Here is a 288,358-nt window from a genome sequence, read left to right as displayed (position 1 = left end):
TCTTGGCCGGGGTGAATAGTGTTGGAACACGGCCCGCGGAAATAGTAGCGGCTGGAGGTACCGGGGGCGATGTCCGCCCCGGCCCGGCGGCCAAGTTAAAAAAATAAATAATCCCCGTTCAGTCTCAATGGCGGGGTGCGGGCCGGCCCGGCGGCGATTGCGGCGGGCAGCAGGCCTCTTGGACAGGTTGAGAGATAAAAAAATAATAATTCCCATGCAGTCTCAATGGCGGGGTGCGGGCCGGGGAATAGGCCTCTTGGCCGGGGTGAATAGTGTTGGAACACGGCCCGCGGAAATAGTAGCGGCTGGAGGTACCGGGGGCGATGCCCGCCCCGGCCCGGCGGCCAAGTTAAAAAAATAAATAATCCCCGTTCAGTCTCAATGGCAGGGTGCGGGCCGGCCCGGCGGCGATTGCGGCGGGCAGCAGGCCTCTTGGACAGGTTGAGAGATAAAAAAATAATAATTCCCATGCAGTCTCAATGGCGGGGTGCGGGCCGGGGAATAGGCCTCTTGGCCGGGGTGAATAGTGTTGGAACACGGCCCGCGGAAATAGAAGCGGCTGGAGGTACCGGGGGCGATGCCCGCCCCGGCCCGGCGGCCAAGTTAAAAAAATAAATAATCCCCGTTCAGTCTCAATGGCAGGGTGCGGGCCGGCCCGGCGGCGATTGCGGCGGGCAGCAGGCCTCTTGGACAGGTTGAGAGATAAAAAAATAATAATTCCCATGCAGTCTCAATGGCGGGGTGCGGGCCGGGGAATAGGCCTCTTGGCCGGGGTGAATAGTGTTGGAACACGGCCCGCGGAAATAGTAGCGGCTGGAGGTACCGGGGGCGATGCCCGCCCCGGGCCGGCGGCCAAGTTAAAAAAATAAATAATCCCCATTCAGTCTCAATGGCAGGGTGCGGGCCGGCCCGGCGGCGATTGCGGCGGGCACCCGGCCTCTTGGACAGGTTGAGAGATATAAAAATAATAATTCCCGTGCAGTCTCAATGGCGGGGTGCGGGCCGGCCCGGCGGACGAGTGTGGCCGGGGAAGAGGCCTCTTGGCCGGGGTGAATATGTTGGAACGCGGCGCGCGTAAATAGAAGCGGCTGGAGGTACCGGGGGCGAAGCCCGCCCCGGCCCGGAGGCCGAGTTAAAAAAAATAATAATCCCCGTTCAGTCTCAATGGCGGGGTGCGGGCCGGCCCGGCGGCGAGTGCGGCGGGCAGCAGGCCTCTTGGACAGGTTGAGAGATAAAAAAATAATAATTCCCGTGCAGTCTCAATGGCGGGGTGCGGGCCGGGGAATAGGCCTCTTGGCCGGGGTGAATAGTGTTGGAACACGGCCCGCGGAAATAGTAGCGGCTGGAGGTACCGGGGGCGATGCCCGCCCCGGCCCGGCGGCCAAGTTAAAAAAATAAATAATCCCCGTTCAGTCTCAATGGCAGGGTGCGGGCCGGCCCGGCGGCGATTGCGGCGGGCAGCAGGCCTCTTGGACAGGTTGAGAGATAAAAAAATAATAATTCCCATGCAGTCTCAATGGCGGGGTGCGGGCCGGGGAATAGGCCTCTTGGCCGGGGTGAATAGTGTTGGAACACGGCCCGCGGAAATAGTAGCGGCTGGAGGTACCGGGGGCGATGCCCGCCCCGGCCCGGCGGCCAAGTTAAAAAAATAAATAATCCCCGTTCAGTCTCAATGGCAGGGTGCGGGCCGGCCCGGCGGCGATTGCGGCGGGCAGCAGGCCTCTTGGACAGGTTGAGAGATAAAAAAATAATAATTCCCATGCAGTCTCAATGGCGGGGTGCGGGCCGGGGAATAGGCCTCTTGGCCGGGGTGAATAGTGTTGGAACACGGCCCGCGGAAATAGAAGCGGCTGGAGGTACCGGGGGCGATGCCCGCCCCGGCCCGGCGGCCAAGTTAAAAAAATAAATAATCCCCGTTCAGTCTCAATGGCAGGGTGCGGGCCGGCCCGGCGGCGATTGCGGCGGGCAGCAGGCCTCTTGGACAGGTTGAGAGATAAAAAAATAATAATTCCCATGCAGTCTCAATGGCGGGGTGCGGGCCGGGGAATAGGCCTCTTGGCCGGGGTGAATAGTGTTGGAACACGGCCCGCGGAAATAGTAGCGGCTGGAGGTACCGGGGGCGATGCCCGCCCCGGGCCGGCGGCCAAGTTAAAAAAATAAATAATCCCCATTCAGTCTCAATGGCAGGGTGCGGGCCGGCCCGGCGGCGATTGCGGCGGGCACCCGGCCTCTTGGACAGGTTGAGAGATATAAAAATAATAATTCCCGTGCAGTCTCAATGGCGGGGTGCGGGCCGGCCCGGCGGACGAGTGTGGCCGGGGAAGAGGCCTCTTGGCCGGGGTGAATATGTTGGAACGCGGCGCGCGTAAATAGAAGCGGCTGGAGGTACCGGGGGCGAAGCCCGCCCCGGCCCGGAGGCCGAGTTAAAAAAAATAATAATCCCCGTTCAGTCTCAATGGCGGGGTGCGGGCCGGCCCGGCGGCGAGTGCGGCGGGCAGCAGGCCTCTTGGACAGGTTGAGAGATAAAAAAATAATAATTCCCGTGCAGTCTCAATGGCGGGGTGCGGGCCGGGGAATAGGCCTCTTGGCCGGGGTGAATAGTGTTGGAACACGGCCCGCGGAAATAGTAGCGGCTGGAGGTACCGGGGGCGATGCCCGCCCCGGCCCGGCGGCCAAGTTAAAAAAATAAATAATCCCGTTCAGTCTCAATGGCAGGGTGCGGGCCGGCCCGGCGGCGATTGCGGCGGGCAGCAGGCCTCTTGGACAGGTTGAGAGATAAAAAAATAATAATTCCCATGCAGTCTCAATGGCGGGGTGCGGGCCGGGGAATAGGCCTCTTGGCCGGGGTGAATATGTTGGAACGCGGCGCGCGTAAATAGAAGCGGCTGGAGGTACCGGGGGCGAAGCCCGCCCCGGCCCGGAGGCCGAGTTAAAAAAAATAATAATCCCCGTTCAGTCTCAATGGCGGGGTGCGAGTGCGGCGGGCAGCAGGCCTCTTGGACAGGTTGAGAGATAAAAAAATAATAATTCCCGTTCAGTCTCAATGGCAGGGTGCGGGCCGGCCCGGCGGCGATTGCGGCGGGCAGCAGGCCTCTTGGACAGGTTGAGAGATAAAAAAATAATAATTCCCATGCAGTCTCAATGGCGGGGTGCGGGCCGGGGAATAGGCCTCTTGGCCGGGGTGAATAGTGTTGGAACACGGCCCGCGGAAATAGTAGCGGCTGGAGGTACCGGGGGCGATGCCCGCCCCGGGCCGGCGGCCAAGTTAAAAAAATAAATAATCCCCGTTCAGTCTCAATGGCAGGGTGCGGGCCGGCCCGGCGGCGATTGCGGCGTGCAGCAGGCCTCTTGGACAGGTTGAGAGATAAAAAAATAATAATTCCCGTGCAGTCTCAATGGCGGGGTGCGGGCCGGGGAATAGGCCTCTTGGCCGGGGTGAATAGTGTTGGAACACGGCCCGCGGAAATAGTAGCGGCTGGAGGTACCGGGGGCGATGCCCGCCCCGGCCCGGCGGCCAAGTTAAAAAAATAAATAATCCCCGTTCAGTCTCAATGGCAGGGTGCGGGCCGGCCCGGCGGCGATTGCGGCGGGCAGCAGGCCTCTTGGACAGGTTGAGAGATAAAAAAATAATAATTCCCGTGCAGTCTCAATGGCGGGGTGCGGGCCGGGGAATAGGCCTCTTGGCCGGGGTGAATAGTGTTGGAACACGGCCCGCGGAAATAGTAGCGGCTGGAGGTACCGGGGGCGATGCCCGCCCCGGCCCGGCGGCCAAGTTAAAAAAATAAATAATCCCCGTTCAGTCTCAATGGCAGGGTGCGGGCCGGCCCGCGGCGGGCAGCAGGCCTCTTGGACAGGTTGAGAGATAAAAAAATAATAATTCCCATGCAGTCTCAATGGTGGGGTGCGGGCCGGGGAATAGGCCTCTTGGCCGGGGTGAATAGTGTTGGAACACGGCCCGCGGAAATAGTAGCGGCTGGAGGTACCGGGGGCGATGCCCGCCCCGGCCCGGCGGCCAAGTTAAAAAAATAAATAATCCCCGTTCAGTCTCAATGGCAGGGTGCGGGCCGGCCCGGCGGCGAGTGCGGCGGGCAGCAGGCCTCTTGGACAGGTTGAGAGATAAAAAAATAATAATTCCCGTTCAGTCTCAATGGCAGGGTGCGGGCCGGCCCGGCGGCGATTGCGGCGGGCAGCAGGCCTCTTGGACAGGTTGAGAGATAAAAAAATAATAATTCCCATGCAGTCTCAATGGCGGGGTGCGGGCCGGGGAATAGGCCTCTTGGCCGGGGTGAATAGTGTTGGAACACGGCCCGCGGAAATAGTAGCGGCTGGAGGTACCGGGGGCGATGCCCGCCCCGGCCCGGCGGCCAAGTTAAAAAAATAAATAATCCCCGTTCAGTCTCAATGGCAGGGTGCGGGCCGGCCCGGCGGCGATTGCGGCGGGCAGCAGGCCTCTTGGACAGGTTGAGAGATAAAAAAATAATAATTCCCATGCAGTCTCAATGGCGGGGTGCGGGCCGGGGAATAGGCCTCTTGGCCGGGGTGAATAGTGTTGGAACACGGCCCGCGGAAATAGAAGCGGCTGGAGGTACCGGGGGCGATGCCCGCCCCGGCCCGGCGGCCAAGTTAAAAAAATAAATAATCCCCGTTCAGTCTCAATGGCAGGGTGCGGGCCGGCCCGGCGGCGATTGCGGCGGGCAGCAGGCCTCTTGGACAGGTTGAGAGATAAAAAAATAATAATTCCCATGCAGTCTCAATGGCGGGGTGCGGGCCGGGGAATAGGCCTCTTGGCCGGGGTGAATAGTGTTGGAACACGGCCCGCGGAAATAGTAGCGGCTGGAGGTACCGGGGGCGATGCCCGCCCCGGGCCGGCGGCCAAGTTAAAAAAATAAATAATCCCCATTCAGTCTCAATGGCAGGGTGCGGGCCGGCCCGGCGGCGATTGCGGCGGGCACCCGGCCTCTTGGACAGGTTGAGAGATATAAAAATAATAATTCCCGTGCAGTCTCAATGGCGGGGTGCGGGCCGGCCCGGCGGACGAGTGTGGCCGGGGAAGAGGCCTCTTGGCCGGGGTGAATATGTTGGAACGCGGCGCGCGTAAATAGAAGCGGCTGGAGGTACCGGGGGCGAAGCCCGCCCCGGCCCGGAGGCCGAGTTAAAAAAAATAATAATCCCCGTTCAGTCTCAATGGCGGGGTGCGGGCCGGCCCGGCGGCGAGTGCGGCGGGCAGCAGGCCTCTTGGACAGGTTGAGAGATAAAAAAATAATAATTCCCGTGCAGTCTCAATGGCGGGGTGCGGGCCGGGGAATAGGCCTCTTGGCCGGGGTGAATAGTGTTGGAACACGGCCCGCGGAAATAGTAGCGGCTGGAGGTACCGGGGGCGATGCCCGCCCCGGCCCGGCGGCCAAGTTAAAAAAATAAATAATCCCCGTTCAGTCTCAATGGCAGGGTGCGGGCCGGCCCGGCGGCGATTGCGGCGGGCAGCAGGCCTCTTGGACAGGTTGAGAGATAAAAAAATAATAATTCCCATGCAGTCTCAATGGCGGGGTGCGGGCCGGGGAATAGGCCTCTTGGCCGGGGTGAATAGTGTTGGAACACGGCCCGCGGAAATAGTAGCGGCTGGAGGTACCGGGGGCGATGCCCGCCCCGGCCCGGCGGCCAAGTTAAAAAAATAAATAATCCCCGTTCAGTCTCAATGGCAGGGTGCGGGCCGGCCCGGCGGCGATTGCGGCGGGCAGCAGGCCTCTTGGACAGGTTGAGAGATAAAAAAATAATAATTCCCATGCAGTCTCAATGGCGGGGTGCGGGCCGGGGAATAGGCCTCTTGGCCGGGGTGAATAGTGTTAGAACACGGCCCGCGGAAATAGTAGCGGCTGGAGGTACCGGGGGCGATGCCCGCCCCGGGCCGGCGGCCAAGTTAAAAAAATAAATAATCCCGTTCAGTCTCAATGGCAGGGTGCGGGCCGGCCCGGCGGCGATTGCGGCGGGCAGCAGGCCTCTTGGACAGGTTGAGAGATAAAAAAATAATAATTCCCATGCAGTCTCAATGGCGGGGTGCGGGCCGGGGAATAGGCCTCTTGGCCGGGGTGAATATGTTGGAACGCGGCGCGCGTAAATAGAAGCGGCTGGAGGTACCGGGGGCGAAGCCCGCCCCGGCCCGGAGGCCGAGTTAAAAAAAATAATAATCCCCGTTCAGTCTCAATGGCGGGGTGCGAGTGCGGCGGGCAGCAGGCCTCTTGGACAGGTTGAGAGATAAAAAAATAATAATTCCCGTTCAGTCTCAATGGCAGGGTGCGGGCCGGCCCGGCGGCGATTGCGGCGGGCAGCAGGCCTCTTGGACAGGTTGAGAGATAAAAAAATAATAATTCCCATGCAGTCTCAATGGCGGGGTGCGGGCCGGGGAATAGGCCTCTTGGCCGGGGTGAATAGTGTTGGAACACGGCCCGCGGAAATAGTAGCGGCTGGAGGTACCGGGGGCGATGCCCGCCCCGGGCCGGCGGCCAAGTTAAAAAAATAAATAATCCCCGTTCAGTCTCAATGGCAGGGTGCGGGCCGGCCCGGCGGCGATTGCGGCGTGCAGCAGGCCTCTTGGACAGGTTGAGAGATAAAAAAATAATAATTCCCGTGCAGTCTCAATGGCGGGGTGCGGGCCGGGGAATAGGCCTCTTGGCCGGGGTGAATAGTGTTGGAACACGGCCCGCGGAAATAGTAGCGGCTGGAGGTACCGGGGGCGATGCCCGCCCCGGCCCGGCGGCCAAGTTAAAAAAATAAATAATCCCCGTTCAGTCTCAATGGCAGGGTGCGGGCCGGCCCGGCGGCGATTGCGGCGGGCAGCAGGCCTCTTGGACAGGTTGAGAGATAAAAAAATAATAATTCCCGTGCAGTCTCAATGGCGGGGTGCGGGCCGGGGAATAGGCCTCTTGGCCGGGGTGAATAGTGTTGGAACACGGCCCGCGGAAATAGTAGCGGCTGGAGGTACCGGGGGCGATGCCCGCCCCGGCCCGGCGGCCAAGTTAAAAAAATAAATAATCCCCGTTCAGTCTCAATGGCAGGGTGCGGGCCGGCCCGCGGCGGGCAGCAGGCCTCTTGGACAGGTTGAGAGATAAAAAAATAATAATTCCCATGCAGTCTCAATGGTGGGGTGCGGGCCGGGGAATAGGCCTCTTGGCCGGGGTGAATAGTGTTGGAACACGGCCCGCGGAAATAGTAGCGGCTGGAGGTACCGGGGGCGATGCCCGCCCCGGCCCGGCGGCCAAGTTAAAAAAATAAATAATCCCCGTTCAGTCTCAATGGCAGGGTGCGGGCCGGCCCGGCGGCGAGTGCGGCGGGCAGCAGGCCTCTTGGACAGGTTGAGAGATAAAAAAATAATAATTCCCGTTCAGTCTCAATGGCAGGGTGCGGGCCGGCCCGGCGGCGATTGCGGCGGGCAGCAGGCCTCTTGGACAGGTTGAGAGATAAAAAAATAATAATTCCCATGCAGTCTCAATGGCGGGGTGCGGGCCGGGGAATAGGCCTCTTGGCCGGGGTGAATATGTTGGAACGCGGCGCGCGTAAATAGAAGCGGCTGGAGGTACCGGGGGCGAAGCCCGCCCCGGCCCGGAGGCCGAGTTAAAAAAAACAATAATCCCCGTTCAGTCTCAATGGCGGGGTGCGGGCCGGCCCGGCGGCGAGTGCGGCGGGCAGCAGGCCTCTTGGACAGGTTGAGAGATAAAAAAATAATAATTCCCGTGCAGTCTCAATGGAGGGGTGCGGGCCGGGGAATAGGCCTCTTGGCCGAGGTGAATAGTGTTGGAACACGGCCCGCGGAAATAGAAGCGGCTGGAGGTACCGGGGGCGAAGCCCGCCCCGGCCCGGAGGCCGAGTTAAAAAAAAAAATAATCCCCGTTCAGTCTCAATGGCGGGGTGCGGGCCGGCCCGGCGGCGAGTGCGGCGGGCAGCAGGCCTCTTGGACAGGTTGAGAGATAAAAAAATAATAATTCCCGTTCAGTCTCAATGGCAGGGTGCGGGCCGGCCCGGCGGCGATTGCGGCGGGCAGCAGGCCTCTTGGACAGGTTGAGAGATAAAAAAATAATAATTCCCATGCAGTCTCAATGGCGGGGTGCGGGCCGGGGAATAGGCCTCTTGGCCGGGGTGAATATGTTGGAACGCGGCGCGCGTAAATAGAAGCGGCTGGAGGTACCGGGGGCGAAGCCCGCCCCGGCCCGGACGCCGAGTTAAAAAAAATAATAATCCCCGTTCAGTCTCAATGGCGGGGTGCGGGCCGGCCCGGCGGCGAGTGCGGCGGGCAGCAGGCCTCTTGGACAGGTTGAGAGATAAAAAAATAATAATTCCCGTGCAGTCTCAATGGCGGGGTGCGGGCCGGGGAATAGGCCTCTTGGCCGGGGTGAATAGTGTTGGAACACGGCCCGCGGAAATAGTAGCGGCTGGAGGTACCGGGGGCGATGCCCGCCCCGGCCCGGCGGCCAAGTTAAAAAAATAAATAATCCCCGTTCAGTCTCAATGGCAGGGTGCGGGCCGGCCCGGCGGCGATTGCGGCGGGCAGCAGGCCTCTTGGACAGGTTGAGAGATAAAAAAATAATAATTCCCATGCAGTCTCAATGGCGGGGTGCGGGCCGGGGAATAGGCCTCTTGGCCGGGGTGAATAGTGTTGGAACACGGCCCGCGGAAATAGTAGCGGCTGGAGGTACCGGGGGCGATGCCCGCCCCGGGCCGGCGGCCAAGTTAAAAAAATAAATAATCCCCGTTCAGTCTCAATGGCAGGGTGCGGGCCGGCCCGGCGGCGATTGCGGCGGGCAGCAGGCCTCTTGGACAGGTTGAGAGATAAAAAAATAATAATTCCCGTGCAGTCTCAATGGCGGGGTGCGGGCCGGGGAATAGGCCTCTTGGCCGGGGTGAATAGTGTTGGAACACGGCCCGCGGAAATAGTAGCGGCTGGAGGTACCGGGGGCGATGCCCGCCCCGGCCCGGCGGCCAAGTTAAAAAAATAAATAATCCCCGTTCAGTCTCAATGGCAGGGTGCGGGCCGGCCCGGCGGCGAGTGCGGCGGGCAGCAGGCCTCTTGGACAGGTTGAGAGATAAAAAAATAATAATTCCCGTTCAGTCTCAATGGCAGGGTGCGGGCCGGCCCGGTGGCGATTGCGGCGGGCAGCAGGCCACTTGGACAGGTTGAGAGATAAAAAAATAATAATTCCCATGCAGTCTCAATGGCGGGGTGCGGGCCGGGGAATAGGCCTCTTGGCCGGGGTGAATATGTTGGAACGCGGCGCGCGTAAATAGAAGCGGCTGGAGGTACCGGGGGCGAAGCCCGCCCCGGCCCGGAGGCCGAGTTAAAAAAAATAATAATCCCCGTTCAGTCTCAATGGCGGGGTGCGGGCCGGCCCGGCGGCGAGTGCGGCGGGCAGCAGGCCTCTTGGACAGGTTGAGAGATAAAAAAATAATAATTCCCGTGCAGTCTCAATGGCGGGGTGCGGGCCGGGGAATAGGCCTCTTGGCCGGGGTGAATAGTGTTGGAACACGGCCCGCGGAAATAGTAGCGGCTGGAGGTACCGGGGGCGATACCCGCCCCGGGCCGGCGGCCAAGTTAAAAAAATAAATAATCCCCGTTCAGTCTCAATGGCAGGGTGTGGGCCGGCCCGGCGGCGAGTGCGGTGGGCAGCAGGCCTCTTGGACAGGTTGAGAGATAAAAAAATAATAATTCCCGTTCAGTCTCAATGGCAGGGTGCGGGCCGGCCCGGCGGCGATTGCGGCGGGCAGCAGGCCTCTTGGACAGGTTGAGAGATAAAAAAATAATAATTCCCATGCAGTCTCAATGGCGGGGTGCGGGCCGGGGAATAGGCCTCTTGGCCGGGGTGAATAGTGTTGGAACACGGCCCGCGGAAATAGTAGCGGCTGGAGGTACCGGGGGCGATGCCCGCCCCGGGCCGGCGGCCAAGTTAAAAAAATAAATAATCCCCGTTCAGTCTCAATGGCAGGGTGCGGGCCGGCCCGGCGGCGATTGCGGCGGGCAGCAGGCCTCTTGGACAGGTTGAGAGATAAAAAAATAATAATTCCCGTGCAGTCTCAATGGCGGGGTGCGGGCCGGGGAATAGGCCTCTTGGCCGGGGTGAATAGTGTTGGAACACGGCCCGCGGAAATAGTAGCGGCTGGAGGTACCGGGGGCGATGCCCGCCCCGGCCCGGCGGCCAAGTTAAAAAAATAAATAATCCCCGTTCAGTCTCAATGGCAGGGTGCGGGCCGGCCCGGCGGCGAGTGCGGCGGGCAGCAGGCCTCTTGGACAGGTTGAGAGATAAAAAAATAATAATTCCCGTTCAGTCTCAATGGCAGGGTGCGGGCCGGCCCGGCGGCGATTGCGGCGGGCAGCAGGCCTCTTGGACAGGTTGAGAGATAAAAAAATAATAATTCCCATGCAGTCTCAATGGCGGGGTGCGGGCCGGGGAATAGGCCTCTTGGCCGGGGTGAATATGTTGGAACGCGGCGCGCGTAAATAGAAGCGGCTGGAGGTACCGGGGGCGAAGCCCGCCCCGGCCCGGAGGCCGAGTTAAAAAAAATAATAATCCCCGTTCAGTCTCAATGGCGGGGTGCGGGCCGGCCCGGCGGCGAGTGCGGCGGGCAGCAGGCCTCTTGGACAGGTTGAGAGATAAAAAAATAATAATTCCCGTGCAGTCTCAATGGCGGGGTGCGGGCCGGGGAATAGGCCTCTTGGCCGGGGTGAATAGTGTTGGAACACGGCCAGCGGAAATAGTAGCGGCTGGAGGTACCGGGGGCGATGCCCGCCCCGGCCCGGCGGCCAAGTTAAAAAAATAAATAATCCCCGTTCAGTCTCAATGGCAGGGTGCGGGCCGGCCCGGCGGCGATTGCGGCGGGCAGCAGGCCTCTTGGACAGGTTGAGAGATAAAAAAATAATAATTCCCGTGCAGTCTCAATGGCGGGGTGCGGGCCGGGGAATAGGCCTCTTGGCCGGGGTGAATAGTGTTGGAACACGGCCCGCGGAAATAGTAGCGGCTGGAGGTACCGGGGGCGATGCCCGCCCCAGCCCGGCGGCCAAGTTAAAAAAATAAATAATCCCCGTTCAGTCTCAATGGCAGGGTGCGGGCCGGCCCGGCGGCGAGTGCGGCGGGCAGCAGGCCTCTTGGACAGGTTGAGAGATAAAAAAATAATAATTCCCGTTCAGTCTCAATGGCAGGGTGCGGGCCGGCCCGGCGGCGATTGCGGCGGGCAGCAGGCCTCTTGGACAGGTTGAGAGATAAAAAAATAATAATTCCCATGCAGTCTCAATGGCGGGGTGCGGGCCGGGGAATAGGCCTCTTGGCCGGGGTGAATATGTTGGAACGCGGCGCGCGTAAATAGAAGCGGCTGGAGGTACCGGGGGCGAAGCCCGCCCCGGCCGGACGCCGAGTTAAAAAAAATAATAATCCCCGTTCAGTCTCAATGGCGGGGTGCGGGCCGGCCCGGCGGCGAGTGCGGCGGGCAGCAGGCCTCTTGGACAGGTTGAGAGATAAAAAAATAATAATTCCCGTGCAGTCTCAATGGCGGGGTGCGGGCCGGGGAATAGGCCTCTTGGCCGGGGTGAATAGTGTTGGAACACGGCCCGCGGAAATAGAAGCGGCTGGAGGTACCGGGGGCGATGCCCGCCCCGGCCCGGCGGCCAAGTTAAAAAAATAAATAATCCCCGTTCAGTCTCAATGGCAGGGTGCGGGCCGGCCCGGCGGCGATTGCGGCGGGCAGCAGGCCTCTTGGACAGGTTGAGAGATAAAAAAATAATAATTCCCATGCAGTCTCAATGGCGGGGTGCGGGCCGGGGAATAGGCCTCTTGGCCGGGGTGAATAGTGTTGGAACACGGCCCGCGGAAATAGTAGCGGCTGGAGGTACCGGGGGCGATGCCCGCCCCGGGCCGGCGGCCAAGTTAAAAAAATAAATAATCCCCATTCAGTCTCAATGGCAGGGTGCGGGCCGGCCCGGCGGCGATTGCGGCGGGCAGCAGGCCTCTTGGACAGGTTGAGAGATAAAAAAATAATAATTCCCATGCAGTCTCAATGGCGGGGTGCGGGCCGGGGAATAGGCCTCTTGGCCGGGGTGAATATGTTGGAACGCGGCGCGCGTAAATAGAAGCGGCTGGAGGTACCGGGGGCGAAGCCCGCCCCGGCCGGACGCCGAGTTAAAAAAAATAATAATCCCCGTTCAGTCTCAATGGCGGGGTGCGGGCCGGCCCGGCGGCGAGTGCGGCGGGCAGCAGGCCTCTTGGACAGGTTGAGAGATAAAAAAATAATAATTCCCGTGCAGTCTCAATGGCGGGGTGCGGGCCGGGGAATAGGCCTCTTGGCCGGGGTGAATAGTGTTGGAACACGGCCCGCGGAAATAGAAGCGGCTGGAGGTACCGGGGGCGATGCCCGCCCCGGCCCGGCGGCCAAGTTAAAAAAATAAATAATCCCCGTTCAGTCTCAATGGCAGGGTGCGGGCCGGCCCGGCGGCGATTGCGGCGGGCAGCAGGCCTCTTGGACAGGTTGAGAGATAAAAAAATAATAATTCCCATGCAGTCTCAATGGCGGGGTGCGGGCCGGGGAATAGGCCTCTTGGCCGGGGTGAATAGTGTTGGAACACGGCCCGCGGAAATAGTAGCGGCTGGAGGTACCGGGGGCGATGCCCGCCCCGGGCCGGCGGCCAAGTTAAAAAAATAAATAATCCCCATTCAGTCTCAATGGCAGGGTGCGGGCCGGCCCGGCGGCGATTGCGGCGGGCACCCGGCCTCTTGGACAGGTTGAGAGATATAAAAATAATAATTCCCGTGCAGTCTCAATGGCGGGGTGCGGGCCGGCCCGGCGGACGAGTGTGGCCGGGGAAGAGGCCTCTTGGCCGGGGTGAATATGTTGGAACGCGGCGCGCGTAAATAGAAGCGGCTGGAGGTACCGGGGGCGAAGCCCGCCCCGGCCCGGAGGCCGAGTTAAAAAAAATAATAATCCCCGTTCAGTCTCAATGGCGGGGTGCGAGTGCGGCGGGCAGCAGGCCTCTTGGACAGGTTGAGAGATAAAAAAATAATAATTCCCGTTCAGTCTCTATGGCAGGGTGCGGGCCGGCCCGGCGGCGATTGCGGCGGGCAGCAGGCCTCTTGGACAGGTTGAGAGATAAAAAAATAATAATTCCCATGCAGTCTCAATGGCGGGGTGCGGGCCGGGGAATAGGCCTCTTGGCCGGGGTGAATATGTTGGAACGCGGCGCGCGTAAATAGAAGCGGCTGGAGGTACCGGGGGCGAAGCCCGCCCCGGCCCGGAGGCCGAGTTAAAAAAAATAATAATCCCCGTTCAGTCTCAATGGCGGGGTGCGAGTGCGGCGGGCAGCAGGCCTCTTGGACAGGTTGAGAGATAAAAAAATAATAATTCCCGTTCAGTCTCAATGGCAGGGTGCGGGCCGGCCCGGCGGCGATTGCGGCGGGCAGCAGGCCTCTTGGACAGGTTGAGAGATAAAAAAATAATAATTCCCATGCAGTCTCAATGGCGGGGTGCGGGCCGGGGAATAGGCCTCTTGGCCGGGGTGAATAGTGTTGGAACACGGCCCGCGGAAATAGTAGCGGCTGGAGGTACCGGGGGCGATGCCCGCCCCGGGCCGGCGGCCAAGTAAAAAAAATAAATAATCCCCGTTCAGTCTCAATGGCAGGGTGCGGGCCGGCCCGGCGGCGATTGCGGCGTGCAGCAGGCCTCTTGGACAGGTTGAGAGATAAAAAAATAATAATTCCCGTGCAGTCTCAATGGCGGGGTGCGGGCCGGGGAATAGGCCTCTTGGCCGGGGTGAATAGTGTTGGAACACGGCCCGCGGAAATAGTAGCGGCTGGAGGTACCGGGGGCGATGCCCGCCCCGGGCCGGCGGCCAAGTTAAAAAAATAAATAATCCCCGTTCAGTGTCAATGGCGGGGTGCGGGCCGGCCCGGCGGCGAGTGCGGCGGGCAGCAGGCCTCTTGGACAGGTTGAGAGATAAAAAAATAATAATTCCCGTGCAGTCTCAATGGCGGGGTGCGGGCCGGGGAATAGGCCTCTTGGCCGGGGTGAATAGTGTTGGAACACGGCCCGCGGAAATAGTAGCGGCTGGAGGTACCGGGGGCGATGCCCGCCCCGGCCCGGCGGCCAAGTTAAAAAAATAAATAATCCCCGTTCAGTCTCAATGGCAGGGTGCGGGCCGGCCCGGCGGCGATTGCGGCGGGCAGCAGGCCTCTTGGACAGGTTGAGAGATAAAAAAATAATAATTCCCATGCAGTCTCAATGGTGGGGTGCGGGCCGGCGAATAGGCCTCTTGGCCGGGGTGAATAGTGTTGGAACACGGCCCGCGGAAATAGTAGCGGCTGGAGGTACCGGGGGCGATGCCCGCCCCGGCCCGGCGGCCAAGTTAAAAAAATAAATAATCCCCGTTCAGTCTCAATGGCAGGGTGCGGGCCGGCCCGGCGGCGAGTGCGGCGGGCAGCAGGCCTCTTGGACAGGTTGAGAGATAAAAAAATAATAATTCCCGTTCAGTCTCAATGGCAGGGTGCGGGCCGGCCCGGCGGCGATTGCGGCGGGCAGCAGGCCTCTTGGACAGGTTGAGAGATAAAAAAATAATAATTCCCATGGAGTCTCAATGGCGGGGTGCGGGCCGGGGAATAGGCCTCTTGGCCGGGGTGAATATGTTGGAACGCGGCGCGCGTAAATAGAAGCGGCTGGAGGTACCGGGGGCGAAGCCCGCCCCGGCCCGGAGGCCGAGTTAAAAAAAATAATAATCCCCGTTCAGTCTCAATGGCGGGGTGCGGGCCGGCCCGGCGGCGAGTGCGGCGGGCAGCAGGCCTCTTGGACAGGTTGAGAGATAAAAAAATAATAATTCCCGTGCAGTCTCAATGGCGGGGTGCGGGCCGGGGAATAGGCCTCTTGGCCGGGGTGAATAGTGTTGGAACACGGCCCGCGGAAATAGTAGCGGCTGGAGGTACCGGGGGCGATGCCCGCCCCGGGCCGGCGGCCAAGTTAAAAAAATAAATAATCCCCGTTCAGTCTCAATGGCAGGGTGCGGGCCGGCCCGGCGGCGAGTGCGGCGGGCAGCAGGCCTCTTGGACAGGTTGAGAGATAAAAAAATAATAATTCCCGTTCAGTCTCAATGGCAGGGTGCGGGCCGGCCCGGCGGCGATTGCGGCAGGCAGCAGGCCTCTTGGACAGGTTGAGAGATAAAAAAATAATAATTCCCATGCAGTCTCAATGGCGGGGTGCGGGCCGGGGAATAGGCCTCTTGGCCGGGGTGAATATGTTGGAACGCGGCGCGCGTAAATAGAAGCGGCTGGAGGTACCGGGGGCGAAGCCCGCCCCGGCCCGGAGGCCGAGTTAAAAAAAATAATAATCCCCGTTCAGTCTCAATGGCGGGGTGCGAGTGCGGCGGGCAGCAGGCCTCTTGGACAGGTTGAGAGATAAAAAAATAATAATTCCCGTTCAGTCTCTATGGCAGGGTGCGGGCCGGCCCGGCGGCGATTGCGGCGGGCAGCAGGCCTCTTGGACAGGTTGAGAGATAAAAAAATAATAATTCCCATGCAGTCTCAATGGCGGGGTGCGGGCCGGGGAATAGGCCTCTTGGCCGGGGTGAATATGTTGGAACGCGGCGCGCGTAAATAGAAGCGGCTGGAGGTACCGGGGGCGAAGCCCGCCCCGGCCCGGAGGCCGAGTTAAAAAAAATAATAATCCCCGTTCAGTCTCAATGGCGGGGTGCGAGTGCGGCGGGCAGCAGGCCTCTTGGACAGGTTGAGAGATAAAAAAATAATAATTCCCGTTCAGTCTCAATGGCAGGGTGCGGGCCGGCCCGGCGGCGATTGCGGCGGGCAGCAGGCCTCTTGGACAGGTTGAGAGATAAAAAAATAATAATTCCCATGCAGTCTCAATGGCGGGGTGCGGGCCGGGGAATAGGCCTCTTGGCCGGGGTGAATAGTGTTGGAACACGGCCCGCGGAAATAGTAGCGGCTGGAGGTACCGGGGGCGATGCCCGCCCCGGGCCGGCGGCCAAGTAAAAAAAATAAATAATCCCCGTTCAGTCTCAATGGCAGGGTGCGGGCCGGCCCGGCGGCGATTGCGGCGTGCAGCAGGCCTCTTGGACAGGTTGAGAGATAAAAAAATAATAATTCCCGTGCAGTCTCAATGGCGGGGTGCGGGCCGGGGAATAGGCCTCTTGGCCGGGGTGAATAGTGTTGGAACACGGCCCGCGGAAATAGTAGCGGCTGGAGGTACCGGGGGCGATGCCCGCCCCGGGCCGGCGGCCAAGTTAAAAAAATAAATAATCCCCGTTCAGTGTCAATGGCGGGGTGCGGGCCGGCCCGGCGGCGAGTGCGGCGGGCAGCAGGCCTCTTGGACAGGTTGAGAGATAAAAAAATAATAATTCCCGTGCAGTCTCAATGGCGGGGTGCGGGCCGGGGAATAGGCCTCTTGGCCGGGGTGAATAGTGTTGGAACACGGCCCGCGGAAATAGTAGCGGCTGGAGGTACCGGGGGCGATGCCCGCCCCGGCCCGGCGGCCAAGTTAAAAAAATAAATAATCCCCGTTCAGTCTCAATGGCAGGGTGCGGGCCGGCCCGGCGGCGATTGCGGCGGGCAGCAGGCCTCTTGGACAGGTTGAGAGATAAAAAAATAATAATTCCCATGCAGTCTCAATGGTGGGGTGCGGGCCGGCGAATAGGCCTCTTGGCCGGGGTGAATAGTGTTGGAACACGGCCCGCGGAAATAGTAGCGGCTGGAGGTACCGGGGGCGATGCCCGCCCCGGCCCGGCGGCCAAGTTAAAAAAATAAATAATCCCCGTTCAGTCTCAATGGCAGGGTGCGGGCCGGCCCGGCGGCGAGTGCGGCGGGCAGCAGGCCTCTTGGACAGGTTGAGAGATAAAAAAATAATAATTCCCGTTCAGTCTCAATGGCAGGGTGCGGGCCGGCCCGGCGGCGATTGCGGCGGGCAGCAGGCCTCTTGGACAGGTTGAGAGATAAAAAAATAATAATTCCCATGGAGTCTCAATGGCGGGGTGCGGGCCGGGGAATAGGCCTCTTGGCCGGGGTGAATATGTTGGAACGCGGCGCGCGTAAATAGAAGCGGCTGGAGGTACCGGGGGCGAAGCCCGCCCCGGCCTGGAGGCCGAGTTAAAAAAAATAATAATCCCCGTTCAGTCTCAATGGCGGGGTGCGGGCCGGCCCGGCGGCGAGTGCGGCGGGCAGCAGGCCTCTTGGACAGGTTGAGAGATAAAAAAATAATAATTCCCGTGCAGTCTCAATGGCGGGGTGCGGGCCGGGGAATAGGCCTCTTGGCCGGGGTGAATAGTGTTGGAACACGGCCCGCGGAAATAGTAGCGGCTGGAGGTACCGGGGGCGATGCCCGCCCCGGGCCGGCGGCCAAGTTAAAAAAATAAATAATCCCCGTTCAGTCTCAATGGCAGGGTGCGGGCCGGCCCGGCGGCGAGTGCGGCGGGCAGCAGGCCTCTTGGACAGGTTGAGAGATAAAAAAATAATAATTCCCGTTCAGTCTCAATGGCAGGGTGCGGGCCGGCCCGGCGGCGATTGCGGCAGGCAGCAGGCCTCTTGGACAGGTTGAGAGATAAAAAAATAATAATTCCCATGCAGTCTCAATGGCGGGGTGCGGGCCGGGGAATAGGCCTCTTGGCCGGGGTGAATATGTTGGAACGCGGCGCGCGTAAATAGAAGCGGCTGGAGGTACCGGGGGCGAAGCCCGCCCCGGCCCGGACGCCGAGTTAAAAAAAATAATAATCCCCGTTCAGTCTCAATGGCGGGGTGCGGGCCGGCCCGGCGGCGAGTGCGGCGGGCAGCAGGCCTCTTGGACAGGTTGAGAGATAAAAAAATAATAATTCCCGTGCAGTCTCAATGGCGGGGTGCGGGCCGGGGAATAGGCCTCTTGGCCGGGGTGAATAGTGTTGGAACACGGCCCGCGGAAATAGTAGCGGCTGGAGGTACCGGGGGCGATGCCCGCCCCGGCCCGGCGGCCAAGTTAAAAAAATAAATAATCCCCGTTCAGTCTCAATGGCAGGGTGCGGGCCGGCCCGGCGGCGATTGCGGCGGGCAGCAGGCCTCTTGGACAGGTTGAGAGATAAAAAAATAATAATTCCCATGCAGTCTCAATGGCGGGGTGCGGGCCGGGGAATAGGCCTCTTGGCCGGGGTGAATAGTGTTGGAACACGGCCCGCGGAAATAGTAGCGGCTGGAGGTACCGGGGGCGATGCCCGCCCCGGCCCGGCGGCCAAGTTAAAAAAATAAATAATCCCGTTCAGTCTCAATGGCAGGGTGCGGGCCGGCCCGGCGGCGATTGCGGCGGGCAGCAGGCCTCTTGGACAGGTTGAGAGATATAAAAATAATAATTCCCGTGCAGTCTCAATGGCGGGGTGCGGGCCGGCCCGGCGGACGAGTGTGGCCGGGGAAGAGGCCTCTTGGCCGGGGTGAATATGTTGGAACGCGGCGCGCGTAAATAGAAGCGGCTGGAGGTACCGGGGGCAAAGCCCGCCCCGGCCCGGAGGCCGAGTTAAAAAAAATAATAATCCCCGTTCAGTCTCAATGGCGGGGTGCGGGCCGGCCCGGCGGCGAGTGCGGCGGGCAGCAGGCCTCTTGGACAGGTTGAGAGATAAAAAAATAATAATTCCCGTGCAGTCTCAATGGCGGGGTGCGGGCCGGCCCGGCGGACGAGTGTGGCCGGGGAAGAGGCCTCTTGGCCGGGGTGAATATGTTGGAACGCGGCGCGCGTAAATAGAAGCGGCTGGAGGTACCGGGGGCGAAGCCCGCCCCGGCCCGGAGGCCGAGTTAAAAAAAATAATAATCCCCGTTCAGTCTCAATGGCGGGGTGCGGGCCGGCCCGGCGGCGAGTGCGGCGGGCAGCAGGCCTCTTGGACAGGTTGAGAGATAAAAAAATAATAATTCCCATGCAGTCTCAATGGCGGGGTGCGGGCCGGGGAATAGGCCTCTTGGCCGGGGTGAATAGTGTTGGAACACGGCCCGCGGAAATAGTAGCGGCTGGAGGTACCGGGGGCGATGCCCGCCCCGGCCCGGCGGCCAAGTTAAAAAAATAAATAATCCCCGTTCAGTCTCAATGGCAGGGTGCGGGCCGGCCCGGCGGCGAGTGCGGCGGGCAGCAGGCCTCTTGGACAGGTTGAGAGATAAAAAAATAATAATTCCCGTTCAGTCTCAATGGCAGGGTGCGGGCCGGCCCGGCGGCGATTGCGGCGGGCAGCAGGCCTCTTGGACAGGTTGAGAGATAAAAAAATAATAATTCCCATGCAGTCTCAATGGCGGGGTGCGGGCCGGGGAATAGGCCTCTTGGCCGGGGTGAATATGTTGGAACGCGGCGCGCGTAAATAGAAGCGGCTGGAGGTACCGGGGGCGAAGCCCGCCCCGGCCCGGAGGCCGAGTTAAAAAAAATAATAATCCCCGTTCAGTCTCAATGGCGGGGTGCGGGCCGGCCCGGCGGCGAGTGCGGCGGGCAGCAGGCCTCTTGGACAGGTTGAGAGATAAAAAAATAATAATTCCCGTGCAGTCTCAATGGCGGGGTGCGGGCCGGGGAAGAGGCCTCTTGGCCGGGGTGAATAGTGTTGGAACACGGCCCGCGGAAATAGTAGCGGCTGGAGGTACCGGGGGCGATGCCCGCCCCGGCCCGGCGGCCAAGTTAAAAAAATAAATAATCCCCGTTCAGTCTCAATGGCAGGGTGCGGGCCGGCCCGGCGGCGATTGCGGCGGGCAGCAGGCCTCTTGGACAGGTTGAGAGATAAAAAAATAATAATTCCCGTGCAGTCTCAATGGCGGGGTGCGGGCCGGGGAATAGGCCTCTTGGCCGGGGTGAATAGTGTTGGAACACGGCCCGCGGAAATAGTAGCGGCTGGAGGTACCGGGGGCGATGCCCGCCCCGGCCCGGCGGCCAAGTTAAAAAAATAAATAATCCCCGTTCAGTCTCAATGGCAGGGTGCGGGCCGGCCCGGCGGCGATTGCGGCGGGCAGCAGGCCTCTTGGACAGGTTGAGAGATAAAAAAATAATAATTCCCATGCAGTCTCAATGGCGGGGTGCGGGCCGGGGAATAGGCCTCTTGGCCGGGGTGAATAGTGTTGGAACACGGCCCGCGGAAATAGTAGCGGCTGGAGGTACCGGGGGCGATGCCCGCCCCGGCCCGGCGGCCAAGTTAAAAAAATAAATAATCCCCGTTCAGTCTCAATGGCAGGGTGCGGGCCGGCCCGGCGGCGAGTGCGGCGGGCAGCAGGCCTCTTGGACAGGTTGAGAGATAAAAAAATAATAATTCCCGTTCAGTCTCAATGGCAGGGTGCGGGCCGGCCCGGCGGCGATTGCGGCGGGCAGCAGGCCTCTTGGACAGGTTGAGAGATAAAAAAATAATAATTCCCATGCAGTCTCAATGGAGGGGTGCGGGCCGGGGAATAGGCCTCTTGGCCGGGGTGAATATGTTGGAACGCGGCGCGCGTAAATAGAAGCGGCTGGAGGTACCGGGGGCGAAGCCCGCCCCGGCCCGGAGGCCGAGTTAAAAAAATAAATAATCCCCGTTCAGTCTCAATGGCAGGGTGCGGGCCGGCCCGGCGGCGATTGCGGCGGGCAGCAGGCCTCTTGGACAGGTTGAGAGATAAAAAAATAATAATTCCCGTGCAGTCTCAATGGCGGGGTGCGGGCCGGGGAATAGGCCTCTTGGCCGGGGTGAATAGTGTTGGAACACGGCCCGCGGAAATAGTAGCGGCTGGAGGTACCGGGGGCGATGCCCGCCCCGGGCCGGCGGCCAAGTTAAAAAAATAAATAATCCCCGTTCAGTCTCAATGGCAGGGTGCGGGCCGGCCCGGCGGCGAGTGCGGCGGGCAGCAGGCCTCTTGGACAGGTTGAGAGATAAAAAAATAATAATTCCCGTTCAGTCTCAATGGCAGGGTGCGGGCCGGCCCGGCGGCGATTGCGGCGGGCAGCAGGCCTCTTGGACAGGTTGAGAGATAAAAAAATAATAATTCCCATTCAGTCTCAATGGCGGGGTGCGGGCCGGGGAATAGGCCTCTTGGCCGGGGTGAATATGTTGGAACGCGGCGCGCGTAAATAGAAGCGGCTGGAGGTACCGGGGGCGAAGCCCGCCCCGGCCCGGAGGCCGAGTTAAAAAAAATAATAATCCCCGTTCAGTCTCAATGGCGGGGTGCGGGGCCGGCCCGGCGGCGAGTGCGGCGGGCAGCAGGCCTCTTGGACAGGTTGAGAGATAAAAAAATAATAATTCCCGTGCAGTCTCAATGGCGGGGTGCGGGCCGGGGCATAGGCCTCTTGGCCGGGGTGAATAGTGTTGGCACACGGCCCGCGGAAATATTAGCGGCTGGAGGTACCGGGGGCGATGCCCGCCCCGGCCCGGCGGCCAAGTTAAAAAAATAAATAATCCCCGTTCAGTCTCAATGGCAGGGTGCGGGCCGGCCCGGCGGCGATTGCGGCGGGCAGCAGGCCTCTTGGACAGGTTGAGAGATAAAAAAATAATAATTCCCGTGCAGTCTCAATGGCGGGGTGCGGGCCGGGGAATAGGCCTCTTGGCCGGGGTGAATAGTGTTGGAACACGGCCCGCGGAAATAGTAGCGGCTGGAGGTACCGGGGGCGATGCCCGCCCCGGGCCGGCGGCCAAGTTAAAAAAATAAATAATCCCCGTTCAGTCTCAATGGCAGGGTGCGGGCCGGCCCGGCGGCGAGTGCGGCGGGCAGCAGGCCTCTTGGACAGGTTGAGAGATAAAAAAATAATAATTCCCGTTCAGTCTCAATGGCAGGGTGCGGGCCGGCCCGGCGGCGATTGCGGCGGGCAGCAGGCCTCTTGGACAGGTTGAGAGATAAAAAAATAATAATTCCCATGCAGTCTCAATGGCGGGGTGCGGGCCGGGGAATAGGCCTCTTGGCCGGGGTGAATATGTTGGAACGCGGCGCGCGTAAATAGAAGCGGCTGGAGGTACCGGGGGCGAAGCCCGCCCCGGCCCGGACGCCGAGTTAAAAAAAATAATAATCCCCGTTCAGTCTCAATGGCGGGGTGCGGGCCGGCCCGGCGGCGAGTGCGGCGGGCAGCAGGCCTCTTGGACAGGTTGAGAGATAAAAAAATAATAATTCCCGTGCAGTCTCAATGGCGGGGTGCTGGCCGGGGAATAGGCCTCTTGGCCGGGGTGAATAGTGTTGGAACACGGCCCGCGGAAATAGTAGCGGCTGGAGGTACCGGGGGCGATGCCCGCCCCGACCCGGCGGCCAAGTTAAAAAAATAAATAATCCCCGTTCAGTCTCAATGGCAGGGTGCGGGCCGGCCCGGCGGCGATTGCGGCGGGCAGCAGGCCTCTTGGACAGGTTGAGAGATAAAAAAATAATAATTCCCATGCAGTCTCAATGGCGGGGTGCGGGCCGGGGAATAGGCCTCTTGGCCGGGGTGAATAGTGTTGGAACACGGCCCGCGGAAATAGTAGCGGCTGGAGGTACCGGGGGCGATGCCCGCCCCGGGCCGGCGGCCAAGTTAAAAAAATAAATAATCCCCGTTCAGTCTCAATGGCAGGGTGCGGGCCGGCCCGGCGGCGAGTGCGGTGGGCAGCAGGCCTCTTGGACAGGTTGAGAGATAAAAAAATAATAATTCCCGTTCAGTCTCAATGGCAGGGTGCGGGCCGGCCCGGCGGCGATTGCGGCGGGCAGCAGGCCTCTTGGACAGGTTGAGAGATAAAAAAATAATAATTCCCGTGCAGTCTCAATGGCGGGGTGCGGGCCGGGGAATAGGCCTCTTGGCCGGGGTGAATAGTGTTGGAACACGGCCCGCGGAAATAGTAGCGGCTGGAGGTACCGGGGGCGATGCCCGCCCCGGCCCGGCGGCCAAGTTAAAAAAATAAATAATCCCCGTTCAGTCTCAATGGCAGGGTGCGGGCCGGCCCGGCGGCGAGTGCGGCGGGCAGCAGGCCTCTTGGACAGGTTGAGAGATAAAAAAATAATAATTCCCGTTCAGTCTCAATGGCAGGGTGCGGGCCGGCCCGGCGGCGATTGCGGCGGGCAGCAGGCCTCTTGGACAGGTTGAGAGATAAAAAAATAATAATTCCCATGCAGTCTCAATGGCGGGGTGCGGGCCGGGGAATAGGCCTCTTGGCCGGGGTGAATATGTTGGAACGCGGCGCGCGTAAATAGAAGCGGCTGGAGGTACCGGGGGCGAAGCCCGCCCCGGCCCGGAGGCCGAGTTAAAAAAAATAATAATCCCCGTTCAGTCTCAATGGCGGGGTGCGGGCCGGCCCGGCGGCGAGTGCGGCGGGCAGCAGGCCTCTTGGACAGGTTGAGAGATAAAAAAATAATAATTCCCGTGCAGTCTCAATGGCGGGGTGCGGGCCGGGGAATAGGCCTCTTGGCCGGGGTGAATAGTGTTGGAACACGGCCCGCGGAAATAGTAGCGGCTGGAGGTACCGGGGGCGATGCCCGCCCCGGCCCGGCGGCCAAGTTAAAAAAATAAATAATCCCCGTTCAGTCTCAATGGCAGGGTGCGGGCCGGCCCGGCGGCGAGTGCGGCGGGCAGCAGGCCTCTTGGACAGGTTGAGAGATAAAAAAATAATAATTCCCGTGCAGTCTCAATGGCGGGGTGCGGGCCGGGGCATAGGCCTCTTGGCCGGGGTGAATAGTGTTGGCACACGGCCCGCGGAAATATTAGCGGCTGGAGGTACCGGGGGCGATGCCCGCCCCGGCCCGGCGGCCAAGTTAAAAAAATAAATAATCCCCGTTCAGTCTCAATGGCAGGGTGCGGGCCGGCCCGGCGGCGATTGCGGCGGGCAGCAGGCCTCTTGGACAGGTTGAGAGATAAAAAAATAATAATTCCCGTGCAGTCTCAATGGCGGGGTGCGGGCCGGGGAATAGGCCTCTTGGCCGGGGTGAATAGTGTTGGAACACGGCCCGCGGAAATAGTAGCGGCTGGAGGTACCGGGGGCGATGCCCGCCCCGGGCCGGCGGCCAAGTTAAAAAAATAAATAATCCCCGTTCAGTCTCAATGGCAGGGTGCGGGCCGGCCCGGCGGCGAGTGCGGCGGGCAGCAGGCCTCTTGGACAGGTTGAGAGATAAAAAAATAATAATTCCCGTTCAGTCTCAATGGCAGGGTGCGGGCCGGCCCGGCGGCGATTGCGGCGGGCAGCAGGCCTCTTGGACAGGTTGAGAGATAAAAAAATAATAATTCCCATGCAGTCTCAATGGCGGGGTGCGGGCCGGGGAATAGGCCTCTTGGCCGGGGTGAATATGTTGGAACGCGGCGCGCGTAAATAGAAGCGGCTGGAGGTACCGGGGGCGAAGCCCGCCCCGGCCCGGACGCCGAGTTAAAAAAAATAATAATCCCCGTTCAGTCTCAATGGCGGGGTGCGGGCCGGCCCGGCGGCGAGTGCGGCGGGCAGCAGGCCTCTTGGACAGGTTGAGAGATAAAAAAATAATAATTCCCGTGCAGTCTCAATGGCGGGGTGCTGGCCGGGGAATAGGCCTCTTGGCCGGGGTGAATAGTGTTGGAACACGGCCCGCGGAAATAGTAGCGGCTGGAGGTACCGGGGGCGATGCCCGCCCCGACCCGGCGGCCAAGTTAAAAAAATAAATAATCCCCGTTCAGTCTCAATGGCAGGGTGCGGGCCGGCCCGGCGGCGATTGCGGCGGGCAGCAGGCCTCTTGGACAGGTTGAGAGATAAAAAAATAATAATTCCCATGCAGTCTCAATGGCGGGGTGCGGGCCGGGGAATAGGCCTCTTGGCCGGGGTGAATAGTGTTGGAACACGGCCCGCGGAAATAGTAGCGGCTGGAGGTACCGGGGGCGATGCCCGCCCCGGGCCGGCGGCCAAGTTAAAAAAATAAATAATCCCCGTTCAGTCTCAATGGCAGGGTGCGGGCCGGCCCGGCGGCGAGTGCGGTGGGCAGCAGGCCTCTTGGACAGGTTGAGAGATAAAAAAATAATAATTCCCGTTCAGTCTCAATGGCAGGGTGCGGGCCGGCCCGGCGGCGATTGCGGCGGGCAGCAGGCCTCTTGGACAGGTTGAGAGATAAAAAAATAATAATTCCCGTGCAGTCTCAATGGCGGGGTGCGGGCCGGGGAATAGGCCTCTTGGCCGGGGTGAATAGTGTTGGAACACGGCCCGCGGAAATAGTAGCGGCTGGAGGTACCGGGGGCGATGCCCGCCCCGGCCCGGCGGCCAAGTTAAAAAAATAAATAATCCCCGTTCAGTCTCAATGGCAGGGTGCGGGCCGGCCCGGCGGCGAGTGCGGCGGGCAGCAGGCCTCTTGGACAGGTTGAGAGATAAAAAAATAATAATTCCCGTTCAGTCTCAATGGCAGGGTGCGGGCCGGCCCGGCGGCGATTGCGGCGGGCAGCAGGCCTCTTGGACAGGTTGAGAGATAAAAAAATAATAATTCCCATGCAGTCTCAATGGCGGGGTGCGGGCCGGGGAATAGGCCTCTTGGCCGGGGTGAATATGTTGGAACGCGGCGCGCGTAAATAGAAGCGGCTGGAGGTACCGGGGGCGAAGCCCGCCCCGGCCCGGAGGCCGAGTTAAAAAAAATAATAATCCCCGTTCAGTCTCAATGGCGGGGTGCGGGCCGGCCCGGCGGCGAGTGCGGCGGGCAGCAGGCCTCTTGGACAGGTTGAGAGATAAAAAAATAATAATTCCCGTGCAGTCTCAATGGCGGGGTGCGGGCCGGGGAATAGGCCTCTTGGCCGGGGTGAATAGTGTTGGAACACGGCCCGCGGAAATAGTAGCGGCTGGAGGTACCGGGGGCGATGCCCGCCCCGGCCCGGCGGCCAAGTTAAAAAAATAAATAATCCCCGTTCAGTCTCAATGGCAGGGTGCGGGCCGGCCCGGCGGCGAGTGCGGCGGGCAGCAGGCCTCTTGGACAGGTTGAGAGATAAAAAAATAATAATTCCCGTTCAGTCTCAATGGCAGGGTGCGGGCCGGCCCGGCGGCGATTGCGGCGGGCAGCAGGCCTCTTGGACAGGTTGAGAGATAAAAAAATAATAATTCCCATGCAGTCTCAATGGCGGGGTGCGGGCCGGGGAATAGGCCTCTTGGCCGGAGTGAATATGTTGGAACGCGGCGCGCGTAAATAGAAGCGGCTGGAGGTACCGGGGGCGAAGCCCGCCCCGGCCGGACGCCGAGTTAAAAAAAATAATAATCCCCGTTCAGTCTCAATGGCGGGGTGCGGGCCGGCCCGGCGGCGAGTGCGGCGGGCAGCAGGCCTCTTGGACAGGTTGAGAGATAAAAAAATAATAATTCCCGTGCAGTCTCAATGGCGGGGTGCGGGCCGGGGAATAGGCCTCTTGGCCGGGGTGAATAGTGTTGGAACACGGCCCGCGGAAATAGAAGCGGCTGGAGGTACCGGGGGCGATGCCCGCCCCGGCCCGGCGGCCAAGTTAAAAAAATAAATAATCCCCGTTCAGTCTCAATGGCAGGGTGCGGGCCGGCCCAGCGGCGATTGCGGCGGGCAGCAGGCCTCTTGGACAGGTTGAGAGATAAAAAAATAATAATTCCCATGCAGTCTCAATGGCGGGGTGCGGGCCGGGGAATAGGCCTCTTGGCCGGGGTGAATAGTGTTGGAACACGGCCCGCGGAAATAGTAGCGGCTGGAGGTACCGGGGGCGATGCCCGCCCCGGGCCGGCGGCCAAGTTAAAAAAATAAATAATCCCCATTCAGTCTCAATGGCAGGGTGCGGGCCGGCCCGGCGGCGATTGCGGCGGGCACCCGGCCTCTTGGACAGGTTGAGAGATATAAAAATAATAATTCCCGTGCAGTCTCAATGGCGGGGTGCGGGCCGGCCCGGCGGACGAGTGTGGCCGGGGAAGAGGCCTCTTGGCCGGGGTGAATATGTTGGAACGCGGCGCGCGTAAATAGAAGCGGCTGGAGGTACCGGGGGCGAAGCCCGCCCCGGCCCGGAGGCCGAGTTAAAAAAAATAATAATCCCCGTTCAGTCTCAATGGCGGGGTGCGAGTGCGGCGGGCAGCAGGCCTCTTGGACAGGTTGAGAGATAAAAAAATAATAATTCCCGTTCAGTCTCAATGGCAGGGTGCGGGCCGGCCCGGCGGCGATTGCGGCGGGCAGCAGGCCTCTTGGACAGGTTGAGAGATAAAAAAATAATAATTCCCATGCAGTCTCAATGGCGGGGTGCGGGCCGGGGAATAGGCCTCTTGGCCGGGGTGAATATGTTGGAACGCGGCGCGCGTAAATAGAAGCGGCTGGAGGTACCGGGGGCGAAGCCCGCCCCGGCCCGGAGGCCGAGTTAAAAAAAATAATAATCCCCGTTCAGTCTCAATGGCGGGGTGCGAGTGCGGCGGGCAGCAGGCCTCTTGGACAGGTTGAGAGATAAAAAAATAATAATTCCCGTTCAGTCTCAATGGCAGGGTGCGGGCCGGCCCGGCGGCGATTGCGGCGGGCAGCAGGCCTCTTGGACAGGTTGAGAGATAAAAAAATAATAATTCCCATGCAGTCTCAATGGCGGGGTGCGGGCCGGGGAATAGGCCTCTTGGCCGGGGTGAATAGTGTTGGAACACGGCCCGCGGAAATAGTAGCGGCTGGAGGTACCGGGGGCGATGCCCGCCCCGGGCCGGCGGCCAAGTTAAAAAAATAAATAATCCCCGTTCAGTCTCAATGGCAGGGTGCGGGCCGGCCCGGCGGCGATTGCGGCGTGCAGCAGGCCTCTTGGACAGGTTGAGAGATAAAAAAATAATAATTCCCGTGCAGTCTCAATGGCGGGGTGCGGGCCGGGGAATAGGCCTCTTGGCCGGGGTGAATAGTGTTGGAACACGGCCCGCGGAAATAGTAGCGGCTGGAGGTACCGGGGGCGATGCCCGCCCCGGGCCGGCGGCCAAGTTAAAAAAATAAATAATCCCCGTTCAGTCTCAATGGCAGGGTGCGGGCCGGCCCGGCGGCGATTGCGGCGGGCAGCAGGCCTCTTGGACAGGTTGAGAGATAAAAAAATAATAATTCCCGTGCAGTCTCAATGGCGGGGTGGGGGCCGGGGAATAGGCCTCTTGGCCGGGGTGAATAGTGTTGGAACACGGCCCGCGGAAATAGTAGCGGCTGGAGGTACCGGGGGCGATTCCCGCCCCGGCCCGGCGGCCAAGTTAAAAAAATAAATAATCCCCGTTCAGTCTCAATGGCAGGGTGCGGGCCGGCCCGGCGGCGATTGCGGCGGGCAGCAGGCCTCTTGGACAGGTTGAGAGATAAAAAAATAATAATTCCCATGCAGTCTCAATGGCGGGGTGCGGGCCGGGGAATAGGCCTCTTGGCCGGGGTGAATATGTTGGAACGCGGCGCGCGTAAATAGAAGCGGCTGGAGGTACCGGGGGCGAAGCCCGCCCCGGCCCGGAGGCCGAGTTAAAAAAAATAATAATCCCCGTTCAGTCTCAATGGCGGGGTGCGGGCCGGCCCGGCGGCGAGTGCGGCGGGCAGCGGGCCTCTTGGACAGGTTGAGAGATAAAAAAATAATAATTCCCGTGCAGTCTCAATGGCGGGGTGCGGGCCGGCCCGGCGGCGAGTGCGGCGGGCAGCAGGCCTCTTGGACAGGTTGAGAGATAAAAAAATAATAATTCCCGTTCAGTCTCAATGGCAGGGTGCGGGCCGGCCCGGCGGCGATTGCGGCGGGCAGCAGGCCTCTTGGACAGGTTGAGAGATAAAAAAATAATAATTCCCATGCAGTCTCAATGGCGGGGTGCGGGCCGGGGAATAGGCCTCTTGGCCGGGGTGAATAGTGTTGGAACACGGCCCGCGGAAATAGTAGCGGCTGGAGGTACCGGGGGCGATGCCCGCCCCGGGCCGGCGGCCAAGTTAAAAAAATAAATAATCCCCGTTCAGTCTCAATGGCAGGGTGCGGGCCGGCCCGGCGGCGATTGCGGCGGGCAGCAGGCCTCTTGGACAGGTTGAGAGATAAAAAAATAATAATTCCCGTGCAGTCTCAATGGCGGGGTGCGGGCCGGGGAATAGGCCTCTTGGCCGGGGTGAATAGTGTTGGAACACGGCCCGCGGAAATAGTAGCGGCTGGAGGTACCGGGGGCGATTCCCGCCCCGGCCCGGCGGCCAAGTTAAAAAAATAAATAATCCCCGTTCAGTCTCAATGGCAGGGTGCGGGCCGGCCCGGCGGCGATTGCGGCGGGCAGCAGGCCTCTTGGACAGGTTGAGAGATAAAAAAATAATAATTCCCATGCAGTCTCAATGGCGGGGTGCGGGCCGGGGAATAGGCCTCTTGGCCGGGGTGAATATGTTGGAACGCGGCGCGCGTAAATAGAAGCGGCTGGAGGTACCGGGGGCGAAGCCCGCCCCGGCCCGGAGGCCGAGTTAAAAAAAATAATAATCCCCGTTCAGTCTCAATGGCGGGGTGCGGGCCGGCCCGGCGGCGAGTGCGGCGGGCAGCGGGCCTCTTGGACAGGTTGAGAGATAAAAAAATAATAATTCCCGTGCAGTCTCAATGGCGGGGTGCGGGCCGGCCCGGCGGCGAGTGCGGCGGGCAGCAGGCCTCTTGGACAGGTTGAGAGATAAAAAAATAATAATTCCCGTTCAGTCTCAATGGCAGGGTGCGGGCCGGCCCGGCGGCGATTGCGGCGGGCAGCAGGCTTCTTGGACAGGTTGAGAGATAAAAAAATAATAATTCCCATGCAGTCTCAATGGCGGGGTGCGGGCCGGGGAATAGGCCTCTTGGCCGGGGTGAATATGTTGGAACGCGGCGCGCGTAAATAGAAGCGGCTGGAGGTACCGGGGGCGAAGCCCGCCCCGGCCCGGAGGCCGAGTTAAAAAAAATAATAATCCCCGTTCAGTCTCAATGGCGGGGTGCGGGCCGGCCCGGCGGCGAGTGCGGCGGGCAGCAGGCCTCTTGGACAGGTTGAGAGATAAAAAAATAATAATTCCCATGCAGTCTCAATGGCGGGGTGCGGGCCGGGGAATAGGCCTCTTGGCCGGGGTGAATAGTGTTGGAACACGGCCCGCGGAAATAGTAGCGGCTGGAGGTACCGGGGGCGATGCCCGCCCCGGCCCGGCGGCCAAGTTAAAAAAATAAATAATCCCCGTTCAGTCTCAATGGCAGGGTGCGGGCCGGCCCGGCGGCGAGTGCGGCGGGCAGCAGGCCTCTTGGACAGGTTGAGAGATAAAAAATTAATAATTCCCGTTCAGTCTCAATGGCAGGGTGCGGGCCGGCCCGGCGGCGATTGCGGCGGGCAGCAGGCCTCTTGGACAGGTTGAGAGATAAAAAAATAATAATTCCCATGCAGTCTCAATGGCGGGGTGCGGGCCGGGGAATAGGCCTCTTGGCCGGGGTGAATATGTTGGAACGCGGCGCGCGTAAATAGAAGCGGCTGGAGGTACCGGGGGCGAAGCCCGCCCCGGCCCGGAGGCCGAGTTAAAAAAAATAATAATCCCCGTTCAGTCTCAATGGCGGGGTGCGGGCCGGCCCGGCGGCGAGTGCGGCGGGCAGCAGGCCTCTTGGACAGGTTGAGAGATAAAAAAATAATAATTCCCGTGCAGTCTCAATGGCGGGGTGCGGGCCGGGGAATAGGCCTCTTGGCCGGGGTGAATAGTGTTGGAACACGGCCCGCGGAAATAGTAGCGGCTGGAGGTACCGGGGGCGATGCCCGCCCCGGCCCGGCGGCCAAGTTAAAAAAATAAATAATCCCCGTTCAGTCTCAATGGCAGGGTGCGGGCCGGCCCGGCGGCGATTGCGGCGGGCAGCAGGCCTCTTGGACAGGTTGAGAGATAAAAAAATAATAATTCCCGTGCAGTCTCAATGGCGGGGTGCGGGCCGGGGAATAGGCCTCTTGGCCGGGGTGAATAGTGTTGGAACACGGCCCGCGGAAATAGTAGCGGCTGGAGGTACCGGGGGCGATGCCCGCCCCGGCCCGGCGGCCAAGTTAAAAAAATAAATAATCCCCGTTCAGTCTCAATGGCAGGGTGCGGGCCGGCCCGGCGGCGATTGCGGCGGGCAGCAGGCCTCTTGGACAGGTTGAGAGATAAAAAAATAATAATTCCCATGCAGTCTCAATGGCGGGGTGCGGGCCGGGGAATAGGCCTCTTGGCCGGGGTGAATAGTGTTGGAACACGGCCCGCGGAAATAGTAGCGGCTGGAGGTACCGGGGGCGATGCCCGCCCCGGCCCGGCGGCCAAGTTAAAAAAATAAATAATCCCCGTTCAGTCTCAATGGCAGGGTGCGGGCCGGCCCGGCGGCGAGTGCGGCGGGCAGCAGGCCTCTTGGACAGGTTGAGAGATAAAAAAATAATAATTCCCGTTCAGTCTCAATGGCAGGGTGCGGGCCGGCCCGGCGGCGATTGCGGCGGGCAGCAGGCCTCTTGGACAGGTTGAGAGATAAAAAAATAATAATTCCCATGCAGTCTCAATGGCGGGGTGCGGGCCGGGGAATAGGCCTCTTGGCCGGGGTGAATATGTTGGAACGCGGCGCGCGTAAATAGAAGCGGCTGGAGGTACCGGGGGCGAAGCCCGCCCCGGCCCGGAGGCCGAGTTAAAAAAAATAATAATCCCCGTTCAGTCTCAATGGCGGGGTGCGGGCCGGCCCGGCGGCGAGTGCGGCGGGCAGCAGGCCTCTTGGACAGGTTGAGAGATAAAAAAATAATAATTCCCGTGCAGTCTCAATGGCGGGGTGCGGGCCGGGGAATAGGCCTCTTGGCCGGGGTGAATAGTGTTGGAACACGGCCCGCGGAAATAGTAGCGGCTGGAGGTACCGGGGGCGATGCCCGCCCCGGCCCGGCGGCCAAGTTAAAAAAATAAATAATCCCCGTTCAGTCTCAATGGCAGGGTGCGGGCCGGCCCGGCGGCGATTGCGGCGGGCAGCAGGCCTCTTGGACAGGTTGAGAGATAAAAAAATAATAATTCCCGTGCAGTCTCAATGGCGGGGTGCGGGCCGGGGAATAGGCCTCTTGGCCGGGGTGAATAGTGTTGGAACACGGCCCGCGGAAATAGTAGCGGCTGGAGGTACCGGGGGCGATGCCCGCCCCGGGCCGGCGGCCAAGTTAAAAAAATAAATAATCCCCGTTCAGTCTCAATGGCAGGGTGCGGGCCGGCCCGGCGGCGAGTGCGGCGGGCAGCAGGCCTCTTGGACAGGTTGAGAGATAAAAAAATAATAATTCCCGTTCAGTCTCAATGGCAGGGTGCGGGCCGGCCCGGCGGCGATTGCGGCGGGCAGCAGGCCTCTTGGACAGGTTGAGAGATAAATAAATAATAATTCCCATTCAGTCTCAATGGCGGGGTGCGGGCCGGGGAATAGGCCTCTTGGCCGGGGTGAATATGTTGGAACGCGGCGCGCGTAAATAGAAGCGGCTGGAGGTACCGGGGGCGAAGCCCGCCCCGGCCCGGAGGCCGAGTTAAAAAAATAATAATCCCCGTTCAGTCTCAATGGCGGGGTGCGGGGCCGGCCCGGCGGCGAGTGCGGCGGGCAGCAGGCCTCTTGGACAGGTTGAGAGATAAAAAAATAATAATTCCCGTGCAGTCTCAATGGCGGGGTGCGGGCCGGGGAATAGGCCTCTTGGCCGGGGTGAATAGTGTTGGAACACGGCCCGCGGAAATAGTAGCGGCTGGAGGTACCGGGGGCGATGCCCGCCCCGGCCCGGCGGCCAAGTTAAAAAAATAAATAATCCCCGTTCAGTCTCAATGGCAGGGTGCGGGCCGGCCCGGCGGCGATTGCGGCGGGCAGCAGGCCTCTTGGACAGGTTGAGAGATAAAAAAATAATAATTCCCGTGCAGTCTCAATGGCGGGGTGCGGGCCGGGGAATAGGCCTCTTGGCCGGGGTGAATAGTGTTGGAACACGGCCCGCGGAAATAGTAGCGGCTGGAGGTACCGGGGGCGATGCCCGCCCCGGGCCGGCGGCCAAGTTAAAAAAATAAATAATCCCCGTTCAGTCTCAATGGCAGGGTGCGGGCCGGCCCGGCGGCGAGTGCGGCGGGCAGCAGGCCTCTTGGACAGGTTGAGAGATAAAAAAATAATAATTCCCGTTCAGTCTCAATGGCAGGGTGCGGGCCGGCCCGGCGGCGATTGCGGCGGGCAGCAGGCCTCTTGGACAGGTTGAGAGATAAAAAAATAATAATTCCCATGCAGTCTCAATGGCGGGGTGCGGGCCGGGGAATAGCCCTCTTGGCCGGGGTGAATATGTTGGAACGCGGCGCGCGTAAATAGAAGCGGCTGGAGGTACCGGGGGCGAAGCCCGCCCCGGCCCGGACGCCGAGTTAAAAAAAATAATAATCCCCGTTCAGTCTCAATGGCGGGGTGCGGGCCGGCCCGGCGGCGAGTGCGGCGGGCAGCAGGCCTCTTGGACAGGTTGAGAGATAAAAAAATAATAATTCCCGTGCAGTCTCAATGGCGGGGTGCATGCCGGGGAATAGGCCTCTTGGCCGGGGTGAATAGTGTTGGAACACGGCCCGCGGAAATAGTAGCGGCTGGAGGTACCGGGGGCGATGCCCGCCCCGGCCCGGCGGCCAAGTTAAAAAAATAAATAATCCCGTTCAGTCTCAATGGCAGGGTGCGGGCCGGCCCGGCGGCGATTGCGGCGGGCAGCAGGCCTCTTGGACAGGTTGAGAGATAAAAAAATAATAATTCCCATGCAGTCTCAATGGCGGGGTGCGGGCCGGGGAATAGGCCTCTTGGCCGGGGTGAATAGTGTTGGAACACGGCCCGCGGAAATAGTAGCGGCTGGAGGTACCGGGGGCGATGCCCGCCCCGGGCCGGCGGCCAAGTTAAAAAAATAAATAATCCCCGTTCAGTCTCAATGGCAGGGTGCGGGCCGGCCCGGCGGCGATTGCGGCGGGCAGCAGGCCTCTTGGACAGGTTGAGAGATAAAAAAATAATAATTCCCGTGCAGTCTCAATGGCGGGGTGCGGGCCGGGGAATAGGCCTCTTGGCCGGGGTGAATAGTGTTGGAACACGGCCCGCGGAAATAGTAGCGGCTGGAGGTACCGGGGGCGATGCCCGCCCCGGCCCGGCGGCCAAGTTAAAAAAATAAATAATCCCCGTTCAGTCTCAATGGCAGGGTGCGGGCCGGCCCGGCGGCGATTGCGGCGGGCAGCAGGCCTCTTGGACAGGTTGAGAGATAAAAAAAATAATAATTCCCATGCAGTCTCAATGGCGGGGTGCGGGCCGGGGAATAGGCCTCTTGGCCGGGGTGAATAGTGTTGGAACACGGCCCGCGGAAATAGTAGCGGCTGGAGGTACCGGGGGCGATGCCCGCCCCGGCCCGGCGGCCAAGCCAAAAAAATAAATAATCCCCGTTCAGTCTCAATGGCAGGGTGCGGGCCGGCCCGTCGGCGAGTGCGGCGGGCAGCAGGCCTCTTGGACAGGTTGAGAGATAAAAAAATAATAATTCCCGTTCAGTCTCAATGGCAGGGTGCGGGCCGGCCCGGCGGCGATTGCGGCGGGCAGCAGGCCTCTTGGACAGGTTGAGAGATAAAAAAATAATAATTCCCATGCAGTCTCAATGGCGGGGTGCGGGCCGGGGAATAGGCCTCTTGGCCGGGGTGAATATGTTGGAACGCGGCGCGCGTAAATAGAAGCGGCTGGAGGTACCGGGGGCGAAGCCCGCCCCGGCCCGGACGCCGAGTTAAAAAAAATAATAATCCCCGTTCAGTCTCAATGGCGGGGTGCGGGCCGGCCCGGCGGCGAGTGCGGCGGGCAGCAGGCCTCTTGGACAGGTTGAGAGATAAAAAAATAATAATTCCCGTGCAGTCTCAATGGCGGGGTGCATGCCGGGGAATAGGCCTCTTGGCCGGGGTGAATAGTGTTGGAACACGGCCCGCGGAAATAGTAGCGGCTGGAGGTACCGGGGGCGATGCCCGCCCCGGCCCGGCGGCCAAGTTAAAAAAATAAATAATCCCGTTCAGTCTCAATGGCAGGGTGCGGGCCGGCCCGGCGGCGATTGCGGCGGGCAGCAGGCCTCTTGGACAGGTTGAGAGATAAAAAAATAATAATTCCCATGCAGTCTCAATGGCGGGGTGCGGGCCGGGGAATAGGCCTCTTGGCCGGGGTGAATAGTGTTGGAACACGGCCCGCGGAAATAGTAGCGGCTGGAGGTACCGGGGGCGATGCCCGCCCCGGGCCGGCGGCCAAGTTAAAAAAATAAATAATCCCCGTTCAGTCTCAATGGCAGGGTGCGGGCCGGCCCGGCGGCGATTGCGGCGGGCAGCAGGCCTCTTGGACAGGTTGAGAGATAAAAAAATAATAATTCCCGTGCAGTCTCAATGGCGGGGTGCGGGCCGGGGAATAGGCCTCTTGGCCGGGGTGAATAGTGTTGGAACACGGCCCGCGGAAATAGTAGCGGCTGGAGGTACCGGGGGCGATGCCCGCCCCGGCCCGGCGGCCAAGTTAAAAAAATAAATAATCCCCGTTCAGTCTCAATGGCAGGGTGCGGGCCGGCCCGGCGGCGATTGCGGCGGGCAGCAGGCCTCTTGGACAGGTTGAGAGATAAAAAAAATAATAATTCCCATGCAGTCTCAATGGCGGGGTGCGGGCCGGGGAATAGGCCTCTTGGCCGGGGTGAATAGTGTTGGAACACGGCCCGCGGAAATAGTAGCGGCTGGAGGTACCGGGGGCGATGCCCGCCCCGGCCCGGCGGCCAAGCCAAAAAAATAAATAATCCCCGTTCAGTCTCAATGGCAGGGTGCGGGCCGGCCCGTCGGCGAGTGCGGCGGGCAGCAGGCCTCTTGGACAGGTTGAGAGATAAAAAAATAATAATTCCCGTTCAGTCTCAATGGCAGGGTGCGGGCCGGCCCGGCGGCGATTGCGGCGGGCAGCAGGCCTCTTGGACAGGTTGAGAGATAAAAAAATAATAATTCCCATGCAGTCTCAATGGCGGGGTGCGGGCCGGGGAATAGGCCTCTTGGCCGGGGTGAATATGTTGGAACGCGGCGCGCGTAAATAGAAGCGGCTGGAGGTACCGGGGGCGAAGCCCGCCCCGGCCCGGACGCCGAGTTAAAAAAAATAATAATCCCCGTTCAGTCTCAATGGCGGGGTGCGGGCCGGCCCGGCGGCGAGTGCGGCGGGCAGCAGGCCTCTTGGACAGGTTGAGAGATAAAAAAATAATAATTCCCGTGCAGTCTCAATGGCGGGGTGCGGGCCGGGGAATAGGCCTCTTGGCCGGGGTGAATAGTGTTGGAACACGGCCCGCGGAAATAGTAGCGGCTGGAGGTACCGGGGGCGATGCCCGCCCCGGGCCGGCGGCCAAGTTAAAAAAATAAATAATCCCCGTTCAGTCTCAATGGCAGGGTGCGGGCCGGCCCGGCGGCGATTGCGGCGGGCAGCAGGCCTCTTGGACAGGTTGAGAGATAAAAAAATAATAATTCCCGTGCAGTCTCAATGGCGGGGTGCGGGCCGGGGAATAGGCCTCTTGGCCGGGGTGAATAGTGTTGGAACACGGCCCGCGGAAATAGTAGCGGCTGGAGGTACCGGGGGCGATGCCCGCCCCGGGCCGGCGGCCAAGTTAAAAAAATAAATAATCCCCGTTCAGTCTCAATGGCAGGGTGCGGGCCGGCCCGGCGGCGAGTGCGGCGGGCAGCAGGCCTCTTGGACAGGTTGAGAGATAAAAAAATAATAATTCCCGTTCAGTCTCAATGGCAGGGTGCGGGCCGGCCCGGCGGCGATTGCGGCGGGCAGCAGGCCTCTTGGACAGGTTGAGAGATAAAAAAATAATAATTCCCATGCAGTCTCAATGGCGGGGTGCGGGCCGGGGAATAGGCCTCTTGGCCGGGGTGAATATGTTGGAACGCGGCGCGCGTAAATAGAAGCGGCTGGAGGTACCGGGGGCGAAGCCCGCCCCGGCCCGGAGGCCGAGTTAAAAAAAATAATAATCCCCGTTCAGTCTCAATGGCGGGGTGCGGGCCGGCCCGGCGGCGAGTGCGGCGGGCAGCAGGCCTCTTGGACAGGTTGAGAGATAAAAAAATAATAATTCCCGTGCAGTCTCAATGGCGGGGTGCGGGCCGGGGAATAGGCCTCTTGGCCGGGGTGAATAGTGTTGGAACACGGCCCGCGGAAATAGTAGCGGCTGGAGGTACCGGGGGCGATGCCCGCCCCGGCCCGGCGGCCAAGTTAAAAAAATAAATAATCCCGTTCAGTCTCAATGGCAGGGTGCGGGCCGGCCCGGCGGCGATTGCGGCGGGCAGCAGGCCTCTTGGACAGGTTGAGAGATAAAAAAATAATAATTCCCATGCAGTCTCAATGGCGGGGTGCGGGCCGGGGAATAGGCCTCTTGGCCGGGGTGAATAGTGTTGGAACACGGCCCGCGGAAATAGTAGCGGCTGGAGGTACCGGGGGCGATGCCCGCCCCGGGCCGGCGGCCAAGTTAAAAAAATAAATAATCCCCGTTCAGTCTCAATGGAAGGGTGCGGGCCGGCCCGGCGGCGATTGCGGCGGGCAGCAGGCCTCTTGGACAGGTTGAGAGATAAAAAAATAATAATTCCCGTGCAGTCTCAATGGCGGGGTGCGGGCCGGGGAATAGGCCTCTTGGCCGGGGTGAATAGTGTTGGAACACGGCCCGCGGAAATAGTAGCGGCTGGAGGTACCGGGGGCGATGCCCGCCCCGGCCCGGCGGCCAAGTTAAAAAAATAAATAATCCCCGTTCAGTCTCAATGGCAGGGTGCGGGCCGGCCCGGCGGCGATTGCGGCGGGCAGCAGGCCTCTTGGACAGGTTGAGAGATAAAAAAAATAATAATTCCCATGCAGTCTCAATGGCGGGGTGCGGGCCGGGGAATAGGCCTCTTGGCCGGGGTGAATAGTGTTGGAACACGGCCCGCGGAAATAGTAGCGGCTGGAGGTACCGGGGGCGATGCCCGCCCCGGCCCGGCGGCCAAGTCAAAAAAATAAATAATCCCCGTTCAGTCTCAATGGCAGGGTGCGGGCCGGCCCGTCGGCGAGTGCGGCGGGCAGCAGGCCTCTTGGACAGGTTGAGAGATAAAAAAATAATAATTCCCGTTCAGTCTCAATGGCAGGGTGCGGGCCGGCCCGGCGGCGATTGCGGCGGGCAGCAGGCCTCTTGGACAGGTTGAGAGATAAAAAAATAATAATTCCCATGCAGTCTCAATGGCGGGGTGCGGGCCGGGGAATAGGCCTCTTGGCCGGGGTGAATATGTTGGAACGCGGCGCGCGTAAATAGAAGCGGCTGGAGGTACCGGGGGCGAAGCCCGCCCCGGCCCGGACGCCGAGTTAAAAAAAATAATAATCCCCGTTCAGTCTCAATGGCGGGGTGCGGGCCGGCCCGGCGGCGAGTGCGGCGGGCAGCAGGCCTCTTGGACAGGTTGAGAGATAAAAAAATAATAATTCCCGTGCAGTCTCAATGGCGGGGTGCGGGCCGGGGAATAGGCCTCTTGGCCGGGGTGAATAGTGTTGGAACACGGCCCGCGGAAATAGTAGCGGCTGGAGGTACCGGGGGCGATGCCCGCCCCGGGCCGGCGGCCAAGTTAAAAAAATAAATAATCCCCGTTCAGTCTCAATGGCAGGGTGCGGGCCGGCCCGGCGGCGATTGCGGCGGGCAGCAGGCCTCTTGGACAGGTTGAGAGATAAAAAAATAATAATTCCCGTGCAGTCTCAATGGCGGGGTGCGGGCCGGGGAATAGGCCTCTTGGCCGGGGTGAATAGTGTTGGAACACGGCCCGCGGAAATAGTAGCGGCTGGAGGTACCGGGGGCGATGCCCGCCCCGGCCCGGCGGCCAAGTTAAAAAAATAAATAATCCCCGTTCAGTCTCAATGGCAGGGTGCGGGCCGGCCCGGCGGCGATTGCGGCGGGCAGCAGGCCTCTTGGACAGGTTGAGAGATAAAAAAATAATAATTCCCATGCAGTCTCAATGGTGGGGTGCGGGCCGGGGAATAGGCCTCTTGGCCGGGGTGAATAGTGTTGGAACACGGCCCGCGGAAATAGTAGCGGCTGGAGGTACCGGGGGCGATGCCCGCCCCGGCCCGGCGGCCAAGTTAAAAAAATAAATAATCCCCGTTCAGTCTCAATGGCAGGGTGCGGGCCGGCCCGGCGGCGAGTGCGGCGGGCAGCAGGCCTCTTGGACAGGTTGAGAGATAAAAAAATAATAATTCCCGTTCAGTCTCAATGGCAGGGTGCGGGCCGGCCCGGCGGCGATTGCGGCGGGCAGCAGGCCACTTGGACAGGTTGAGAGATAAAAAAATAATAATTCCCATGCAGTCTCAATGGCGGGGTGCGGGCCGGGGAATAGGCCTCTTGGCCGGGGTGAATAGTGTTGGAACACGGCCCGCGGAAATAGTAGCGGCTGGAGGTACCGGGGGCGATGCCCGCCCCGGCCCGGCGGCCAAGTTAAAAAAATAAATAATCCCCGTTCAGTCTCAATGGCAGGGTGCGGGCCGGCCCGGCGGCGATTGCGGCGGGCAGCAGGCCACTTGGACAGGTTGAGAGATAAAAAAATAATAATTCCCATGCAGTCTCAATGGCGGGGTGCGGGCCGGGGAATAGGCCTCTTGGCCGGGGTGAATAGTGTTGGAACACGGCCCGCGGAAATAGTAGCGGCTGGAGGTACCGGGGGCGATGCCCGCCCCGGCCCGGCGGCCAAGTTAAAAAAATAAATAATCCCCGTTCAGTCTCAATGGCGGGGTGCGGGCCGGGGAATAGGCCTCTTGGCCGGGGTGAATATGTTGGAACGCGGCGCGCGTAAATAGAAGCGGCTGGAGGTACCGGGGGCGAAGCCCGCCCCGGCCCGGAGGCCGAGTTAAAAAAAAAAATAATCCCCGTTCAGTCTCAATGGCGGGGTGCGGGCCGGCCCGGCGGCGAGTGCGGCGGGCAGCAGGCCTCTTGGACAGGTTGAGAGATAAAAAAATAATAATTCCCGTGCAGTCTCAATGGCGGGGTGCGGGCCGGGGAATAGGCCTCTTGGCCGGGGTGAATAGTGTTGGAACACGGCCCGCGGAAATAGTAGCGGCTGGAGGTACCGGGGGCGATGCCCGCCCCGGCCCGGCGGCCAAGTTAAAAAAATAAATAATCCCCGTTCAGTCTCAATGGCAGGGTGCGGGCCGGCCCGGCGGCGATTGCGGCGGGCAGCAGGCCTCTTGGACAGGTTGAGAGATAAAAAAATAATAATTCCCGTGCAGTCTCAATGGCGGGGTGCGGGCCGGGGAATAGGCCTCTTGGCCGGGGTGAATAGTGTTGGAACACGGCCCGCGGAAATAGTAGCGGCTGGAGGTACCGGGGGCGATGCCCGCCCCGGCCCGGCGGCCAAGTTAAAAAAATAAATAATCCCCGTTCAGTCTCAATGGCAGGGTGCGGGCCGGCCCAGCGGCGAGTGCGGCGGGCAGCAGGCCTCTTGGACAGGTTGAGAGATAAAAAAATAATAATTCCCGTTCAGTCTCAATGGCAGGGTGCGGGCCGGCCCGGCGGCGATTGCGGCGGGCAGCAGGCCACTTGGACAGGTTGAGAGATAAACAATAATAATTCCCATGCAGTCTCAATGGCAGGGTGCGGGCCGGCCCGGCGGCGATTGCGGCGGGCAGCAGGCCACTTGGACAGGTTGAGAGATAAAAAAATAATAATTCCCATGCAGTCTCAATGGCGGGGTGCGGGCCGGGGAATAGGCCTCTTGGCCGGGGTGAATATGTTGGAACGCGGCGCGCGTAAATAGAAGCGGCTGGAGGTACCGGGGGCGAAGCCCGCCCCGGCCCGGAGGCCAAGTTAAAAAAATAAATAATCCCCGTTCAGTCTCAATGGCAGGGTGCGGGCCGGCCCGGCGGCGAGTGCGGTGGGCAGCAGGCCTCTTGGAAAGGTTGAGAGATAAAAAAATAATAATTCCCGTTCAGTCTCAATGGCAGGGTGCGGGCCGGCCCGGCGGCGATTGCGGCGGGCAGCAGGCCTCTTGGACAGGTTGAGAGATAAAAAAATAATAATTCCCATGCAGTCTCAATGGCGGGGTGCGGGCCGGGGAATAGGCCTCTTGGCCGGGGTGAATAGTGTTGGAACACGGCCCGCGGAAATAGTAGCGGCTGGAGGTACCGGGGGCGATGCCCGCCCCGGGCCGGCGGCCAAGTTAAAAAAATAAATAATCCCCGTTCAGTCTCAATGGCAGGGTGCGGGCCGGCCCGGCGGCGATTGCGGCGGGCAGCAGGCCTCTTGGACAGGTTGAGAGATAAAAAAATAATAATTCCCGTGCAGTCTCAATGGCGGGGTGCGGGCCGGGGAATAGGCCTCTTGGCCGGGGTGAATAGTGTTGGAACACGGCCCGCGGAAATAGTAGCGGCTGGAGGTACCGGGGGCGATGCCCGCCCCGGCCCGGCGGCCAAGTTAAAAAAATAAATAATCCCCGTTCAGTCTCAATGGCAGGGTGCGGGCCGGCCCGGCGGCGAGTGCGGCGGGCAGCAGGCCTCTTGGACAGGTTGAGAGATAAAAAAATAATAATTCCCGTTCAGTCTCAATGGCAGGGTGCGGGCCGGCCCGGCGGCGATTGCGGCGGGCAGCAGGCCTCTTGGACAGGTTGAGAGATAAAAAAATAATAATTCCCATGCAGTCTCAATGGCGGGGTGCGGGCCGGGGAATAGGCCTCTTGGCCGGGGTGAATATGTTGGAACGCGGCGCGCGTAAATAGAAGCGGCTGGAGGTACCGGGGGCGAAGCCCGCCCCGGCCCGGAGGCCGAGTTAAAAAAAATAATAATCCCCGTTCAGTCTCAATGGCGGGGTGCGGGCCGGCCCGGCGGCGAGTGCGGCGGGCAGCAGGCCTCTTGGACAGGTTGAGAGATAAAAAAATAATAATTCCCGTGCAGTCTCAATGGCGGGGTGCGGTCCGGGGAATAGGCCTCTTGGCCGGGGTGAATAGTGTTGGAACACGGCCAGCGGAAATAGTAGCGGCTGGAGGTACCGGGGGCGATGCCCGCCCCGGCCCGGCGGCCAAGTTAAAAAAATAAATAATCCCCGTTCAGTCTCAATGGCAGGGTGCGGGCCGGCCCGGCGGCGATTGCGGCGGGCAGCAGGCCTCTTGGACAGGTTGAGAGATAAAAAAATAATAATTCCCGTGCAGTCTCAATGGCGGGGTGCGGGCCGGGGAATAGGCCTCTTGGCCGGGGTGAATAGTGTTGGAACACGGCCCGCGGAAATAGTAGCGGCTGGAGGTACCGGGGGCGATGCCCGCCCCGGCCCGGCGGCCAAGTTAAAAAAATAAATAATCCCCGTTCAGTCTCAATGGCAGGGTGCGGGCCGGCCCGGCGGCGAGTGCGGCGGGCAGCAGGCCTCTTGGACAGGTTGAGAGATAAAAAAATAATAATTCCCGTTCAGTCTCAATGGCAGGGTGCGGGCCGGCCCGGCGGCGATTGCGGCGGGCAGCAGGCCTCTTGGACAGGTTGAGAGATAAAAAAATAATAATTCCCATGCAGTCTCAATGGCGGGGTGCGGGCCGGGGAATAGGCCTCTTGGCCGGGGTGAATATGTTGGAACGCGGCGCGCGTAAATAGAAGCGGCTGGAGGTACCGGGGGCGAAGCCCGCCCCGGCCCGGAGGCCGAGTTAAAAAAAATAATAATCCCCGTTCAGTCTCAATGGCGGGGTGCGGGCCGGCCCGGCGGCGAGTGCGGCGGGCAGCAGGCCTCTTGGACAGGTTGAGAGATAAAAAAATAATAATTCCCGTGCAGTCTCAATGGCGGGGTGCGGGACGGGGAATAGGCCTCTTGGCCGGGGTGAATAGTGTTGGAACACGGCCAGCGGAAATAGTAGCGGCTGGAGGTACCGGGGGCGATGCCCGCCCCGGCCCGGCGGCCAAGTTAAAAAAATAAATAATCCCCGTTCAGTCTCAATGGCAGGGTGCGGGCCGGCCCGGCGGCGATTGCGGCGGGCAGCAGGCCTCTTGGACAGGTTGAGAGATAAAAAAATAATAATTCCCGTGCAGTCTCAATGGCGGGGTGCGGGCCGGGGAATAGGCCTCTTGGCCGGGGTGAATAGTGTTGGAACACGGCCCGCGGAAATAGTAGCGGCTGGAGGTACCGGGGGCGATGCCCGCCCCGGCCCGGCGGCCAAGTTAAAAAAATAAATAATCCCCGTTCAGTCTCAATGGCAGGGTGCGGGCCGGCCCGGCGGCGAGTGCGGCGGGCAGCAGGCCTCTTGGACAGGTTGAGAGATAAAAAAATAATAATTCCCGTTCAGTCTCAATGGCAGGGTGCGGGCCGGCCCGGCGGCGATTGCGGCGGGCAGCAGGCCTCTTGGACAGGTTGAGAGATAAAAAAAATAATAATTCCCATGCAGTCTCAATGGCGGGGTGCGGGCCGGGGAATAGGCCTCTTGGCCGGGGTGAATATGTTGGAACGCGGCGCGCGTAAATAGAAGCGGCTGGAGGTACCGGGGGCGAAGCCCGCCCCGGCCGGACGCCGAGTTAAAAAAAATAATAATCCCCGTTCAGTCTCAATGGCGGGGTGCGGGCCGGCCCGGCGGCGAGTGCGGCGGGCAGCAGGCCTCTTGGACAGGTTGAGAGATAAAAAAATAATAATTCCCGTGCAGTCTCAATGGCGGGGTGCGGGCCGGGGAATAGGCCTCTTGGCCGGGGTGAATAGTGTTGGAACACGGCCCGCGGAAATAGAAGCGGCTGGAGGTACCGGGGGCGATGCCCGCCCCGGCCCGGCGGCCAAGTTAAAAAAATAAATAATCCCCGTTCAGTCTCAATGGCAGGGTGCGGGCCGGCCCGGCGGCGATTGCGGCGGGCAGCAGGCCTCTTGGACAGGTTGAGAGATAAAAAAATAATAATTCCCGTGCAGTCTCAATGGCGGGGTGCGGGCCGGCCCGGCGGACGAGTGTGGCCGGGGAAGAGGCCTCTTGGCCGGGGTGAATATGTTGGAACGCGGCGCGCGTAAATAGAAGCGGCTGGAGGTACAGGGGGCGAAGCCCGCCCCGGCCCGGAGGCCGAGTTAAAAAAAAAAAATAATCCCCGTTCAGTCTCAATGGCGGGGTGCGGGCCGGCCCGGCGGCGAGTGCGGCGGGCAGCAGGCCTCTTGGACAGGTTGAGAGATAAAAAAATAATAATTCCCGTGCAGTCTCAATGGCGGGGTGCGGGCCGGGGAATAGGCCTCTTGGCCGGGGTGAATAGTGTTGGAACACGGCCCGCGGAAATAGTAGCGGCTGGAGGTACCGGGGGCGATGCCCGCCCCGGCCCGGCGGCCAAGTTAAAAAAATAAATAATCCCCGTTCAGTCTCAATGGCAGGGTGCGGGCCGGCCCGGCAGCGATTGCGGCGGGCAGCAGGCCTCTTGGACAGGTTGAGAGATAAAAAAATAATAATTCCCATGCAGTCTCAATGGCGGGGTGCGGGCCGGGGAATAGGCCTCTTGGCCGGGGTGAATAGTGTTGGAACACGGCCCGCGGAAATAGTAGCGGCTGGAGGTACCGGGGGCGATGCCCGCCCCGGCCCGGCGGCCAAGTTAAAAAAATAAATAATCCCCGTTCAGTCTCAATGGCAGGGTGCGGGCCGGCCCGGCGGCGATTGCGGCGGGCAGCAGGCCTCTTGGACAGGTTGAGAGATAAAAAAATAATAATTCCCATGCAGTCTCAATGGCGGGGTGCGGGCCGGGGAATAGGCCTCTTGGCCGGGGTGAATATGTTGGAACGCGGCGCGCGTAAATAGAAGCGGCTGGAGGTACCGGGGGCGAAGCCCGCCCCGGCCCGGAGGCCGAGTTAAAAAAAATAATAATCCCCGTTCAGTCTCAATGGCGGGGTGCGAGTGCGGCGGGCAGCAGGCCTCTTGGACAGGTTGAGAGATAAAAAAATAATAATTCCCGTTCAGTCTCAATGGCAGGGTGCGGGCCGGCCCGGCGGCGATTGCGGCGGGCAGCAGGCCTCTTGGACAGGTTGAGAGATAAAAAAATAATAATTCCCATGCAGTCTCAATGGCGGGGTGCGGGCCGGGGAATAGGCCTCTTGGCCGGGGTGAATAGTGTTGGAACACGGCCCGCGGAAATAGTAGCGGCTGGAGGTACCGGGGGCGATGCCCTCCCCGGGCCGGCGGCCAAGTTAAAAAAATAAATAATCCCCGTTCAGTCTCAATGGCAGGGTGCGGGCCGGCCCGGCGGCGATTGCGGCGTGCAGCAGGCCTCTTGGACAGGTTGAGAGATAAAAAAATAATAATTCCCGTGCAGTCTCAATGGCGGGGTGCGGGCCGGGGAATAGGCCTCTTGGCCGGGGTGAATAGTGTTGGAACACGGCCCGCGGAAATAGTAGCGGCTGGAGGTACCGGGGGCGATGCCCGCCCCGGCCCGGCGGCCAAGTTAAAAAAATAAATAATCCCCGTTCAGTCTCAATGGCAGGGTGCGGGCCGGCCCGGCGGCGATTGCGGCGGGCAGCAGGCCTCTTGGACAGGTTGAGAGATAAAAAAATAATAATTCCCATGTAGTCTCAATGGTGGGGTGCGGGCCGGGGAATAGGCCTCTTGGGCGGGGTGAATAGTGTTGGAACACGGCCCGCGGAAATAGTAGCGGCTGGAGGTACCGGGGGCGATGCCCGCCCCGGCCCGGCGGCCAAGTTAAAAAAGTAAATAATCCCCGTTCAGTCTCAATGGCAGGGTGCGGGCCGGCCCGGCGGCGAGTGCGGCGGGCAGCAGGCCTCTTGGACAGGTTGAGAGATAAAAAAATAATAATTCCCGTTCAGTCTCAATGGCAGGGTGCAGGCCGGCCCGGCGGCGATTGCGGCGGGCAGCAGGCCTCTTGGACAGGTTGAGAGATAAAAAAATAATAATTCCCATGCAGTCTCAATGGCGGGGTGCGGGCCGGGGAATAGGCCTCTTGGCCGGGGTGAATATGTTGGAACGCGGCGCGCGTAAATAGAAGCGGCTGGAGGTACCGGGGGCGAAGCCCGCCCCGGCCCGGAGGCCGAGTTAAAAAAAATAATAATCCCCGTTCAGTCTCAATGGCGGGGTGCGGGCCGGCCCGGCGGCGAGTGCGGCGGGCAGCAGGCCTCTTGGACAGGTTGAGAGATAAAAAAATAATAATTCCCGTGCAGTCTCAATGGCGGGGTGCGGGCCGGAGAATAGGCCTCTTGGCCGGGGTGAATAGTGTTGGAACACGGCCCGCGGAAATAGTAGCGGCTGGAGGTACCGGGGGCGATGCCCGCCCCGGGCCGGCGGCCAAGTTAAAAAAATAAATAATCCCCCTCAGTCTCAATGGCAGGGTGCGGGCCGGCCCGGCGGCGAGTGCGGCGGGCAGCAGGCCTCTTGGACAGGTTGAGAGATAAAAAAATAATAATTCCCGTTCAGTCTCAATGGCAGGGTGCGGGCCGGCCCGGCGGCGATTGCGGCGGGCAGCAGGCCTCTTGGACAGGTTGAGAGATAAAAAAATAATAATTCCCATGCAGTCTCAATGGCGGGGTGCGGGCCGGGGTATAGGCCTCTTGGCCGGGGTGAATATGTTGGAACGCGGCGCGCGTAAATAGAAGCGGCTGGAGGTACCGGGGGCGAAGCCCGCCCCGGCCCGGACGCCGAGTTAAAAAAAATAATAATCCCCGTTCAGTCTCAATGGCGGGGTGCGGGCCGGCCCGGCGGCGAGTGCGGCGGGCAGCAGGCCTCTTGGACAGGTTGAGAGATAAAAAAATAATAATTCCCGTGCAGTCTCAATGGCGGGGTGCGGGCCGGGGAATAGGCCTCTTGGCCGGGGTGAATAGTGTTGGAACACGGCCCGCGGAAATAGTAGCGGCTGGAGGTACCGGGGGCGATGCCCGCCCCGGCCCGGCGGCCAAGTTAAAAAAATAAATAATCCCCGTTCAGTCTCAATGGCAGGGTGCGGGCCGGCCCGGCGGCGATTGCGGCGGGCAGCAGGCCTCTTGGACAGGTTGAGAGATAAAAAAATAATAATTCCCATGCAGTCTCAATGGCGGGGTGCGGGCCGGGGAATAGGCCTCTTGGCCGGGGTGAATAGTGTTGGAACACGGCCCGCGGAAATAGTAGCGGCTGGAGGTACCGGGGGCGATGCCCGCCCCGGCCCGGCGGCCAAGTTAAAAAAATAAATAATCCCGTTCAGTCTCAATGGCAGGGTGCGGGCCGGCCCGGCGGCGATTGCGGCGGGCAGCAGGCCTCTTGGACAGGTTGAGAGATATAAAAATAATAATTCCCGTGCAGTCTCAATGGCGGGGTGCGGGCCGGCCCGGCGGACGAGTGTGGCCGGGGAAGAGGCCTCTTGGCCGGGGTGAATATGTTGGAACGCGGCGCGCGTAAATAGAAGCGGCTGGAGGTACCGGGGGCGAAGCCCGCCCCGGCCCGGAGGCCGAGTTAAAAAAAATAATAATCCCCGTTCAGTCTCAATGGCGAGGTGCGGGCCGGCCCGGCGGCGAGTGCGGCGGGCAGCAGGCCTCTTGGACAGGTTGAGAGATAAAAAAATAATAATTCCCGTGCAGTCTCAATGGCGGGGTGCGGGCCGGCCCGGCGGACGAGTGTGGCCGGGGAAGAGGCCTCTTGGCCGGGGTGAATATGTTGGAACGCGGCGCGCGTAAATAGAAGCGGCTGGAGGTACCGGGGGCGAAGCCCGCCCCGGCCCGGAGGCCGAGTTAAAAAAAAAATAATCCCCGTACAGTCTCAATGGCGGGGTGCGGGCCGGCCCGGCGGCGAGTGCGGCGGGCAGCAGGCCTCTTGGACAGGTTGAGAGATAAAAAAATAATAATTCCCGTGCAGTCTCAATGGCGGGGTGCGGGCCGGCCCGGCGGACGAGTGTGGCCGGGGAAGAGGCCTCTTGGCCGGGGTGAATATGTTGGAACGCGGCGCGCGTAAATAGAAGCGGCTGGAGGTACCGGGGGCGAAGCCCGCCCCGGCCCGGAGGCCAGGTTAAAAAAAATAATAATCCCCGTTCAGTCTCAATGGCGGGGTGCGGGCCGGCCCGACGGCGAGTGCTGCGGGCAGCAGGCCTCTTGGACAGGTTGAGAGATAAAAAAATAATAATTCCCGTTGAGTCTCAATGGCAGGGTGCGGGCCGGCCCGGCGGCGATTGCGGCGGGCAGCAGGCCTCTTGGACAGGTTGAGAGATAAAAAAATAATAATTCCCATGCAGTCTCAATGGCGGGGTGCGGGCCGGGGAATAGGCCTCTTGGCCGGGGTGAATAGTGTTGGAACACGGCCCGCGGAAATAGTAGCGGCTGGAGGTACCGGGGGCGATGCCCGCCCCGGGCCGGCGGCCAAGTTAAAAAAATAAATAATCCCCGTTCAGTCTCAATGGCAGGGTGCGGGCCGGCCCGGCGGCGATTGCGGCGGGCAGCAGGCCTCTTGGACAGGTTGAGAGATAAAAAAATAATAATTCCCGTGCAGTCTCAATGGCGGGGTGCGGGCCGGGGAATAGGCCTCTTGGCCGGGGTGAATAGTGTTGGAACACGGCCCGCGGAAATAGTAGCGGCTGGAGGTACCGGGGGCGATTCCCGCCCCGGCCCGGCGGCCAAGTTAAAAAAATAAATAATCCCCGTTCAGTCTCAATGGCAGGGTGCGGGCCGGCCCGGCGGCGATTGCGGCGGGCAGCAGGCCTCTTGGACAGGTTGAGAGATAAAAAAATAATAATTCCCATGCAGTCTCAATGGCGGGGTGCGGGCCGGGGAATAGGCCTCTTGGCCGGGGTGAATATGTTGGAACGCGGCGCGCGTAAATAGAAGCGGCTGGAGGTACCGGGGGCGAAGCCCGCCCCGGCCCGGAGGCCGAGTTAAAAAAAATAATAATCCCCGTTCAGTCTCAATGGCGGGGTGCGGGCCGGCCCGGCGGCGAGTGCGGCGGGCAGCAGGCCTCTTGGACAGGTTGAGAGATAAAAAAATAATAATTCCCGTGCAGTCTCAATGGCGGGGTGCGGGCCGGGGAATAAGCCTCTTGGCCGGGGTGAATAGTGTTGGAACACGGCCCCCGGAAATAGTAGCGGCTGGAGGTACCGGGGGCGAAGCCCGCCCCGGCCCGGAGGCCGAGTTAAAAAAAATAATAATCCCCGTTCAGTCTCAATGGCGGGGTGCGGGCCGGCCCGGCGGCGAGTGCGGCGGGCAGCGGGCCTCTTGGACAGGTTGAGAGATAAAAAAATAATAATTCCCGTGCAGTCTCAATGGCGGGGTGCGGGCCGGCCCGGCGGCGAGTGCGGCGGGCAGCAGGCCTCTTGGACAGGTTGAGAGATAAAAAAATAATAATTCCCGTTCAGTCTCAATGGCAGGGTGCGGGCCGGCCCGGCGGCGATTGCGGCGGGCAGCAGGCCTCTTGGACAGGTTGAGAGATAAAAAAATAAATAATCCCCGTTCAGTCTCAATGGCAGGGTGCGGGCCGGCCCGGCGGCGATTGCGGCGGGCAGCAGGCCTCTTGGACAGGTTGAGAGATATAAAAATAATAATTCCCGTGCAGTCTCAATGGCGGGGTGCGGGCCGGCCCGGCGGACGAGTGTGGCCGGGGAAGAGGCCTCTTGGCCGGGGTGAATATTTTGGAACGCGGCGCGCGTAAATAGAAGCGGCTGGAGGTACCGGGGGCGAAGCCCGCCCCGGCCCGGAGGCCGAGTTAAAAAAAATAATAATCCCCGTTCAGTCTCAATGGCGGGGTGCGGGCCGGCCCGGCGGCGAGTGCGGCGGGCAGCAGGCCTCTTGGACAGGTTGAGAGATAAAAAAATAATAATTCCCGTTCAGTCTCAATGGCAGGGTGCGGGCCGGCCCGGCGGCGATTGCGGCGGGCAGCAGGCCTCTTGGACAGGTTGAGAGATAAAAAAATAATAATTCCCATGCAGTCTCAATGGCGGGGTGCGGGCCGGGGAATAGGCCTCTTGGCCGGGGTGAATAGTGTTGGAACACGGCCCGCGGAAATAGTAGCGGCTGGAGGTACCGGGGGCGATGCCCGCCCCGGGCCGGCGGCCAAGTTAAAAAAAGAAATAATCCCCGTTCAGTCTCAATGGCAGGGTGCGGGCCGGCCCGGCGGCGATTGCGGCGGGCAGCAGGCCTCTTGGACAGGTTGAGAGATAAAAAAATAATAATTCCCGTGCAGTCTCAATGGCGGGGTGCGGGCCGGGGAATAGGCCTCTTGGCCGGTGTGAATAGTGTTGGAACACGGCCCGCGGAAATAGTAGCGGCTGGAGGTACCGGGGGCGATTCCCGCCCCGGCCCGGCGGCCAAGTTAAAAAAATAAATAATCCCCGTTCAGTCTCAATGGCAGGGTGCGGGCCGGCCCGGCGGGAGATTGCGGCGGGCAGCAGGCCTCTTGGACAGGTTGAGAGATAAAAAAATAATAATTCCCATGCAGTCTCAATGGCGGGGTGCGGGCCGGGGAATAGGCCTCTTGGCCGGGGTGAATATGTTGGAATGCGGCGCGCGTAAATAGAAGCGGCTGGAGGTACCGGGGGCGAAGCCCGCCCCGGCCCGGAGGCCGAGTTAAAAAAAATAATAATCCCCGTTCAGTCTCAATGGCGGGGTGCGGGCCGGCCCGGCGGCGAGTGCGGCGGGCAGCGGGCCTCTTGGACAGGTTGAGAGATAAAAAAATAATAATTCCCGTGCAGTCTCAATGGCGGGGTGCGGGCCGGCCCGGCGGCGAGTGCGGCGGGCAGCAGGCCTCTTGGACAGGTTGAGAGATAAAAAAATAATAATTCCCGTTCAGTCTCAATGGCAGGGTGCGGGCCGGCCCGGCGGCGATTGCGGCGGGCAGCAGGCCTCTTGGACAGGTTGAGAGATAAAAAAATAATAATTCCCATGCAGTCTCAATGGCGGGGTGCGGGCCGGGGAATAGGCCTCTTGGCCGGGGTGAATAGTGTTGGAACACGGCCCGCGGAAATAGTAGCGGCTGGAGGTACCGGGGGCGATTCCCGCCCCGGGCCGGCGGCCAAGTTAAAAAAATAAAGAATCCCCGTTCAGTCTCAATGGCAGGGTGCGGGCCGGCCCGGCGGCGATTGCGGCGGGCAGCAGGCCTCTTGGACAGGTTGAGAGATATAAAAATAATAATTCCCGTGCAGTCTCAATGGCGGGGTGCGGGCCGGCCCGGCGGACGAGTGTGGCCGGGGAAGAGGCCTCTTGGCCGGGGTGAATATGTTGGAACGCGGCGCGCGTAAATAGAAGCGGCTGGAGGTACCGGGGGCGAAGCCCGCCCCGGCCCGGAGGCCGAGTTAAAAAAAATAATAATCCCCGTTCAGTCTCAATGGCGGGTTGCGGGCCGGCCCGGCGGCGAGTGCGGCGGGCAGCAGGCCTCTTGGACAGGTTGAGAGATAAAAAAATAATAATTCCCGTGCAGTCTCAATGGCGGGGTGCGGGCCGGCCCGGCGGACGAGTGTGGCCGGGGAAGAGGCCTCTTGGTCGGGGTGAATATGTTGGAACGCGGCGCGCGTAAATAGAAGCGGCTGGAGGTACCGGGGGCGAAGCCCGCCCCGGCCCGGCGGCCGAGTTAAAAAAAATAATAATCCCCGTTCAGTCTCAATGGCGGGGTGCGGGCCGGCCCGGCGGCGAGTGCGGCGGGCAGCAGGCCTCTTGGACAGGTTGAGAGATAAAAAAATAATAATTCCCGTGCAGTCTCAATGGCGGGGTGCGGGCCGGGGAATAGGCCTCTTGGCCGGGGTGAATAGTGTTGGAACACGGCCCGCGGAAATAGTAGCGGCTGGAGGTACCGGGGGCGATGCCCGCCCCGGCCCGGCGGCCAAGTTAAAAAAATAAATAATCCCCGTTCAGTCTCAATGGCAGGGTGCGGGCCGGCCCGGCGGCGAGTGCGGCGGGCAGCAGGCCTCTTGGACAGGTTGAGAGATAAAAAAATAATAATTCCCGTTCAGTCTCAATGGCAGGGTGCGGGCCGGCCCGGCGGCGATTGCGGCGGGCAGCAGGCCTCTTGGACAGGTTGAGAGATAAAAAAATAATAATTCCCATGCAGTCTCAATGGCGGGGTGCGGGCCGGGGAATAGGCCTCTTGGCCGGGGTGAATATGTTGGAACGCGGCGCGCGTAAATAGAAGCGGCTGGAGGTACCGGGGGCGAAGCCCGCCCCGGCCCGGAGGCCGAGTTAAAAAAAATAATAATCCCCGTTCAGTCTCAATGGCGGGGTGCGGGCCGGCCCGGCGGCGAGTGCGGCGGGCAGCAGGCCTCTTGGACAGGTTGAGAGATAAAAAAATAATAATTCCCGTGCAGTCTCAATGGCGGGGTGCGGGCCGGGGAATAGGCCTCTTGGCCGGGGTGAATAGTGTTGGAACACGGCCCGCGGAAATAGTAGCGGCTGGAGGTACCGGGGGCGATGCCCGCCCCGGGCCGGCGGCCAAGTTAAAAAAATAAATAATCCCCGTTCAGTCTCAATGGCAGGGTGCGGGCCGGCCCGGCGGCGAGTGCGGCGGGCAGCAGGCCTCTTGGACAGGTTGAGAGATAAAAAAATAATAATTCCCGTTCGGTCTCAATGGCAGGGTGCGGGCCGGCCCGGCGGCGATTGCGGCGGGCAGCAGGCCTCTTGGACAGGTTGAGAGATAAAAAAATAATAATTCCCATGCAGTCTCAATGGCGGGGTGCGGGCCGGGGAATAGGCCTCTTGGCCGGGGTGAATATGTTGGAACGCGGCGCGCGTAAATAGAAGCGGCTGGAGGTACCGGGGGCGAAGCCCGCCCCGGCCCGGACGCCGAGTTAAAAAAAATAAATAATCCCCGTTCAGTCTCAATGGCAGGGTGCGGGCCGGCCCGGCGGCGATTGCGGCGGGCAGCAGGCCTCTTGGACAGGTTGAGAGATAAAAAAATAATAATTCCCATGCAGTCTCAATGGCGGGGTGCGGGCCGGGGAATAGGCCTCTTGGCCGGGGTGAATAGTGTTGGAACACGGCCCGCGGAAATAGTAGCGGCTGGAGGTACCGGGGGCGATGCCCGCCCCGGCCCGGCGGCCAAGTTAAAAAAATAAATAATCCCGTTCAGTCTCAATGGCAGGGTGCGGGCCGGCCCGGCGGCGATTGCGGCGGGCAGCAGGCCTCTTGGACAGGTTGAGAGATATAAAAATAATAATTCCCGTGCAGTCTCAATGGCGGGGTGCGGGCCGGCCCGGCGGACGAGTGTGGCCGGGGAAGAGGCCTCTTGGCCGGGGTGAATATGTTGGAACGCGGCGCGCGTAAATAGAAGCGGCTGGAGGTACCGGGGGCGAAGCCCGCCCCGGCCCGGAGGCCGAGTTAAAAAAAATAATAATCCCCGTTCAGTCTCAATGGCGGGGTGCGGGCCGGCCCGGCGGCGAGTGCGGCGGGCAGCAGGCCTCTTGGACAGGTTGAGAGATAAAAAAAAAATAATTCCCGTGCAGTCTCAATGGCGGGGTGCGGGCCGGCCCGGCGGACGAGTGTGGCCGGGGAAGAGGCCTCTTGGCCGGGGTGAATATGTTGGAACGCGGCGCGCGTAAATAGAAGCGGCTGGAGGTACCGGGGGCGAAGCCCGCCCCGGCCCGGAGGCCGAGTTAAAAAAAAAAAAATCCCCGTACAGTCTCAATGGCGGGGTGCGGGCCGGCCCGGCGGCGAGTGCGGCGGGCAGCAGGCCTCTTGGACAGGTTGAGAGATAAAAAAAAAATAATTCCCGTGCAGTCTCAATGGCGGGGTGCGGGCCGGCCCGGCGGACGAGTGTGGCCGGGGAAGAGGCCTCTTGGCCGGGGTGAATATGTTGGAACGCGGCGCGCGTAAATAGAAGCGGCTGGAGGTACCGGGGGCGAAGCCCGCCCCGGCCCGGAGGCCAGGTTAAAAAAAATAATAATCCCCGTTCAGTCTCAATGGCGGGGTGCGGGCCGGCCCGGCGGCGAGTGCGGCGGGCAGCAGGCCTCTTGGACAGGTTGAGAGATAAAAAAATAATAATTCCCGTTCAGTCTCAATGGCAGGGTGCGGGCCGGCCCGGCGGCGATTGCGGCGGGCAGCAGGCCTCTTGGACAGGTTGAGAGATAAAAAAATAATAATTCCCATGCAGTCTCAATGGCGGGGTGCGGGCCGGGGAATAGGCCTCTTGGCCGGGGTGAATAGTGTTGGAACACGGCCCGCGGAAATAGTAGCGGCTGGAGGTACCGGGGGCGATGCCCGCCCCGGGCCGGCGGCCAAGTTAAAAAAATAAATAATCCCCGTTCAGTCTCAATGGCAGGGTGCGGGCCGGCCCGGCGGCGATTGCGGCGGGCAGCAGGCCTCTTGGACAGGTTGAGAGATAAAAAAATAATAATTCCCGTGCAGTCTCAATGGCGGGGTGCGGGCCGGGGAATAGGCCTCTTGGCCGGGGTGAATAGTGTTGGAACACGGCCCGCGGAAATAGTAGCGGCTGGAGGTACCGGGGGCGATGCCCGCCCCGGCCCGGCGGCCAAGTTAAAAAAATAAATAATCCCCGTTCAGTCTCAATGGCAGGGTGCGGGCCGGCCCGGCGGCGAGTGCGGCGGGCAGCAGGCCTCTTGGACAGGTTGAGAGATAAAAAAATAATAATTCCCGTTCAGTCTCAATGGCAGGGTGCGGGCCGGCCCGGCGGCGATTGCGGCGGGCAGCAGGCCTCTTGGACAGGTTGAGAGATAAAAAAATAATAATTCCCATGCAGTCTCAATGGCGGGGTGCGGGCCGGGGAATAGGCCTCTTGGCCGGGGTGAATATGTTGGAACGCGGCGCGCGTAAATAGAAGCGGCTGGAGGTACCGGGGGCGAAGCCCGCCCCGGCCCGGAGGCCGAGTTAAAAAAAATAATAATCCCCGTTCAGTCTCAATGGCGGGGTGCGGGCCGGCCCGGCGGCGAGTGCGGCGGGCAGCAGGCCTCTTGGACAGGTTGAGAGATAAAAAAATAATAATTCCCGTGCAGTCTCAATGGCGGGGTGCGGGCCGGGGAATAGGCCTCTTGGCCGGGGTGAATAGTGTTGGAACACGGCCCGCGGAAATAGTAGCGGCTGGAGGTACCGGGGGCGATGCCCGCCCCGGGCCGGCGGCCAAGTTAAAAAAATAAATAATCCCCGTTCAGTCTCAATGGCAGGGTGCGGGCCGGCCCGGCGGCGAGTGCGGCGGGCAGCAGGCCTCTTGGACAGGTTGAGAGATAAAAAAATAATAATTCCCGTTCGGTCTCAATGGCAGGGTGCGGGCCGGCCCGGCGGCGATTGCGGCGGGCAGCAGGCCTCTTGGACAGGTTGAGAGATAAAAAAATAATAATTCCCATGCAGTCTCAATGGCGGGGTGCGGGCCGGGGAATAGGCCTCTTGGCCGGGGTGAATATGTTGGAACGCGGCGCGCGTAAATAGAAGCGGCTGGAGGTACCGGGGGCGAAGCCCGCCCCGGCCCGGACGCCGAGTTAAAAAAAATAAATAATCCCCGTTCAGTCTCAATGGCAGGGTGCGGGCCGGCCCGGCGGCGATTGCGGCGGGCAGCAGGCCTCTTGGACAGGTTGAGAGATAAAAAAATAATAATTCCCATGCAGTCTCAATGGCGGGGTGCGGGCCGGGGAATAGGCCTCTTGGCCGGGGTGAATAGTGTTGGAACACGGCCCGCGGAAATAGTAGCGGCTGGAGGTACCGGGGGCGATGCCCGCCCCGGCCCGGCGGCCAAGTTAAAAAAATAAATAATCCCGTTCAGTCTCAATGGCAGGGTGCGGGCCGGCCCGGCGGCGATTGCGGCGGGCAGCAGGCCTCTTGGACAGGTTGAGAGATATAAAAATAATAATTCCCGTGCAGTCTCAATGGCGGGGTGCGGGCCGGCCCGGCGGACGAGTGTGGCCGGGGAAGAGGCCTCTTGGCCGGGGTGAATATGTTGGAACGCGGCGCGCGTAAATAGAAGCGGCTGGAGGTACCGGGGGCGAAGCCCGCCCCGGCCCGGAGGCCGAGTTAAAAAAAATAATAATCCCCGTTCAGTCTCAATGGCGGGGTGCGGGCCGGCCCGGCGGCGAGTGCGGCGGGCAGCAGGCCTCTTGGACAGGTTGAGAGATAAAAAAATAATAATTCCCGTGCAGTCTCAATGGCGGGGTGCGGGCCGGCCCGGCGGACGAGTGTGGCCGGGGAAGAGGCCTCTTGGCCGGGGTGAATATGTTGGAACGCGGCGCGCGTAAATAGAAGCGGCTGGAGGTACCGGGGGCGAAGCCCGCCCCGGCCCGGAGGCCGAGTTAAAAAAAAAAAAAATCCCCGTACAGTCTCAATGGCGGGGTGCGGGCCGGCCCGGCGGCGAGTGCGGCGGGCAGCAGGCCTCTTGGACAGGTTGAGAGATAAAAAAAAAATAATTCCCGTGCAGTCTCAATGGCGGGGTGCGGGCCGGCCCGGCGGACGAGTGTGGCCGGGGAAGAGGCCTCTTGGCCGGGGTGAATATGTTGGAACGCGGCGCGCGTAAATAGAAGCGGCTGGAGGTACCGGGGGCGAAGCCCGCCCCGGCCCGGAGGCCAGGTTAAAAAAAATAATAATCCCCGTTCAGTCTCAATGGCGGGGTGCGGGCCGGCCCGGCGGCGAGTGCGGCGGGCAGCAGGCCTCTTGGACAGGTTGAGAGATAAAAAAATAATAATTCCCGTTCAGTCTCAATGGCAGGGTGCGGGCCGGCCCGGCGGCGATTGCGGCGGGCAGCAGGCCTCTTGGACAGGTTGAGAGATAAAAAAATAATAATTCCCATGCAGTCTCAATGGCGGGGTGCGGGCCGGGGAATAGGCCTCTTGGCCGGGGTGAATAGTGTTGGAACACGGCCCGCGGAAATAGTAGCGGCTGGAGGTACCGGGGGCGATGCCCGCCCCGGGCCGGCGGCCAAGTTAAAAAAATAAATAATCCCCGTTCAGTCTCAATGGCAGGGTGCGGGCCGGCCCGGCGGCGATTGCGGCGGGCAGCAGGCCTCTTGGACAGGTTGAGAGATAAAAAAATAATAATTCCCGTGCAGTCTCAATGGCGGGGTGCGGGCCGGGGAATAGGCCTCTTGGCCGGGGTGAATAGTGTTGGAACACGGCCCGCGGAAATAGTAGCGGCTGGAGGTACCGGGGGCGATTCCCGCCCCGGCCCGGCGGCCAAGTTAAAAAAATAAATAATCCCCGTTCAGTCTCAATGGCAGGGTGCGGGCCGGCCCGGCGGCGATTGCGGCGGGCAGCAGGCCTCTTGGACAGGTTGAGAGATAAAAAAATAATAATTCCCATGCAGTCTCAATGGCGGGGTGCGGGCCGGGGAATAGGCCTCTTGGCCGGGGTGAATATGTTGGAACGCGGCGCGCGTAAATAGAAGCGGCTGGAGGTACCGGGGGCGAAGCCCGCCCCGGCCCGGAGGCCGAGTTAAAAAAAATAATAATCCCCGTTCAGTCTCAATGGCGGGGTGCGGGCCGGCCCGGCGGCGAGTGCGGCGGGCAGCGGGCCTCTTGGACAGGTTGAGAGATAAAAAAATAATAATTCCCGTGCAGTCTCAATGGCGGGGTGCGGGCCGGCCCGGCGGCGAGTGCGGCGGGCAGCAGGCCTCTTGGACAGGTTGAGAGATAAAAAAATAATAATTCCCGTTCAGTCTCAATGGCAGGGTGCGGGCCGGCCCGGCGGCGATTGCGGCGGGCAGCAGGCCTCTTGGACAGGTTGAGAGATAAAAAAATAATAATTCCCATGCAGTCTCAATGGCGGGGTGCGGGCCGGGGAATAGGCCTCTTGGCCGGGGTGAATAGTGTTGGAACACGGCCCGCGGAAATAGTAGCGGCTGGAGGTACCGGGGGCGATGCCCGCCCCGGGCCGGCGGCCAAGTTAAAAAAATAAATAATCCCCGTTCAGTCTCAATGGCAGGGTGCGGGCCGGCCCGGCGGCGATTGCGGCGGGCAGCAGGCCTCTTGGACAGGTTGAGAGATAAAAAAATAATAATTCCCGTGCAGTCTCAATGGCGGGGTGCGGGCCGGGGAATAGGCCTCTTGGCCGGGGTGAATAGTGTTGGAACACGGCCCGCGGAAATAGTAGCGGCTGGAGGTACCGGGGGCGATTCCCGCCCCGGCCCGGCGGCCAAGTTAAAAAAATAAATAATCCCCGTTCAGTCTCAATGGCAGGGTGCGGGCCGGCCCGGCGGCGATTGCGGCGGGCAGCAGGCCTCTTGGACAGGTTGAGAGATAAAAAAATAATAATTCCCATGCAGTCTCAATGGCGGGGTGCGGGCCGGGGAATAGGCCTCTTGGCCGGGGTGAATATGTTGGAACGCGGCGCGCGTAAATAGAAGCGGCTGGAGGTACCGGGGGCGAAGCCCGCCCCGGCCCGGAGGCCGAGTTAAAAAAAATAATAATCCCCGTTCAGTCTCAATGGCGGGGTGCGGGCCGGCCCGGCGACGAGTGCGGCGGGCAGCGGGCCTCTTGGACAGGTTGAGAGATAAAAAAATAATAATTCCCGTGCAGTCTCAATGGCGGGGTGCGGGCCGGGGAATAAGCCTCTTGGCCGGGGTGAATAGTGTTGGAACACGGCCCCCGGAAATAGTAGCGGCTGGAGGTACCGGGGGCGAAGCCCGCCCCGGCCCGGAGGCCGAGTTAAAAAAAATAATAATCCCCGTTCAGTCTCAATGGCGGGGTGCGGGCCGGCCCGGCGGCGAGTGCGGCGGGCAGCGGGCCTCTTGGACAGGTTGAGAGATAAAAAAATAATAATTCCCGTGCAGTCTCAATGGCGGGGTGCGGGCCGGCCCGGCGGCGAGTGCGGCGGGCAGCAGGCCTCTTGGACAGGTTGAGAGATAAAAAAATAATAATTCCCGTTCAGTCTCAATGGCAGGGTGCGGGCCGGCCCGGCGGCGATTGCGGCGGGCAGCAGGCCTCTTGGACAGGTTGAGAGATAAAAAAATAAATAATCCCCGTTCAGTCTCAATGGCAGGGTGCGGGCCGGCCCGGCGGCGATTGCGGCGGGCAGCAGGCCTCTTGGACAGGTTGAGAGATATAAAAATAATAATTCCCGTGCAGTCTCAATGGCGGGGTGCTGGCCGGGGAATAGGCCTCTTGGCCGGGGTGAATAGTGTTGGAACACGGCCCGCGGAAATAGTAGCGGCTGGAGGTACCGGGGGCGATGCCCGCCCCGGGCCGGCGGCCAAGTTAAAAAAATAAATAATCCCCGTTCAGTCTCAATGGCAGGGTGCGGGCCGGCCCGGCGGCGATTGCGGCGGGCAGCAGGCCTCTTGGACAGGTTGAGAGATAAAAAAATAATAATTCCCGTGCAGTCTCAATGGCGGGGTGCGGGCCGGGGAATAGGCCTCTTGGCCGGGGTGAATAGTGTTGGAACACGGCCCGCGGAAATAGTAGCGGCTGGAGGTACCGGGGGCGATTCCCGCCCCGGCCCGGCGGCCAAGTTAAAAAAATAAATAATCCCCGTTCAGTCTCAATGGCAGGGTGCGGGCCGGCCCGGCGGCGATTGCGGCGGGCAGCAGGCCTCTTGGACAGGTTGAGAGATAAAAAAATAATAATTCCCGTGCAGTCTCAATGGCGGGGTGCGGGCCGGCCCGGCGGCGAGTGCGGCGGGCAGCAGGCCTCTTGGACAGGTTGAGAGATAAAAAAATAATAATTCCCGTTCAGTCTCAATGGCAGGGTGCGGGCCGGCCCGGCGGCGATTGCGGCAGGCAGCAGGCCTCTTGGACAGGTTGAGAGATAAAAAAATAATAATTCCCATGCAGTCTCAATGGCGGGGTGAGGGCCGGGGAATAGGCCTCTTGGCCGGGGTGAATAGTGTTGGAACACGGCCCGCGGAAATAGTAGCGGCTGGAGGTACCGGGGGCGATTCCCGCCCCGGGCCGGCGGCCAAGTTAAAAAAATAAATAATCCCCGTTCAGTCTCAATGGCAGGGTGCGGGCCGGCCCGGCGGCGATTGCGGCGGGCAGCAGGCCTCTTGGACAGGTTGAGAGATAAAAAAATAATAATTCCCATGCAGTCTCAATGGCGGGGTGCGGGCCGGGGAATAGGCCTCTTGGCCGGGGTGAATATGTTGGAACGCGGCGCGCGTAAATAGAAGCGGCTGGAGGTACCGGGGGCGAAGCCCGCCCCGGCCCGGAGGCCGAGTTAAAAAAAATAATAATCCCCGTTCAGTCTCAATGGCGGGGTGCGGGCCGGCCCGGCGGCGAGTGCGGCGGGCAGCGGGCCTCTTGGACAGGTTGAGAGATAAAAAAATAATAATTCCCGTGCAGTCTCAATGGCGGGGTGCGGGCCGGGGAATAAGCCTCTTGGCCGGGGTGAATAGTGTTGGAACACGGCCCCCGGAAATAGTAGCGGCTGGAGGTACCGGGGGCGAAGCCCGCCCCGGCCCGGAGGCCGAGTTAAAAAAAATAATAATCCCCGTTCAGTCTCAATGGCGGGGTGCGGGCCGGCCCGGCGGCGAGTGCGGCGGGCAGCAGGCCTCTTGGACAGGTTGAGAGATAAAAAATAAATAATCCCCGTTCAGTCTCAATGGCAGGGTGCGGGCCGGCCCGGCGGCGATTGCGGCGGGCAGCAGGCCTCTTGGACAGGTTGAGAGATATAAAAATAATAATTCCCGTGCAGTCTCAATGGCGGGGTGCGGGCCGGCCCGGCGGACGAGTGTGGCCGGGGAAGAGGCCTCTTGGCCGGGGTGAATATGTTGGAACGCGGCGCGCGTAAATAGAAGCGGCTGGAGGTACCGGGGGCGAAGCCCGCCCCGGCCCGGAGTCCGAGTTAAAAAAAATAATAATCCCCGTTCCGTCTCAATGGCGGGGTGCGGGCCGGCCCGGCGGCGAGTGCGGCGGGCAGCAGGCCTCTTGGACAGGTTGAGAGATAAAAAAATAATAATTCCCGTGCAGTCTCAATGGCGGGGTGCGGGCCGGCCCGGCGGACGAGTGTGGCCGGGGAAGAGGCCTCTTGGCCGGGGTGAATATGTTGGAACGTGGCGCGCGTAAATAGAAGCGGCTGGAGGTACCGGGGGCGAAGCCCGCCCCGGCCCGGAGGCCGAGTTAAAAAAAATAATAATCCCCGTTCAGTCTCAATGGCGGGGTGCGGACCGGCCCGGCGGCGAGTGCGGCGGGCAGCAGGCCTCTTGGACAGGTTGAGAGATAAAAAAATAATAATTCCCGTTCAGTCTCAATGGCAGGGTGCGGGCCGGCCCGGCGGCGATTGCGGCGGGCAGCAGGCCTCTTGGACAGGTTGAGAGATAAAAAAATAATAATTCCCATGCAGTCTCAATGGCGGGGTGCGGGCCGGGGAATAGGCCTCTTGGCCGGGGTGAATATGTTGGAACGCGGCGCGCGTAAATAGAAGCGGCTGGAGGTACCGGGGGCGAAGCCCGCCCCGGCCCGGAGGCCGAGTTAAAAAAAATAATAATCCCCGTTCAGTCTCAATGGCGGCGTGCGGGCCGGCCCGGCGGCGAGTGCGGCGGGCAGCAGGCCTCTTGGACAGGTTGAGAGATAAAAAAATAATAATTCCCGTGCAGTCTCAATGGCGGGGTGCGGGCCGGGGAATAGGCCTCTTGGCCGGGGTGAATAGTGTTGGAACACGGCCCGCGGAAATAGTAGCGGCTGGAGGTACCGGGGGCGATGCCCGCCCCGGCCCGGCGGCCAAGTTAAAAAAATAAATAATCCCCGTTCAGTCTCAATGGCAGGGTGCGGGCCGGCCCGGCGGCGATTGCGGCGGGCAGCAGGCCTCTTGGACAGGTTGAGAGATAAAAAAATAATAATTCCCATGCAGTCTCAATGGCGGGGTGCGGGCCGGGGAATAGGCCTCTTGGCCGGGGTGAATAGTGTTGGAACACGGCCCGCGGAAATAGTAGCGGCTGGAGGTACCGGGGGCGATGCCCGCCCCGGCCCGGCGGCCAAGTTAAAAAAATAAAGAATCCCCGTTCAGTCTCAATGGCAGGGTGCGGGCCGGCCCGGCGGCGATTGCGGCGGGCAGCAGGCCTCTTGGACAGGTTGAGAGATATAAAAATAATAATTCCCGTGCAGTCTCAATGGCGGGGTGCGGGCCGGGGAATAGGCCTCTTGGCCGGGGTGAATAGTGTTGGAACACGGCCCGCGGAAATAGTAGCGGCTGGAGGTACCGGGGGCGATGCCCGCCCCGGCCCGGCGGCCAAGTTAAAAAAATAAATAATCCCCGTTCAGTCTCAATGGCAGGGTGCGGGCCGGCCCGGCGGCGATTGCGGCGGGCAGCAGGCCTCTTGGACAGGTTGAGAGATAAAAAATTAATAATTCCCATGCAGTCTCAATGGCGGGGTGCGGGCCGGGGAATAGGCCTCTTGGCCGGGGTGAATAGTGTTGGAACACGGCCCGCGGAAATAGTAGCGGCTGGAGGTACCGGGGGCGATGCCCGCCCCGGGCCGGCGGCCAAGTTAAAAAAATAAATAATCCCCATTCAGTCTCAATGGCAGGGTGCGGGCCGGCCCGGCGGCGATTGCGGCGGGCACGGCCTCTTGGACAGGTTGAGAGATATAAAAATAATAATTCCCGTGCAGTCTCAATGGCGGGGTGCGGGCCGGCCCGGCGGACGAGTGTGGCCGGGGAAGAGGCCTCTTGGCCGGGGTGAATATGTTGGAACGCGGCGCGCGTAAATAGAAGCGGCTGGAGGTACCGGGGGCGAAGCCCGCCCCGGCCCGGAGGCCTAGTTAAAAAAAATAATAATCCCCGTTCAGTCTCAATGGCGGGGTGCGGGCCGGCCCGGCGGCGAGTGCGGCGGGCAGCAGGCCTCTTGGACAGGTTGAGAGATAAAAAAATAATAATTCCCGTGCAGTCTCAATGGCGGGGTGCGGGCCGGGGAATAGGCCTCTTGGCCGGGGTGAATAGTGTTGGAACACGGCCCGCGGAAATAGTAGCGGCTGGAGGTACCGGGGGCGATGCCCGCCCCGGCCCGGCGGCCAAGTTAAAAAAATAAATAATCCCCGTTCAGTCTCAATGGCAGGGTGCGGGCCGGCCCGGCGGCGATTGCGGCGGGCAGCAGGCCTCTTGGACAGGTTGAGAGATAAAAAAATAATAATTCCCATGCAGTCTCAATGGCGGGGTGCGGGCCGGGGAATAGGCCTCTTGGCCGGGGTGAATAGTGTTGGAACACGGCCCGCGGAAATAGTAGCGGCTGGAGGTACCGGGGGCGATGCCCGCCCCGGCCCGGCGGCCAAGTTAAAAAAATAAATAATCCCCGTTCAGTCTCAATGGCAGGGTGCGGGCCGGCCCGGCGGCGATTGCGGCGGGCAGCAGGCCTCTTGGACAGGTTGAGAGATAAAAAAATAATAATTCCCATGCAGTCTCAATGGTGGGGTGCGGGCCGGGGAAGAGGCCTCTTGGCCGGGGTGAATAGTGTTGGAACACGGCCCGCGGAAATAGTAGCGGCTGGAGGTACCGGGGGCGATGCCCGCCCCGGCCCGGCGGCCAAGTTAAAAAAATAAATAATCCCCGTTCAGTCTCAATGGCAGGGTGCGGGCCGGCCCGGCGGCGATTGCGGCGGGCAGCAGGCCTCTTGGACAGGTTGAGAGATATAAAAATAATAATTCCCGTGCAGTCTCAATGGCGGGGTTTGGGCCGGCCCGGCGGACGAGTGTGGCCGGGGAAGAGGCCTCTTGGCCGGGGTGAATATGTTGGAACGCGGCGCGCGTAAATAGAAGCGGCTGGAGGTACCGGGGGCGAAGCCCGCCCCGGCCCGGAGGCCGAGTTAAAAAAAATAATAATCCCCGTTCAGTCTCAATGGCGGGGTGCGGGCCGGCCCGGCGGCGAGTGCGGCGGGCAGCAGGCCTCTTGGACAGGTTGAGAGATAAAAAAATAATAATTCCCGTGCAGTCTCAATGGCGGGGTGCGGGCCGGCCCGGCGGACGAGTGTGGCCGGGGAAGAGGCCTCTTGGCCGGGGTGAATATGTTGGAAAACGGCGCGCGTAAATAGAAGCGGCTGGAGGTACCGGGGGCGAAGCCCGCCCCGGCCCAGAGGCCGAGTTAAAAAAAATAATAATTCCCGTGCAGTCTCAATGGCGGGGTGCGGGCCGGGGAATAGGCCTCTTGGCCGGGGTGAATAGTGTTGGAACGCGGCCCGCGGAAATAGTAGCGGCTGGAGGTACCGGGGGCGAAGCCCGCCCCGGCCCGGCGGCCAAGTTAAAAAAATAAATAATCCCGTTCAGTCTCAATGGCAGGGTGCGGGCCGGCCCGGTGGCCGAGTGTGGCCGGGGAAGAGGCCTCTTGGCCGGGGTTAAAAGTGTTGGAACGCGGCCCGCGGAAATAGTAGCGTCTGGAGGTACCGGGGGCGAAGCCCGCCCCGGCCCGGCGGCCGAGTTAAAAAAAATAATAATTCCGTTCAGTCTCAATGGCGGGGTGCGGGCCGGCCCGGCGGCGATTGCGGCGGGCAGCAGTTCTCTTGGACAGGTTGAGAGATAAAAAAATAATAATTCCCATGCAGTCTCAATGGCGGGGTGCGGGCCGGCCCGGCGGCGAGTGCGGCGTGCAGCAGGCCTCTTGGACAGGTTGAGAGATAAAAAAAGAATAATTCCCGTGCAGTCTCAATGGCGGGGATCGGGCCGGCCCGGCGGACGAGTGTGGCCGGGGAAGAGGCCTCTTGGCCGGGGTGAATATGTTGGAACGCGGCGCGCGTAAATAGAAGCGGCTGGAGGTACCGGGGGCGAAGCCCGCCACGGCCCGGCGGCCGAGTTAAAAAAAAAAAAAATCCCTGTTCAGTCTCAATGGCGGGGTGCGGGCCGGCCCGGCGGCGATTGCGGCGGGCAGCAGGCCTCTTGGACAGGTTGAGAGATAAAAAAATAATAATTCCCATGCAGTCTCAATGGCGGGGTGCGGGCCGGCCCGGCGGCGAGTGCGGTGGGCAGCAGGCCTCGTGGACAGGTTGAGAGATAAAAAAATAATAATTCCCGTGCAGTCTCAATGGCGGGGTGCGGGCCTGCCCGGCGGCGAGTGCGGCGGGCAGCAGGCCTCTTGGACAGGTTGAGAGATAAAAAAATAATAATTCCCGTGCAGTCTCAATGGCGGGGTGCGGGCCGGCCCGGCGGACGAGTGTGGCCGGGGAAGAGGCCTCTTGGCCGGGGTGAATAGTGTTGGAACACGGCCCGCGGAAATAGTAGCGGCTGGAGGTACCGGGGGCGAAGCCCGCCCCGGCCCGGAGGCCGAGTTAAAAAAAATAATAAAACCCGTTCAGTCTCAATGGCGGGGTGCGGGCCGGCCCGGCGGCGAGTGCGGCGGGCAGCAGGCCTCTTGGACAGGTTGAGAGATAAAAAAATAATAATTCCCGTGCAGTCTCAATGGCGGGGTGCGGGCCGGCCCGGCGGACGAGTGTGGCCGGGGAAGAGGCCTCTTGGCCGGGGTGAATATGTTGGAACGCGGCGCGCGTAAATAGAAGCGGCTGGAGGTACCGGGGGCGAAGCCCGCCCCGGCCCGGAGGCCGAGTTAAAAAAAATAATAATCCCCGTTCAGTCTCAATGGCGGGGTGCGGGCCGGCCCGGCGGCGAGTGCGGCGGGCAGCAGGCCTCTTGGACAGGTTGAGAGATAAAAAAATAATAATTCCCGTGCAGTCTCAATGGCGGGGTGCGGGCCGGCCCGGCGGACGAGTGTGGCCGGGGAAGAGGCCTCTTGGCCGGGGTGAATAGTGTTGGAACACGGCCCGCGGAAATAGTAGCGGCTGGAGGTACCGGGGGCGATGCCCGCCCCGGCCCGGCGGCCAAGTTAAAAAAATAAATAATCCCCGTTCAGTCTCAATGGCAGGGTGCGGGCCGGCCCGGCGGTGATTGCGGCGGGCAGCAGGCCTCTTGGACAGGTTGAGAGATATAAAAATAATAATTCCCGTGCAGTCTCAATGGCGGGGTGCGGGCCGGCCCGGCGGACGAGTGTGGCCGGGGAAGAGGCCTCTTGGCCGGGGTGAATATGTTGGAACGCGGCGCGCGTAAATAGAAGCGGCTGGAGGTACCGGGGGCGAAGCCCGCCCCGGCCCGGAGGCCGAGTTAAAAAAAATAATAATCCCCGTTCAGTCTCAATGGCGGGGTGCGGGCCGGCCCGGCGGCGAGTGCGGCGGGCAGCAGGCCTCTTGGACAGGTTGAGAGATAAAAAAATAATAATTCCCGTGCAGTCTCAATGGCGGGGTGCGGGCCGGCCCGGCGGACGAGTGTGGCCGGGGAAGAGGCCTCTTGGCCGGGGTGAATATGTTGGAACGCGGCGCGCGTAAATAGAAGCGGCTGGAGGTACCGGGGGCGAAGCCCGCCCCGGCCCGGAGGCCGAGTTAAAAAAAATAATAATCCCCGTTCAGTCTCAATGGCGGGGTGCGGGCCGGCCCGGCGGCGAGTGCGGCGGGCAGCAGGCCTCTTGGACAGGTTGAGAGATAAAAAAATAATAATTCCCGTGCAGTCTCAATGGCGGGGTGCGGGCCGGCCCGGCGGACGAGTGTGGCCGGGGAAGAGGCCTCTTGGCCGGGGTGAATATGTTGGAACGCGGCGCGCGTAAATAGAAGCGGCTGGAGGTACCGGGGGCGAAGCCCGCCCCGGCCCGGCGGCCGAGTTAAAAAAAAAAAAATCCCCGTTCAGTCTCAATGGCGGGGTGCGGGCCGGCCCGGCGGCGATTGCGGCGGGCAGCAGGCCTCTTGGACAGGTTGAGAGATAAAAAAATAATAATTCCCATGCAGTCTCAATGGCGGGGTGCGGGCCGGCCCGGCGGCGAGTGCGGCGGGCAGCAGGCCTCGTGGACAGGTTGAGAGATAAAAAAATAATAATTCCCGTGCAGTCTCAATGGCGGGGTGCGGCCCTGCCCGGCGGCGAGTGCGGCGGGCAGCAGGCCTCTTGGACAGGTTGAGAGATAAAAAAATAATAATTCCCGTGCAGTCTCAATGGCGGGGTGCGGGCCGGCCCGGCGGACGAGTGTGGCCGGGGAAGAGGCCTCTTGGCCGGGGTGAATAGTGTTGGAACACGGCCCGCGGAAATAGTAGCGGCTGGAGGTACCGGGGGCGATGCCCGCCCCGGCCCGGCGGCCAAGTTAAAAAAATAAATAATCCCCGTTCAGTCTCAATGGCAGGGTGCGGGCCGGCCCGGCGGCGATTGCGGCGGGCAGCAGGCCTCTTGGACAGGTTGAGAGATATAAAAATAATAATTCCCGTGCAGTCTCAATGGCGGGGTGCGGGCCGGCCCGGCGGACGAGTGTGGCCGGGGAAGAGGCCTCTTGGCCGGGATGAATAGTGTTGGAACACGGCCCGCGGAAATAGTAGCGGCTGGAGGTACCGGGGGCGATGCCCGCCCCGGCCCGGCGGCCAAGTTAAAAAAATAAATAATCCCGTTCAGTCTCAATGGCAGGGTGCGGGCCGGCCCGGCGGCGATTGCGGCGGGCAGCAGGCCTCTTGGACAGGTTGAGAGATAAAAAAATAATAATTCCCGTGCAGTCTCAATGGCGGGGTGCGGGCCGGCCCGGCGGACGAGTGTGGCCGGGGAAGAGGCCTCTTGGCCGGGGTGAATAGTGTTGGAACACGGCCCGCGGAAATAGTAGCGGCTGGAGGTACCGGGGGCGAAGCCCGCCCCGGCCCGGCGGCCGAGTTAAAAAAAAAAAAAATCCCCGTTCAGTCTCAATGGCGGGGTGCGGGCCGGCCCGGCGGCGATTGCGGCGGGCAGCAGGCCTCTTGGACAGGTTGAGAGATAAAAAAATAATAATTCCCATGCAGTCTCAATGGCGGGGTGCGGGCCGGCCCGGCGGCGAGTGCGGCGGGCAGCAGGCCTCGTGGACAGGTTGAGAGATAAAAAAATAATAATTCCCGTGCAGTCTCAATGGCGGGGTGCGGGCCTGCCCGGCGGCGAGTGCGGCGGGCAGCAGGCCTCTTGGACAGGTTGAGAGATAAAAAAATAATAATTCCCGTGCAGTCTCAATGGCGGGGTGCGGGCCGGCCCGGCGGACGAGTGTGGCCGGGGAAGAGGCCTCTTGGCCGGGGTGAATAGTGTTGGAACACGGCCCGCGGAAATAGTAGCGGCTGGAGGTACCGGGGGCGATGCCCGCCCCGGCCCGGCGGCCAAGTTAAAAAAATAAATAATCCCCGTTCAGTCTCAATGGCGGGGTGCGGGCCGGCCCGGCGGACGAGTGTGGCCGGGGAAGAGGCCTCTTGGCCGGGGTGAATAGTGTTGGAACACGGCCCGCGGAAATAGTAGCGGCTGGAGGTACCGGGGGCGATGCCCGCCCCGGCCCGGCGGCCAAGTTAAAAAAATAAATAATCCCCGTTCAGTCTCAATGGCAGGGTGCGGGCCGGCCCGGCGGCGATTGCGGCGGGCAGCAGGCCTCTTGGACAGGTTGAGAGATATAAAAATAATAATTCCCGTGCAGTCTCAATGGCGGGGTGCGGGCCGGCCCGGCGGACGAGTGTGGCCGGGGAAGAGGCCTCTTGGCCGGGGTGAATATGTTGGAACGCGGCGCGCGTAAATAGAAGCGGCTGGAGGTACCGGGGGCGAAGCCCGCCCCGGCCCGGAGGCCGAGTTAAAAAAAATAATAATCCCCGTTCAGTCTCAATGGCGGGGTGCGGGCCGGCCCGGCGGCGAGTGCGGCGGGCAGCAGGCCTCTTGGACAGGTTGAGAGAAGAAAAAATAATAATTCCCGTGCAGTCTCAATGGCGGGGTGCGGGCCGGCCCGGCGGACGAGTGTGGCCGGGGAAGAGGCCTCTTGGCCGGGGTGAATATGTTGGAACGCGGCGCGCGTAAATAGAAGCGGCTGGAGGTACCGGGGGCGAAGCCCGCCCCGGCCCGGAGGCCGAGTTAAAAAAAATAATAATCCCCGTTCAGTCTCAATGGCGGGGTGCGGGCCGGCCCGGCGGCGAGTGCGGCGGGCAGAAGGCCTCTTGGACAGGTTGAGAGATAAAAAAATAATAATTCCCGTGCAGTCTCAATGGCGGGGTGCGGGCCGGCCCGGCGGACGAGTGTGGCCGGGGAAGAGGCCTCTTGGCCGGGGTGAATATGTTGGAACGCGGCGCGCGTAAATAGAAGCGGCTGGAGGTACCGGGGGCGAAGCCCGCCCCGGCCCGGAGGCCGAGTTAAAAAAAATAATAATTCCCGTGCAGTCTCAATGGCGGGGTGCGGGCCGGGGAATAGGCAGCAGGCTTCTTGGACAGGTTGAGAGATAAAAAAATAATAATTCCCGTGCAGTCTCAATGGCGGGGTGCGGGCCGGCCCGGCGGACGAGTGTGGCCGGGGAAGAGGCCTCTTGGCCGGGGTGAATAGTGTTGGAACGCGGCCCGCGGAAATAGTAGCGGCTGGAGGTACCGGGGGTGATGCCCGCCCCGGCCCGGCGGCCAAGTTAAAAAAATAAATAATTCCCGTTCAGTCTCAATGGCGGGGTGCGGGCCGGCCCGGCGGCGAGTACGGCGGGCAGCAGGCCTCTTGGACAGGTTGAGAGATAAAAAAATAATAATCACCGTTCAGTCGGGCCGGCCCGGCGGCGATTGCGGCGGGCAGCAGGCCTCTTGGACAGGTTGAGAGATAAAAAAATAATAATCCCCGTTCAGTCTCAATGGCGGGGTGCGGGCCGGCCCGGCGGCGAGTGCGGTGGGCAGCAGGCCTCTTGGACAGGTTGAGAGATAAAAAAATAATAATTCCCGTGCAGTCTCAATGGCGGGGTGCGGGCCTGCCCGGCGGCGAGTGCGGCGGGCAGCAGGCCTCTTGGACAGGTTGAGAGATAAAAAAATAATAATTCCCGTGCAGTCTCAATGGCGGGGTGCGGGCCGGGGAATAGGCCTCTTGGCCGGGGTGAATAGTGTTGGAACGCGGCCCGCGGAAATAGTAGCGGCTGGAGGTACCGGGGGCGATGCCCGCCCCGGCCCGGCGGCCAAGTTAAAAAAATAAATAATCCCCGTTCAGTCTAAATGGCAGGGTGCGGGCCGGCCCGGCGGCGAGTGCGGCGGGCAGCAGGCCTCTTGGACAGTTTGAGAGATAAAAAAAATAATAATTCCCGTGTAGTCTCAATGGCGGGGTGCGGGCCGGCCCGGAGGACGAGTGTGGCCGGGGAAGAGGCCTCTTGGCCGGGGTTAATAGTGTTGGAACGCGGCCCGCGGAAATAGTAGCGGCTGGAGGTACCGGGGGCGAAGCTGTCACGTTCTGTCCGAAGCGATAACTATCGCTTCGTGCAGAACAATGAAAATAAAGGTTGGATCCCCGGAGAACAGACAACGAAAAAATCTTGTCAACGAAAAATTGTCTTTAATGACAAAAAACAGAAAGAGCCCGACAGGGAAAAATGGTAACACAAAACGCTGTTCAAATAAGGACCAGGAAATAACAAGTAGGGTACTATAACAGAAAACGCTCGCGGAAAACAACACGACGCGAGGAGGACCTGAATTTGGCGGAAATAAGAGCAATACAAAATCTAGGAGCAAAACGCGAATAACAAGGGTAACGGCCGCAAGGCAAAAAGGCAACTGGTCAATTGACAAAAGCGAGATCGAGCGCGGGAGCAATATGGCACGGCATGGAATTCTCCGGCAGTGAGTAAACTGCCGGAGTCTCCTAATAAAGGAAGCATCATCATCCCGAGATTAACAACAGGTGTGCAGTCGGGGAAAAAGAAAGCCCGCCCCCTGCAGGCAGGCACGGAACGTGACAGTACCCCCCCCTCAACGGACGCCTCCCGGCGGACCTCCCGGTTTGGAAGGGTGAGCGGTGTGGAAGTCGCGCAGAAGGGACGGGTCAAGGATCCAGGAGCGAGGCACCCACTGCCGCTCCTCAGGCCCGTAGCCCTCCCAATCGACCAGGTATTGGAAGCCCTTGCCCCTGCGCCGAGAGTCCAGGATGGCACGAACCGTCGACGACCCGCGGAGGGGGCGGCGGCGCGGGAGGAGGAGCCAAGTCACTGGAAGAGACGGGTTTGAGAAGGGAGACGTGGAAGACGGGATGGACCTTCATGGTAGGAGGTAGACGGAGCCTGACAGCAGCCGGGTTGATGACGGCCTCAACCTCGAAGGGACCAGTGAATCGAGGACCCAGTTTCGTCGAGGAGCCGGCCAGGCGAAGGTCTCGAGTAGCCAGCCATACCTTCTGCCCCACCAGATAGGAGGGGGCCGGGCGCCGACGACGATCCGCGATTTGACGATTCTGGGACGCCGTGCGGGACAATGCCGCCCGGGCCTCCCTCCACACACGATGGGCCCGTTTGAGATGATGCTGGACGGAAGGGACCTCCACCTGCCCCTCCTGTGACGGGAACAGCGGCGGCTGGTAGCCGTAGGCAGACATGAACGGTGACCGGCCGGTTGCGGAGGAGACGAGGGTGTTGTGCGCATACTCCACCCATGGTAAGTGGTCGACCCATGATGCGGGACGGTGGAGGCACACACAGCGGAGGGCCGCCCCCAGATCCTGGTTGGCGCGCTCCGCCTGTCCGTTAGACTGGGGGTGGTAGCCGGAGGTCAGGCTGGCAGTAGCTCCGAGGGACCGGCAGAACCGCTTCCAGACGCGAGACACGAACTGGGGCCCCCGATCAGACACAATGTCCGTCGGAATGCCGTGGAGGCGGAAAACGTGTTCGACCAGGAGGTCGGCGGTCTCCAGCGCCGACGGTAACCTGGACAAGGGCACAAAATGAGCCGCCTTGGAGAAGCGGTCCACGATCGTGAGCACGACCGTACGGCCCCGGGAGGGGGGAAGGCCCGTAACGAAGTCCAGAGCGATGTGGGACCAGGGGCGTGGCGGAACGGGCAACGGTTGGAGCAATCCCGCCGGAGGTTGACGGGAAGACTTGCCGCATGCGCAGGAGGTGCAGGCCCTGACGAACTCCGTCACGTCGCTCCGGAGCTCCGGCCACCAGAACCGCTGGGCGACGAGTTGCACCGTCCGGTTCACCCCCGGATGGCATGCCACCTTGGACCCATGTCCCCACTGCAGGACCTCCGAGCGCAGGGACGGAGGCACGAACAGTCTCCCCGCCGGACACCCCGCCGGCACCTGAACCCCCTCCAGGGCAGTCTGGATCCGCTGCTCAACCTCCCACTGGACGACCCCCACGATGCACTGAGCCGGGAGGATGGTTTCCGGGGGCCGGTCCCCTCCCGTGGGGTCGTGGAGACGGGAGAGGGCGTCGGGCTTGGTGTTCTTCGACCCGGGGGAGTAGGTGAGAATAAAGTTGAACCTGGTGAGAAACAAGGCCCACCGGGCCTGACGGGGGTTTAGTCTCTTGGCGGTACGGAGGTAAGCAAGGTTCTTGTGGTCGGTGTAGACAGTAAAAGGTTCCTTTGCCCCCTCGAGCCAGTGCCGCCACTCCTGCAAGGCGGAGACAACAGCTAACAGTTCGCGGTTGCCCACGTCGTAGTTGGATTCGGCCGCTGTGAGTCGACGAGAGAAGAAGGCGCAGGGGTGCAGCTTCTGGTCGATGGGCGAGCGTTGAGACAGCACCGCCCCCACCCCTGAATCCGAGGCGTCCACCTCTACAATAAAGGGAAGATCAGGGTCAGGATGTTGAAGTACAGGGGGACTGGTAAAGGCCGCCTTTAAGTCTGCGAACGCAGCGTCCGCGGTGGAATCCCACTTGAACGGGGTCTTAATAGACGTCAGGCGGGTCAAGGGAAGCGCCTTCTGGCTATAGGCCCGGATAAACCGTCTATAGAAATTGGCAAACCCCAGGAAACGCTGCAGTTCTTTGCGATTAGTAGGAACCGGCCAGTTCGTGACTGCCTGTGTCTTGACGGGGTCTGCTCGTAACCTACCCCGCTCGATGATAAACCCCAGAAAGGAGATGACGGGAACATGGAATTCACACTTCTCTGCCTTGACGAAGAGCCGGTTTTCTAATAGGCGCTGTAGCACCCGCCTAACATGTTGCTTGTGCTCCTGTAACGACCGGGAGAAAATCAATATATCGTCCAAGTAGACAAAACAGAAGATGTTAATCATGTCTCTTAGCACGTCATTTATGAGGTTTTGGAAGACGGCAGGAACGTTAGTGAGACCGAAAGGCATCACTAAGTACTCGAAATGGCCTAGAGGGGTCTTGAAAGCGGTCTTCCATTCATCTCCCTCTCTGATACGGACCAAGTGGTAAGCGCTGCGCAAATCTAACTTGGAGAAAACGGTGGCGGATTGCAATGGGGCGAAGGCGGAATCTAACAAAGGTAGTGGGTATCTATTCTTTATGGTTATCTCGTTTAACCCACGATAGTCGACGCAGGGTCGCAGGGACTTGTCCTTCTTTCCCACGAAAAAAAACCCCGCCCCTAACGGTGAACGCGAAGGTCTAATGAGACCTGCGGCGAGCGAGCTGTTAATGTACTCCGTCAACGCCTCGCGTTCAGGCCGAGACACCTGATACAGCCTCGAGGTCGGCAACGGAGCGCCCGCCTGCAGGTCTTTTGCGCAATCATAGGGGCGGTGTGGAGGTAAGGAGCGCGCGCGGTCCTCGCTAAAAACCTCCTTGAGGTCCCGATAGCAATCCGGCACTCCGTCAAGGCAGATATCCTCGGGGGGTGTGACGCGTTTGTACCCCCCGACGGCTGACTGTAAACAGTGCTGATAACAGTACGGACTCCAACTATCTATTGCTGGGCGCGCCCAGGAAATTACGGGGTTGTGGACCCTGAGCCAGGGTAACCCAAGGATAATAGGAGCGTTGCGGGACCGCATTACAAGAAAACGCCGATGCTCGACATGGTTACCCGAAAGTTGCAGCTTCAATGGCTCCGTTCTGTGCGTAACGACCGCCAGGAGACGCCCATCGAGATCGCGAACCCGCTTTCTATCAATAAGCTCCTCCAAGAAACAACCCAACTCGGATGCGAGCTCGGTGTCCATCAGACAATCGTCTGCTCCTGAGTCTACCAGGGCCCGAACCCGCCTCGACCGGGAATCACCAAATATCTCCCCCTCAAGTTCCAGTCTGTTGGGGTGTCCCGGTCGCGCGTCGGCTTGTCTAGGCTCGGGGGTTAACGCGCGGGATCGTGACTCACAGTACTCGGGGTGGACGTGAAAAGATGATCCCGGAAGACTGGTTGTGGCGTGAGGAGAGGTTTGGGTGTTGTCTCTAGTCGTACGACGGCTGGCACGGCGACTTCCTTCCTCTCCGCCAACGTCCTTGCCACCCAGCTGCATAGGTTCCGCCGCGGGTGCTGTCTCCCGGAATACTCCCCGATGTTCCTCACGATATGGAGAGCGTCGATACGGGAAACGATCTCCCCCACGCTCCCGGCCCCGCTCCCTCAAGCGATTGTCCATGAGGAGAGCCAGGTCAATCAGCTCCTCCAGGTCGGTGCTGTGGTCGCGGGTCGCCAGCTCGTCCTTAAGCTGAGAGTTCAGGCCGCGTCGAAACAGTCCACACAATGCTCGATCATCGTATCCGCTCTGTGCTGCCAGAATCCGGAACTCGATCGAGTAGTCGGCGACCGATCGTCTTCCCTGGTGGAGGGCAAGTAGCCGACCCTCTGCCTCTCGGCATCGCACGGGATGGTGGAACACCCGGCGAAAGGCTGTCACGAATTCAGGGAACGATGATCGGAGACTCGGCTTGGATTCGCTGGTCGCAATCGCCCATGACGCCGCCGGACCTGTTAACAAACTCATGATATAGGCCACTTTGGCAGCATCATTAGCGTAGGCAGACGGCTGTTGGTCGAATACGAGTGAGCACTGGTGAAGGAAGTGACCACACTGCCCATGCTCACCCCCATAACGAGGGGGGTGTGGAAGCGATGGTTCCCTCGACATAATGGTATGAGAGGGGAACGCTTCCGGGGTGGCTGGATGGGCCCCGGAGGAATGGGGTCTCCGTTCCTCCACCCGTGTTAGACGAGGTTCGTAATCGTCGAGCCGATGAGCCAGCATGGAGACCGCGCCTCGGAGTTCCGAAATGGCTTGGCCCTGCTGACTCATCTGTTGCTCTTGTCGTGCAAGAGCGGACAATATTTCTTCGACATCTGCGGGATCCATGGTGGCCGGAGAATTCTGTCACGTTCTGTCCGAAGCGATAACTATCGCTTCGTGCAGAACAATGAAAATAAAGGTTGGATCCCCGGAGAACAGACAACGAAAAAATCTTGTCAACGAAAAATTGTCTTTAATGACAAAAAACAGAAAGAGCCCGACAGGGAAAAACGGTAACACAAAACGCTGGTCAAATAAGGACCAGGAAATAACAAGAAGGGTACTATAACAGAAAACGCTCGCGGAAAACAACACGACGCGAGGAGGACCTGAATTTGGCGGAAATAAGAGCAATACAAAATCTAGGAGCAAAACGCGAATAACAAGGGTAACGGCCGCAAGGCAAAAAGGCAACTGGTCAATTGACAAAGCGAGATCGAGCGCGGGAGCAATATGGCACGGCATGGAATTCTCTGGCAGTGAGTAAACTGCCGGAGTCTCCTAATAAAGGAAGCATCATCATCCCGAGATTAACAACAGGTGTGCAGTCGGGGAAAAAGAAAGCCCGCCCCCTGCAGGCAGGCACGGAACGTGACAGAAGCCCGCCCCGGCCCGGCGGCCGAGTTAAAAAAAATAATAATCCCCGTTCAGTCTCAATGGCGGGGTGCGGGCCGGCCCGGCGGGAAGTGGGGTGGGCAGCAGGCCTCTTGGACAGGTTGAGAGATAAAAAAATAATAATTCCCGTGCAGTCTCAATGGCGGGGTGCGGGCCGGGGAATAGGCCTCTTGGCCGGGGTGAATAGTGTTGGAACACGGCCCGCGGAAATAGTAGCGGCTGGAGGTACCGGGGGCGATGCCCGCCCCGGCCCGGCGGCCAAGTTAAAAAAATAAATAATCCCCGTTCAGTCTCAATGGCAGGGTGCGGGCCGGCCCGGCGGCGATTGCGGCGGGCAGCAGGCCTCTTGGACAGGTTGAGAGATAAAAAAATAATAATTCCCGTGCAGTCTCAATGGCGGGGTGCGGGCCGGGGAATAGGCCTCTTGGCCGGGGTGAATAGTGTTGGAACACGGCCCGCGGAAATAGTAGCGGCTGGAGGTACCGGGGGCGATGCCCGCCCCGGCCCGGCGGCCAAGTTAAAAAAATAAATAATCCCCGTTCAGTCTCAATTGCAGGGTGCGGGCCGGCCCGGCGGCGATTGCGGCGGGCAGCAGGCCTCTTGGACAGGTTGAGAGATAAAAAAATAATAATCCCCGTTCAGTCTCAATGGCAGGGTGCGGGCCGGCCCGGCGGCGATTGCGGCGGGCAGCAGGCCTCTTGGACAGGTTGAGATATAAAAAAATAATAATCCCCGTTCAGTCAGGCCGGCCCGGCGGCGATTGCGGCGGGCAGCAGGCCTCTTGGACAGTTTGAGAGATAAAAAAAATAATAATTCCCGTGCAGTCTCAATGGCGGGGTGCGGGCCGGCCCGGCGGCGATTGCGGCGGGCAGCAGGCCTCTTGGACAGGTTGAGAGATAAAAAAATAATAATTCCCATGCAGTCTCAATGGCGGGGTGCGGGCCGGCCCGGCGGCGAGTGTGGCCTCTTGGCCGGGGTGAATAGTGTTGGAACGCGGCCCGCGGAAATAGTAGCGGCTGGAGGTACCGGGGGGTACACAACTCATTCCTATGAAGATACATTCAAACTCAGAAACGTGCTCTACTCGGCCTGAAAATGCATTTAAAGCAATAAAAACTCAAAATGAGTGTCACGCCTAAACCAAAGGACTTATGCACACATTTCAACATGTATTTAGTTCAGGTTGACATTCTGAAGCCTAAATGAGCATTAATTTGACTACACAACTTATTCCTATGAAGATACATTCAAAGTAAAAAAACGGGCTCAACTCGGACTGAAAGTGCATTTAAAGCAATAAAAACTCAAAATGAGTGTCACGCCTAAACCAAAGGACTTATGCACACATTTCAACATGTATTTAGTTCAGGTTGACCTCCTAAAGCCTAAATGAGCATTTATTTGACTCCACAACTCATTCCTATGAAGGTACATTCAAAGTCACAAAACGTGCTCAACTAGGCCTGAAAGTGCATTTAAAGCAATAAAAACTCAAATTGAGTGTCACACCAAAACCAAAGGACTTATGCACACATTTCAACATGTATTTAGTTCAGGTTGACCTCCTGAAGCCTAAATGAGCATTTATTTGACTACACAACTCATTCCTATGAAGGTACATTCAAAGTCACAAAACGTGCTCAACTAGGCCTGAAAGTGCATTTAAAGCAATAAAAACTCAAAATGAGTGTCACGCCTAAACCAAAGGACTTATGCACACATTTCAACATGTATTTAGTTCAGGTTGACCTCCTGAAGCCTAAATCACCATTAATTTGACTACACAACTTATTCCTATGAAGATACATTCAAAGTAAAAAAACGTGCTCTACTCGGCCTGAAAATGCATTTAAAGCAATAAAAACTCAAAATGAGTGTCGCGCCTAAACCAAAGGCCTTATGCACACATTTCAACATGTATTTAGTTCAGGTTGACCTCCTGAAGCCTAAATGAGCATTAATTTGACTACACAACTTATTCCTATGAAGGAACATTCAAAGTAAAAAAACGGGCTCAACTCGGACTGAAAGTGCATTTAAAGCAATAAAAATTGAAAATGAGTGTCACGCCTAAACCAAAGGACTTATGCACACATTTCAACATGTATTTAGTTCAGGTTGACCTCCTGAAGCCTAAATGAGCATTAATTTGACTACACAACTCATTCCTATGAAGGTACATTCAAAGTCACAAAACGTGCTCAACTAGGCCTGAAAGTGCATTTAAAGCAATAAAAACTCAAAATGAGTGTCACGCCTAAACCAAAGGACTTATGCACACATTTCAACATGTATTTAGTTCAGGTTGACCTCCTGAAGCCTAAATGAGCATTAATTTGACTACACAACTCATTCCTATGAAGGTACATTCAAAGTCACAAAACGTGCTCTACTCGGCCTGAAAATGCATTTAAAGCAATAAAAACTCAAAATGAGTGTCACACCTAAACCAAAGGACTTATGCACACATTTCAACATGTATTTAGTTCAGGTTGACCTCCTGAAGCCTAAATGAGCATTTATTTGACTACACAACTCATTCCTATGAAGGTACATTCAAAGTCACAAAACGTGCTCAACTAGGCCTGAAAGTGCATTTAAAGCAATAAAAACTCAAAATGAGTGTCACGCCTAAACCAAAGGACTTATGCACACATTTCAACATGTATTTAGTTCAGGTTGACCTCCTGAAGCCTAAATCACCATTAATTTGACTACACAACTTATTCCTATGAAGATACATTCAAAGTAAAAAAACGTGCTCTACTCGGCCTGAAAATGCATTTAAAGCAATAAAAACTCAAAATGAGTGTCGCGCCTAAACCAAAGGCCTTATGCACACATTTCAACATGTATTTAGTTCAGGTTGACCTCCTGAAGCCTAAATGAGCATTAATTTGACTACACAACTTATTCCTATGAAGGAACATTCAAAGTAAAAAAACGGGCTCAACTCGGACTGAAAGTGCATTTAAAGCAATAAAAACTGAAAATGAGTGTCACGCCTAAACCAAAGGACTTATGCACACATTTCAACATATATTTAGTTCAGGTTGACCTCCTGAAGCCTAAATGAGCATTAATTTGACTACACAACTCATTCCTATGAAGGTACATTCAAAGTCACAAAACGTGCTCAACTAGGCCTGAAAGTGCATTTAAAGCAATAAAAACTCAAAATGAGTGTCACGCCTAAACCAAAGGACTTATGCACACATTTCAACATGTATTTAGTTCAGGTTGACCTCCTGAAGCCTAAATGAGCATTAATTTGACTACACAACTTATTCCTATGAAGGAACATTCAAAGTAAAAAAACGGGCTCAACTCGGACTGAAAGTGCATTTAAAGCAATAAAAACTGAAAATGAGTGTCACGCCTAAACCAAAGGACTTATGCACACATTTCAACATGTATTTAGTTCAGGTTGACCTCCTGAAGCCTAAATGAGCATTAATTTGACTACACAACTTATTCCTATGAAGGAACATTCAAAGTAAAAAAACGGGCTCAACTCGGACTGAAAGTGCATTTAAAGCAATAAAAATTGAAAATGAGTGTCACGCCTAAACTAAAGGACTTATGCACACATTTCAACATGTATTTAGTTCAGGTTGACCTCCTGAAGCCTAAATGAGCATTAATTTGACTACACAACTCATTCCTATGAAGGTACATTCAAAGTCACAAAACGTGCTCAACTAGGCCTGAAAGTGCATTTAAAGCAATAAAAACTCAAAATGAGTGTCACGCCTAAACCAAAGGACTTATGCACACATTTCAACATGTATTTAGTTCAGGTTGACCTCCTGAAGCCTAAATGAGCATTAATTTGACTACACAACTTATTCCTATGAAGGAACATTCAAAGTAAAAAAACGGGCTCAACTCGGACTGAAAGTGCATTTAAAGCAATAAAAACTGAAAATGAGTGTCACGCCTAAACCAAAGGACTTATGCACACATTTCAACATGTATTTAGTTCAGGTTGACCTCCTGAAGCCTAAATGAGCATTAATTTGACTACACAACTCATTCCTATGAAGGTACATTCAAAGTCACAAAACGTGCTCTACTCGGCCTGAAAATGCATTTAAAGCAATAAAAACTCAAAATGAGTGTCACACCTAAACCAAAGGACTTATGCACACATTTCAACATGTATTTAGTTCAGGTTGACCTCCTGAAGCCTAAATGAGCATTTATTTGACTACACAACTCATTCCTATGAAGGTACATTCAAAGTCACAAAACGTGCTCAACTAGGCCTGAAAGTGCATTTAAAGCAATAAAAACTCAAAATGAGTGTCACGCCAAAACCAAAGGACTTATGCACACATTTCAACATGTATTTAGTTCAGGTTGACCTCCTGAAGCCTAAATCACCATTAATTTGACTACACAACTTATTCCTATGAAGATACATTCAAAGTAAAAAAACGTGCTCTACTCGGCCTGAAAATGCATTTAAAGCAATAAAAACTCAAAATGAGTGTCGCGCCTAAACCAAAGGCCTTATGCACACATTTCAACATGTATTTAGTTCAGGTTGACCTCCTGAAGCCTAAATGAGCATTAATTTGACTACACAACTTATTCCTATGAAGGAACATTCAAAGTAAAAAAACGGGCTCAACTCGGACTGAAAGTGCATTTAAAGCAATAAAAACTGAAAATGAGTGTCACGCCTAAACCAAAGGACTTATGCACACATTTCAACATGTATTTAGTTCAGGTTGACCTCCTGAAGCCTAAATGAGCATTAATTTGACTACACAACTCATTCCTATGAAGGTACATTCAAAGTCACAAAACGTGCTCAACTAGGCCTGAAAGTGCATTTAAAGCAATAAAAACTCAAAATGAGTGTCACGCCTAAACCAAAGGACTTATGCACACATTTCAACATGTATTTAGTTCAGGTTGACCTCCTGAAGCCTAAATGAGCATTAATTTGACTACACAACTTATTCCTATGAAGGAACATTCAAAGTAAAAAAACGGGCTCAACTCGGACTGAAAGTGCATTTAAAGCAATAAAAACTGAAAATGAGTGTCACGCCTAAACCAAAGGACTTATGCACACATTTCAACATGTATTTAGTTCAGGTTGACCTCCTGAAGCCTAAATGAGCATTAATTTGACTACACAACTCATTCCTATGAAGGTACATTCAAAGTCACAAAACGTGCTCAACTAGGCCTGAAAGTGCATTTAAAGCAATAAAAACTGAAAATGAGTGTCACGCCTAAACCAAAGGACTTATGCACACATTTCAACATGTATTTAGTTCAGGTTGACCTCCTGAAGCCTAAATCACCATTAATTTGACTACACAACTCATTCCTATGAAGGTACATTCAAAGTCACAAAACGTGCTCAACTAGGCCTGAAAGTGCATTTAAAGCAATAAAAACTCAAAATGAGTGTCACGCCTAAACCAAAGGACTTATGCACACATTTCAACATGTATTTAGTTCAGGTTGACCTCCTGAAGCCTAAATCACCATTAATTTGACTACACAACTTAATCCTATGAAGATACATTCAAAGTAAAAAAACGGGCTCAACTCGGACTGAAAGTGCATTTAAAGCAATAAAAACTGAAAATGAGTGTCACGCCTAAACCAAAGGACTTATGCACACATTTCAACATGTATTTAGTTCAGGTTGACATTCTGAAGCCTAAATGAGCATTAATTTGATCACACAACTCATTCCTATGAAGATACATTCAAACTCAGAAACGTGCTCTACTCGGCCTGAAAATGCATTTAAAGCAATAAAAACTCAAAATGAGTGTCACGCCTAAACCAAAGGACTTATGCACACATTTCAACATGTATTTAGTTCAGGTTGACCTCCTGAAGCCTAAATGAGCATTAATTTGACAACACAACTCATTCCTATGAAGATACATTCAAAGTAAAAAAACGTGCTCTACTCGGCCTGAAAATGCATTTAAAGCAATAAAAACTCAAATTGAGTGTCACGCCTAAACCAAAGGACTTATACACACATTTCAACATGTATTTAGTTCAGGTTGACATTCTGAAGCCTAAATGAGCATTATTTTGTCGAAACAACTCATTCCTATGAAGGTACATTCAAAGTCACAAAACGTGCTCAACTAGGCCTGAAAGTGCATTTAAAGCAATAAAATCTCAAAATGAGTTTCACGCCTAAATCAAAGGACTTATACACACATTTCAACATGTATTTAGTTTAGGCTGACCTCCTGAAGCCTAAATGAGCATTAATTTGATCACACAACTCATTCCCATGAAGATACATTCAAAGTCAGTAAGTGCCCTGCTCTGTCTGAAAATGCATTTGAATCAATAAAAACTAAAATTGAGTGTCATGCCTAAACCAAAGGACGTCTGCACACATTTCAACGTCTAAAGTGTTGTTTCCGATGCCTGCTAGTGTATGTGTGCGTGCGTGTGTGAGAGTGTGTAAGTGTGTGCGTGTGTTTGTGTGTGTTTGTGTGGGTGCGTGCGTGTGTGTGTTGTGCGCACCCCCCCCCCCAAAAAAAAGTACTGTGTTCGGATAAAAATGACGAATTACTCAGAGGTTTTAACTTTTGCTTGCACTTGATTTGTTCTGACACCGACGACGTCCACCAATGACAGCCCGAGTGGATCTAGCCCACGTGGTGTGAGAGCAGGGGGAGGTGAAAAGATGCAAAGCCTAGGTGATTGGCTGTGCATCTTTCAGTCTTCCACGTGGGTTAGTCTTTGATCTTCAATCAGTGTCCAAATGTTGTTTACATGCGTAGCGTGTGCGGATGTGTGTGCCTCTCATGAGTTTGTGTGTGTGTTTGCGCGCGCGTGATCGTGTGCCCATACATGTGTGAGTGTTTCTTTGATCTAAATCATCGTTGGTGTGTTGTTTACGATACGTGCTCGTCTGTGCGTACGTTTGTGTGAGTGTGTGTGCGTGCGTTTGTGTGTGTGCTTGCTGCGTGCTGGCGCGCTCGGAAGCGTGTGTGTCACAGAGAAAGAGAGGGAGCGGGATCGCTGGCCTGTATGTACTCTATGTGAAACACACAGGACATTTGTAATTTCGTCCCTTTCACATTTTTTGGCTTTTTTTAAAAATAAAACTTATTTTCATCAATGGTTCATAATGAGTGTCACGCCTAGACCAAATGACTTATGCACACATTTCAACATTTATTTAGTTCAGGTTGACCTCCTGAAGCCTAAATGAGCATTAATTTGACTACACAACTCATTCCTATGAAGGTACATTCAAAGTAAAAAAACGTGCTCTACTCGGCCTGAAAATGCATTTAAAGCAATAAAAACTCAAATTGAGTGTCACGCCTAAACCAAAGGACTTATACACACATTTCAACATGTACTTAGTTCAGGTTGACATTCTGAAGCCTAAATGAGCATTATTTTGTCTATACAACTCATTCCTATGAAGGTACATTCAAAGTCACAAAACGTGCTCAACTAGGCCTGAAAGTGCATTTAAAGCAATAAAATCTCAAAATGAGTTTCACGCCTAAATCAAAGGACTTATGCACACATTTCAACATGTATTTAGTTTAGGTTGAACTCCTGAAGCCTAAATGAGGATTAATTTGATCACACAACTCATTCCCATGAAGATACATTCAAAGTCAGTAAGTGCCCTGCTCTGTCTGAAAATGCATTTGAATCAATAAAAACTAAAATTGAGTGTCATGCCTAAACCAAAGGACGTCTGCACACATTTCAACGTCTAAAGTGTTGTTTCCGATGCCTGCTAGTGTATGTGTGCGTGCGTGTGTGAGAGTGTGTAAGTGTGTGCGTGTGTTTGTGTGTGTTTGTGTGGGTGCGTGCGTGTGTGTGTTGTGCGCACCCCCCGCCCAAAAAAAAGTACTGTATTCGGATAAAAATGACGAATTACTCAGAGGTTTTAACTTTTGCTTGCACTTGATTTGTTCTGACACCGACGACGTCCACCAATGACAGCCCGAGTGGATCTAGCCCACGTGGTGTGAGAGCAGGGGGAGGTGAAAAGATGCAAAGCCTAGGTGATTGGCTGTGCATCTTTCAGTCTTCCACGTGGGTTAGTCTTTGATCTTCAATCAGTGTCCAAATGTTGTTTACATGCGTAGCGTGTGCGGATGTGTGTGCCTCTCATGAGTTTGTGTGTGTGTTTGCGCGCGCGTGATCGTGTGCCCATACATGTGTGAGTGTTTCTTTGATCTAAATCATCGTTGGTGTGTTGTTTACGATACGTGCTCGTCTGTGCGTACGTTTGTGTGAGTGTGTGTGCGTGCGTTTGTGTGTGTGCTTGCTGCGTGCTGGCGCGCTCGGAAGCGTGTGTGTCACAGAGAAAGAGAGGGAGCGGGATCGCTGGCCTGTATGTACTCTATGTGAAACACACAGGACATTTGTAATTTCGTCCCTTTCACATTTTTTGGCTTTTTTTAAAAATAAAACTTATTTTCATCAATGGTTCATAATGAGTGTCACGCCTAGACCAAATGACTTATGCACACATTTCAACATTTATTTAGTTCAGGTTGACCTCCTGAAGCCTAAATGAGCATTAATTTGACTACACAACTCATTCCTATGAAGGTACATTCAAAGTAAAAAAACGTGCTCTACTCGGCCTGAAAATGCATTTAAAGCAATAAAAACTCAAATTGAGTGTCACGCCTAAACCAAAGGACTTATACACACATTTCAACATGTACTTAGTTCAGGTTGACATTCTGAAGCCTAAATGAGCATTATTTTGTCTATACAACTCATTCCTATGAAGGTACATTCAAAGTCACAAAACGTGCTCAACTAGGCCTGAAAGTGCATTTAAAGCAATAAAATCTCAAAATGAGTTTCACGCCTAAATCAAAGGACTTATGCACACATTTCAACATGTATTTAGTTTAGGTTGAACTCCTGAAGCCTAAATGAGGATTAATTTGATCACACAACTCATTCCCATGAAGATACATTCAAAGTCAGTAAGTGCCCTGCTCTGTCTGAAAATGCATTTGAATCAATAAAAACTAAAATTGAGTGTCATGCCTAAACCAAAGGACGTCTGCACACATTTCAACGTCTAAAGTGTTGTTTCCGATGCCTGCTAGTGTATGTGTGCGTGCGTGTGTGAGAGTGTGTAAGTGTGTGCGTGTGTTTGTGTGTGTTTGTGTGGGTGCGTGCGTGTGTGTGTTGTGCGCACCCCCCGCCCAACAAAAAGTACTGTATTCGGATAAAAATGACGAATTACTCAGAGGTTTTAACTTTTGCTTGCACTTGATTTGTTCTGACACCGACGACGTCCACCAATGACAGCCCGAGTGGATCTAGCCCACGTGGTGTGAGAGCAGGGGGAGGTGAAAAGATGCAAAGCCTAGGTGATTGGCTGTGCATCTTTCAGTCTTCCACGTGGGTTAGTCTTTGATCTTCAATCAGTGTCCAAATGTTGTTTGTATGCGTAGCGTGTGCGGATGTGTGTGCCTCTCATGAGTTTGTGTGTGTGTTTGCGCGCGCGTGATCGTGTGCCCATACATGTGTGAGTGTTTCTTTGATCTAAATCATCGTTGGTGTGTTGTTTACGATACGTGCTCGTCTGTGCGTACGTTTGTGTGAGTGTGTGTGCGTGCGTTTGTGTGTGTGCTTGCTGCGTGCTGGCGCACTCGGAAGCGTGTGTGTCACAGAGAAAGAGAGGGAGCGGGATCGCTGGCCTGTATGTACTCTATGTGAAACACACAGGACATTTGTAATTTCGTCCCTTTCACATTTTTTGGCTTTTTTTAAAAATAAAACTTATTTTCATCAATGGTTCATAATGAGTGTCACGCCTAGACCAAATGACTTATGCACACATTTCAACATTTATTTAGTTCAGGTTGACCTCCTGAAGCCTAAATGAGCATTAATTTGACTACACAACTCATTCCTATGAAGGTACATTCAAAGTAAAAAAACGTGCTCTACTCGGCCTGAAAATGCATTTAAAGCAATAAAAACTCAAATTGAGTGTCACGCCTAAACCAAAGGACTTATACACACATTTCAACATGTACTTAGTTCAGGTTGACATTCTGAAGCCTAAATGAGCATTATTTTGTCTATACAACTCATTCCTATGAAGGTACATTCAAAGTCACAAAACGTGCTCAACTAGGCCTGAAAGTGCATTTAAAGCAATAAAATCTCAAAATGAGTTTCACGCCTAAATCAAAGGACTTATGCACACATTTCAACATGTATTTAGTTTAGGTTGAACTCCTGAAGCCTAAATGAGGATTAATTTGATCACACAACTCATTCCCATGAAGATACATTCAAAGTCAGTAAGTGCCCTGCTCTGTCTGAAAATGCATTTGAATCAATAAAAACTAAAATTGAGTGTCATGCCTAAACCAAAGGACGTCTGCACACATTTCAACGTCTAAAGTGTTGTTTCCGATGCCTGCTAGTGTATGTGTGCGTGCGTGTGTGAGAGTGTGTAAGTGTGTGCGTGTGTTTGTGTGTGTTTGTGTGGGTGCGTGCGTGTGTGTGTTGTGCGCACCCCCCGCCCAAAAAAAAGTACTGTATTCGGATAAAAATGACGAATTACTCAGAGGTTTTAACTTTTGCTTGCACTTGATTTGTTCTGACACCGACGACGTCCACCAATGACAGCCCGAGTGGATCTAGCCCACGTGGTGTGAGAGCAGGGGGAGGTGAAAAGATGCAAAGCCTAGGTGATTGGCTGTGCATCTTTCAGTCTTCCACGTGGGTTAGTCTTTGATCTTCAATCAGTGTCCAAATGTTGTTTACATGCGTAGCGTGTGCGGATGTGTGTGCCTCTCATGAGTTTGTGTGTGTGTTTGCGCGCGCGTGATCGTGTGCCCATACATGTGTGAGTGTTTCTTTGATCTAAATCATCGTTGGTGTGTTGTTTACGATACGTGCTGGTCTGTGCGTACGTTTGTGTGAGTGTGTGTGCGTGCGTTTGTGTGTGTGCTTGCTGCGTGCTGGCGCGCTCGGAAGCGTGTGTGTCACAGAGAAAGAGAGGGAGCGGGATCGCTGGCCTGTATGTACTCTATGTGAAACACACAGGACATTTGTAATTTCGTCCCTTTCACATTTTTTGGCTTTTTTAAAAATAAAACTTATTTTCATCAATGGTTCATAATGAGTGTCACGCCTAGACCAAATGACTTATGCACACATTTCAACATTTATTTAGTTCAGGTTGACCTCCTGAAGCCTAAATGAGCATTAATTTGACTACACAACTCATTCCTATGAAGGTACATTCAAAGTCACAAAACGTGCTCAACTAGGCCTGAAAGTGCATTTAAAGCAATAAAAACTCAAAATGAGTGTCACGCCTAAACCAAAGGACTTATGCACACATTTCAACATGTATTTAGTTCAGGTTGACCTCCTGAAGCCTAAATCACCATTAATTTGATCACACAACTCATTCCTATGAAGATACATTCAAACTCAGAAACGTGCTCTACTCGGCCTGAAAATGCATTTAAAGCAATAAAAACTCAAAATGAGTGTCACGCCTAAACCAAAGAACTTATGCACACATTTCAACATGTATTTAGTTCAGGTTGACATTCTGAAGCCTAAATGAGCATTAATTTGACTACACAACTTATTCCTATGAAGATACATTCAAAGTAAAAAAACGGGCTCAACTCGGACTGAAAGTGCATTTAAAGCAATAAAAACTCAAAATGAGTGTCACGCCTAAACCAAAGGACTTATGCACACATTTCAACATGTATTTAGTTCAGGTTGACCTCCTGAAGCCTAAATGAGCATTTATTTGACTACACAACTCATTCCTATGAAGGTACATTCAAAGTCACAAAACGTGCTCAACTAGGCCTGAAAGTGCATTTAAAGCAATAAAAACTCAAATTGAGTGTCACACCAAAACCAAAGGACTTATGCACACATTTCAACATGTATTTAGTTCAGGTTGACCTCCTGAAGCCTAAATGAGCATTTATTTGACTACACAACTCATTCCTATGAAGGTACATTCAAAGTCACAAAACGTGCTCAACTTGGCCTGAAAGTGCATTTAAAGCAATAAAAACTCAAAATGAGTGTCACACCTAAACCAAAGGATTTATGCACACATTTCAACATGTATTTTGTTCAGGTTGACCTCCTGAAGCCTAAATGAGCATTAATTTGACTACACATCCCATTCCTTTGAAGATACATTCAAAGTAAAAAAACGTGCTCTACTCGGCCTGAAAATGCATTTAAAGCAATAAAAACTCAAATTGAGTGTCACACCTAAACCAAAGGATTTATGCACACATTTCAACATGTATTTAGTTCAGGTTGACCTCCTGAAGCCTAAATGAGCATTTAATTGACTACACAACTCATTGCTATGAAGGTACATTCAAAGTCACAAAACGTGCTCAACTAGGCCTGAAAGTGCATTTAAAGCAATAAAAACTCAAAATGAGTATCACGCCTAAACCAAAGGACTTATGCACACATTTCAACATGTATTTAGTTCAGGTTGACCTCCTGAAGCCTAAATCACCATTAATTTGATCACACAACTCATTCCTATGAAGACACATTCAAACTCAGAAACGTGCTCTACTCGGCCTGAAAATGCATTTAAAGCAATAAAAACTCAAAATGAGTGTCACACCTAAACCAAAGGACTTATGCACACATTTCAACATGTATTTAGTTCAGGTTGACCTCCTGAAGCCTAAATGAGCATTTATTTGACTACACAACTCATTCCTATGAAGGTACATTCAAAGTCACAAAACGTGCTCAACTAGGCCTGAAAGTGCATTTAAAGCAATAAAAACTCAAAATGAGTGTCACGCCTAAACCAAAGGACTTATGCACACATTTCAACATGTATTTAGTTCAGGTTGACCTCCTGAAGCCTAAATGAGCATTAATTTGACTACACAACTTATTCCTATGAAGGAACATTCAAAGTAAAAAAACGGGCTCAACTCGGACTGAAAGTGCATTTAAAGCAATAAAAACTGAAAATGAGTGTCACGCCTAAACCAAAGGACTTATGCACACATTTCAACATGTATTTAGTTCAGGTTGACCTCCTGAAGCCTAAATGAGCATTAATTTGACTACACAACTCATTCCTATGAAGGTACATTCAAAGTCACAAAACGTGCTCAACTAGGCCTGAAAGTGCATTTAAAGCAATAAAAACTCAAAATGAGTGTCACGCCTAAACCAAAGGACTTATGCACACATTTCAACATGTATTTAGTTCAGGTTGACCTCCTGAAGCCTAAATCACCATTATTTTGTCTATACAACTCATTCCTATTTTTTTATTTTATTTTTATTTTTCAGTTTTTATTGCTTTAAATGCACTTTCAGTCCGAGTTGAGCCCGTTTTTTTACTTTGAATGTTCCTTCATAGGAATAAGTTGTGTAGTCAAATTAATGCTCATTTAGGCTTCAGGAGGTCAACCTGAACTAAATACATGTTGAAATGTGTGCATTCTGAAATCAACGGTCTCAAACTTGGGACTTAAACTGGACAGTGATTTCAAACTCGATCGGCAAATTGGTGCCGTTGTTAAATCCAGCTTCTTTCACCTTAGACAGCTGGCCAAAATAAAACCTCTCCTCTCACATGAACACTTTGAGACAGTAATTCATGCCTTTGTCACATCCCGGCTCGATTACTGCAACGCCCTGTACTTTGGAGTCAGCCAGTCCTCCATCAAGCGCCTTCAGCTGGTACAGAATGCCGCTGCTCGCCTCTTGACTGGTACTCGTAAGAGGGAGCATATAACTCCTACTTTGGCATCCCTTCACTGGCTCCCCATTCATTTTAGAATTATTTTTAAGATCCTCCTCTTTGTTTTCAAATCTCTGAATAATCTCGCGCCACCTTACCTCTCTGAGCTCATACGCCCCTACACCCCTGCCCGGCGCCTCAGGTCTGTGGACCAGTCTTTGCTAGACGTACCAAGAACTAAACTGAGGCTCAGAGGGGATCGAGCCTTTTCTGTTGCTGGTCCATCTCTCTGGAATGACCTCCCACTGAACATTCGGCAAGCCTCCTCGCTGCCCATCTTTAAAGCCCTCCTCAAAACTCACTTGTATTCTTTGGCGTTTGACTCAGCATGACTTAGATTTGCTATTGGTTTTACTGCTTGGTGCTTTCTACCGCCTTATTACTTATTACTTATTACTGATTCGTCTTACTGTTTATTGTATATGTTAAATCGCTCCATGTACAGCACTTTGTATGCAGCGATGGCTGTTTGAAAGTGCTCTATAAATACTGTTGACTTGACTTGACTTGACTTGACTATGAAGGTACATTCAAAGTCACAAAACGTGCTCAACTAGGCCTGAAAGTGCATTTAAAGCAATAAAATCTCAAAATGAGTTTCACGCCTAAATCAAAGGACTTATGCACACATTTCAACATGTATTTAGTTTAGGTTGACCTCCTGAAGCCTAAATGAGCATTAATTTGATCACACAACTCATTCCCATGAAGATACATTCAAAGTCAGCAAGTGCCCTGCTCTGTCTGAAAATGCATTTGAATCAATAAAAACTAAAATTGAGTGTCATGCCTAAACCAAAGGACGTCTGCACACATTTCAACGTCTAAAGTGTTGTTTCCGATGCCTGCTAGTGTATGTGTGCGTGCGTGTGTGAGAGTGTGTAAGTGTGTGCGTGTGTTTGTGTGTGTTTGTGTGGGTGCGTGCGTGTGTGTGTTGTGCGCACCCCCCCCCCAAAAAAAAGTACTGTGTTCGGATAAAAATGACGAATTACTCAGAGGTTTTAACTTTTGCTTGCACTTGATTTGTTCTGACACCGACGACGTCCACCAATGACAGCCCGAGTGGATCTAGCCCACGTGGTGTGAGAGCAGGGGGAGGTGAAAAGATGCAAAGCCTAGGTGATTGGCTGTGCATCTTTCAGTCTTCCACGTGGGTTAGTCTTTGATCTTCAATCAGTGTCCAAATGTTGTTTACATGCGTAGCGTGTGCGGATGTGTGTGCCTCTCATGAGTTTGTGTGTGTGTTTGCGCGCGCGTGATCGTGTGCCCATACATGTGTGAGTGTTTCTTTGATCTAAATCATCGTTGGTGTGTTGTTTACGATACGTGCTCGTCTGTGCGTACGTTTGTGTGAGTGTGTGTGCGTGCGTTTGTGTGTGTGCTTGCTGCGTGCTGGCGCGCTCGGAAGCGTGTGTGTCACAGAGAAAGAGAGGGAGCGGGATCGCTGGCCTGTATGTACTCTATGTGAAACACACAGGACATTTGTAATTTCGTCCCTTTCACATTTTTTGGCTTTTTTTAAAAATAAAACTTATTTTCATCAATGGTTCATAATGAGTGTCACGCCTAGACCAAATGACTTATGCACACATTTCAACATTTATTTAGTTCAGGTTGACCTCCTGAAGCCTAAATGAGCATTAATTTGACTACACAACTCATTCCTATGAAGGTACATTCAAAGTAAAAAAACGTGCTCTACTCGGCCTGAAAATGCATTTAAAGCAATAAAAACTCAAATTGAGTGTCACGCCTAAACCAAAGGACTTATACACACATTTCAACATGTACTTAGTTCAGGTTGACATTCTGAAGCCTAAATGAGCATTATTTTGTCTATACAACTCATTCCTATGAAGGTACATTCAAAGTCACAAAACGTGCTCAACTAGGCCTGAAAGTGCATTTAAAGCAATAAAAAACTCAAAAATGAGTGTCACGCCTAAACCAAAGGACTTATGCACACATTTCAACATGTATTTAGTTCAGGTTGACCTCCTGAAGCCTAAATCACCATTAATTTGACTACACAACTTATTCCTATGAAGATACATTCAAAGTAAAAAAACGGGCTCAACTCGGACTGAGAGTGCATTTAAAGCAATAAAAACTGAAAATGAGTGTCACGCCTAAACCAAAGGACTTATGCACACATTTCAACATGTATTTAGTTCAGGTTGACCTCCTGAAGCCTAAATGAGCATTAATTTGACTACACAACTTATTCCTATGAAGGAACATTCAAAGTAAAAAAACGGGCTCAACTCGGACTGAAAGTGCATTTAAAGCAATAAAAACTGAAAATGAGTGTCACGCCTAAACCAAAGGACTTATGCACACATTTCAACATGTATGTAGTTCAGGTTGACCTCCTGAAGCCTAAATGAGCATTAATTTGACTACACAACTCATTCCTATGAAGGTACATTCAAAGTCACAAAACGTGCTCAACTAGGCCTGAAAGTGCATTTAAAGCAATAAAAACTCAAAATGAGTGTCACGCCTAAACCAAAGGACTTATGCACACATTTCAACATGTATTTAGTTCAGGTTGACCTCCTGAAGCCTAAATCACCATTAATTTGACTACACAACTTAATCCTATGAAGATACATTCAAAGTAAAAAAACGGGCTCAACTCGGACTGAAAGTGCATTTAAAGCAATAAAAACTGAAAATGAGTGTCACGCCTAAACCAAAGGACTTATGCACACATTTCAACATGTATTTAGTTCAGGTTGACCTCCTGAAGCCTAAATGAGCATTAATTTGACTACACAACTTATTCCTATGAAGGAACATTCAAAGTAAAAAAACGGGCTCAACTCGGACTGAAAGTGCATTTAAAGCAATAAAAACTGAAAATGAGTGTCACGCCTAAACCAAAGGACTTATGCACACATTTCAACATGTATGTAGTTCAGGTTGACCTCCTGAAGCCTAAATGAGCATTAATTTGACTACACAACTCATTCCTATGAAGGTACATTCAAAGTCACAAAACGTGCTCAACTAGGCCTGAAAGTGCATTTAAAGCAATAAAAACTCAAAATGAGTGTCACGCCTAAACCAAAGGACTTATGCACACATTTCAACATGTATTTAGTTCAGGTTGACCTCCTGAAGCCTAAATCACCATTAATTTGACTACACAACTTAATCCTATGAAGATACATTCAAAGTAAAAAAACGGGCTCAACTCGGACTGAAAGTGCATTTAAAGCAATAAAAACTGAAAATGAGTGTCACGCCTAAACCAAAGGACTTATGCACACATTTCAACATTTATTTAGTTCAGGTTGACCTCCTGAAGCCTAAATCACCATTAATTTGACTACACAACTTATTCCTATGAAGATACATTCAAAGTAAAAAAACGGGCTCAACTCGGACTGAAAGTGCATTTAAAGCAATAAAAACTGAAAATGAGTGTCACGCCTAAACCAAAGGACTTATGCACACATTTCAACATGTATTTAGTTCAGGTTGACGTCCTGAAGCCTAAATGAGCATTAATTTGACTACACAACTTATTCCTATGAAGATACATTCAAAGTAAAAAAACGTGCTCTACTCGGCCTGAAAATGCATTTAAAGCAATAAAAACTCAAAATGAGTGTCGCGCCTAAACCAAAGGCCTTACGCACACATTTCAACATGTATTTAGTTCAGGTTGACCTCCTGAAGCCTAAATGAGCATTAATTTGACTACACAACTCATTCCTATGAAGGAACATTCAAAGTAAAAAAACGGGCTCAACTCGGACTGAAAGTGCATTTAAAGCAATAAAAACTGAAAATGAGTGTCACGCCTAAACCAAAGGACTTATGCACACATTTCAACATGTATTTAGTTCAGGTTGACCTCCTGAAGCCTAAATGAGCATTAATTTGACTACACAACTCATTCCTATGAAGGTACATTCAAAGTCACAAAACGTGCTCAACTAGGCCTGAAAGTGCATTTAAAGCAATAAAAACTCAAAATGAGTGTCACGCCTAAACCAAAGGACTTATGCACACATTTCAACATGTATTTAGTTCAGGTTGAAATTCTGAAGCCTAAATGAGCATTAATTTGACTACACAACTTATTCCTATGAAGATACATTCAAAGTAAAAAAACGGCTCAACTCGGACTGAAAGTGCATTTAAAGCAATAAAAACTGAAAATGAGTGTCACGCCTAAACCAAAGGACTTATGCACACATTTCAACATGTATTTAGTTCAGGTTGACCTCCTGAACCCTAAATGAGCATTAATTTGACTACACAACTCATTCCTATGAAGGTACATTCAAAGTCACAAAACGTGCTCAACTAGGCCTGAAAGTGCATTTAAAGCAATAAAAACTCAAAATAGTGTCACGCCTAAACCAAAGGACTTATGCACACATTTCAACATGTATTTAGTTCAGGTTGACCTCCTGAAGCCTAAATGAGCATTAATTTGACTACACAACTCATTCCTATGAAGGTACATTCAAAGTCACAAAACGTGCTCAACTAGGCCTGAAAGTGCATTTAAAGCAATAAAAACTCAAAATAGTGTCACGCCTAAACCAAAGGACTTATGCACACATTTCAACATGTATTTAGTTCAGGTTGACCTCCTGAACCCTAAATGAGCATTAATTTGACTACACAACTCATTCCTATGAAGATACATTCAAACTCAGAAACGTGCTCTACTCGGCCTGAAAATGCATTTAAAGCAATAAAAACTCAAAATAGTGTCACGCCTAAACCAAAGGACTTATGCACACATTTCAACATGTATTTAGTTCAGGTTGACCTCCTGAAGCCTAAATCACCATTAATTTGACTACACAACTTATTCCTATGAAGATACATTCAAAATAAAAAAACGGGCTCAACTCGGACTGAAAGTGCATTTAAAGCAATAAAAACTGAAAATGAGTGTCACGCCTAAACCAAAGGACTTATGCACACATTTCAACATGTATTTAGTTCAGGTTGACGTCCTGAAGCCTAAATGAGCATTAATTTGACTACACAACTTATTCCTATGAAGATACATTCAAAGTAAAAAAACGTGCTCTACTCGGCCTGAAAATGCATTTAAAGCAATAAAAACTCAAAATGAGTGTCACGCCTAAACCAAAGGCCTTATGCACACATTTCAACATGTATTTAGTTCAGGTTGACCTCCTGAAGCCTAAATGAGCATTAATTTGACTACACAACTCATTCCTATGAAGGAACATTCAAAGTAAAAAAACGGGCTCAACTCGGACTGAAAGTGCATTTAAAGCAATAAAAACTGAAAATGAGTGTCACGCCAAAACCAAAGGACTTATGCACACATTTCAACATGTATTTAGTTCAGGTTGACCTCCTGAAGCCTAAATGAGCATTTATTTGACTACACAACTCATTCCTATGAAGGTACATTCAAAGTCACAAAACGTGCTCAACTAGGCCTGAAAGTGCATTTAAAGTAATAAAAACTCAAAATGAGTGTCACACCTAAACCAAAGGATTTATGCACACATTTCAACATGTATTTTGTTCAGGTTGACCTCCTGAAGCCTAAATGAGCATTTATTTGACTACACAACTCATTCCTATGAAGGTACATTCAAAGTCACAAAACGTGCTCAACTAGGCCTGAAAGTGCATTTAAAGCAATAAAAACTCAAAATGAGTGTCACGCCTAAACCAAAGGACTTATGCACACATTTCAACATGTATTTAGTTCAGGTTGACCTCCTGAAGCCTAAATCACCATTAATTTGATCACACAACTCATTCCTATTAAGACACATTCAAACTCAGAAACGTGCTCTACTCGGCCTGAAAATGCATTTAAAGCAATAAAAACTCAAAATGAGTGTCACACCTAAACCAAAGGACTTATGCACACATTTCAACATGTATTTAGTTCAGGTTGACCTCCTGAAGCCTAAATGAGCATTTATTTGACTACACAACTCATTCCTATGAAGGTACATTCAAAGTCACAAAACGTGCTCAACTAGGCCTGAAAGTGCATTTAAAGCAATAAAAACTCAAAATGAGTGTCACGCCTAAACCAAAGGACTTATGCACACATTTCAACATGTATTTAGTTCAGGTTGACCTCCTGAAGCCTAAATCACCATTAATTTGACTACACAACTTATTCCTATGAAGATACATTCAAAGTAAAAAAACGGGCTCAACTCGGACTGAAAGTGCATTTAAACCAATAAAAACTGAAAATGAGTGTCACGCCTAAACCAAAGGACTTATGCACACATTTCAACATGTATTTAGTTCAGGTTGACGTCCTGAAGCCTAAATGAGCATTAATTTGACTACACAACTTATTCCTATGTAGATACATTCAAAGTAAAAAAACGTGCTCTACTCGGCCTGAAAATGCATTTAAAGCAATAAAAACTCAAAATGAGTGTCGCGCCTAAACCAAAGGCCTTATGCACACATTTCAACATGTATTTAGTTCAGGTTGACCTCCTGAAGCCTAAATGAGCATTAATTTGACTACACAACTCATTCCTATGAAGGAACATGCAAAGTAAAAAAACGGGCTCAACTCGGACTGAAAGTGCATTTAAAGCAATAAAAACTGAAAATGAGTGTCACGCCTAAACCAAAGGACTTATGCACACATTTCAACATGTATTTAGTTCAGGTTGACCTCCTGAAGCCTAAATGAGTATAATTTGACTACACAACTCATTCCTATGAAGGTACATTAAAAGTCACAAAACGTGCTCAACTAGGCCTGAAAGTGCATTTAAAGCAATAAAAACTCAAAATGAGTGTCACGCCTAAACCAAAGGACTTATGCACACATTTCAACATGTATTTAGTTCAGGTTGACATTCTGAAGCCTAAATGAGCATTAATTTGATCACAGAACTCATTCCTATGAAGATACATTCAAACTCACAAACGTGCTCTACTCGGCCTGAAAATGCATTTAAAGCAATAAAAACTCAAATTGAGTGTCACGCCTAAACCAAAGGACTTATGCACACATTTCAACATGTATTTAGTTCAGGTTGACCTCCTGAAGCCTAAATGAGCATTAATTTGACTACACAACTCATTCCTATGAAGATACATTCAAAGTAAAAAAACGTGCTCTACTCGGCCTGAAAATGCATTTAAAGCAATAAAAACTCAAATTGAGTGTCACGCCTAAATCAAAGGACTTATGCACACATTTCAACATGTATTTAGTTTAGGTTGACCTCCTGAAGCCTAAATGAGCATTAATTTGATCACACAACTCATTCCCATGAAGATACATTCAAAGTCAGTAAGTGCCCTGCTCTGTCTGAAAATGCATTTGAATCAATAAAAACTAAAATTGAGTGTCATGCCTAAACCAAAGGACGTCTGCACACATTTCAACGTCTAAAGTGTTGTTTCCGATGCCTGCTAGTGTATGTGTGCGTGCGTGTGTGAGAGTGTGTAAGTGTGTGCGTGTGTTTGTGTGTGTTTGTGTGGGTGCGTGCGTGTGTGTTGTGCGCACCCCCCCCCCCCAAAAAAGTACTGTATTCGGATAAAAATGACGAATTACTCAGAGGTTTTAACTTTTGCTTGCACTTGATTTGTTCTGACACCGACGACGTCCACCAATGACAGCCCGAGTGGATCTAGCCCACGTGGTGTGAGAGCAGGGGGAGGTGAAAAGATGCAAAGCCTAGGTGATTGGCTGTGCATCTTTCAGTCTTCCACGTGGGTTAGTCTTTGATCTTCAATCAGTGTCCAAATGTTGTTTACATGCGTAGCGTGTGCGGATGTGTGTGCCTCTCATGAGTTTGTGTGTGTGTTTGCGCGCGCGTGATCGTGTGCCCATACATGTGTGAGTGTTTCTTTGATCTAAATCATCGTTGGTGTGTTGTTTACGATACGTGCTCGTTTGTGCGTACGTTTGTGTGAGTGTGTGTGCGTGCGTTTGTGTGTGTGCTTGCTGCGTGCTGGCGCGCTCGGAAGCGTGTGTGTCACAAAGAAAGAGAGGGAGCGGGATCGCTGGCCTGTATGTACTCTATGTGAAACACACAGGACATTTGTAATTTCGTCCCTTTCACATTTTTTGCCTTTTTTAAAAATAAAACTTATTTTCATCAATGGTTCATAATGAGTGTCACGCCTAGACCAAATGACTTATGCACACATTTCAACATTTATTTAGTTCAGGTTGACCTCCTGAAGCCTAAATGAGCATTAATTTGACTACACAACTCATTCCTATGAAGGTACATTCAAAGTCACAAAACGTGCTCAACTAGGCCTGAAAGTGCTTTTAAAGCAATAAAAACTCAAAATGAGTGTCACGCCTAAACCAAAGGACTTATGCACACATTTCAACATGTATTTAGTTCAGGTTGACCTCCTGAAGCCTAAATCACCATTAATTTGATCACACAACTCATTCCTATGAAGATACATTCAAAGTCACAAAACGTGCTCAACTAGGCCTGAAAGTGCATTTAAAGCAATAAAAACTCAAAATGAGTGTCACGCCTAAACCAAAGGACTTATGCACACATTTCAACATGTATTTAGTTCAGGTTAACCTCCTGAAGCCTAAATGAGCATTAATTTGACTACACAACTTATTCCTATGAAGATACATTCAAAGTAAAAAAACGTGCTCTACTCGGCCTGAAAATGAATTTAAAGCAATAAAAACTCAAAATGAGTGTCGCGCCTAAACCAAAGGCCTTACGCACACATTTCAACATGTATTTAGTTCAGGTTGACCTCCTGAAGCCTAAATGAGCATTAATTTGACTACACAACTCATTCCTATGAAGGAACATTCAAAGTAAAAAAACGGGCTCAACTCGGACTGAAAGTGCATTTAAAGCAATAAAAACTGAAAATGAGTGTCACGCCTAAACCAAAGGACTTATGCACACATTTCAACATGTATTTAGTTCAGGTTGACCTCCTGAAGCCTAAATGAGCATTAATTTGACTACACAACTCATTCCTATGAAGGAACATTCAAAGTAAAAAAACGGGCTCAACTCGGACTGAAAGTGCATTTAAAGCAATAAAAACTGAAAATGAGTGTCACGCCTAAACCAAAGGACTTATGCACACATTTCAACATGTATTTAGTTCAGGTTGACCTCCTGAAGCCTAAATCACCATTAATTTGACTACACAACTTAATCCTATGAAGATACATTCAAAGTAAAAAAACGTGCTCTACTCGGCCTGAAAATGCATTTAAAGCAATAAAAACTCAAAATGAGTGTCACGCCTAAACCAAAGGCCTTATGCACACATTTCAACATGTATTTAGTTCAGGTTGACCTCCTGAAGCCTAAATGAGCATTAATTTGACTGCACAACTCATTCCTATGAAGGAACATTCAAAGTAAAAAAACGGGCTCAACTCGCGACTGAAAGTGCATTTAAAGCAATAAAAACTGAAAATGAGTGTCACGCCTAAACCAAAGGACTTATGCACACATTTCAACATGTATTTAGTTCAGGTTGACCTCCTGAAGCCTAAATGAGTATAATTTGACTACACAACTCATTCCTATGAAGGTACATTAAAAGTCACAAAACGTGCTCAACTAGGCCTGAAAGTGCATTTAAAGCAATAAAAACTCAAAATGAGTGTCACGCCTAAACCAAAGGACTTATGCACACATTTCAACATGTATTTAGTTCAGGTTGACATTCTGAAGCCTAAATGAGCATTAATTTGATCACAGAACTCATTCCTATGAAGATACATTCAAACTCAGAAACGTGCTCTACTCGGCCTGAAAATGCATTTAAAGCAATAAAAACTCAAAATGAGTGTCACGCCTAAACCAAAGGACTTATGCACACATTTCAACATGTATTTAGTTCAGGTTGACATTCTGAAGCCTAAATGAGCATTAATTTGATCACAGAACTCATTCCTATGAAGATACATTCAAACTCAGAAACGTGCTCTACTCGGCCTGAAAATGCATTTAAAGCAATAAAAACTCAAAATGAGTGTCACGCCTAAACCAAAGGACTTATGCACACATTTCAACATGTATTTATTTCAGGTTGACCTCCTGAAGCCTAAATGAGCATTAATTTGACTACACAACTCATTCCTATGAAGATACATTCAAAGTAAAAAAACGTGCTCTACTCGGCCTGAAAATGCATTTAAAGCAATAAAAACTCAAAATGAGTGTCACGCCTAAACCAAAGGCCTTATGCACACATTTCAACATGTATTTAGTTCAGGTTGACCTCCTGAAGCCTAAATGAGCATTAATTTGACTACACAACTCATTCCTATGAAGGAACATTCAAAGTAAAAAAACGGGCTCAACTCGGACTGAAAGTGCATTTAAAGCAATAAAAACTGAAAATGAGTGTCACGCCTAAACCAAAGGACTTATGCACACATTTCAACATGTATTTAGTTCAGGTTGACCTCCTGAAGCCTAAATGAGTATAATTTGACTACACAACTCATTCCTATGAAGGTACATTAAAAGTCACAAAACGTGCTCAACTAGGCCTGAAAGTGCATTTAAAGCAATAAAAACTCAAAATGAGTGTCACGCCTAAACCAAAGGACTTATGCACACATTTCAACATGTATTTAGTTCAGGTTGACATTCTGAAGCCTAAATGAGCATTAATTTGATCACAGAACTCATTCCTATGAAGATACATTCAAACTCAGAAACGTGCTCTACTCGGCCTGAAAATGCATTTAAAGCAATAAAAACTCAAAATGAGTGTCACGCCTAAACCAAAGGACTTATGCACACATTTCAACATGTATTTAGTTCAGGTTGACCTCCTGAAGCCTAAATGAGCATTAATTTGACTACACAACTCATTCCTATGAAGATACATTCAAAGTAAAAAAACGTGCTCTACTCGGCCTGAAAATGCATTTAAAGCAATAAAAACTCAAATTGAGTGTCACGCCTAAACCAAAGGACTTATACACACATTTCAACATGTATTTAGTTCAGGTTGACATTCTGAAGCCTAAATGAGCATTGTTTTGTCTATACAACTCATTCCTATGAAGGTACATTCAAAGTCACAAAACGTGCTCAACTAGGCCTGAAAGTGCATTTAAAGCAATAAAAACTCAAAATGAGTGTCACGCCTAAACCAAAGGACTTATGCACACATTTCAACATGTATTTAGTTCAGGTTGACCTCCTGAAGCCTAAATCACCATTAATTTGACTACACAACTTAATCCTATGAAGATACATTCAAAGTAAAAAAACGGGCTCAACTCGGACTGAAAGTGCATTTAAAGCAATAAAAACTGAAAATGAGTGTCACGCCTAAACCAAAGGACTTATTCACACATTTCAACATGTATTTAGTTCAGGTTGACCTCCTGAAGCCTAAATGAGTATAATTTGACTACACAACTCATTCCTATGAAGGTACATTAAAAGTCACAAAACGTGCTCAACTAGGCCTGAAAGTGCATTTAAAGCAATAAAAACTCAAAATGAGTGTCACGCCTAAACCAAAGGACTTATGCACACATTTCAACATGTATTTAGTTCAGGTTGACATTCTGAAGCCTAAATGAGCATTAATTTGATCACAGAACTCATTCCTATGAAGATACATTCAAACTCAGAAACGTGCTCTACTCGGCCTGAAAATGCATTTAAAGCAATAAAAACTCAAAATGAGTGTCACGCCTAAACCAAAGGACTTATGCACACATTTCAACATGTATTTAGTTCAGGTTGACCTCCTGAAGCCTAAATGAGCATTAATTTGACTACACAACTCATTCCTATTAAGATACATTCAAAGTAAAAAAACGTGCTCTACTCGGCCTGAAAATGCCTTTAAAGCAATAAAAACTCAAATTGAGTGTCACGCCTAAACCAAAGGACTTATACACACATTTCAACATGTATTTAGTTCAGGTTGACATTCTGAAGCCTAAATGAGCATTATTTTGTCTATACAACTCATTCCTATGAAGGTACATTCAAAGTCACAAAACGTGCTCAACTAGGCCTGAAAGTGCATTTAAAGCAATAAAATCTCAAAATTAGTTTCACGCCTAAATCAAAGGACTTATGCACACATTTCAACATGTATTTAGTTTAGGTTGACCTCCTGAAGCCTAAATGAGCATTAATTTGATCACACAACTCATTCCCATGAAGATACATTCAAAGTCAGTAAGTGCCCTGCTCTGTCTGAAAATGCATTTGAATCAATAAAAACTAAAATTGAGTGTCATGCCTAAACCAAAGGACGTCTGCACACATTTCAACGTCTAAAGTGTTGTTTCCGATGCCTGCTAGTGTATGTGTGCGTGCGTGTGTGAGAGTATGTAAGTGTGTGCGTGTGTTTGTGTGTGTTTGTGTGGGTGTGTGCGTGTGTGTGTGTTGTGCGCACCCCCCCCCCCCCAAAAAAAGTACTGTATTCGGATAAAAATGACGAATTACTCAGAGGTTTTAACTTTTGCTTGCACTTGATTTGTTCTGACACCGACGACGTCCACCAATGACAGCCCGAGTGGATCTAGCCCACGTGGTGTGAGAGCAGGGGGAGGTGAAAAGATGCAAAGCCTAGGTGATTGGCTGTGCATCTTTCAGTCTTCCACGTGGGTTAGTCTTTGATCTTCAATCAGTGTCCAAATGTTGTTTACATGCGTAGCGTGTGCGGATGTGTGTGCCTCTCATGAGTTTGTGTGTGTGTTTGCGCGCGCGTGATCGTGTGCCCATACATGTGTGAGTGTTTCTTTGATCTAAATCATCGTTGTTGTGTTGTTTACGATACGTGCTCGTCTGTGCGTACGTTTGTGTGAGTGTGTGTGCGTGCGTTTGTGTGTGTGCTTGCTGCGTGCTGGCGCGCTCGGAAGCGTGTGTGTCACAGAGAAAGAGAGGGAGCGGGATCGCTGGCCTGTATGTACTCTATGTGAAACACACAGGACATTTGTAATTTCGTCCCTTTCACATTTTTTGGCTTTTTTAAAAATAAAACTTATTTCATCAATGGTTCATAATGTGTGTCACGCCTAGACCAAATGACTTATGCACACATTTCAACATTTATTTAGTTCAGGTTGACCTCCTGAAGCCTAAATGAGCATTAATTTGACAACACAACTCATTCCTATGAAGGTACATTCAAAGTCACAAAATGTGCTCAACTAGGCCTGAAAGTGCATTTAAAGCAATAAAAAACTCAAAAATGAGTGTCACGCATAAACCAAAGGACTTATGCACACATTTCAACATGTATTTAGTTCAGGTTGACCTCCTGAAGCCTAAATGAGCATTAATTTGACTACACAACTCATTCCTATGAAGGTACATTCAAAGTCACAAAACGTGCTCAACTAGGCCTGAAAGTGCATTTAAAGCAATAAAAACTCAAAATGAGTGTCACGCCTAAACCAAAGGACTTATGCACACATTTCAACATGTATTTAGTTCAGGTTGACATTCTGAAGCCTAAATGAGCATTAATTTGACTACACAACTTATTCCTATGAAGATACATTCAAAGTAAAAAAAACGGCTCAACTCGGACTGAAAGTGCATTTAAAGCAATAAAAACTGAAAATGAGTGTCACGCCTAAACCAAAGGACTTATGCACACATTTCAACGTGTATTTAGTTAAGGTTGACCTCCTGAAGCCTAAATGAGCATTAATTTGACTACACAACTCATTCCTATGAAGGTACATTCAAAGTCACAAAACGTGCTCAACTAGGCCTGAAAGTGCATTTAAAGCAATAAAAACTCAAAATGAGTGTCACGCCTAAACCAAAGTACTTATGCACACATTTCAACATGTATTTAGTTCAGGTTGACCTCCTGAAGCCTAAATCACCATTAATTTGACTACACAACTTAATCCTATGAAGATACATTCAAAGTAAAAAAACGGGCTCAACTCGGACTGAAAGTGCATTTAAAGCAATAAAAACTGAAAATGAGTGTCACGCCTAAACCAAAGGACTTATGCACACATTTCAACATGTATTTAGTTCAGGTTGACCTCCTGAAGCCTAAATGAGTATAATTTGACTACACAACTCATTCCTATGAAGGTACATTAAAAGTCACAAAACGTGCTCAACTAGGCCTGAAAGTGCATTTAAAGCAATAAAAACTCAAAATGAGTGTCACGCCTAAACCAAAGGACTTATGCACACATTTCAACATGTATTTAGTTCAGGTTGACCTCCTGAAGCCTAAATGAGCATTAATTTGACTACACAACTCATTCCTATGAAGGAACATTCAAAGTAAAAAAACGGGCTCAACTCGGACTGAAAGTGCATTTAAAGCAATAAAAACTGAAAATGAGTGTCACGCCTAAACCAAAGGACTTATGCACACATTTCAACATGTATTTAGTTCAGGTTGACCTCCTGAAGCCTAAATCACCATTAATTTGACTACACAACTTATTCCTATGAAGATACATTCAAAGTAAAAAAACGGCTCAACTCGTACTGAAAGTGCATTTAAAGCAATAAAAACTGAAAATGAGTGTCACGCCTAAACCAAAGGACTTATGCACACATTTCAACATGTATTTAGTTCAGGTTGACGTCCTGAAGCCTAAATGAGCATTAATTTGACTACACAACTCATTCCTATGAAGGTACATTCAAAGTCACAAAACGTGCTCAACTAGGCCTGAAAGTGCATTTCAGGCAATAAAAACTCAAAATGAGTGTCACGCCTAAACCAAAGGACTTATGCACACATTTCAACATGTATTTAGTTCAGGTTGACCTCCTGAAGCATAAATCACCATTAATTTGACTACACAACTTATTCCTATGAAGATACATTCAAAGTAAAAAAACGGGCTCAACTCGGACTGAAAGTGCATTTAAAGCAATAAAAACTGAAAATGAGTGTCACGCCTAAACCAAAGGACTTATGCACACATTTCAACATGTATTTAGTTCAGGTTGACGTCCTGAAGCCTAAATGAGCATTAATTTGACTACACAACTTATTCCTATGAAGATACTGTACATTCAAAGTAAAAAAACGTGCTCTACTCGGCCTGAAAATGCATTTAAAGCAATAAAAACTCAAAATGAGTGTCGCGCCTAAACCAAAGGCCTTATGCACACATTTCAACATGTATTTAGTTCAGGTTGACCTCCTGAAGCCTAAATGAGCATTAATTTGACTACACAACTTATTCCTATGAAGATACATTCAAAGTAAAAAAACGTGCTCTACTCGGCCTGAAAATGCATTTAAAGCAATAAAAACTCAAAATGAGTGTCGCGCCTAAACCAAAGGACTTATGCACACATTTCAACATGTATTTAGTTCAGGTTGACCTCCTGAAGCCTAAATGAGCATTAATTTGACTACACAACTCATTCCTATGAAGGAACATTCAAAGTAAAAAAACGGGCTCAACTCGGACTGAAAGTGCATTTAAAGCAATAAAAACTGAAAATGAGTGTCACGCCTAAACCAAAGGACTTATGCACACATTTCAACATGTATTTAGTTCAGGTTGACCTCCTGAAGCCTAAATGAGTATAATTTGACTACACAACTCATTCCTATGAAGGTACATTAAAAGTCACAAAACGTGCTCAACTAGGCCTGAAAGTGCATTTAAAGCAATAAAAACTCAAAATGAGTGTCACGCCTAAACCAAAGGACTTATGCACACATTTCAACATGTATTTAATTCAGGTTGACATTCTGAAGCCTTAATGAGCATTAATTTGATCACACAACTCATTCCTATGAAGATACATTCAAACTCAGAAACGTGCTCTACTCGGCCTGAAAATGCATTTAAAGCAATAAAAACTCAAAATGAGTGTCACGCCTAAACCAAAGGACTTATGCACACATTTCAACATGTATTTAGTTCAGGTTGACATTCTGAAGCCTAAATGAGCATTAATTTGACTACACAACTTATTCCTATGAAGATACATTCAAAGTCACAAAACGTGCTCAACTAGGCCTGAAAGTGCATTTAAAGCAATAAAAACTCAAAATGAGTATCACGCCTAAACCAAAGGACTTATGCACACATTTCAACATGTATTAAGTTCAGGTTGACCTCTTGAAGCCTAAATGAGCATTTATTTGACTACACAACTCATTCCTATGAAGGTACATTCAAAGTCACAAAACGTGCTCAACTAGGCCTGAAAGTGCATTTATTAAAGCAATAAAAACTCAAATTGAGTGTCACACCAAAACCAAAGGACTTATGCACACATTTCAACATGTATTTAGTTCAGGTTGCCCTCCTGAAGCCTAAATGAGCATTTATTTGACTACACAACTCATTCCTATGAAGGTACATTCAAAGTCACAAAACGTGCTCAACTAGGCCTGAAAGTGCATTTAAAGCAATAAAAACTCAAAATGAGTGTCACACCTAAACCAAAGGATTTATGCACACATTTCAACATGTATTTTGTTCAGGTTGACCTCCTGAAGCCTAAATGAGCATTAATTTGACTACACATCCCATTCCTTTGAAGATACATTCAAAGTAAAAAAACCTGCTCTACTCGGCCTGAAAATGCATTTAAAGCAATAAAAACTCAAATTGAGTGTCACACCTAAACCAAAGGATTTATGCACACATTTCAACATGTATTTAGTTCAGGTTGACCTCCTGAAGCCTAAATGAGCATTTATTTGACTACACAACTCATTCCTATGAAGGTACATTCAAAGTCACAAAACGTGCTCAACTAGGCCTGAAAGTGCATTTAAAGCAATAAAAACTCAAAATGAGTGTCACGCCTAAACCAAATGACTTATGCACACATTTCAACATTTATTTAGTTCAGGTTGACCTCCTGAAGCCTAAATGAGCATTAATTTGACTACACAACTCATTCCTATGAAGGTACATTCAAAGTCACAAAACGTGCTCAACTAGGCCTGAAAGTGCATTTAAAGCAATAAAAACTCAAAATGAGTGTCACGCCTAAACCAAAGGACTTATGCACACATTTCAACATGTATTTAGTTCAGGTTGACATTCTGAAGCCTAAATGAGCATTAATTTGACTACACAACTCATTCCTATGAAGATACATTCAAAGTAAAAAAACGGGCTCAACTCGGACTGAAAGTGCATTTAAAGCAATAAAAACTGAAAATGAGTGTCACGCCTAAACCAAAGGACTTATGCACACATTTCAACATGTATTTAGTTCAGGTTGACATTCTGAAGCCTAAATGAGCATTAATTTGACTACACAACTCATTCCTATGAAGGTACATTCAAAGTCACAAAACGTGCTCAACTAGGCCTGAAAGTGCATTTAAAGCAATAAAAACTCAAAATGAGTGTCACGCCTAAACCAAAGGACTTATGCACACATTTCAACATGTATTTAGTTCAGGTTGACATTCTGAAGCCTAAATGAGCATTAATTTGCCTACACAACTTATTCCTATGAAGATACATTCAAAGTAAAAAAACGGCTCAACTCGGACTGAAAGTGCATTTAAAGCAATAAAAACTGAAAATGAGTGTCACGCCTAAACCAAAGGACTTATGCACACATTTCAACATGTATTTAGTTCAGGTTGACCTCCTGAAGCCTAAATGAGCATTAATTTGACTACACAACTCATTCCTATGGAAGGTACATTCAAAGTCACAAAACGTGCTCAACTAGGCCTGAAAGTGCATTTAAAGCAATAAAAACTCAAAATGAGTGTCACGCCTAAACCAAAGGACTTATGCACACATTTCAACATGTATTTAGTTCAGGTTGACCTCCTGAAGCCTAAATCACCATTAATTTGACTACACAACTTAATCCTATGAAGATACATTCAAAGTAAAAAAACGGGCTCAACTCGAAATGAAAGTGCATTTAAAGCAATAAAAACTGAAAATGAGTGTCACGCCTAAACCAAAGGACTTATGCACACATTTCAACATGTATTTAGTTCAGGTTGACGTCCTGAAGCCTAAATGAGCATTAATTTGACTACACAACGTATTCCTATGAAGATACATTCAAAGTAAAAAAACGTGCTCTACTCGGCCTGAAAATGCCTTTAAAGCAATAAAAACTCAAAATGAGTGTCACGCCTAAACCAAAGGCCTTATGCACACATTTCAACATGTATTTAGTTCAGGTTGACCTCCTGAAGCCTAAATGAGCATTAATTTGACTACACAACTCATTCCTATGAAGGAACATTCAAAGTAAAAAAACGGGCTCAACTCGGACTGAAAGTGCATTTAAAGCAATAAAAACTGAAAATGAGTGTCACGCCTAAACCAAAGGACTTATGCACACATTTCAACATGTATTTAGTTCAGGTTGACCTCCTGAAGCCTAAATGAGTATAATTTGACTACACAACTCATTCCTATGAAGGTACATTAAAAGTCACAAAACGTGCTCAACTAGGCCTGAAAGTGCATTTAAAGCAATAAAAACTCAAAATGAGTGTCAGGCCAAAAACCAAAGGACTTATGCACACATTTCAACATGTATTTAATTCAGGTTGACATTCTGAAGCCTTAATGAGCATTAATTTGATCACACAACTCATTCCTATGAAGATACATTCAAACTCAGAAACGTGCTCTACTCGGCCTGAAAATGCATTTAAAGCAATAAAAACTCAAAATGAGTGTCACGCCTAAACCAAAGGACTTATGCACACATTTCAACATGTATTTAGTTCAGGTTGACATTCTGAAGCCTAAATGAGCATTAATTTGACTACACAACTTATTCCTATGAAGATACATTCAAAGTCACAAAACGTGCTCAACTAGGCCTGAAAGTGCATTTAAAGCAATAAAAACTCAAAATGAGTGTCACGCCTAAACCAAAGGACTTATGCACACATTTCAACATGTATTAAGTTCAGGTTGACCTCCTGAAGCCTAAATGAGCATTTATTTGACTACACAACTCATTCCTATGAAGGTACATTCAAAGTCACAAAACGTGCTCAACTAGGCCTGAAAGTGCATTTATTAAAGCAATAAAAACTCAAATTGAGTGTCACACCAAAACCAAAGGACTTATGCACACATTTCAACATGTATTTAGTTCAGGTTGCCCTCCTGAAGCCTAAATGAGCATTTATTTGACTACACAACTCATTCCTATGAAGGTACATTCAAAGTCACAAAACGTGCTCAACTAGGCCTGAAAGTGCATTTAAAGCAATAAAAACTCAAAATGAGTGTCACACCTAAACCAAAGGATTTATGCACACATTTCAACATGTATTTTGTTCAGGTTGACCTCCTGAAGCCTAAATGAGCATTAATTTGACTACACATCCCATTCCTTTGAAGATACATTCAAAGTAAAAAAACCTGCTCTACTCGGCCTGAAAATGCATTTAAAGCAATAAAAACTCAAATTGAGTGTCACACCTAAACCAAAGGATTTATGCACACATTTCAACATGTATTTAGTTCAGGTTGACCTCCTGAAGCCTAAATGCGCATTTATTTGACTACACAACTTATTCCTATGAAGATATATTCAAAGTAAAAAAACGTGCTCTACTCGGCCTGAAAATGCATTTAAAGCAATAAAAACTCAAAATGAGTGTCGCGCCTAAACCAAAGGCCTTACTCACACATTTCAACATGTATTTAGTTCAGGTTGACCTCCTGAAGCCTAAATGAGCATTAATTTGACTACACAACTCATTCCTATGAAGGAACATTCAAAGTAAAAAAACGGGCTCAACTCGGACTGAAAGTGCATTTAAAGCAATAAAAACTGAAAATGAGTGTCACGCCTAAACCAAAGGACTTATGCACACATTTCAACATGTATTTAGTTCAGGTTGACCTCCTGAAGCCTAAATGAGCATTAATTTGACTACACAACTCATTCCTATGAAGGTACATTCAAAGTCACAAAACGTGCTCAACTAGGCCTGAAAGTGCATTTAAAGCAATAAAAACTCAAAATGAGTGTCACGCCTAAACCAAAGGACTTATGCACACATTTCAACATGTATTTAGTTCAGGTTGACATTCTGAAGCCTAAATGAGCATTAATTTGACTACACAACTTATTCCTATGAAGATACATTCAAAGTAAAAAAACGGCTCAACTCGGACTGAAAGTGCATTTAAAGCAATAAAAACTGAAAATGAGTGTCACGCCTAAACCAAAGGACTTATGCACACATTTCAACATGTATTTAGTTCAGGTTGACCTCCTGAACCCTAAATGAGCATTAATTTGACTACACAACTCATTCCTATGAAGGTACATTAAAAGTCACAAAACGTGCTCAACTAGGCCTGAAAGTGCATTTAAAGCAATAAAAACTCAAAATGAGTTTCACGCCTAAATCAAAGGACTTATGCACACATTTCAACATGTATTTAGTTTAGGTTGACCTCCTGAAGCCTAAATGAGCATTAATTTGATCACACAACTCATTCCCATGAAGATACATTCAAAGTCAGCAAGTGCCCTGCTCTGTCTGAAAATGCATTTGAATCAATAAAAACTAAAATTGAGTGTCATGCCTAAACCAAAGGACGTCTGCACACATTTCAACGTCTAAAGTGTTGTTTCCGATGCCTGCTAGTGTATGTGTGCGTGCGTGTGTGAGAGTGTGTAAGTGTGTGCGTGTGTTTGTGTGTGTTTGTGTGGGTGCGTGCGTGTGTGTGTGTTGTGCGCACCCCCCCCAAAAAAAGTACTGTATTCGGATAAAAATGACGAATTACTCAGAGGTTTTAACTTTTGCTTGCACTTGATTTGTTCTGACACCGACGACGTCCACCAATGACAGCCCGAGTGGATCTAGCCCACGTGGTGTGAGAGCAGGGGGAGGTGAAAAGATGCAAAGCCTAGGTGATTGGCTGTGCATCTTTCAGTCTTCCACGTGGGTTAGTCTTTGATCTTCAATCAGTGTCCAAATGTTGTTTACATGCGTGTGCGGATGTGTGTGCCTCTCATGAGTTTGTGTGTGTGTTTGCGCGCGCGTGATCGTGTGCCCATACATGTGTGAGTGTTTCTTTGATCTAAATCATCGTTGGTGTGTTGTTTACGATACGTGCTCGTCTGTGCGTACGTTTGTGTGAGTGTGTGTGCGTGCGTTTGTGTGTGTGCTTGCTGCGTGCTGGCGCGCTAGGAAGCGTGTGTGTCACAGAGAAAGAGAGGGAGCGGGATCGCTGGCCTGTATGTACTCTATGTGAAACACACAGGACATTTGTAATTTCGTCCCTTTCACATTTTTTGGCTTTTTTAAAAATAAAACTTATTTCATCAATGGTTCATAATGTGTGTCACGCCTAGACCAAATGACTTATGCACACATTTCAACATTTATTTAGTTCAGGTTGACCTCCTGAAGCCTAAATGAGCATTAATTTGACAACACAACTCATTCCTATGAAGGTACATTCAAAGTCACAAAACGTGCTCAACTAGGCCTGAAAGTGCATTTAAAGCAATAAAAAACTCAAAAATGAGTGTCACGCATAAACCAAAGGACTTATGCACACATTTCAACATGTATTTAGTTCAGGTTGACCTCCTGAAGCCTAAATCACCATTAATTTGACTACACAACTTATTCCTATGAAGATACATTCAAAGTAAAAAAACGGGCTCAACTCGGACTGAAAGTATTTAAACCAATAAAAACTGAAAATGAGTGTCACGCCTAAACCAAAGGACTTATGCACACATTTCAACATGTATTTAGTTCAGGTTGACCTCCTGAAGCCTAAATGAGCATTAATTTGACTACACAACTTATTACTATGAAGGAACATTCAAAGTAAAAAAACGGGCTCAACTCGGACTGAAAGTGCATTTAAAGCAATAAAAACTGAAAATGAGTGTCACGCCTAAACCAAAGGACTTATGCACACATTTCAACATGTATGTAGTTCAGGTTGACCTCCTGAAGCCTAAATGAGCATTAATTTGACTACACAACTCATTCCTATGAAGGTACATTCAAAGTCACAAAACGTGCTCAACTAGGCCTGAAAGTGCATTTAAAGCAATAAAAACTCAAAATGAGTGTCACGCCTAAACCAAAGGACTTATGCACACATTTCAACATGTATTTAGTTCAGGTTGACGTCCTGAAGCCTAAATGAGCATTAATTTGACTACTGAAGTGTAATTTGGAATTCCCTCTCTATTCCTGTAGGTGGCCTTAGAATGTCCACCTGGCGTCAGTGACACGATTCTATTCTATATTTGCGGGTCAGGGAGAATTCAGCTTCTGCTTGTACTTAAACCAAAGAATGTAGTGTGAAGTCTGGACCCTATTTCACTTGGTTGATTAGCAGCCCCCGAGGGGTTTCCTGGCCCCACCAAGTCTGGGGCCCCCTCCACGGGATATGCTTTTGCAGTTGGACCTCATAACCTTTGGTGCCCTCGGCCCCACCAAGTCGAGGGCCCCCTCCACGGGACATGTTTTTGAAGAACTGGCTCTCATAACCTTTGGTCTCCTCCGGCCACACCGGGTCAGATGACATGGTACTTTCTTTGTTTCTGGATTTGCATGAGAGGCGTACCTCCCCGCCTCTCATTATCATATTGTCTCTATATAATCTCATGAATGTGTTTCTTCGGGGGCCTGATAAAATCGGAGACTCACAGGAGCCCGAATCGATTCCACTCTGACATCGGTAGAATAAAATCTTTTCCCAATCAGCCGTGGTCCCTGAAGTGCTCATTCGTCGGGAAACAGCCACCGATCACCGAGTGTTTTCTGAAGACCAGCGAAGCAGCACACACCATATACCACATTTTTGGCGTCACGAACAGGGTTCGTGTTCTCCAGGGGACCGTCCCGTCCGCTCTCTCCGCGAGCATCCAGCGGCCAGCCGACGACCTGTTGTGAGGTGAGTTCCTTGCACTCAAAGTCGCCGCAGCATGCTCGCTCTTGGAAAGGGGGGGAGGGAGCGTTGTCCCCCGCACGGAGGACAGTTAAACGGATCTGATGGGGCCACGGCGGGCTCCAGGGAAAGTCGTCTCTCCTAGTCAAAAGCCGTCATAATGCGACTATTGAAGGGGGAGTGGCCCCAAATAGAGACAGCGAAAAAAAAGTAAAAATAAAAACAGGAAAATAAATAAAAAACAATAAATAAAAAACAGGAAAAATAAATAAAAAACAATAAATAAAAAGGGAACAGTAACAAAACGTTTTGGGAATTGTATGCGTGACATGTCTGGTGTGAATGATAAACGAGAAGAAAATAGTAGGAAGTCCCATAAAACGTGGACGTGGAAATTAGTCGTTTCAGTGGTCCCGCGGAGGATCGAAATTTTAGCTGTGTGATTGTGGCGGAAACACGGGTACGATTGAACTATGCTGCGACAAGAGATGGGTGAACCCAAACGGAGATGTCCGGTGGGAGCCTAGTCTCTGCCAAAGTCCAGCGCAAAAGGGAGGTTGCGTCGACCGCGTTTGGCTAATAGGAACGAGCGCAACCTTGGCATCCGTACCGTGAAGTGTGAGAGACGGCCAGCCACGGAATGTGGGCCGAAGAAATAGACGGCCAGCCACGGAATGTGGGCCGAAGAAATAGACGGCCAGCCACGGAATGTGGGCCGAAGAAATAGACGGCCAGCCACGGAATGTGGGCCGAGGAAATATACGGCCAGCCACAGACATGTGGGCCGAAGAGAATGATGCGCGCGAAGCCACGTCGTTTGGGCACTGATCGAATTAGAGGTGTATGTGAGTTATAAGGCTTGTCAATTTAAATGCTGGTGTAAGAGGCCCCCAGGTAAAACGAAGGACTGTCGGTTTTTGAATATTGATTGAGCTGATACGATCTGCTTGCGGTTCGATTCCTCTATGGGGACGTGTCATAACAGCATACACATCTGTCAAAGTTTGATAAATTTGAGCCTGTACAGACCGCGTTTGGGAAATAGGTGCTGGACGGCTTGTGTGTGTAGAGAAAATCCCTCTGTGTGAAAAAGGGAAAACGTGGCAATGAGGCCTCTGGAATGCAAGGATTGGTATACCTGGGGAAAAAAGTATTTTGTGTGCACACTTAAGTTAAATTCTGCAGAACAAATAAAGGGGAAAATATAAAGCGCTATTAGAAACGAAACGAAACGAAAGTTAAGTATGACGTGCGTATTTGTCAGTGCATATCTGCAACAGTTGTTGCACTGTTAAACAACAAACTGCATAGCCGCAGTTGGCAAACAGCAAAACGTGGAATGGATTCGAATCCTGCTCTGTCTTCTTTGTTTGTGAGTGTCTGTCTTCTTTGTTTGTGAGCGTCTGTGCAGGCAGAGACGTGTGGGATCCCTGTATATGTGTGTGTGTGTGTGTGAGTGTACCCATGGGTGTGAGTAGGTGAGCGTGCGTGTGTGCGCGTGTGCGCGATCGTGAGTAAGTGTGTGTGTGCTCTTGAGTGCGAGTGAGTGAGCGTGCTTGTAGAAGAAACGAATGGAATGGATAGGATATTGTGCTTCTCGGTGCTCTGGGGCGCGTGCCCGCCTGCGGTGCCCGCTCGGGGAGGGGAATCTGGCTTCGGGGGCGGGACAGGGACTGGCCAACCTGTACCTGCCCACTGTGTTTCAAGGCTAGGCACTCCCCGTGTGGGTGACGTGGGGGCGGGGCGTGGGGCCAGAGTTGTGCCCATTTCGGGGCCGACCTTGCTGGTAGCGAGAAAATGTGACAGGATGATGGGGGACGGCATGCGGAAGGAGCAAAAGAATGCATGACCAACTGTGGAGGTCCTGAGGTAACTGGAACCCAGGAGAATGAATGTGCCACAGCTGTCTAACAAGAAACAAGAAGTACGGGAATGCTACCTAACGATACTAATATAGATGTGCATGTATGCATCTCAAGAAAGAGTGTGGCCCCTCATAAATAATACGAGGGTCAGCTGGCGCCCACTAGACCCTCTGGGAGCAATGAGAAATTGGAGTTGCAGAAAAGCCCCACTTGTTAATTTAAATTAAAGACAATAGTTTGAAATATAAAAAGAAAAAACTAAGTGTATTCAATTTGAGCTATAATAATATTATAATAATAATAATACATTTTATTTGTGGGGGTCTTCCTATGAACTCAAGGACACCTTACAACAAGCAGTCAAAATCACGAATACAATGTTAAGATCAACATCAAATAAAATAAGAAAAAATACAACAACAGAAAGAATAATGGCTTTATGGTACGAGTGAATAGGCTTGTCCAAACAGATGTGTTTTGAGGCGGAATTTAAAATGTGTTAATGAGTCTGTATTACGAAGGTCAGCGGGGAGCAGATCGACTGAAGGCTCTGTTTCCCATGGTGACGAGACGAGCAGGGGAGGCAGAGAGAAGGAGAGAGGAGTAGGAACGAAAAGAGCGGACAAGTGTAGGAATGTGGATGAGGTCAGGTAGGTATGGAGGGGCTAGGTTATGGATGGCTTTGAATGTGAGGAGTGAGAAAAGAGCGGAGCCGGTGGATGTTTCTAAGATGATAATATGATGTGGTTGATATGCGAAGGGAAAAGAGAGGGTCAAGTTGACAAGTAGAGGTTCTTCTATATATTGCATTTAATGGGTAGTTTGACCACTGCCTTCGACATTGGAAAAAGAAAAAATATATATATATAACCAAAGTAACTCCGACAAAGTTATGATAATCAAGGCAGCGAGGATGCCTCCTTCACCGCATGAGGTGACGAGCGCTAAAATTATGACCCCACTACAAGCGCCGAGTGGTCACTTGTACATAGACAAGGCAGAAGAAATTGGAGCGGATGGTCAATCTGCAGGCAGAGAGACCTGAGCTCACCACACACACGAAAATGTGTCTATATTCATCATAATCGCAGACACTGTTGTGAGGGTTAAAGATATTGAGTGAATTTAAAAAAAAAAAATTATTATAAACGTCTTAACAGAGGGGCACTTTAATCATTGTGTAGGCTCCACAGGCAAGTCTGTAAGCACAAACCTACAGGAAGGGGGATAACGCATACTAGCCATTTTACTGGCCCCCACCCGAATCCCTTGTGTGCCAAGCTTCCCCCTGATCTGCCCAGGGTGGTCCATAAACAATTGGTAAAAGTAGAAAAATGTATGCAAATTAAACAGGATAATGAAAGCATGAGTGTTTGGGATGCGACCACTTTTGTAACTAAGGAGACTGAATTGACGAGGCAAATATTGCTGGATTTGCCTAAAGTTGACTATGACATACAGTTGTGAGCAATAGACTGGCTTAAGAGTAAGAATTTACCCAAAGAGATTATGGACCTATTAGAGGGAATAGCCTCTTGCAAATTGACTAGGTTGAATGATAGACAATCAGACGCGCTGAGTTCCATTTATCCAACAACATTGGGTCCTTCACAACAATTGGTGTTTGAATTGCTATCTGAGGTACACCCAATGACTTATTTGGTTAATTGTATGGATGCTTGGGTGACTGTCACAGGACAGGACCCCAATAGTCATCCATTGAATCAGGCTTTGTTCAGGCAAGCAGTGCTGGGGGGTTGTCCGTCTGATGTGCAGAAAATGATGACTAACTCTCCCACTCTCCCCACTTCAGATGACGTGAATTGGCGAACTCATTTCCTGTATTATGTGCAACAATCTCGAATGAGAGCCGAGGAAGAGACTGAGAAAACATCCAAGCTACAAAACGACTTTTTGAATTCACAAGTACAAGAGGCTAAGAGAGCCTCCAGTACTGCATGCAAAAAAGAGAAACTTGGGAGATCTAATCAAATGTCAATCAGTGTCTCTCAACAGGCTCCACCGCGGCTGATCACACCCACACCACAGCTCCAAGCCACACCTCAACATTACGTCCTGCCCACAAGGCAGGGCCGAGACGCATGGCTGGGGGGAGGTCTGAGACGGGAAGGTGGGCGTGGACGAGGAAGTCACGGGAGCCAAGCTGGCTGTTTCATTTGTGGTGATGTGAATCATTGGACAAGGAAATGCCCGCACCGCCGGCACCCGCCTGTTCATCAATCAGGCTATGATCAACAAGCTCTGACTCCTCCTCCGCAAAACCAACAACAATGACAGGATACGGCACCCCCACATGGACAATACCCATCTGCTCCATGGGTACCTGAATCCCCAACAATAGGGATCACTGCTGGCCTCACTGAAAGACTGTCATGAACTTGGACATGCTGGACCACACTTGCTCCCAATGCCTGCTGATGCAAGGCTGACTGTTGCTAAAGTCAGCCGATGACCCACCACTGAACTCTGTCTTCCAACAGTATCGGCTTTGGTCTCCTTAGACTTCCTCCATATGACCTTACCATCCGCTGATCGGTCCTTCCCACTGCACAATGCTTTTGACAAACTAGAGATTGAAATTTATCGCATGGCCTGGTTGGGTGAAACACAAGGCAATTTATTTAATGTTCCCTCCTCCTCAATTATGGTAGGTCCTGAAGGGTGTGGCAGCCAGAGTGGACCTGTCAGAGGATCTCATCTCATTGACTGGTATCTAGGCCTGACATGGCCGCGCCGCTCATACTTTTTTGCCGTCAACTCAAATATCCAAAAATTCTCATTCGTACACCTTTTTGTAATCGATTTACTGGTAGCTAAGGTTTTTCCATATACCACTTTCAGAATCGTATAGGGAATTTTCTCATTCTCTCACCTGGGAGTTAAATTTTACCACACTCGGTTGCCCCACGTATCCGATTTTGTCTTTTGGAATTTTTATTCAAGTGCTTAAACACCTAATCTACTCTTTCCGACATACGGATGGCGTTGTGCTTATTCGGTATAGTAATGCATCATCTAAGATTTGTTGTTTGGATGCCACGTGGTGGCTCCTTTGACGTTTGGCTTTTTGCGGTTTCAAACTATCGCATGTGAAAATTACAATGCGCACTGCCTTTATATTTTTGGGGAGACTGAACACATCAGAAGGTACAGCGATGCCGGTTTCTTTTGTGCAGCCTGGTCTAGCTGATTTACTTAGATGTTTCTGAAAAAGAAGGTTCTGTTTCTGTAGTTCTTTTTCAGAAAAGAGAGGGGAACGTGAACAACAGGGAAGTAAAAGACTAATTTTGATGAATTTTGACAGCATGCAATTGGACCCAATTGAACAAAAACATTCAGCATGCATCAGATATGCGGCAGCATGAGGCAAATGTTTACAATAAAAAATTAAAAAATTTAAAAAAAACTGCCACAGGAACATCGATTCAACATAGGGAAGAAAAAACAAAGAAACAAAAACTTAGAGAGGCTCTGCTAAAACCAAAAGAAGTAGTTATTAAATGCAGGACACATATTAGAAGGATTTTTCCCACATAAAAGCAGGAAATGACAAAGCAGACTAGATGACTAAAGAGACTGCAGAAGACGACTGATCTTTAGTGATGGAGGTGGAATCAAAAATGGGAAGTTGTATGTTTTCCAAACTAACAACCTTATTTCAGACCAAGAGAGGGTATCCCGGAGGAGAAGAACTAACCGGGTGGCCAGGGATGAGACTGGTTTGTATCGGCATGAAATTGATGGACGTCCAGTCCTGTCGGCAACTAAATTGAAGACTCCAATTCGGGAGGCAGGGGTTTTTTCATCTGCAATTCAAGGTAAGCTCGAACCAATGTATCAGAGGCTTATATCAAAAACTCAGATGGTGATGGCCTGAGTTTGTAACGATCAAAGCCGAAGTGGTGCCACAACCGGCCTCGGCCCAACTTGCTGAACTGGTGGGGTTAACAGAAGCATGCCTGCTCGCAGAAGGGAAAAGAGTGACAGTCTACACAGATTCGGCATATGCGCATAGCGTGTGCCACCTGTTCGGTGCTATGTGGAGGAATCGGGGGTTCAAGAAGACTGACGGCTCCCCAATCCAGCATCATGCGCAGATAATGAAGCTGCTGGTGGCCATGATGAAACCTAGAGAAATAGCCATTGCAAAATGTGCTGCCCACAAGTCCGATGCATCCAGAGTCACGCAGGGAAATAGAGTGGCGGACGAAGCAACAAGGGCTGTCACGAAAGGCAGCCAGAAAGGGAAAGTTTTGTTGGTTACGCATGAGGTCGATCTCGAAGACAGGGTCACACTCAGAGATGTAATCTTAATGCAGGCAGCCGTTAACCCGATGGATAAACACCTTTGGGAGCAAAGGGGGGCGAGTCAAGACCCTACTGGACTGTGGAGAAATCACGAAGGGCTGGTAGTGGCGCCGCCAGATTTGCTGGGACTATTAATCCAAGAGGCACATGGGTTGGCCCATGTGTCAAGGGGGGAGGTAAAGAGAAAAATAACCGCAGAATACGGGTTTTGGGCGCCATATTTGCTCGAACAAATCGACCAGGTAATTGGAAAATGTGCAATCTGTTTGAAAAACAATGTGAGAAGAGGGGTAGCCACCCCCACGGGTTATATCCCGACTCCTAATGGCCCCATGAGAGAACTAGTGGTGGATTTTGTCGACATGATACAACCTGTCGAAGGGAAAAGATATATGTTGGTGGTCGTAGACCGGTTTTCAAGATGGCCGGAGGCCTGTCCAACTAAACGGAAAGATGCTCAGTCTGTGGCCAAGTTTCTGTGCCGCGAAGTTATCAGCAGATGGGGTCTACCAGATAGGATTTCTTCGGATAACGGGAGAGAGTTTGTGGATAAAACGGTCAAAATCATAATGCAAAAATTGGGAATTAAACAGCGGCTCGGAGCAGTGTATCATCCACAAAGCCAAGGCATTTGTGAAAAAAGGAACGGCGTCATAAAAAATCGAATTTCCAAAATTTGTCAACATACAGGCTTGAATTGGATAGCTGCCTTACCACTGGCACTGATGGTTTGCCGGTCGAGTGAACTACGCGATTTGCATTTGACCCCACATGAATTGGTAACCGGTAGACGCATGCCTTCGCCGTGTTTGCGTACCAGTGGAAAAGGCCCAAGCCTGTCAATTTTGGAGGACGAAATGAAAGCCTATGTCAAACATTTAACCAAGATACATAGGAATATCTCCACCTATGTTGTTGACAGGCAGAAACAAGAAGAAACACAAGAGAGACTCGAAGCAAATACTTAAGACACGGTTCAGCCAGGAGACAAGGTGTATGTGAAAGTGTTCCGCCGCAAGTGGTACAACGAAAGACGGCAGGGGCCATTTGAAGTTGTCCGCTGTGCCGGAACAGCGGTGCAAGTGAAAGGGTCGCCTACCTGGTACCATCTGACACACTGCGTCAAGGTGCCCAAAGATGGAGAACCCCAAAGGGGGAGTCGCGGCTGCGAGAACTCCGAACAACTGCCAGAACAAGAGTCGCCCAGGGGCCCAGATCGGGAGGAAGACGCGCAAGGTCGAACTGTGGTGGATAACGTGTCTGCTGTATCTGTTCCTGAGGACATCGGGGGCGGCACAGCCGACGATCAAGGAAGCCAACAGTTCGACAATGTCAATCTCGACAACGCGCCCTCCCCAGATATAGGTGGCTCTCCCCAACACAGCGACACCGAGCCAACTACCACCGGAGATGGTGTCCACGAGGGACACGGTCACCCAACAGGACCCAGTGACGGACGCCCAGTCCGCCACAGAGTCCGGTCGTAGCGTTACATCGAGCAATGTTGAGGGAGTGTTGGGAAGTGCTGTCATACTGCCATGTAGTTGCGCAAGGGCAGGAAGGTCCCTGTGCAGACACACAGCCAAATGGGAAGACAACACCGGTAACACCCTTGCCCTGGCCCAGCGAACATATGGGGACAATGTACTGTTACTAAATACATATAGGCGATTTGAGGTGTTAGGAGATTGCGCTCTATTTCTGACAAAAATTGGCATGAGTGATTTCGGAAACTATACGTGTACCTGTTTCAAAATGGGAGTGGGAAAGGCAGAACGCATGGGCGACCAAACGACGGTAGACAGTGTTACTTTCGTGACATTGACGGAGAAAAAAGAAATTGATGACGAACAACCAGACAGCCCAGTCACTGAGTACGTTAAGACGGAGAAGGCAGACACAATCAAAATTGACAGTGTATCCATGACTACGAGTGGCGACAACATTGAAACGCAGCTGGCCGCGTCGGGGACGCGCATGACAACGGCGGAGGCGGTAAAGCCGACGCCTGACGTTCCAGGACCTGTCCACGAAGCGTTTGCGGACTCGGACTGGTCCCCGGCGGAGGTGCGAACCAATTTGGATGCTATGGCAAGACGGGAAGCTGTTTGGAGGGCTTATGGGTTCGATGCTTTGGCACTACCGGAGGTTGATGAATGGGCAGGAAACATGACATGGCTTTGGATTATATCTTGGCGAGGCAAGGGGGGTGCATAGCCCTAAACTTGACGGATGACGCCTGCTACACTTTGATCCCTGATAACACCGACAACATTACCAGTATCATCGACGCGCTTAAAGTCATTCGAGATTCTTTTGGGCCGTCTGAGGGAGCTGGTTGGTCAGCAACCAGCTGGATACAGGATAGACTGGGACCTATTGGGACGATAGTGGCGCAGGTGTTGGGGGCGCTCGGAATATCACTATGTGTGATGCTTTGTTTTTGCACTGTGATAATGACTGGCGCAAAGGCCATGATATTACGGTGGATAGGCGTGGTAGTGCCAAGGGACCAGACCCAGATGCCGCTGCTCCCGATCGACCGTAAGACTGAGCCGACTTACTCTGGTGAAATGATAGTGACTGACAGGTACTCGGATTAAACATAATAAAATGATAAGGGGAGTGCATGTGAGAGGAGAATTGATATCGGAAAAATACAAAAAAATAGAGCTGTACACGAAAATGAAAACCCAAAGTTAGGGGATGAAGGAGTGGGAACATCTGCGTAGCGCCACTTCCTTGGGTTTTTATTTTCCTGTTTGTGTGATGTGTTGCATGATCCTACTGGAATGTGATCCACCATATGTCGTTGTCCGGCCCGCGACCAGTTTACCATCGTTATTGTGTCAAAAGTTGCATGTGTTTTGCGTTGAGTGCCATTGTCATCACGCGATACTGGCAGGAGTTCTTATTCGTTCCAGAACCTCTGGATGCTGACCGGGGCCGTGCAAGGGACTCTATGGACAGTGACCTGGACATAAGGACTTTGTATGGACAGCAGGCCCTGGGCAGTGATACCCAGCACGTTCCATCGCTGAAGATTCGGGGAATGGACTCTGCCTCGGCACGCACTTACACATGAAGAAGGGGGCCGACATTGCGGGGGCTTGTTTTGATACCATGTTTTGATACATCATTACTATATACCTCATTGTTTATTCCAATATTTTTACCTCATTTTGTTACCTGCTGGCCGGCTGATCATGTGACGGTACAATTTCACTGTTTGGTGATAGGGGGACATGTCATTCCATTTTCACACTGTTTGGTGAGCTCATACTGTTTTGTGGATTGTAATGTGCCAGGGCTCCTTACACCTGGTTGACACCAGGTGAAGGGAACCACTGGGGATGGTAGAAAGGGCCTTCCTCTTTTTCCTTGTCATTAGACTGGCGAGGTTTTTTCTTGAGGAGGGGCCGGCAGCTTTTTGGGGCTTCTAACGGGCCACACCAAATTCATTACTTCGCAATTTGTCACCGTTGTAAGGGTATTACCTAAGGGGGGTGGTATCGTCGTTTGAATTATGCGGACTTCAATTTTCTTTGCTTGTGGTTCCTGAGAGGCCTCAGATTGTTGTCAGGGAGCAATTGGCTAACTAAATAGTTTGAGTTTCCTAGTTAAAATAACCTTAAGTAGCATGCCTTGAGCGTGATTTAGGCTGAAGATTTTAGGCCAAATTGTAGTCGTGAACATATATAAAATTTGATTGGGGAAAGATGTTTGAACCTTTACCGATGGTATCTTTTGTCAGACCGTGTCCGGGACTACTACTTTGTCCCGGAAGGGGGGAATGAAGTGTAATTTGGAATTCCCTCTCTATTCCTGTAGGTGGCCTTAGAATGTCCACCTGGCGTCAGTGACACGATTCTATTCTATATTTGCGGGTCAGGGAGAATTCAGCTTCTGCTTGTACTTAAACCAAAGAATGTAGTGTGAAGTCTGGACCCTATTTCACTTGGTTGATTAGCAACCCCCGAGGGGTTTCCTGGCCCCACCAAGTCTGGGGCCCCCTCCACGGGATATGCTTTTGCAGTTGGACCTCATAACCTTTGGTGCCCTCGGCCCCACCAAGTCGGGGGCCCCCTCCACGGGACATGTTTTTGAAGAACTGGCTCTCATAACCTTTGGTCTCCTCCGGCCACACCGGGTCAGATGACATGGTACTTTCTTTGTTTCTGGATTTGCATGAGAGGCGTACCTCCCCGCCTCTCATTATCATATTGTCTCTATATAATCTCATGAATGTGTTTCTTCGGGGGCCTGATAAAATCGGAGACTCACAGGAGCCCGAATCGATTCCACTCTGACATCGGTAGAATAAAATCTTTTCCCAATCAGCCGTGGTCCCTGAAGTGCTCATTCGTCGGGAAACAGCCACCGATCACCGAGTGTTTTCTGAAGACCAGCGAAGCAGCAAACACCATATACCACACTACACAACTTATTCCTATGAAGATACATTCAAAGTAAAAAAACGTGCTCTACTCGGCCTGAAAATGCATTTAAAGCAATAAAAACTCAAAATGAGTGTCGCGCCTAAACCAAAGGCCTTACGCACACATTTCAACATGTATTTAGTTCAAGTTGACCTCCTGAAGCCTAAATGAGCATTAATTTGACTACACAACTCATTCCTATGAAGGTACATTCAAAGTCACAAAACGTGCTCAACTAGGCCTGAAAGTGCATTTAAAGCAATAAAAACTCAAAATGAGTGTCACGCCTAAACCAAAGGACTTATGCACACATTTCAACATGTATTTAGTTCAGGTTGACATTCTGAAGCCTAAATGAGCATTAATTTGACTACACAACTTATTCCTATGAAGATACATTCAAAGTAAAAAAACGGCTCAACTCGGACTGAAAGTGCATTTAAAGCAATAAAAACTGAAAATGAGTGTCACGCCTAAACCAAAGGACTTATGCACACATTTCAACATGTATTTAGTTCAGGTTGACCTCCTGAACCCTAAATGAGCATTAATTTGACTACACAACTCATTCCAATGAAGGTACATTCAAAGTCACAAAACGTGCTCAACTAGGCCTGAAAGTGCATTTAAAGCAATAAAAACTCAAAATGAGTGTCACGCCTAAACCAAAGGACTTATGCACACATTTCAACATGTATTTAGTTCAGGTTGACCTCCTGAAGCCTAAATCACCATTAATTTGACTACACAACTTATTCCTATGAAGATACATTCAAAGTAAAAAAACGGGCTCAACTCGGACTGAAAGTGCATTTAAAGCAATAAAAACTGAAAATGAGTGTCACGCCTAAACCAAAGGACTTATGCACACATTTCAACATGTATTTAGTTCAGGTTGACCTCCTGAAGCCTAAATGAGTATAATTTGACTACACAACTCATTCCTATGAAGGTACATTAAAAGTCACAAAACGTGCTCAACTAGGCCTGAAAGTGCATTTAAAGCAATAAAAACTCAAAATGAGTGTCACGCCTAAACCAAATGACTTATGCACACATTTCAACATGTATTTAGTTCAGGTTGACGTCCTGAAGCCTAAATGAGCATTAATTTGACTACACAACTTATTCCTATGAAGATACATTCAAAGTTAAAAAACGTGCTCTACTCGGCCTGAAAATGCATTTAAAGCAATAAAAACTCAAAATGACTGTCACGCCTAAACCAAAGGCCTTATGCACACATTTCAACATGTATTTAGTTCAGGTTGCTCTCCTGAAGCCTAAATGAGCATTAATTTGACTACACAACTCATTCCTATGAAGGAACATTCAAAGTAAAAAAACGGGCTCAACTCGGACTGAAAGTGCATTTAAAGCAATAAAAACTGAAAATGAGTGTCACGCCTAAACCAAAGGACTTATGCACACATTTCAACATGTATTTAGTTCAGGTTGACCTCCTGAAGCCTAAATGAGTATAATTTGACTACACAACTCATTCCTATGAAGGTACATTAAAAGTCACAAAACGTGCTCAACTAGGCCTGAAAGTGCATTTAAAGCAATAAAAACTCAAAATGAGTGTCACGCCTAAACCAAAGGACTTATGCACACATTTCAACATGTATTTAGTTCAGGTTGACATTCTGAAGCCTAAATGAGCATTATTTTGTCTATACAGCTCATTCCTATGAAGGTACATTCAAAGTCACAAAACGTGCTCAACTAGGCCTGAAGGTGCATTTAAAGCAATAAAATCTCAAAATGAGTTTCACGCCTAAATCAAAGGACTTATGCACACATTTCAACATGTATTTAGTTTAGGTTGACCTCCTGAAGCCTAAATGAGCATTAATTTGATCACACAACTAATTCCCATGAAGATACATTCAAAGTCAGTAAGTGCCCTGCTCTGTCTGAAAATGCATTTGAATCAATAAAAACTAAAATTGAGTGTCATGCCTAAACCAAAGGACGTCTGCACACATTTCAACGTCTAAAGTGTTGTTTCCGATGCCTGCTAGTGTATATGTGCGTGCGTGTGTGAGAGTGTGTAAGTGTGTGCGTGTGTTTGTGTGTGTTTGTGTGGGTGCGTGCGTGTGTGTGTGTTGTGCGCACCCCCCCCCCCAAAAAAAGTACTGTATTCGGATAAAAATGACGAATTACTCAGAGGTTTTAACTTTTGCTTGCACTTGATTTGTTCTGACACCGACGACGTCCACCAATGACAGCCCGAGTGGATCTAGCCCACGTGGTGTGAGAGCAGGGGGAGGTGAAAAGATGCAAAGCCTAGGTGATTGGCTGTGCATCTTTCAGTCTTCCACGTGGGTTAGTCTTTGATCTTCAATCAGTGTCCAAATGTTGTTTACATGCGTAGCGTGTGCAGATGTGTGTGCCTCTCATGAGTTTGTGTGTGTGTTTGCGCGCGCGTGATCGTGTGCCCATACATGTGTGAGTGTTTCTTTGATCTAAATCATCGTTGGTGTGTTGTTTACGATACGTGCTCGTCTGTGCGTACGTTTTTGTGAGTGTGTGTGCGTGCGTTTGTGTGTGTGCTTGCTGCGTGCTGGCGCGCTCGGAAGCGTGTGTGTCACAGAGAAAGAGAGGGAGCGGGATCGCTGACCTGTATGTACTCTATGTGAAACACACAGGACATTTGTAATTTCGTCCCTTTCACATTTTTTGGGTTTTTTAAAAATAAAACTTATTTTCATCAATGGTTCATAATGAGTGTCACGCCTAGACCAAATGACTTATGCACACATTTCAACATTTATTTAGTTCAGGTTGACCTCCTGAAGCCTAAATGAGCATTAATTTGACTACACAACTCATTCCTATGAAGGTACATTCAAAGTCACAAAACGTGCTCAACTAGGCCTGAAAGTGCATTTAAAGCAATAAAAACTCAAAATGAGTGTCACGCCTAAACCAAAGGACTTATGCACACATTTCAACATGTATTTAGTTCAGGTTGACCTCCTGAAGCCTAAATCACCATTAATTTGACTACACAACTTATTCCTATGAAGATACATTCAAAGTAAAAAAACGGGCTCAACGAGGACTGAAAGTGCATTTAAAGCAATAAAAACTGAAAATGAGTGTCACGCCTAAACCAAAGGACTTATGCACACATTTCAACATGTATTTAGTTCAGGTTGACGTCCTGAAGCCTAAATGAGCATTAATTTGACTACACAACTTATTCCTATGAAGATACATTCAAAGTAAAAAAACGTGCTCTACTCGGCCTGAAAATGCATTTAAAGCAATAAAAACTCAAAATGAGTGTCGCGCCTAAACCAAAGGCCTTATGCACACATTTCAACATGTATTTAGTTCAGGTTGACCTCCTGAAGCCTAAATGAGCATTAATTTGATCACACAACTAATTCCCATGAAGATACATTCAAAGTCAGTAAGTGCCCTGCTCTGTCTGAAAATGCATTTGAATCAATAAAAACTAAAATTGAGTGTCATGCCTAAACCAAAGGACGTCTGCACACATTTCAACGTCTAAAGTGTTGTTTCCGATGCCTGCTAGTGTATGTGTGCGTGCGTGTGTGAGAGTGTGTAAGTGTGTGCGTGTGTTTGTGTGTGTTTGTGTGGGTGCGTGCGTGTGTGTGTTGTGCGCACCCCCCCCCCCAAAAAAAAGTACTGTATTCGGATAAAAATGACGAATTACTCAGAGGTTTTAACTTTTGCTTGCACTTGATTTGTTCTGACACCGACGACGTCCACCAATGACAGCCCGAGTGGATCTAGCCCACGTGGTGTGAGAGCAGGGGGAGGTGAAAAGATGCAAAGCCTAGGTGATTGGCTGTGCATCTTTCAGTCTTCCACGTGGGTTAGTCTTTGATCTTCAATCAGTGTCCAAATGTTGTTTACATGCGTAGCGTGTGCAGATGTGTGTGCCTCTCATGAGTTTGTGTGTGTGTTTGCGCGCGCGTGATCGTGTGCCCATACATGTGTGAGTGTTTCTTTGATCTAAATCATCGTTGGTGTGTTGTTTACGATACGTGCTCGTCTGTGCGTACGTTTTTGTGAGTGTGTGTGCGTGCGTTTGTGTGTGTGCTTGCTGCGTGCTGGCGCGCTCGGAAGCGTGTGTGTCACAGAGAAAGAGAGGGAGCGGGATCGCTGACCTGTATGTACTTTATGTGAAACACACAGGACATTTGTAATTTCGTCCCTTTCACATTTTTTGGGTTTTTTAAAAATAAAACTTATTTTCATCAATGGTTCATAATGAGTGTCACGCCTAGACCAAATGACTTATGCACACATTTCAACATTTATTTAGTTCAGGTTGACCTCCTGAAGCCTAAATGAGCATTAATTTGACTACACAACTCATTCCTATGAAGGTACATTCAAAGTCACAAAACGTGCTCAACTAGGCCTGAAAGTGCATTTAAAGCAATAAAAACTCAAAATGAGTGTCACGCCTAAACCAAAGGACTTATGCACACATTTCAACATGTATTTAGTTCAGGTTGACCTCCTGAAGCATAAATCACCATTAATTTGACTACACAACTTATTCCTATGAAGATACATTCAAAGTAAAAAAACGGGCTCAACTCGGACTGAAAGTGCATTTAAAGCAATAAAAACTGAAAATGAGTGTCACGCCTGAACCAAAGGACTTATGCACACATTTCAACATGTATTTAGTTCAGGTTGACGTCCTGAAGCCTAAATGAGCATTAATTTGACTACACAACTTATTCCTATGAAGATACATTCAAAGTAAAAAAACGTGCTCTACTCGGCCTGAAAATGCATTTAAAGCAATAAAAACTCAAAATGAGTGTCGCGCCTAAACCAAAGGCCTTATGCACACATTTCAACATGTATTTAGTTCAGGTTGACCTCCTGAAGCCTAAATGAGCATTAATTTGACTACACAACTCATTCCTATGAAGGAACATTCAAAGTAAAAAAACGGGCTCAACTCGGACTGAAAGTGCATTTAAAGCAATAAAAACTGAAAATGAGTGTCACGCCTAAACCAAAGGACTTATGCACACATTTCAACATGTATTTAGTTCAGGTTGACCTCCTGAAGCCTAAATCACCATTAATTTGACTACACAACTTATTCCTATGAAGATACATTCAAAGTAAAAAAACGGCTCAACTCGTACTGAAAGTGCATTTAAAGCAATAAAAACTGAAAATGAGTGTCACGCGTAAACCAAAGGACTTATGCACACATTTCAACATGTATTTAGTTCAGGTTGACGTCCTGAAGCCTAAATGAGCATTAATTTGACTACACAACTCATTCCTATGAAGGTACATTCAAAGTCACAAAACGTGCTCAACTAGGCCTGAAAGTGCATTTAAAGCAATAAAAACTCAAAATGAGTGTCACGCCTAAACCAAAGGACTTATGCACACATTTCAACATGTATTTAGTTCAGGTTGACCTCCTGAAGCCTAAATCACCATTAATTTGACTACACAACTTATTCCTATGAAGATACATTCAAAGTAAAAAAACGGGCTCAACTCGGACTGAAAGTGCATTTAAAGCAATAAAAACTGAAAATGAGTGTCACGCCTAAACCAAAGGACTTATGCACACATTTCAACATGTATTTAGTTCAGGTTGACCTCCTGAAGCCTAAATGAGCATTAATTTGACTACACAACTTATTCCTATGAAGATACATTCAAAGTAAAAAAACGTGCTCTACTCGGCCTGAAAGTGCATTTAAAGCAATAAAAACTCAAAATGAGTGTCACGCCTAAACCAAAGGACTTATGCACACATTTCAACATGTATTTAGTTCAGGTTGACCTCCTGAAGCCTAAATGAGCATTAATTTGACTACACAACTTATTCCTATGAAGATACATTCAAAGTAAAAAAACGTGCTCTACTCGGCCTGAAAATGCATTTAAAGCAATAAAAACTCAAAATGAGTGTCGCGCCTAAACCAAAGGACTTATGCACACATTTCAACATGTATTTAGTTCAGGTTGACCTCCTGAAGCCTAAATGAGCATTAATTTGACTACACAACTCATTCCTATGAAGGAACATTCAAAGTAAAAAAACGGGCTCAACTCGGACTGAAAGTGCATTTAAAGCAATAACAACTGAAAATGAGTGTCACGCCTAAACCAAAGGACTTATGCACACATTTCAACATGTATTTAGTTCAGGTTGACCTCCTGAAGCCTAAATGAGCATTAATTTGACTACACAACTCATTCCTATGAAGGTACATTCAAAGTCACAAAACGTGCTCAACTAGGCCTGAAAGTGCATTTAAAGCAATAAAAACTCAAAATGAGTGTCACGCCTAAACCAAAGGACTTATGCACACATTTCAACATGTATTTAGTTCAGGTTGACATTCTGAAGCCTAAATGAGCATTAATTTGACTACACAACTCATTCCTATGAAGATACATTCAAAGTAAAAAAACGGGCTCAACTCGGACTGAAAGTGCATTTAAAGCAATAAAAACTGAAAATGAGTGTCACGCCTAAACCAAAGGACTTATGCACACATTTCAACATGTATTTAGTTCAGGTTGACATTCTGAAGCCTAAATGAGCATTAATTTGACTACACAACTCATTCCTATGAAGGTACATTCAAAGTCACAAAACGTGCTCAACTAGGCCTGAAAGTGCATTTAAAGCAATAAAAACTCAAAATGAGTGTCACGCCTAAACCAAAGGACTTATGCACACATTTCAACATGTATTTAGTTCAGGTTGACCTCCTGAAGCCTAAATCACCATTAATTTGACTACACAACTTAATCCTATGAAGATACATTCAAAGTAAAAAAACGGGCTCAACTCGGAATGAAAGTGCATTTAAAGCAATAAAAACTGAAAATGAGTGTCACGCCTAAACCAAAGGACTTATGAACACATTTCAACATGTATTTAGTTCAGGTTGACGTCCTGAAGCCTAAATGAGCATTAATTTGACTACACAACGTATTCCTATGAAGATACATTCAAAGTAAAAAAACGTGCTCTACTCGGCCTGAAAATGCATTTAAAGCAATAAAAACTCAAAATGAGTGTCACGCCTAAACCAAAGGCCTTATGCACACATTTCAACATGTATTATGTTCAGGTTGACTTCCTGAAGCCTAAATGAGCATTAATTTGACTACACAACTCATTCCTATGAAGGAACATTCAAAGTAAAAAAACGGGCTCAACTCGGACTGAAAGTGCATTTAAAGCAATAAAAACTGAAAATGAGTGTCACGCCTAAACCAAAGGACTTATGCACACATTTCAACATGTATTTAGTTCAGGTTGACCTCCTGAAGCCTAAATGAGTATAATTTGACTACACAACTCATTCCTATGAAGGTACATTAAAAGTCACAAAACGTGCTCAACTAGGCCTGAAAGTGCATTTAAAGCAATAAAAACTCAAAATGAGTGTCACGCCAAAAACCAAAGGACTTATGCACACATTTCAACATGTATTTAATTCAGGTTGACATTCTGAAGCCTTAATGAGCATTAATTTGATCACACAACTCATTCCTATGAAGATACATTCAAACTCAGAAACGTGCTCTACTCGGCCTGAAAATGCATTTAAAGCAATAAAAACTCAAAATGAGTGTCACGCCTAAACCAAAGGACTTATGCACACATTTCAACATGTATTTAGTTCAGGTTGACATTCTGAAGCCTAAATGAGCATTAATTTGACTACACAACTTATTCCTATGAAGATACATTCAAAGTCACAAAACGTGCTCAACTAGGCCTGAAAGTGCATTTAAAGCAATAAAAACTCAAAATGAGTGTCACGCCTAAACCAAAGGACTTATGCACACATTTCAACATGTATTAAGTTCAGGTTGACCTCCTGAAGCCTAAATGAGCATTTATTTGACTACACAACTCATTCCTATGAAGGTACATTCAAAGTCACAAAACGTGCTCAACTAGGCCTGAAAGTGCATTTATTAAAGCAATAAAAACTCAAATTGAGTGTCACACCAAAACCAAAGGACTTATGCACACATTTCAACATGTATTTAGTTCAGGTTGCACTCCTGAAGCCTAAATGAGCATTTATTTGACTACACAACTCATTCCTATGAAGGTACATTCAAAGTCACAAAACGTGCTCAACTAGGCCTGAAAGTGCATTTAAAGCAATAAAAACTCAAAATGAGTGTCACACCTAAACCAAAGGATTTATGCACACATTTCAACATGTATTTTGTTCAGGTTGACCTCCTGAAGCCTAAATGAGCATTAATTTGACTACACATCCCATTCCTTTGAAGATACATTCAAAGTAAAAAAACCTGCTCTACTCGGCCTGAAAATGCATTTAAAGCAATAAAAACTCAAATTGAGTGTCACACCTAAACCAAAGGATTTATGCACACATTTCAACATGTATTTAGTTCAGGTTGACCTCCTGAAGCCTAAATGAGCATTTATTTGACTACACAACTCATTCCTATGAAGGTACATTCAAAGTCACAAAACGTGCTCAACTAGGCCTGAAAGTGCATTTAAAGCAATAAAAACTCAAATTGAGTGTCACACCTAAACCAAAGGATTTATGCACACATTTCAACATGTATTTAGTTCAGGTTGACCTCCTGAAGCCTAAATGAGCATTTATTTGACTACACAACTCATTCCTATGAAGGAACATTCAAAGTAAAAAAACGGGCTCAACTCGGACTGAAAGTGCATTTAAAGCAATAAAAACTGAAAATGAGTGTCACGCCTAAACCAAAGGACTTATGCACACATTTCAACATGTATTTAGTTCAGGTTGACCTCCTGAAGCCTAAATGAGCATTAATTTGACTACACAACTCATTCCTATGAAGGTACATTCAAAGTCACAAAACGTGCTCAACTAGGCCTGAAAGTGCATTTAAAGCAATAAAAACTCAAAATGAGTGTCACGCCTAAACCAAAGGACTTATGCACACATTTCAACATGTATTCAGTTCAGGTTGACATTCTGAAGCCTAAATGAGCATTAATTTGACTACACAACTTATTCCTATGAAGATACATTCAAAGTAAAAAAACGGCTCAACTCGGACTGAAAGTGCATTTAAAGCAATAAAAACTGAAAATGAGTGTCACGCCTAAACCAAAGGACTTATGCACACATTTCAACATGTATTTAGTTCAGGTTGACCTCCTGAACCCTAAATGAGCATTAATTTGACTACACAACTCATTCCTATGAAGGTACATTAAAAGTCACAAAACGTGCTCAACTAGGCCTGAAAGTGCATTTAAAGCAATAAAAACTCAAAATGAGTTTCACGCCTAAATCAAAGGACTTATGCACACATTTCAACATGTATTTAGTTTAGGTTGACCTCCTGAAGCCTAAATGAGCATTAATTTGATCACACAACTCATTCCCATGAAGATACATTCAAAGTCAGCAAGTGCCCTGCTCTGTCTGAAAATGCATTTGAATCAATAAAAACTAAAATTGAGTGTCATGCCTAAACCAAAGGACGTCTGCACACATTTCAACGTCTAAAGTGTTGTTTCCGATGCCTGCTAGTGTATGTGTGCGTGCGTGTGTGAGAGTGTGTAAGTGTGTGCGTGTGTTTGTGTGTGTTTGTGTGGGTGCGTGCGTGTGTGTGTTGTGCGCACCCCCCCCCAAAAAAAGTACTGTATTCGGATAAAAATGACGAATTACTCAGAGGTTTTAACTTTTGCTTGCACTTGATTTGTTCTGACACCGACTACGTCCACCAATGACAGCCCGAGTGGATCTAGCCCACGTGGTGTGAGAGCAGGGGGAGGTGAAAAGATGCAAAGCCTAGGTGATTGGCTGTGCATCTTTCAGTCTTCCACGTGGGTTAGTCTTTGATCTTCAATCAGTGTCCAAATGTTGTTTACATGCGTAGCGTGTGCGGATGTGTGTGCCTCTCATGAGTTTGTGTGTGTGTTTGCGCGCGCGTGATCGTGTGCCCATACATGTGTGAGTGTTTCTTTGATCTAAATCATCGTTGGTGTGTTGTTTACGATACGTGCTCGTCTGTGCGTACGTTTGTGTGAGTGTGTGTGCGTGCGTTTGTGTGTGTGCTTGCTGCGTGCTGGCGCGCTCGGAAGCGTGTGTGTCACAGAGAAAGAGAGGGAGCGGGATCGCTGGCCTGTATGTACTCTATGTGAAACACACAGGACATTTGTAATTTCGTCCCTTTCACATTTTTTGGCTTTTTTAAAAATAAAACTTATTTCATCAATGGTTCATAATGTGTGTCACGCCTAGACCAAATGACTTATGCACACATTTCAACATTTATTTAGTTCAGGTTGACCTCCTGAAGCCAAAATGAGCATTAATTTGACAACACAACTCATTCCTATGAAGGTACATTCAAAGTAAAAAAACGGGCTCAACTCGGACTGAAAGTGCATTTAAAGCAATAAAAACTGAAAATGAGTGTCACGCCTAAACCAAAGGACTTATGCACACATTTCAACATGTATGTAGTTCAGGTTGACCTCCTGAAGCCTAAATGAGCATTAATTTGACTACACAACTCATTCCTATGAAGGTACATTCAAAGTCACAAAACGTGCTCAACTAGGCCTGAAAGTGCATTTAAAGCAATAAAAACTCAAAATGAGTGTCACGCCTAAACCAAAGGACTTATGCACACATTTCAACATGTATTTAGTTCAGGTTGACGTCCTGAAGCCTAAATGAGCATTAATTTGACTACACAACTTATTCCTATGAAGATACATTCAAAGTAAAAAAACGTGCTCTACTCGGCCTGAAAATGCATTTAAAGCAATAAAAACTCAAAATGAGTGTCGCGCCTAAACCAAAGGCCTTACGCACACATTTCAACATGTATTTAGTTCAGGTTGACCTCCTGAAGCCTAAATGAGCATTAATTTGACTACACAACTCATTCCTATGAAGGTACATTCAAAGTCACAAAACGTGCTCAACTAGGCCTGAAAGTGCATTTAAAGCAATAAAAACTCAAAATGAGTGTCACGCCTAAACCAAAGGACTTATGCACACATTTCAACATGTATTTAGTTCAGGTTGACATTCTGAAGCCTAAATGAGCATTAATTTGACTACACAACTTATTCCTATGAAGATACATTCAAAGTAAAAAAACGGCTCAACTCGGACTGAAAGTGCATTTAAAGCAATAAAAACTGAAAATGAGTGTCACGCCTAAACCAAAGGACTTATGCACACATTTCAACATGTATTTAGTTCAGGTTGACCTCCTGAACCCTAAATGAGCATTAATTTGACTACACAACTCATTCCAATGAAGGTACATTCAAAGTCACAAAACGTGCTCAACTAGGCCTGAAAGTGCATTTAAAGCAATAAAAACTCAAAATGAGTGTCACGCCTAAACCAAAGGACTTATGCACACATTTCAACATGTATTTAGTTCAGGTTGACCTCCTGAAGCCTAAATCACCATTAATTTGACTACACAACTTATTCCTATGAAGATACATTCAAAGTAAAAAAACGGGCTCAACTCGGACTGAAAGTGCATTTAAAGCAATAAAAACTGAAAATGAGTGTCACGCCTAAACCAAAGGACTTATGCACACATTTCAACATGTATTTAGTTCAGGTTGACGTCCTGAAGCCTAAATGAGCATTAATTTGACTACACAACTTATTCCTATGAAGATACATTCAAAGTAAAAAAACGTGCTCTACTCGGCCTGAAAATGCATTTAAAGCAATAAAAACTCAAAATGAGTGTCACGCCTAAACCAAAGGCCTTATGCACACATTTCAACATGTATTTAGTTCAGGTTGACCTCCTGAAGCCTAAATGAGCATTAATTTGACTACACAACTCATTCCTATGAAGGAACATTCTAAGTAAAAAAACTGGCTCAACTCGGACTGAAAGTGCATTTAAAGCAATAAAAACTGAAAATGAGTGTCACGCCAAAACCAAAGGTCTTATGCACACATTTCAACATGTATTTAGTTCAGGTTGACCTCCTGAAGCCTAAATGAGCATTTATTTGACTACACAACTCATTCCTATGAAGGTACATTCAAAGTCACAAAACGTGCTCAACTAGGCCTGAAAGTGCATTTAAAGCAATAAAAACTCAAAATGAGTGTCACACCTAAACCAAAGGATTTATGCACACATTTCAACATGTATTTTGTTCAGGTTGACCTCCTGAAGCCTAAATGAGCATTTATTTGACTACACAACTCATTCCTATGCAGGAACATTCAAAGTAAAAAAACGTGCTCAACTAGGCCTGAAAGTGCATTTAAAGCAATAAAAACTCAAAATGAGTGTCACGCCTAAACCAAAGGACTTATGCACACATTTCAACATGTATTTAGTTCAGGTTGACCTCCTGAAGCCTAAATCACCATTAATTTGATCACACAACTCATTCCTATGAAGACACATTCAAACTCAGAAACGTGCTCTACTCGGCCTGAAAATGCATTTAAAGCAATAAAAATTGAAAATAAGTGTCACGCCAAAACCAAAGGACTCATGCACACATTTCAACATGTATTTAGTTCAGGTTGACATCCTGAAGCCTAAATGAGCATTTATTTGACTACACAACTTATTCCTATGAAGATACATTCAAAGTAAAAAAACGTGCTCTACTCGGCCTGAAAATGCATTTAAAGCAATAAAAACTCAAAATGAGTGTCACGCCTAAACCAAAGGACTTATGCACACATTTCAACATGTATTTAGTTCAGGTTGACATTCTGAAGCCTAAATGAGCATTAATTTGACTACACAACTTATTCCTATGAAGATACATTCAAAGTAAAAAAACGGCTCAACTCGGACTGAAAGTGCATTTAAAGCAATAAAAACTGAAAATGAGTGTCACGCCTAAACCAAAGGACTTATGCACACATTTCAACATGTATTTAGTTCAGGTTGACCTCCTGAACCCTAAATGAGCATTAATTTGACTACACAACTCATTCCAATGAAGGTACATTCAAAGTCACAAAACGTGCTCAACTAGGCCTGAAAGTGCATTTAAAGCAATAAAAACTCAAAATGAGTGTCACGCCTAAACCAAAGGACTTATGCACACATTTCAACATGTATTTAGTTCAGGTTGACCTCCTGAAGCCTAAATCACCATTAATTTGACTACACAACTTATTCCTATGAAGATACATTCAAAGTAAAAAAACGGGCTCAACTCGGACTGAAAGTGCATTTAAAGCAATAAAAACTGAAAATGAGTGTCACGCCTAAACCAAAGGACTTATGCACACATTTCAACATGTATTTAGTTCAGGTTGACGTCCTGAAGCCTAAATGAGCATTAATTTGACTACACAACTTATTCCTATGAAGATACATTCAAAGTAAAAAAACGTGCTCTACTCGGCCTGAAAATGCATTTAAAGCAATAAAAACTCAAAATGAGTGTCACGCCTAAACCAAAGGCCTTATGCACACATTTCAACATGTATTTAGTTCAGGTTGACCTCCTGAAGCCTAAATGAGCATTAATTTGACTACACAACTCATTCCTATGAAGGAACATTCTAAGTAAAAAAACTGGCTCAACTCGGACTGAAAGTGCATTTAAAGCAATAAAAACTGAAAATGAGTGTCACGCCAAAACCAAAGGTCTTATGCACACATTTCAACATGTATTTAGTTCAGGTTGACCTCCTGAAGCCTAAATGAGCATTTATTTGACTACACAACTCATTCCTATGAAGGTACATTCAAAGTCACAAAACGTGCTCAACTAGGCCTGAAAGTGCATTTAAAGCAATAAAAACTCAAAATGAGTGTCACACCTAAACCAAAGGATTTATGCACACATTTCAACATGTATTTTGTTCAGGTTGACCTCCTGAAGCCTAAATGAGCATTTATTTGACTACACAACTCATTCCTATGCAGGAACATTCAAAGTAAAAAAACGTGCTCAACTAGGCCTGAAAGTGCATTTAAAGCAATAAAAACTCAAAATGAGTGTCACGCCTAAACCAAAGGACTTATGCACACATTTCAACATGTATTTAGTTCAGGTTGACCTCCTGAAGCCTAAATCACCATTAATTTGATCACACAACTCATTCCTATGAAGACACATTCAAACTCAGAAACGTGCTCTACTCGGCCTGAAAATGCATTTAAAGCAATAAAAATTGAAAATAAGTGTCACGCCAAAACCAAAGGACTCATGCACACATTTCAACATGTATTTAGTTCAGGTTGACATCCTGAAGCCTAAATGAGCATTTATTTGACTACACAACTTATTCCTATGAAGATACATTCAAAGTAAAAAAACGTGCTCTACTCGGCCTGAAAATGCATTTAAAGCAATAAAAACTCAAAATGAGTGTCGCGCCTAAACCAAAGGCCTTATGCACACATTTCAACATGTATTTAGTTCAGGTTGACCTTCTGAAGCCTAAATGAGCATTAATTTGACTACACAACTCATTCCTATGCAGGAACATTCAAAGTAAAAAAACGGGCTCAACTCGGACTGAAAGTGCATTTAAAGCAATAAAAACTCAAAATGAGTGTCACGCCTAAACCAAAGGACTTATGCACACATTTCAACATGTATTTAGTTCAGGTTGACCTCCTGAAGCCTAAATGAGCATTAATTTGACTACACAACTCATTCCTATGAAGGTACATTCAAAGTCACAAAACGTGCTCAACTAGGCCTGAAAGTGCATTTAAAGCAATAAAAACTCAAAATGAGTGTCACGCCTAAACCAAAGGACTTATGCACACATTTCAACATGTATTTAGTTCAGGTTGACATTCTGAAGCCTAAATGAGCATTAATTTGACTACACAACTTATTCCTATGAAGATACATTCAAAGTAAAAAAACGGCTCAACTCGGACTGAAAGTGCATTTAAAGCAATAAAAACTGAAAATGAGTGTCACGCCTAAACCAAAGGACTTATGCACACATTTCAACATGTATTTAGTTCAGGTTGACCTCCTGAAGCCTAAATGAGCATTAATTTGACTACACAACTCATTCCTATGAAGGTACATTCAAAGTCACAAAACGTGCTCAACTAGGCCTGAAAGTGCATTTAAAGCAATAAAAACTCAAAATGAGTGTCACGCCTAAACCAAAGGACTTATGCACACATTTCAACATGTATTTAGTTCAGGTTGACATTCTGAAGCCTAAATGAGCATTAATTTGACTACACAACTTATTCCTATGAAGATACATTCAAAGTAAAAAAACGGCTCAACTCGGACTGAAAGTGCATTTAAAGCAATAAAAACTGAAAATGAGTGTCACGCCTAAACCAAAGGACTTATGCACACATTTCAACATGTATTTAGTTCAGGTTGACCTCCTGAAGCCTAAATGAGCATTAATTTGACTACACAACTCATTCCTATGAAGGTACATTCAAAGTCACAAAACGTGCTCAACTAGGCCTGAATGAAAGTGCATTTAAAGCAATAAAAACTCAAAATGAGTGTCACGCCTAAACCAAAGGACTTATGCACACATTTCAACATGTATTTAGTTCAGGTTGACGTCCTGAAGCCTAAATGAGCATTAATTTGACTACACAACTTATTCCTATGAAGATACATTCAAAGTAAAAAAACGGGCTCAACTCGGACTGAAAGTGCATTTAAAGCAATAAAAACTGAAAATGAGTGTCACGCCTAAACCAAAGGACTTATGCACACATTTCAACATGTATTTAGTTCAGGTTGACATTCTGAAGCCTAAATGAGCATTAATTTGACTACACAACTCATTCCTATGAAGGTACATTCAAAGTCACAAAACGTGCTCAACTAGGCCTGAAAGTGCATTTAAAGCAATAAAAACTCAAAATGAGTGTCACGCCTAAACCAAAGGACTTATGCACACATTTCAACATGTATTTAGTTCAGGTTGACATTCTGAAGCCTAAATGAGCATTAATTTGACTACACAACTTATTCCTATGAAGATACATTCAAAGTAAAAAAACGGGCTCAACTCGGACTGAAAGTGCATTTAAAGCAATAAAAACTGAAAATGAGTGTCACGCCTAAACCAAAGGACTTATGCACACATTTCAACATGTATTTAGTTCAGGTTGACATTCTGAAGCCTAAATGAGCATTAATTTGACTACACAACTCATTCCTATGAAGGTACATTCAAAGTCACAAAATGTGCTCAACTAGGCCTGAAAGTGCATTTAAAGCAATAAAAACTCAAAATGAGTGTCACGCCTAAACCAAAGGACTTATGCACACATTTCAACATGTATTTAGTTCAGGTTGACATTCTGAAGCCTAAATGAGCATTAATTTGACTACACAACTTATTCCTATGAAGATACATTCAAAGTAGAAAAACGGGCTCAACTCGGACTGAAAGTGCATTTAAAGCAATAAAAACTGAAAATGAGTGTCACGCCTAAACCAAAGGACTTATGCACACATTTCAACATGTATTTAGTTCAGGTTGACCTCCTGAAGCCTAAATGAGCATTAATTTGACTACACAACTCATTCCTATGAAGGTACATTCAAAGTCACAAAACGTGCTCAACTAGGCCTGAAAGTGCATTTAAAGCAATAAAAACTCAAAATGAGTGTCACGCCTAAACCAAAGGACTTATGCACACATTTCAACATGTATTTAGTTCAGGTTGACATTCTGAAGCCTAAATGAGCATTAATTTGACTACACAACTTATTCCTATGAAGATACATTCAAAGTAAAAAAACGGGCTCAACTCGGACTGAAAGTGCATTTAAAGCAATAAAAACTGAAAATGAGTGTCACTCCTAAACCAAAGGACTTATGCACACATTTCAACATGTATTTAGTTCAGGTTGACATTCTGAAGCCTAAATGAGCATTAATTTGATCACACAACTCATTCCTATGAAGATACATTCAAACTCAGAAACGTGCTCTACTCGGCCTGAAAATGCATTTAAAGCAATAAAAACTCAAAATAGTGTCACGCCTAAACCAAAGGACTTATGCACACATTTCAACATGTATTTAGTTCAGGTTGACGTCCTGAAGCCTAAATGAGCATTAATTTGACTACACAACGTATTCCTATGAAGATACATTCAAAGTAAAAAAACGTGCTCTACTCGGCCTGAAAATGCATTTAAAGCAATAAAAACTCAAAATGAGTGTCACGCCTAAACCAAAGGCCTTATGCACACATTTCAACATGTATTTAGTTCAGGTTGACCTCCTGAAGCCTAAATGAGCATTAATTTGACTACACAACTCATTCCTATGAAGGAACATTCAAAGTAAAAAAACGGGCTCAACTCGGACTGAAAGTGCATTTAAAGCAATAAAAACTAAAAATGAGTGTCACGCCTAAACCAAAGGACTTATGCACACATTTCAACATGTATTTAGTTCAGGTTGACCTCCTGAAGCCTAAATGAGTATAATTTGACTACACAACTCATTCCTATGAAGGTACATTAAAAGTCACAAAACGTGCTCAACTAGGCCTGAAAGTGCATTTAAAGCAATAAAAACTCAAAATGAGTGTCACGCCTAAACCAAAGGACTTATGCACACATTTCAACATGTATTTAATTCAGGTTGACATTCTGAAGCCTTAATGAGCATTAATTTGATCACACAACTCATTCCTATGAAGATACATTCAAACTCAGAAACGTGCTCTACTCGGCCTGAAAATGCATTTAAAGCAATAAAAACTCAAAATGAGTGTCACGCCTAAACCAAAGGACTTATGCACACATTTCAACATGTATTTAGTTCAGGTTGACATTCTGAAGCCTAAATGAGCATTAATTTGACTACACAACTTATTCCTATGAAGATACATTCAAAGTCACAAAACGTGCTCAACTAGGCCTGAAAGTGCATTTAAAGCAATAAAAACTCAAAATGAGTGTCACGCCTAAACCAAAGGACTTATGCACACATTTCAACATGTATTAAGTTCAGGTTGACCTCCTGAAGCCTAAATGAGCATTTATTTGACTACACAACTCATTCCTATGAAGGTACATTCAAAGTCACAAAACGTGCTCAACTAGGCCTGAAAGTGCATTTATTAAAGCAATAAAAACTCAAATTGAGTGTCACACCAAAACCAAAGGACTTATGCACACATTTCAACATGTATTTAGTTCAGGTTGCCCTCCTGAAGCCTAAATGAGCATTTATTTGACTACACAACTCATTCCTATGAAGGTACATTCAAAGTCACAAAACGTGCTCAACTAGGCCTGAAAGTGCATTTAAAGCAATAAAAACTCAAAATGAGTGTCACACCTAAACCAAAGGATTTATGCACACATTTCAACATGTATTTTGTTCAGGTTGACCTCCTGAAGCCTAAATAAGCATTAATTTGACTACACATCCCATTCCTTTGAAGATACATTCAAAGTAAAAAAACCTGCTCTACTCAGCCTGAAAATGCATTTAAAGCAATAAAAACTCAAATTGAGTGTCACACCTAAACCAAAGGATTTATGCACACATTTCAACATGTATTTAGTTCAGGTTGACCTCCTGAAGCCTAAATGAGCATTTATTTGACTACACAACTCATTCCTATGAAGGTACATTCAAAGTCACAAAACGTGCTCAACTAGGCCTGAAAGTGCATTTAAAGCAATAAAAACTCAAAATGAGTGTCAAGCCTAAACCAAATGACTTATGCACACATTTCAACATTTATTTAGTTCAGGTTGACCTCCTGAAGCCTAAATGAGCATTAATTTGACTACACAACTCATTCCTATGAAGGTACATTCAAAGTCACAAAACGTGCTCAACTAGGCCTGAAAGTGCATTTAAAGCAATAAAAACTCAAAATGAGTGTCACGCCTAAACCAAAGGACTTATGCACACATTTCAACATGTATTTAGTTCAGGTTGACCTCCTGAAGCCTAAATCACCATTAATTTGACTACACAACTTAATCCTATGAAGATACATTCAAAGTAAAAAAACGGGCTCAACTCGGACTGAAAGTGCATTTAAAGCAATAAAAACTGAAAATGAGTGTCACGCCTAAACCAAAGGACTTATGCACACATTTCAACATGTATTTAGTTCAGGTTGACGTCCTGAAGCCTAAATGAGCATTAATTTGACTACACAACGTATTCCTATGAAGATACATTCAAAGTAAAAAAACGTGCTCTACTCGGCCTGAAAATGCATTTAAAGCAATAAAAACTCAAAATGAGTGTCACGCCTAAACCAAAGGCCTTATGCACACATTTCAACATGTATTTAGTTCAGGTTGACCTCCTGAAGCCTAAATGAGCATTAATTTGACTACACAACTCATTCCTATGAAGGAACATTCAAAGTAAAAAAACGGGCTCAACTCGGACTGAAAGTGCATTTAAAGCAATAAAAACTGAAAATGAGTGTCACGCCTAAACCAAAGGACTTATGCACACATTTCAACATGTATTTAGTTCAGGTTGACCGCCTGAAGCCTAAATGAGTATAATTTGACTACACAACTCATTCCTATGAAGGTACATTAAAAGTCACAAAACGTGCTCAACTAGGCCTGAAAGTGCATTTAAAGCAATAAAAACTCAAAATGAGTGTCACGCCTAAACCAAAGGACTTATGCACACATTTCAACATGTATTTAATTCAGGTTGACATTCTGAAGCCTTAATGAGCATTAATTTGATCACACAACTCATTCCTATGAAGATACATTCAAACTCAGAAACGTGCTCTACTCGGCCTGAAAATGCATTTAAAGCAATAAAAACTCAAAATGAGTGTCACGCCTAAACCAAAGGACTTATGCACACATTTCAACATGTATTTAGTTCAGGTTGACATTCTGAAGCCTAAATGAGCATTAATTTGACTACACAACTTATTCCTATGAAGATACATTCAAAGTCACAAAACGTGCTCAACTAGGCCTGAAAGTGCATTTAAAGCAATAAAAACTCAAAATGAGTGTCACGCCTAAACCAAAGGACTTATGCACACATTTCAACATGTATTAAGTTCAGGTTGACCTCCTGAAGCCTAAATGAGCATTTATTTGACTACACAACTCATTCCTATGAAGGTACATTCAAAGTCACAAAACGTGCTCAACTAGGCCTGAAAGTGCATTTATTAAAGCAATAAAAACTCAAATTGAGTGTCACACCAAAACCAAAGGACTTATGCACACATTTCAACATGTATTTAGTTCAGGTTGCCCTCCTGAAGCCTAAATGAGCATTTATTTGACTACACAACTCATTCCTATGAAGGTACATTCAAAGTCACAAAACGTGCTCAACTAGGCCTGAAAGTGCATTTAAAGCAATAAAAACTCAAAATGAGTGTCACACCTAAACCAAAGGATTTATGCACACATTTCAACATGTATTTTGTTCAGGTTGACCTCCTGAAGCCTAAATGAGCATTAATTTGACTACACATCCCATTCCTTTGAAGATACATTCAAAGTAAAAAAACCTGCTCTACTCGGCCTGAAAATGCATTTAAAGCAATAAAAACTCAAATTGAGTGTCACACCTAAACCAAAGGATTTATGCACACATTTCAACATGTATTTAGTTCAGGTTGACCTCCTGAAGCCTAAATGAGCATTTATTTGACTACACAACTCATTCCTATGAAGGTACATTCAAAGTCACAAAACGTGCTCAACTAGGCCTGAAAGTGCATTTAAAGCAATAAAAACTCAAAATGAGTGTCACGCCTAAACCAAATGACTTATGCACACATTTCAACATTTATTTAGTTCAGGTTGACCTCCTGAAGCCTAAATGAGCATTAATTTGACTACACAACTTATTCCTATGAAGATACATTCAAAGTAAAAAAACGTGCTCTACTCGGCCTGAAAATGCATTTAAAGCAATAAAAACTCAAAATGAGTGTCGCGCCTAAACCAAAGGCCTTACGCACACATTTCAACATGTATTTAGTTCAGGTTGACCTCCTGAAGCCTAAATGAGCATTAATTTGACTACACAACTCATTCCTATGAAGGAACATTCAAAGTAAAAAAAAGGGGTCAACTCGGACTGAAAGTGCATTTAAAGCAATAAAAACTGAAAATGAGTGTCACGCCTAAACCAAAGGACTTATGCACACATTTCAACATGTATTTAGTTCAGGTTGACCTCCTGAACCCTAAATGAGCATTAATTTGACTACACAACTCATTCCTATGAAGGTACATTAAAAGTCACAAAACGTGCTCAACTAGGCCTGAAAGTGCATTTAAAGCAATAAAAACTCAAAATGAGTTTCACGCCTAAATCAAAGGACTTATGCACACATTTCAACATGTATTTAGTTTAGGTTGACCTCCTGAAGCCTAAATGAGCATTAATTTGATCACACAACTCATTCCCATGAAGATACATTCAAAGTCAGCAAGTGCCCTGCTCTGTCTGAAAATGCATTTGAATCAATAAAAACTAAAATTGAGTTTCATGCCTAAACCAAAGGACGTCTGCACACATTTCAACGTCTAAAGTGTTGTTTCCGATGCCTGCTAGTGTATGTGTGCGTGCGTGTGTGAGAGTGTGTAAGTGTGTGCGTGTGTTTGTGTGTGTTTGTGTGGGTGCGTGCGTGTGTGTGTTGTGCGCACCCCCCCCCCCCAAAAAGTACTGTATTCGGATAAAAATGACGAATTACTCAGAGGTTTTAACTTTTGCTTGCACTTGATTTGTTCTGACACCGACGACGTCCACCAATGACAGCCCGAGTGGATCTAACCCACGTGGTGTGAGAGCAGGGGGAGGTGAAAAGATGCAAAGCCTAGGTGATTGGCTGTGCATCTTTCAGTCTTCCACGTGGGTTAGTCTTTGATCTTCAATCAGTGTCCAAATGTTGTTTACATGCGTAGCGTGTGCGGATGTGTGTGCCTCTCATGAGTTTGTGTGTGTGTTTGCGCGCGCATGATCGTGTGCCCATACATGTGTGAGTGTTTCTTTGATCTAAATCATCGTTGGCGTGTTGTTTACGATACGTGCTCGTCTGTGCGTACGTTTGTGTGAGCGTGTGTGCGTGCGTTTGTGTGTGTGCTTGCTGCGTGCTGGCGCGCTCGGAAGCGTGTGTGTCACAGAGAAAGAGAGGGAGCGGGATCGCTGGCCTGTATGTACTCTATGTGAAACACACAGGACATTTGTAATTTCGTCCCTTTCACATTTTTTGGCTTTTTTAAAAATAAAACTTATTTCATCAATGGTTCATAATGTTTGTCACGCCTAGACCAAATGACTTATGCACACATTTCAACATTTATTTAGTTCAGGTTGACCTCCTGAAGCCTAAATGAGCATTAATTTGACAACACAACTCATTCCTATGAAGGTACATTCAAAGTCACAAAACGTGCTCAACTAGGCCTGAAAGTGCATTTAAAGCAATAAAAACTCAAAATGAGTGTCACGCCTAAACCAAAGGACTTATGCACACATTTCAACATGTATTTAGTTCAGGTTGACATTCTGAAGCCTAAATGAGCATTAATTTGACTACACAACTTATTCCTATGAAGATACATTCAAAGTAAAAAAACGGCTCAACTCGGACTGAAAGTGCATTTAAAGCAATAAAAACTGAAAATGAGTGTCACGCCTAAACCAAAGGACTTATGCACACATTTCAACATGTATTTAGTTCAGGTTGACCTCCTGAACCCTAAATGAGCATTAATTTGACTACACAACTCATTCCTATGAAGGTACATTAAAAGTCACAAAACGTGCTCAACTAGGCCTGAAAGTGCATTTAAAGCAATAAAAACTCAAAATGAGTTTCACGCCTAAATCAAAGGACTTATGCACACATTTCAACATGTATTTAGTTTAGGTTGACCTCCTGAAGCCTAAATGAGCATTAATTTGATCACACAACTCATTCCCATGAAGATACATTCAAAGTCAGCAAGTGCCCTGCTCTGTCTGAAAATGCATTTGAATCAATAAAAACTAAAATTGAGTGTCATGCCTAAACCAAAGGACGTCTGCACACATTTCAACGTCTAAAGTGTTGTTTCCGATGCCTGCTAGTGTATGTGTGCGTGCGTGTGTGAGAGTGTGTAAGTGTGTGCGTGTGTTTGTGTGTGTTTGTGTGGGTGCGTGCGTGTGTGTGTTGTGCGCACCCCCCCCCCCAAAAAAAAGTACTGTATTCGGATAAAAATGACGAATTACTCAGAGGTTTTAACTTTTGCTTGCACTTGATTTGTTCTGACACCGACGACGTCCACCAATGACAGCCCGAGTGGATCTAGCCCACGTGGTGTGAGAGCAGGGGGAGGTGAAAAGATGCAAAGCCTAGGTGATTGGCTGTGCATCTTTCAGTCTTCCACGTGGGTTAGTCTTTGATCTTCAATCAGTGTCCAAATGTTGTTTACATGCGTAGCGTGTGCGGATGTGTGTGCCTCTCATGAGTTTGTGTGTGTGTTTGCGCGCGCGTGATAGTGTGCCCATACATGTGTGAGTGTTTCTTTGATCTAAATCATCGTTGGCGTGTTGTTTACGATACGTGCTCGTCTGTGCGTACGTTTGTGTGAGCGTGTGTGCGTGCGTTTGTGTGTGTGCTTGCTGCGTGCTGGCGCGCTCGGAAGCGTGTGTGTCACAGAGAAAGAGAGGGAGCGGGATCGCTGGCCTGTATGTACTCTATGTGAAACACACAGGACATTTGTAATTTCGTCCCTTTCACATTTTTTGGCTTTTTTAAAAATAAAACTTATTTCATCAATGGTTCATAATGTGTGTCACGCCTAGACCAAATGACTTATGCACACATTTCAACATTTATTTAGTTCAGGTTGACCTCCTGAAGCCTAAATGAGCATTAATTTGACAACACAACTCATTCCTATGAAGGTACATTCAAAGTCACAAAACGTGCTCAACTAGGCCTGAAAGTGCATTTAAACCAATAAAAACTGAAAATGAGTGTCACGCATAAACCAAAGGACTTATGCACACATTTCAACATGTATTTAGTTCAGGTTGACCTCCTGAAGCCTAAATGAGCATTAATTTGACTACACAACTTATTCCTATGAAGGAACATTCAAAGTAAAAAAACGGGCTCAACTCGGACTGAAAGTGCATTTAAAGCAATAAAAACTCAAAATGAGTGTCACGCCTAAACCAAAGGACTTATGCACACATTTCAACATGTATTTAGTTCAGGTTGACCTCCTGAAGCCTAAATCACCATTAATTTGACTACACAACTTAATCCTATGAAGATACATTCAAAGTAAAAAAACGTGCTCAACTCGGACTGAAAGTGCATTTACAGCAATAAAAACTGAAAATGAGTGTCACGCCTAAACCAAAGGACTTATGCACACATTTCAACATTTATTTAGTTCAGGTTGACCTCCTGAAGCCTAAATCACCATTAATTTGACTACACAACTTATTCCTATGAAGATACATTCAAAGTAAAAAAACGGGCTCAACTCGGACTGAAAGTGCATTTAAAGCAATAAAAACTGAAAATGAGTGTCACGCCTAAACCAAAGGACTTATGCACACATTTCAACATGTATTTAGTTCAGGTTGACGTCCTGAAGCCTAAATGAGCATTAATTTGACTACACAACTTATTCCTATGAAGATACATTCAAAGTAAAAAAACGTGCTCTACTCGGCCTGAAAATGCATTTAAAGCAATAAAAACTCAAAATGAGTGTCGCGCCTAAACCAAAGGCCTTACGCACACATTTCAACATGTATTTAGTTCAGGTTGACCTCCTGAAGCCTAAATGAGCATTAATTTGACTACACAACTCATTCCTATGAAGGTACATTCAAAGTCACAAAACGTGCTCAACTAGGCCTGAAAGTGCATTTAAAGCAATAAAAACTCAAAATGAGTGTCACGCCTAAACCAAAGGACTTATGCACACATTTCAACATGTATTTAGTTCAGGTTGACATTCTGAAGCCTAAATGAGCATTAATTTGACTACACAACTTATTCCTATGAAGATACATTCAAAGTAAAAAAACGGCTCAACTCGGACTGAAAGTGCATTTAAAGCAATAAAAACTGAAAATGAGTGTCACGCCTAAACCAAAGGACTTATGCACACATTTCAACATGTATTTAGTTCAGGTTGACCTTCTGAACCCTAAATGAGCATTAATTTGACTACACAACTCATTCCTATGAAGGTACATTCAAAGTCACAAAACGTGCTCAACTAGGCCTGAAAGTGCATTTAAAGCAATAAAAACTCAAAATGAGTGTCACGCCTAAACCAAAGGACTTATGCACACATTTCAACATGTATTTAGTTCAGGTTGACCTCCTGAAGCCTAAATCACCATTAATTTGACTACACAACTTATTCCTATGAAGATACATTCAAAGTAAAAAAACGGGCTCAACTCGGACTGAAAGTGCATTTAAAGCAATAAAAACTGAAAATGAGCGTCACGCCTAAACCAAAGGACTTATGCACACATTTCAACATGTATTTAGTTCAGGTTGACGTCCTAAAGCCTAAATGAGCATTAATTTGACTACACAACTTATTCCTATGAAGATACATTCAAAGTAAAAAAACGTGCTCTACTCGGCCTGAAAATGCATTTAAAGCAATAAAAACTCAAAATGAGTGTCACGCCTAAACCAAAGGCCTTATGCACACATTTCAACATGTATTTAGTTCAGGTTGACCTCCTGAAGCCTAAATGAGCATTAATTTGACTACACAACTCATTCCTATGAAGGAACATTCTAAGTAAAAAAACTGGCTCAACTCGGACTGAAAGTGCATTTAAAGCAATAAAAACTGAAAATGAGTGTCACGCCAAAACCAAAGGTCTTATGCACACATTTCAACATGTATTTAGTTCAGGTTGACCTCCTGAAGCCTAAATGAGCATTTATTTGACTACACAACTCATTCCTATGAAGGTACATTCAAAGTCACAAAACGTGCTCAACTAGGCCTGAAAGTGCATTTAAAGCAATAAAAACTCAAAATGAGTGTCACACCTAAACCAAAGGATTTATGCACACATTTCAACATGTATTTTGTTCAGGTTGACCTCCTGAAGCCTAAATGAGCATTTATTTGACTACACAACTCATTCCTATGAAGGTACATTCAAAGTCACAAAACGTGCTCAACTAGCCCTGAAAGTGCATTTAAAGCAATAAAAACTCAAAATGAGTGTAACGCCTAAACCAAAGGACTTATGCACACATTTCAACATGTATTTAGTTCAGGTTGACCTCCTGAAGCCTAAATGAGCATTAATTTGACTACACAACTCATTCCTATGAAAGTACATTCAAAGTCACAAAACGTGCTCAACTAGGCCTGAAAGTGCATTTAAAGCAATAAAAACTCAAAATGAGTGTCACGCCTAAACCAAAGGACTTATGCACACATTTCAACATGTATTTAGTTCAGGTTGACCTTCTGAAGCCTAAATGAGTATAATTTGACTACACAACTCATTCCTATGAAGGTACATTAAAAGTCACAAAACGTGCTCAACTCGGACTGAAAGTGCATTTAAAGCAATAAAAACTCAAAATGAGTGTCACGCCTAAACCAAAGGACTTATGCACACATTTCAACATGTATTTAGTTCAGGTTGACATTCTGAAGCCTAAATGAGCATTAATTTGATCACACAACTCATTCCTATGAAGATACATTCAAACTCAGAAACGTGCTCTACTCGGCCTGAAAATGCCTTTAAAGCAATAAAAACTCAAATTGAGTGTCACGCCTAAACCAAAGGACTTATACACAAGTTTCAACATGTATTTAGTTCAGGTTGACCTCCTGAAGCCTAAATGAGCATTCATTTGACTACACAACTTATTCCTATGAAGGAACATTCAAAGTAAAAAAACGGGCTCAATTCGGACTGAAAGTGCATTTAAAGCAATAAAAACTGAAAATGAGTGTCACGCCTAAACCAAAGGACTTATGCACACATTTCAACATGTATTTAGTTCAGGTTGACCTCCTGAAGCCTAAATGAGCATTAATTTGACTACACAACTCATTCCTATGAAGGTACATTCAAAGTCACAAAACGTGCTCAACTAGGCCTGAAAGTGCATTTAAAGCAATAAAAACTCAAAATGAGTGTCACGCCTAAACCAAAGGACGTCTGCACACATTTCAACGTCTAAAGTGTTGTTTCCGATGCCTGCTAGTGTATGTGTGCGTGCGTGTGTGAGAGTGTGTAAGTGTGTGCGTGTGTTTGTGTGTGTTTGTGTGGGTGCGTGCGTGTGTGTGTTGTGCGCACCCCCCCCCCCCCCCAAAAAGTACTGTATTCGGATAAAAATGACGAATTACTCAGAGGTTTTAACTTTTGCTTGCACTTGATTTGTTCTGACACCGACGACGTCCACCAATGACAGCCCGAGTGGATCTAGCCCACGTGGTGTGAGAGCAGGGGGAGGTGAAAAGATGCAAAGCCTAGGTGATTGGCTGTGCATCTTTCAGTCTTCCACGTGGGTTAGTCTTTGATCTTCAATCAGTGTCCAAATGTTGTTTACATGCGTAGCGTGTGCGGATGTGTGTGCCTCTCATGAGTTTGTGTGTGTGTTTGCGCGCGCGTGATCGTGTGCCCATACATGTGTGAGTGTTTCTTTGATCTAAATCATCGTTGGTGTGTTGTTTACGATACGTGCTCGTCTGTGCGTACGTTTGTGTGAGTGTGTGTGCGTGCGTTTGTGTGTGTGCTTGCTGCGTGCTGGCGCGCTCGGAAGCGTGTGTGTCACAGAGAAAGAGAGGGAGCGGGATCGCTGGCCTGTATGTACTCTATGTGAAACACACAGGACATTTGTAATTTCGTCCCTTTCACATTTTTTGGCTTTTTTAAAAATAAAACTTATTTCATCAATGGTTCATAATGTGTGTCACGCCTAGACCAAATGACTTATGCACACATTTCAACATTTATTTAGTTCAGGTTGACCTCCTGAAGCCTAAATGAGCATTAATTTGACAACACAACTCATTCCTATGAAGGTACATTCAAAGTCACAAAATGTGCTCAACTAGGCCTGAAAGTGCATTTAAAGCAATAAAAAACTCAAAAATGAGTGTCACGCATAAACCAAAGGACTTATGCACACATTTCAACATGTATTTAGTTCAGGTTGACCTCCTGAAGCCTAAATCACCATTAATTTGACTACACAACTTATTCCTATGAAGATACATTCAAAGTAAAAAAACGGGCTCAACTCGGACTGAAAGTGCATTTAAAGCAATAAAAACTGAAAATGAGTGTCACGCCTAAACCAAAGGACTTATGCACACATTTCAACATGTATGTAGTTCAGGTTGACCTCCTGAAGCCTAAATGAGCATTAATTTGACTACACAACTCATTCCTATGAAGGTACATTCAAAGTCACAAAACGTGCTCAACTAGGCCTGAAAGTGCATTTAAAGCAATAAAAACTCAAAATGAGTGTCACGCCTAAACCAAAGGACGTCTGCACACATTTCAACGTCTAAAGTGTTGTTTCCGATGCCTGCTAGTGTATGTGTGCGTGCGTGTGTGAGAGTGTGTAAGTGTGTGCGTGTGTTTGTGTGTGTTTGTGTGGGTGCGTGCGTGTGTGTGTGTTGTGCGCACCCCCCCCCCCCAAAAAGTACTGTATTCGGATAAAAATGACGAATTACTCAGAGGTTTTAACTTTTGCTTGCACTTGATTTGTTCTGACACCGACGACGTCCACCAATGACAGCCCGAGTGGATCTAGCCCACGTGGTGTGAGAGCAGGGGGAGGTGAAAAGATGCAAAGCCTAGGTGATTGGCTGTGCATCTTTCAGTCTTCCACGTGGGTTAGTCTTTGATCTTCAATCAGTGTCCAAATGTTGTTTACATGCGTAGCGTGTGCGGATGTGTGTGCCTCTCATGAGTTTGTGTGTGTGTTTGCGCGCGCGTGATCGTGTGCCCATACATGTGTGAGTGTTTCTTTGATCTAAATCATCGTTGGTGTGTTGTTTACGATACGTGCTCGTCTGTGCGTACGTTTGTGTGAGTGTGTGTGCCTGCGTTTGTGTGTGTGCTTGCTGCGTGCTGGCGCGCTCGGAAGCGTGTGTGTCACAGAGAAAGAGAGGGAGCGGGATCGCTGGCCTGTATGTACTCTATGTGAAACACACAGGACATTTGTAATTTCGTCCCTTTCACATTTTTTGGCTTTTTTAAAAATAAAACTTATTTCATCAATGGTTCATAATGTGTGTCACGCCTAGACCAAATGACTTATGCACACATTTCAACATTTATTTAGTTCAGGTTGACCTCCTGAAGCCTAAATGAGCATTAATTTGACAACACAACTCATTCCTATGAAGGTACATTCAAAGTCACAAAATGTGCTCAACTAGGCCTGAAAGTGCATTTAAAGCAATAAAAAACTCAAAAATGAGTGTCACGCATAAACCAAAGGACTTATGCACACATTTCAACATGTATTTAGTTCAGGTTGACCTCCTGAAGCCTAAATCACCATTAATTTGACTACACAACTTATTCCTATGAAGATACATTCAAAGTAAAAAAACGGGCTCAACTCGGACTGAAAGTGCATTTAAAGCAATAAAAACTGAAAATGAGTGTCACGCCTAAACCAAAGGACTTATGCACACATTTCAACATGTATTTAGTTCAGGTTGACATTCTGAAGCCTAAATGAGCATTAATTTGACTACACAACTCATTCCTATGAAGGAACATTCAAAGTAAAAAAACGGGCTCAACTCGGACTGAAAGTGCATTTAAAGCAATAAAAACTGAAAATGAGTGTCACGCCTAAACCAAAGGACTTATGCACACATTTCAACATGTATGTAGTTCAGGTTGACCTCCTGAAGCCTAAATGAGCATTAATTTGACTACACAACTCATTCCTATGAAGGTACATTCAAAGTCACAAAACGTGCTCAACTAGGCCTGAAAGTGCATTTAAAGCAATAAAAACTCAAAATGAGTGTCACGCCTAAACCAAAGGACTTATGCACACATTTCAACATGTATTTAGTTCAGGTTGACCTCCTGAAGCCTAAATCACCATTAATTTGACTACACAACTTAATCCTATGAAGATACATTCAAAGTAAAAAAACGGGCTCAACTCGGACTGAAAGTGCATTTAAAGCAATAAAAACTGAAAATGAGTGTCACGCCTAAACCAAAGGACTTATGCACACATTTCAACATGTATTTAGTTCAGGTTGACGTCCTGAAGCCTAAATGAGCATTAATTTGACTACACAACGTATTCCTATGAAGATACATTCAAAGTAAAAAAACGTGCTCTACTCGGCCTGAAAATGCATTTAAAGCAATAAAAACTCAAAATGAGTGTCGCGCCTAAACCAAAGGCCTTACGCACACATTTCAACATGTATTTAGTTCAGGTTGACCTCCTGAAGCCTAAATGAGCATTAATTTGACTACACAACTCATTCCTATGAAGGAACATTCAAAGTAAAAAAACGGGCTCAACTCGGACTGAAAGTGCATTTAAAGCAATAAAAACTGAAAATGAGTGTCACGCCTAAACTAAAGGACTTATGCACACATTTCAACATGTATTTAGTTCAGGTTGACCTCCTGAAGCCTAAATGAGCATTAATTTGACTACACAACTCATTCCTATGAAGGTACATTCAAAGTCACAAAACGTGCTCAACTAGGCCTGAAAGTGCATTTAAAGCAATAAAAACTCAAAATGAGTGTCACGCCTAAACCAAAGGACTTATGCACACATTTCAACATGTATTTAGTTCAGGTTGACATTCTGAAGCCTAAATGAGCATTAATTTGACTACACAACTTATTCCTATGAAGATACATTCAAAGTAAAAAAACGGCTCAACTCGGACTGAAAGTGCATTTAAAGCAATAAAAACTGAAAATGAGTGTCACGCCTAAACCAAAGGACTTATGCACACATTTCAACATGTATTTAGTTCAGGTTGACCTCCTGAACCCTAAATGAGCATTAATTTGACTACACAACTCATTCCTATGAAGGTACATTTAAAGTCACAAAACGTGCTCAACTAGGCCTGAAAGTGCATTTAAAGCAATAAAAACTCAAAATGAGTGTCACGCCTAAACCAAAGGACTTATGCACACATTTCAACATGTATTTAGTTCAGGTTGACCTCCTGAAGCCTAAATCACCATTAATTTGATCACACAACTCATTCCTATGAAGACACATTCAAACTCAGAAACGTGCTCTACTCGGCCTGAAAATGCATTTAAAGCAATAAAAACTCAAATTGAGTGTCACGCCTAAACCAAAGGACTTATACACACATTTCAACATGTATTTAGTTCAGGTTGACCTCCTGAAGCCTAAATGAGCATTAATTTGACTACACAACTTATTCCTATGAAGGAACATTCAAAGTAAAAAAACGGGCTCAATTCGGACTGAAAGTGCATTTAAAGCAATAAAAACTGAAAATGAGTGTCACGCCTAAACCAAAGGACTTATGCACACATTTCAACATGTATTTAGTTCAGGTTGACCTCCTGAAGCCTAAATGAGCATTAATTTGACTACACAACTCATTCCTATGAAGGTACATTCAAAGTCACAAAACGTGCTCAACTAGGCCTGAAAGTGCATTTAAAGCAATAAAAACTCAAAATGAGTGTCACGCCTAAACCAAAGGACTTATGCACACAATTCAACATGTATTTAGTTCAGGTTGACCTCCTGAAGCCTAAATCACCATTAATTTGATCATACAACTCATTCCTATGAAGACACATTCAAACTCAGAAACGTGCTCTACTCGGCCTGAAAATGCATTTAAAGCAATAAAAACTGAAAATGAGTGTCACGCCAAAACCAAAGGACTTATGCACACATTTCAACATGTATTTAGTTCAGGTTGACCTCCTGAAGCCTAAATGAGCATTTATTTGACTACACAACTCATTCCTATGAAGGTACATTCAAAGTCACAAAACGTGCTCAACTCGGACTGAAAGTGCATTTAAAGCAATAAAAACTGAAAATGTGTGTCACGCCTAAACCAAAAGACTTATGCACACATTTCAACATGTATTTAGTTCAGGTTGACCTCCTGAAGCCTAAATAAGCATTAATTTGACTACACAACTCATTCCTATGAAGGTACATTCAAAGTCACAAAACGTGCTCAACTAGGCCTGAAAGTGCATTTAAAGCAATAAAAACTCAAAATGAGTGTCACGCCTAAACCAAAGGACTTATGCACACATTTCAACATGTATTTAGTTCAGGTTGACCTCCTGAAGCCTAAATCACCATTAATTTGATCACACAACTCATTCCTATGAAGACACATTCAAACTCAGAAACGTGCTCTACTCGGCCTGAAAATGCATTTAAAGCAATAAAAACTGAAAATGAGTGTCACGCCAAAACCAAAGGACTTATGCACACATTTCAACATGTATTTAGTTCAGGTTGACCTCCTGAAGCCTAAATGAGCATTTATTTGACTACACAACTCATTCCTATGAAGGTACATTCAAAGTCACAAAACGTGCTCAACTCGGACTGAAAGTGCATTTAAAGCAATAAAAACTGAAAATGTGTGTCACGCCTAAACCAAAGGACTTATGCACACATTTCAACATGTATTTAGTTCAGGTTGACCTCCTGAAGCCTAAATGAGCATTAATTTGACTACACAACTCATTCCTATGAAGGTACATTCAAAGTCACAAAACGTGCTCAACTAGGCCTGAAAGTGCATTTAAAGCAATAAAAACTCAAAATGAGTGTCACGCCTAAACCAAAGGACTTATGCACACATTTCAACATGTATTTAGTTCAGGTTGACCTCCTGAAGCCTAAATCACCATTAATTTGACTACACAACTTAATCCTATGAAGATACATTCAAAGTAAAAAAACGGGCTCAACTCGGACTGAAAGTGCATTTAAAGCAGTAAAAACTGAAAATGAGTGTCACGCCTAAACCAAAGGACTTATGCACACATTTCAACATGTATTTAGTTCAGGTTGACCTCCTGAAGCCTAAATCACCATTAATTTGACTACACAACTTATTCCTATGAAGATACATTCAAAGTAAAAAAACGGGCTCAACTCGGACTGAAAGTGCATTTAAAACAATAAAAACTGAAAATGAGTGTCACGCCTAAACTAAAGGACTTATGCACACATTTCAACATGTATTTAGTTCAGGTTGACCTCCTGAAGCCTAAATGAGCATTAATTTGACTACACAACTCATTCCGATGAAGGAACATTCAAAGTAAAAAAACGGGCTCAACTCGGACTGAAAGTGCATTTAAAGCAATAAAAACTGAAAATGAGTGTCACGCCTAAACTAAAGGACTTATGCACACATTTCAACATGTATTTAGTTCAGGTTGACCTCGTGAAGCCTAAATGAGCATTAATTTGACTACACAACTCATTCCGATGAAGGAACATTCAAAGTAAAAAAACGGGCTCAACTCGGACTGAAAGTGCATTTAAAGCAATAAAAACTGAAAATGAGTGTCACGCCTAAACTAAAGGACTTATGCACACATTTCAACATGTATTTAGTTCAGGTTGACCTCCTGAAGCCTAAATGAGCATTAATTTGACTACACAACTCATTCCTATGAAGGTACATTCAAAGTCACAAAACGTGCTCAACTAGGCCTGAAAGTGCATTTAAAGCAATAAAAACTCAAAATGAGTGTCACGCCTAAACCAAAGGATTTATGCACACATTTCAACATGTATTTAGTTCAGGTTGCCATTCTGAAGCCTAAATGAGCATTAATTTGACTACACAACTTATTCCTATGAAGATACATTCAAAGTAAAAAAACGGCTCAACTCGGACTGAAAGTGCATTTAAAGCAATAAAAACTGAAAATGAGTGTCACGCCTAAACCAAAGGACTTATGCACACATTTCAACATGTATTTAGTTCAGGTTGACGTCCTGAACCCTAAATGAGCATTAATTTGACTACACAACTCATTCCTATGAAGGTACATTCAAAGTCACAAAACGTGCTCAACTAGGCCTGAAAGTGCATTTAAAGCAATAAAAACTCAAAATGAGTGTCACGCCTAAACCAAAGGACTTATGCACACATTTCAACATGTATTTAGTTCAGGTTGACCTCCTGAAGCCTAAATCACCATTAATTTGATCACACAACTCATTCCTATGAAGACACATTCAAACTCAGAAACGTGCTCTACTCGGCCTGAAAATGCATTTAAAGCAATAAAAACTGAAAATGAGTGTCACGCCAAAACCAAAGGACTTATGCACACATTTCAACATGTATTTAGTTCAGGTTGACCTCCTGAAGCCTAAATGAGCATTTATTTGACTACACAACTCATTCCTATGAAGGTACATTCAAAGTCACAAAACGTGCTCAACTCGGACTGAAAGTGCATTTAAAGCAATAAAAACTGAAAATGTGTGTCACGCCTAAACCAAAGGACTTATGCACACATTTCAACATGTATTTAGTTCAGGTTGACCTCCTGAAGCCTAAATGAGCATTAATTTGACTACACAACTCATTCCTATGAAGGTACATTCAAAGTCACAAAACGTGCTCAACTAGGCCTGAAAGTGCATTTAAAGCAATAAAAACTCAAAATGAGTGTCACGCCTAAACCAAAGGACTTATGCACACATTTCAACATGTATTTAGTTCAGGTTGACCTCCTGAAGCCTAAATCACCATTAATTTGACTACACAACTTAATCCTATGAAGATACATTCAAAGTAAAAAAACGGGCTCAACTCGGACTGAAAGTGCATTTAAAGCAGTAAAAACTGAAAATGAGTGTCACGCCTAAACCAAAGGACTTATGCACACATTTCAACATGTATTTAGTTCAGGTTGACCTCCTGAAGCCTAAATCACCATTAATTTGACTACACAACTTATTCCTATGAAGATACATTCAAAGTAAAAAAACGGGCTCAACTCGGACTGAAAGTGCATTTAAAACAATAAAAACTGAAAATGAGTGTCACGCCTAAACTAAAGGACTTATGCACACATTTCAACATGTATTTAGTTCAGGTTGACCTCCTGAAGCCTAAATGAGCATTAATTTGACTACACAACTCATTCCGATGAAGGAACATTCAAAGTAAAAAAACGGGCTCAACTCGGACTGAAAGTGCATTTAAAGCAATAAAAACTGAAAATGAGTGTCACGCCTAAACTAAAGGACTTATGCACACATTTCAACATGTATTTAGTTCAGGTTGACCACCTGAAGCCTAAATGAGCATTAATTTGACTACACGACTCATTCCTATGAAGGTACATTCAAAGTCACAAAACGTGCTCAACTAGGCCTGAAAGTGCATTTAAAGCAATAAAAACTCAAAATGAGTGTCACGCCTAAACCAAAGGACTTATGCACACATTTCAACATGTATTTAGTTCAGGTTGACCTCCTGAAGCCTAAATCACCATTAATTTGACTACACAACTTATTCCTATGAAGATACATTCAAAGTAAAAAAACGGGCTCAACTCGGACTGAAAGTGCATTTAAAGCAATAAAAACTGAAAATGAGTGTCACGCCTAAACCAAAGGACTTATGCACACATTTCAACATGTATTTAGTTCAGGTTGACGTCCTGAAGCCTAAATGAGCATTAATTTGACTACACAACTTATTCCTATTCCTATACATTCAAAGTAAAAAAACGGGCTCAACTCGGACTGAAAGTGCATTTAAAGCAGTAAAAAGTGAAAATGAGTGTCACGCCTAAACCAAAGGACTTATGCACACATTTCAACATGTATTTAGTTCAGGTTGACCTCCTGAAGCCTAAATCACCATTAATTTGACTACACAACTTATTCCTATGAAGATACATTCAAAGTAAAAAAACGGGCTCAACTCGGACTGAAAGTGCATTTAAAGCAATAAAAACTGAAAATGAGTGTCACGCCTAAACCAAAGGACTTATGCACACATTTCAACATGTATTTAGTTCAGGTTGACCTCCTGAAGCCTAAATGAGCATTTATTTGACTACACAACTCATTCCTATGAAGGTACATTCAAAGTCACAAAACGTGCTCAACTCGGACTGAAAGTGCATTTAAAGCAATAAAAACTGAAAATGTGTGTCACGCCTAAACCAAAGGACTTATGCACACATTTCAACATGTATTTAGTTCAGGTTGACCTCCTGAAGCCTAAATAAGCATTAATTTGACTACACAACTCATTCCTATGAAGGTACATTCAAAGTCACAAAACGTGCTCAACTAGGCCTGAAAGTGCATTTAAAGCAATAAAAACTCAAAATGAGTGTCACGCCTAAACCAAAGGACTTATGCACACATTTCAACATGTATTTAGTTCAGGTTGACCTCCTGAAGCCTAAATCACCATTAATTTGACTACACAACTTAATCCTATGAAGATACATTCAAAGTAAAAAAACGGGCTCAACTCGGACTGAAAGTGCATTTAAAGCAATAAAAACTGAAAATGAGTGTCACGCCTAAACCAAAGGACTTATGCACACATTTCAACATGTATTTAGTTCAGGTTGACGTCCTGAAGCCTAAATGAGCATTAATTTGACTACACAACTTATTCCTATGAAGATACATTCAAAGTAAAAAAACGTGCTCTACTCGGCCTGAAAATGCATTTAAAGCAATAAAAACTCAAAATGAGTGTCACGCCTAAACCAAAGGACTTATGCACACATTTCAACATGTATTTAGTTCAGGTTGACCTTCTGAAGCCTAAATGAGCATTAATTTGACTACACAACTCATTCCTATGAAGGAACATTCAAAGTAAAAAAACGGGCTCAACTCGGACTGAAAGTGCATTTAAAGCAATAACAACTGAAAATGAGTGTCACGCCTAAACCAAAGGACTTATGCACACATTTCAACATGTATTTAGTTCAGGTTGACCTCCTGAAGCCTAAATGAGTATAATTTGACTACACAACTCATTCCTATGAAGGTACATTAAAAGTCACAAAACGTGCTCAACTAGGCCTGAAAGTGCATTTAAAGCAATAAAAACTCAAAATGAGTGTCACGCCTAAACCAAAGGACTTATGCACACATTTCAACATGTATTTAGTTCAGGTTGACATTCTGAAGCCTAAATGAGCATTAATTTGATCACACAACTCATTCCTATGAAGATACATTCAAACTCAGAAACGTGCTCTACTCGGCCTGAAAATGCATTTAAAGCAATAAAAACTCAAATTGAGTGTCACGCCTAAACCAAAGGACTTATACACACATTTCAACATGTATTTAGTTCAGGTTGACCTCCTGAAGCCTAAATGAGCATTAATTTGACTACACAACTTATTCCTATGAAGGAACATTCAAAGTAAAAAAACGGGCTCAATTCGGACTGAAAGTGCATTTAAAGCAATAAAAACTGAAAATGAGTGTCACGCCTAAACCAAAGGACTTATGCACACATTTCAACATGTATTTAGTTCAGGTTGACCTCCTGAAGCCTAAATGAGCATTAATTTGACTACACAACTCATTCCTATGAAGGTACATTCAAAGTCACAAAACGTGCTCAACTAGGCCTGAAAGTGCATTTAAAGCAATAAAAACTCAAAATGAGTGTCACGCCTAAACCAAAGGACGTCTGCACACATTTCAACGTCTAAAGTGTTGTTTCCGATGCCTGCTAGTGTATGTGTGCGTGCGTGTGTGAGAGTGTGTAAGTGTGTGCGTGTGTTTGTGTGTGTTTGTGTGGGTGCGTGCGTGTGTGTGTTGTGCGCACCCCCCCCCCCAAAAAAGTACTGTATTCGGATAAAAATGACGAATTACTCAGAGGTTTTAACTTTTGCTTGCACTTGATTTGTTCTGACACCGACGACGTCCACCAATGACAGCCCGAGTGGATCTAGCCCACGTGGTGTGAGAGCAGGGGGAGGTGAAAAGATGCAAAGCCTAGGTGATTGGCTGTGCATCTTTCAGTCTTCCACGTGGGTTAGTCTTTGATCTTCAATCAGTGTCCAAATGTTGTTTACATGCGTAGCGTGTGCGGATGTGTGTGCCTCTCATGAGTTTGTGTGTGTGTTTGCGCGCGCGTGATCGTGTGCCCATACATGTGTGAGTGTTTCTTTGATCTAAATCATCGTTGGTGTGTTGTTTACGATACGTGCTCGTCTGTGCGTACGTTTGTGTGAGTGTGTGTGCGTGCGTTTGTGTGTGTGCTTGCTGCGTGCTGGCGCGCTCGGAAGCGTGTGTGTCACAGAGAAAGAGAGGGAGCGGGATCGCTGGCCTGTATGTACTCTATGTGAAACACACAGGACATTTGTAATTTCGTCCCTTTCACATTTTTTGGCTTTTTTAAAAATAAAACTTATTTCATCAATGGTTCATAATGTGTGTCACGCCTAGACCAAATGACTTATGCACACATTTCAACATTTATTTAGTTCAGGTTGACCTCCTGAAGCCTAAATGAGCATTAATTTGACAACACAACTCATTCCTATGAAGGTACATTCAAAGTCACAAAATGTGCTCAACTAGGCCTGAAAGTGCATTTAAAGCAATAAAAAACTCAAAAATGAGTGTCACGCATAAACCAAAGGACTTATGCACACATTTCAACATGTATTTAGTTCAGGTTGACCTCCTGAAGCCTAAATCACCATTAATTTGACTACACAACTTATTCCTATGAAGATACATTCAAAGTAAAAAAACGGGCTCAACTCGGACTGAAAGTGCATTTAAAGCAATAAAAACTGAAAATGAGTGTCACGCCTAAACCAAAGGACTTATGCACACATTTCAACATGTATGTAGTTCAGGTTGACCTCCTGAAGCCTAAATGAGCATTAATTTGACTACACAACTCATTCCTATGAAGGTACATTCAAAGTCACAAAACGTGCTCAACTAGGCCTGAAAGTGCATTTAAAGCAATAAAAACTCAAAATGAGTGTCACGCCTAAACCAAAGGACGTCTGCACACATTTCAACGTCTAAAGTGTTGTTTCCGATGCCTGCTAGTGTATGTGTGCGTGCGTGTGTGAGAGTGTGTAAGTGTGTGCGTGTGTTTGTGTGTGTTTGTGTGGGTGCGTGCGTGTGTGTGTGTTGTGCGCACCCCCCCCCCCCAAAAAGTACTGTATTCGGATAAAAATGACGAATTACTCAGAGGTTTTAACTTTTGCTTGCACTTGATTTGTTCTGACACCGACGACGTCCACCAATGACAGCCCGAGTGGATCTAGCCCACGTGGTGTGAGAGCAGGGGGAGGTGAAAAGATGCAAAGCCTAGGTGATTGGCTGTGCATCTTTCAGTCTTCCACGTGGGTTAGTCTTTGATCTTCAATCAGTGTCCAAATGTTGTTTACATGCGTAGCGTGTGCGGATGTGTGTGCCTCTCATGAGTTTGTGTGTGTGTTTGCGCGCGCGTGATCGTGTGCCCATACATGTGTGAGTGTTTCTTTGATCTAAATCATCGTTGGTGTGTTGTTTACGATACGTGCTCGTCTGTGCGTACGTTTGTGTGAGTGTGTGTGCCTGCGTTTGTGTGTGTGCTTGCTGCGTGCTGGCGCGCTCGGAAGCGTGTGTGTCACAGAGAAAGAGAGGGAGCGGGATCGCTGGCCTGTATGTACTCTATGTGAAACACACAGGACATTTGTAATTTCGTCCCTTTCACATTTTTTGGCTTTTTTAAAAATAAAACTTATTTCATCAATGGTTCATAATGTGTGTCACGCCTAGACCAAATGACTTATGCACACATTTCAACATTTATTTAGTTCAGGTTGACCTCCTGAAGCCTAAATGAGCATTAATTTGACAACACAACTCATTCCTATGAAGGTACATTCAAAGTCACAAAATGTGCTCAACTAGGCCTGAAAGTGCATTTAAAGCAATAAAAAACTCAAAAATGAGTGTCACGCATAAACCAAAGGACTTATGCACACATTTCAACATGTATTTAGTTCAGGTTGACCTCCTGAAGCCTAAATCACCATTAATTTGACTACACAACTTATTCCTATGAAGATACATTCAAAGTAAAAAAACGGGCTCAACTCGGACTGAAAGTGCATTTAAAGCAATAAAAACTGAAAATGAGTGTCACGCCTAAACCAAAGGACTTATGCACACATTTCAACATGTATTTAGTTCAGGTTGACATTCTGAAGCCTAAATGAGCATTAATTTGACTACACAACTCATTCCTATGAAGGAACATTCAAAGTAAAAAAACGGGCTCAACTCGGACTGAAAGTGCATTTAAAGCAATAAAAACTGAAAATGAGTGTCACGCCTAAACCAAAGGACTTATGCACACATTTCAACATGTATGTAGTTCAGGTTGACCTCCTGAAGCCTAAATGAGCATTAATTTGACTACACAACTCATTCCTATGAAGGTACATTCAAAGTCACAAAACGTGCTCAACTAGGCCTGAAAGTGCATTTAAAGCAATAAAAACTCAAAATGAGTGTCACGCCTAAACCAAAGGACTTATGCACACATTTCAACATGTATTTAGTTCAGGTTGACCTCCTGAAGCCTAAATCACCATTAATTTGACTACACAACTTAATCCTATGAAGATACATTCAAAGTAAAAAAACGGGCTCAACTCGGACTGAAAGTGCATTTAAAGCAATAAAAACTGAAAATGAGTGTCACGCCTAAACCAAAGGACTTATGCACACATTTCAACATGTATTTAGTTCAGGTTGACGTCCTGAAGCCTAAATGAGCATTAATTTGACTACACAACGTATTCCTATGAAGATACATTCAAAGTAAAAAAACGTGCTCTACTCGGCCTGAAAATGCATTTAAAGCAATAAAAACTCAAAATGAGTGTCGCGCCTAAACCAAAGGCCTTACGCACACATTTCAACATGTATTTAGTTCAGGTTGACCTCCTGAAGCCTAAATGAGCATTAATTTGACTACACAACTCATTCCTATGAAGGAACATTCAAAGTAAAAAAACGGGCTCAACTCGGACTGAAAGTGCATTTAAAGCAATAAAAACTGAAAATGAGTGTCACGCCTAAACTAAAGGACTTATGCACACATTTCAACATGTATTTAGTTCAGGTTGACCTCCTGAAGCCTAAATGAGCATTAATTTGACTACACAACTCATTCCTATGAAGGTACATTCAAAGTCACAAAACGTGCTCAACTAGGCCTGAAAGTGCATTTAAAGCAATAAAAACTCAAAATGAGTGTCACGCCTAAACCAAAGGACTTATGCACACATTTCAACATGTATTTAGTTCAGGTTGACATTCTGAAGCCTAAATGAGCATTAATTTGACTACACAACTTATTCCTATGAAGATACATTCAAAGTAAAAAAACGGCTCAACTCGGACTGAAAGTGCATTTAAAGCAATAAAAACTGAAAATGAGTGTCACGCCTAAACCAAAGGACTTATGCACACATTTCAACATGTATTTAGTTCAGGTTGACCTCCTGAACCCTAAATGAGCATTAATTTGACTACACAACTCATTCCTATGAAGGTACATTTAAAGTCACAAAACGTGCTCAACTAGGCCTGAAAGTGCATTTAAAGCAATAAAAACTCAAAATGAGTGTCACGCCTAAACCAAAGGACTTATGCACACATTTCAACATGTATTTAGTTCAGGTTGACCTCCTGAAGCCTAAATCACCATTAATTTGATCACACAACTCATTCCTATGAAGACACATTCAAACTCAGAAACGTGCTCTACTCGGCCTGAAAATGCATTTAAAGCAATAAAAACTCAAATTGAGTGTCACGCCTAAACCAAAGGACTTATACACACATTTCAACATGTATTTAGTTCAGGTTGACCTCCTGAAGCCTAAATGAGCATTAATTTGACTACACAACTTATTCCTATGAAGGAACATTCAAAGTAAAAAAACGGGCTCAATTCGGACTGAAAGTGCATTTAAAGCAATAAAAACTGAAAATGAGTGTCACGCCTAAACCAAAGGACTTATGCACACATTTCAACATGTATTTAGTTCAGGTTGACCTCCTGAAGCCTAAATGAGCATTAATTTGACTACACAACTCATTCCTATGAAGGTACATTCAAAGTCACAAAACGTGCTCAACTAGGCCTGAAAGTGCATTTAAAGCAATAAAAACTCAAAATGAGTGTCACGCCTAAACCAAAGGACTTATGCACACAATTCAACATGTATTTAGTTCAGGTTGACCTCCTGAAGCCTAAATCACCATTAATTTGATCATACAACTCATTCCTATGAAGACACATTCAAACTCAGAAACGTGCTCTACTCGGCCTGAAAATGCATTTAAAGCAATAAAAACTGAAAATGAGTGTCACGCCAAAACCAAAGGACTTATGCACACATTTCAACATGTATTTAGTTCAGGTTGACCTCCTGAAGCCTAAATGAGCATTTATTTGACTACACAACTCATTCCTATGAAGGTACATTCAAAGTCACAAAACGTGCTCAACTCGGACTGAAAGTGCATTTAAAGCAATAAAAACTGAAAATGTGTGTCACGCCTAAACCAAAAGACTTATGCACACATTTCAACATGTATTTAGTTCAGGTTGACCTCCTGAAGCCTAAATAAGCATTAATTTGACTACACAACTCATTCCTATGAAGGTACATTCAAAGTCACAAAACGTGCTCAACTAGGCCTGAAAGTGCATTTAAAGCAATAAAAACTCAAAATGAGTGTCACGCCTAAACCAAAGGACTTATGCACACATTTCAACATGTATTTAGTTCAGGTTGACCTCCTGAAGCCTAAATCACCATTAATTTGATCACACAACTCATTCCTATGAAGACACATTCAAACTCAGAAACGTGCTCTACTCGGCCTGAAAATGCATTTAAAGCAATAAAAACTGAAAATGAGTGTCACGCCAAAACCAAAGGACTTATGCACACATTTCAACATGTATTTAGTTCAGGTTGACCTCCTGAAGCCTAAATGAGCATTTATTTGACTACACAACTCATTCCTATGAAGGTACATTCAAAGTCACAAAACGTGCTCAACTCGGACTGAAAGTGCATTTAAAGCAATAAAAACTGAAAATGTGTGTCACGCCTAAACCAAAGGACTTATGCACACATTTCAACATGTATTTAGTTCAGGTTGACCTCCTGAAGCCTAAATGAGCATTAATTTGACTACACAACTCATTCCTATGAAGGTACATTCAAAGTCACAAAACGTGCTCAACTAGGCCTGAAAGTGCATTTAAAGCAATAAAAACTCAAAATGAGTGTCACGCCTAAACCAAAGGACTTATGCACACATTTCAACATGTATTTAGTTCAGGTTGACCTCCTGAAGCCTAAATCACCATTAATTTGACTACACAACTTAATCCTATGAAGATACATTCAAAGTAAAAAAACGGGCTCAACTCGGACTGAAAGTGCATTTAAAGCAGTAAAAACTGAAAATGAGTGTCACGCCTAAACCAAAGGACTTATGCACACATTTCAACATGTATTTAGTTCAGGTTGACCTCCTGAAGCCTAAATCACCATTAATTTGACTACACAACTTATTCCTATGAAGATACATTCAAAGTAAAAAAACGGGCTCAACTCGGACTGAAAGTGCATTTAAAACAATAAAAACTGAAAATGAGTGTCACGCCTAAACTAAAGGACTTATGCACACATTTCAACATGTATTTAGTTCAGGTTGACCTCCTGAAGCCTAAATGAGCATTAATTTGACTACACAACTCATTCCGATGAAGGAACATTCAAAGTAAAAAAACGGGCTCAACTCGGACTGAAAGTGCATTTAAAGCAATAAAAACTGAAAATGAGTGTCACGCCTAAACTAAAGGACTTATGCACACATTTCAACATGTATTTAGTTCAGGTTGACCTCGTGAAGCCTAAATGAGCATTAATTTGACTACACAACTCATTCCGATGAAGGAACATTCAAAGTAAAAAAACGGGCTCAACTCGGACTGAAAGTGCATTTAAAGCAATAAAAACTGAAAATGAGTGTCACGCCTAAACTAAAGGACTTATGCACACATTTCAACATGTATTTAGTTCAGGTTGACCTCCTGAAGCCTAAATGAGCATTAATTTGACTACACAACTCATTCCTATGAAGGTACATTCAAAGTCACAAAACGTGCTCAACTAGGCCTGAAAGTGCATTTAAAGCAATAAAAACTCAAAATGAGTGTCACGCCTAAACCAAAGGATTTATGCACACATTTCAACATGTATTTAGTTCAGGTTGCCATTCTGAAGCCTAAATGAGCATTAATTTGACTACACAACTTATTCCTATGAAGATACATTCAAAGTAAAAAAACGGCTCAACTCGGACTGAAAGTGCATTTAAAGCAATAAAAACTGAAAATGAGTGTCACGCCTAAACCAAAGGACTTATGCACACATTTCAACATGTATTTAGTTCAGGTTGACGTCCTGAACCCTAAATGAGCATTAATTTGACTACACAACTCATTCCTATGAAGGTACATTCAAAGTCACAAAACGTGCTCAACTAGGCCTGAAAGTGCATTTAAAGCAATAAAAACTCAAAATGAGTGTCACGCCTAAACCAAAGGACTTATGCACACATTTCAACATGTATTTAGTTCAGGTTGACCTCCTGAAGCCTAAATCACCATTAATTTGATCACACAACTCATTCCTATGAAGACACATTCAAACTCAGAAACGTGCTCTACTCGGCCTGAAAATGCATTTAAAGCAATAAAAACTGAAAATGAGTGTCACGCCAAAACCAAAGGACTTATGCACACATTTCAACATGTATTTAGTTCAGGTTGACCTCCTGAAGCCTAAATGAGCATTTATTTGACTACACAACTCATTCCTATGAAGGTACATTCAAAGTCACAAAACGTGCTCAACTCGGACTGAAAGTGCATTTAAAGCAATAAAAACTGAAAATGTGTGTCACGCCTAAACCAAAGGACTTATGCACACATTTCAACATGTATTTAGTTCAGGTTGACCTCCTGAAGCCTAAATGAGCATTAATTTGACTACACAACTCATTCCTATGAAGGTACATTCAAAGTCACAAAACGTGCTCAACTAGGCCTGAAAGTGCATTTAAAGCAATAAAAACTCAAAATGAGTGTCACGCCTAAACCAAAGGACTTATGCACACATTTCAACATGTATTTAGTTCAGGTTGACCTCCTGAAGCCTAAATCACCATTAATTTGACTACACAACTTAATCCTATGAAGATACATTCAAAGTAAAAAAACGGGCTCAACTCGGACTGAAAGTGCATTTAAAGCAGTAAAAACTGAAAATGAGTGTCACGCCTAAACCAAAGGACTTATGCACACATTTCAACATGTATTTAGTTCAGGTTGACCTCCTGAAGCCTAAATCACCATTAATTTGACTACACAACTTATTCCTATGAAGATACATTCAAAGTAAAAAAACGGGCTCAACTCGGACTGAAAGTGCATTTAAAACAATAAAAACTGAAAATGAGTGTCACGCCTAAACTAAAGGACTTATGCACACATTTCAACATGTATTTAGTTCAGGTTGACCTCCTGAAGCCTAAATGAGCATTAATTTGACTACACAACTCATTCCGATGAAGGAACATTCAAAGTAAAAAAACGGGCTCAACTCGGACTGAAAGTGCATTTAAAGCAATAAAAACTGAAAATGAGTGTCACGCCTAAACTAAAGGACTTATGCACACATTTCAACATGTATTTAGTTCAGGTTGACCACCTGAAGCCTAAATGAGCATTAATTTGACTACACGACTCATTCCTATGAAGGTACATTCAAAGTCACAAAACGTGCTCAACTAGGCCTGAAAGTGCATTTAAAGCAATAAAAACTCAAAATGAGTGTCACGCCTAAACCAAAGGACTTATGCACACATTTCAACATGTATTTAGTTCAGGTTGACCTCCTGAAGCCTAAATCACCATTAATTTGACTACACAACTTATTCCTATGAAGATACATTCAAAGTAAAAAAACGGGCTCAACTCGGACTGAAAGTGCATTTAAAGCAATAAAAACTGAAAATGAGTGTCACGCCTAAACCAAAGGACTTATGCACACATTTCAACATGTATTTAGTTCAGGTTGACGTCCTGAAGCCTAAATGAGCATTAATTTGACTACACAACTTATTCCTATTCCTATACATTCAAAGTAAAAAAACGGGCTCAACTCGGACTGAAAGTGCATTTAAAGCAGTAAAAAGTGAAAATGAGTGTCACGCCTAAACCAAAGGACTTATGCACACATTTCAACATGTATTTAGTTCAGGTTGACCTCCTGAAGCCTAAATCACCATTAATTTGACTACACAACTTATTCCTATGAAGATACATTCAAAGTAAAAAAACGGGCTCAACTCGGACTGAAAGTGCATTTAAAGCAATAAAAACTGAAAATGAGTGTCACGCCTAAACCAAAGGACTTATGCACACATTTCAACATGTATTTAGTTCAGGTTGACCTCCTGAAGCCTAAATGAGCATTTATTTGACTACACAACTCATTCCTATGAAGGTACATTCAAAGTCACAAAACGTGCTCAACTCGGACTGAAAGTGCATTTAAAGCAATAAAAACTGAAAATGTGTGTCACGCCTAAACCAAAGGACTTATGCACACATTTCAACATGTATTTAGTTCAGGTTGACCTCCTGAAGCCTAAATAAGCATTAATTTGACTACACAACTCATTCCTATGAAGGTACATTCAAAGTCACAAAACGTGCTCAACTAGGCCTGAAAGTGCATTTAAAGCAATAAAAACTCAAAATGAGTGTCACGCCTAAACCAAAGGACTTATGCACACATTTCAACATGTATTTAGTTCAGGTTGACCTCCTGAAGCCTAAATCACCATTAATTTGACTACACAACTTAATCCTATGAAGATACATTCAAAGTAAAAAAACGGGCTCAACTCGGACTGAAAGTGCATTTAAAGCAATAAAAACTGAAAATGAGTGTCACGCCTAAACCAAAGGACTTATGCACACATTTCAACATGTATTTAGTTCAGGTTGACGTCCTGAAGCCTAAATGAGCATTAATTTGACTACACAACTTATTCCTATGAAGATACATTCAAAGTAAAAAAACGTGCTCTACTCGGCCTGAAAATGCATTTAAAGCAATAAAAACTCAAAATGAGTGTCACGCCTAAACCAAAGGACTTATGCACACATTTCAACATGTATTTAGTTCAGGTTGACCTTCTGAAGCCTAAATGAGCATTAATTTGACTACACAACTCATTCCTATGAAGGAACATTCAAAGTAAAAAAACGGGCTCAACTCGGACTGAAAGTGCATTTAAAGCAATAACAACTGAAAATGAGTGTCACGCCTAAACCAAAGGACTTATGCACACATTTCAACATGTATTTAGTTCAGGTTGACCTCCTGAAGCCTAAATGAGTATAATTTGACTACACAACTCATTCCTATGAAGGTACATTAAAAGTCACAAAACGTGCTCAACTAGGCCTGAAAGTGCATTTAAAGCAATAAAAACTCAAAATGAGTGTCACGCCTAAACCAAAGGACTTATGCACACATTTCAACATGTATTTAGTTCAGGTTGACATTCTGAAGCCTAAATGAGCATTAATTTGATCACACAACTCATTCCTATGAAGATACATTCAAACTCAGAAACGTGCTCTACTCGGCCTGAAAATGCATTTAAAGCAATAAAAACTCAAATTGAGTGTCACGCCTAAACCAAAGGACTTATACACACATTTCAACATGTATTTAGTTCAGGTTGACCTCCTGAAGCCTAAATGAGCATTAATTTGACTACACAACTTATTCCTATGAAGGAACATTCAAAGTAAAAAAACGGGCTCAATTCGGACTGAAAGTGCATTTAAAGCAATAAAAACTGAAAATGAGTGTCACGCCTAAACCAAAGGACTTATGCACACATTTCAACATGTATTTAGTTCAGGTTGACCTCCTGAAGCCTAAATGAGCATTAATTTGACTACACAACTCATTCCTATGAAGGTACATTCAAAGTCACAAAACGTGCTCAACTAGGCCTGAAAGTGCATTTAAAGCAATAAAAACTCAAAATGAGTGTCACGCCTAAACCAAAGGACGTCTGCACACATTTCAACGTCTAAAGTGTTGTTTCCGATGCCTGCTAGTGTATGTGTGCGTGCGTGTGTGAGAGTGTGTAAGTGTGTGCGTGTGTTTGTGTGTGTTTGTGTGGGTGCGTGCGTGTGTGTGTTGTGCGCACCCCCCCCCCCAAAAAAGTACTGTATTCGGATAAAAATGACGAATTACTCAGAGGTTTTAACTTTTGCTTGCACTTGATTTGTTCTGACACCGACGACGTCCACCAATGACAGCCCGAGTGGATCTAGCCCACGTGGTGTGAGAGCAGGGGGAGGTGAAAAGATGCAAAGCCTAGGTGATTGGCTGTGCATCTTTCAGTCTTCCACGTGGGTTAGTCTTTGATCTTCAATCAGTGTCCAAATGTTGTTTACATGCGTAGCGTGTGCGGATGTGTGTGCCTCTCATGAGTTTGTGTGTGTGTTTGCGCGCGCGTGATCGTGTGCCCATACATGTGTGAGTGTTTCTTTGATCTAAATCATCGTTGGTGTGTTGTTTACGATACGTGCTCGTCTGTGCGTACGTTTGTGTGAGTGTGTGTGCGTGCGTTTGTGTGTGTGCTTGCTGCGTGCTGGCGCGCTCGGAAGCGTGTGTGTCACAGAGAAAGAGAGGGAGCGGGATCGCTGGCCTGTATGTACTCTATGTGAAACACACAGGACATTTGTAATTTCGTCCCTTTCACATTTTTTGGCTTTTTTAAAAATAAAACTTATTTCATCAATGGTTCATAATGTGTGTCACGCCTAGACCAAATGACTTATGCACACATTTCAACATTTATTTAGTTCAGGTTGACCTCCTGAAGCCTAAATGAGCATTAATTTGACAACACAACTCATTCCTATGAAGGTACATTCAAAGTAAAAAAACGGGCTCAACTCGGACTGAAAGTGCATTTAAAGCAATAAAAACTGAAAATGAGTGTCACGCCTAAACCAAAGGACTTATGCACACATTTCAACATGTATTTAGTTCAGGTTGACATTCTGAAGCCTAAATGAGCATTAATTTGACTACACAACTCATTCCTATGAAGGAACATTCAAAGTAAAAAAACGGGCTCAACTCGGACTGAAAGTGCATTTAAAGCAATAAAAACTGAAAATGAGTGTCACGCCTAAACCAAAGGACTTATGCACACATTTCAACATGTATTTAGTTCAGGTTGACATTCTGAAGCCTAAATGAGCATTAATTTGACTACACAACTCATTCCTATGAAGGTACATTCAAAGTCACAAAACGTGCTCAACTAGGCCTGAAAGTGCATTTAAAGCAATAAAAACTCAAAATGAGTGTCACGCCTAAACCAAAGGACTTATGCACACATTTCAACATGTATTTAGTTCAGGTTGACCTCCTGAAGCCTAAATCACCATTAATTTGACTACACAACTTAATCCTATGAAGATACATTCAAAGTAAAAAAACGGGCTCAACTCGGACTGAAAGTGCATTTAAAGCAATAAAAACTGAAAATGAGTGTCACGCCTAAACCAAAGGACTTATGCACACATTTATTCCTAAATACACAACTCATTCCTATGAAGGAACATTCAAAGTAAAAAAACGGGCTCAACTCGGACTGAAAGTGCATTTAAAGCAATAAAAACTGAAAATGAGTGTCACGCCTAAACCAAAGGACTTATGCACACATTTCAACATGTATTTAGTTCAGGTTGACCTCCTGAAGCCTAAATCACCATTAATTTGACTACACAACTTAATCCTATGAAGATACATTCAAAGTAAAAAAACGGGCTCACCTCGGACTGAAAGTGCATTTAAAGCAATAAAAACTCAAAATGAGTGTCGCGCCTAAACCAAAGGCCTTACGCACACATTTCAACATGTATTTAGTTCAGGTTGACCTCCTGAAGCCTAAATGAGCATTAATTTGACTACACAACTCATTCCTATGAAGGAACATTCAAAGTAAAAAAACGGGCTCAACTCGGACTGAAAGTGCATTTAAAGCAATAAAAACTGAAAATGAGTGTCACGCCTAAACTAAAGGACTTATGCACACATTTCAACATGTATTTAGTTCAGGTTGACCTCCTGAAGCCTAAATGAGCATTAATTTGACTACACAACTCATTCCGATGAAGGAACATTCAAAGTAAAAAAACGGGCTCAACTCGGACTGAAAGTGCATTTAAAGCAATAAAAACTGAAAATGAGTGTCACGCCTAAACTAAAGGACTTATGCACACATTTCAACATGTATTTAGTTCAGGTTGACCTCCTGAAGCCTAAATGAGCATTAATTTGACTACACAACTCATTCCTATGAAGGTACATTCAAAGTCACAAAACGTGCTCAACTAGGCCTGAAAGTGCATTTAAAGCAATAAAAACTGAAAATGAGTGTCACGCCTAAACCAAAGGACTTATGCACACATTTCAACATGTATTTAGTTCAGGTTGCCATTCTGAAGCCTAAATGAGCATTAATTTGACTACACAACTTATTCCTATGAAGATACATTCAAAGTAAAAAAACGGCTCAACTCGGACTGAAAGTGCATTTAAAGCATTAAAAACTGAAAATGAGTGTCACGCCTAAACCAAAGGACTTATGCACACATTTCAACATGTATTTAGTTCAGGTTGACGTCCTGAACCCTAAATGAGCATTAATTTGACTACACAACTCATTCCTATGAAGGTACATTCAAAGTCACAAAACGTGCTCAACTAGGCCTGAAAGTGCATTTAAAGCAATAAAAACTCAAAATGAGTGTCACGCCTAAACCAAAGGACTTATGCACACATTTCAACATGTATTTAGTTCAGGTTGACCTCCTGAAGCCTAAATCACCATTAATTTGATCACACAACTCATTCCTATGAAGACACATTCAAACTCAGAAACGTGCTCTACTCGGCCTGAAAATGCATTTAAAGCAATAAAAACTGAAAATGAGTGTCACGCCAAAACCAAAGGACTTATGCACACATTTCAACATGTATTTAGTTCAGGTTGACCTCCTGAAGCCTAAATGAGCATTTATTTGACTACACAACTCATTCCTATGAAGGTACATTCAAAGTCACAAAACGTGCTCAACTCGGACTGAAAGTGCATTTAAAGCAATAAAAACTGAAAATGTGTGTCACGCCTAAACCAAAGGACTTATGCACACATTTCAACATGTATTTAGTTCAGGTTGACCTCCTGAAGCCTAAATGAGCATTAATTTGACTACACAACTCATTCCTATGAAGGTACATTCAAAGTCACAAAACGTGCTCAACTAGGCCTGAAAGTGCATTTAAAGCAATAAAAACTCAAAATGAGTGTCACGCCTAAACCAAAGGACTTATGCACACATTTCAACATGTATTTAGTTCAGGTTGACCTCCTGAAGCCTAAATCACCATTAATTTGACTACACAACTTATTCCTATGAAGATACATTCAAAGTAAAAAAACGGGCTCAACTCGGACTGAAAGTGCATTTAAAGCAATAAAAACTGAAAATGAGTGTCACGCCTAAACCAAAGGACTTATGCACACATTTCAACATGTATTTAGTTCAGGTTGACCTCCTGACGCCTAAATCACCATTAATTTGACTACACAACTTATTCCTATGAAGAAACATTCAAAGTAAAAAAACGGGCTCAACTCGGACTGAAAGTGCATTTAAAGCAATAAAAACTGAAAATGAGTGTCACGCCTAAACCAAAGGACTTATGCACATATTTCAACATGTATTTAGTTCAGGTTGACGTCCTGAAGCCTAAATGAGCATTAATTTGACTACACAACTTATTCCTATGAAGATACATTCAAAGTAAAAAAACGTGCTCTACTCGGCCTGAAAATGCATTTAAAGCAATAAAAACTCAAAATGAGTGTCACGCCTAAACCAAAGGACTTATGCACACATTTCAACATGTATTTAGTTCAGGTTGACGTCCTGAAGCCTAAATGAGCATTAATTTGACTACACAACTTATTCCTATGAAGATACATTCAAAGTAAAAAAACGTGCTCTACTCGGCCTGAAAATGCATTTAAAGCAATAAAAACTCAAAATGAGTGTCACGCCTAAACCAAAGGACTTATGCACACATTTCAACATGTATTTAGTTCAGGTTGACCTCCTGAAGCCTAAATGAGCATTAATTTGACTACACAACTCATTCCTATGAAGGTACATTCAAAGTCACAAAACGTGCTCAACTAGGCCTGAAAGTGCATTTAAAGCAATAAAAACTCAAAATGAGTGTCACGCCTAAACCAAAGGACTTATGCACACATTTCAACATGTATTTAGTTCAGGTTGACCTCCTGAAGCCTAAATGAGTATAATTTGACTACACAACTTATTCCTATGAAGATACATTCAAAGTAAAAAAACGGGCTCAACTCGGACTGAAAGTGCATTTAAAGCAATAAAAACTGAAAATGAGTGTCACGCCTAAACCAAAGGACTTATGCACACATTTCAACATGTATTTAGTTCAGGTTGACATTCTGAAGCCTAAATGAGCATTAATTTGACTACACAACGTATTCCTATGAAGATACATTCAAAGTAAAAAAACGGCTCAACTCGGACTGAAAGTGCATTTAAAGCAATAAAAACTGAAAATGAGTGTCACGCCTAAACCAAAGGACTTATGCACACATTTCAACATGTATTTAGTTCAGGTTGACCTCCTGAAGCCTAAATGAGCATTAATTTGACCACACAACTCATTCCTATGAAGGTACATTCAAAGTCACAAAACGTGCTCAACTAGGCCTGAAAGTGCATTTAAAGCAATAAAAACTCAAAATGAGTGTCACGCCTAAACCAAAGGACTTATGCACACATTTCAACATGTATTTAGTTCAGGTTGACCTTCTGAAGCCTAAATGAGCATTAATTTGACTACACAACTCATTCCTATGAAGGAACATTCAAAGTAAAAAAACGGGCTCAACTCGGACTGAAAGTGCATTTAAAGCAATAACAACTGAAAATGAGTGTCACGCCTAAACCAAAGGACTTATGCACACATTTCAACATGTATTTAGTTCAGGTTGACGTCCTGAAGCCTAAATGAGCATTAATTTGACTACACAACTTATTCCTATGAAGATACATTCAAAGTAAAAAAACGTGCTCTACTCGGCCTGAAAATGCATTTAAAGCAATAAAAACTCAAAATGAGTGTCGCGGCTAAACCAAAGGCCTTACGCACACATTTCAACATGTATTTAGTTCAGGTTGACCTCCCTAAGCCTAAATGAGCATTAATTTGACTACACAACTCATTCCTATGAAGGTACATTCAAAGTCACAAAACGTGCTCAACTAGGCCTGAAAGTGCATTTAAAGCAATAAAAACTGAAAATGAGTGTCACGCCTAAACCAAAGGACTTATGCACACATTTCAACATGTATTTAGTTCAGGTTGACATTCTGAAGCCTAAATGAGCATTAATTTGACTACACAACTTATTCCTATGAAGATACATTCAAAGTAAAAAAACGGCTCAACTCGGACTCAAAGTGCATTTAAAGCAATAAAAACTGAAAATGAGTGTCACGCCTAAACCAAAGGACTTATGCACACATTTCAACATGTATTTGGTTCAGGTTGACCTCCTGAAGCCTAAATGAGCATTAATTTGACTACACAACTCATTCCTATGAAGGTACATTCAAAGTCACAAAACGTGCTCAACTAGGCCTGAAAGTGCATTTAAAGCAATAAAAACTCAAAATGAGTGTCACGCCTAAACCAAAGGACTTATGCACACATTTCAACATGTATTTAGTTCAGGTTGACCTCCTGAAGCCTAAATCACCATTAATTTGACTACACAACTTAATCCTATGAAGATACATTCAAAGTAAAAAAACGGGCTCAACTCGGACTGAAAGTGCATTTAAAGCAGTAAAAACTGAAAATGAGTGTCACGCCTAAACCAAAGGACTTATGCACACATTTCAACATGTATTTAGTTCAGGTTGACCTCCTGAAGCCTAAATCACCATTAATTTGACTACACAACTTATTCCTATGAAGATACATTCAAAGTAAAAAAACGGGCTCAACTCGGACTGAAAGTGCATTTAAAGCAATAAAAACTGAAAATGAGTGTCACGCCTAAACCAAAGGACTTATGCACACATTTCAACATGTATTTAGTTCAGGTTGACGTCCTGAAGCCTAAATGAGCATTAATTTGACTACACAACTTATTCCTATGAAGATACATTCAAAGTAAAAAAACGTGCTCTACTCGGCCTGAAAATGCATTTAAAGCAATAAAAACTCAAAATGAGTGTCGCGCCTAAACCAAAGGCCTTACGCACACATTTGAACATGTATTTAGTTCAGGTTGACCTCCTGAAGCCTAAATGAGCATTAATTTGACTACACAACTCATTCCTATGAAGGTACATTCAAAGTCACAAAACGTGCTCAACTAGGCCTGAAAGTGCATTTAAAGCAATAAAAACTCAAAATGAGTGTCACGCCTAAACCAAAGGACTTATGCACACATTTCAACATGTATTTAGTTCAGGTTGACATTCTGAAGCCTAAATGAGCATTAATTTGACTACACAACTTATTCCTATGAAGATACATTTAAAGTAAAAAAACGGCTCAACTCGGACTGAAAGTGCATTTAAAGCAATAATAACTGAAAATGAGTGTCACGCCTAAACCAAAGGACTTATGCACACATTTCAACATGTATTTAGTCAGGGTGACCTCCTTGAAGCCTAAATGAGCATTAATTTGACTACACAACTCATTCCTATGAAGGTACATTCAAAGTCACAAAACGTGCTCAACTAGGCCTGAAAGTGCATTTAAAGCAATAAAAACTCAAAATGAGTGTCACGCCTAACCCAAAGGACTTATGCACACATTTCAACATGTATTTCGTTCAGGTTGACCTCCTGAAGCCTAAATGAGTATAATTTGACTACACAACTTATTCCTATGAAGATACATTCAAAGTAAAAAAACGGGCTCAACTCGGACTGAAAGTGCATTTAAAGCAATAAAAACTCAAAATGAGTGTCACGCCTAAACCAAAGGACTTATGCACACATTTCAACATGTATTTAGTTCAGGTTGACCTCCTGAAGCCCAAATCACCATTAATTTGATCACACAACTCATTCCTATGAAGACACATTCAAACTCAGAAACGTGCTCTACTCGGCCTGAAAATGCATTTAAAGCAATAAAAACTGAAAATGAGTGTCACGCCAAAACCAAAGGACTTATGCACACATTTCAACATGTATTTAGTTCAGGTTGACCTCCTGAAGCCTAAATGAGCATTTATTTGACTACACAACTCATTCCTATGAAGGTACATTCAAAGTCACAAAACGTGCTCAACTCGGACTGAAAGTGCATTTAAAGCAATAAAAACTGAAAATGTGTGTCACGCCTAAACCAAAGGACTTATGCACACATTTCAACATGTATTTAGTTCAGGTTGACCTCCTGAAGCCTAAATCACCATTAATTTGACTACACAACTTAATCCTATGAAGATACATTCAAAGTAAAAAAACGGGCTCAACTCGGACTGAAAGTGCATTTAAAGCAATAAAAACTGAAAATGAGTGTCACGCCAAAACCAAAGGACTTATGCACACATTTCAACATGTATTTAGTTCAGGTTGACCTCCTGAAGCCTAAATGAGCATTTATTTGACTACACAACTCATTCCTATGAAGGTACATTCAAAGTCACAAAACGTGCTCAACTCGGACTGAAAGTGCATTTAAAGCAATAAAAACTGAAAATGTGTGTCACGCCTAAACCAAAGGACTTATGCACACATTTCAACATGTATTTAGTTCAGGTTGACCTCCTGAAGCCTAAATCACCATTAATTTGACTACACAACTTAATCCTATGAAGATACATTCAAAGTAAAAAAACGGGCTCAACTCGGACTGAAAGTGCATTTAAAGCAATAAAAACTGAAAATGAGTGTCACGCCTAAACCAAAGGACTTATGCACACATTTCAACATGTATTTAGTTCAGGTTGACGTCCTGAAGCCTAAATGAGCATTAATCTGACTACACAACTTATTCCTATGAAGATACATTCAAAGTAAAAAAACGTGCTCTACTCGGCCTGAAAATGCATTTAAAGCAATAAAAACTCAAAATGAGTGTCACGCCTAAACCAAAGGACTTATGCACACATTTCAACATGTATTTAGTTCAGGTTGACCTTCTGAAGCCTAAATGAGCATTAATTTGACTACACAACTCATTCCTATGAAGGAACATTCAAAGTAAAAAAACGTGCTCTACTCGGCCTGAAAATGCATTTAAAGCAATAAAAACTCAAAATGAGTGTCACGCCTAAACCAAAGGACTTATGCACACATTTCAACATGTATTTAGTTCAGGTTGACCTTCTGAAGCCTAAATGAGCATTAATTTGACTACACAACTCATTCCTATGAAGGTACATTCAAAGTCACAAAACGTTCTCAACTCGGCCTGAAAGTGCATTTAAAGCAATAAAAACTCAAAATGAGTGTCACGCCTAAACCAAAGGACTTATGCACACATTTCAACATGTATTTAGTTCAGGTTGACCTCCTGAAGCCTAAATCACCATTAATTTGACTACACAACTTATTCCTATGAAGATACATTCAAAGTAAAAAAACGGGCTCAACTCGGACTGAAAGTGCATTTAAAGCAATAAAAACTGAAAATGAGTGTCACGCCTAAACCAAAGGACTTATGCACACATTTCAACATGTATTTAGTTCAGGTTGACGTCCTGAAGCCTAAATGAGCATTAATTTGACTACACAACTTATTCCTATGAAGATACATTCAAAGTCACAAAACGTGCTCAACTAGGCCTGAAAGTGCATTTAAAGCAATAAAAACTCAAAATGAGTGTCACGCCTAAACCAAAGGACTTATGCACACATTTCAACATGTATTTAGTTCAGGTTGACGTCCTGAACCCTAAATGAGCATTAATTTGACTACACAACTCATTCCTATGAAGGTACATTCAAAGTCACAAAACGTGCTCAACTAGGCCTGAAAGTGCATTTAAAGCAATAAAAACTCAAAATGAGTGTCACGCCTAAACCAAAGGACTTATGCACACATTTCAACATGTATTTAGTTCAGGTTGACCTCCTGAAGCCTAAATCACCATTAATTTGATCACACAACTCATTCCTATGAAGACACATTCAAACTCAGAAACGTGCTCTACTCGGCCTGAAAATGCATTTAAAGCAATAAAAACTGAAAATGAGTGTCACGCCAAAACCAAAGGACTTATGCACACATTTCAACATGTATTTAGTTCAGGTTGACCTCCTGAAGCCTAAATGAGCATTTATTTGACTACACAACTCATTCCTATGAAGGTACATTCAAAGTCACAAAACGTGCTCAACTCGGACTGAAAGTGCATTTAAAGCAATAAAAACTGAAAATGTGTGTCACGCCTAAACCAAAGGACTTATGCACACATTTCAACATGTATTTAGTTCAGGTTGACCTCCTGAAGCCTAAATGAGCATTAATTTGACTACACAACTCATTCCTATGAAGGTACATTCAAAGTCACAAAACGTGCTCAACTAGGCCTGAAAGTGCATTTAAAGCAATAAAAACTCAAAATGAGTGTCACGCCTAAACCAAAGGACTTATGCACACATTTCAACATGTATTTAGTTCAGGTTGACCTCCTGAAGCCTAAATCACCATTAATTTGACTACACAACTTATTCCTATGAAGATACATTCAAAGTAAAAAAACGGGCTCAACTCGGACTGAAAGTGCATTTAAAGCAATAAAAACTGAAAATGAGTGTCACGCCTAAACCAAAGGACTTATGCACACATTTCAACATGTATTTAGTTCAGGTTGACCTCCTGACGCCTAAATCACCATTAATTTGACTACACAACTTATTCCTATGAAGAAACATTCAAAGTAAAAAAACGGGCTCAACTCGGACTGAAAGTGCATTTAAAGCAATAAAAACTGAAAATGAGTGTCACGCCTAAACCAAAGGACTTATGCACATATTTCAACATGTATTTAGTTCAGGTTGACGTCCTGAAGCCTAAATGAGCATTAATTTGACTACACAACTTATTCCTATGAAGATACATTCAAAGTAAAAAAACGTGCTCTACTCGGCCTGAAAATGCATTTAAAGCAATAAAAACTCAAAATGAGTGTCACGCCTAAACCAAAGGACTTATGCACACATTTCAACATGTATTTAGTTCAGGTTGACATTCTGAAGCCTAAATGAGCATTAATTTGACTACACAACTTATTCCTATGAAGATACATTTAAAGTAAAAAAACGGCTCAACTCGGACTGAAAGTGCATTTAAAGCAATAATAACTGAAAATGAGTGTCACGCCTAAACCAAAGGACTTATGCACACATTTCAACATGTATTTAGTTCAGGTTGACCTCCTGAAGCCTAAATGAGCATTAATTTGACTACACAACTCATTCCTATGAAGGTACATTCAAAGTCACAAAACGTGCTCAACTAGGCCTGAAAGTGCATTTAAAGCAATAAAAACTCAAAATGAGTGTCACGCCTAAACCAAAGGACTTATGCACACATTTCAACATGTATTTAGTTCAGGTTGACCTCCTGAAGCCTAAATCACCATTAATTTGACTACACAACTTAATCCTATGAAGATACATTCAAAGTAAAAAAACGGGCTCAACTCGGACTGAAAGTGCATTTAAAGCAGTAAAAACTGAAAATGAGTGTCACGCCTAAACCAAAGGACTTATGCACACATTTCAACATGTATTTAGTTCAGGTTGACCTCCTGAAGCCTAAATCACCATTAATTTGACTACACAACTTATTCCTATGAAGATACATTCAAAGTAAAAAAACGGGCTCAACTCGGACTGAAAGTGCATTTAAAGCAATAAAAACTCAAAATGAGTGTCACGCCTAAACCAAAGGACTTATGCACACATTTCAACATGTATTTAGTTCAGGTTGACGTCCTGAAGCCTAAATGAGCATTAATTTGACTACACAACTCATTCCTATGAAGGTACATTCAAAGTCACAAAACGTGCTCAACTCGGACTGAAAGTGCATTTAAAGCAATAAAAACTGAAAATGTGTGTCACGCCTAAACCAAAGGACTTATGCACACATTTCAACATGTATTTAGTTCAGGTTGACCTCCTGAAGCCTAAATGAGCATTAATTTGACTACACAACTCATTCCTATGAAGATACATTCAAAGTCACAAAACGTGCTCAACTAGGCCTGAAAGTGCATTTAAAGCAATAAAAACTCAAAATGAGTGTCACGCCTAAACCAAAGGACTTATGCACACATTTCAACATGTATTTAGTTCAGGTTGACCTCCTGAAGCCTAAATCACCATTAATTTGACTACACAACTTAATCCTATGAAGATACATTCAAAGTAAAAAAACGGGCTCAACTCGGACTGAAAGTGCATTTAAAGCAGTAAAAACTGAAAATGAGTGTCACGCCTAAACCAAAGGACTTATGCACACATTTCAACATGTATTTAGTTCAGGTTGACCTCCTGAAGCCTAAATCACCATTAATTTGACTACACAACTTATTCCTATGAAGATACATTCAAAGTAAAAAAACGGGCTCAACTCGGACTGAAAGTGCATTTAAAGCAATAAAAACTCAAAATGAGTGTCACGCCTAAACCAAAGGACTTATGCACACATTTCAACATGTATTTAGTTCAGGTTGACCTCCTGAAGCTTAAATCACCATTAATTTGACTACACAACTTAATCCTATGAAGATACATTCAAAGTAAAAAAACGGGCTCAACTCGGACTGAAAGTGCATTTAAAGCAATAAAAACTGAAAATGAGTGTCACGCCTAAACCAAAGGACTTATGCACACATTTCAACATGTATTTAGTTCAGGTTGACGTCCTGAAGCCTAAATGAGCATTAATTTGACTACACAACTTATTCCTATGAAGATACATTCAAAGTCACAAAACGTGCTCAACTAGGCCTGAAAGTGCATTTAAAGCAATAAAAACTCAAAATGAGTGTCACGCCTAAACCAAAGGACTTACGCACACATTTCAACATGTATTTAGTTCAGGTTGACCTCCTGAAGCCTAAATGAGCATTAATTTGACTACACAACTCATTCCTATGAAGGTACATTCAAAGTCACAAAACGTGCTCAACTAGGCCTGAAAGTGCATTTAAAGCAATAAAAACTCAAAATGAGTGTCACGCCTAAACCAAAGGACTTATGCACACATTTAAACATGTATTTAGTTCAGGTTGACATTCTGAAGCCTAAATGAGCATTAATTTGACTACACAACTTATTCCTATGAAGATACATTCAAAGTAAAAAAACGGCTCAACTCGGACTGAAAGTGCATTTAAAGCAATAAAAACTGAAAATGAGTGTCACGCCTAAACCAAAGGACTTATGCACACATTTCAACATGTATTTAGTTCAGGTTGACCTCCTGAAGCCTAAATGAGCATTAATTTGACTACACAACTCATTCCTATGAAGGTACATTCAAAGTCACAAAACGTGCTCAACTAGGCCTGAAAGTGCATTTAAAGCAATAAAAACTCAAAATGAGTGTCACGCCTAAACCAAAGGACTTATGCACACATTTCAACATGTATTTAGTTCAGGTTGACCTCCTGAAGCCTAAATCACCATTAATTTGACTACACAACTTAATCCTATGAAGATACATTCAAAGTAAAAAAACGGGCTCAACTCGGACTGAAAGTGCATTTAAAGCAGTAAAAACTGAAAATGAGTGTCACGCCTAAACCAAAGGACTTATGCACACATTTCAACATGTATTTAGTTCAGGTTGACCTCCTGAAGCCTAAATCACCATTAATTTGACTACACAACTTATTCCTATGAAGATACATTCAAAGTAAAAAAACGGGCTCAACTCGGACTGAAAGTGCATTTAAAGCAATAAAAACTGAAAATGAGTGTCACGCCTAAACCAAAGGACTTATGCACACATTTCAACATGTATTTAGTTCAGGTTGACCTCCTGACGCCTAAATCACCATTAATTTGACTACACAACTTATTCCTATGAAGAAACATTCAAAGTAAAAAAACGGGCTCAACTCGGACTGAAAGTGCATTTAAAGCAATAAAAACTGAAAATGAGTGTCACGCCTAAACCAAAGGACTTATGCACATATTTCAACATGTATTTAGTTCAGGTTGACGTCCTGAAGCCTAAATGAGCATTAATTTGACTACACAACTTATTCCTATGAAGATACATTCAAAGTAAAAAAACGTGCTCTACTCGGCCTGAAAATGCATTTAAAGCAATAAAAACTCAAAATGAGTGTCACGCCTAAACCAAAGGACTTATGCACACATTTCAACATGTATTTAGTTCAGGTTGACATTCTGAAGCCTAAATGAGCATTAATTTGACTACACAACTTATTCCTATGAAGATACATTTAAAGTAAAAAAACGGCTCAACTCGGACTGAAAGTGCATTTAAAGCAATAATAACTGAAAATGAGTGTCACGCCTAAACCAAAGGACTTATGCACACATTTCAACATGTATTTAGTTCAGGTTGACCTCCTGAAGCCTAAATGAGCATTAATTTGACTACACAACTCATTCCTATGAAGGAACATTCAAAGTCACAAAACGTGCTCAACTAGGCCTGAAAGTGCATTTAAAGCAATAAAAACTCAAAATGAGTGTCACGCCTAAACCAAAGGACTTATGCACACATTTCAACATGTATTTAGTTCAGGTTGACCTCCTGAAGCCTAAATGAGTATAATTTGACTACACAACTTATTCCTATGAAGATACATTCTAAGTAAAAAAACGGGCTCAACTCGGACTGAAAGTGCATTTAAAGCAATAAAAACTGAAAATGAGTGTCACGCCTAAACCAAAGGACTTATGCACACATTTCAACATGTATTTAGTTCAGGTTGACATTCTGAAGCCTAAATGAGCATTAATTTGACTACACAACGTATTCCTATGAAGATACATTCAAAGTAAAAAAACGGCTCAACTCGGACTGAAAGTGCATTTAAAGCAATAAAAACTGAAAATGAGTGTCACGCCTAAACCAAAGGACTTATGCACACATTTCAACATGTATTTAGTTCAGGTTGACCTCCTGAAGCCTAAATGAGCATTAATTTGACCACACAACTCATTCCTATGAAGGTACATTCAAAGTCACAAAACGTGCTCAACTAGGCCTGAAAGTGCATTTAAAGCAATAAAAACTCAAAATGAGTGTCACGCCTAAACCAAAGGACTTATGCACACATTTCAACATGTATTTAGTTCAGGTTGACCTTCTGAAGCCTAAATGAGCATTAATTTGACTACACAACTCATTCCTATGAAGGAACATTCAAAGTAAAAAAACGGGCTCAACTCGGACTGAAAGTGCATTTAAAGCAATAACAACTGAAAATGAGTGTCACGCCTAAACCAAAGGACTTATGCACACATTTCAACATGTATTTAGTTCAGGTTGACGTCCTGAAGCCTAAATGAGCATTAATTTGACTACACAACTTATTCCTATGAAGATACATTCAAAGTAAAAAAACGTGCTCTACTCGGCCTGAAAATGCATTTAAAGCAATAAAAACTCAAAATGAGTGTCGCGGCTAAACCAAAGGCCTTACGCACACATTTCAACATGTATTTAGTTCAGGTTGACCTCCTGAAGCCTAAATGAGCATTAATTTGACTACACAACTCATTCCTATGAAGGTACATTCAAAGTCACAAAACGTGCTCAACTAGGCCTGAAAGTGCATTTAAAGCAATAAAAACTGAAAATGAGTGTCACGCCTAAACCAAAGGACTTATGCACACATTTCAACATGTATTTAGTTCAGGTTGACATTCTGAAGCCTAAATGAGCATTAATTTGACTACACAACTTATTCCTATGAAGATACATTCAAAGTAAAAAAACGGCTCAACTCGGACTGAAAGTGCATTTAAAGCAATAAAAACTGAAAATGAGTGTCACGCCTAAACCAAAGGACTTATGCACACATTTCAACATGTATTTAGTTCAGGTTGACCTCCTGAAGCCTAAATGAGCATTAATTTGACTACACAACTCATTCCTATGAAGGTACATTCAAAGTCACAAAACGTGCTCAACTAGGCCTGAAAGTGCATTTAAAGCAATAAAAACTCAAAATGAGTGTCACGCCTAAACCAAAGGACTTATGCACACATTTCAACATGTATTTAGTTCAGGTTGACCTCCTGAAGCCTAAATGAGCATTACTTTGACTACACAACTCATTCCTATGAAAGTACATTCAAAGTCACAAAACGTGCTCAACTAGGCCTGAAAGTGCATTTAAAGCAATAAAAACTCAAAATGAGTGTCACGCCTAAACCAAAGGACTTATGCACACATTTCAACATGTATTTAGTTCAGGTTTACCTTCTGAAGCCTAAATGAGTATAATTTGACTACACAACTCATTCCTATGAAGGTACATTCAAAGTCACAAAACGTGCTCAACTAGGCCTGAAAGTGCATTTAAAGCAATAAAAACTCAAAATGAGTGTCACGCCTAAACCAAAGGACTTATGCACACATTTCAACATGTATTTAGTTCAGGTTGACCTCCTGAAGCCTAAATCACCATTAATTTGACTACACAACTTAATCCTATGAAGATACATTCAAAGTAAAAAAACGGGCTCAACTCGGACTGAAAGTGCATTTAAAGCAGTAAAAACTGAAAATGAGTGTCACGCCTAAACCAAAGGACTTATGCACACATTTCAACATGTATTTAGTTCAGGTTGACCTCCTGAAGCCTAAATCACCATTAATTTGACTACACAACTTATTCCTATGAAGATACATTCAAAGTAAAAAAACGGGCTCAACTCGGACTGAAAGTGCATTTAAAGCAATAAAAACTGAAAATGAGTGTCACGCCTAAACCAAAGGACTTATGCACACATTTCAACATGTATTTAGTTCAGGTTGACCTCCTGACGCCTAAATCACCATTAATTTGACTACACAACTTATTCCTATGAAGAAACATTCAAAGTAAAAAAACGGGCTCAACTCGGACTGAAAGTGCATTTAAAGCAATAAAAACTGAAAATGAGTGTCACGCCTAAACCAAAGGACTTATGCACATATTTCAACATGTATTTAGTTCAGGTTGACGTCCTGAAGCCTAAATGAGCATTAATTTGACTACACAACTTATTCCTATGAAGATACATTCAAAGTAAAAAAACGTGCTCTACTCGGCCTGAAAATGCATTTAAAGCAATAAAAACTCAAAATGAGTGTCACGCCTAAACCAAAGGACTTATGCACACATTTCAACATGTATTTAGTTCAGGTTGACCTCCTGAAGCCTAAATGAGCATTAATTTGACTACACAACTCATTCCTATGAAGGTACATTCAAAGTCACAAAACGTGCTCAACTAGGCCTGAAAGTGCATTTAAAGCAATAAAAACTCAAAATGAGTGTCACGCCTAAACCAAAGGACTTATGCACACATTTCAACATGTATTTAGTTCAGGTTGACCTCCTGAAGCCTAAATGAGTATAATTTGACTACACAACTTATTCCTATGAAGATACATTCAAAGTAAAAAAACGGGCTCAACTCGGACTGAAAGTGCATTTAAAGCAATAAAAACTGAAAATGAGTGTCACGCCTAAACCAAAGGACTTATGCACACATTTCAACATGTATTTAGTTCAGGTTGACATTCTGAAGCCTAAATGAGCATTAATTTGACTACACAACGTATTCCTATGAAGATACATTCAAAGTAAAAAAACGGCTCAACTCGGACTGAAAGTGCATTTAAAGCAATAAAAACTGAAAATGAGTGTCACGCCTAAACCAAAGGACTTATGCACACATTTCAACATGTATTTAGTTCAGGTTGACCTCCTGAAGCCTAAATGAGCATTAATTTGACCACACAACTCATTCCTATGAAGGTACATTCAAAGTCACAAAACGTGCTCAACTAGGCCTGAAAGTGCATTTAAAGCAATAAAAACTCAAAATGAGTGTCACGCCTAAACCAAAGGACTTATGCACACATTTCAACATGTATTTAGTTCAGGTTGACCTTCTGAAGCCTAAATGAGCATTAATTTGACTACACAACTCATTCCTATGAAGGAACATTCAAAGTAAAAAAACGGGCTCAACTCGGACTGAAAGTGCATTTAAAGCAATAACAACTGAAAATGAGTGTCACGCCTAAACCAAAGGACTTATGCACACATTTCAACATGTATTTAGTTCAGGTTGACGTCCTGAAGCCTAAATGAGCATTAATTTGACTACACAACTTATTCCTATGAAGATACATTCAAAGTAAAAAAACGTGCTCTACTCGGCCTGAAAATGCATTTAAAGCAATAAAAACTCAAAATGAGTGTCGCGGCTAAACCAAAGGCCTTACGCACACATTTCAACATGTATTTAGTTCAGGTTGACCTCCCTAAGCCTAAATGAGCATTAATTTGACTACACAACTCATTCCTATGAAGGTACATTCAAAGTCACAAAACGTGCTCAACTAGGCCTGAAAGTGCATTTAAAGCAATAAAAACTGAAAATGAGTGTCACGCCTAAACCAAAGGACTTATGCACACATTTCAACATGTATTTAGTTCAGGTTGACATTCTGAAGCCTAAATGAGCATTAATTTGACTACACAACTTATTCCTATGAAGATACATTCAAAGTAAAAAAACGGCTCAACTCGGACTCAAAGTGCATTTAAAGCAATAAAAACTGAAAATGAGTGTCACGCCTAAACCAAAGGACTTATGCACACATTTCAACATGTATTTAGTTCAGGTTGACCTCCTGAAGCCTAAATGAGCATTAATTTGACTACACAACTCATTCCTATGAAGGTACATTCAAAGTCACAAAACGTGCTCAACTAGGCCTGAAAGTGCATTTAAAGCAATAAAAACTCAAAATGAGTGTCACGCCTAAACCAAAGGACTTATGCACACATTTCAACATGTATTTAGTTCAGGTTGACCTCCTGAAGCCTAAATCACCATTAATTTGACTACACAACTTAATCCTATGAAGATACATTCAAAGTAAAAAAACGGGCTCAACTCGGACTGAAAGTGCATTTAAAGCAGTAAAAACTGAAAATGAGTGTCACGCCTAAACCAAAGGACTTATGCACACATTTCAACATGTATTTAGTTCAGGTTGACCTCCTGAAGCCTAAATCACCATTAATTTGACTACACAACTTATTCCTATGAAGATACATTCAAAGTAAAAAAACGGGCTCAACTCGGACTGAAAGTGCATTTAAAGCAATAAAAACTGAAAATGAGTGTCACGCCTAAACCAAAGGACTTATGCACACATTTCAACATGTATTTAGTTCAGGTTGACGTCCTGAAGCCTAAATGAGCATTAATTTGACTACACAACTTATTCCTATGAAGATACATTCAAAGTAAAAAAACGTGCTCTACTCGGCCTGAAAATGCATTTAAAGCAATAAAAACTCAAAATGAGTGTCGCGCCTAAACCAAAGGCCTTACGCACACATTTGAACATGTATTTAGTTCAGGTTGACCTCCTGAAGCCTAAATGAGCATTAATTTGACTACACAACTCATTCCTATGAAGGTACATTCAAAGTCACAAAACGTGCTCAACTAGGCCTGAAAGTGCATTTAAAGCAATAAAAACTCAAAATGAGTGTCACGCCTAAACCAAAGGACTTATGCACACATTTCAACATGTATTTAGTTCAGGTTGACATTCTGAAGCCTAAATGAGCATTAATTTGACTACACAACTTATTCCTATGAAGATACATTTAAAGTAAAAAAACGGCTCAACTCGGACTGAAAGTGCATTTAAAGCAATAATAACTGAAAATGAGTGTCACGCCTAAACCAAAGGACTTATGCACACATTTCAACATGTATTTAGTCAGGGTGACCTCCTTGAAGCCTAAATGAGCATTAATTTGACTACACAACTCATTCCTATGAAGGTACATTCAAAGTCACAAAACGTGCTCAACTAGGCCTGAAAGTGCATTTAAAGCAATAAAAACTCAAAATGAGTGTCACGCCTAACCCAAAGGACTTATGCACACATTTCAACATGTATTTCGTTCAGGTTGACCTCCTGAAGCCTAAATGAGTATAATTTGACTACACAACTTATTCCTATGAAGATACATTCAAAGTAAAAAAACGGGCTCAACTCGGACTGAAAGTGCATTTAAAGCAATAAAAACTCAAAATGAGTGTCACGCCTAAACCAAAGGACTTATGCACACATTTCAACATGTATTTAGTTCAGGTTGACCTCCTGAAGCCCAAATCACCATTAATTTGATCACACAACTCATTCCTATGAAGACACATTCAAACTCAGAAACGTGCTCTACTCGGCCTGAAAATGCATTTAAAGCAATAAAAACTGAAAATGAGTGTCACGCCAAAACCAAAGGACTTATGCACACATTTCAACATGTATTTAGTTCAGGTTGACCTCCTGAAGCCTAAATGAGCATTTATTTGACTACACAACTCATTCCTATGAAGGTACATTCAAAGTCACAAAACGTGCTCAACTCGGACTGAAAGTGCATTTAAAGCAATAAAAACTGAAAATGTGTGTCACGCCTAAACCAAAGGACTTATGCACACATTTCAACATGTATTTAGTTCAGGTTGACCTCCTGAAGCCTAAATCACCATTAATTTGACTACACAACTTAATCCTATGAAGATACATTCAAAGTAAAAAAACGGGCTCAACTCGGACTGAAAGTGCATTTAAAGCAATAAAAACTGAAAATGAGTGTCACGCCAAAACCAAAGGACTTATGCACACATTTCAACATGTATTTAGTTCAGGTTGACCTCCTGAAGCCTAAATGAGCATTTATTTGACTACACAACTCATTCCTATGAAGGTACATTCAAAGTCACAAAACGTGCTCAACTCGGACTGAAAGTGCATTTAAAGCAATAAAAACTGAAAATGTGTGTCACGCCTAAACCAAAGGACTTATGCACACATTTCAACATGTATTTAGTTCAGGTTGACCTCCTGAAGCCTAAATCACCATTAATTTGACTACACAACTTAATCCTATGAAGATACATTCAAAGTAAAAAAACGGGCTCAACTCGGACTGAAAGTGCATTTAAAGCAATAAAAACTGAAAATGAGTGTCACGCCTAAACCAAAGGACTTATGCACACATTTCAACATGTATTTAGTTCAGGTTGACGTCCTGAAGCCTAAATGAGCATTAATCTGACTACACAACTTATTCCTATGAAGATACATTCAAAGTAAAAAAACGTGCTCTACTCGGCCTGAAAATGCATTTAAAGCAATAAAAACTCAAAATGAGTGTCACGCCTAAACCAAAGGACTTATGCACACATTTCAACATGTATTTAGTTCAGGTTGACCTTCTGAAGCCTAAATGAGCATTAATTTGACTACACAACTCATTCCTATGAAGGAACATTCAAAGTAAAAAAACGTGCTCTACTCGGCCTGAAAATGCATTTAAAGCAATAAAAACTCAAAATGAGTGTCACGCCTAAACCAAAGGACTTATGCACACATTTCAACATGTATTTAGTTCAGGTTGACCTTCTGAAGCCTAAATGAGCATTAATTTGACTACACAACTCATTCCTATGAAGGTACATTCAAAGTCACAAAACGTTCTCAACTCGGCCTGAAAGTGCATTTAAAGCAATAAAAACTCAAAATGAGTGTCACGCCTAAACCAAAGGACTTATGCACACATTTCAACATGTATTTAGTTCAGGTTGACCTCCTGAAGCCTAAATCACCATTAATTTGACTACACAACTTATTCCTATGAAGATACATTCAAAGTAAAAAAACGGGCTCAACTCGGACTGAAAGTGCATTTAAAGCAATAAAAACTGAAAATGAGTGTCACGCCTAAACCAAAGGACTTATGCACACATTTCAACATGTATTTAGTTCAGGTTGACCTCCTGACGCCTAAATCACCATTAATTTGACTACACAACTTATTCCTATGAAGAAACATTCAAAGTAAAAAAACGGGCTCAACTCGGACTAAAAGTGCATTTAAAGCAATAAAAACTGAAAATGAGTGTCACGCCTAAACCAAAGGACTTATGCACATATTTCAACATGTATTTAGTTCAGGTTGACGTCCTGAAGCCTAAATGAGCATTAATTTGACTACACAACTTATTCCTATGAAGATACATTCAAAGTAAAAAAACGTGCTCTACTCGGCCTGAAAATGCATTTAAAGCAATAAAAACTCAAAATGAGTGTCACGCCTAAACCAAAGGACTTATGCACACATTTCAACATGTATTTAGTTCAGGTTGACATTCTGAAGCCTAAATGAGCATTAATTTGACTACACAACTTATTCCTATGAAGATACATTTAAAGTAAAAAAACGGCTCAACTCGGACTGAAAGTGCATTTAAAGCAATAATAACTGAAAATGAGTGTCACGCCTAAACCAAAGGACTTATGCACACATTTCAACATGTATTTAGTTCAGGTTGACCTCCTGAAGCCTAAATGAGCATTAATTTGACTACACAACTCATTCCTATGAAGGTACATTCAAAGTCACAAAACGTGCTCAACTAGGCCTGAAAGTGCATTTAAAGCAATAAAAACTCAAAATGAGTGTCACGCCTAAACCAAAGGACTTATGCACACATTTCAACATGTATTTAGTTCAGGTTGACCTCCTGAAGCCTAAATGAGTATAATTTGACTACACAACTTATTCCTATGAAGATACATTCAAAGTAAAAAAACGGGCTCAACTCGGACTGAAAGTGCATTTAAAGCAATAAAAACTGAAAATGAGTGTCACGCCTAAACCAAAGGACTTATGCACACATTTCAACATGTATTTAGTTCAGGTTGACATTCTGAAGCCTAAATGAGCATTAATTTGACTACACAACTTATTCCTATGAAGATACATTCAAAGTAAAAAAACGGCTCAACTCGGACTGAAAGTGCATTTAAAGCAATAAAAACTTAAAATGTGTGTCGCGCCTAAACCAAAGGCCTTACGCACACATTTCAACATGTATTTAGTTCAGGTTGACCTCCTGAAGCCTAAATGAGCATTAATTTGACTACACAACTCATTCCTATGAAGGTACATTCAAAGTCACAAAACGTGCTCAACTAGGCCTGAAAGTGCATTTAAAGCAATAAAAACTCAAAATGAGTGTCACGCCTAAACCAAAGTTCTTATGCACACATTTCAACATGTATTTAGTTCAGGTTGACCTCCTGAAGCCTAAATGAGCATTAATTTGACTACACAACTCATTCCTATGAAGGAACATTCAAAGTAAAAAAACGGGCTCAACTCGGACTGAAAGTACATTTAAAGCAATAAAACCTGAAAATGAGTGTCACGCCTAAACCAAAGGACTTATGCACACATTTCAACATGTATTTAGTTCAGGTTGACCTCCTGAAGCCTAAATGAGCATTAATTTGACTACACAACTCATTCCTATGAAGGTACATTCAAAGTCACAAAACGTGCTCAACTAGGCCTGAAAGTGCATTTAAAGCAATAAAAACTCAAAATGAGTGTCACGCCTAAACCAAAGGACTTAAGCACACATTTCAACATGTATTTAGTTCAGGTTGACCTCCTGAAGCCTAAATCACCATTAATTTGACTACACAACTTATTCCTATGAAGATACATTCAAAGTAAAAAAATGGGCTCAACTCGGACTGAAAGTGCATTTAAAGGAATAAAAACTGAAAATGAGTGTCACGCCTAAACCAAAGGACTTGTGCACACATTTCAACATGTATTTAGTTCAGGTTGACCTCCTGAAGCCTAAATGAGCATTAATTTGACTACACAACTCATTCCTATGAAGGTACATTCAAAGTCACAAAACGGGCTCAACTCGGACTGAAAGTGCATTTAAAGCAATAAAAACTGAAAATGAGTGTCACGCCTAAACCAAAGGACTTATGCACACATTTCAACATGTATTTAGTTCAGGTTGACCTCCTGAAGCCTAAATGAGCATTAATTTGACTACACAACTCATTCCTATGAAAGTACATTCAAAGTCACAAAACGTGCTCAACTAGGCCTGAAAGTGCATTTAAAGCAATAAAAACTCAAAATGAGTGTCACGCCTAAACCAAAGGACTTATGCACACATTTCAACATGTATTTAGTTCAGGTTGACCTCCTGAAGCCTAAATCACCATTAATTTGACTACACAACTTAATCCTATGAAGATACATTCAAAGTAAAAAAACGGGCTCAACTCGGACTGAAAGTGCATTTAAAGCAGTAAAAACTGAAAATGAGTGTCACGCCTAAACCAAAGGACTTATGCACACATTTCAACATGTATTTAGTTCAGGTTGACCTCCTGAAGCCTAAATCACCATTAATTTGACTACACAACTTATTCCTATGAAGATACATTCAAAGTAAAAAAACGGGCTCAACTCGGACTGAAAGTGCATTTAAAGCAATAAAAACTCAAAATGAGTGTCACGCCTAAACCAAAGGACTTATGCACACATTTCAACATGTATTTAGTTCAGGTTGAGCTCCTGAAGCCTAAATGAGCATTAATTTGACTACACAACTCATTCCTATGAAGGTACATTCAAAGTCACAAAACGTGCTCAACTAGGCCTGAAAGTGCATTTAAAGCAATAAAAACTCAAAATGAGTGTCACGCCTAAACCAAAGGACTTATGCACACATTTAAACATGTATTTAGTTCAGGTTGACATTCTGAAGCCTAAATGAGCATTAATTTGACTACACAACTTATTCCTATGAAGATACATTCAAAGTAAAAAAACGGCTCAACTCGGACTGAAAGTGCATTTAAAGCAATAAAAACTGAAAATGAGTGTCACGCCTAAACCAAAGTACTTATGCACACATTTCAACATGTATTTAGTTCAGGTTGACCTCCTGAAGCGTAAATGAGCATTAATTTGACTACACAACTCATTCCTATGAAGGTACATTCAAAGTCACAAAACGTGCTCAACTAGGCCTGAAAGTGCATTTAAAGCAATAAAAACTCAAAATGAGTGTCACGCCTAAACCAAAGGACTTATGCACACATTTCAACATGTATTTAGTTCAGGTTGACCTCCTGAAGCCTAAATCACCATTAATTTGACTACACAACTTAATCCTATGAAGATACATTCAAAGTAAAAAAACGGGCTCAACTCGGACTGAAAGTGCATTTAAAGCAGTAAAAACTGAAAATGAGTGTCACGCCTAAACCAAAGGACTTATGCACACATTTCAACATGTATTTAGTTCAGGTTGACCTCCTGAAGCCTAAATCACCATTAATTTGACTACACAACTTATTCCTATGAAGATACATTCAAAGTAAAAAAACGGGCTCAACTCGGACTGAAAGTGCATTTAAAGCAATAAAAACTGAAAATGAGTGTCACGCCTAAACCAAAGGACTTATGCACACATTTCAACATGTATTTAGTTCAGGTTGACCTCCTGACGCCTAAATCACCATTAATTTGACTACACAACTTATTCCTATGAAGAAACATTCAAAGTAAAAAAACGGGCTCAACTCGGACTGAAAGTGCATTTAAAGCAATAAAAACTGAAAATGAGTGTCATGCCTAAACCAAAGGACTTATGCACATATTTCAACATGTATTTAGTTCAGGTTGACGTCCTGAAGCCTAAATGAGCATTAATTTGACTACACAACTTATTCCTATGAAGATACATTCAAAGTAAAAAAACGTGCTCTACTCGGCCTGAAAATGCATTTAAAGCAATAAAAACTCAAAATGAGTGTCACGCCTAAACCAAAGGACTTATGCACACATTTCAACATGTATTTAGTTCAGGTTGACATTCTGAAGCCTAAATGAGCATTAATTTGACTACACAACTTATTCCTATGAAGATACATTTAAAGTAAAAAAACGGCTCAACTCGGACTGAAAGTGCATTTAAAGCAATAATAACTGAAAATGAGTGTCACGCCTAAACCAAAGGACTTATGCACACATTTCAACATGTATTTAGTTCAGGTTGACCTCCTGAAGCCTAAATGAGCATTAATTTGACTACACAACTCATTCCTATGAAGGTACATTCAAAGTCACAAAACGTGCTCAACTAGGCCTGAAAGTGCATTTAAAGCAATAAAAACTCAAAATGAGTGTCACGCCTAAACCAAAGGACTTATGCACACATTTCAACATGTATTTAGTTCAGGTTGACCTCCTGAAGCCTAAATGAGTATAATTTGACTACACAACTTATTCCTATGAAGATACATTCAAAGTAAAAAAACGGGCTCAACTCGGACTGAAAGTGCATTTAAAGCAATAAAAACTGAAAATGAGTGTCACGCCTAAACCAAAGGACTTATGCACACATTTCAACATGTATTTAGTTCAGGTTGACATTCTGAAGCCTAAATGAGCATTAATTTGACTACACAACGTATTCCTATGAAGATACATTCAAAGTAAAAAAACGGCTCAACTCGGACTGAAAGTGCATTTAAAGCAATAAAAACTGAAAATGAGTGTCACGCCTAAACCAAAGGACTTATGCACACATTTCAACATGTATTTAGTTCAGGTTGACCTCCTGAAGCCTAAATGAGCATTAATTTGACCACACAACTCATTCCTATGAAGGTACATTCAAAGTCACAAAACGTGCTCAACTAGGCCTGAAAGTGCATTTAAAGCAATAAAAACTCAAAATGAGTGTCACGCCTAAACCAAAGGACTTATGCACACATTTCAACATGTATTTAGTTCAGGTTGACCTTCTGAAGCCTAAATGAGCATTAATTTGACTACACAACTCATTCCTAAGAAGGAACATTCAAAGTAAAAAAACGGGCTCAACTCGGACTGAAAGTGCATTTAAAGCAATAACAACTGAAAATGAGTGTCACGCCTAAACCAAAGGACTTATGCACACATTTCAACATGTATTTAGTTCAGGTTGACGTCCTGAAGCCTAAATGAGCATTAATTTGACTACACAACTTATTCCTATGAAGATACATTCAAAGTAAAAAAACGTGCTCTACTCGGCCTGAAAATGCATTTAAAGCAATAAAAACTCAAAATGAGTGTCGCGGCTAAACCAAAGGCCTTACGCACACATTTCAACATGTATTTAGTTCAGGTTGACCTCCTGAAGCCTAAATGAGCATTAATTTGACTACACAACTCATTCCTATGAAGGTACATTCAAAGTCACAAAACGTGCTCAACTAGGCCTGAAAGTGCATTTAAAGCAATAAAAACTGAAAATGAGTGTCACGCCTAAACCAAAGGACTTATGCACACATTTCAACATGTATTTAGTTCAGGTTGACATTCTGAAGCCTAAATGAGCATTAATTTGACTACACAACTTATTCCTATGAAGATACATTCAAAGTAAAAAAACGGCTCAACTCGGACTGAAAGTGCATTTAAAGCAATAAAAACTGAAAATGAGTGTCACGCCTAAACCAAAGGACTTATGCACACATTTCAACATGTATTTAGTTCAGGTTGACCTCCTGAAGCCTAAATGAGCATTAATTTGACTACACAACTCATTCCTATGAAGGTACATTCAAAGTCACAAAACGTGCTCAACTAGGCCTGAAAGTGCATTTAAAGCAATAAAAACTCAAAATGAGTGTCACGCCTAAACCAAAGGACTTATGCACACATTTCAACATGTATTTAGTTCAGGTTGACCTCCTGAAGCCTAAATCACCATTAATTTGACTACACAACTTATTCCTATGAAGATACATTCAAAGTAAAAAAACGGGCTCAACTCGGACTGAAAGTGCATTTAAAGCAATAAAAACTGAAAATGAGTGTCACGCCTAAACCAAAGGACTCATGCACACATTTCAACATGTATTTAGTTCAGGTTGACGTCCTGAAGCCTAAATGAGCATTAATTTGACTACACAACTTATTCCTATGAAGATACATTCAAAGTAAAAAAACGTGCTCTACTCGGCCTGAAAATGCATTTAAAGCAATAAAAACTCAAAATGAGTGTCGCGCCTAAACCAAAGGCCTTACGCACACATTTGAACATGTATTTAGTTCAGGTTGACCTCCTGAAGCCTAAATGAGCATTAATTTGACTACACAACTCATTCCTATGAAGGTACATTCAAAGTCACAAAACGTGCTCAACTAGGCCTGAAAGTGCATTTAAAGCAATAAAAACACAAAATGAGTGTCACGCCTAACCCAAAGGACTTATGCACACATTTCAACATGTATTTAGTTCAGGTTGACGTCCTGAAGCCTAAATGAGCATTAATTTGACTACACAACTTATTCCTATGAAGATACATTCAAAGTAAAAAAACGTGCTCTACTCGGCCTGAAAATGCATTTAAAGCAATAAAAACTCAAAATGAGTGTCGCGGCTAAACCAAAGGCCTTACGCACACATTTCAACATGTATTTAGTTCAGGTTGACCTCCTGAAGCCTAAATGAGCATTAATTTGACTACACAACTCATTCCTATGAAGGTACATTCAAAGTCACAAAACGTGCTCAACTAGGCCTGAAAGTGCATTTAAAGCAATAAAAACTGAAAATGAGTGTCACGCCTAAACCAAAGGACTTATGCACACATTTCAACATGTATTTAGTTCAGGTTGACATTCTGAAGCCTAAATGAGCATTAATTTGACTACACAACTTATTCCTATGAAGATACATTCAAAGTAAAAAAACGGCTCAACTCGGACTGAAAGTGCATTTAAAGCAATAAAAACTGAAAATGAGTGTCACGCCTAAACCAAAGGACTTATGCACACATTTCAACATGTATTTAGTTCAGGTTGACCTCCTGAAGCCTAAATGAGCATTAATTTGACTACACAACTCATTCCTATGAAGGTACATTCAAAGTCACAAAACGTGCTCAACTAGGCCTGAAAGTGCATTTAAAGCAATAAAAACTGAAAATGAGTGTCACGCCTAAACCAAAGGACTTATGCACATATTTCAACATGTATTTAGTTCAGGTTGACGTCCTGAAGCCTAAATGAGCATTAATTTGACTACACAACTTATTCCTATGAAGATACATTCAAAGTAAAAAAACGTGCTCTACTCGGCCTGAAAATGCATTTAAAGCAATAAAAACTGAAAATGAGTGTCACGCCTAAACCAAAGGACTTATGCACACATTTCAACATGTATTTAGTTCAGGTTGACATTCTGAAGCCTAAATGAGCATTAATTTGACTACACAACTTATTCCTATGAAGATACATTCAAAGTAAAAAAACGGCTCAACTCGGACTGAAAGTGCATTTAAAGCAATAAAAACTGAAAATGAGTGTCACGCCTAAACCAAAGGACTTATGCACACATTTCAACATGTATTTAGTTCAGGTTGACCTCCTGAAGCCTAAATGAGCATTAATTTGACTACACAACTCATTCCTATGAAGGTACATTCAAAGTCACAAAACGTGCTCAACTAGGCCTGAAAGTGCATTTAAAGCAATAAAAACTGAAAATGAGTGTCACGCCTAAACCAAAGGACTTATGCACATATTTCAACATGTATTTAGTTCAGGTTGACGTCCTGAAGCCTAAATGAGCATTAATTTGACTACACAACTTATTCCTATGAAGATACATTCAAAGTAAAAAAACGTGCTCTACTCGGCCTGAAAATGCATTTAAAGCAATAAAAACTCAAAATGAGTGTCACGCCTAAACCAAAGGACTTATGCACACATTTCAACATGTATTTAGTTCAGGTTGACATTCTGAAGCCTAAATGAGCATTAATTTGACTACACAACTTATTCCTATGAAGATACATTTAAAGTAAAAAAACGGCTCAACTCGGACTGAAAGTGCATTTAAAGCAATAATAACTGAAAATGAGTGTCACGCCTAAACCAAAGGACTTATGCACACATTTCAACATGTATTTAGTTCAGGTTGACCTCCTGAAGCCTAAATGAGCATTAATTTGACTACACAACTCATTCCTATGAAGGAACATTCAAAGTCACAAAACGTGCTCAACTAGGCCTGAAAGTGCATTTAAAGCAATAAAAACTCAAAATGAGTGTCACGCCTAAACCAAAGGACTTATGCACACATTTCAACATGTATTTAGTTCAGGTTGACCTCCTGAAGCCTAAATGAGTATAATTTGACTACACAACTTATTCCTATGAAGATACATTCTAAGTAAAAAAACGGGCTCAACTCGGACTGAAAGTGCATTTAAAGCAATAAAAACTGAAAATGAGTGTCACGCCTAAACCAAAGGACTTATGCACACATTTCAACATGTATTTAGTTCAGGTTGACATTCTGAAGCCTAAATGAGCATTAATTTGACTACACAACGTATTCCTATGAAGATACATTCAAAGTAAAAAAACGGCTCAACTCGGACTGAAAGTGCATTTAAAGCAATAAAAACTGAAAATGAGTGTCACGCCTAAACCAAAGGACTTATGCACACATTTCAACATGTATTTAGTTCAGGTTGACCTCCTGAAGCCTAAATGAGCATTAATTTGACCACACAACTCATTCCTATGAAGGTACATTCAAAGTCACAAAACGTGCTCAACTAGGCCTGAAAGTGCATTTAAAGCAATAAAAACTCAAAATGAGTGTCACGCCTAAACCAAAGGACTTATGCACACATTTCAACATGTATTTAGTTCAGGTTGACCTTCTGAAGCCTAAATGAGCATTAATTTGACTACACAACTCATTCCTATGAAGGAACATTCAAAGTAAAAAAACGGGCTCAACTCGGACTGAAAGTGCATTTAAAGCAATAACAACTGAAAATGAGTGTCACGCCTAAACCAAAGGACTTATGCACACATTTCAACATGTATTTAGTTCAGGTTGACGTCCTGAAGCCTAAATGAGCATTAATTTGACTACACAACTTATTCCTATGAAGATACATTCAAAGTAAAAAAACGTGCTCTACTCGGCCTGAAAATGCATTTAAAGCAATAAAAACTCAAAATGAGTGTCGCGGCTAAACCAAAGGCCTTACGCACACATTTCAACATGTATTTAGTTCAGGTTGACCTCCTGAAGCCTAAATGAGCATTAATTTGACTACACAACTCATTCCTATGAAGGTACATTCAAAGTCACAAAACGTGCTCAACTAGGCCTGAAAGTGCATTTAAAGCAATAAAAACTGAAAATGAGTGTCACGCCTAAACCAAAGGACTTATGCACACATTTCAACATGTATTTAGTTCAGGTTGACATTCTGAAGCCTAAATGAGCATTAATTTGACTACACAACGTATTCCTATGAAGATACATTCAAAGTAAAAAAACGGCTCAACTCGGACTGAAAGTGCATTTAAAGCAATAAAAACTGAAAATGAGTGTCACGCCTAAACCAAAGGACTTATGCACACATTTCAACATGTATTTAGTTCAGGTTGACCTCCTGAAGCCTAAATGAGCATTAATTTGACTACACAACTCATTCCTATGAAGGTACATTCAAAGTCACAAAACGTGCTCAACTAGGCCTGAAAGTGCATTTAAAGCAATAAAAACTCAAAATGAGTGTCACGCCTAAACCAAAGGACTTATGCACACATTTCAACATGTATTTAGTTCAGGTTGACCTTCTGAAGCCTAAATGAGCATTAATTTGACTACACAACTCATTCCTAAGAAGGAACATTCAAAGTAAAAAAACGGGCTCAACTCGGACTGAAAGTGCATTTAAAGCAATAACAACTGAAAATGAGTGTCACGCCTAAACCAAAGGACTTATGCACACATTTCAACATGTATTTAGTTCAGGTTGACGTCCTGAAGCCTAAATGAGCATTAATTTGACTACACAACTTATTCCTATGAAGATACATTCAAAGTAAAAAAACGTGCTCTACTCGGCCTGAAAATGCATTTAAAGCAATAAAAACTCAAAATGAGTGTCGCGGCTAAACCAAAGGCCTTACGCACACATTTCAACATGTATTTAGTTCAGGTTGACCTCCTGAAGCCTAAATGAGCATTAATTTGACTACACAACTCATTCCTATGAAGGTACATTCAAAGTCACAAAACGTGCTCAACTAGGCCTGAAAGTGCATTTAAAGCAATAAAAACTGAAAATGAGTGTCACGCCTAAACCAAAGGACTTATGCACACATTTCAACATGTATTTAGTTCAGGTTGACATTCTGAAGCCTAAATGAGCATTAATTTGACTACACAACTTATTCCTATGAAGATACATTCAAAGTAAAAAAACGGCTCAACTCGGACTGAAAGTGCATTTAAAGCAATAAAAACTGAAAATGAGTGTCATGCCTAAACCAAAGGACTTATGCACATATTTCAACATGTATTTAGTTCAGGTTGACGTCCTGAAGCCTAAATGAGCATTAATTTGACTACACAACTTATTCCTATGAAGATACATTCAAAGTAAAAAAACGGGCTCAACTCGGACTGAAAGTGCATTTAAAGCAATAAAAACTGAAAATGAGTGTCACGCCTAAACCAAAGGACTTATGCACACATTTCAACATGTATTTAGTTCAGGTTGACATTCTGAAGCCTAAATGAGCATTAATTTGACTACACAACTCATTCCTAAGAAGGAACATTCAAAGTAAAAAAACGGGCTCAACTCGGACTGAAAGTGCATTTAAAGCAATAACAACTGAAAATGAGTGTCACGCCTAAACCAAAGGACTTATGCACACATTTCAACATGTATTTAGTTCAGGTTGACGTCCTGAAGCCTAAATGAGCATTAATTTGACCACACAACTTATTCCTATGAAGATACATTCAAAGTAAAAAAACGTGCTCTACTCGGCCTGAAAATGCATTTAAAGCAATAAAAACTCAAAATGAGTGTCGCGGCTAAACCAAAGGCCTTACGCACACATTTCAACATGTATTTAGTTCAGGTTGACCTCCTGAAGCCTAAATGAGCATTAATTTGACTACACAACTCATTCCTATGAAGGTACATTCAAAGTCACAAAACGTGCTCAACTAGGCCTGAAAGTGCATTTAAAGCAATAAAAACTGAAAATGAGTGTCACGCCTAAACCAAAGGACTTATGCACACATTTCAACATGTATTTAGTTCAGGTTGACATTCTGAAGCCTAAATGAGCATTAATTTGACTACACAACTTATTCCTATGAAGATACATTCAAAGTAAAAAAACGGCTCAACTCGGACTGAAAGTGCATTTAAAGCAATAAAAACTGAAAATGAGTGTCACGCCTAAACCAAAGGACTTATGCACACATTTCAACATGTATTTAGTTCAGGTTGACCTCCTGAAGCCTAAATGAGCATTAATTTGACTACACAACTCATTCCTATGAAGGTACATTCAAAGTCACAAAACGTGCTCAACTAGGCCTGAAAGTGCATTTAAAGCAATAAAAACTCAAAATGAGTGTCACGCCTAAACCAAAGGACTTATGCACACATTTCAACATGTATTTAGTTCAGGTTGACCTCCTGAAGCCTAAATCACCATTAATTTGACTACACAACTTATTCCTATGAAGATACATTCAAAGTAAAAAAACGGGCTCAACTCGGACTGAAAGTGCATTTAAAGCAATAAAAACTGAAAATGAGTGTCACGCCTAAACCAAAGGACTTATGCACACATTTCAACATGTATTTAGTTCAGGTTGACGTCCTGAAGCCTAAATGAGCATTAATTTGACTACACAACTTATTCCTATGAAGATACATTCAAAGTAAAAAAACGGGCTCAACTCGGACTGAAAGTGCATTTAAAGCAGTAAAAACTGAAAATGAGTGTCACGCCTAAACCAAAGGACTTATGCACACATTTCAACATGTATTTAGTTCAGGGTGACCTCCTGAAGCCTAAATCACCATTAATTTGACTACACAACTTATTCCTATGAAGATACATTCAAAGTAAAAAAACGGGCTCAACTCGGACTGAAAGTGCATTTAAAGCAATAAAAACTGAAAATGAGTGTCACGCCTAAACCAAAGGACTTATGCACACATTTCAACATGTATTTAGTTCAGGTTGACCTCCTGACGCCTAAATCACCATTAATTTGACTACACAACTTATTCCTATGAAGAAACATTCAAAGTAAAAAAACGGGCTCAACTCGGACTGAAAGTGCATTTAAAGCAATAAAAACTGAAAATGAGTGTCATGCCTAAACCAAAGGACTTATGCACATATTTCAACATGTATTTAGTTCAGGTTGACGTCCTGAAGCCTAAATGAGCATTAATTTGACTACACAACTTATTCCTATGAAGATACATTCAAAGTAAAAAAACGTGCTCTACTCGGCCTGAAAATGCATTTAAAGCAATAAAAACTCAAAATGAGTGTCACGCCTAAACCAAAGGACTTATGCACACATTTCAACATGTATTTAGTTCAGGTTGACATTCTGAAGCCTAAATGAGCATTAATTTGACTACACAACTTATTCCTATGAAGATACATTTAAAGTAAAAAAACGGCTCAACTCGGACTGAAAGTGCATTTAAAGCAATAATAACTGAAAATGAGTGTCACGCCTAAACCAAAGGACTTATGCACACATTTCAACATGTATTTAGTTCAGGTTGACCTCCTGAAGCCTAAATGAGCATTAATTTGACTACACAACTCATTCCTATGAAGGTACATTCAAAGTCACAAAACGTGCTCAACTAGGCCTGAAAGTGCATTTAAAGCAATAACAACTCAAAATGAGTGTCACGCCTAAACCAAAGGACTTATGCACACATTTCAACATGTATTTAGTTCAGGTTGACCTCCTGAAGCCTAAATGAGTATAATTTGACTACACAACTTATTCCTATGAAGATACATTCAAAGTAAAAAAACGGGCTCAACTCGGACTGAAAGTGCATTTAAAGCAATAAAAACTGAAAATGAGTGTCACGCCTAAACCAAAGGACTTATGCACACATTTCAACATGTATTTAGTTCAGGTTGACATTCTGAAGCCTAAATGAGCATTAATTTGACTACACAACTTATTCCTATGAAGATACATTCAAAGTAAAAAAACGGCTCAACTCGGACTGAAAGTGCATTTAAAGCAATAAAAACTGAAAATGAGTGTCACGCCTAAACCAAAGGACTTATGCACACATTTCAACATGTATTTAGTTCAGGTTGACCTCCTGAAGCCTAAATGAGCATTAATTTGACTACACAACTCATTCCTATGAAGGTACATTCAAAGTCACAAAACGTGCTCAACTAGGCCTGAAAGTGCATTTAAAGCAATAAAAACTCAAAATGAGTGTCACGCCTAAACCAAAGGACTTATGCACACATTTCAACATGTATTTAGTTCAGGTTGACCTCCTGAAGCCTAAATCACCATTAATTTGACTACACAACTTATTCCTATGAAGATACATTCAAAGTAAAAAAACGGGCTCAACTCGGACTGAAAGTGCATTTAAAGCAATAAAAACTGAAAATGAGTGTCACGCCTAAACCAAAGGACTTATGCACACATTTCAACATGTATTTAGTTCAGGTTGACGTCCTGAAGCCTAAATGAGCATTAATTTGACTACACAACTTATTCCTATGAAGATACATTCAAAGTAAAAAAACGGGCTCAACTCGGACTGAAAGTGCATTTAAAGCAGTAAAAACTGAAAATGAGTGTCACGCCTAAACCAAAGGACTTATGCACACATTTCAACATGTATTTAGTTCAGGTTGACCTCCTGAAGCCTAAATCACCATTAATTTGACTACACAACTTATTCCTATGAAGATACATTCAAAGTAAAAAAACGGGCTCAACTCGGACTGAAAGTGCATTTAAAGCAATAAAAACTGAAAATGAGTGTCACGCCTAAACCAAAGGACTTATGCACACATTTCAACATGTATTTAGTTCAGGTTGACCTCCTGACGCCTAAATCACCATTAATTTGACTACACAACTTATTCCTATGAAGAAACATTCAAAGTAAAAAAACGGGCTCAACTCGGACTGAAAGTGCATTTAAAGCAATAAAAACTGAAAATGAGTGTCATGCCTAAACCAAAGGACTTATGCACATATTTCAACATGTATTTAGTTCAGGTTGACGTCCTGAAGCCTAAATGAGCATTAATTTGACTACACAACTTATTCCTATGAAGATACATTCAAAGTAAAAAAACGTGCTCTACTCGGCCTGAAAATGCATTTAAAGCAATAAAAACTCAAAATGAGTGTCACGCCTAAACCAAAGGACTTATGCACACATTTCAACATGTATTTAGTTCAGGTTGACATTCTGAAGCCTAAATGAGCATTAATTTGACTACACAACTTATTCCTATGAAGATACATTTAAAGTAAAAAAACGGCTCAACTCGGACTGAAAGTGCATTTAAAGCAATAATAACTGAAAATGAGTGTCACGCCTAAACCAAAGGACTTATGCACACATTTCAACATGTATTTAGTTCAGGTTGACCTCCTGAAGCCTAAATGAGCATTAATTTGACTACACAACTCATTCCTATGAAGGTACATTCAAAGTCACAAAACGTGCTCAACTAGGCCTGAAAGTGCATTTAAAGCAATAACAACTCAAAATGAGTGTCACGCCTAAACCAAAGGACTTATGCACACATTTCAACATGTATTTAGTTCAGGTTGACCTCCTGAAGCCTAAATGAGTATAATTTGACTACACAACTTATTCCTATGAAGATACATTCAAAGTAAAAAAACGGGCTCAACTCGGACTGAAAGTGCATTTAAAGCAATAAAAACTGAAAATGAGTGTCACGCCTAAACCAAAGGACTTATGCACACATTTCAACATGTATTTAGTTCAGGTTGACATTCTGAAGCCTAAATGAGCATTAATTTGACTACACAACGTATTCCTATGAAGATACATTCAAAGTAAAAAAACGGCTCAACTCGGACTGAAAGTGCATTTAAAGCAATAAAAACTGAAAATGAGTGTCACGCCTAAACCAAAGGACTTATGCACACATTTCAACATGTATTTAGTTCAGGTTGACCTCCTGAAGCCTAAATGAGCATTAATTTGACCACACAACTCATTCCTATGAAGGTACATTCAAAGTCACAAAACGTGCTCAACTAGGCCTGAAAGTGCATTTAAAGCAATAAAAACTCAAAATGAGTGTCACGCCTAAACCAAAGGACTTATGCACACATTTCAACATGTATTTAGTTCAGGTTGACCTTCTGAAGCCTAAATGAGCATTAATTTGACTACACAACTCATTCCTAAGAAGGAACATTCAAAGTAAAAAAACGGGCTCAACTCGGACTGAAAGTGCATTTAAAGCAATAACAACTGAAAATGAGTGTCACGCCTAAACCAAAGGACTTATGCACACATTTCAACATGTATTTAGTTCAGGTTGACGTCCTGAAGCCTAAATGAGCATTAATTTGACTACACAACTTATTCCTATGAAGATACATTCAAAGTAAAAAAACGTGCTCTACTCGGCCTGAAAATGCATTTAAAGCAATAAAAACTCAAAATGAGTGTCGCGGCTAAACCAAAGGCCTTACGCACACATTTCAACATGTATTTAGTTCAGGTTGACCTCCTGAAGCCTAAATGAGCATTAATTTGACTACACAACTCATTCCTATGAAGGTACATTCAAAGTCACAAAACGTGCTCAACTAGGCCTGAAAGTGCATTTAAAGCAATAAAAACTGAAAATGAGTGTCACGCCTAAACCAAAGGACTTATGCACACATTTCAACATGTATTTAGTTCAGGTTGACATTCTGAAGCCTAAATGAGCATTAATTTGACTACACAACTTATTCCTATGAAGATACATTCAAAGTAAAAAAACGGCTCAACTCGGACTGAAAGTGCATTTAAAGCAATAAAAACTGAAAATGAGTGTCACGCCTAAACCAAAGGACTTATGCACACATTTCAACATGTATTTAGTTCAGGTTGACCTCCTGAAGCCTAAATGAGCATTAATTTGACTACACAACTCATTCCCATGAAGGTACATTCAAAGTCACAAAACGTGCTCAACTAGGCCTGAAAGTGCATTTAAAGCAATAAAAACTCAAAATGAGTGTCACGCCTAAACCAAAGGACTTATGCACACATTTCAACATGTATTTAGTTCAGGTTGACCTCCTGAAGCCTAAATCACCATTAATTTGACTACACAACTTATTCCTATGAAGATACATTCAAAGTAAAAAAACGGGCTCAACTCGGACTGAAAGTGCATTTAAAGCAATAAAAACTGAAAATGAGTGTCACGCCTAAACCAAAGGACTTATGCACACATTTCAACATGTATTTAGTTCAGGTTGACGTCCTGAAGCCTAAATGAGCATTAATTTGACTACACAACTTATTCCTATGAAGATACATTCAAAGTAAAAAAACGTGCTCTACTCGGCCTGAAAATGCATTTAAAGCAATAAAAACTCAAAATGAGTGTCGCGCCTAAACCAAAGGCCTTACGCACACATTTGAACATGTATTTAGTTCAGGTTGACCTCCTGAAGCCTAAATGAGCATTAATTTGACTACACAACTCATTCCTATGAAGGTACATTCAAAGTCACAAAACGTGCTCAACTAGGCCTGAAAGTGCATTTAAAGCAATAAAAACTCAAAATGAGTGTCACGCCTAACCCAAAGGACTTATGCACACATTTCAACATGTATTTCGTTCAGGTTGACCTCCTGAAGCCTAAATGAGTATAATTTGACTACACAACTTATTCCTATGAAGATACATTCAAAGTAAAAAAACGGGCTCAACTCGGACTGAAAGTGCATTTAAAGCAATAAAAACTCAAAATGAGTGTCACGCCTAAACCAAAGGACTTATGCACACATTTCAACATGTATTTAGTTCAGGTTGACCTCCTGAAGCCTAAATCACCATTAATTTGATCACACAACTCATTCCTATGAAGACACATTCAAACTCAGAAACGTGCTCTACTCGGCCTGAAAATGCATTTAAAGCAATAAAAACTGAAAATGAGTGTCACGCCAAAACCAAAGGACTTATGCACACATTTCAACATGTATTTAGTTCAGGTTGACCTCCTGAAGCCTAAATGAGCATTTATTTGACTACACAACTCATTCCTATGAAGGTACATTCAAAGTCACAAAACGTGCTCAACTCGGACTGAAAGTGCATTTAAAGCAATAAAAACTGAAAATGTGTGTCACGCCTAAACCAAAGGACTTATGCACACATTTCAACATGTATTTAGTTCAGGTTGACCTCCTGAAGCCTAAATCACCATTAATTTGACTACACAACTTAATCCTATGAAGATACATTCAAAGTAAAAAAACGGGCTCAACTCGGACTGAAAGTGCATTTAAAGCAATAAAAACTGAAAATGAGTGTCACGCCTAAACCAAAGGACTTATGCACACATTTCAACATGTATTTAGTTCAGGTTGACGTCCTGAAGCCTAAATGAGCATTAATTTGACTACACAACTTATTCCTATGAAGATACATTCAAAGTAAAAAAACGTGCTCTACTCGGCCTGAAAATGCATTTAAAGCAATAAAAACTCAAAATGAGTGTCACGCCTAAACCAAAGGACTTATGCACACATTTCAACATGTATTTAGTTCAGGTTGACCTTCTGAAGCCTAAATGAGCATTAATTTGACTACACAACTCATTCCTATGAAGGAACATTCAAAGTAAAAAAACGTGCTCTACTCGGCCTGAAAATGCATTTAAAGCAATAAAAACTCAAAATGAGTGTCACGCCTAAACCAAAGGACTTATGCACACATTTCAACATGTATTTAGTTCAGGTTGACCTTCTGAAGCCTAAATGAGCATTAATTTGACTACACAACTCATTCCTATGAAGGAACATTCAAAGTAAAAAAACGGGCTCAACTCGGACTGAAAGTGCATTTAAAGCAATAACAACTGAAAATGAGTGTCACGCCTAAACCAAAGGACTTATGCACACATTTCAACATGTATTTAGTTCAGGTTGACGTCCTGAAGCCTAAATGAGCATTAATTTGACTACACAACTTATTCCTATGAAGATACATTCAAAGTAAAAAAACGTGCTCTACTCGGCCTGAAAATGCATTTAAAGCAATAAAAACTCAAAATGAGTGTCACGCCTAAACCAAAGGACTTATGCACACATTTCAACATGTATTTAGTTCAGGTTGACCTTCTGAAGCCTAAATGAGCATTAATTTGACTACACAACTCATTCCTATGAAGGAACATTCAAAGTAAAAAAACGTGCTCTACTCGGCCTGAAAATGCATTTAAAGCAATAAAAACTCAAAATGAGTGTCACGCCTAAACCAAAGGACTTATGCACACATTTCAACATGTATTTAGTTCAGGTTGACCTTCTGAAGCCTAAATGAGCATTAATTTGACTACACAACTCATTCCTATGAAGGTACATTAAAAGTCACAAAACGTGCTCAACTAGGCCTGAAAGTGCATTTAAAGCAATAAAAACTCAAAATGAGTGTCACGCCTAAACCAAAGGACTTATGCACACATTTCAACATGTATTTAGTTCAGGTTGACATTCTGAAGCCTAAATGAGCATTAATTTGATCACACAACTCATTCCTATGAAGATACATTCAAACTCAGAAACGTGCTCTACTCGGCCTGAAAATGCATTTAAAGCAATAAAAACTCAAATTGAGTGTCACGCCTAAACCAAAGGACTTATACACACATTTCAACATGTATTTAGTTCAGGTTGACCTCCTGAAGCCTAAATGAGCATTAATTTGACTACACAACTCATTCCTATGAAGGTACATTCAAAGTCACAAAACGTGCTCAACTAGGCCTGAAAGTGCATTTAAAGCAATAAAAACTCAAAATGAGTGTCACGCCTAAACCAAAGGACGTCTGCACACATTTCAACGTCTAAAGTGTTGTTTCCGATGCCTGCTAGTGTATGTGTGCGTGCGTGTGTGAGAGTGTGTAAGTGTGTGCGTGTGTTTGTGTGTGTTTGTGTGGGTGCGTGCGTGTGTGTGTTGTGCGCACCCCCCCCCCCCCCAAAAAGTACTGTATTCGGATAAAAATGACGAATTACTCAGAGGTTTTAACTTTTGCTTGCACTTGATTTGTTCTGACACCGACGACGTCCACCAATGACAGCCCGAGTGGATCTAGCCCACGTGGTGTGAGAGCAGGGGGAGGTGAAAAGATGCAAAGCCTAGGTGATTGGCTGTGCATCTTTCAGTCTTCCACGTGGGTTAGTCTTTGATCTTCAATCAGTGTCCAAATGTTGTTTACATGCGTAGCGTGTGCGGATGTGTGTGCCTCTCATGAGTTTGTGTGTGTGTTTGCGCGCGCGTGATCGTGTGCCCATACATGTGTGAGTGTTTCTTTGATCTAAATCATCGTTAGTGTGTTGTTTACGATACGTGCTCGTCTGTGCGTACGTTTGTGTGAGTGTGTGTGCGTGCGTTTGTGTGTGTGCTTGCTGCGTGCTGGCGCGCTCGGAAGCGTGTGTGTCACAGAGAAAGAGAGGGAGCGGGATCGCTGGCCTGTATGTACTCTATGTGAAACACACAGGACATTTGTAATTTCGTCCCTTTCACATTTTTTGGCTTTTTTAAAAATAAAACTTATTTCATCAATGGTTCATAATGTGTGTCACGCCTAGACCAAATGACTTATGCACACATTTCAACATTTATTTAGTTCAGGTTGACCTCCTGAAGCCTAAATGAGCATTAATTTGACAACACAACTCATTCCTATGAAGGTACATTCAAAGTCACAAAACGTGCTCAACTAGGCCTGAAAGTGCATTTAAAGCAATAAAAAACTCAAAAATGAGTGTCACGCATAAACCAAAGGACTTATGCACACATTTCAACATGTATTTAGTTCAGGTTGACCTCCTGAAGCCTAAATCACCATTAATTTGACTACACAACTTATTCCTATGAAGATACATTCAAAGTAAAAAAACGGGCTCAACTCGGACTGAAAGTGCATTTAAAGCAATAAAAACTGAAAATGAGTGTCACGCCTAAACCAAAGGACTTATGCACACATTTCAACATGTATTTAGTTCAGGTTGACCTCCTGAAGCCTAAATGAGTATAATTTGACTACACAACTCATTCTTATGAAGGTACATTAAAAGTCACAAAACGTGCTCAACTAGGCCTGAAAGTGCATTTAAAGCAATAAAAACTCAAAATGAGTGTCACGCCTAAACCAAAGGACTTATGCACACATTTCAACATGTATTTAGTTCAGGTTGACATTCTGAAGCCTAAATGAGCATTAATTTGATCACACAACTCATTCCTATGAAGATACATTCAAACTCAGAAACGTGCTCTACTCGGCCTGAAAATGCATTTAAAGCAATAAAAACTCAAATTGAGTGTCACGCCTAAACCAAAGGACTTATACACACATTTCAACATGTATTTAGTTCAGGTTGACCTCCTGAAGCCTAAATGAGCATTAATTTGACTACACAACTCATTCCTATGAAGGTACATTCAAAGTCACAAAACGTGCTCAACTAGGCCTGAAAGTGCATTTAAAGCAATAAAAACTCAAAATGAGTGTCACGCCTAAACCAAAGGACGTCTGCACACATTTCAACGTCTAAAGTGTTGTTTCCGATGCCTGCTAGTGTATGTGTGCGTGCGTGTGTGAGAGTGTGTAAGTGTGTGCGTGTGTTTGTGTGTGTTTGTGTGGGTGCGTGCGTGTGTGTGTTGTGCGCACCCCCCCCCCCCAAAAAGTACTGTATTCGGATAAAAATGACGAATTACTCAGAGGTTTTAACTTTTGCTTGCACTTGATTTGTTCTGACACCGACGACGTCCACCAATGACAGCCCGAGTGGATCTAGCCCACGTGGTGTGAGAGCAGGGGGAGGTGAAAAGATGCAAAGCCTAGGTGATTGGCTGTGCATCTTTCAGTCTTCCACGTGGGTTAGTCTTTGATCTTCAATCAGTGTCCAAATGTTGTTTACATGCGTAGCGTGTGCGGATGTGTGTGCCTCTCATGAGTTTGTGTGTGTGTTTGCGCGCGCGTGATCGTGTGCCCATACATGTGTGAGTGTTTCTTTGATCTAAATCATCGTTGGTGTGTTGTTTACGATACGTGCTCGTCTGTGCGTACGTTTGTGTGAGTGTGTGTGCGTGCGTTTGTGTGTGTGCTTGCTGCGTGCTGGCGCGCTCGGAAGCGTGTGTGTCACAGAGAAAGAGAGGGAGCGGGATCGCTGGCCTGTATGTACTCTATGTGAAACACACAGGACATTTGTAATTTCGTCCCTTTCACATTTTTTGGCTTTTTTAAAAATAAAACTTATTTCATCAATGGTTCATAATGTGTGTCACGCCTAGACCAAATGACTTATGCACACATTTCAACATTTATTTAGTTCAGGTTCACCTCCTGAAGCCTAAATGAGCATTAATTTGACAACACAACTCATTCCTATGAAGGTACATTCAAAGTCACAAAACGTGCTCAACTAGGCCTGAAAGTGCATTTAAAGCAATAAAAAACTCAAAAATGAGTGTCACGCATAAACCAAAGGACTTATGCACACATTTCAACATGTATTTAGTTCAGGTTGACCTCCTGAAGCCTAAATCACCATTAATTTGACTACACAACTTATTCCTATGAAGATACATTCAAAGTAAAAAAACGGGCTCAACTCGGACTGAAAGTGCATTTAAAGCAATAAAAACTGAAAATGAGTGTCACGCCTAAACCAAAGGACTTATGCACACATTTCAACATGTATTTAGTTCAGGTTGACATTCTGAAGCCTAAATGAGCATTAATTTGACTACACAACTCATTCCTATGAAGGAACATTCAAAGTAAAAAAACGGGCTCAACTCGGACTGAAAGTGCATTTAAAGCAATAAAAACTGAAAATGAGTGTCACGCCTAAACCAAAGGACTTATGCACACATTTCAACATGTATGTAGTTCAGGTTGACCTCCTGAAGCCTAAATGAGCATTAATTTGACTACACAACTCATTCCTATGAAGGTACATTCAAAGTCACAAAACGTGCTCAACTAGGCCTGAAAGTGCATTTAAAGCAATAAAAACTCAAAATGAGTGTCACGCCTAAACCAAAGGACTTATGCACACATTTCAACATGTATTTAGTTCAGGTTGACCTCCTGAAGCCTAAATCACCATTAATTTGACTACACAACTTAATCCTATGAAGATACATTCAAAGTAAAAAAACGGGCTCAACTCGGACTGAAAGTGCATTTAAAGCAATAAAAACTCAAAATGAGTGTCGCGCCTAAACCAAAGGCCTTACGCACACATTTCAACATGTATTTAGTTCAGGTTGACCTCCTGAAGCCTAAATGAGCATTAATTTGACTACACAACTCATTCCTATGAAGGTACATTCAAAGTCACAAAACGTGCTCAACTAGGCCTGAAAGTGCATTTAAAGCAATAAAAACTCAAAATGAGTGTCACGCCTAAACCAAAGGACTTATGCACACATTTCAACATGTATTTAGTTCAGGTTGACCTCCTGAAGCCTAAATCACCATTAATTTGACTACACAACTTAATCCTATGAAGATACATTCAAAGTAAAAAAACGGGCTCAACTCGGACTGAAAGTGCATTTAAAGCAGTAAAAACTGAAAATGAGTGTCACGCCTAAACCAAAGGACTTATGCACACATTTCAACATGTATTTAGTTCAGGTTGACCTCCTGAAGCCTAAATCACCATTAATTTGACTACACAACTTATTCCTATGAAGATACATTCAAAGTAAAAAAACGGGCTCAACTCGGACTGAAAGTGCATTTAAAGCAATAAAAACTGAAAATGAGTGTCACGCCTAAACCAAAGGATTTATGCACACATTTCAACATGTATTTAGTTCAGGTTGACCTCCTGACGCCTAAATCACCATTAATTTGACTACACAACTTATTCCTATGAAGAAACATTCAAAGTAAAAAAACGGGCTCAACTCGGACTGAAAGTGCATTTAAAGCAATAAAAACTGAAAATGAGTGTCACGCCTAAACCAAAGGACTTATGCACACATTTCAACATGTATTTAGTTCAGGTTGACGTCCTGAAGCCTAAATGAGCATTAATTTGACTACATAACTTATTCCTATGAAGATACATTCAAAGTAAAAAAACGTGCTCTACTCGGCCTGAAAATGCATTTAAAGCAATAAAAACTCAAAATGAGTGTCGCGCCTAAACCAAAGGCCTTACGCACACATTTGAACATGTATTTAGTGCAGGTTGACCTCCTGAAGCCTAAATGAGCATTAATTTGACTACACAACTTATTCCTATGAAGATACATTCAAAGTAAAAAAACGGGCTCAACTCGGACTGAAAGTGCATTTAAAGCAATAAAAACTGAAAATGAGTGTCACGCCTAAACCAAAGGATTTATGCACACATTTCAACATGTATTTAGTTCAGGTTGACCTCCTGACGCCTAAATCACCATTAATTTGACTACACAACTTATTCCTATGAAGAAACATTCAAAGTAAAAAAACGGGCTCAACTCGGACTGAAAGTGCATTTAAAGCAATAAAAACTGAAAATGAGTGTCACGCCTAAACCAAAGGACTTATGCACACATTTCAACATGTATTTAGTTCAGGTTGACGTCCTGAAGCCTAAATGAGCATTAATTTGACTACATAACTTATTCCTATGAAGATACATTCAAAGTAAAAAAACGTGCTCTACTCGGCCTGAAAATGCATTTAAAGCAATAAAAACTCAAAATGAGTGTCGCGCCTAAACCAAAGGCCTTACGCACACATTTGAACATGTATTTAGTGCAGGTTGACCTCCTGAAGCCTAAATGAGCATTAATTTGACTACACAACTCATTCCTATGAAGGTACATTCAAAGTCACAAAACGTGCTCAACTAGGCCTGAAAGTGCATTTAAAGCAATAAAAACTCAAAATGAGTGTCACGCCTAAACCAAAGGACTTATGCACACATTTCAACATGTATTTAGTTCAGGTTGACATTCTGAAGCCTAAGTGAGCATTTATTTGACTCCACAACTTATTCCTATGAGGATACATTTAAAGTAAAAAAACGGCTCAACTCGGACTGAAAGTGCATTTAAAGCAATAATAACTGAAAATGAGTGTCACGCCTAAACCAAAGGACTTATGCACACATTTCAACATGTATTTAGTTCAGGTTGACCTCCTGAAGCCTAAATGAGTATAATTTGACTACACAACTTATTCCTATGAAGATACATTCAAAGTAAAAAAACGGGCTCAACTCGGACTGAAAGTGCATTTAAAGCAATAAAAACTGAAAATGAGTGTCACGCCTAAACCAAAGGACTTATGCACACATTTCAACATGTATTTAGTTCAGGTTGACATTCTGAAGCCTAAATGAGCATTAATTTGACTACACAACTTATTCCTATGAAGATACATTCAAAGTAAAAAAACGGCTCAACTCGGACTGAAAGTGCATTTAAAGCAATAAAAACTGAAAATGAGTGTCACGCCTAAACCAAAGGACTTATGCACACATTTCAACATGTATTTAGTTCAGGTTGACCTCCTGAACCCTAAATGAGCATTAATTTGACTACACAACTCATTCCTATGAAGGTACATTAAAAGTCACAAAACGTGCTCAACTAGGCCTGAAAGTGCATTTAAAGCAATAAAAACTCAAAATGAGTTTCACGCCTAAATCAAAGGACTTATGCACACATTTCAACATGTATTTAGTTTAGGTTGACCTACTGAAGCCTAAATGAGCATTAATTTGATCACACAACTCATTCCCATGAAGATACATTCAAAGTCAGCAAGTGCCCTGCACTGTCTGAACATGCATTTGAATCAATAAAAACTAAAATTGAGTGTCATGCCTAAACCAAAGGACGTCTGCACACATTTCAACGTCTAAAGTGTTGTTTCCGATGCCTGCTAGTGTATGTGTGCGTGCGTGTGTGAGAGTGTGTAAGTGTGTGCGTGTGTTTGTGTGGGTGCGTGCGTGTGTGTGTTGTGCGCACCCCCCCCCCCAAAAAGTACTGTATTCGGATAAAAATGACGAATTACTCAGAGGTTTTAACTTTTGCTTGCACTTGATTTGTTCTGACACCGACGACGTCCACCAATGACAGCCCGAGTGGATCTAGCCCACGTGGTATGAGAGCAGGGGGAGGTGAAAAGATGCAAAGCCTAGGTGATTGGCTGTGCATCTTTCAGTCTTCCACGTGGGTTAGTCTTTGATCTTCAATCAGTGTCCAAATGTTGTTTACATGCGTAGCGTGTGCGGATGTGTGTGCCTCTCATGAGTTTGTGTGTGTGTTTGCGCGCGCGTGATCGTGTGCCCATACATGTGTGAGTGTTTCTTTGATCTAAATCATCGTTGGTGTGTTGTTTACGATACGTGCTCGTCTGTGCGTACGTTTGTGTGAGTGTGTGTGCGTGCGTTTGTGTGTGTGCTTGCTGCGTGCTGGCGCGCTCGGAAGCGTGTGTGTCACAGAGAAAGAGAGGGAGCGGGATCGCTGGCCTGTATGTACTCTATGTGAAACACACAGGACATTTGTAATTTCGTCCCTTTCACATTTTTTGGCTTTTTTAAAAATAAAACTTATTTCATCAATGGTTCATAATGTGTGTCACGCCTAGACCAAATGACTTATGCACACATTTCAACATTTATTTAATTCAGGTTGACCTCCTGAAGCCTAAATGACCATTAATTTGACAACACAACTCATTCCTATGAAGGTACATTCAAAGTCACAAAACGTGCTCAACTAGGCCTGAAAGTGCATTTAAAGCAATAAAAAACTCAAAAATGAGTGTCACGCATAAACCAAAGGACTTATGCACACATTTCAACATGTATTTAGTTCAGGTTGACCTCCTGAAGCCTAAATCACCATTAATTTGACTACACAACTTATTCCTATGAAGATACATTCAAAGTAAAAAAACGGGCTCAACTAGGACTGAAAGTGCATTTAAAGCAATAAAAACTGAAAATGAGTGTCACGCCTAAACCAAAGGACTTATGCACACATTTCAACATGCATTTAGTTCAGGTTGACATTCTGAAGCCTAAATGAGCATTAATTTGACTACACAACTTATTCCTATGAAGATACATTCAAAGTAAAAAAACGGCTCAACTCGGACTGAAAGTGCATTTAAAGCAATAAAAACTGAAAATGAGTGTCACGCCTAAACCAAAGGACTTATGCACACATTTCAACATGTATTTAGTTCAGGTTGACCTCCTGAACCCTAAATGAGCATTAATTTGACTACACAACTCATTCCTATGAAGGTACATTAAAAGTCACAAAACGTGCTCAACTAGGCCTGAAAGTGCATTTAAAGCAATAAAAACTCAAAATGAGTTTCACGCCTAAATCAAAGGACTTATGCACACATTTCAACATGTATTTAGTTTAGGTTGACCTACTGAAGCCTAAATGAGCATTAATTTGATCACACAACTCATTCCCATGAAGATACATTCAAAGTCAGCAAGTGCCCTGCACTGTCTGAACATGCATTTGAATCAATAAAAACTAAAATTGAGTGTCATGCCTAAACCAAAGGACGTCTGCACACATTTCAACGTCTAAAGTGTTGTTTCCGATGCCTGCTAGTGTATGTGTGCGTGCGTGTGTGAGAGTGTGTAAGTGTGTGCGTGTGTTTGTGTGGGTGCGTGCGTGTGTGTGTTGTGCGCACCCCCCCCCCCCCAAAAAGTACTGTATTCGGATAAAAATGACGAATTACTCAGAGGTTTTAACTTTTGCTTGCACTTGATTTGTTCTGACACCGACGACGTCCACCAATGACAGCCCGAGTGGATCTAGCCCACGTGGTGTGAGAGCAGGGGGAGGTGAAAAGATGCAAAGCCTAGGTGATTGGCTGTGCATCTTTCAGTCTTCCACGTGGGTTAGTCTTTGATCTTCAATCAGTGTCCAAATGTTGTTTACATGCGTAGCGTGTGCGGATGTGTGTGCCTCTCATGAGTTTGTGTGTGTGTTTGCGCGCGCGTGATCGTGTGCCCATACATGTGTGAGTGTTTCTTTGATCTAAATCATCGTTGGTGTGTTGTTTACGATACGTATTCGTCTGTGCGTACGTTTGTGTGAGTGTGTGTGCGTGCGTTTGTGTGTGTGCTTGCTGCGTGCTGGCGCGCTCGGAAGCGTGTGTGTCACAGAGAAAGAGAGGGAGCGGGATCGCTGGCCTGTATGTACTCTATGTGAAACACACAGGACTTTTGTAATTTCGTCCCTTTCACATTTTTTGGCTTTTTTAAAAATAAAACTTATTTTCATCAATGGTTCATAATGAGTGTCACGCCTAGACCAAATGACTTATGCACACATTTCAACATTTATTTAGTTCAGGTTGACCTCCTGAAGCCTAAATGAGCATTAATTTGACTACACAACTCATTCCTATGAAGGTACATTCAAAGTCACAAAACGTGCTCAACTAGGCCTGAAAGTGCATTTAAAGCAATAAAAACTCAAAATGAGTGTCACGCCTAAACCAAAGGACTTATGCACACATTTCAACATGTATTTAGTTCAGGTTGACCTCCTGAAGCCTAAATCACCATTAATTTGATCACACAACTCATTCCTATGAAGATACATTCAAACTCAGAAACGTGCTCTACTCGGCCTGAAAATGCATTTAAAGCAATAAAAACTGAAAATGAGTGTCACGCCAAAACCAAAGGACTTATGCACACATTTCAACATGTATTTAGTTCAGGTTGACCTCCTGAAGCCTAAATGAGCATTAATTTGACTACACAACTCATTCCTATGAAGACACATTCAAACTCAGAAACGTGCTCTACTCGGCCTGAAAATGCATTTAAAGCAATAAAAACTCAAAATGAGTGTCACGCCTAAACCAAAGGACTTATGCACACATTTCAACATGTATTTAGTTCAGGTTGACATTCTGAAGCCTAAATGAGCATTAATTTGACTACACAACTTATTCCTATGAAGATACATTCAAAGTAAAAAAAACGGCTCAACTCGGACTGAAAGTGCATTTAAAGCAATAAAAACTGAAAATGAGTGTCACGCCTAAACCAAAGGACTTATGCACACATTTCAACATGTATTTAGTTCAGGTTGACCTCCTGAACCCTAAATGAGCATTAATTTGACTACACAACTCATTCCTATGAAGGTACATTCAAAGTCACAAAACGTGCTCAACTAGGCCTGAAAGTGCATTTAAAGCAATAAAAACTCAAAATGAGTGTCACGCCTAAACCAAAGGACTTATGCACACATTTCAACATGTATTTAGTTCAGGTTGACCTCCTGAAGCCTAAATCACCATTAATTTGATCACACAACTCATTCCTATGAAGACACATTCAAACTCAGAAACGTGCTCTACTCGGCCTGAAAATGCATTTAAAGCAATAAAAACTGAAAATGAGTGTCACGCCAAAACCAAAGGACTTATGCACACATTTCAACATGTATTTAGTTCAGGTTGACCTCCTGAAGCCTAAATGAGCATTTATTTGACTACACAACTCATTCCTATGAAGGTACATTCAAAGTCACAAAACGTGCTCAACTCGGACTGAAAGTGCATTTAAAGCAATAAAAACTGAAAATGTGTGTCACGCCTAAACCAAAGGACTTATGCAGACATTTCAACATGTATTTAGTTCAGGTTGACCTCCTGAAGCCTAAATGAGCATTAATTTGACTACACAACTCATTCCTATGAAGGTACATTCAAAGTCACAAAACGTGCTCAACTAGGCCTGAAAGTGCATTTAAAGCAATAAAAACTCAAAATGAGTGTCACGCCTAAACCAAAGGACTTATGCACACATTTCAACATGTATTTAGTTCAGGTTGACCTCCTGAAGCCTAAATCACCATTAATTTGACTACACAACTTAATCCTATGAAGATACATTCAAAGTAAAAAAACGGGCTCAACTCGGACTGAAAGTGCATTTAAAGCAATAAAAACTGAAAATGAGTGTCACGCCTAAACCAAAGGACTTATGCACACATTTATTCCTAAATACACAACTCATTCCGATGAAGGAACATTCAAAGTAAAAAAACGGGCTCAACTCGGACTGAAAGTGCATTTAAAGCAATAAAAACTGAAAATGAGTGTCACGCCTAAACCAAAGGACTTATGCACACATTTCAACATGTATTTAGTTCAGGTTGACCTCCTGAAGCCTAAATCACCATTAATTTGACTACACAACTTAATCCTATGAAGATACATTCAAAGTAAAAAAACGGGCTCAACTCGGACTGAAAGTGCATTTAAAGCAATAAAAACTCAAAATGAGTGTCGCGCCTAAACCAAAGGCCTTACGCACACATTTCAACATGTATTTAGTTCAGGTTGACCTCCTGAAGCCTAAATGAGCATTAATTTGACTACACAACTCATTCCTATGAAGGAACATTCAAAGTAAAAAAACGGGCTCAACTCGGACTGAAAGTGCATTTAAAGCAATAAAAACTGAAAATGAGTGTCACGCCTAAACTAAAGGACTTATGCACACATTTCAACATGTAATTAGTTCAGGTTGACCTCCTGAAGCCTAAATGAGCATTAATTTGACTACACAACTCATTCCTATGAAGGAACATTCAAAGTAAAAAAACGGGCTCAACTCGGACTGAAAGTGCATTTAAAGCAATTAAAACTGAAAATGAGTGTCACGCCTAAACTAAAGGACTTATGCACACATTTCAACATGTATTTAGTTCAGGTTGACCTCCTGAAGCCTAAATGAGCATTAATTTGACTACACAACTCATTCCTATGAAGGTACATTCAAAGTCACAAAACGTGCTCAACTGGGCTGAAAGTGCATTTAAAGCAATAAAAACTCAAAATGAGTGTCACGCCTAAACCAAAGGACTTATGCACACATTTCAACATGTATTTAGTTCAGGTTGACATTCTGAAGCCTAAATGAGCATTAATTTGACTACACAACTTATTCCTATGAAGATACATTCAAAGTAAAAAAACGGCTCAACTCGGACTGAAAGTGCATTTAAAGCAATAAAAACTGAAAATGAGTGTCACGCCTAAACCAAAGGACTTATGCACACATTTCAACATGTATTTAGTTCAGGTTGACCTCCTGAACCCTAAATGAGCATTAATTTGACTACACAACTCATTCCTATGAAGGTACATTCAAATTCACAAAACGTGCTCAACTAGGCCTGAAAGTGCATTTAAAGCAATAAAAACTCAAAATGAGTGTCACGCCTAAACCAAAGGACTTATGCACACATTTCAACATGTATTTAGTTCAGGTTGACCTCCTGAAGCCTAAATCACCATTAATTTGATCACACAACTCATTCCTATGAAGACACATTCAAACTCAGAAACGTGCTCTACTCGGCCTGAAAATGCATTTAAAGCAATAAAAACTGAAAATGAGTGTCACGCCAAAACCAAAGGACTTATGCACACATTTCAACATGTATTTAGTTCAGGTTGACCTCCTGAAGCCTAAATGAGCATTTATTTGACTACACAACTCATTCCTATGAAGGTACATTCAAAGTCACAAAACGTGCTCAACTCGGACTGAAAGTGCATTTAAAGCAATAAAAACTGAAAATGTGTGTCACGCCTAAACCAAAGGACTTATGCACACATTTCAACATGTATTTAGTTCAGGTTGACCTCCTGAAGCCTAAATGAGCATTAATTTGACTACACAACTCATTCCTATGAAGGTACATTCAAAGTCACAAAACGTGCTCAACTAGGCCTGAAAGTGCATTTAAAGCAATAAAAACTCAAAATGAGTGTCACGCCTAAACCAAAGGACTTATGCACACATTTCAACATGTATTTAGTTCAGGTTGACCTCCTGAAGCCTAAATCACCATTAATTTGACTACACAACTTAATCCTATGAAGATACATTCAAAGTAAAAAAACGGGCTCAACTCGGACTGAAAGTGCATTTAAAGCAATAAAAACTGAAAATGAGTGTCACGCCTAAACCAAAGGACTTATGCACACATTTATTCCTAAATACACAACTCATTCCGATGAAGGAACATTCAAAGTAAAAAAACGGGCTCAACTCGGACTGAAAGTGCATTTAAAGCAATAAAAACTGAAAATGAGTGTCACGCCTAAACCAAAGGACTTATGCACACATTTCAACATGTATTTAGTTCAGGTTGACCTCCTGAAGCCTAAATCACCATTAATTTGACTACACAACTTAATCCTATGAAGATACATTCAAAGTAAAAAAACGGGCTCAACTCGGACTGAAAGTGCATTTAAAGCAATAAAAACTCAAAATGAGTGTCGCGCCTAAACCAAAGGCCTTACGCACACATTTCAACATGTATTTAGTTCAGGTTGACCTCCTGAAGCCTAAATGAGCATTAATTTGACTACACAACTCATTCCTATGAAGGAACATTCAAAGTAAAAAAACGGGCTCAACTCGGACTGAAAGTGCATTTAAAGCAATAAAAACTGAAAATGAGTGTCACGCCTAAACTAAAGGACTTATGCACACATTTCAACATGTAATTAGTTCAGGTTGACCTCCTGAAGCCTAAATGAGCATTAATTTGACTACACAACTCATTCCTATGAAGGAACATTCAAAGTAAAAAAACGGGCTCAACTCGGACTGAAAGTGCATTTAAAGCAATTAAAACTGAAAATGAGTGTCACGCCTAAACTAAAGGACTTATGCACACATTTCAACATGTATTTAGTTCAGGTTGACCTCCTGAAGCCTAAATGAGCATTAATTTGACTACACAACTCATTCCTATGAAGGTACATTCAAAGTCACAAAACGTGCTCAACTGGGCTGAAAGTGCATTTAAAGCAATAAAAACTCAAAATGAGTGTCACGCCTAAACCAAAGGACTTATGCACACATTTCAACATGTATTTAGTTCAGGTTGACATTCTGAAGCCTAAATGAGCATTAATTTGACTACACAACTTATTCCTATGAAGATACATTCAAAGTAAAAAAACGGCTCAACTCGGACTGAAAGTGCATTTAAAGCAATAAAAACTGAAAATGAGTGTCACGCCTAAACCAAAGGACTTATGCACACATTTCAACATGTATTTAGTTCAGGTTGACCTCCTGAACCCTAAATGAGCATTAATTTGACTACACAACTCATTCCTATGAAGGTACATTCAAATTCACAAAACGTGCTCAACTAGGCCTGAAAGTGCATTTAAAGCAATAAAAACTCAAAATGAGTGTCACGCCTAAACCAAAGGACTTATGCACACATTTCAACATGTATTTAGTTCAGGTTGACCTCCTGAAGCCTAAATCACCATTAATTTGATCACACAACTCATTCCTATGAAGACACATTCAAACTCAGAAACGTGCTCTACTCGGCCTGAAAATGCATTTAAAGCAATAAAAACTGAAAATGAGTGTCACGCCAAAACCAAAGGACTTATGCACACATTTCAACATGTATTTAGTTCAGGTTGACCTCCTGAAGCCTAAATGAGCATTTATTTGACTACACAACTCATTCCTATGAAGGTACATTCAAAGTCACAAAACGTGCTCAACTCGGACTGAAAGTGCATTTAAAGCAATAAAAACTGAAAATGTGTGTCACGCCTAAACCAAAGGACTTATGCACACATTTCAACATGTATTTAGTTCAGGTTGACCTCCTGAAGCCTAAATGAGCATTAATTTGACTACACAACTAATTCCTATGAAGGTACATTCAAAGTCACAAAACGTGCTCAACTAGGCCTGAAAGTGCATTTAAAGCAATAAAAACTCAAAATGAGTGTCACGCCTAAACCAAAGGACTTATGCACACATTTCAACATGTATTTAGTTCAGGTTGACATTCTGAAGCCTAAATGAGCATTAATTTGACTACACAACTTATTCCTATGAAGATACATTCAAAGTAAAAAAACGGCTCAACTCGGACTGAAAGTGCATTTAAAGCAATAAAAACTGAAAATGAGTGTCACGCCTAAACCAAAAGACTTATGCACACATTTCAACATGTATTTAGTTCAGGTTGACCTCCGGAAGCCTAAATGAGCATTAATTTGACTACACAACTCATTCCTATGAAGGTACATTCAAAGTCACAAAACGTGCTCAACTAGGCCTGAAAGTGCATTTAAAGCAATAAAAACTGAAAATGAGTGTCACGCCTAAACCAAAGGACTTATGCACACATTTCAACATGTATTTAGTTCAGGTTGACCTCCTGAAGCCTAAATCACCATTAATTTGACTACACAACTTATTCCTATGAAGATACATTCAAAGTAAAAAAACGGGCTCAACTCGGACTGAAAGTGCATTTAAAGCAATAAAAACTGAAAATGAGTGTCATGCCTAAACCAAAGGATTTATGCACACATTTCAACATGTATTTAGTTCAGGTTGACCTCCTGACGCCTAAATCACCATTAATTTGACTACACAACTTATTCCTATGAAGAAACATTCAAAGTAAAAAAACGGGCTCAACTCGGACTGAAAGTGCATTTAAAGCAATAAAAACTGAAAATGAGTGTCACGCCTAAACCAAAGGACTTATGCACACATTTCAACATGTATTTAGTTCAGGTTGACGTCCTGAAGCCTAAATGAGCATTAATTTGACTACACAACTTATTCCTATGAAGATACATTCAAAGTAAAAAAACGTGCTCTACTCGGCCTGAAAATGCATTTAAAGCAATAAAAACTCAAAATGAGTGTCGCGCCTAAACCAAAGGCCTTACGCACACATTTGAACATGTATTTAGTTCAGGTTGACCTCCTGAAGCCTAAATGAGCATTAATTTGACTACACAACTCATTCCTATGAAGGTACATTCAAAGTCACAAAACGTGCTCAACTAGGCCTGAAAGTGCATTTAAAGCAATAAAAACTCAAAATGAGTGTCACGCCTAAACCAAAGGACTTATGCACACATTTCAACATGTATTTAGTTCAGGTTGACATTCTGAAGCCTAAATGAGCATTAATTTGACTACACAACTTATTCCTATGAAGATACATTTAAAGTAAAAAAACGGCTCAACTCGGACTGAAAGTGCATTTAAAGCAATAATAACTGAAAATGAGTGTCACGCCTAAACCAAAGGACTTATGCACACATTTCAACATGTATTTAGTTCAGGGTGACCTCCTTGAAGCCTAAATGAGCATTAATTTGACTACACAACTCATTCCTATGAAGGTACATTCAAAGTCACAAAACGTGCTCAACTAGGCCTGAAAGTGCATTTAAAGCAATAAAAACTCAAAATGAGTGTCACGCCTAACCCAAAGGACTTATGCACACATTTCAACATTTTTAGTTCAGGTTGACCTCCTGAAGCCTAAATGAGTATAATTTGACTACACAACTTATTCCTATGAAGATACATTCAAAGTAAAAAAACGGGCTCAACTCGGACTGAAAGTGCATTTAAAGCAATAAAAACTCAAAATGAGTGTCACGCCTAAACCAAAGGACTTATGCACACATTTCAACATGTATTTAGTTCAGGTTGACCTCCTGAAGCCTAAATCACCATTAATTTGATCACACAACTCATTCCTATGAAGACACATTCAAACTCAGAACGTGCTCTACTCGGCCTGAAAATGCATTTAAAGCAATAAAAACTGAAAATGAGTGTCACGCCAAAACCAAAGGACTTATGCACACATTTCAACATGTATTTAGTTCAGGTTGACCTCCTGAAGCCTAAATGAGCATTTATTTGACTACACAACTCATTCCTATGAAGGTACATTCAAAGTCACAAAACGTGCTCAACTCGGACTGAAAGTGCATTTAAAGCAATAAAAACTGAAAATGTGTGTCACGCCTAAACCAAAGGACTTATGCACACATTTCAACATGTATTTAGTTCAGGTTGACCTCCTGAAGCCTAAATGAGCATTAATTTGACTACACAACTCATTCCTATGAAGGTACATTCAAAGTCACAAAACGTGCTCAACTAGGCCTGAAAGTGCATTTAAAGCAATAAAAACTCAAAATGAGTGTCACGCCTAAACCAAAGGACTTATGCACACATTTCAACATGTATTTAGTTCAGGTTGACCTCCTGAAGCCTAAATCACCATTAATTTGACTACACAACTTAATCCTATGAAGATACATTCAAAGTAAAAAAACGGGCTCAACTCGGACTGAAAGTGCATTTAAAGCAATAAAAACTGAAAATGAGTGTCACGCCTAAACCAAAGGACTTATGCACACATTTCAACATGTATTTAGTTCAGGTTGACGTCCTGAAGCCTAAATGAGCATTAATTTGACTACACAACTTATTCCTATGAAGATACATTCAAAGTAAAAAAACGTGCTCTACTCGGCCTGAAAATGCATTTAAAGCAATAAAAACTCAAAATGAGTGTCACGCCTAAACCAAAGGACTTATGCACACATTTCAACATGTATTTAGTTCAGGTTGACCTTCTGAAGCCTAAATGAGCATTAATTTGACTACACAACTCATTCCTATGAAGGTACATTCAAAGTCACAAAACGTGCTCAACTAGGCCTGAAAGTGCATTTAAAGCAATAAAAACTCAAAATGAGTGTCACGCCTAAACCAAAGGACGTCTGCACACATTTCAACATGTATTTAGTTCAGGTTGACATTCTGAAGCCTAAATTAGCATTAATTTGACTACACAACTTATTCCTATGAAGATACATTCAAAGTAAAAAAACGGCTCAACTCGGACTGAAAGTGCATTTAAAGCAATAAAAACTGAAAATGAGTGTCACGCCTAAACCAAAGGACTTATGCACACATTTCAACATGTATTTAGTTCAGGTTGACCTCCTGAACCCTAAATGAGCATTAATTTGACTACACAACTCATTCCTATGAAGGTACATTCAAAGTCACAAAACGTGCTCAACTAGGCCTGAAAGTGCATTTAAAGCAATAAAAACTCAAAATGAGTGTCACGCCTAACCCAAAGGACTTATGCACACATTTCAACATGTATTTAGTTCAGGTTGACCTCCTGAAGCCTAAATGAGTATAATTTGACTACACAACTTATTCCTATGAAGATACATTCAAAGTAAAAAAACGGGCTCAACTCCGACTGAAAGTGCATTTAAAGCAATAAAAACTCAAAATGAGTGTCACGCCTAAACCAAAGGACTTATGCACACATTTCAACATGTATTTAGTTCAGGTTGACCTCCTGAAGCCTAAATCACCATTAATTTGATCACACAACTCATTCCTATGAAGACACATTCAAACTCAGAAACGTGCTCTACTCGGCCTGAAAATGCATTTAAAGCAATAAAAACTGAAAATGAGTGTCACGCCAAAACCAAAAAACTTATGCACACATTTCAACATGTATTTAGTTCAGGTTGACCTCCTGAAGCCTAAATTAGCATTTATTTGACTACACAACTCATTCCTATGAAGGTACATTCAAAGTCACAAAACGTGCTCAACTCGGACTGAAAGTGCATTTAAAGCAATAAAAACTGAAAATGTGTGTCACGCCTAAACCAAAGGACTTATGCACACATTTCAACATGTATTTAGTTCAGGTTGACCTCCTGAAGCCTAAATGAGCATTAATTTGACTACACAACTCATTCCTATGAAGGTACATTCAAAGTCACAAAACGTGCTCAACTAGGCCTGAAAGTGCATTTAAAGCAATAAAAACTCAAAATGAGTGTCACGCCTAAACCAAAGGACTTATGCACACATTTCAACATGTATTTAGTTCAGGTTGACCTCCTGAAGCCTAAATCACCATTAATTTGACTACACAACTTAATCCTATGAAGATACATTCAAAGTAAAAAAACGGGCTCAACTCGGACTGAAAGTGCATTTAAAGCAATAAAAACTGAAAATGAGTGTCACGCCTAAACCAAAGGACTTATGCACACATTTCAACATGTATTTAGTTCAGGTTGACCTCCTGAAGCCTAAATCACCATTAATTTGACTACACAACTTATTCCTATGAAGATACATTCAAAGTAAAAAAACGGGCTCAACTCGGACTGAAAGTGCATTTAAAGCAATAAAAACTGAAAATGAGTGTCACGCCTAAACCAAAGGACTTATGCACACATTTCAACATGTATTTAGTTCAGGTTGACCTCCTGAAGCCTAAATGAGCATTAATTTGACTACACAACTCATTCCTATGAAGGAACATTCAAAGTAAAAAAACGGGCTCAACTCGGACTGAAAGTGCATTTAAAGCAATAAAAACTGAAAATGAGTGTCACGCCTAAACTAAAGGACTTATGCACACATTTCAACATGTATTTAGTTCAGGTTGACCTCCTGAAGCCTAAATGAGCATTAATTTGACTACACAACTCATTCCTATGAAGGTACATTCAAAGTCACAAAACGTGCTCAACTAGGCCTGAAAGTGCATTTAAAGCAATAAAAACTCAAAATGAGTGTCACGCCTAAACCAAAGGACTTATGCACACATTTCAACATGTATTTAGTTCAGGTTGACATTCTGAAGCCTAAATGAGCATTAATTTGACTACACAACTTATTCCTATGAAGATACATTCAAAGTAAAAAAACGTGCTCTACTCGGCCTGAAAATGCATTTAAAGCAATAAAAACTCAAAATGAGTGTCGCGCCTAAACCAAAGGCCTTACGCACACATTTGAACATGTATTTAGTTCAGGTTGACCTCCTGATGCCTAAATGAGCATTAATTTGACTACACAACTCATTCCTATGAAGGTACATTCAAAGTCACAAAACGTGCTCAACTAGGCCTGAAAGTGCATTTAAAGCAATAAAAACTCAAAATGAGTGTCACGCCTAAACCAAAGGACTTATGCACACATTTCAACATGTATTTAGTTCAGGTTGACATTCTGAAGCCTAAATGAGCATTAATTTGACTACACAACTTATTCCTATGAAGATACATTTAAAGTAAAAAAACGGCTCAACTCGGACTGAAAGTGCATTTAAAGCAATAACAACTGAAAATGAGCGTCACGCGTAAACCAAAGGACTTATGCACACATTTCAACATGTATTTAGTTCAGGTTGACCTCCTGAAGCCTAAATCACCATTAATTTGATCACACAACTCATTCCTATGAAGACACATTCAAACTCAGAAACGTGCTCTACTCGGCCTGAAAATGCATTTAAAGCAATAAAAACTGAAAATGAGTGTCACGCCAAAACCAAAGGACTTATGCACACATTTCAACATGTATTTAGTTCAGGTTGACCTCCTGAAGCCTAAATGAGCATTAATTTGACTACACAACTCATTCCTATGAAGGAACATTCAAAGTAAAAAAACGGGCTCAACTCGGACTGAAAGTGCATTTAAAGCAATAATAACTGAAAATGAGTGTCACGCCTAAACCAAAGGACTTATGCCCTCATTTCAACATGTATTTAGTTCAGGTTGACCTCCTGAAGCCTAAATGAGCATTTATTTGACTACACAACTCATTCCTATGAAGGTACATTCAAAGTCACAAAACGTGCTCAACTAGGCCTGAAAGTGCATTTAAAGCAATAAAAACTCAAAATGAGTGTCACGCCTAACCCAAAGGACTTATGCACACATTTCAACATGTATTTAGTTCAGGTTGACCTCCTGAAGCCTAAATGAGTATAATTTGACTACACAACTTATTCCTATGAAGATACATTCAAAGTAAAAAAACGGGCTCAACTCGGACTGAAAGTGCATTTAAAGCAATAAAAACTCAAAATGAGTGTCACGCCTAAACCAAAGGACTTATGCACACATTTCAACATGTATTTAGTTCAGGTTGACCTCCTGAAGCCTAAATCACCATTAATTTGATCACACAACTCATTCCTATGAAGACACATTCAAACTCAGAAACGTGCTCTACTCGGCCTGAAAATGCATTTAAAGCAATAAAAACTGAAAATGAGTGTCACGCCAAAACCAAAGGACTTATGCCCACATTTCAACATGTATTTAGTTCAGGTTGACCTCCTGAAGCCTAAATGAGCATTTATTTGACTACACAACTCATTCCTATGAAGGTACATTCAAAGTCACAAAACGTGCTCAACTCGGACTGAAAGTGCATTTAAAGCAATAAAAACTGAAAATGTGTGTCACGCCTAAACCAAATGACTTATGCACACATTTCAACATGTATTTAGTTCAGGTTGACCTCCTGAAGCCTAAATGAGCATTAATTTGACTACACAACTCATTCCTATGAAGGTACATTCAAAGTCACAAAACGTGCTCAACTAGGCCTGAAAGTGCATTTAAAGCAATAAAAACTCAAAATGAGTGTCACGCCTAAACCAAAGGACTTATGCACACATTTCAACATGTATTTAGTTCAGGTTGACCTCCTGAAGCCTAAATCACCATTAATTTGACTACACAACTTAATCCTATGAAGATACATTCAAAGTAAAAAAACGGGCTCAACTCGGACTGAAAGTGCATTTAAAGCAATAAAAACTGAAAATGAGTGTCACGCCTAAACCAAAGGACTTATGCACACATTTCAACATGTATTTAGTTCAGGTTGACCTTCTGAAGCCTAAATGAGCATTAATTTGACTACACAACTCATTCCTATGAAGGAACATTCAAAGTAAAAAAACGGGCTCAACTCGGACTGAAAGTGCATTTAAAGCAATAACAACTGAAAATGAGTGTCACGCCTAAACCAAAGGACTTATGCACACATTTCAACATGTATTTAGTTCAGGTTGACCTGCTGAAGCCTAAATGAGCATTAATTTGACTACACAACTCATTCCTATGAAGATACATTCAAACTCAGAAACGTGCTCTACTCGGCCTGAAAATGCATTTAAAGCAATAAAAACTCAAATTGAGTGTCACGCCTAAACCAAAGGACTTATACACACATTTCAACATGTATTTAGTTCAGGTTGACCTCCTGAAGCCTAAATGAGCATTAATTTGACTACACAACTTATTCCTATGAAGGAACATTCAAAGTAAAAAAACGGGCTCAATTCGGACTGAAAGTGCATTTAAAGCAATAAAAACTGAAAATGAGTGTCACGCCTAAACCAAAGGACTTATGCACACATTTCAACATGTATTTAGTTCAGGTTGACCTCCTGAAGCCTAAATGAGCATTAATTTGACTACACAACTCATTCCTATGAAGGTACATTCAAAGTCACAAAACGTGCTCAACTAGGCCTGAAAGTGCATTTAAAGCAATAAAAACTCAAAATGAGTGTCACGCCTAAACCAAAGGACGTCTGCACACATTTCAACGTCTAAAGTGTTGTTTCCGATGCCTGCTAGTGTATGTGTGCGTGCGTGTGTGAGAGTGTGTAAGTGTGTGCGTGTGTTTGTGTGTGTTTGTGTGGGTGCGTGCGTGTGTGTGTTGTGCGCACCCCCCCCCCCCCCAAAAAGTACTGTATTCGGATAAAAATGACGAATTACTCAGAGGTTTTAACTTTTGCTTGCACTTGATTTGTTCTGACACCGACGACGTCCACCAATGACAGCCCGAGTGGATCTAGCCCACGTGGTGTGAGAGCAGGGGGAGGTGAAAAGATGCAAAGCCTAGGTGATTGGCTGTGCATCTTTCAGTCTTCCACGTGGGTTAGTCTTTGATCTTCAATCAGTGTCCAAATGTTGTTTACATGCGTAGCGTGTGCGGATGTGTGTGCCTCTCATGAGTTTGTGTGTGTGTTTGCGCGCGCGTGATCGTGTGCCCATACATGTGTGAGTGTTTCTTTGATCTAAATCATCGTTGGTGTGTTGTTTACGATACGTGCTCGTCTGTGCGTACGTTTGTGTGAGTGTGTGTGCGTGCGTTTGTGTGTGTGCTTGCTGCGTGCTGGCGCGCTCGGAAGCGTGTGTGTCACAGAGAAAGAGAGGGAGCGGGATCGCTGGCCTGTATGTACTCTATGTGAAACACACAGGATATTTGTAATTTCGTCCCTTTCACATTTTTTGGCTTTTTTAAAAATAAAACTTATTTCATCAATGGTTCATAATGTGTGTCACGCCTAGACCAAATGACTTATGCACACATTTCAACATTTATTTAGTTCAGGTTGACCTCCTGAAGCCTAAATGAGCATTAATTTGACAACACAACTCATTCCTATGAAGGTACATTCAAAGTCACAAAACGTGCTCAACTAGGCCTGAAAGTGCATTTAAAGCAATAAAAAACTCAAAAATGAGTGTCACGCATAAACCAAAGGACTTATGCACACATTTCAACATGTATTTAGTTCAGGTTGACCTCCTGAAGCCTAAATCACCATTAATTTGACTACACAACTTATTCCTATGAAGATACATTCAAAGTAAAAAAACGGGCTCAACTCGGACTGAAAGTGCATTTAAAGCAATAAAAACTGAAAATGAGTGTCACGCCTAAACCAAAGGACTTATGCACACATTTCAACATGTATTTAGTTCAGGTTGACATTCTGAAGCCTAAATGAGCATTAATTTGACTACACAACTCATTCCTATGAAGGAACATTCAAAGTAAAAAAACGGGCTCAACTCGGACTGAAAGTGCATTTAAAGCAATAAAAACTGAAAATGAGTGTCACGCCTAAACCAAAGGACTTATGCACACATTTCAACATGTATGTAGTTCAGGTTGACCTCCTGAAGCCTAAATGAGCATTAATTTGACTACACAACTCATTCCTATGAAGGTACATTCAAAGTCACAAAACGTGCTCAACTAGGCCTGAAAGTGCATTTAAAGCAATAAAAACTCAAAATGAGTGTCACGCCTAAACCAAAGGACTTATGCACACATTTCAACATGTATTTAGTTCAGGTTGACCTCCTGAAGCCTAAATCACCATTAATTTGACTACACAACTTAATCCTATGAAGATACATTCAAAGTAAAAAAACGGGCTCAACTCGGACTGAAAGTGCATTTAAAGCAATAAAAACTGAAAATGAGTGTCACGCCTAAACCAAAGGACTTATGCACACATTTCAACATGTATTTAGTTCAGGTTGACCTCCTGAAGCCTAAATGAGCATTTATTTGACTACACAACTCATTCCTATGAAGGTACATTCAAAGTCACAAAACGTGCTCAACTCGGACTGAAAGTGCATTTAAAGCAATAAAAACTGAAAATGTGTGTCACGCCTAAACCAAAGGACTTATGCACACATTTCAACATGTATTTAGTTCAGGTTGACCTCCTGAAGCCTAAATGAGCATTAATTTGACTACACAACTCATTCCTATGAAGGTACATTCAAAGTCACAAAACGTGCTCAGCTAGGCCTGAAAGTGCATTTAAAGCAATAAAAACTCAAAATGAGTGTCACGCCTAAACCAAAGGACTTATGCACACATTTCAACATGTATTTAGTTCAGGTTGACCTCCTGAACCCTAAATGAGCATTAATTTGACTACACAACTCATTCCTATGAAGGTACATTCAAAGTCACAAAACGTGCTCAACTAGGCCTGAAAGTGCATTTAAAGCAATAAAAACTCAAAATGAGTGTCACGCCTAAACCAAAGGACTTATGCACACATTTCAACATGTATGTAGTTCAGGTTGACCTCCTGAAGCCTAAATGAGCATTAATTTGACTACACAACTCATTCCTATGAAGGTACATTCAAAGTCACAAAACGTGCTCAGCTAGGCCTGAAAGTGCATTTAAAGCAATAAAAACTCAAAATGAGTGTCACGCCTAAACCAAAGGACTTATGCACACATTTCAACATGTATTTAGTTCAGGTTGACCTCCTGAACCCTAAATGAGCATTAATTTGACTACACAACTCATTCCTATGAAGGTACATTCAAAGTCACAAAACGTGCTCAACTAGGCCTGAAAGTGCATTTAAAGCAATAAAAACTCAAAATGAGTGTCACGCCTAAACCAAAGGACTTATGCACACATTTCAACATGTATTTAGTTCAGGTTGACCTCCTGAAGCCTAAATCACCATTAATTTGACTACACAACTTAATCCTATGAAGATACATTCAAAGTAAAAAAACGGGCTCAACTCGGACTGAAAGTGCATTTAAAGCAATAAAAACTGAAAATGAGTGTCACGCCTAAACCAAAGGACTTATGCACACATTTATTCCTAAATACACAACTCATTCCTATGAAGGAACATTCAAAGTAAAAAAACGGGCTCAACTCGGACTGAAAGTGCATTTAAAGCAATAAAAACTGAAAATGAGTGTCATGCCTAAACCAAAGGACTTATGCACACATTTCAACATGTATTTAGTTCAGGTTGACCTCCTGAAGCCTAAATCACCATTAATTTGACTACACAACTTATTCCTATGAAGATACATTCAAAGTAAAAAAACGTGCTCTACTCGGCCTGAAAATGCATTTAAAGCAATAAAAACTCAAAATGAGTGTCGCGCCTAAACCAAAGGCCTTACGCACACATTTGAACATGTATTTAGTTCAGGTTGACCTCCTGATGCCTAAATGAGCATTAATTTGACTACACAACTCATTCCTATGAAGGTACATTCAAAGTCACAAAACGTGCTCAACTAGGCCTGAAAGTGCATTTAAAGCAATAAAAACTCAAAATGAGTGTCACGCCTAAACCAAAGGACTTATGCACACATTTCAACATGTATTTAGTTCAGGTTGACATTCTGAAGCCTAAATGAGCATTAATTTGACTACACAACTTATTCCTATGAAGATACATTTAAAGTAAAAAAACGGCTCAACTCGGACTGAAAGTGCATTTAAAGCAATAACAACTGAAAATGAGCGTCACGCGTAAACCAAAGGACTTATGCACACATTTCAACATGTATTTAGTTCAGGTTGACCTCCTGAAGCCTAAATCACCATTAATTTGATCACACAACTCATTCCTATGAAGACACATTCAAACTCAGAAACGTGCTCTACTCGGCCTGAAAATGCATTTAAAGCAATAAAAACTGAAAATGAGTGTCACGCCAAAACCAAAGGACTTATGCACACATTTCAACATGTATTTAGTTCAGGTTGACCTCCTGAAGCCTAAATGAGCATTAATTTGACTACACAACTCATTCCTATGAAGGAACATTCAAAGTAAAAAAACGGGCTCAACTCGGACTGAAAGTGCATTTAAAGCAATAATAACTGAAAATGAGTGTCACGCCTAAACCAAAGGACTTATGCCCTCATTTCAACATGTATTTAGTTCAGGTTGACCTCCTGAAGCCTAAATGAGCATTTATTTGACTACACAACTCATTCCTATGAAGGTACATTCAAAGTCACAAAACGTGCTCAACTAGGCCTGAAAGTGCATTTAAAGCAATAAAAACTCAAAATGAGTGTCACGCCTAACCCAAAGGACTTATGCACACATTTCAACATGTATTTAGTTCAGGTTGACCTCCTGAAGCCTAAATGAGTATAATTTGACTACACAACTTATTCCTATGAAGATACATTCAAAGTAAAAAAACGGGCTCAACTCGGACTGAAAGTGCATTTAAAGCAATAAAAACTCAAAATGAGTGTCACGCCTAAACCAAAGGACTTATGCACACATTTCAACATGTATTTAGTTCAGGTTGACCTCCTGAAGCCTAAATCACCATTAATTTGATCACACAACTCATTCCTATGAAGACACATTCAAACTCAGAAACGTGCTCTACTCGGCCTGAAAATGCATTTAAAGCAATAAAAACTGAAAATGAGTGTCACGCCAAAACCAAAGGACTTATGCCCACATTTCAACATGTATTTAGTTCAGGTTGACCTCCTGAAGCCTAAATGAGCATTTATTTGACTACACAACTCATTCCTATGAAGGTACATTCAAAGTCACAAAACGTGCTCAACTCGGACTGAAAGTGCATTTAAAGCAATAAAAACTGAAAATGTGTGTCACGCCTAAACCAAATGACTTATGCACACATTTCAACATGTATTTAGTTCAGGTTGACCTCCTGAAGCCTAAATGAGCATTAATTTGACTACACAACTCATTCCTATGAAGGTACATTCAAAGTCACAAAACGTGCTCAACTAGGCCTGAAAGTGCATTTAAAGCAATAAAAACTCAAAATGAGTGTCACGCCTAAACCAAAGGACTTATGCACACATTTCAACATGTATTTAGTTCAGGTTGACCTCCTGAAGCCTAAATCACCATTAATTTGACTACACAACTTAATCCTATGAAGATACATTCAAAGTAAAAAAACGGGCTCAACTCGGACTGAAAGTGCATTTAAAGCAATAAAAACTGAAAATGAGTGTCACGCCTAAACCAAAGGACTTATGCACACATTTCAACATGTATTTAGTTCAGGTTGACCTTCTGAAGCCTAAATGAGCATTAATTTGACTACACAACTCATTCCTATGAAGGAACATTCAAAGTAAAAAAACGGGCTCAACTCGGACTGAAAGTGCATTTAAAGCAATAACAACTGAAAATGAGTGTCACGCCTAAACCAAAGGACTTATGCACACATTTCAACATGTATTTAGTTCAGGTTGACCTCCTGAAGCCTAAATGAGCATTAATTTGACTACACAACTCATTCCTATGAAGATACATTCAAACTCAGAAACGTGCTCTACTCGGCCTGAAAATGCATTTAAAGCAATAAAAACTCAAATTGAGTGTCACGCCTAAACCAAAGGACTTATACACACATTTCAACATGTATTTAGTTCAGGTTGACCTCCTGAAGCCTAAATGAGCATTAATTTGACTACACAACTTATTCCTATGAAGGAACATTCAAAGTAAAAAAACGGGCTCAATTCGGACTGAAAGTGCATTTAAAGCAATAAAAACTGAAAATGAGTGTCACGCCTAAACCAAAGGACTTATGCACACATTTCAACATGTATTTAGTTCAGGTTGACCTCCTGAAGCCTAAATGAGCATTAATTTGACTACACAACTCATTCCTATGAAGGTACATTCAAAGTCACAAAACGTGCTCAACTAGGCCTGAAAGTGCATTTAAAGCAATAAAAACTCAAAATGAGTGTCACGCCTAAACCAAAGGACGTCTGCACACATTTCAACGTCTAAAGTGTTGTTTCCGATGCCTGCTAGTGTATGTGTGCGTGCGTGTGTGAGAGTGTGTAAGTGTGTGCGTGTGTTTGTGTGTGTTTGTGTGGGTGCGTGCGTGTGTGTGTTGTGCGCACCCCCCCCCCCCCCAAAAAGTACTGTATTCGGATAAAAATGACGAATTACTCAGAGGTTTTAACTTTTGCTTGCACTTGATTTGTTCTGACACCGACGACGTCCACCAATGACAGCCCGAGTGGATCTAGCCCACGTGGTGTGAGAGCAGGGGGAGGTGAAAAGATGCAAAGCCTAGGTGATTGGCTGTGCATCTTTCAGTCTTCCACGTGGGTTAGTCTTTGATCTTCAATCAGTGTCCAAATGTTGTTTACATGCGTAGCGTGTGCGGATGTGTGTGCCTCTCATGAGTTTGTGTGTGTGTTTGCGCGCGCGTGATCGTGTGCCCATACATGTGTGAGTGTTTCTTTGATCTAAATCATCGTTGGTGTGTTGTTTACGATACGTGCTCGTCTGTGCGTACGTTTGTGTGAGTGTGTGTGCGTGCGTTTGTGTGTGTGCTTGCTGCGTGCTGGCGCGCTCGGAAGCGTGTGTGTCACAGAGAAAGAGAGGGAGCGGGATCGCTGGCCTGTATGTACTCTATGTGAAACACACAGGATATTTGTAATTTCGTCCCTTTCACATTTTTTGGCTTTTTTAAAAATAAAACTTATTTCATCAATGGTTCATAATGTGTGTCACGCCTAGACCAAATGACTTATGCACACATTTCAACATTTATTTAGTTCAGGTTGACCTCCTGAAGCCTAAATGAGCATTAATTTGACAACACAACTCATTCCTATGAAGGTACATTCAAAGTCACAAAACGTGCTCAACTAGGCCTGAAAGTGCATTTAAAGCAATAAAAAACTCAAAAATGAGTGTCACGCATAAACCAAAGGACTTATGCACACATTTCAACATGTATTTAGTTCAGGTTGACCTCCTGAAGCCTAAATCACCATTAATTTGACTACACAACTTATTCCTATGAAGATACATTCAAAGTAAAAAAACGGGCTCAACTCGGACTGAAAGTGCATTTAAAGCAATAAAAACTGAAAATGAGTGTCACGCCTAAACCAAAGGACTTATGCACACATTTCAACATGTATTTAGTTCAGGTTGACATTCTGAAGCCTAAATGAGCATTAATTTGACTACACAACTCATTCCTATGAAGGAACATTCAAAGTAAAAAAACGGGCTCAACTCGGACTGAAAGTGCATTTAAAGCAATAAAAACTGAAAATGAGTGTCACGCCTAAACCAAAGGACTTATGCACACATTTCAACATGTATGTAGTTCAGGTTGACCTCCTGAAGCCTAAATGAGCATTAATTTGACTACACAACTCATTCCTATGAAGGTACATTCAAAGTCACAAAACGTGCTCAACTAGGCCTGAAAGTGCATTTAAAGCAATAAAAACTCAAAATGAGTGTCACGCCTAAACCAAAGGACTTATGCACACATTTCAACATGTATTTAGTTCAGGTTGACCTCCTGAAGCCTAAATCACCATTAATTTGACTACACAACTCATTCCTATGAAGGTACATTCAAAGTCACAAAACGTGCTCAACTAGGCCTGAAAGTGCATTTAAAGCAATAAAAACTCAAAATGAGTGTCACGCCTAAACCAAAGGACTTATGCACACATTTCAACATGTATTTAGTTCAGGTTGACCTCCTGAAGCCTAAATCACCATTAATTTGACTACACAACTTAATCCTATGAAGATACATTCAAAGTAAAAAAACGGGCTCAACTCGGACTGAAAGTGCATTTAAAGCAATAAAAACTGAAAATGAGTGTCACGCCTAAACCAAAGGACTTATGCACACATTTCAACATGTATTTAGTTCAGGTTGACCTCCTGAAGCCTAAATGAGCATTTATTTGACTACACAACTCATTCCTATGAAGGTACATTCAAAGTCACAAAACGTGCTCAACTCGGACTGAAAGTGCATTTAAAGCAATAAAAACTGAAAATGTGTGTCACGCCTAAACCAAAGGACTTATGCACACATTTCAACATGTATTTAGTTCAGGTTGACCTCCTGAAGCCTAAATGAGCATTAATTTGACTACACAACTCATTCCTATGAAGGTACATTCAAAGTCACAAAACGTGCTCAGCTAGGCCTGAAAGTGCATTTAAAGCAATAAAAACTCAAAATGAGTGTCACGCCTAAACCAAAGGACTTATGCACACATTTCAACATGTATTTAGTTCAGGTTGACCTCCTGAACCCTAAATGAGCATTAATTTGACTACACAACTCATTCCTATGAAGGTACATTCAAAGTCACAAAACGTGCTCAACTAGGCCTGAAAGTGCATTTAAAGCAATAAAAACTCAAAATGAGTGTCACGCCTAAACCAAAGGACTTATGCACACATTTCAACATGTATGTAGTTCAGGTTGACCTCCTGAAGCCTAAATGAGCATTAATTTGACTACACAACTCATTCCTATGAAGGTACATTCAAAGTCACAAAACGTGCTCAGCTAGGCCTGAAAGTGCATTTAAAGCAATAAAAACTCAAAATGAGTGTCACGCCTAAACCAAAGGACTTATGCACACATTTCAACATGTATTTAGTTCAGGTTGACCTCCTGAACCCTAAATGAGCATTAATTTGACTACACAACTCATTCCTATGAAGGTACATTCAAAGTCACAAAACGTGCTCAACTAGGCCTGAAAGTGCATTTAAAGCAATAAAAACTCAAAATGAGTGTCACGCCTAAACCAAAGGACTTATGCACACATTTCAACATGTATTTAGTTCAGGTTGACCTCCTGAAGCCTAAATCACCATTAATTTGACTACACAACTTAATCCTATGAAGATACATTCAAAGTAAAAAAACGGGCTCAACTCGGACTGAAAGTGCATTTAAAGCAATAAAAACTGAAAATGAGTGTCACGCCTAAACCAAAGGACTTATGCACACATTTATTCCTAAATACACAACTCATTCCTATGAAGGAACATTCAAAGTAAAAAAACGGGCTCAACTCGGACTGAAAGTGCATTTAAAGCAATAAAAACTGAAAATGAGTGTCATGCCTAAACCAAAGGACTTATGCACACATTTCAACATGTATTTAGTTCAGGTTGACCTCCTGAAGCCTAAATCACCATTAATTTGACTACACAACTTATTCCTATGAAGATACATTCAAAGTAAAAAAACGTGCTCTACTCGGCCTGAAAATGCATTTAAAGCAATAAAAACTCAAAATGAGTGTCGCGCCTAAACCAAAGGCCTTACGCACACATTTGAACATGTATTTAGTTCAGGTTGACCTCCTGATGCCTAAATGAGCATTAATTTGACTACACAACTCATTCCTATGAAGGTACATTCAAAGTCACAAAACGTGCTCAACTAGGCCTGAAAGTGCATTTAAAGCAATAAAAACTCAAAATGAGTGTCACGCCTAAACCAAAGGACTTATGCACACATTTCAACATGTATTTAGTTCAGGTTGACATTCTGAAGCCTAAATGAGCATTAATTTGACTACACAACTTATTCCTATGAAGATACATTTAAAGTAAAAAAACGGCTCAACTCGGACTGAAAGTGCATTTAAAGCAATAACAACTGAAAATGAGCGTCACGCGTAAACCAAAGGACTTATGCACACATTTCAACATGTATTTAGTTCAGGTTGACCTCCTGAAGCCTAAATCACCATTAATTTGATCACACAACTCATTCCTATGAAGACACATTCAAACTCAGAAACGTGCTCTACTCGGCCTGAAAATGCATTTAAAGCAATAAAAACTGAAAATGAGTGTCACGCCAAAACCAAAGGACTTATGCACACATTTCAACATGTATTTAGTTCAGGTTGACCTCCTGAAGCCTAAATGAGCATTAATTTGACTACACAACTCATTCCTATGAAGGAACATTCAAAGTAAAAAAACGGGCTCAACTCGGACTGAAAGTGCATTTAAAGCAATAATAACTGAAAATGAGTGTCACGCCTAAACCAAAGGACTTATGCCCTCATTTCAACATGTATTTAGTTCAGGTTGACCTCCTGAAGCCTAAATGAGCATTTATTTGACTACACAACTCATTCCTATGAAGGTACATTCAAAGTCACAAAACGTGCTCAACTAGGCCTGAAAGTGCATTTAAAGCAATAAAAACTCAAAATGAGTGTCACGCCTAACCCAAAGGACTTATGCACACATTTCAACATGTATTTAGTTCAGGTTGACCTCCTGAAGCCTAAATGAGTATAATTTGACTACACAACTTATTCCTATGAAGATACATTCAAAGTAAAAAAACGGGCTCAACTCGGACTGAAAGTGCATTTAAAGCAATAAAAACTCAAAATGAGTGTCACGCCTAAACCAAAGGACTTATGCACACATTTCAACATGTATTTAGTTCAGGTTGACCTCCTGAAGCCTAAATCACCATTAATTTGATCACACAACTCATTCCTATGAAGACACATTCAAACTCAGAAACGTGCTCTACTCGGCCTGAAAATGCATTTAAAGCAATAAAAACTGAAAATGAGTGTCACGCCAAAACCAAAGGACTTATGCCCACATTTCAACATGTATTTAGTTCAGGTTGACCTCCTGAAGCCTAAATGAGCATTTATTTGACTACACAACTCATTCCTATGAAGGTACATTCAAAGTCACAAAACGTGCTCAACTCGGACTGAAAGTGCATTTAAAGCAATAAAAACTGAAAATGTGTGTCACGCCTAAACCAAATGACTTATGCACACATTTCAACATGTATTTAGTTCAGGTTGACCTCCTGAAGCCTAAATGAGCATTAATTTGACTACACAACTCATTCCTATGAAGGTACATTCAAAGTCACAAAACGTGCTCAACTAGGCCTGAAAGTGCATTTAAAGCAATAAAAACTCAAAATGAGTGTCACGCCTAAACCAAAGGACTTATGCACACATTTCAACATGTATTTAGTTCAGGTTGACCTCCTGAAGCCTAAATCACCATTAATTTGACTACACAACTTAATCCTATGAAGATACATTCAAAGTAAAAAAACGGGCTCAACTCGGACTGAAAGTGCATTTAAAGCAATAAAAACTGAAAATGAGTGTCACGCCTAAACCAAAGGACTTATGCACACATTTCAACATGTATTTAGTTCAGGTTGACCTTCTGAAGCCTAAATGAGCATTAATTTGACTACACAACTCATTCCTATGAAGGAACATTCAAAGTAAAAAAACGGGCTCAACTCGGACTGAAAGTGCATTTAAAGCAATAACAACTGAAAATGAGTGTCACGCCTAAACCAAAGGACTTATGCACACATTTCAACATGTATTTAGTTCAGGTTGACCTCCTGAAGCCTAAATGAGCATTAATTTGACTACACAACTCATTCCTATGAAGATACATTCAAACTCAGAAACGTGCTCTACTCGGCCTGAAAATGCATTTAAAGCAATAAAAACTCAAATTGAGTGTCACGCCTAAACCAAAGGACTTATACACACATTTCAACATGTATTTAGTTCAGGTTGACCTCCTGAAGCCTAAATGAGCATTAATTTGACTACACAACTTATTCCTATGAAGGAACATTCAAAGTAAAAAAACGGGCTCAATTCGGACTGAAAGTGCATTTAAAGCAATAAAAACTGAAAATGAGTGTCACGCCTAAACCAAAGGACTTATGCACACATTTCAACATGTATTTAGTTCAGGTTGACCTCCTGAAGCCTAAATGAGCATTAATTTGACTACACAACTCATTCCTATGAAGGTACATTCAAAGTCACAAAACGTGCTCAACTAGGCCTGAAAGTGCATTTAAAGCAATAAAAACTCAAAATGAGTGTCACGCCTAAACCAAAGGACGTCTGCACACATTTCAACGTCTAAAGTGTTGTTTCCGATGCCTGCTAGTGTATGTGTGCGTGCGTGTGTGAGAGTGTGTAAGTGTGTGCGTGTGTTTGTGTGTGTTTGTGTGGGTGCGTGCGTGTGTGTGTTGTGCGCACCCCCCCCCCCCCAAAAAGTACTGTATTCGGATAAAAATGACGAATTACTCAGAGGTTTTAACTTTTGCTTGCACTTGATTTGTTCTGACACCGACGACGTCCACCAATGACAGCCCGAGTGGATCTAGCCCACGTGGTGTGAGAGCAGGGGGAGGTGAAAAGATGCAAAGCCTAGGTGATTGGCTGTGCATCTTTCAGTCTTCCACGTGGGTTAGTCTTTGATCTTCAATCAGTGTCCAAATGTTGTTTACATGCGTAGCGTGTGCGGATGTGTGTGCCTCTCATGAGTTTGTGTGTGTGTTTGCGCGCGCGTGATCGTGTGCCCATACATGTGTGAGTGTTTCTTTGATCTAAATCATCGTTGGTGTGTTGTTTACGATACGTGCTCGTCTGTGCGTACGTTTGTGTGAGTGTGTGTGCGTGCGTTTGTGTGTGTGCTTGCTGCGTGCTGGCGCGCTCGGAAGCGTGTGTGTCACAGAGAAAGAGAGGGAGCGGGATCGCTGGCCTGTATGTACTCTATGTGAAACACACAGGATATTTGTAATTTCGTCCCTTTCACATTTTTTGGCTTTTTTAAAAATAAAACTTATTTCATCAATGGTTCATAATGTGTGTCACGCCTAGACCAAATGACTTATGCACACATTTCAACATTTATTTAGTTCAGGTTGACCTCCTGAAGCCTAAATGAGCATTAATTTGACAACACAACTCATTCCTATGAAGGTACATTCAAAGTCACAAAACGTGCTCAACTAGGCCTGAAAGTGCATTTAAAGCAATAAAAAACTCAAAAATGAGTGTCACGCATAAACCAAAGGACTTATGCACACATTTCAACATGTATTTAGTTCAGGTTGACCTCCTGAAGCCTAAATCACCATTAATTTGACTACACAACTTATTCCTATGAAGATACATTCAAAGTAAAAAAACGGGCTCAACTCGGACTGAAAGTGCATTTAAAGCAATAAAAACTGAAAATGAGTGTCACGCCTAAACCAAAGGACTTATGCACACATTTCAACATGTATTTAGTTCAGGTTGACATTCTGAAGCCTAAATGAGCATTAATTTGACTACACAACTCATTCCTATGAAGGAACATTCAAAGTAAAAAAACGGGCTCAACTCGGACTGAAAGTGCATTTAAAGCAATAAAAACTGAAAATGAGTGTCACGCCTAAACCAAAGGACTTATGCACACATTTCAACATGTATGTAGTTCAGGTTGACCTCCTGAAGCCTAAATGAGCATTAATTTGACTACACAACTCATTCCTATGAAGGTACATTCAAAGTCACAAAACGTGCTCAACTAGGCCTGAAAGTGCATTTAAAGCAATAAAAACTCAAAATGAGTGTCACGCCTAAACCAAAGGACTTATGCACACATTTCAACATGTATTTAGTTCAGGTTGACCTCCTGAAGCCTAAATCACCATTAATTTGACTACACAACTTAATCCTATGAAGATACATTCAAAGTAAAAAAACGGGCTCAACTCGGACTGAAAGTGCATTTAAAGCAATAAAAACTGAAAATGAGTGTCACGCCTAAACCAAAGGACTTATGCACACATTTCAACATGTATTTAGTTCAGGTTGACCTCCTGAAGCCTAAATGAGCATTTATTTGACTACACAACTCATTCCTATGAAGGTACATTCAAAGTCACAAAACGTGCTCAACTCGGACTGAAAGTGCATTTAAAGCAATAAAAACTGAAAATGTGTGTCACGCCTAAACCAAAGGACTTATGCACACATTTCAACATGTATTTAGTTCAGGTTGACCTCCTGAAGCCTAAATGAGCATTAATTTGACTACACAACTCATTCCTATGAAGGTACATTCAAAGTCACAAAACGTGCTCAGCTAGGCCTGAAAGTGCATTTAAAGCAATAAAAACTCAAAATGAGTGTCACGCCTAAACCAAAGGACTTATGCACACATTTCAACATGTATTTAGTTCAGGTTGACCTCCTGAACCCTAAATGAGCATTAATTTGACTACACAACTCATTCCTATGAAGGTACATTCAAAGTCACAAAACGTGCTCAACTAGGCCTGAAAGTGCATTTAAAGCAATAAAAACTCAAAATGAGTGTCACGCCTAAACCAAAGGACTTATGCACACATTTCAACATGTATGTAGTTCAGGTTGACCTCCTGAAGCCTAAATGAGCATTAATTTGACTACACAACTCATTCCTATGAAGGTACATTCAAAGTCACAAAACGTGCTCAGCTAGGCCTGAAAGTGCATTTAAAGCAATAAAAACTCAAAATGAGTGTCACGCCTAAACCAAAGGACTTATGCACACATTTCAACATGTATTTAGTTCAGGTTGACCTCCTGAACCCTAAATGAGCATTAATTTGACTACACAACTCATTCCTATGAAGGTACATTCAAAGTCACAAAACGTGCTCAACTAGGCCTGAAAGTGCATTTAAAGCAATAAAAACTCAAAATGAGTGTCACGCCTAAACCAAAGGACTTATGCACACATTTCAACATTTATTTAGTTCAGGTTGACATCCTGAAGCCTAAATCACCATTAATTTGACTACACAACTTATTCCTATGAAGATACATTCAAAGTAAAAAAACGTGCTCTACTCGGCCTGAAAATGCATTTAAAGCAATAAAAACTCAAAATGAGTGTCGCGCCTAAACCAAAGGCCTTACGCAAACATTTCAACATGTATTTAGTTCAGGTTGACCTCCTGAAGCCTAAATGAGCATTAATTTGACTACACAACTCATTCCTATGAAGGAACATTCAAAGTAAAAAAACGGGCTCAACTCGGACTGAAAGTGCATTTAAAGCAATAAAAACTGAAAATGAGTGTCACGCCTAAACCAAAGGACTTATGCACACATTTCAACATGTATTTAGTTCAGGTTGACCTCCTGAAGCCTAAATGAGCATTAATTTGACTACACAACTCATTCCTATGAAGGTACATTCAAAGTCACAAAACGTGCTCAACTAGGCCTGAAAGTGCATTTAAAGCAATAAAAACTCAAAATGAGTGTCACGCCTAAACCAAAGGCCTTACGCACACATTTCAACATGTATTTAGTTCAGGTTGACCTCCTGAAGCCTAAATGAGCATTAATTTGACTACACAACTCATTCCTATGAAGGAACATTCAAAGTAAAAAAACGGGCTCAACTCGGACTGAAAGTGCATTTAAAGCAATAAAAACTGAAAATGAGTGTCACGCCTAAACCAAAGGACTTATGCACACATTTCAACATGTATTTAGTTCAGGTTGACCTCCTGAAGCCTAAATGAGCATTAATTTGACTACACAACTCATTCCTATGAAGGTACATTCAAAGTCACAAAACGTGCTCAACTAGGCCTGAAAGTGCATTTAAAGCAATAAAAACTCAAAATGAGTGTCACGCCTAAACCAAAGGACTTATGCACACATTTCAACATGTATTTAGTTCAGGTTGACCTCCTGAACCCTAAATGAGCATTAATTTGACTACACAACTCATTCCTATGAAGGTACATTCAAAGTCACAAAACGTGCTCAACTAGGCCTGAAAGTGCATTTAAAGCAATAAAAACTCAAAATGAGTGTCACGCCTAAACCAAAGGACTTATGCACACATTTCAACATGTATTTAGTTCAGGTTGACCTCCTGAAGCCTAAATCACCATTAATTTGATCACACAACTCATTCCTATGAAGACACATTCAAACTCAGAAACGTGCTCTACTCGGCCTGAAAATGCATTTAAAGCAATAAAAACTCAAAATGAGTGTCACGCCAAAACCAAAGGACTTATGCACACATTTCAACATGTATTTAGTTCAGGTTGACCTCCTGAAGCCTAAATGAGCATTTATTTGACTACACAACTCATTCCTATGAAGGTACATTCAAAGTCACAAAACGTGCTCAACTCGGACTGAAAGTGCATTTAAAGCAATAAAAACTGAAAATGTGTGTCACGCCTAAACCAAAGGACTTATGCACACATTTCAACATGTATTTAGTTCAGGTTGACCTCCTGAAGCCTAAATGAGCATTAATTTGACTACACAACTCATTCCTATGAAGGTACATTCAAAGTCACAAAACGTGCTCAGCTAGGCCTGAAAGTGCATTTAAAGCAATAAAAACTCAAAATGAGTGTCACGCCTAAACCAAAGGACTTATGCACACATTTCAACATGTATTTAGTTCAGGTTGACCTCCTGAACCCTAAATGAGCATTAATTTGACTACACAACTCATTCCTATGAAGGTACATTCAAAGTCACAAAACGTGCTCAACTAGGCCTGAAAGTGCATTTAAAGCAATAAAAACTCAAAATGAGTGTCACGCCTAAACCAAAGGACTTATGCACACATTTCAACATGTATTTAGTTCAGGTTGACCTCCTGAAGCCTAAATCACCATTAATTTGATCACACAACTCATTCCTATGAAGACACATTCAAACTCAGAAACGTGCTCTACTCGGCCTGAAAATGCATTTAAAGCAATAAAAACTCAAAATGAGTGTCACGCCAAAACCAAAGGACTTATGCACACATTTCAACATGTATTTAGTTCAGGTTGACCTCCTGAAGCCTAAATGAGCATTTATTTGACTACACAACTCATTCCTATGAAGGTACATTCAAAGTCACAAAACGTGCTCAACTCGGACTGAAAGTGCATTTAAAGCAATAAAAACTGAAAATGTGTGTCACGCCTAAACCAAAGGACTTATGCACACATTTCAACATGTATTTAGTTCAGGTTGACCTCCTGAAGCCTAAATGAGCATTAATTTGACTACACAACTCATTCCTATGAAGGTACATTCAAAGTCACAAAACGTGCTCAGCTAGGCCTGAAAGTGCATTTAAAGCAATAAAAACTCAAAATGAGTGTCACGCCTAAACCAAAGGACTTATGCACACATTTCAACATGTATTTAGTTCAGGTTGACCTCCTGAAGCCTAAATCACCATTAATTTGACTACACAACTTATTCCTATGAAGATACATCCAAAGTAAAAAAACGGCTCAACTCGGACTGAAAGTGCATTTAAAGCAATAAAAACTGAAAATGAGTGTCACGCCTAAACCAAAGGACTTATGCACACATTTCAACATGTATTTAGTTCAGGTTGACCTCCTGAAGCCTAAATCACCATTAATTTGACTACACAACTTATTCCTATGAAGATACATTCAAAGTAAAAAAACGGCTCAACTCGGACTGAAAGTGCATTTAAAGCAATAAAAACTGAAAATGAGTGTCACCCCTAAACCAAAGGACTTATGCACACATTTCAACATGTATTTAGTTCAGGTTGACCTCCTGAAGCCTAAATCACCATTAATTTGACTACACAACTCATTCCTATGAAGGTACATTCAAAGTCACAAAACGTGCTCAGCTAGGCCTGAAAGTGCATTTAAAGCAATAAAAACTCAAAATGAGTGTCACGCCTAAACCAAAGGACTTATGCACACATTTCAACATGTATTTAGTTCAGGTTGACCTCCTGAAGCCTAAATCACCATTAATTTGACTACACAACTTATTCCTATGAAGATACATCCAAAGTAAAAAAACGGCTCAACTCGGACTGAAAGTGCATTTAAAGCAATAAAAACTGAAAATGAGTGTCACGCCTAAACCAAAGGACTTATGCACACATTTCAACATGTATTTAGTTCAGGTTGACCTCCTGAAGCCTAAATCACCATTAATTTGACTACACAACTTATTCCTATGAAGATACATTCAAAGTAAAAAAACGGCTCAACTCGGACTGAAAGTGCATTTAAAGCAATAAAAACTGAAAATGAGTGTCACCCCTAAACCAAAGGACTTATGCACACATTTCAACATGTATTTAGTTCAGGTTGACCTCCTGAAGCCTAAATCACCATTAATTTGACTACACAACTCATTCCTATGAAGGTACATTCAAAGTCACAAAACGTGCTCAGCTAGGCCTGAAAGTGCATTTAAAGCAATAAAAACTCAAAATGAGTGTCACGCCTAAACCAAAGGACTTATGCACACATTTCAACATGTATTTAGTTCAGGTTGACCTCCTGAAGCCTAAATCACCATTAATTTGACTACACAACTTATTCCTATGAAGATACATCCAAAGTAAAAAAACGGCTCAACTCGGACTGAAAGTGCATTTAAAGCAATAAAAACTGAAAATGAGTGTCACCCCTAAACCAAAGGACTTATGCACACATTTCAACATGTATTTAGTTCGGGTTGACCTCCTGAAGCCTAAATCACCATTAAGTTGACTACACAACTCATTCCTATGAAGGTACATTCAAAGTCACAAAACGTGCTCAACTAGGCCTGAAAGTGCATTTAAAGCAATAAAAACTCAAAATGAGTGTCACACCTAAACCAAAGGACTTATGCACACATTTCAACATGTATTTAGTTCAGGTTGACCTCCTGAAGCCTAAATCACCATTAATTTGACTACACAACTTAATCCTATGAAGATACATTCAAAGTAAAAAAACGGGCTCAACTCGGACTGAAAGTGCATTTAAAGCAATAAAAACTGAAAATGAGTGTCACGCCTAAACCAAAGGACTTATGCACACATTTCAACATTTATTTAGTTCAGGTTGACATCCTGAAGCCTAAATCACCATTAATTTGACTACACAACTTATTCCTATGAAGATACATTCAAAGTAAAAAAACGTGCTCTACTCGGCCTGAAAATGCATTTAAAGCAATAAAAACTCAAAATGAGTGTCGCGCCTAAACCAAAGGCCTTACGCACACATTTCAACATGTATTTAGTTCAGGTTGACCTCCTGAAGCCTAAATGAGCATTAATTTGACTACACAACTCATTCCTATGAAGGAACATTCAAAGTAAAAAAACGGGATCAACTCGGAATGAAAGTGCATTTAAAGCAATAAAAACTGAAAATGAGTGTCACGCCTAAACCAAAGGACTTATGCACACATTTCAACATGTATTTAGTTCAGGTTGACCTCCTGAAGCCTAAATGAGCATTAATTTGACTACACAACTCATTCCTATGAAGGTACATTCAAAGTCACAAAACGTGCTCAACTAGGCCTGAAAGTGCATTTAAAGCAATAAAAACTCAAAATGAGTGTCACGCCTAAACCAAAGGCCTTACGCACACATTTCAACATGTATTTAGTTCAGGTTGACCTCCTGAAGCCTAAATGAGCATTAATTTGACTACACAACTCATTCCTATGAAGGAACATTCAAAGTAAAAAAACGGGCTCAACTCGGACTGAAAGTGCATTTAAAGCAATAAAAACTGAAAATGAGTGTCACGCCTAAACCAAAGGACTTATGCACACATTTCAACATGTATTTAGTTCAGGTTGACCTCCTGAAGCCTAAATGAGCATTAATTTGACTACACAACTCATTCCTATGAAGGTACATTCAAAGTCACAAAACGTGCTCAACTAGGCCTGAAAGTGCATTTAAAGCAATAAAAACTCAAAATGAGTGTCACGCCTAAACCAAAGGACTTATGCACACATTTCAACATGTATTTAGTTCAGGTTGACCTCCTGAACCCTAAATGAGCATTAATTTGACTACACAACTCATTCCTATGAAGTTACATTCAAAGTCACAAAACGTGCTCAACTAGGCCTGAAAGTGCATTTAAAGCAATAAAAACTCAAAATGAGTGTCACGCCTAAACCAAAGGACTTATGCACACATTTCAACATGTATTTAGTTCAGGTTGACCTCCTGAAGCCTAAATCACCATTAATTTGATCACACAACTCATTCCTATGAAGACACATTCAAACTCAGAAACGTGCTCTACTCGGCCTGAAAATGCATTTAAAGCAATAAAAACTCAAAATGAGTGTCACGCCAAAACCAAAGGACTTATGCACACATTTCAACATGTATTTAGTTCAGGTTGACCTCCTGAAGCCTAAATGAGCATTTATTTGACTACACAACTCATTCCTATGAAGGTACATTCAAAGTCACAAAACGTGCTCAACTCGGACTGAAAGTGCATTTAAAGCAATAAAAACTGAAAATGTGTGTCACGCCTAAACCAAAGGACTTATGCACACATTTCAACATGTATTTAGTTCAGGTTGACCTCCTGAAGCCTAAATGAGCATTAATTTGACTACACAACTCATTCCTATGAAGGTACATTCAAAGTCACAAAACGTGCTCAGCTAGGCCTGAAAGTGCATTTAAAGCAATAAAAACTCAAAATGAGTGTCACGCCTAAACCAAAGGACTTATGCACACATTTCAACATGTATTTAGTTCAGGTTGACCTCCTGAACCCTAAATGAGCATTAATTTGACTACACAACTCATTCCTATGAAGGTACATTCAAAGTCACAAAACGTGCTCAACTAGGCCTGAAAGTGCATTTAAAGCAATAAAAACTCAAAATGAGTGTCACGCCTAAACCAAAGGACTTATGCACACATTTCAACATGTATTTAGTTCAGGTTGACCTCCTGAAGCCTAAATCACCATTAATTTGATCACACAACTCATTCCTATGAAGACACATTCAAACTCAGAAACGTGCTCTACTCGGCCTGAAAATGCATTTAAAGCAATAAAAACTCAAAATGAGTGTCACGCCAAAACCAAAGGACTTATGCACACATTTCAACATGTATTTAGTTCAGGTTGACCTCCTGAAGCCTAAATGAGCATTTATTTGACTACACAACTCATTCCTATGAAGGTACATTCAAAGTCACAAAACGTGCTCAACTCGGACTGAAAGTGCATTTAAAGCAATAAAAACTGAAAATGTGTGTCACGCCTAAACCAAAGGACTTATGCACACATTTCAACATGTATTTAGTTCAGGTTGACCTCCTGAAGCCTAAATGAGCATTAATTTGACTACACAACTCATTCCTATGAAGGTACATTCAAAGTCACAAAACGTGCTCAGCTAGGCCTGAAAGTGCATTTAAAGCAATAAAAACTCAAAATGAGTGTCACGCCTAAACCAAAGGACTTATGCACACATTTCAACATGTATTTAGTTCAGGTTGACCTCCTGAACCCTAAATGAGCATTAATTTGACTACACAACTCATTCCTATGAAGATACATTCAAAGTCACAAAACGTGCTCAACTAGGCCTGAAAGTGCATTTAAAGCAATAAAAACTCAAAATGAGTGTCACGCCTAAACCAAAGGACTTATGCACACATTTCAACATGTATTTAGTTCAGGTTGACCTCCTGAAGCCTAAATCACCATTAATTTGATCACACAACTCATTCCTATGAAGACACATTCAAACTCAGAAACGTGCTCTACTCGGCCTGAAAATGCATTTAAAGCAATAAAAACTGAAAATGAGTGTCACGCCAAAACCAAAGGACTTATGCACACATTTCAACATGTATTTAGTTCAGGTTGACCTCCTGAAGCCTAAATGAGCATTTATTTGACTACACAACTCATTCCTATGAAGGTACATTCAAAGTCACAAAACGTGCTCAACTCGGACTGAAAGTGCATTTAAAGCAATAAAAACTGAAAATGTGTGTCACGCCTAAACCAAAGGACTTATGCACACATTTCAACATGTATTTAGTTCAGGTTGACCTCCTGAAGCCTAAATCACCATTAATTTGACTACACAACTTAATCCTATGAAGATACATTCAAAGTAAAAAAACGGGCTCAACTCGGACTGAAAGTGCATTTAAAGCAATAAAAACTGAAAATGAGTGTCACGCCTAAACCAAAGGACTTATGCACACATTTCAACATGTATTTAGTTCAGGTTGACGTCCTGAAGCCTAAATGAGCATTAATTTGACTACACAACTTATTCCTATGAAGATACATTCAAAGTAAAAAAACGTGCTCTACTCGGCCTGAAAATGCATTTAAAGCAATAAAAACTCAAAATGAGTGTCACGCCTAAACCAAAGGACTTATGCACACATTTCAACATGTATTTAGTTCAGGTTGACCTTCTGAAGCCTAAATGAGCATTAATTTGACTACACAACTCATTCCTATGAAGGAACATTCAAAGTAAAAAAACGTGCTCTACTCGGCCTGAAAATGCATTTAAAGCAATAAAAACTCAAAATGAGTGTCACGCCTAAACCAAAGGACTTATGCACACATTTCAACATGTATTTAGTTCAGGTTGACCTTCTGAAGCCTAAATGAGCATTAATTTGACTACACAACTCATTCCTATGAAGGAACATTCAAAGTAAAAAAACGGGCTCAACTCGGACTGAAAGTGCATTTAAAGCAATAACAACTGAAAATGAGTGTCACGCCTAAACCAAAGGACTTATGCACACATTTCAACATGTATTTAGTTCAGGTTGACGTCCTGAAGCCTAAATGAGCATTAATTTGACTACACAACTTATTCCTATGAAGATACATTCAAAGTAAAAAAACGTGCTCTACTCGGCCTGAAAATGCATTTAAAGCAATAAAAACTCAAAATGAGTGTCACGCCTAAACCAAAGGACTTATGCACACATTTCAACATGTATTTAGTTCAGGTTGACCTTCTGAAGCCTAAATGAGCATTAATTTGACTACACAACTCATTCCTATGAAGGAACATTCAAAGTAAAAAAACGTGCTCTACTCGGCCTGAAAATGCATTTAAAGCAATAAAAACTCAAAATGAGTGTCACGCCTAAACCAAAGGACTTATGCACACATTTCAACATGTATTTAGTTCAGGTTGACCTTCTGAAGCCTAAATGAGCATTAATTTGACTACACAACTCATTCCTATGAAGGTACATTAAAAGTCACAAAACGTGCTCAACTAGGCCTGAAAGTGCATTTAAAGCAATAAAAACTCAAAATGAGTGTCACGCCTAAACCAAAGGACTTATGCACACATTTCAACATGTATTTAGTTCAGGTTGACATTCTGAAGCCTAAATGAGCATTAATTTGATCACACAACTCATTCCTATGAAGATACATTCAAACTCAGAAACGTGCTCTACTCGGCCTGAAAATGCATTTAAAGCAATAAAAACTCAAATTGAGTGTCACGCCTAAACCAAAGGACTTATACACACATTTCAACATGTATTTAGTTCAGGTTGACCTCCTGAAGCCTAAATGAGCATTAATTTGACTACACAACTCATTCCTATGAAGGTACATTCAAAGTCACAAAACGTGCTCAACTAGGCCTGAAAGTGCATTTAAAGCAATAAAAACTCAAAATGAGTGTCACGCCTAAACCAAAGGACGTCTGCACACATTTCAACGTCTAAAGTGTTGTTTCCGATGCCTGCTAGTGTATGTGTGCGTGCGTGTGTGAGAGTGTGTAAGTGTGTGCGTGTGTTTGTGTGTGTTTGTGTGGGTGCGTGCGTGTGTGTGTTGTGCGCACCCCCCCCCCCCCAAAAAGTACTGTATTCGGATAAAAATGACGAATTACTCAGAGGTTTTAACTTTTGCTTGCACTTGATTTGTTCTGACACCGACGACGTCCACCAATGACAGCCCGAGTGGATCTAGCCCACGTGGTGTGAGAGCAGGGGGAGGTGAAAAGATGCAAAGCCTAGGTGATTGGCTGTGCATCTTTCAGTCTTCCACGTGGGTTAGTCTTTGATCTTCAATCAGTGTCCAAATGTTGTTTACATGCGTAGCGTGTGCGGATGTGTGTGCCTCTCATGAGTTTGTGTGTGTGTTTGCGCGCGCGTGATCGTGTGCCCATACATGTGTGAGTGTTTCTTTGATCTAAATCATCGTTAGTGTGTTGTTTACGATACGTGCTCGTCTGTGCGTACGTTTGTGTGAGTGTGTGTGCGTGCGTTTGTGTGTGTGCTTGCTGCGTGCTGGCGCGCTCGGAAGCGTGTGTGTCACAGAGAAAGAGAGGGAGCGGGATCGCTGGCCTGTATGTACTCTATGTGAAACACACAGGACATTTGTAATTTCGTCCCTTTCACATTTTTTGGCTTTTTTAAAAATAAAACTTATTTCATCAATGGTTCATAATGTGTGTCACGCCTAGACCAAATGACTTATGCACACATTTCAACATTTATTTAGTTCAGGTTGACCTCCTGAAGCCTAAATGAGCATTAATTTGACAACACAACTCATTCCTATGAAGGTACATTCAAAGTCACAAAACGTGCTCAACTAGGCCTGAAAGTGCATTTAAAGCAATAGAAACTCAAAATGAGTGTCACGCCTAAACCAAAGGACTTATGCACACATTTCAACATGTATTTAGTTCAGGTTGACCTCCTGAAGCCTAAATCACCATTAATTTGACTACACAACTTATTCCTATGAAGGTACATTCAAAGTCACAAAACGTGCTCAACTAGGCCTGAAAGTGCATTTAAAGCAATAAAAAACTCAAAATGAGTGTCACGCCTAAACCAAAGGACTTATGCACACATTTCAACATGTATTTAGTTCAGGTTGACCTCCTGAAGCCTAAATCACCATTAATTTGATCACACAACTCATTCCTATGAAGACACATTCAAACTCAGAAACGTGCTCTACTCGGCCTGAAAATGCATTTAAAGCAATAAAAACTCAAAATGAGTGTCACGCCAAAACCAAAGGACTTATGCACACATTTCAACATGTATTTAGTTCAGGTTGACCTCCTGAAGCCTAAATGAGCATTTATTTGACTACACAACTCATTCCTATGAAGGTACATTCAAAGTCACAAAACGTGCTCAACTCGGACTGAAAGTGCATTTAAAGCAATAAAAACTGAAAATGTGTGTCACGCCTAAACCAAAGGACTTATGCACACATTTCAACATGTATTTAGTTCAGGTTGACCTCCTGAAGCCTAAATGAGCATTAATTTGACTACACAACTCATTCCTATGAAGGTACATTCAAAGTCACAAAACGTGCTCAGCTAGGCCTGAAAGTGCATTTAAAGCAATAAAAACTCAAAATGAGTGTCACGCCTAAACCAAAGGACTTATGCACACATTTCAACATGTATTTAGTTCAGGTTGACCTCCTGAACCCTAAATGAGCATTAATTTGACTACACAACTCATTCCTATGAAGGTACATTCAAAGTCACAAAACGTGCTCAACTAGGCCTGAAAGTGCATTTAAAGCAATAAAAACTCAAAATGAGTGTCACGCCTAAACCAAAGGACTTATGCACACATTTCAACATGTATTTAGTTCAGGTTGACCTCCTGAAGCCTAAATCACCATTAATTTGATCACACAACTCATTCCTATGAAGACACATTCAAACTCAGAAACGTGCTCTACTCGGCCTGAAAATGCATTTAAAGCAATAAAAACTCAAAATGAGTGTCACGCCAAAACCAAAGGACTTATGCACACATTTCAACATGTATTTAGTTCAGGTTGACCTCCTGAAGCCTAAATGAGCATTTATTTGACTACACAACTCATTCCTATGAAGGTACATTCAAAGTCACAAAACGTGCTCAACTCGGACTGAAAGTGCATTTAAAGCAATAAAAACTGAAAATGTGTGTCACGCCTAAACCAAAGGACTTATGCACACATTTCAACATGTATTTAGTTCAGGTTGACCTCCTGAAGCCTAAATGAGCATTAATTTGACTACACAACTCATTCCTATGAAGGTACATTCAAAGTCACAAAACGTGCTCAGCTAGGCCTGAAAGTGCATTTAAAGCAATAAAAACTCAAAATGAGTGTCACGCCTAAACCAAAGGACTTATGCACACATTTCAACATGTATTTAGTTCAGGTTGACCTCCTGAACCCTAAATGAGCATTAATTTGACTACACAACTCATTCCTATGAAGATACATTCAAAGTCACAAAACGTGCTCAACTAGGCCTGAAAGTGCATTTAAAGCAATAAAAACTCAAAATGAGTGTCACGCCTAAACCAAAGGACTTATGCACACATTTCAACATGTATTTAGTTCAGGTTGACCTCCTGAAGCCTAAATCACCATTAATTTGATCACACAACTCATTCCTATGAAGACACATTCAAACTCAGAAACGTGCTCTACTCGGCCTGAAAATGCATTTAAAGCAATAAAAACTGAAAATGAGTGTCACGCCAAAACCAAAGGACTTATGCACACATTTCAACATGTATTTAGTTCAGGTTGACCTCCTGAAGCCTAAATGAGCATTTATTTGACTACACAACTCATTCCTATGAAGGTACATTCAAAGTCACAAAACGTGCTCAACTCGGACTGAAAGTGCATTTAAAGCAATAAAAACTGAAAATGTGTGTCACGCCTAAACCAAAGGACTTATGCACACATTTCAACATGTATTTAGTTCAGGTTGACCTCCTGAAGCCTAAATCACCATTAATTTGACTACACAACTTAATCCTATGAAGATACATTCAAAGTAAAAAAACGGGCTCAACTCGGACTGAAAGTGCATTTAAAGCAATAAAAACTGAAAATGAGTGTCACGCCTAAACCAAAGGACTTATGCACACATTTCAACATGTATTTAGTTCAGGTTGACGTCCTGAAGCCTAAATGAGCATTAATTTGACTACACAACTTATTCCTATGAAGATACATTCAAAGTAAAAAAACGTGCTCTACTCGGCCTGAAAATGCATTTAAAGCAATAAAAACTCAAAATGAGTGTCACGCCTAAACCAAAGGACTTATGCACACATTTCAACATGTATTTAGTTCAGGTTGACCTTCTGAAGCCTAAATGAGCATTAATTTGACTACACAACTCATTCCTATGAAGGAACATTCAAAGTAAAAAAACGTGCTCTACTCGGCCTGAAAATGCATTTAAAGCAATAAAAACTCAAAATGAGTGTCACGCCTAAACCAAAGGACTTATGCACACATTTCAACATGTATTTAGTTCAGGTTGACCTTCTGAAGCCTAAATGAGCATTAATTTGACTACACAACTCATTCCTATGAAGGAACATTCAAAGTAAAAAAACGGGCTCAACTCGGACTGAAAGTGCATTTAAAGCAATAACAACTGAAAATGAGTGTCACGCCTAAACCAAAGGACTTATGCACACATTTCAACATGTATTTAGTTCAGGTTGACGTCCTGAAGCCTAAATGAGCATTAATTTGACTACACAACTTATTCCTATGAAGATACATTCAAAGTAAAAAAACGTGCTCTACTCGGCCTGAAAATGCATTTAAAGCAATAAAAACTCAAAATGAGTGTCACGCCTAAACCAAAGGACTTATGCACACATTTCAACATGTATTTAGTTCAGGTTGACCTTCTGAAGCCTAAATGAGCATTAATTTGACTACACAACTCATTCCTATGAAGGAACATTCAAAGTAAAAAAACGTGCTCTACTCGGCCTGAAAATGCATTTAAAGCAATAAAAACTCAAAATGAGTGTCACGCCTAAACCAAAGGACTTATGCACACATTTCAACATGTATTTAGTTCAGGTTGACCTTCTGAAGCCTAAATGAGCATTAATTTGACTACACAACTCATTCCTATGAAGGTACATTAAAAGTCACAAAACGTGCTCAACTAGGCCTGAAAGTGCATTTAAAGCAATAAAAACTCAAAATGAGTGTCACGCCTAAACCAAAGGACTTATGCACACATTTCAACATGTATTTAGTTCAGGTTGACATTCTGAAGCCTAAATGAGCATTAATTTGATCACACAACTCATTCCTATGAAGATACATTCAAACTCAGAAACGTGCTCTACTCGGCCTGAAAATGCATTTAAAGCAATAAAAACTCAAATTGAGTGTCACGCCTAAACCAAAGGACTTATACACACATTTCAACATGTATTTAGTTCAGGTTGACCTCCTGAAGCCTAAATGAGCATTAATTTGACTACACAACTCATTCCTATGAAGGTACATTCAAAGTCACAAAACGTGCTCAACTAGGCCTGAAAGTGCATTTAAAGCAATAAAAACTCAAAATGAGTGTCACGCCTAAACCAAAGGACGTCTGCACACATTTCAACGTCTAAAGTGTTGTTTCCGATGCCTGCTAGTGTATGTGTGCGTGCGTGTGTGAGAGTGTGTAAGTGTGTGCGTGTGTTTGTGTGTGTTTGTGTGGGTGCGTGCGTGTGTGTGTTGTGCGCACCCCCCCCCCCCCCCAAAAAGTACTGTATTCGGATAAAAATGACGAATTACTCAGAGGTTTTAACTTTTGCTTGCACTTGATTTGTTCTGACACCGACGACGTCCACCAATGACAGCCCGAGTGGATCTAGCCCACGTGGTGTGAGAGCAGGGGGAGGTGAAAAGATGCAAAGCCTAGGTGATTGGCTGTGCATCTTTCAGTCTTCCACGTGGGTTAGTCTTTGATCTTCAATCAGTGTCCAAATGTTGTTTACATGCGTAGCGTGTGCGGATGTGTGTGCCTCTCATGAGTTTGTGTGTGTGTTTGCGCGCGCGTGATCGTGTGCCCATACATGTGTGAGTGTTTCTTTGATCTAAATCATCGTTAGTGTGTTGTTTACGATACGTGCTCGTCTGTGCGTACGTTTGTGTGAGTGTGTGTGCGTGCGTTTGTGTGTGTGCTTGCTGCGTGCTGGCGCGCTCGGAAGCGTGTGTGTCACAGAGAAAGAGAGGGAGCGGGATCGCTGGCCTGTATGTACTCTATGTGAAACACACAGGACATTTGTAATTTCGTCCCTTTCACATTTTTTGGCTTTTTTAAAAATAAAACTTATTTCATCAATGGTTCATAATGTGTGTCACGCCTAGACCAAATGACTTATGCACACATTTCAACATTTATTTAGTTCAGGTTGACCTCCTGAAGCCTAAATGAGCATTAATTTGACAACACAACTCATTCCTATGAAGGTACATTCAAAGTCACAAAACGTGCTCAACTAGGCCTGAAAGTGCATTTAAAGCAATAAAAAACTCAAAAATGAGTGTCACGCATAAACCAAAGGACTTATGCACACATTTCAACATGTATTTAGTTCAGGTTGACCTCCTGAAGCCTAAATCACCATTAATTTGACTACACAACTTATTCCTATGAAGATACATTCAAAGTAAAAAAACGGGCTCAACTCGGACTGAAAGTGCATTTAAAGCAATAAAAACTGAAAATGAGTGTCACGCCTAAACCAAAGGACTTATGCACACATTTCAACATGTATTTAGTTCAGGTTGACCTCCTGAAGCCTAAATGAGTATAATTTGACTACACAACTCATTCTTATGAAGGTACATTAAAAGTCACAAAACGTGCTCAACTAGGCCTGAAAGTGCATTTAAAGCAATAAAAACTCAAAATGAGTGTCACGCCTAAACCAAAGGACTTATGCACACATTTCAACATGTATTTAGTTCAGGTTGACATTCTGAAGCCTAAATGAGCATTAATTTGATCACACAACTCATTCCTATGAAGATACATTCAAACTCAGAAACGTGCTCTACTCGGCCTGAAAATGCATTTAAAGCAATAAAAACTCAAATTGAGTGTCACGCCTAAACCAAAGGACTTATACACACATTTCAACATGTATTTAGTTCAGGTTGACCTCCTGAAGCCTAAATGAGCATTAATTTGACTACACAACTCATTCCTATGAAGGTACATTCAAAGTCACAAAACGTGCTCAACTAGGCCTGAAAGTGCATTTAAAGCAATAAAAACTCAAAATGAGTGTCACGCCTAAACCAAAGGACGTCTGCACACATTTCAACGTCTAAAGTGTTGTTTCCGATGCCTGCTAGTGTATGTGTGCGTGCGTGTGTGAGAGTGTGTAAGTGTGTGCGTGTGTTTGTGTGTGTTTGTGTGGGTGCGTGCGTGTGTGTGTTGTGCGCACCCCCCCCCCCCCAAAAAGTACTGTATTCGGATAAAAATGACGAATTACTCAGAGGTTTTAACTTTTGCTTGCACTTGATTTGTTCTGACACCGACGACGTCCACCAATGACAGCCCGAGTGGATCTAGCCCACGTGGTGTGAGAGCAGGGGGAGGTGAAAAGATGCAAAGCCTAGGTGATTGGCTGTGCATCTTTCAGTCTTCCACGTGGGTTAGTCTTTGATCTTCAATCAGTGTCCAAATGTTGTTTACATGCGTAGCGTGTGCGGATGTGTGTGCCTCTCATGAGTTTGTGTGTGTGTTTGCGCGCGCGTGATCGTGTGCCCATACATGTGTGAGTGTTTCTTTGATCTAAATCATCGTTGGTGTGTTGTTTACGATACGTGCTCGTCTGTGCGTACGTTTGTGTGAGTGTGTGTGCGTGCGTTTGTGTGTGTGCTTGCTGCGTGCTGGCGCGCTCGGAAGCGTGTGTGTCACAGAGAAAGAGAGGGAGCGGGATCGCTGGCCTGTATGTACTCTATGTGAAACACACAGGACATTTGTAATTTCGTCCCTTTCACATTTTTTGGCTTTTTTAAAAATAAAACTTATTTCATCAATGGTTCATAATGTGTGTCACGCCTAGACCAAATGACTTATGCACACATTTCAACATTTATTTAGTTCAGGTTCACCTCCTGAAGCCTAAATGAGCATTAATTTGACAACACAACTCATTCCTATGAAGGTACATTCAAAGTCACAAAACGTGCTCAACTAGGCCTGAAAGTGCATTTAAAGCAATAAAAAACTCAAAAATGAGTGTCACGCATAAACCAAAGGACTTATGCACACATTTCAACATGTATTTAGTTCAGGTTGACCTCCTGAAGCCTAAATCACCATTAATTTGACTACACAACTTATTCCTATGAAGATACATTCAAAGTAAAAAAACGGGCTCAACTCGGACTGAAAGTGCATTTAAAGCAATAAAAACTGAAAATGAGTGTCACGCCTAAACCAAAGGACTTATGCACACATTTCAACATGTATTTAGTTCAGGTTGACATTCTGAAGCCTAAATGAGCATTAATTTGACTACACAACTCATTCCTATGAAGGAACATTCAAAGTAAAAAAACGGGCTCAACTCGGACTGAAAGTGCATTTAAAGCAATAAAAACTGAAAATGAGTGTCACGCCTAAACCAAAGGACTTATGCACACATTTCAACATGTATGTAGTTCAGGTTGACCTCCTGAAGCCTAAATGAGCATTAATTTGACTACACAACTCATTCCTATGAAGGTACATTCAAAGTCACAAAACGTGCTCAACTAGGCCTGAAAGTGCATTTAAAGCAATAAAAACTCAAAATGAGTGTCACGCCTAAACCAAAGGACTTATGCACACATTTCAACATGTATTTAGTTCAGGTTGACCTCCTGAAGCCTAAATCACCATTAATTTGACTACACAACTTAATCCTATGAAGATACATTCAAAGTAAAAAAACGGGCTCAACTCGGACTGAAAGTGCATTTAAAGCAATAAAAACTCAAAATGAGTGTCGCGCCTAAACCAAAGGCCTTACGCACACATTTCAACATGTATTTAGTTCAGGTTGACCTCCTGAAGCCTAAATGAGCATTAATTTGACTACACAACTCATTCCTATGAAGGTACATTCAAAGTCACAAAACGTGCTCAACTAGGCCTGAAAGTGCATTTAAAGCAATAAAAACTCAAAATGAGTGTCACGCCTAAACCAAAGGACTTATGCACACATTTCAACATGTATTTAGTTCAGGTTGACCTCCTGAAGCCTAAATCACCATTAATTTGACTACACAACTTAATCCTATGAAGATACATTCAAAGTAAAAAAACGGGCTCAACTCGGACTGAAAGTGCATTTAAAGCAGTAAAAACTGAAAATGAGTGTCACGCCTAAACCAAAGGACTTATGCACACATTTCAACATGTATTTAGTTCAGGTTGACCTCCTGAAGCCTAAATCACCATTAATTTGACTACACAACTTATTCCTATGAAGATACATTCAAAGTAAAAAAACGGGCTCAACTCGGACTGAAAGTGCATTTAAAGCAATAAAAACTGAAAATGAGTGTCACGCCTAAACCAAAGGATTTATGCACACATTTCAACATGTATTTAGTTCAGGTTGACCTCCTGACGCCTAAATCACCATTAATTTGACTACACAACTTATTCCTATGAAGAAACATTCAAAGTAAAAAAACGGGCTCAACTCGGACTGAAAGTGCATTTAAAGCAATAAAAACTGAAAATGAGTGTCACGCCTAAACCAAAGGACTTATGCACACATTTCAACATGTATTTAGTTCAGGTTGACGTCCTGAAGCCTAAATGAGCATTAATTTGACTACATAACTTATTCCTATGAAGATACATTCAAAGTAAAAAAACGTGCTCTACTCGGCCTGAAAATGCATTTAAAGCAATAAAAACTCAAAATGAGTGTCGCGCCTAAACCAAAGGCCTTACGCACACATTTGAACATGTATTTAGTGCAGGTTGACCTCCTGAAGCCTAAATGAGCATTAATTTGACTACACAACTTATTCCTATGAAGATACATTCAAAGTAAAAAAACGGGCTCAACTCGGACTGAAAGTGCATTTAAAGCAATAAAAACTGAAAATGAGTGTCACGCCTAAACCAAAGGATTTATGCACACATTTCAACATGTATTTAGTTCAGGTTGACCTCCTGACGCCTAAATCACCATTAATTTGACTACACAACTTATTCCTATGAAGAAACATTCAAAGTAAAAAAACGGGCTCAACTCGGACTGAAAGTGCATTTAAAGCAATAAAAACTGAAAATGAGTGTCACGCCTAAACCAAAGGACTTATGCACACATTTCAACATGTATTTAGTTCAGGTTGACGTCCTGAAGCCTAAATGAGCATTAATTTGACTACATAACTTATTCCTATGAAGATACATTCAAAGTAAAAAAACGTGCTCTACTCGGCCTGAAAATGCATTTAAAGCAATAAAAACTCAAAATGAGTGTCGCGCCTAAACCAAAGGCCTTACGCACACATTTGAACATGTATTTAGTGCAGGTTGACCTCCTGAAGCCTAAATGAGCATTAATTTGACTACACAACTCATTCCTATGAAGGTACATTCAAAGTCACAAAACGTGCTCAACTAGGCCTGAAAGTGCATTTAAAGCAATAAAAACTCAAAATGAGTGTCACGCCTAAACCAAAGGACTTATGCACACATTTCAACATGTATTTAGTTCAGGTTGACATTCTGAAGCCTAAGTGAGCATTTATTTGACTCCACAACTTATTCCTATGAGGATACATTTAAAGTAAAAAAACGGCTCAACTCGGACTGAAAGTGCATTTAAAGCAATAAAAACTCAAAATGAGTGTCACGCCTAAACCAAAGGACTTATGCACACATTTCAACATGTATTTAGTTTAGGTTGACCTACTGAAGCCTAAATGAGCATTAATTTGATCACACAACTCATTCCCATGAAGATACATTCAAAGTCAGCAAGTGCCCTGCACTGTCTGAACATGCATTTGAATCAATAAAAACTAAAATTGAGTGTCATGCCTAAACCAAAGGACGTCTGCACACATTTCAACGTCTAAAGTGTTGTTTCCGATGCCTGCTAGTGTATGTGTGCGTGCGTGTGTGAGAGTGTGTAAGTGTGTGCGTGTGTTTGTGTGGGTGCGTGCGTGTGTGTGTTGTGCGCACCCCCCCCCCCCAAAAAGTACTGTATTCGGATAAAAATGACGAATTACTCAGAGGTTTTAACTTTTGCTTGCACTTGATTTGTTCTGACACCGACGACGTCCACCAATGACAGCCCGAGTGGATCTAGCCCACGTGGTATGAGAGCAGGGGGAGGTGAAAAGATGCAAAGCCTAGGTGATTGGCTGTGCATCTTTCAGTCTTCCACGTGGGTTAGTCTTTGATCTTCAATCAGTGTCCAAATGTTGTTTACATGCGTAGCGTGTGCGGATGTGTGTGCCTCTCATGAGTTTGTGTGTGTGTTTGCGCGCGCGTGATCGTGTGCCCATACATGTGTGAGTGTTTCTTTGATCTAAATCATCGTTGGTGTGTTGTTTACGATACGTGCTCGTCTGTGCGTACGTTTGTGTGAGTGTGTGTGCGTGCGTTTGTGTGTGTGCTTGCTGCGTGCTGGCGCGCTCGGAAGCGTGTGTGTCACAGAGAAAGAGAGGGAGCGGGATCGCTGGCCTGTATGTACTCTATGTGAAACACACAGGACATTTGTAATTTCGTCCCTTTCACATTTTTTGGCTTTTTTAAAAATAAAACTTATTTCATCAATGGTTCATAATGTGTGTCACGCCTAGACCAAATGACTTATGCACACATTTCAACATTTATTTAATTCAGGTTGACCTCCTGAAGCCTAAATGACCATTAATTTGACAACACAACTCATTCCTATGAAGGTACATTCAAAGTCACAAAACGTGCTCAACTAGGCCTGAAAGTGCATTTAAAGCAATAAAAAACTCAAAAATGAGTGTCACGCATAAACCAAAGGACTTATGCACACATTTCAACATGTATTTAGTTCAGGTTGACCTCCTGAAGCCTAAATCACCATTAATTTGACTACACAACTTATTCCTATGAAGATACATTCAAAGTAAAAAAACAGGCTCAACTAGGACTGAAAGTGCATTTAAAGCAATAAAAACTGAAAATGAGTGTCACGCCTAAACCAAAGGACTTATGCACACATTTCAACATGCATTTAGTTCAGGTTGACATTCTGAAGCCTAAATGAGCATTAATTTGACTACACAACTTATTCCTATGAAGATACATTCAAAGTAAAAAAACGGCTCAACTCGGACTGAAAGTGCATTTAAAGCAATAAAAACTGAAAATGAGTGTCACGCCTAAACCAAAGGACTTATGCACACATTTCAACATGTATTTAGTTCAGGTTGACCTCCTGAACCCTAAATGAGCATTAATTTGACTACACAACTCATTCCTATGAAGGTACATTAAAAGTCACAAAACGTGCTCAACTAGGCCTGAAAGTGCATTTAAAGCAATAAAAACTCAAAATGAGTTTCACGCCTAAATCAAAGGACTTATGCACACATTTCAACATGTATTTAGTTTAGGTTGACCTACTGAAGCCTAAATGAGCATTAATTTGATCACACAACTCATTCCCATGAAGATACATTCAAAGTCAGCAAGTGCCCTGCACTGTCTGAACATGCATTTGAATCAATAAAAACTAAAATTGAGTGTCATGCCTAAACCAAAGGACGTCTGCACACATTTCAACGTCTAAAGTGTTGTTTCCGATGCCTGCTAGTGTATGTGTGCGTGCGTGTGTGAGAGTGTGTAAGTGTGTGCGTGTGTTTGTGTGGGTGCGTGCGTGTGTGTGTTGTGCGCACCCCCCCCCCCCCCCCAAAAAGTACTGTATTCGGATAAAAATGACGAATTACTCAGAGGTTTTAACTTTTGCTTGCACTTGATTTGTTCTGACACCGACGACGTCCACCAATGACAGCCCGAGTGGATCTAGCCCACGTGGTGTGAGAGCAGGGGGAGGTGAAAAGATGCAAAGCCTAGGTGATTGGCTGTGCATCTTTCAGTCTTCCACGTGGGTTAGTCTTTGATCTTCAATCAGTGTCCAAATGTTGTTTACATGCGTAGCGTGTGCGGATGTGTGTGCCTCTCATGAGTTTGTGTGTGTGTTTGCGCGCGCGTGATCGTGTGCCCATACATGTGTGAGTGTTTCTTTGATCTAAATCATCGTTGGTGTGTTGTTTACGATACGTATTCGTCTGTGCGTACGTTTGTGTGAGTGTGTGTGCGTGCGTTTGTGTGTGTGCTTGCTGCGTGCTGGCGCGCTCGGAAGCGTGTGTGTCACAGAGAAAGAGAGGGAGCGGGATCGCTGGCCTGTATGTACTCTATGTGAAACACACAGGACTTTTGTAATTTCGTCCCTTTCACATTTTTTGGCTTTTTTAAAAATAAAACTTATTTTCATCAATGGTTCATAATGAGTGTCACGCCTAGACCAAATGACTTATGCACACATTTCAACATTTATTTAGTTCAGGTTGACCTCCTGAAGCCTAAATGAGCATTAATTTGACTACACAACTCATTCCTATGAAGGTACATTCAAAGTCACAAAACGTGCTCAACTAGGCCTGAAAGTGCATTTAAAGCAATAAAAACTCAAAATGAGTGTCACGCCTAAACCAAAGGACTTATGCACACATTTCAACATGTATTTAGTTCAGGTTGACCTCCTGAAGCCTAAATCACCATTAATTTGATCACACAACTCATTCCTATGAAGATACATTCAAACTCAGAAACGTGCTCTACTCGGCCTGAAAATGCATTTAAAGCAATAAAAACTGAAAATGAGTGTCACGCCAAAACCAAAGGACTTATGCACACATTTCAACATGTATTTAGTTCAGGTTGACCTCCTGAAGCCTAAATGAGCATTAATTTGACTACACAACTCATTCCTATGAAGACACATTCAAACTCAGAAACGTGCTCTACTCGGCCTGAAAATGCATTTAAAGCAATAAAAACTCAAAATGAGTGTCACGCCTAAACCAAAGGACTTATGCACACATTTCAACATGTATTTAGTTCAGGTTGACATTCTGAAGCCTAAATGAGCATTAATTTGACTACACAACTTATTCCTATGAAGATACATTCAAAGTAAAAAAAACGGCTCAACTCGGACTGAAAGTGCATTTAAAGCAATAAAAACTGAAAATGAGTGTCACGCCTAAACCAAAGGACTTATGCACACATTTCAACATGTATTTAGTTCAGGTTGACCTCCTGAACCCTAAATGAGCATTAATTTGACTACACAACTCATTCCTATGAAGGTACATTCAAAGTCACAAAACGTGCTCAACTAGGCCTGAAAGTGCATTTAAAGCAATAAAAACTCAAAATGAGTGTCACGCCTAAACCAAAGGACTTATGCACACATTTCAACATGTATTTAGTTCAGGTTGACCTCCTGAAGCCTAAATCACCATTAATTTGATCACACAACTCATTCCTATGAAGACACATTCAAACTCAGAAACGTGCTCTACTCGGCCTGAAAATGCATTTAAAGCAATAAAAACTGAAAATGAGTGTCACGCCAAAACCAAAGGACTTATGCACACATTTCAACATGTATTTAGTTCAGGTTGACCTCCTGAAGCCTAAATGAGCATTTATTTGACTACACAACTCATTCCTATGAAGGTACATTCAAAGTCACAAAACGTGCTCAACTCGGACTGAAAGTGCATTTAAAGCAATAAAAACTGAAAATGTGTGTCACGCCTAAACCAAAGGACTTATGCACACATTTCAACATGTATTTAGTTCAGGTTGACCTCCTGAAGCCTAAATGAGCATTAATTTGACTACACAACTCATTCCTATGAAGGTACATTCAAAGTCACAAAACGTGCTCAACTAGGCCTGAAAGTGCATTTAAAGCAATAAAAACTCAAAATGAGTGTCACGCCTAAACCAAAGGACTTATGCACACATTTCAACATGTATTTAGTTCAGGTTGACCTCCTGAAGCCTAAATCACCATTAATTTGACTACACAACTTAATCCTATGAAGATACATTCAAAGTAAAAAAACGGGCTCAACTCGGACTGAAAGTGCATTTAAAGCAATAAAAACTGAAAATGAGTGTCACGCCTAAACCAAAGGACTTATGCACACATTTATTCCTAAATACACAACTCATTCCGATGAAGGAACATTCAAAGTAAAAAAACGGGCTCAACTCGGACTGAAAGTGCATTTAAAGCAATAAAAACTGAAAATGAGTGTCACGCCTAAACCAAAGGACTTATGCACACATTTCAACATGTATTTAGTTCAGGTTGACCTCCTGAAGCCTAAATCACCATTAATTTGACTACACAACTTAATCCTATGAAGATACATTCAAAGTAAAAAAACGGGCTCAACTCGGACTGAAAGTGCATTTAAAGCAATAAAAACTCAAAATGAGTGTCGCGCCTAAACCAAAGGCCTTACGCACACATTTCAACATGTATTTAGTTCAGGTTGACCTCCTGAAGCCTAAATGAGCATTAATTTGACTACACAACTCATTCCTATGAAGGAACATTCAAAGTAAAAAAACGGGCTCAACTCGGACTGAAAGTGCATTTAAAGCAATAAAAACTGAAAATGAGTGTCACGCCTAAACTAAAGGACTTATGCACACATTTCAACATGTAATTAGTTCAGGTTGACCTCCTGAAGCCTAAATGAGCATTAATTTGACTACACAACTCATTCCTATGAAGGAACATTCAAAGTAAAAAAACGGGCTCAACTCGGACTGAAAGTGCATTTAAAGCAATTAAAACTGAAAATGAGTGTCACGCCTAAACTAAAGGACTTATGCACACATTTCAACATGTATTTAGTTCAGGTTGACCTCCTGAAGCCTAAATGAGCATTAATTTGACTACACAACTCATTCCTATGAAGGTACATTCAAAGTCACAAAACGTGCTCAACTGGGCTGAAAGTGCATTTAAAGCAATAAAAACTCAAAATGAGTGTCACGCCTAAACCAAAGGACTTATGCACACATTTCAACATGTATTTAGTTCAGGTTGACATTCTGAAGCCTAAATGAGCATTAATTTGACTACACAACTTATTCCTATGAAGATACATTCAAAGTAAAAAAACGGCTCAACTCGGACTGAAAGTGCATTTAAAGCAATAAAAACTGAAAATGAGTGTCACGCCTAAACCAAAGGACTTATGCACACATTTCAACATGTATTTAGTTCAGGTTGACCTCCTGAACCCTAAATGAGCATTAATTTGACTACACAACTCATTCCTATGAAGGTACATTCAAATTCACAAAACGTGCTCAACTAGGCCTGAAAGTGCATTTAAAGCAATAAAAACTCAAAATGAGTGTCACGCCTAAACCAAAGGACTTATGCACACATTTCAACATGTATTTAGTTCAGGTTGACCTCCTGAAGCCTAAATCACCATTAATTTGATCACACAACTCATTCCTATGAAGACACATTCAAACTCAGAAACGTGCTCTACTCGGCCTGAAAATGCATTTAAAGCAATAAAAACTGAAAATGAGTGTCACGCCAAAACCAAAGGACTTATGCACACATTTCAACATGTATTTAGTTCAGGTTGACCTCCTGAAGCCTAAATGAGCATTTATTTGACTACACAACTCATTCCTATGAAGGTACATTCAAAGTCACAAAACGTGCTCAACTCGGACTGAAAGTGCATTTAAAGCAATAAAAACTGAAAATGTGTGTCACGCCTAAACCAAAGGACTTATGCACACATTTCAACATGTATTTAGTTCAGGTTGACCTCCTGAAGCCTAAATGAGCATTAATTTGACTACACAACTCATTCCTATGAAGGTACATTCAAAGTCACAAAACGTGCTCAACTAGGCCTGAAAGTGCATTTAAAGCAATAAAAACTCAAAATGAGTGTCACGCCTAAACCAAAGGACTTATGCACACATTTCAACATGTATTTAGTTCAGGTTGACCTCCTGAAGCCTAAATCACCATTAATTTGACTACACAACTTAATCCTATGAAGATACATTCAAAGTAAAAAAACGGGCTCAACTCGGACTGAAAGTGCATTTAAAGCAATAAAAACTGAAAATGAGTGTCACGCCTAAACCAAAGGACTTATGCACACATTTATTCCTAAATACACAACTCATTCCGATGAAGGAACATTCAAAGTAAAAAAACGGGCTCAACTCGGACTGAAAGTGCATTTAAAGCAATAAAAACTGAAAATGAGTGTCACGCCTAAACCAAAGGACTTATGCACACATTTCAACATGTATTTAGTTCAGGTTGACCTCCTGAAGCCTAAATCACCATTAATTTGACTACACAACTTAATCCTATGAAGATACATTCAAAGTAAAAAAACGGGCTCAACTCGGACTGAAAGTGCATTTAAAGCAATAAAAACTCAAAATGAGTGTCGCGCCTAAACCAAAGGCCTTACGCACACATTTCAACATGTATTTAGTTCAGGTTGACCTCCTGAAGCCTAAATGAGCATTAATTTGACTACACAACTCATTCCTATGAAGGAACATTCAAAGTAAAAAAACGGGCTCAACTCGGACTGAAAGTGCATTTAAAGCAATAAAAACTGAAAATGAGTGTCACGCCTAAACTAAAGGACTTATGCACACATTTCAACATGTAATTAGTTCAGGTTGACCTCCTGAAGCCTAAATGAGCATTAATTTGACTACACAACTCATTCCTATGAAGGAACATTCAAAGTAAAAAAACGGGCTCAACTCGGACTGAAAGTGCATTTAAAGCAATTAAAACTGAAAATGAGTGTCACGCCTAAACTAAAGGACTTATGCACACATTTCAACATGTATTTAGTTCAGGTTGACCTCCTGAAGCCTAAATGAGCATTAATTTGACTACACAACTCATTCCTATGAAGGTACATTCAAAGTCACAAAACGTGCTCAACTGGGCTGAAAGTGCATTTAAAGCAATAAAAACTCAAAATGAGTGTCACGCCTAAACCAAAGGACTTATGCACACATTTCAACATGTATTTAGTTCAGGTTGACATTCTGAAGCCTAAATGAGCATTAATTTGACTACACAACTTATTCCTATGAAGATACATTCAAAGTAAAAAAACGGCTCAACTCGGACTGAAAGTGCATTTAAAGCAATAAAAACTGAAAATGAGTGTCACGCCTAAACCAAAGGACTTATGCACACATTTCAACATGTATTTAGTTCAGGTTGACCTCCTGAACCCTAAATGAGCATTAATTTGACTACACAACTCATTCCTATGAAGGTACATTCAAATTCACAAAACGTGCTCAACTAGGCCTGAAAGTGCATTTAAAGCAATAAAAACTCAAAATGAGTGTCACGCCTAAACCAAAGGACTTATGCACACATTTCAACATGTATTTAGTTCAGGTTGACCTCCTGAAGCCTAAATCACCATTAATTTGATCACACAACTCATTCCTATGAAGACACATTCAAACTCAGAAACGTGCTCTACTCGGCCTGAAAATGCATTTAAAGCAATAAAAACTGAAAATGAGTGTCACGCCAAAACCAAAGGACTTATGCACACATTTCAACATGTATTTAGTTCAGGTTGACCTCCTGAAGCCTAAATGAGCATTTATTTGACTACACAACTCATTCCTATGAAGGTACATTCAAAGTCACAAAACGTGCTCAACTCGGACTGAAAGTGCATTTAAAGCAATAAAAACTGAAAATGTGTGTCACGCCTAAACCAAAGGACTTATGCACACATTTCAACATGTATTTAGTTCAGGTTGACCTCCTGAAGCCTAAATGAGCATTAATTTGACTACACAACTAATTCCTATGAAGGTACATTCAAAGTCACAAAACGTGCTCAACTAGGCCTGAAAGTGCATTTAAAGCAATAAAAACTCAAAATGAGTGTCACGCCTAAACCAAAGGACTTATGCACACATTTCAACATGTATTTAGTTCAGGTTGACATTCTGAAGCCTAAATGAGCATTAATTTGACTACACAACTTATTCCTATGAAGATACATTCAAAGTAAAAAAACGGCTCAACTCGGACTGAAAGTGCATTTAAAGCAATAAAAACTGAAAATGAGTGTCACGCCTAAACCAAAAGACTTATGCACACATTTCAACATGTATTTAGTTCAGGTTGACCTCCTGAAGCCTAAATGAGCATTAATTTGACTACACAACTCATTCCTATGAAGGTACATTCAAAGTCACAAAACGTGCTCAACTAGGCCTGAAAGTGCATTTAAAGCAATAAAAACTGAAAATGAGTGTCACGCCTAAACCAAAGGACTTATGCACACATTTCAACATGTATTTAGTTCAGGTTGACCTCCTGAAGCCTAAATCACCATTAATTTGACTACACAACTTATTCCTATGAAGATACATTCAAAGTAAAAAAACGGGCTCAACTCGGACTGAAAGTGCATTTAAAGCAATAAAAACTGAAAATGAGTGTCATGCCTAAACCAAAGGATTTATGCACACATTTCAACATGTATTTAGTTCAGGTTGACCTCCTGACGCCTAAATCACCATTAATTTGACTACACAACTTATTCCTATGAAGAAACATTCAAAGTAAAAAAACGGGCTCAACTCGGACTGAAAGTGCATTTAAAGCAATAAAAACTGAAAATGAGTGTCACGCCTAAACCAAAGGACTTATGCACACATTTCAACATGTATTTAGTTCAGGTTGACGTCCTGAAGCCTAAATGAGCATTAATTTGACTACACAACTTATTCCTATGAAGATACATTCAAAGTAAAAAAACGTGCTCTACTCGGCCTGAAAATGCATTTAAAGCAATAAAAACTCAAAATGAGTGTCGCGCCTAAACCAAAGGCCTTACGCACACATTTGAACATGTATTTAGTTCAGGTTGACCTCCTGAAGCCTAAATGAGCATTAATTTGACTACACAACTCATTCCTATGAAGGTACATTCAAAGTCACAAAACGTGCTCAACTAGGCCTGAAAGTGCATTTAAAGCAATAAAAACTCAAAATGAGTGTCACGCCTAAACCAAAGGACTTATGCACACATTTCAACATGTATTTAGTTCAGGTTGACATTCTGAAGCCTAAATGAGCATTAATTTGACTACACAACTTATTCCTATGAAGATACATTTAAAGTAAAAAAACGGCTCAACTCGGACTGAAAGTGCATTTAAAGCAATAATAACTGAAAATGAGTGTCACGCCTAAACCAAAGGACTTATGCACACATTTCAACATGTATTTAGTTCAGGGTGACCTCCTTGAAGCCTAAATGAGCATTAATTTGACTACACAACTCATTCCTATGAAGGTACATTCAAAGTCACAAAACGTGCTCAACTAGGCCTGAAAGTGCATTTAAAGCAATAAAAACTCAAAATGAGTGTCACGCCTAACCCAAAGGACTTATGCACACATTTCAACATTTTTAGTTCAGGTTGACCTCCTGAAGCCTAAATGAGTATAATTTGACTACACAACTTATTCCTATGAAGATACATTCAAAGTAAAAAAACGGGCTCAACTCGGACTGAAAGTGCATTTAAAGCAATAAAAACTCAAAATGAGTGTCACGCCTAAACCAAAGGACTTATGCACACATTTCAACATGTATTTAGTTCAGGTTGACCTCCTGAAGCCTAAATCACCATTAATTTGATCACACAACTCATTCCTATGAAGACACATTCAAACTCAGAACGTGCTCTACTCGGCCTGAAAATGCATTTAAAGCAATAAAAACTGAAAATGAGTGTCACGCCAAAACCAAAGGACTTATGCACACATTTCAACATGTATTTAGTTCAGGTTGACCTCCTGAAGCCTAAATGAGCATTTATTTGACTACACAACTCATTCCTATGAAGGTACATTCAAAGTCACAAAACGTGCTCAACTCGGACTGAAAGTGCATTTAAAGCAATAAAAACTGAAAATGTGTGTCACGCCTAAACCAAAGGACTTATGCACACATTTCAACATGTATTTAGTTCAGGTTGACCTCCTGAAGCCTAAATGAGCATTAATTTGACTACACAACTCATTCCTATGAAGGTACATTCAAAGTCACAAAACGTGCTCAACTAGGCCTGAAAGTGCATTTAAAGCAATAAAAACTCAAAATGAGTGTCACGCCTAAACCAAAGGACTTATGCACACATTTCAACATGTATTTAGTTCAGGTTGACCTCCTGAAGCCTAAATCACCATTAATTTGACTACACAACTTAATCCTATGAAGATACATTCAAAGTAAAAAAACGGGCTCAACTCGGACTGAAAGTGCATTTAAAGCAATAAAAACTGAAAATGAGTGTCACGCCTAAACCAAAGGACTTATGCACACATTTCAACATGTATTTAGTTCAGGTTGACGTCCTGAAGCCTAAATGAGCATTAATTTGACTACACAACTTATTCCTATGAAGATACATTCAAAGTAAAAAAACGTGCTCTACTCGGCCTGAAAATGCATTTAAAGCAATAAAAACTCAAAATGAGTGTCACGCCTAAACCAAAGGACTTATGCACACATTTCAACATGTATTTAGTTCAGGTTGACCTTCTGAAGCCTAAATGAGCATTAATTTGACTACACAACTCATTCCTATGAAGGTACATTCAAAGTCACAAAACGTGCTCAACTAGGCCTGAAAGTGCATTTAAAGCAATAAAAACTCAAAATGAGTGTCACGCCTAACCCAAAGGACTTATGCACACATTTCAACATGTATTTAGTTCAGGTTGACCTCCTGAAGCCTAAATGAGTATAATTTGACTACACAACTTATTCCTATGAAGATACATTCAAAGTAAAAAAACGGGCTCAACTCCGACTGAAAGTGCATTTAAAGCAATAAAAACTCAAAATGAGTGTCACGCCTAAACCAAAGGACTTATGCACACATTTCAACATGTATTTAGTTCAGGTTGACCTCCTGAAGCCTAAATCACCATTAATTTGATCACACAACTCATTCCTATGAAGACACATTCAAACTCAGAAACGTGCTCTACTCGGCCTGAAAATGCATTTAAAGCAATAAAAACTGAAAATGAGTGTCACGCCAAAACCAAAAAACTTATGCACACATTTCAACATGTATTTAGTTCAGGTTGACCTCCTGAAGCCTAAATTAGCATTTATTTGACTACACAACTCATTCCTATGAAGGTACATTCAAAGTCACAAAACGTGCTCAACTCGGACTGAAAGTGCATTTAAAGCAATAAAAACTGAAAATGTGTGTCACGCCTAAACCAAAGGACTTATGCACACATTTCAACATGTATTTAGTTCAGGTTGACCTCCTGAAGCCTAAATGAGCATTAATTTGACTACACAACTCATTCCTATGAAGGTACATTCAAAGTCACAAAACGTGCTCAACTAGGCCTGAAAGTGCATTTAAAGCAATAAAAACTCAAAATGAGTGTCACGCCTAAACCAAAGGACTTATGCACACATTTCAACATGTATTTAGTTCAGGTTGACCTCCTGAAGCCTAAATCACCATTAATTTGACTACACAACTTAATCCTATGAAGATACATTCAAAGTAAAAAAACGGGCTCAACTCGGACTGAAAGTGCATTTAAAGCAATAAAAACTGAAAATGAGTGTCACGCCTAAACCAAAGGACTTATGCACACATTTCAACATGTATTTAGTTCAGGTTGACCTCCTGAAGCCTAAATCACCATTAATTTGACTACACAACTTATTCCTATGAAGATACATTCAAAGTAAAAAAACGGGCTCAACTCGGACTGAAAGTGCATTTAAAGCAATAAAAACTGAAAATGAGTGTCACGCCTAAACCAAAGGACTTATGCACACATTTCAACATGTATTTAGTTCAGGTTGACCTCCTGAAGCCTAAATGAGCATTAATTTGACTACACAACTCATTCCTATGAAGGAACATTCAAAGTAAAAAAACGGGCTCAACTCGGACTGAAAGTGCATTTAAAGCAATAAAAACTGAAAATGAGTGTCACGCCTAAACTAAAGGACTTATGCACACATTTCAACATGTATTTAGTTCAGGTTGACCTCCTGAAGCCTAAATGAGCATTAATTTGACTACACAACTCATTCCTATGAAGGTACATTCAAAGTCACAAAACGTGCTCAACTAGGCCTGAAAGTGCATTTAAAGCAATAAAAACTCAAAATGAGTGTCACGCCTAAACCAAAGGACTTATGCACACATTTCAACATGTATTTAGTTCAGGTTGACATTCTGAAGCCTAAATGAGCATTAATTTGACTACACAACTTATTCCTATGAAGATACATTCAAAGTAAAAAAACGTGCTCTACTCGGCCTGAAAATGCATTTAAAGCAATAAAAACTCAAAATGAGTGTCGCGCCTAAACCAAAGGCCTTACGCACACATTTGAACATGTATTTAGTTCAGGTTGTCCTCCTGATGCCTAAATGAGCATTAATTTGACTACACAACTCATTCCTATGAAGGTACATTCAAAGTCACAAAACGTGCTCAACTAGGCCTGAAAGTGCATTTAAAGCAATAAAAACTCAAAATGAGTGTCACGCCTAAACCAAAGGACTTATGCACACATTTCAACATGTATTTAGTTCAGGTTGACATTCTGAAGCCTAAATGAGCATTAATTTGACTACACAACTTATTCCTATGAAGATACATTTAAAGTAAAAAAACGGCTCAACTCGGACTGAAAGTGCATTTAAAGCAATAACAACTGAAAATGAGCGTCACGCGTAAACCAAAGGACTTATGCACACATTTCAACATGTATTTAGTTCAGGTTGACCTCCTGAAGCCTAAATCACCATTAATTTGATCACACAACTCATTCCTATGAAGACACATTCAAACTCAGAAACGTGCTCTACTCGGCCTGAAAATGCATTTAAAGCAATAAAAACTGAAAATGAGTGTCACGCCAAAACCAAAGGACTTATGCACACATTTCAACATGTATTTAGTTCAGGTTGACCTCCTGAAGCCTAAATGAGCATTAATTTGACTACACAACTCATTCCTATGAAGGAACATTCAAAGTAAAAAAACGGGCTCAACTCGGACTGAAAGTGCATTTAAAGCAATAATAACTGAAAATGAGTGTCACGCCTAAACCAAAGGACTTATGCCCTCATTTCAACATGTATTTAGTTCAGGTTGACCTCCTGAAGCCTAAATGAGCATTTATTTGACTACACAACTCATTCCTATGAAGGTACATTCAAAGTCACAAAACGTGCTCAACTAGGCCTGAAAGTGCATTTAAAGCAATAAAAACTCAAAATGAGTGTCACGCCTAACCCAAAGGACTTATGCACACATTTCAACATGTATTTAGTTCAGGTTGACCTCCTGAAGCCTAAATGAGTATAATTTGACTACACAACTTATTCCTATGAAGATACATTCAAAGTAAAAAAACGGGCTCAACTCGGACTGAAAGTGCATTTAAAGCAATAAAAACTCAAAATGAGTGTCACGCCTAAACCAAAGGACTTATGCACACATTTCAACATGTATTTAGTTCAGGTTGACCTCCTGAAGCCTAAATCACCATTAATTTGATCACACAACTCATTCCTATGAAGACACATTCAAACTCAGAAACGTGCTCTACTCGGCCTGAAAATGCATTTAAAGCAATAAAAACTGAAAATGAGTGTCACGCCAAAACCAAAGGACTTATGCCCACATTTCAACATGTATTTAGTTCAGGTTGACCTCCTGAAGCCTAAATGAGCATTTATTTGACTACACAACTCATTCCTATGAAGGTACATTCAAAGTCACAAAACGTGCTCAACTCGGACTGAAAGTGCATTTAAAGCAATAAAAACTGAAAATGTGTGTCACGCCTAAACCAAATGACTTATGCACACATTTCAACATGTATTTAGTTCAGGTTGACCTCCTGAAGCCTAAATGAGCATTAATTTGACTACACAACTCATTCCTATGAAGGTACATTCAAAGTCACAAAACGTGCTCAACTAGGCCTGAAAGTGCATTTAAAGCAATAAAAACTCAAAATGAGTGTCACGCCTAAACCAAAGGACTTATGCACACATTTCAACATGTATTTAGTTCAGGTTGACCTCCTGAAGCCTAAATCACCATTAATTTGACTACACAACTTAATCCTATGAAGATACATTCAAAGTAAAAAAACGGGCTCAACTCGGACTGAAAGTGCATTTAAAGCAATAAAAACTGAAAATGAGTGTCACGCCTAAACCAAAGGACTTATGCACACATTTCAACATGTATTTAGTTCAGGTTGACCTTCTGAAGCCTAAATGAGCATTAATTTGACTACACAACTCATTCCTATGAAGGAACATTCAAAGTAAAAAAACGGGCTCAACTCGGACTGAAAGTGCATTTAAAGCAATAACAACTGAAAATGAGTGTCACGCCTAAACCAAAGGACTTATGCACACATTTCAACATGTATTTAGTTCAGGTTGACCTGCTGAAGCCTAAATGAGCATTAATTTGACTACACAACTCATTCCTATGAAGATACATTCAAACTCAGAAACGTGCTCTACTCGGCCTGAAAATGCATTTAAAGCAATAAAAACTCAAATTGAGTGTCACGCCTAAACCAAAGGACTTATACACACATTTCAACATGTATTTAGTTCAGGTTGACCTCCTGAAGCCTAAATGAGCATTAATTTGACTACACAACTTATTCCTATGAAGGAACATTCAAAGTAAAAAAACGGGCTCAATTCGGACTGAAAGTGCATTTAAAGCAATAAAAACTGAAAATGAGTGTCACGCCTAAACCAAAGGACTTATGCACACATTTCAACATGTATTTAGTTCAGGTTGACCTCCTGAAGCCTAAATGAGCATTAATTTGACTACACAACTCATTCCTATGAAGGTACATTCAAAGTCACAAAACGTGCTCAACTAGGCCTGAAAGTGCATTTAAAGCAATAAAAACTCAAAATGAGTGTCACGCCTAAACCAAAGGACGTCTGCACACATTTCAACGTCTAAAGTGTTGTTTCCGATGCCTGCTAGTGTATGTGTGCGTGCGTGTGTGAGAGTGTGTAAGTGTGTGCGTGTGTTTGTGTGTGTTTGTGTGGGTGCGTGCGTGTGTGTGTTGTGCGCACCCCCCCCCCCCCCCCCAAAAAGTACTGTATTCGGATAAAAATGACGAATTACTCAGAGGTTTTAACTTTTGCTTGCACTTGATTTGTTCTGACACCGACGACGTCCACCAATGACAGCCCGAGTGGATCTAGCCCACGTGGTGTGAGAGCAGGGGGAGGTGAAAAGATGCAAAGCCTAGGTGATTGGCTGTGCATCTTTCAGTCTTCCACGTGGGTTAGTCTTTGATCTTCAATCAGTGTCCAAATGTTGTTTACATGCGTAGCGTGTGCGGATGTGTGTGCCTCTCATGAGTTTGTGTGTGTGTTTGCGCGCGCGTGATCGTGTGCCCATACATGTGTGAGTGTTTCTTTGATCTAAATCATCGTTGGTGTGTTGTTTACGATACGTGCTCGTCTGTGCGTACGTTTGTGTGAGTGTGTGTGCGTGCGTTTGTGTGTGTGCTTGCTGCGTGCTGGCGCGCTCGGAAGCGTGTGTGTCACAGAGAAAGAGAGGGAGCGGGATCGCTGGCCTGTATGTACTCTATGTGAAACACACAGGATATTTGTAATTTCGTCCCTTTCACATTTTTTGGCTTTTTTAAAAATAAAACTTATTTCATCAATGGTTCATAATGTGTGTCACGCCTAGACCAAATGACTTATGCACACATTTCAACATTTATTTAGTTCAGGTTGACCTCCTGAAGCCTAAATGAGCATTAATTTGACAACACAACTCATTCCTATGAAGGTACATTCAAAGTCACAAAACGTGCTCAACTAGGCCTGAAAGTGCATTTAAAGCAATAAAAAACTCAAAAATGAGTGTCACGCATAAACCAAAGGACTTATGCACACATTTCAACATGTATTTAGTTCAGGTTGACCTCCTGAAGCCTAAATCACCATTAATTTGACTACACAACTTATTCCTATGAAGATACATTCAAAGTAAAAAAACGGGCTCAACTCGGACTGAAAGTGCATTTAAAGCAATAAAAACTGAAAATGAGTGTCACGCCTAAACCAAAGGACTTATGCACACATTTCAACATGTATTTAGTTCAGGTTGACATTCTGAAGCCTAAATGAGCATTAATTTGACTACACAACTCATTCCTATGAAGGAACATTCAAAGTAAAAAAACGGGCTCAACTCGGACTGAAAGTGCATTTAAAGCAATAAAAACTGAAAATGAGTGTCACGCCTAAACCAAAGGACTTATGCACACATTTCAACATGTATGTAGTTCAGGTTGACCTCCTGAAGCCTAAATGAGCATTAATTTGACTACACAACTCATTCCTATGAAGGTACATTCAAAGTCACAAAACGTGCTCAACTAGGCCTGAAAGTGCATTTAAAGCAATAAAAACTCAAAATGAGTGTCACGCCTAAACCAAAGGACTTATGCACACATTTCAACATGTATTTAGTTCAGGTTGACCTCCTGAAGCCTAAATCACCATTAATTTGACTACACAACTTAATCCTATGAAGATACATTCAAAGTAAAAAAACGGGCTCAACTCGGACTGAAAGTGCATTTAAAGCAATAAAAACTGAAAATGAGTGTCACGCCTAAACCAAAGGACTTATGCACACATTTCAACATGTATTTAGTTCAGGTTGACCTCCTGAAGCCTAAATGAGCATTTATTTGACTACACAACTCATTCCTATGAAGGTACATTCAAAGTCACAAAACGTGCTCAACTCGGACTGAAAGTGCATTTAAAGCAATAAAAACTGAAAATGTGTGTCACGCCTAAACCAAAGGACTTATGCACACATTTCAACATGTATTTAGTTCAGGTTGACCTCCTGAAGCCTAAATGAGCATTAATTTGACTACACAACTCATTCCTATGAAGGTACATTCAAAGTCACAAAACGTGCTCAGCTAGGCCTGAAAGTGCATTTAAAGCAATAAAAACTCAAAATGAGTGTCACGCCTAAACCAAAGGACTTATGCACACATTTCAACATGTATTTAGTTCAGGTTGACCTCCTGAACCCTAAATGAGCATTAATTTGACTACACAACTCATTCCTATGAAGGTACATTCAAAGTCACAAAACGTGCTCAACTAGGCCTGAAAGTGCATTTAAAGCAATAAAAACTCAAAATGAGTGTCACGCCTAAACCAAAGGACTTATGCACACATTTCAACATGTATGTAGTTCAGGTTGACCTCCTGAAGCCTAAATGAGCATTAATTTGACTACACAACTCATTCCTATGAAGGTACATTCAAAGTCACAAAACGTGCTCAGCTAGGCCTGAAAGTGCATTTAAAGCAATAAAAACTCAAAATGAGTGTCACGCCTAAACCAAAGGACTTATGCACACATTTCAACATGTATTTAGTTCAGGTTGACCTCCTGAACCCTAAATGAGCATTAATTTGACTACACAACTCATTCCTATGAAGGTACATTCAAAGTCACAAAACGTGCTCAACTAGGCCTGAAAGTGCATTTAAAGCAATAAAAACTCAAAATGAGTGTCACGCCTAAACCAAAGGACTTATGCACACATTTCAACATGTATTTAGTTCAGGTTGACCTCCTGAAGCCTAAATCACCATTAATTTGACTACACAACTTAATCCTATGAAGATACATTCAAAGTAAAAAAACGGGCTCAACTCGGACTGAAAGTGCATTTAAAGCAATAAAAACTGAAAATGAGTGTCACGCCTAAACCAAAGGACTTATGCACACATTTATTCCTAAATACACAACTCATTCCTATGAAGGAACATTCAAAGTAAAAAAACGGGCTCAACTCGGACTGAAAGTGCATTTAAAGCAATAAAAACTGAAAATGAGTGTCATGCCTAAACCAAAGGACTTATGCACACATTTCAACATGTATTTAGTTCAGGTTGACCTCCTGAAGCCTAAATCACCATTAATTTGACTACACAACTTATTCCTATGAAGATACATTCAAAGTAAAAAAACGTGCTCTACTCGGCCTGAAAATGCATTTAAAGCAATAAAAACTCAAAATGAGTGTCGCGCCTAAACCAAAGGCCTTACGCACACATTTGAACATGTATTTAGTTCAGGTTGACCTCCTGATGCCTAAATGAGCATTAATTTGACTACACAACTCATTCCTATGAAGGTACATTCAAAGTCACAAAACGTGCTCAACTAGGCCTGAAAGTGCATTTAAAGCAATAAAAACTCAAAATGAGTGTCACGCCTAAACCAAAGGACTTATGCACACATTTCAACATGTATTTAGTTCAGGTTGACATTCTGAAGCCTAAATGAGCATTAATTTGACTACACAACTTATTCCTATGAAGATACATTTAAAGTAAAAAAACGGCTCAACTCGGACTGAAAGTGCATTTAAAGCAATAACAACTGAAAATGAGCGTCACGCGTAAACCAAAGGACTTATGCACACATTTCAACATGTATTTAGTTCAGGTTGACCTCCTGAAGCCTAAATCACCATTAATTTGATCACACAACTCATTCCTATGAAGACACATTCAAACTCAGAAACGTGCTCTACTCGGCCTGAAAATGCATTTAAAGCAATAAAAACTGAAAATGAGTGTCACGCCAAAACCAAAGGACTTATGCACACATTTCAACATGTATTTAGTTCAGGTTGACCTCCTGAAGCCTAAATGAGCATTAATTTGACTACACAACTCATTCCTATGAAGGAACATTCAAAGTAAAAAAACGGGCTCAACTCGGACTGAAAGTGCATTTAAAGCAATAATAACTGAAAATGAGTGTCACGCCTAAACCAAAGGACTTATGCCCTCATTTCAACATGTATTTAGTTCAGGTTGACCTCCTGAAGCCTAAATGAGCATTTATTTGACTACACAACTCATTCCTATGAAGGTACATTCAAAGTCACAAAACGTGCTCAACTAGGCCTGAAAGTGCATTTAAAGCAATAAAAACTCAAAATGAGTGTCACGCCTAACCCAAAGGACTTATGCACACATTTCAACATGTATTTAGTTCAGGTTGACCTCCTGAAGCCTAAATGAGTATAATTTGACTACACAACTTATTCCTATGAAGATACATTCAAAGTAAAAAAACGGGCTCAACTCGGACTGAAAGTGCATTTAAAGCAATAAAAACTCAAAATGAGTGTCACGCCTAAACCAAAGGACTTATGCACACATTTCAACATGTATTTAGTTCAGGTTGACCTCCTGAAGCCTAAATCACCATTAATTTGATCACACAACTCATTCCTATGAAGACACATTCAAACTCAGAAACGTGCTCTACTCGGCCTGAAAATGCATTTAAAGCAATAAAAACTGAAAATGAGTGTCACGCCAAAACCAAAGGACTTATGCCCACATTTCAACATGTATTTAGTTCAGGTTGACCTCCTGAAGCCTAAATGAGCATTTATTTGACTACACAACTCATTCCTATGAAGGTACATTCAAAGTCACAAAACGTGCTCAACTCGGACTGAAAGTGCATTTAAAGCAATAAAAACTGAAAATGTGTGTCACGCCTAAACCAAATGACTTATGCACACATTTCAACATGTATTTAGTTCAGGTTGACCTCCTGAAGCCTAAATGAGCATTAATTTGACTACACAACTCATTCCTATGAAGGTACATTCAAAGTCACAAAACGTGCTCAACTAGGCCTGAAAGTGCATTTAAAGCAATAAAAACTCAAAATGAGTGTCACGCCTAAACCAAAGGACTTATGCACACATTTCAACATGTATTTAGTTCAGGTTGACCTCCTGAAGCCTAAATCACCATTAATTTGACTACACAACTTAATCCTATGAAGATACATTCAAAGTAAAAAAACGGGCTCAACTCGGACTGAAAGTGCATTTAAAGCAATAAAAACTGAAAATGAGTGTCACGCCTAAACCAAAGGACTTATGCACACATTTCAACATGTATTTAGTTCAGGTTGACCTTCTGAAGCCTAAATGAGCATTAATTTGACTACACAACTCATTCCTATGAAGGAACATTCAAAGTAAAAAAACGGGCTCAACTCGGACTGAAAGTGCATTTAAAGCAATAACAACTGAAAATGAGTGTCACGCCTAAACCAAAGGACTTATGCACACATTTCAACATGTATTTAGTTCAGGTTGACCTCCTGAAGCCTAAATGAGCATTAATTTGACTACACAACTCATTCCTATGAAGATACATTCAAACTCAGAAACGTGCTCTACTCGGCCTGAAAATGCATTTAAAGCAATAAAAACTCAAATTGAGTGTCACGCCTAAACCAAAGGACTTATACACACATTTCAACATGTATTTAGTTCAGGTTGACCTCCTGAAGCCTAAATGAGCATTAATTTGACTACACAACTTATTCCTATGAAGGAACATTCAAAGTAAAAAAACGGGCTCAATTCGGACTGAAAGTGCATTTAAAGCAATAAAAACTGAAAATGAGTGTCACGCCTAAACCAAAGGACTTATGCACACATTTCAACATGTATTTAGTTCAGGTTGACCTCCTGAAGCCTAAATGAGCATTAATTTGACTACACAACTCATTCCTATGAAGGTACATTCAAAGTCACAAAACGTGCTCAACTAGGCCTGAAAGTGCATTTAAAGCAATAAAAACTCAAAATGAGTGTCACGCCTAAACCAAAGGACGTCTGCACACATTTCAACGTCTAAAGTGTTGTTTCCGATGCCTGCTAGTGTATGTGTGCGTGCGTGTGTGAGAGTGTGTAAGTGTGTGCGTGTGTTTGTGTGTGTTTGTGTGGGTGCGTGCGTGTGTGTGTTGTGCGCACCCCCCCCCCCCCAAAAAGTACTGTATTCGGATAAAAATGACGAATTACTCAGAGGTTTTAACTTTTGCTTGCACTTGATTTGTTCTGACACCGACGACGTCCACCAATGACAGCCCGAGTGGATCTAGCCCACGTGGTGTGAGAGCAGGGGGAGGTGAAAAGATGCAAAGCCTAGGTGATTGGCTGTGCATCTTTCAGTCTTCCACGTGGGTTAGTCTTTGATCTTCAATCAGTGTCCAAATGTTGTTTACATGCGTAGCGTGTGCGGATGTGTGTGCCTCTCATGAGTTTGTGTGTGTGTTTGCGCGCGCGTGATCGTGTGCCCATACATGTGTGAGTGTTTCTTTGATCTAAATCATCGTTGGTGTGTTGTTTACGATACGTGCTCGTCTGTGCGTACGTTTGTGTGAGTGTGTGTGCGTGCGTTTGTGTGTGTGCTTGCTGCGTGCTGGCGCGCTCGGAAGCGTGTGTGTCACAGAGAAAGAGAGGGAGCGGGATCGCTGGCCTGTATGTACTCTATGTGAAACACACAGGATATTTGTAATTTCGTCCCTTTCACATTTTTTGGCTTTTTTAAAAATAAAACTTATTTCATCAATGGTTCATAATGTGTGTCACGCCTAGACCAAATGACTTATGCACACATTTCAACATTTATTTAGTTCAGGTTGACCTCCTGAAGCCTAAATGAGCATTAATTTGACAACACAACTCATTCCTATGAAGGTACATTCAAAGTCACAAAACGTGCTCAACTAGGCCTGAAAGTGCATTTAAAGCAATAAAAAACTCAAAAATGAGTGTCACGCATAAACCAAAGGACTTATGCACACATTTCAACATGTATTTAGTTCAGGTTGACCTCCTGAAGCCTAAATCACCATTAATTTGACTACACAACTTATTCCTATGAAGATACATTCAAAGTAAAAAAACGGGCTCAACTCGGACTGAAAGTGCATTTAAAGCAATAAAAACTGAAAATGAGTGTCACGCCTAAACCAAAGGACTTATGCACACATTTCAACATGTATTTAGTTCAGGTTGACATTCTGAAGCCTAAATGAGCATTAATTTGACTACACAACTCATTCCTATGAAGGAACATTCAAAGTAAAAAAACGGGCTCAACTCGGACTGAAAGTGCATTTAAAGCAATAAAAACTGAAAATGAGTGTCACGCCTAAACCAAAGGACTTATGCACACATTTCAACATGTATGTAGTTCAGGTTGACCTCCTGAAGCCTAAATGAGCATTAATTTGACTACACAACTCATTCCTATGAAGGTACATTCAAAGTCACAAAACGTGCTCAACTAGGCCTGAAAGTGCATTTAAAGCAATAAAAACTCAAAATGAGTGTCACGCCTAAACCAAAGGACTTATGCACACATTTCAACATGTATTTAGTTCAGGTTGACCTCCTGAAGCCTAAATCACCATTAATTTGACTACACAACTTAATCCTATGAAGATACATTCAAAGTAAAAAAACGGGCTCAACTCGGACTGAAAGTGCATTTAAAGCAATAAAAACTGAAAATGAGTGTCACGCCTAAACCAAAGGACTTATGCACACATTTCAACATGTATTTAGTTCAGGTTGACCTCCTGAAGCCTAAATGAGCATTTATTTGACTACACAACTCATTCCTATGAAGGTACATTCAAAGTCACAAAACGTGCTCAACTCGGACTGAAAGTGCATTTAAAGCAATAAAAACTGAAAATGTGTGTCACGCCTAAACCAAAGGACTTATGCACACATTTCAACATGTATTTAGTTCAGGTTGACCTCCTGAAGCCTAAATGAGCATTAATTTGACTACACAACTCATTCCTATGAAGGTACATTCAAAGTCACAAAACGTGCTCAGCTAGGCCTGAAAGTGCATTTAAAGCAATAAAAACTCAAAATGAGTGTCACGCC

The sequence above is a fragment of the Hippocampus zosterae genome, chromosome 15, assembly GCF_025434085.1.
Source record: "Hippocampus zosterae strain Florida chromosome 15, ASM2543408v3, whole genome shotgun sequence".
Classification (NCBI taxonomy): domain Eukaryota; kingdom Metazoa; phylum Chordata; class Actinopteri; order Syngnathiformes; family Syngnathidae; genus Hippocampus; species Hippocampus zosterae.
The sequence above is the reverse complement of the archived record's forward strand: the minus strand, read 5'-3'. Positions refer to the sequence as shown.